This window comes from Urocitellus parryii, chromosome 4, assembly GCF_045843805.1.
Source record: "Urocitellus parryii isolate mUroPar1 chromosome 4, mUroPar1.hap1, whole genome shotgun sequence".
In the NCBI taxonomy this organism is placed as follows: Eukaryota; Metazoa; Chordata; class Mammalia; order Rodentia; family Sciuridae; genus Urocitellus; species Urocitellus parryii.
Window position 1 is genome coordinate 175446759 of NC_135534.1, and position 288358 is coordinate 175735116.

General features: G+C 39.6%; 10 protein-coding genes, 1 non-coding gene and 2 pseudogenes across 14 annotated transcripts in view; 7 read left to right on the plus strand and 6 right to left on the minus strand.

Moving 5' to 3' along the window:
• Positions 1-30697: 30697 nt before the first annotated feature.
• On the minus strand, positions 30698-31657 carry LOC113175098 (olfactory receptor 13C7-like). The gene has a single exon (XM_026379263.2). It carries the CDS (start codon positions 31655-31657, stop codon positions 30698-30700), a length of 960 nt encoding a protein of 319 aa, XP_026235048.2.
• A 9984-nt stretch (positions 31658-41641) lies between these two features.
• LOC113175088 (olfactory receptor 13C7) lies at positions 41642-42604 on the minus strand. The gene has a single exon (XM_026379256.2). The coding sequence runs from the start codon at positions 42602-42604 to the stop codon at positions 41642-41644; it is 963 nt and encodes a 320-aa protein (XP_026235041.2).
• A 13035-nt stretch (positions 42605-55639) lies between these two features.
• On the minus strand, positions 55640-56596 carry LOC113175111 (olfactory receptor 13C7-like). Its single transcript, XM_026379288.1, has one exon. It carries the CDS (start codon positions 56594-56596, stop codon positions 55640-55642), a length of 957 nt encoding a protein of 318 aa, XP_026235073.1.
• An 8567-nt stretch (positions 56597-65163) lies between these two features.
• LOC113175114 (olfactory receptor 13C7-like) lies at positions 65164-66120 on the minus strand. The gene has a single exon (XM_026379302.2). It carries the CDS (start codon positions 66118-66120, stop codon positions 65164-65166), a length of 957 nt encoding a protein of 318 aa, XP_026235087.1.
• Positions 66121-76263: 10143 nt separating this feature from the next.
• On the plus strand, positions 76264-77223 carry LOC144254578 (olfactory receptor 13C7-like). The gene has a single exon (XM_077797917.1). It carries the CDS (start codon positions 76264-76266, stop codon positions 77221-77223), a length of 960 nt encoding a protein of 319 aa, XP_077654043.1.
• Positions 77224-82840: 5617 nt separating this feature from the next.
• On the minus strand, positions 82841-84234 carry LOC113175914 (SERPINE1 mRNA-binding protein 1-like; annotated as a pseudogene).
• A 19908-nt stretch (positions 84235-104142) lies between these two features.
• On the plus strand, positions 104143-182718 carry Reck (reversion inducing cysteine rich protein with kazal motifs). The gene is made up of 21 exons (XM_026379766.2): positions 104143-104280; positions 118859-118917; positions 125264-125338; positions 126237-126273; positions 129262-129347; positions 131112-131159; positions 144801-144834; positions 147338-147535; positions 149494-149761; positions 155071-155250; positions 161034-161246; positions 162976-163112; positions 165556-165696; positions 167831-168019; positions 170372-170494; positions 172552-172723; positions 176128-176320; positions 178203-178413; positions 179092-179165; positions 180083-180238; positions 181159-182718. Exons 1-21 carry the CDS (start codon positions 104181-104183, stop codon positions 181384-181386), a joined length of 2922 nt encoding a protein of 973 aa, XP_026235551.1. The 5' UTR covers positions 104143-104180; the 3' UTR covers positions 181387-182718.
• On the plus strand, positions 166442-166870 carry LOC113175494 (uncharacterized; annotated as a pseudogene).
• Positions 182719-200736: 18018 nt separating the features above from the next.
• On the plus strand, positions 200737-221656 carry Glipr2 (GLI pathogenesis related 2). Of its 2 annotated transcripts, XM_026415406.2 has the most exons (5): positions 200737-200815; positions 210684-210792; positions 211147-211250; positions 213072-213149; positions 220148-221656. In XM_026415406.2, the coding sequence occupies exons 1-5, from the start codon at positions 200803-200805 to the stop codon at positions 220306-220308; spliced, it is 465 nt and encodes a 154-aa protein (XP_026271191.1). In that variant the 5' UTR covers positions 200737-200802; the 3' UTR covers positions 220309-221656. The 2 variants fall into 2 exon arrangements, with proteins under 2 accessions (XP_026271191.1, XP_026271201.1); XM_026415416.2 differs by lacking the exons at positions 211147-211250; positions 213072-213149 and having other exon boundaries at positions 220148-220301.
• Positions 221657-225133: 3477 nt separating this feature from the next.
• Ccin (calicin) lies at positions 225134-226900 on the plus strand. The gene has a single exon (XM_026379929.2). The coding sequence runs from the start codon at positions 225134-225136 to the stop codon at positions 226898-226900; it is 1767 nt and encodes a 588-aa protein (XP_026235714.1).
• A 24469-nt stretch (positions 226901-251369) lies between these two features.
• On the plus strand, positions 251370-272985 carry Clta (clathrin light chain A). 2 transcript variants are annotated; one of them, XM_026379212.2, is made up of 6 exons: positions 251370-251705; positions 259045-259082; positions 261506-261623; positions 265784-265895; positions 271548-271583; positions 272538-272985. In XM_026379212.2, the coding sequence occupies exons 1-6, from the start codon at positions 251489-251491 to the stop codon at positions 272707-272709; spliced, it is 693 nt and encodes a 230-aa protein (XP_026234997.1). In that variant the 5' UTR covers positions 251370-251488; the 3' UTR covers positions 272710-272985. The 2 variants fall into 2 exon arrangements, with proteins under 2 accessions (XP_026234997.1, XP_026235000.1); XM_026379215.2 differs by lacking the exon at positions 271548-271583.
• Positions 265437-265543, plus strand: LOC113176005 (U6 spliceosomal RNA). Its single transcript, XR_003300028.1, has one exon. It is a non-coding gene; the product is annotated as a U6 spliceosomal RNA (small nuclear RNA).
• A 2994-nt stretch (positions 272986-275979) lies between the features above and the next one.
• The window catches only part of Gne (glucosamine (UDP-N-acetyl)-2-epimerase/N-acetylmannosamine kinase), a 39528-nt gene continuing 27149 nt past the window's right edge, over positions 275980-288358 (minus strand). For both annotated transcript variants that reach the window (XM_026379887.2, XM_026379883.2), the window contains 5 exons: positions 286896-287025; positions 286068-286289; positions 283432-283614; positions 280494-280610; positions 275980-278854 (listed from right to left, as the gene is read on the minus strand). In XM_026379887.2, coding sequence (XP_026235672.2) covers positions 278619-278854; positions 280494-280610; positions 283432-283614; positions 286068-286289; positions 286896-287025 — 888 coding nt within the window. In that variant the 3' untranslated portion in view covers positions 275980-278618. The remainder of the gene's footprint in view (positions 278855-280493; positions 280611-283431; positions 283615-286067; positions 286290-286895; positions 287026-288358) is intronic.

Consider the following 288358-nt stretch of genomic DNA (forward strand, 5'->3'; position numbering starts at 1 on the left):
AATAACAGGATTATCCTGAATGCTGTGGCTGGGCCCAGTGCAATCAAGAAGATCCTTAAATGTGGAAGAGGGAGGCAGAAGGGTCAGGACAGTCATGTGGTGTGAGATAGGTAGAGGGGCTGCCAGCCAAGGACTGGGGCAGTCTCCAGAAATTAGAACGGAAAGTAAACACATCTTCCTTGGAGCCTGCAGGAGGGGACACAGCTTGTTGACATCTTGATTTTAGCCTAGAGAGTCCAACTTGGATTCTGGTTTCCAGAATATAATGTGATACATTTGTGTCGTCTTAAGCCACTAAATTTGTAGTAATGTGTTACAGCAGCAAACTGTCCTTAATTCAATCATTAGTGCAAACCAAGACTTAACCTTCAATCAACTCCTCTAGTTAATCCCATTTCTGACTGTAAGAAACAGGCAAGGTGGCCTATGAGGTCTCATGTCTAAGAGCTGAAGGAGGCTTCAGGCTTGGAGGATGGTGGGCTGGACCACCTTAGAGATGAGGATGAGGAGGCAGAAATTACACTGGTCAGTGAGCAGGATGAAATAATAAGATGGTAATGGTCATGCCTGGGCAGGGTATTGGTTGCCCAGCAACCCAATCTTATCCTAGGGAAACATCCACACTAGAGTCCAAGATATTCCTGTAGTATTGTTTATGACAGTGAAACATTATGAGGACCTAAGTACTCGTCAATAGGGAAGAGAAATATATGGACAAGTTATAGCACATCTACAAAGTGGGAAAATAGGCAGCCATTTAAAAAATGTGCTGAGCTGGTGAACTGCCCACTATCAGTAAATAATTAGGGGGAAAAGCAAGTTACAGACTGGTTTCATCAAAGTAAAAAAAAAAAAAGCAAATTAACACTGCTCTCTCTAACAGAACAAAAGAAAAAAATAATTCCTATACTAAACATATGTGTGTGTGTGTGTTTGTACAACACTGATGTCGAGAAGGACATGATAATCTCAGGGCAGATAGTTTAAGAGGGAAGAGGAATATATCCTTCTGTGCAGTTTGGCTTTATTGGAGCAAGCGTGTGTTACATGTTACTTTTTATCCTAGTCATAATATTTTTTAAACGATGGCACAAAGGTTAAGAATGCAAGTTTGGGGCTGGGGTTGTGGCTCAGTGGTAGTGCTCACTTAGCATGTGCGAGGCCCTGGGTTTGATCCGCAGCACCATAAAAAATAAATAAATAAATATATTGGTTCAACTAAAAAATAAATATTAAAAAAAAAGAAAGCAAGTTTGACTATTACCACTCCCAAACAGTCGCTATTTGCACAAAGGGCCTTCTTGATTGGGGGTAACCAGAGCCCCACCTAGCAAGGACACTCAGGATATAGGCAGACAAATTGGAGTTCTTTTTTGTGGGTTCATCTGGGACATGTGGCACTATGAATCCTCAGAGCAGAGAAATGGAATCATCCAAGGCCTTGTGGTGCTTTACAGATGCAAACACTCACATCCTGAGAGGACAATGAGCATACTCATCTACATTTTATGGCATTTCCAGATGAAAATATGACTTGGTCCCTATTTCAGTGAGCTTTAATTTACACTCCCCTTTTTGTAAGCTGTAACTCTCACAGGAGAGGTAACATTTTCAGATTTTCTGCTTGATGCTGACTAGTTATAAAACTACTACACTCTAAACCCAATATCTTGTTTGCTTTTAGAAGCCCTGACCCTTAAGAGCAGGCTGGTGGAGTGCCCGTTTTAGGAGAACAGCCAGAATGCCCTATTGTAGTTCATGTAAGGGTCTGGCGAATGTCGGAGGAAGAGACCACCAAGAGACCGACTCATGCAACAGCAAAAGGGGGTTTATTGAGGATCCAATCCAGCACGCTGGGGCTCCAGGCTCACTCAAGACAGGAGAGCAGCCAAGAGCCCCGAGCAGGGGTTGAGCAGTGATTAAGTACACATTTTTAGGGAGGGCAGGAACTTTACATATGTCATGGTCCCCTTTAACAAATCATCATACACCACGGGGAAATCAAACAACAATTCTCAAACATGATTAGCACATTCATTGGCGGGAACAGGTCGGGCGGGAGTGATAGGTCACTCCTAAAGAGGGGGATACATTCAAACTGATTGGTTTGGGCCCTGAATGCATACGTGCCAAACTGCACAGGGTCCAGGTTATTTAACAACTAAGTGGTCAGTACCGGGCATTGTCTTAACTGCCTCAGGAATTTCAGGTTCTGTGTGCAGTCCAGAAACTTTACAATACCTAGTCCTTTACATTTTAACTCAGGCTTTGCAGCTTAGAAACTTTACCCTTTCATTTGAACCTCCAGTCCTAGCTCAGCTCATTTGGTTCACATTAGAAGGTGTTTTCGTCAGCTTTCCATTGATAAACAACTTAAAAGGAGAAAAGCTGGTTTTGGTTCACAGTTTCAGAGGCTTCAGTCCATGGCCACTTAGCTCTATTGCCTTGGGCCTGTGGGAGCATAGCACATCATGGTAGGAGCCCATGGTAAAGGAGCAGCTCACCTCCTGGTAGCCAGGGAGCAAAAAAAGAGAGAGGAAGGGGTTGTAGTCCCAATATCCCCTTCAAGGGCAGCCCCCAATGACCTAATCTCCTTCCGCTAGGTCCCACCTCCTAAAGGTTCTATCACCACCCAATAGCACCACAGGCTGGTGGCCCAGCCTTCAACATAAGGTCTTGGAGGACACTTCAGGTTCACACTATGACACAAGGATTGCTTCCAGGGTGTAGATGTCCTCTCTCTCTAACAGGACTGTAAAACCTCCAAGGACAGGACCTTTTGTGCCTCTGGAGGTCAGTGCAGACCCTTGGGATAGTGACACTGACATCTGCCTGGCACGTGACAGCCTTCCAGGTGTCCCAGGTTTGCAGAACTCTCCTGCAAGCCTCTCTCCATTATCCTCCACAACAAACCTGGAGCTTGGTCAAGCAGGCTGTATTGATCACAGCTTACAGATGAGGAAAGCAAAACTTAAGAGACTCGGAAGTGAGAAGCCCCCCATCCCAAGTTACTCAAAACTCCTTGTTTCCAAGGGAGTTTTTTCTTTTCTTTTCTTTTTTTTAATGTTTGAAGGCCATTGACGCAGAAGAATGTCTCTGAATTTCTGACTGATATTAATATTCAATATTTGATGCCGCATCTGTCTGGGCACAATTCAGGAGCCACTTGTCAAAAGAAACTAACTTTATTTTTAGAACTACAAACGCCAAACAAAACAGCTCCTCAGGAAAAACCCTCAGAGCCCAACTGCCACCACCAGCTTCCACAAGCCTCTCACCCACACAAACCTCACCACCTCCCACAATCCTCCTGCTCTTGAGGCCGATTGGCTGGGTCGTGTGGGTGGAGCCAAAGAAGTCCCCCAATGAGCAGCTCCGTGTTCTGAAAGGGCAGGGAAACAGCCCAATGAGCAGCTCTATGGAGGAGCCAATCAGCTAGATGTTGCTGGGGCCGCTGTGAGCCAATCATCAGCCGGCAGCTGGAAGTTTGCTGGCAGCTGGAAGTTTGCTGGGGCCCCTTTGGCTGTGGCTCTCAACAATTTGAGAATGAGACATTGAAATTTGCAGGAATTCCAAGGCATTTCTGAAATCATAATTTAGCCCATATTTTTTTCTTTTTCTTTTTTTTCTTGGTACTAGAGATTGAACCCAAGGAACTCTATCACTAAGCTACATCCCCAGCACTTTTTAGTTTTTATTTTGAGGCAGGGTCTCACTAAGTTACTGAAGCTGGTCTCAAACTTGTGATCTTCCTGCCTTAGCCTCTACAGTCACTGGGATCAGGCTAGGTCCCATATTTCTCATAACATTATTTATATGCTTTTAAATAAGAATGAATGACCAAAATAATAAACAGTGAACTAATTTTCTGGGATAAGATGATGCAAAACTTTCAAAAGTTTTTCTGTAAAAAATATGGTTTTATGGTTTGTTATTATTATGAATCAATATAGCATGACAAGATTATTTTAACAATATCCAGTATCTATCTCTTATACTGAGATAGATACTAGAAATAGAAAATGTTAGAAGGGAACTTAACACAAAATAAACACCAAATTAAAACTCACTTAAACATTGAAAAATAGCACAAATAGTTAATATTTAAAAGATAATATTTTAAGCTGGGCATTGTGATGCACATGCGTAATCCCAACAACCTGGGAGACTAAGGCAGGAGGATTGCAAGTTCAAAACCAGACTCAGCAATTTTGTAAGGCCTAAGCAACTTAGCAAGACCTTGTCTCAAAAAATAAAAAGGGCTGGGGATGTGGCTCAGTGTTTAAGTGTTCCTGGTTCAACCCCTGGTACCAATAAATCAATAAATAATGAGTTGGGAATATGGTTCAGTGATTAAGCACCCTTGGGTTTCATCTGTGGTACAAAATAAATAAAATAACCATGCATGGTGGTCCATGCTCAGTAATTTTAGCAACTTGGGAGGCTGAGGCAGGAGGATCACAAATTCAAGGCCAGCTCAGACAACTTAGCAAGACCCTGTCTCAAAATAAAAAATCAAAAGAGCTAGGAATGTAGCTCCCTGGTAAAGTGACACTGGGTTCAATACCCAATACTGCAGGGGGAAAAAACCACTTTAAAAATAAAAACAAACTTTTAAAACACAAAACTTTAATTGCTCCATTAAAGTCTTGATCTTTGCTTGTGACAAATATTCCAGACATAGAAAACTCATTTTTCATTGATGTTGAATGAATTATTAAAAAAGTGATCTAGGAATCTCTGAATTAGGCCTTGGAGTACATTTTATTTCTTAGAAATTTATTTTCTTTTTTAATGATTAGCATTTTTTTTGCTTATCCTAGGTCTTGATTATGCTTTTGAAATCAATATTGCTCTTACTAATTCAAATTTTGGAACAGTTTCTGATTCATGTTTGAATCTTCTACAATAACAGTTATATCTTCCTTTGCATCTCTTCTGTTAAAGTATTTACAAAGAACTAGCCTAGAGTGAATATGCAAACTCTTGGAAATGACAGTTTATTAGTAAGTTTTCAAATACTCTTAAGGTCAGATCCCCTAGCAAGGTCAACAGAATCACTGTCAAAATCTTCAATTTAAGGACTTATTTTGCTTCTAAACTTTGTTATTTTTTCTGATACCACTCATAGGATTTGTGTAAATATCCTATGTATATAAATTTACTAACATTAATTTTATTTGCAAAAATGACTTACAAAAAAGCAGATCAGGCTACAGGCACACTCTTATAATCAGTGTGCACTGGTAAATCAATTCTTCTGGATAAAACAAAACAAAAAAACCCAAACCTCTGATATGTAGCTTTTCCCTCTAGGGTCAACTGCAAGCCACCAATGTGATGTCAGTGAGAGTTGGGAAGAGGTTTCCTGCTGGGCCCTCTGGAGCCTGAGTGAGGCAACCCCAGCACCCCAGCTGATACAGTTAATTCCAGAATTACCACTTCTTTCCTTCACCCACCTGTTTCCTTCGGGATCATCACTCACCTTTCAATGAATTCCTTAGCGTTTTCTATTTTTCATTTGATATCAGTGGATTTCTTTGAACTCATAACATCTCTGTGTTGATTGTGAAGCTTTAATTCCCATAGGATTCTCTTCCCAGGTCTCTATTTTTCTCAAGATTTGGGATCTTGGAAAAACATAACATTTCTGAGAAGTGTTGGGAAGGAATTATAGAAATACCAATTCAGGAGATCAAATTAAACCCATTTGTTGAATGATCATGATGCCACTGAATCATTTTCATGGATCCCAGTATTGCCCATGGGTCATTTTCATTAATTTAGTTTTGGGAAATTTTAAGCATGGAGCCTATACACTTTGATGTTAAATTTAGTGATTTTTCAGAGAGACAGATCACCAGGGTCAGAACAGAGATCATGTGACCTTATATCTCACATCATTTTACAGGTGGCACATGTAGCTAGTTGTCTCCCAGCCTTAGTTCTTCTTCCCCTTATTGAAAACAACAATACTGAGGAAGATGACGACACAGTCTCCCTTGGAGATAGGAATGACCAACAGAAGTGAAATGCAGCTTCTGGGAAATGTCCTAAATAGAGGGGGAGCACTGCCTTTCCTTCTTCCATCTGGCAAGATTGTAGATGCAATGGTTGGAGCTATACAGGTGTCATTGGACCACAAAGTGACCTGGGCAATGGAAACTGCACTTGGGGCATCGATAAGATAGGAGGATCCTGTGTTCCTGATAATATGGGGGTACTACAGTGGCCCTATACTGCCTAGAAATAAATTCTCATTTAAACCACTGTTGAGATGAAATTTTCTATCACTCACAGCTAAATTGAATTAAATAGTACACTAATGCATTTTCTTCTGCTAACATATATGGGAGGCCTTTGTTTTAGGCTAGCTTCCTGTATTAGGCCTTAATAGGATGGATAAACCAGAATGGAGTCACTGGTGCTAAGTGCCACATAATCAAACTGACCTTTCAAACTTGTCAGTTAAAACAATAACAAAGCCAAAAACAAACCAGGAGATTCCAGTCAACCCAAATCAGTGAGTGTAGTAAATAGTCCGCTCTCTTTAAACCCTATATGGAAAGTAACTTTAAAATCACCAGTCTGCCTTTTGTTCCCTGTTCCTTCTTTCTTCAGCCCTATCTGCCTATATAGCCAACCTCCTCTGCTCAGTTCAAAATTATTCTGTTTTATAGGATGAGGTGTTACCAGTTACTAGAACTGAGGTATTAGAGCTTTAACAAAGTTTATTGTAATTTTGTCTCTACAGATACTATCCGAAGCAAATACCACTAGCAAGAGTCTTTGCTTTATTTTGTTTTGGTGCTGGGGATTGAATCCAGGGCCCGAGCTCTGCCACTGGGCTACATCCCCAGGCAAGCAGAAATCTGAATAGTCAGGAATGGAGTGTGACCAGTGGGCGACCTTGGTAACTCTAGGCCCAGAGGTTCAGGAGGTGTAGGAGAGGGAACTATGTCTGGAGATAAGGATGTCATCTGTCATTTGTCATCTGTTACATAAGAGACTGTGACTCCGAGAGTGCCTGCCTTCCTGTCTGCCAAAAAGGTGGGTAAATAAGGCTCTGAGTTAGTTTGTCTGGGGAAAGAAGTTCAGATTTACCCTTCACAAGGTGTTTTGAGTTTTACCTTGTAGCAATCAGATCTCTGGAAGCCATAGAATGTACCTAGTAGCCCTGCCAACCACTTATACTTATAGTTGAAGAAAGTGAGGGAATTCAGTCTAGGGAAGAGACTATGGGAAGTGGAGTTTTGGTCTGAGAACTTCTTTCACACATCCAAATGAAAAAGAGCTTAGGCCCTAAAAGGACCAAAATCAGGACCAAGAGGTGTAGTCTGCCAATTTTACCCTAAATTAAACAGGAACCTCCTACCATCAGGGCTAGAAGATATAGCTACTTTTTCCTCTTTTTCTTTTCTTCCTCCTTCCTTCCTCTCATCTTCCTCCCTCCTCCTCCTCCTCCTCCTCCTCCTCCTCCTCCTCCTCCTCTTCTTCTTCTTGAGACGGGGTCTTACTATGCTGCCCACACTGGCACTGGTCTCAAACTCCTGAACTTAAGTGATTCTCCGGAGTGCTGGGACCATAGGCATGTGACACCATGCCCAACTATAGGTGTTTTTGATAACACCTCTCCATTGCTGGGGGTATTTATGCAGGGTGTGTTGTAAAAGGAATTCTTCAACTGAGCAGCAGATCCCAGATACCAATCTAAATATCAGTACCTGCCCATAAAGTTTTCTAGATCTCATTTTTCAAAAGAGGAACAAAAAAGGCAATATGGTACTTTTTTTTTATAAAGCTAAATATTGGCAATTTGAAGCATTTTTCCTTTTAATCTGAGATTATGTTCTCTCTATTTTAGGGAACATAATCTGAGATTATGTTCTTTCTATTAGAACATTTTGTTAGTGGGTGGTATTTGTTATTGTTTAATGCTTTAATGGCAAAAAATAAATCTTTACAACTCTATTAAATTTCAATTTTTTAAAAAAGTTATGTTGGCTGTAAAATTTGGAAATCTGGTCACCACAGAAAATATGGACAAATGATACTTTGGCTGTTTCTCTGAATGGGTCTTTTAAGGATCTGTAGTTTATTCAAGTGTCCACTAGATGCCATTCTTGTATACTTATAGCAACTGGACAATTTCACAATGCAAATTACAGAAACCAGAAGTATGGTCCACTCGCTTATAGTAAATTAAACCTTATTGACAAAGTATTCATTTTCCCCATATATATTTACTTTTTTTGATAAAATTTCATTAACATTTTAAAATAAAGCTGTTTTTCAAAGTTCCATTTTTAATATTTAATGATTACCTTCCTAAATGCTCTCTTGAAACCTCCAAGGTTCTCAAAAATTCATGTACTTATAATTGTTTCTCTTGACCCAGGACTTCCGGGAACCTCTCCCTCACTTATTCTTTATCTGTGTGATCAGGAACTATGTTCTATTTATTTTCACAGAGCACACAGCACTTAGCCTGATGCCACTCCACTGTAATAATTTCCTTTTGTCTAGAGGCATATGCTTTACAAGGTCTATAGAATTTACTTCCCTTCAATGATAGTTCAAATTATAGAGAATGACTTCTTTGGGGTTGTACTCTGTAATAAGCCAGAGAGAAGCTAATGCCCATTGTTTGTAGTGAAGGCTTTCTACATTCATTCATTCAAAAAATGTTGAGCTCTACTATTCGGTAAGCACTGTACTGGGCCCTCTGCCACATACTGTGTGTTAGCAATGAAACATGACAGATGAAGCCTCTTCCTTCAGGGAGTGGACATTCTAATGGAGACAGTCAACTACAAACAAGTAAAGACATTATTATTGATCAGGTGGTAATGAGTGTTATGGAGGACACTGAAGAGATAAGGGGAGGCAAAGTAACGGGAGGTGTCATCTCAGGTATGGGAGAAAGTGCTTTTCATGCAGAGACTCAAGTGAAGGGAAGGACAGCAGAGTATGACAGATCTGGAGGAAGCACATTCCAGGTCTTGTGACAGGAAGGAGCGTGAGTGTTTGAGAACCAGTAAGGATGTCATTGTGGCTGAAGGGGAAGAGAGGAGGAGGGAGTGTGGGGAGATGCAGTTGAAGAGGTGGACAGGATGCAGGTCATCACTGAATTGATGAAAAAGAAATGGGAAGAATTAGCATTGAGGGGAATCAAGTGGACAGGATTTGGATCCAGGGTCCTGTGGACTGCCTTCATCCTCTGAGCACAGAGAACTCGATTCTTTCTGAGTCTCTGTTTCTTATCTACAGAAACTGGGTAGAAAGCCCAGGCCGAGTCCCTCTTGGGGTTGGTGAAGAGACTGAACAATTATGCCAGCAAAAAGGGCTGATGGCAGAAGCAATTCAAACTTGGGAGTGTAAAGTGTCCACTTCAAGCCTGCAGGGACAATGTCCTACATCTCATGAGTGCAGTTAGTGGGGATAGGAGCTGTAGAAGGAGCAAAGTTCACAAGCACAGTAGTTCCTTTGAACACCTTGTCCTGGGCCCTAAGGAAGTGAGTCTTCCATTGTCTACTGGATATGGGTCCAAGCCTAACTCCTCACCTCAGAGCTTGGTAGTTAGATGGGGGAGACCTCAATGATCGTATGATAAAAATATATATTTAAAAATTCACAGTGTGTCAGGATCAATGACTTTTTTTTTAATTCCTGGATTCTATCCAATGAATATTTATTGTGTACTCACTATGTGTCATATCTGGGTAGTTGGTGTTAAGTCCTTTTTTACATGGCAGGATTTCCCCACAACTTACCCTTTTCTAGGGCCTGGCACATACCAACTTCCCTTTCAGGAAGAGAAGTTCACACCAAGTTCACCTTCATAACACAATTTGAAACACAGAAGGAGAAAGAGACTCTTTCAGCATAATAAGACATGACATGTTCAAGAGGCAATCAGCTGTGTTAAGTCTTATAGGTGCTTGACTGTTTGTCCCCAAAGCCTGAGCTCTTCTTCAAGTTTAGGTGCTTGACTGTTTGTCCCCAAAGCCTGAACTCTTCTTCAAGTTTCAGACACTGTGTCACTGTCCCATCTATATTATATTACACCCACAAAAATGTTTCTGTAAGGGATTATGACTTCTTTTAACATAATAATATGTTATGCATAATACTGTGTGTAAAATTTTATCACTAATGTCTATGATTATGCAACTCAACCTGTTCCCAATCCATCCAGGGCAGAGAATGGTCTTCCCACACCATCCCACTGAATGCTCTGCCTGTTTGGATATATACCTCCTGAGTTAGGGTGGTCCATTGGAAGGCTATTTTCCAGGATGAGCTGGAATTTTTGGTCCCCTCAGCCTGTTTCTTGTCAGAGGATACTTCCTTGACCATCAATGCCCCATGCTGGGTTTTGCAGCCTATCCCAAGTTTCTAAACATTCTGCATTTCTCCTTGATGGCACTCATGACTCTTAGAGTTGCTTCTTCAGTGTCTACCTTTTCCTCTTGGCTATAGCTCCCTGGAGTCAGGGTGTTGGCTGCTACATTTACTGTTGTGTGTTGCTCAAACTTCAGACTATTTGCCTTAGATATGTGAGTACAAATGGGATTGACATTAACATGGCCAGGTCACTCTATAAGGACAAGTTCTCTGAGGGAGACCCAGGGCAGAGAATTTAACCCATGGTGCTTGCTTTGGCTTCGAGATATAAACAGTAGCTAGGTACATAGGGAACACTGCAAGAATTGGATTATTTCCATGGTTTGACATTTTAGAAATAACTGAGTATTGTCAGTTATCTTTCAAGGCAACAGGAAATGAAAAACAGCATGCAAACATGAGGTGTTTGTGAACAAACTTGACGTTCTGAGCCTAGATACAATGGCACTTCCTTGCTAAAGGGTGGCTGCTTTATCATTTTATCTTTTCTCAGTTTGTTTTGTTTCCTGGGAAAGTGGAATTCTGCCGTAGGGGCTGGAATTACAGTTATCCCTTGGTATACACAGGGAATTGGACCCCCGAGGACACGGAAATTGGCAAATGCTCAAATTCCTGCTATAAACTGGTGTAATATTTGTATATAACCTACGTATATCCTTCTATAAACTTTAAAACATCTCTAGATGACATATAATATCTAACACAAAGCAAATGCTATGTAAATAATTGCTACACTGTACTGTTTAGGGAATAATGACACACAAAAAAATCTGTGTTCAGAACAGGTGTGTTTTGGGGGAACATTTTCTATCAAAGTTTGGTTCAGTATGCAGATGTGAAACATATAGACATGGAGAAACAGCTGTATGTGTATTAGCTGCAGGATGAAGGCAGAAAAGCCGCCAGGATGTGCTGTTAAAGTGCTCAGGGACCAGGGCAGGGACTTCAGCCCCGTTTGAAATCATAGTTGATTTTTGCAATCTGGTTCTAAGGGACAGTGAGTACACAGAGGCTTATAGAAATTGTCACAGATAATCAGCTCAGTAAAAGTTGTCTGATGAGAACATTTACTGTGTTTTCTACAATAATATTGCTTTCTTATTTATTTATATTTTCTTCTTATCCAATTCATTCAAAAGATCAAAAAAAGAGATTCAGGGTAAAGGTTTTAGCAACAATCCAGGATAAAACTGTCCTCTCTTTTACTATTGTTTTATATTAAATTAGGACTGCCAGACAAAACACGGGATGCCTAAGATTTTAAGTATTCATTTATCTGAAATTCAAATTTAATTGGGCATCCTGTCCTACTTACTGAATCTGGCCACCCCACATTAAATACATGATGATTCCACTTGTGGAACTGAGGTCTTTGTCTCTTGGGGCCCTTAGTTTTCTTTTGTGGAAGACAGTTGAATTTTCTTTTCTTCATTGGTTTGTTTGCTTCATATGTCTACCTAATATTATAGTATTTTTTTTAAATAATGTCCCACTACTTGAGAGACTGAGACAGGAGGATCACAAATTTGTGGCCAGAATGGGTGACTTAGTGAGACCCTGTCTCAAAAAAATAGAAAGGGCTAGGATGTAGCTCAGTGATAGAGAGATTTTCTAGCATGCACAAGGCTCTGGGTTCAATACCCAGTACTATAAAACAAAGCAAGACAAAAAAAAATTTCACAACAACAAAACACAGCCTGGTTTATATAGAACCAAACAGAAGAGAATTTATTTCCCTCTATACTCAGCAATATTAGGTATTAATAGTTTTAATTTTTGCTAATCTACAGAACAAAAAGTTTGAAAACTGTTAGTTTACAGCACTCTTAAATGAGACAAACTTCTTTTATAATACCTGACATTAAGATTGTTGTTTTAAAATAATCTTAAATTTTATCCTACAAAAAGCTTTCACAATGAAATGTAATGATTTATAATACAAAATTGCTGTTTGTAAATTTCACAGTAGGTTTTGCAGCTACCACAAACAAAACCGATCTTTTCTGTGTATATTCAAGTCAACGCTCAAGAATTTCAACTTAGCTTTAGCAAAAGTAAATATTTATACTTAAAAAGAAAACATTCAAATTCAGAATCCATGAAGATAAAAAGTTAACAAACTAAAGATGCCTTATTAGTTGATAACAAGGGAGCATCTAAGTCTGCTAACTTATGTTGACTTAAAACAGCATTTCCATTGGCTTTGCATAATCTTATTGGTAATTACTGCAATAAGGGATTAAAAAAAAAACCCAAAACCTACTCTCAATCTACTTTTCCATAAAAAGCTGTTGAAAGGGCAAATTCCTACTTAGTTGTTTTTTCCTTTGCTTAAAAAAAAAGAAAAAAGTGCCAGGAATCCCACCCCACCCTGCTGCTGGGTAACAGTCAATCATTTATTATTCCTGGATCAAATACAGGCATTCATGCCTATGAAAACTTTTTGCAATGAATGGGATCTTGGTCTCTACTAAAAACAAAAAATGGCTAAAAAGAGACTTCAATTTATTTTCAAATTCTATGGCTAAATTCCTATAATTCCTAACTGGTGAAAATATTGGCAAGCTACTAGATTTTACTTAGAGCAGATTTACTTCTTTGGTGTGTGCCCAGAGGTGCTATTGAAAGCTATTTGTGGCTAGATTTTCAGGAGGTGACCAAATGGAACTCATATGGAATGAATATTGACATTGAAGTATAATGCACAAGGAGAGGTAGAGGAGAGAATTGAATACTTTAAATAAACAAACAAACAACCGAGTATAAACAGTTTCTACTTAGAAGATTTGTTATTTGGCAAACCAAAAAAGACCACTTCTCAAAATGACCAAACTTCTAGGTGAACTTTTTTTGTTGTATTTTGATATTAAACCAGAATTACCTATCTTCAAAATTCTTATGTAAATCATATGAAGCAATCAACCTCACCTAATATAATCACCTTCAATCCAGGCTCAAGAGTGTTCCTTTCCTGAAGACTAAACAGCCCTAAACCAGATTAACTCCCTAGAACCTCACACATCCTCCAAAGTAATCCCCCCCCCACAAAAATCTATCCCTTAGCCCAAGAACTCCCCATCCCCCAGTTAACCACTAGGCACCATATAGCAATTATCTACGAGTCAAATATTATTGTGGCACAGGCCACTGATCTTTCCATACCCATTTTCATTTCCTCTTTTCTCTAATAGAAACTGGTCAGTTTCAGCTGAGGGTGCAGATTCCTAACAAGACACAATGTTTCCCACAATCCTTTGCATCTAGTTCCAGCCATGTGTTCAACTTCCAGTTCAAGTCCTTCAGAAAAAAACACGACTTAGTCTTTGGTCCCCTTTCTTTTTATTGGAATATTTGAAATAAAGTGGCAAAACAGCTTTGATCACTGGAATTAGGACACATCTGAGGGGGAGGGGGGTTGTACAAAAATGAAGGACTGGGTCCCTGGATCACCTTGTGGATCAGGGAAACTTCCATGCTCTGAACTGTCGACTTTGGCCTTCTATTTCAAGGTAACGAGAGACTACCAAGTAAAAGTTCTTTTAATGAATTTGTAAATTTTAACCAGATGAAAAAACAGTTTTAAAAAATTAACACTTGCGTTGGAAATCTCAGTGTTACAACAAACTAACAGACTAGGCAACTTGGAGACCTAATAACCTCTTCAGCTTCAGTTTCCAAAGTAAATAACTCACAAAATTAAAGGTTTTCCTTTAACTTGTCTGAAAATATTAGCCAGAAAATAAAGCAACTTTCTCATTAAGTATCTGAAATCCTAGTAGTCATCTTCTTAAAGAAAACTCAAACCCAAACCAAAACAAAACACTATTCAAAGGCATGACCTCCTCTCAGTTAAAATTGAAAACCCTATCAAACCAGAAAGCTAATTCCCTAAACTAATTTCAACAAAAATAATTGTGGCTATTAAAAACTTGAAAAATTCTATTCAATACAGGATGGTTTAAAACACACACACACACACACACACACACACACACACAAAAAAAAAAAAAAAAAAAAAACAGCAGCAAGGATGTTGTAAATGTCTGTGGAGTCATGCGGTTATCTAGCCCAGATGCAAGCAGGCCAGGGTTGTCATCTTAACACCTACTTTTGTAGCACAGGTCAGATCCCAAGTTGTGGCCAAACCCAGAAGAGGCCTGGCACCTGGACATTAAAGCCTATAATCACCCTGAAACAGAGGTGGGCCCTCAAGTATTCCCATTACCATCCAGGAAAGTGAAGCCACCTGAAATTTTTGGTGAGAACTTTGTGTTCTCTTAGAAGTGAGGGTTTGGGAGGGACCAGTGAGATTCTTTAAGGGTTTTTAAAAAATAAATCTGGATTGTAAATCTGGATAGAAATAAGACTGTGGGCCATGACTATAGATATTCAACACCTGTGGGATGAGTCAAAATGTAAAGAGTCCTCTGTGTTGTCAAATGAATGTTGTCAATTTGTACCACCACATATATTGCATAGACTTGTGACTGTCTCACGCAATGTTGCACAGTTCCAGGTGGATGGAGTAGTATTAAAAGACGTGGAAGTCATTCATGCAAGATAATAGTGTGTGGAACAAAAACCACCATATTCTTTCTTCAGCACCCTTCTTTGCCTGTTGAATTTAGTGAAGTGGGGTTGCTTGAAACATCAGGCACAGCTGTCTCTTATAACTTGAAATCTTCTACCAGAAGATTGAGTTGAGCAATAATGTCTATTTTGAGGACTACTTGTGAGAATTATGGATTTGAGGGGATGCAATTGTGGATGTAGGGGATTTGATTTGGCTCCAAAGTAGTTTTTAAGCTATAACCACACGAATATTATCAGAAAGTCAGAGAATAACTCAGATACATTTCATTAGAACACATTAGAAGATGTCTCTGTGTGTGGAGGAGAGAACCTTTGCTTAGATTGTATCCTTGGGCAAAGGAAAAGGCAGGGTAAATGAAAACAAAACCTGTAGACAGTCTCTCTTTGCCCTTGGGTGTGCTGATTGATTGCAGGAGGCAAACTTGAAAGGGCTGATAGTTATGAAGAAAGGCAATTCTTAGTTGTACGTAGATTTTCTGAGAATCTTGGTCATTTTGGTAATGGAGTGTTGGTCAAATGTCCCTGTATGTGTCATAGTAACGAGTGTCCTTCCACTTAAATTACTTCTCTCACTGAAATTTCTTACATACTTAGACTTCAGGAAATTAATGTGAAAATTATGCTAGGTTGCTTTTGAACCCAAATGAAAACATGAACGTACATATGTATGTCATAGGTGTTGATCCCAAGCTTGCATAAGGGGATGCAGCCAACGTACTGCCTTTGTCATAAGGACACAGATCATCAGGCAAGGCGTGATGAAATCTTAGGAAGCCTATGTGCTGGAATTGGACCTAACATTACAGTAACTATTATAAAAGCATCTTACCTTCTCTGAGAGACATAAATGTAAAGACTTTATTACCATACTTCTGGGTACAGTTCTCAAACAATGAAAGATATTTCGGTTATCTGGAAATAGCCAAAAATACCAATCCCACATTTAAATGTATTGTTTTTTATTTTAGATGTACACAATAAACTAGTATTCAGTGACAACTAAGAGCTTTATCCAGAACTTCATAATGCCTAGCCAAAGAGGTGAAAGCCTTCTACAGTGGATATTATAAAACACTGAAGAAAAAAAATTGAAAGAGACACCAAGAAGATGAAAAGATCTCCATGTTCATGGATAGGTAGAATTAATAGTGTTAAAATGGCCATATTACTAAAAAGGGATCTACAGATTCAATGCAATTCCCATCAAAATACCAATGATTTTCTTCACAGAGCTAGAACATACAATCCTAGGGCTGGGGTTATGGCTTAGCAGTAGAGTGCTCACCTAGCATGTGCGCGGCCCTGGGTTTGATCCTCAGCACCACATAAAAATAAATTAAAAAATAAAGATATTAAAAAATGTATACAAAAAATACAATACTAAAATTTGTATAGAAAGACAAAAGACCTAGAATAACTAAAGTAATCCTGAGCAAAAAGAGCAATGCCAGAGGCATCACAATACCCATCAACCAATGGAATAGAATAGATGACACAGAGACAAATCCACTCAGCCACAGTTATCTGATTCTTAACAAGGTGCCAAAAACATGGATTGGAGAAAGGACAACCTCTTTAACAACTGGTGCGTGGAAAACCAGATATCTATATGTAGAAGACTAAAACTAGATCCCTATCTCTCAACCTGCACAAAAGTCAACTCAAAAAGGATCAAAGACCTAAGAATGAAACCAGAAACTTTGCTAGAAGAAAACATAGGATGAACATTTCAACATAAAAGCACGGGCAATGACTTCCTCAACAGGAGTTCTAATGCTCAGAAAATAATACCAAGGAAACAATTATACGAAAAATGTTCCACATCTTTAGCCATCAGGGAAATGCAAATCAAAGCTACACGGAGACAAAAACTGCTATAGTGAGATTCCATCTCCAGTTAGAATGGCAGTCATCAAAATAACTGCACCATGTACAGCCAGAGGAAGAAGTTGTGCTCCATTTGTGTACAATGTGTCAAAATGCATTCTTCTATGATGTATAACTAATTAGAGTAAATTAAAAAACAAAACCAAAAAACTAAAAATAAATAGAAAGAAGACCAGTAGAGTAAAGGAAGGGGAAGGGGGGAGGGAGGAAGGAAGGGCAAGGGGAAGTTCAGGGGATAGAAGTAGAGCAAATTACATTCCATGCATGTATAATTATGTCAAAATAAACTCCAATTTTATGTAGAACTATAATGCAATAAAATAAGACATTTTTAAAAAAGAATATAAATCACAATAAATGTTGGCAATGATGCAGGGAAAAAGGAACTCTATACGCTGTTGGTGGGATTATAAATTGGGTACAGTAACTATGGAAATCAGTTTGAAGGTTCCTCAAAAAGCTAAAAATAAAACTATGGGAAGGGGAGGGGGGGGATAGTAGAGGATAGGAAAGGCAGCAGAATACAACAGACATAAGTTTATCAATATGTAAAGCAATCAAGTGTAACTGATGTGATTCTGCAAGCTGTATACAGGGTAAAATGGGAGTTCATAACCCGCTTGAATCAAAATGTGAAATATGATATATCAAGAACTATGTAATGTTTTGAACAACCAACATTAAAAAAATAAATTAAAAAAAAACTATCATATGATTCAGGCATACCACACCTTGGTATTTATCCAAAAGGGTTAAAGCCAATTTACTTTACAGATAACTTCATAACTATGTTTATCAAAGCACAACTCATAATAGCCAGGTTATAGAATCAGCCTAGGTGTTCATCACCAGAAGAATGGATAAAGAAAATGTGAAATAAATATATATATATTTGCATCACATTTAGTCAGCCATGAAGGAGAATGAGTTTATGTCATTTGCAGGAAATGGATGAAACTGGAATTTCAGTGAAATAAGTCAGATTCAGAGAGAAAATTATTATGCTTTCTCTCATATGTGGAAGCTAGAGGGAGAAAAACAGGGAGAAAAGACTCAATGAAAACAGAAGGGAGATTTTTAAGGTAGAGGAAGGGGATCAAGGGGGAGGGAAGTATTGGAGAGTGAAATTGGATCAGATTATGTTTTTAAGGTATGTACAAATATGACACAATGAAACCCACCATTCTGTATAATTAATACGTACCATTCAAAAGAAAAGCAAAATAAAACAAAAAAAAATGCAGAATATCAGTTCTTCTGACCTTGATGTTTACTGCCTATAATTCAAAGTTTTATGATGGCTAGTTTATCATGAACTAGCAGTTGTTTGAGAAGTTGTTCCGGGTATTGTGAGACAAGCTAGGAAACAGATGCATATGGAGATAACAACTTTAAATATCTATTTTCTTGACTTTTGTTTTCTCCTAATGCAGCTGAGTAAGTTTCCATAGGCAATGGGCTTTCCACAGGTGGCAGCTCTTACATCAAAAACAATAAAATGCAGCATTAGAATTTTGGGGGACTTTGTGTGGTTGGCTCCCGATATGAGTCTGACCTTCTTCAACAATCTAACAACTCCCATTTTTTAAAAATGAATGTTTTTCTCCTTTATTTATATGCAGTGCTGAGAATCCAACCCAGTGCATCACACATGCCAGGCAAGTATGCCACCACTGAGTCCCCAACCCCCATTTTTAACTAGGTCAGAGGGTGTTACGGGAGCTGAATGTTTATGCTCCTTCTAGATTCATATTTTGAGGCCCTAACCCCCAATGTCTTTGTACCTGGAGGTGGGATCTTTAGAGGTGATCAGGTTAAGGCTAGATACTGAGGGTAGTACCCTAATGACAAGATTGGTGCCCTCATAACAAGGGGAAGTAGGAGATCTCCTCTCACACACACAACTTACCCACCCAGGAAAGGCCAATGGAAGCACACATCAAGAAGGCCCCTGTCTGCAAGCCAGGAAGATAGCCCTTCCCAGGAGTGGAAAGCTGGCACTTTGATGCTGGATTTCCTAGCCTCCAACTGTGAGAAATAACTGTTGTTGAAGCCTATAATATTTTGTTATCGGAGTTCAATTTGACTAAAAGACACGGTCAGCCAGAATTAAAGCTGTATTTCTCAGCATCTCCTGCAGTTAGCTACGTCTCTTGTGGCCATTTGACTAAGCTAAGACAAATGTGTTACAAGCAAAACTAAAGTGTAGTAGCTTCTAGAAACCTTTCTTCAAGGACAGCTGGCCTGTGGCCTTTGCTGTCCTTCCTCTTTGTCACTCTTTTTACTCTACTAGAGGAATGTGATATGTATGGGAGCTGGAACTCTGGCTGCCTTATGGTACTATGAGGTAAGGACCAGAGGGTTGAAGAAGCTCTGAGCTGGAAAACAGTGTGAGACCCTGAGGACTTCAAAGAATAGAGCTCCTGTGGCAGACGTGGCCTGTGTCCCCTCCAGACCTGTACAGGAGACAGAAATAACTGCTACCTTGTTTAAACAGCGTTACTGTGAGGCTATTATTTTCAGTTAGATCTAACCCTTGCTGATACACACCCTTTCCTTTATGTGAACTTCACTTTTCAAATAGGTCTCAAGGTCATTTCCCCTTATCAGTGAAGGACAAATATTGGTCCCTCCAGTCACAAACACAACATGTTGAGAATGTGTCTTCCTGTCTGCAGCAAGGAACAGGGATGGATCCAGTGAGTCCAGAGGACTTAAATTGATTCTCAAAATAGTTGCCCTGAGTCCCTCAGGAAGCAATGTGACTTAATTTTTACTCTATAGGCAGCACTGCTAATCTAAAAAATACACCTTTTTTTGTGTGTGTGAGTGTGTAAAGATGTTCATTCTTTCCTAAAAAACAAACAAACAAACAAACTTACTGCTCAGGGGGAAAAATAATTGGATTTTTAAAATCCCATTTATTTTGAAAATTTATGGTATATAACATTCTGACCCACAATACTCTAACAATACTCACATAAGGAAACATATTAATTGAAAGGTGAAAACAAGTTTCTGTAAGAAACAACAATCAGAAAGTAAATAGAGTTTGTATGTAAAAGGTAATGTAATAAAATTTATTTACTATAGCCGAAGAAGGACTTGATCATGAGCAGGTTGGTGGAAAAGGGATCTAGGGATTCATTCTTTGAAGGTGTAGTCCTCTTTCTGCACTATTCAATAATTCTGAACATTTTGGGCCATTACGATCATCTTGCACTCAACATGTGCCTCTAATAAAAAATTATATCACAGAAAATGCTTTTAGGGAGAAACATAAACTAAATACATGAGTGTGTCCAAAAGGGTAAAAAAATACTACATGTGCAAAGCCCACTGAGGTTTCCCAGAAGGCACTGCTGATCTCTTCATCCCCCAGCTTTGGCAAGGTGTTTTGGATTCATCCCTACCTGGCAAACAATTCACATTTGTTCCATATGATATTTTCTGACTGGAAACCAAAAATAAGCTCATGAATAGATCTTTGCCTGGAATCATGAACTCAAAATATTCCTTCTTATAGCAAATGTCATTGTTACACTGAGGGAGGGGCAAAGAAAAGGAGTCGTTGTGTGAAAAGCAGTAGATATTTTCAAAGCCAAAATGGCAACAAGTGTTGACTGAACTGTCATTATGCGGGGTTTGTAGCTGAGGGGACAGGTCGGGAAGAGGCAGCAACTCAAATTCTCTTTACAGGATTTTGCGCTGAGGACAGCCAGCTGAGGTGTGGTGTACGCCAGGGAGGCTGCCCGCGAGCCTCTGCCCCACGCAGCTTTTTTTGCCAGGGCCCTCACACCTCAAGTCTCTCCTGTTTTCTTTCAGCCAGACTTGAGGGACACTGTGTGTGTGTGGCCTGAGAGTTTTAGTGCTTCCGCGAAGTTGCTGTAGGAATTTCCGAAACTTGGTGGCTTTTAAAGAAATGGGTGTGAAGAATGCTTCTGCCAGCCAGAATCCACCTAAGGGTTTGTTTTGTTAAAGGAGAAAACCAAGTCATGTTGGGCGGTAGAAACCTCCATGGGAGGAAGAATGTGCTAATTCACCCGGGCCTTGCTTGCTACTCTCACCATTATCTCCTCTGGCAGAGAGAAGAAAAAAAATCACTGCACCAGTGCTGTCTTGAGGGCCCCAGACTGAGCCACAGCACTGCCCACAGCCTTTGAGCCTGAGCAGCTGCCTGGCTTCAGAGAGCAGAGTAGCTGGGTTGGGTTTGGGTGTGAAGCATCCCGGATGCTGCAGAACAAGTGGCTATTTTTCCAGAATCCTCTTTCATTCCTTCCTGTCATCTAGAACTTTTAAGATTTAAATTTTTTATATTTTAGTTTTTGATCTCTGTGGAATCTAAACTGTGTTTGAAACTGAGACCCAGAACAATAAGCCTAGTTCTGAAAGGAGAGGTCACTGGAACCAACCTGATGCAGCAAAGGATGTGGGTACCAACCTATGCTCCTGAGGCGAATAGCATTGCTGGGGCAAACCCAACCAGAACAAGAAGCAAACACGAGGACGGTAACATCCCAGGAACCGTTCTCTCTCTAGCGCCCCCTGTAGGCAGCTCCGTAGGGTGACACTAGACAAGTAGAAACCAGGTGTCTCAGTCCAGCATCACATAGCAGCCCATAGAAGGGTAGCTTTAAAGCTGAGAGAAAATAGCTTGATATTTAGCACATTAATTTTTATCCCAAATTAACTGATCCTATGTATTTGGGTTTATTTCTGAAATTCATTCTGTTTCAGTGATTATTCATTTATTTCTCCACCAGTACCAAGCTTTTTTTTTTTTTTTTTTTTTTTTTATTATAGTACCTTTTGTATATTTTGATATTTGGTCAGACTAGTTTCCTCTTCTTGGTCTTTTCCCAAAATTTTATGGTTATTTTAACACATTTGCTATTGCATTACATCTTTATATAGCTATATTTCTGTGGGAAACAATAAGTTTTCCAGTGATTGGGATGACATTGAATTTCTATATTAAGTCAGAAGAATTGAGAAATTTACATTATTATTCTTATTCAAATTATATCTTTTGATTTATTAAAACATTTCTTTGAATTATCTCAGTAGAGGCTTATGACTTTATTCATGTAGGTACTCTGGATTCTTAACTTTATTCTTAGGTATCCCCACCCCATTTCATTGCTAATTCTGTTTTCCTGAATGTATTTTCTCCCAGTTACTATGAGTATGAAAAACTCGATTTTTGCATATTAATTTTGTAAGCATCTAAGAGCAACTAGGAAGTTGAATTCTTATTGTTTTCTAAGTTGCTTTTTGATTAATTTTCCTGTTTCAACTAGGTATAAATATACTAGTATATCAGTAATCAATCACAATAAAATTATTCCTTACTTTCTTTTATTTTCATCTTGTTTTCTTTCTGTTCTATAATCCAATGGTTGGTATTTTGAGAACAATGTTAAATTGTAATGAGTTTTATCTATTTTATGACCATTAGGCATGATATATACTTTTAGTTAGAGACATAAATCTAATTTCATTAAAGAACTATCAATTACCAGTTTTTGAGTGATTTAAAACTCAGAAATTGATTTTTTTACTTCTTAGATAACAATGGGGAATTTGCTGACAGAATCACTTTTTCTTTCTTGAATGTAAATGAATTATACAAATAGATGTCCTTAAATGTTTCACCTTTTTAAAATGTTTTTTAGTTCTAGATGGACACAATACCTTTATTTTTTATTTGTTTATTTTTATGTGGTAACAGGGGTTGAACCCAGTGCTTCACACATGCTAGGCAAATGCTCTACCAGTAAGCCACAACCCCGGTCCCAAATTGTTTCATCTTTATATTTAAAAAAATTATTCCACTTGGATATGGTTTATTATTCCTTTGGTGTGTTGCTGAATTCTATTATACACATCTATATTTATATTCATATATATTTATATATTTATATGTTTGTATAACATGTACATACATTTATATGTATATGTACATATTTAAACTAACATATATACATACATATAAAAAAGATGGATCTCTACCTTTTCCCCTCTTGTACATTCTTTGTCATGTGTTTCAAATTTTAGTGCCAATGCTGTGCTGGCTTGGTTAAAGCAATTTGGTAAATACCCTTCTTTTTGCATGCTCTGAAATAATTTCAATACTATTAACCATTTTCCTCCTCTGAGTGTTAAAAACTATTCATCTGTGAAGGCATTTGCACTTGGAATGTATTAAGATGATATCTGGCAATTTCTCAATTCCCAGTTAATTTGTGTTTTTAGATAGTCTATCTCTTTAGTGGTTAAATGGCCATTTATTTCTTTTTAGAATATAAGTGTTTTTCTAACATTTTTGAATTTATTTCTGAACATGGAACAAAACATTCTTATAAAATTTCTAATTTTCTTGGCAATAGTGGTTTGGAACAGATGAGAGGTTGGTGGTGCCTGTGGACTGGGGACCCTGGAGGACCGGGAGGAAGAAATGGCTGAGCAGATGGAACCCAACTTCCCTTCCTGTCTCCAAATCTGAATTATGGCCCCCCATTGGCCTGTTTGCCCTGCTTCAACCAAAGCAGATATACATTATATTTTAGTTTAAAGATTCCATTGGAGATTTAGCCAGTAGAATAAAAGCCTAAAAAAATCACTGATCCAGTATGTGTGATTAAGTATGAGAGTAGTTTTGCCCACTTCCTCTCCCAACAAAAGAAAATGGGAATGAAAGCAGCCTTTATTCTTAGAGGAAACAATAATGTAATTTATGACTCAAAATTACATTATAGTAATGTAATTTGTAATATAAAAGGATGTGACTGCCAGTAGTCAAGGAAAGCAAGCAAACAGAGAACAGTCTCCTAAGAAGGTAGCCTTGCTCAAAAGATCCCTCTATACTGGACAGATCTGGACTGTCCTGGGAAATAGGGTTAGTTTAGAATCACCATTATTACTCCCAAGATACTTTCAGAAATATTACATTCTTTCCATTGCTTCAGTAAAACAGATAATACTGGAGGTATAGTCTGGTACCTGTCAGGTAAGTTTTGGCACAGGTGGAAATGCTAGGGCTGTTAGAGATGGAGAAATAAAAACTTGGGGAACCAGAAGGTTTATCTTTATATGTCCAAAGGAAAGATATTAGGTGCATTTCGTGTAGAGGTACAAAGCTGAATTAGGACTGGAGGGTAGAAGCTACTAGATAGAGTATTTGCTAGCATAATTCCAGGAAGAATTATGAAACAGCTATAATGTGGAAAAGTTGAATTTTCCACCACTGGACAAGTCCAGCTAGATGCTAGGCAAGCAGGTCAGGAATATTGAAGAACTCCATTTATTATGTAAATGGGGTTGAGCAAGGGGAGCTTGGAAAGCTCTTCAACCATATTGCTTGGCTCTGTCAATGTCTGAAGTTGGTCTGAAAGACCTCTAGATGTCACTCTTGTGTATTTGTAGTAGCAATATTGTTTCTAGTACAAATAGAAATAAGGAATTTAATAGCAAACTTAAGAAGATGAAATTTTATTTTCAAAATATGCATCCTTATCATATGCAATTCACTAATACATATAAAAACCCTAAATGTCACTTGAAACAAAATTTTCCAAAATGTCTTCTCAAAATTACATTATAGTAATGTAATTTGTAATATATTCTCAGAACTGACTTTCTAAATTTTCTTTTAAAATGTCTTCTGATATTCTCAGAATTTAATATAACTTGCCACAAAACTGCTTCTACTCATCCACAGATATCTTTGAACCTGTCATGTTTCATATGTCTGTTATTAGAGACAGGAATTAGGTTTTTTCCTTGTTTGCACAGCACATAGTAAAGATTCAAAATAACACCATTAACGATAATTTATATTTTTATTATGCTTACATTTTACAAAGCACTTATTTACAGTTATCTAATGCATATAAAGTCAAGTGGTTAGGTATTATTATAGATGAAGAAACAGGCCAAAAGAGACTAAGAAATTTGCCTGTGGTCATAGGTAGGAAAATGCTTCTCAATTTCTATTGTGCTGAACTATGGAGGCTCAGGGAATGCTATAGACTTCACACCGTTTTGGACATTCACAGGGTATCTATAGGGTTTGTAGGTAGTGATGTAATGCACTCATGCCCAAGAGCACATAATTCCCGCCATAGCAAAGGAAAACACTATCTCTGCACAGACTGAGAAAGAAATGGTTTCCTAGGAGTCAGGAAGCTATCCAGGACCAGTGGGATTCAGGAGGCGATGAAGCAAGTGTCCAGGAGGGAGAGGTTCTCAGAAGTGCACGGGTGTGTACAGGCAGGAGTCTAGAAGCATCACTAGGATGAAGACTTTGTTGCTCAGCAAGACCACAAGGTATATCGTCAGGATGAGCACAAAGAACATTTTCTTCAGTTGAGGGTGGTCCTACGAGTCCTAGGAAATTAAAACCATCATAGAGGAGGTTCCATTGACTTTTTCTATGTGATATCACACAGGGTTGTCATCAGCAAAGCACAACCTGCCCATCAGGCTTTCTTGGAAAGAGCCCTAGGCAACCCACATATAGTCAAGTCCCTGCCACATAATAGAACATGCTTGTGGCCAGGTGTGTAAACCCAGTAGCTCAGGAAACTGAGGCAGGAGGATCACAAGTTCAAAACCAACCTGGGCAACTTAGCAAGACCCTATCTCAAAATTAAAAATAAAAAAGGGCTGGTGATGTAGCTCCGTGTTTAGAGCATACCTGGGTTCAATCCCAGTACTGAAGAAGAAAAAAAAAAACATACATGTGTGAGAGTGATGACATGACTGAAAGAGACTGTGTGGCGGGAGTGGGAGGGGGTAGGGGAGGTCCTTAGCTCCTAGAAGAGAGATCAGAGCTGGACCCATGTTGGTAAGGGCCTCAAATGTTCCAGCTGTGCATGGATTTCTCCTGATGCTGCTGTCCTCTCTGAGTGTCCGTAGAGGCCACTGAAGACTGGAGAGGCGAATTGACCTCTCTGAGTCTTTTGAGCAAGCTGGTGACAGAGGCAGGACTTGAGTCCCGCAGAGCTAATCCCTGGCCCAAGGACGGCTTTTCCTCGGATTATGATTAAAAGCTGGAAAATGCTATGATTATTTCTTTTAATACAAATTTACACAAATTCAATTTAATCCGGGCTTTCTTAGATTCTCAGGGAGGAAAATCCCTAAGCATATCCAATTCTTAGAACTAAGAAGTTCAAGCTTCTTTAAACTTCGACTGCATGTGGGAGGAAGGGTGTAAAAGTGTTAATTCACATCCACAAAGAAAGAAGCCTCCCTAAAGGCTTAAATTTAAAGAGGATTACTTCTCCAGTCTGCTCACGAAGGCTGTCATCCAAGGATCTTCCCCTCTCCAAAAGGAAAATATCTTTTAATTCTCCTGTTCATGTGTGGCCCTTATAAATATATGATATTCATACAAGTCTCATATTTCTGGATGCATAATCATCTAGGAATTTAAAAGATTTTTGTGACTGTTGTGAACATATACAATCACCTTACTGTATTTTCTTATTCATTTCCAATAATTTTGTACTTGATTTAATTTTTCTAGATAAACAATGTTATCTCTGAATAGTTGTACTCTTTTCTTTCTTTTCAATATTTTTATTCCTTATTTTTATTCCTGATCTAATGCCATGAGATAAAGTTCAGAATAATATAGACATTGATTGACAGCAGATGCCCTAGGATACTGTAGGTGTTTTTGTTATTGGATTCAAATTTCTGGGCTGTGCATGCTCAGTGCTAATATTTGAGAGACAAACAGGAATCAGGTTTATTCAAGGCCAACCCTGAAGAAGATAGAGGGGGTTTGGTTCTTTTTTGTTGTTGTTTTTTATTTTTGTTTTGTTTTTTTTTTTTTTTTGCTTTGTTTTTGTTTTTTTTTTTGGCCCGGTCTTCTTTAATTAAAAAAATTATCGGTGCATTATAATTATACACAATAGTGAGAGTCATTATGCCATATATGTACATATACATTATATAATTTGCTCAGTCTCCTTCCTCGGTATCTTCCCATTTCCTCCTCCTTTTCCTCCCTCTGATTCACTTGTTCTTCTCTACTGATCTCCCTTCTATCAATGACATTATTATTATTGTTATTGTTGTTTTAGTTAGTGATTATTATTATTTATGTAAGTGGTACTCCTGGGTTTTCATGGGGACTGAGGAGGTTGTGAGGCTGCAGGCCTGGCAGGTTTTCATGGGGAAGGGCCCTGGGACTTAGCACAATGGATTTCAACCTCTTGCAGCTAGTTACTAAGGAAGGGTGCTACAAAGCCCATCTGAGTTCTCTGAAGCTGAAGAAAGTTTTCAGGTGAGGCCTCTCCTCAGGGTTTCGACTTCCCAGATGAGACCTCTGCTGAGGGTTCAGAATGCCGGTTAAAAGGGAGGGAATGTCAAAAGATTAGGAAGGAAAGGTGAAAGCAATCCTGCTAAGGACAACTCCCCGAAGGGGCTGCTGTTACAATTTGCCAATGAGGGGCTGCTTGATATTGTCCTGAGACCATCTTCTGTGTTGAAGATGGTTTCCTCCATTCACATCCACTGCTTCAAAAAAGTCAGAAATAGACACTGAATTTTATTTTATTTAAAAAATTTTGACATTGAATTTTATAAAATGACGTTTCAACATTTGTTGATGTGATCAGTTTTTCCTCTTTAATCTGTTAGTAAAATGGTTGCAGTAACAAACCTGCTGATGTTCCTTAGAAATAAAAAAAAAAAAAAGAATGTTCCTTAGAACATTTAATTTCCCACCAGGTGTGTTGGCACACACCTATGATCCCAGTGCCTCAGGAAGCTGAGGCAGGAGAACCGCAAGTTGGAGGCCAGCCTAGAGAGATCTTGTCTCAGAATAATATGTTCTGTGGATGTAACTTAGTGGTAAAATGCCCCAGGTTCAATGCCCAGTACCACACACAAACAAGAAATGCCACTGTGTTATGTGCATTATTTGTTTAATGTACACTGATTTTAATCTGCCCAAGTTTAATAAATGCCCTCTTTTTCACCTGATCAGATTTCTTTATTCTTTAATAATCCTCTAATTTGAAAGACTTTATCCTAATACGAGGATTATCAGTACTTGCTCTTAACACTTAGACCAGCATGTTAAGACTTCTGTTGTATTTTAGTATCAACGCACTGAATTACGTTTATAAAGATACCTTCCTACCACATCCTTCATAAAATTAAGCTGCCTTTCTTTCTCACCTCCCATTTTGATGAAGGCATCCAGAGCTGTAGCTGGAGTTTCAGCATTGCTCTGTCATCAGCATTTACCCTTCCATGTGTCTTAGGAGGGATGCAGAAGCCAACACTGATAGCTGCCTTGGCCTGGCAAAGCTGATCGAGACATATAAGAAGTTCTTCCAAAGAACCCTGTTTAACCCCAGCTTTGCATCAAACTGCCATAATTGTATAAAATACCCAATAGAAAGTAACCCTGCCAAATTAGGACACCCCATCCTAGATGACCCTTAGTTAGGGGGAGCTCTTTTCTGTGTGCAACACACAGTTACTACAGGATACCTAGGACAGAAAACTGGCATCTGCCCCTCTCTGGTCACCCTATCTAGTCTGAGGATTTGTAATAGAAACTCTTCAACTTTCAATTATGATTGTGTCATTGAAGCCAGGATTGCAGTCCAACCCCTGACAGGGACACTTCCCTAAAGGGGCCCCAACAGGAGGTTTGTGTGCTGCTGTCCAGTACTCTGCTGGCTGCTGAGGATAGCAGCTACCTGCCAAGATAATAGAAAAACCGAAAAAGTCTCATTTAAAACAATGTATTTTCTAAAAAAAAAAATCCCTTCTATACCAATCTTTGCAGTATCAATCGTCAATTAGAATTTGTTGGTCTTTTCATCATATGCATTGCATTGTATAATTCTTCACTGCCTTTTTTTCGGGGGGAGGGGTACTAGGAATTGAATTCAGGAGCATTCTACCACCGAGCTCCATCCCCAGCTCTTTTTCTTTTTCCTTTTGAGACAGTGTCTCACTAAGGCCCTCACTGAAGCCCTTGGTAAGTTGCTGAGGTTGTCCTCAAATTTATGATCCTCCTGCTTCAGCCTCCTGAGTCACCTTCCCACGTCTGGCTCTACTCTTTCATGTATTGTGTCTGTTGTCATTTTTCCAGATTACCAGGTTTTTTTTAAAGAAGGAGAACATAGAGATGTGTGCTTTCTGTGCTTTCTCATGTAGTAAATGTCATTTTAACCTTCATATATGTGCAGAGGTTGACTATGTATAGAATATTGGACTCAAAACTCATTTCCCTCAGAACTCCACAAGCATCATTCCACTGACATCTATATTTAGAACTGCAGAACAGATTGGCCAATGGCAGTTCAATTCTTATTCCTTTTTAAATAATAACTATTAATTATTAGCTTTATTAACTTAGTGAATTTTTTTCTGTGGTAGAAGAGTCTATAGAACATTTTTACATACATGGACATCAAAACTTATCCTTGAATCCAGTACAATATATCTTTTCCTACAATTCCTACCTAGAATTAGTGAGTTCTTTTGACCAAAGACCTAAAGTATTTCTGTTCTGGAAAACTTCATTTTTCTTTTTTATTAACATGTGTCTTCCATCTGATCTGTTCTCAGTTTGTGAAATTCTGTGATGAATCTATCATAAAATATAGACTTTTGGCCAGTCTTTCATGCTTGTCATCTTTTCTAAAATAATTTTAGTCTTCTTGAGTTTATTTTTTCTCTCAGGAGTCTAAATGAACAATTGAAGTCACTTTTGAATTAAAAACATGTTTTTAGTGTTGTCTTTATTTTTCTACTGAGTGCTACTGACTTTCACTTGTTGAACAGTGTTTTCTTTTTTCTAATGAAATATTCTTATCTTCTCTTTATATTTTCACCTAGACTCTTCATAGACTGCTCTTGAGTCATTAGTCTCTGAATTCCACCAAAAATATTACCAAAGAACTAAAACCAGAAAAAAATTTTTCCATCTGTGTACATTAACTCTTCTTCAGCAAAGATCATTGGCTTGGTTGTTAGTTTTGTTCTCTTTGGGGTTGATGTCACGATTTCCTGATTATCTCAGTTTCTGCATTTCTTTGTTGACAAATGAGAGGCCTCTGCCATCTAAGGATAAACCGAGGTGTGAATTAAACTTTCAAAAGGAGAAAATAAAAAAAGACATGAGCTTTTGACACTGGCATTATTCTTATCTACCCCTATCAGCATCTAGGGAATGAATGATTTTCTGTTAAGGACCTTGACTGAGGACAAGAGGAAGAGATTAATTACGAAGACATAAGAAGAGAGCAAGTTAGAAAACATGTATTAAGCATTATTTGGTAGGAAATGGATAAAGAGAAAGATAAATACTAGCTGGTACTATTCCATATTGTATTTACTCTCAACAAACAACTTAATATGAAGGACATGGTAATATAAAAGTAAGACCCATTCAAATATGTTCAAGTATGATCAAAGAAATAAAACAAGGAGCAATTGAACAGAGGCACTGAAGACTGGCAATTTTTGTTTATTTGATTTTTTATTTGTTTGCTAAAAAAAAATTTTTTTGAAGAATCAGTTTTCCTTGATTTCAATTTGACTAGTATCCATGACAAAGTGTGAGAACCAGGACCATGTATGAATGACTACATACCTTTGTGGAACTGCTTCTAGAATGACGTGGGAGAAGTTCCATTAAAAACTTCTGCTCACAGAGCCTTCCCACGTGATGAGATTTACTTAAGTGATGAAGCTACTTCTCATGTGGTGATCTCCTTCTTTGGGAGCCTCATGTGGGAGCATCAGGGAACACAGAATCACTGAGATCCCACAATCACTGAGCAAAGTGTTTCTGACTTACCAGGTTCCTCACAGCAGCCTTCACGTCCTTGTTCCTCAGGCTGTAAATAATAGGGTTCAGCATGGGGGTCACCACCCCATAAAACAATGAGATGAGCTTGTCTGCCAGGTCCTGCTTGTCGGCCCCCAGGGGGTCCTTGGACTTGGGCTTCCCATACATGAAGAGGATGGTCCCGTAGAAGACAATCACCACTGTGAGGTGGGCAGAGCAGGTGGAGAAGGCCTTTTTCCTCCCCTCTGCAGAGGGAATCCTCAGGATGGTGGCAAGGATGAAGACATAGGAGAAAGAGATGAACAGGACTGGGACTCCCAAGAAGATCACGTTGGCTACCACCATGCTGATCACATTGATGGAGATGTCAGCACAGGCCAACTTCAGGACAGCCAGGATCTCACAGGTGAAGTGGTTGATGACATTGTCTCCACAGAAAGGCAGTCGCATTGCTAAGGATGTCTGCACTGTGGCGGTGATGCTACCAGCTGCCCAGGAGCCTGCAGCCATGGGCACATAGACAGCCTTGCTCATGACCACAGGGTACCTAAGGGGGTTGCAGATGGCCACATAGCGATCAAAGGCCATCATGCTCAGGAGAACACACTCTGTGGCTCCCATGGCAAAGGAGAGAAACATCTGCCCAGCACACGCTGAGAAGGAGATGGTCTTCCTGGGGGTGAGGAAGCTGTCAAGAATGAGGGGGACGGAGGAGGTTGTGTAGCAAATGTCCAGGAAGGAGAGGTTCCCCAGGAAGAAGTACATGGGTGTGTGCAGGTGAGAATCAAGGATGGTCACCAAGATGAGGACACCATTGCCCAACAGAATCACCAGGTACATGAACAGGATGAGCACAAAGAATGTTTTCTCCAGTTTGGGGTGGGCTGACAGTCCCAGGAGAATGAAGCCCATCATGGGGGAGGTCTCATTGGACCTGACCATTGTGCCTCCTATATTATTTGTAGGAACTCAGATGATCAACTTCATGATTTTCTAATGCTCAGAGTGCCCAAGGAGGCAGTGAGAAAACCCCTCCTTGCCAAGCAATTGAAGAACAGCTCTGACAATCTGCAGGAACAAGTTCTCTCTGTTGTTCTAAATAAAATTCAGAGAATTTAATCAATATCTCTTTGATCAAATCTGGCCAATCCAGGGATAAGTCTGAAATGTTTCTTGATTTGATTTAATTTTCCTAGCCACATGCAAGAGAGGCATCAAACATTCATTCAAGTTCTACCACGTGGGCAATTCATTTTATTCAACTTTGGTAAGAAATATTAGACTTCATTTGAATTTTCTCTCTTGTTTCCTGGGACTGGTAGAAAAATCTATTGTTCTTTGTCCTCAATTCCTAAAAGTTCCTGTCTATTAGTACTTTTAGAGCCTGTCTTCCTCCTCTTTTCTAGTTCCTTCTTACAATATGCAGGACTCTGAACCATTCATTTATTCATTTGGTCACTTGTCTAAGTTTTTCTGGGACACATTAAAAGAACTGGCATTTGCCTATGTATGAAATTGTTAAATGCCTTTCATCACTGGGTCTCCTTTTTTCTATATTGATTACTTCGGGATAATTATTATGAGAGATATTTCCTCCTTCAGACAAAATGATTGTATGGATTTCTCATTCTTGGACTTTCCCTTGCACCATTGACATGTCCTTTCCTCTTTCCTAAGAGACCCACCACCCCCCTTGCCAGTTAATCCTCAGGTATGAAGCCAAGGATTAGATGGGTACATGAGAGTGTCTATATTCTTTTAAAAGTGCCCTCTTACCTTTTTAAAACAAATATGTTGATAAAGAAAATCACTTCTCTGAGGCCTGGGGCCTAGAAGACAAAAAGATAGCCAGTCTGTTTGGAAAGCAGCTCCTGAAATGAGTAGAAGTTAAGTTTTCTTGTCTTTGCTCTGTGTTTGGGTAAAATCCACAAAGGATCATTCACTGCATATACAAAGTCATTTAAATCCCACTCTGCTGTTGATTATTCTAGTCCCTGAGGTGATTTAAAGTTTTAATATTGAAGTGACAAAGTTAAGAAACTTTCTATACATTTGGGATTATGTCCCCAAGATCCAATTATTCTGAAGTCCCTCCAGAAATACTTTCTTCTTTCCTTCCCTTCCTTCCTACCCATCTTTATGAAATGTTGGAAAGTGTTAGGAGGAAAGGTCTTCTTGGCCTCATTGGAATAAACCCCCAATCAATAAAAACTCTCATGATAGACCTGGAAGAATGTGAAACCTACTGTACAGGATAAATCCTTGTAGTTCAATATTGTTGGCCATTTCCAAGTTCAAGATCTTAGGACTAGAAAGAAGCAATTGACCTCAAAAGCCCCCTCTTATCTGGCTCTTACCCAATAGATTCTAATCTCCTGCCCTAAAACAGGCCTTTAAAGGACATTAGAAGGGTCATAAACTTATCTGGTCATGGCTCCTGCCATGAGAATTTCATGTGCATAGCTGTGGGATTGAAAAAGACCAGCTGATCACAGAAGTGACAATTTGTTGTTTGAGGTCTTTGCCTGTGTGTGTGTGTGTGTGTGTGTGTGTGTGTGTGTGTGTGTGTAGATCTGTGCTCTGGTTAGAGCATGGCTGTATTGCCACTGAAATCCGGTAACTTCCACTTCTAAGACCAAAAGCTAAGAGCTGTGACCACCCAGGCAGCACTCAGAAGGATCTTCAACTTGGACATGGTTTTCTGATATGTTATAGTTTCTTAATAACATTCTAGTTTTCCCTTTCTCATTGAATTCTAGGGATGGTGAGTGGCACATGTGTTGCGGGTCTCAGTTCACAGATGACTTAGGTACAAGAGAAGCCTGTTTAGCATCAGGAACAAATTTAAAAAGACATGGTCAGTTCCTTCTGCCTCTTCCACAAATGAAACACACTTGTCTTGTGTGTTGGCTTTGAAAAATCTTAGAATCAAATATATGCCAATGAATAGTGGCAAATCATTTAATTATGCCTTGTGTTGAATTTTTTTCCCATGAAATAGACTATACATATAGAAGAATGTAAAAAGCATATGTGTAATGTTTAAGGGAAAATTATAAAATACACATCATGTATTCCTGAATCAGGTTAAGAATTAATGTTCTTGTACCTTACTCAACTGTCATTTTGCTCTTTCTCCCCATTTCAGTCCCTTAGGAGACCCTCTTTACTCCCTGGTCAAATTATATTCTCTTCTTCTCTTTCTTCCAGAGGTGCCCATTCTTCCAGTTTTGTAAAAACTATTTTATGCTAGCTGACTCCTAATAATCCCCATCTCACCCTATGATTCTCATCTCTCATGATCAAATACTACCTGGTACTGCTGGGAAGGACTTTTGTCAACATAATTAAAGTCCCAAGTCAGCTGACTTTAAGATTAGAAGATTATCCAAGTGGGTCTGATCCAATCAGTAAGAAGTCAAATTCAAATCATGGGGAACATTCCACAATGCCATTTATAAGTTTAAAGTTGGAGGAGACCACAAACAGAGACTAAAGAGCTGTCCCAAGGAGCTAAGAATGACCCCTTGGAACAAGCAACAAAGAAACTGAAACCCCCATCCACCAACCACAAGGAACTATACTCCACCAACAATCTGAATGAGCTGGGAAGAGTTTTTTTAAAATTTTATTTAATTTTATTTTTTTCCCCTCAGTACCTAGCCCAACTCACCCAGACTTGCAAAACTGTGAAATAACAATTGGGTGTTGCTTGAAACTGCTAATTTTGGGTCCTTTGTCATGCAACAATAGAAAATTAATGGGCATTCTTTTGATTTCTTTCATGGTTTTACCACCTACAAATACATCAATGAATCAGAAAAATGGAATAACAATTGTAAACCCAGCTTTTTAAGGAAAGGGAAAATTTGCTACTATTTGAGGGAGGACTCATCAGAGAATATAAGCTCAAGGTTTTAATAGTCCCTTCTGGGTAAGTCGAGGACTGTAGTGTGGCCCCACCTGGCCCCTCTTATCCCACTGGTGCCAAATATCATCAGAGGGAGTGAGTTGTTTTATGTTTTCTGCTTCTGACCTCTCAGTTTGGTCCCCTTTCCACTTTTAGGAACAGGTCAAAGCAGAATTTTGTGTGGGGTGGAATGAGTGCTTCAATTAGTTCCAGCAACAAGGCTTAGAGAGAGAAGAGGGAACTTTATCAGTGTATGGTCAAGATAAGGCAAATAAAGGAAAAAAAAATTGGGCCCTGTGTCTGAGGCATTGTATCCTGGAGCTCATCACCATGGGCAGGATGAGTCTCTGGAACACAATCCTTCACAGGCCTGGCTCTGAAACCTGGGGTTCCTCTGGGCTGGGTGCCTTCTCTGTGGGGAAGATGGCCATGATGCTGGATCACCCTTCGCCACGTTGAGGATTCCTTACACTACTCTTATAGTTGGAACCCTGTTTCTTTTAGTTATTTCTTCCTATTTCTTGGTTTAATCCTTTGTTTTGGTGGACCACATTATTTCAAAAAATTTTTTGTTTGTTCTTTTTACTTCTACATGAGAGTAGAATGTGTCTTGACATATTATGCATACATGGAGTATAAATTCCTATTCTTGTGGTTGAACATGATCTAGAGTTACACTGGTCAAGGATTAATATATGAACATAGGAAAGTTATGTCCAATTTATTCTCCTGTCTTTCCCATTCTCATTCCCCCTCCTTTCCCTTCATTCCCCACTGTCTTATCCAATGAACTTGTATTCTTCCCTCCCCCAACTTTTTGTGAGTTAGCATTCACATATCAGAACATTCAGCCTTTGGTTTTTTTGGGATTGGTTTATTTCACTTGGAATGATAGTCTCCAGTTCCATCCATTTTCCAACAAATGCCATAATTTCATTCTTCTTTATGGCTGAATAACATTCCATCATGTATATATACCACATTTTCTGTATCCATTCTTCTGTTGAAGGGCTCATAGTTTGGTTCCATAGCTTAGCTATTGTGAATTGAACTGCTATAAACATTGATGTGGCCATATCACTATAGTATGCTGATTTTAAGTCCTTTAGCTATAAACCAAGGAATGGGATAACTGGATCAAACATGGTTTCATTCCAAGTTTTCTGAGAAATCTGGTGGAGCACATTCTTGAATGTCTTTTTTGAGGAAGTAGAATTGTATACACATTTTTGAGATCTTTTGTTCTGCACATATTTAGATTCAACCCTTGTAAATGGCTGATATTTTGGTGATATATTAGTCAGAATTCTCAGGGAAAATGGATCCAAATAGGATAGGTACACACATACACACACACACACACACACACACACGTTCCCTTTTACTCATCCTTTATATTCTATTCATGCCTTCAACTGATTGGATGAAGCCCACCCATATTGGGGAGGGCAATGTGCCTTAGCATCTCTAGGATTCAAATATTAATTTCATCCACAAACACCTTCCCCAGACATATCCATTAAATGTTTGACTCTTTCATTTCTTCCCCAACCCACCACCACCCAGTGCCCAACTCCTGGACTTGGGTCTGCTGTGAAGCTCAGGAACAAGTGGAAGAGAATGGCCCACACCATTACCTGGACCCCAAGACTCCCAGACACTCCCAGGGGGTGCCCTGGGCACTAGCGGGGAATTCACTCCAGGCAGCTATGCCTCATGTAAGCTCTTGACGTCTTATTGTTTGTGTAACTCTAAGCTCTCTCCAAAATTCTGGAATAAGGAGAAGAAGGAGATTTGGGTATGAAATCAAGGAGGCTAGGTAAAAATTCTGTAGCTCTTAATTTGAATTATATGTATATGTATGAAGGATGTATTTGATCTAAATCTAAATTATTTGATATAAATATAATCATGGTTCACTTAACAAAAGTGTTATATTCTGGGAGATATATTTTTAGGCAAACATCCCGGAGTGTATTTTCACAAACAGATGGCATAGCCCACTACATACGTAACCTATTGCTCTGCCAGAATTGCTCTGGCAAGTAATTTTCCTCCACAAGTAACTCTTGTAGAATTTCCAAAAATTCTTCAGCTGCCTTCACATCAGCACTCGCCTACTCACTGGGTGCTCTCACAGTACGTAATGAATAATGATTCTTGAATTGTTTAGACCACCCAGAGTTAGCAGTAAATTCAGTTATATCTGGGTCCAGTCTTTTCTTTCAACATCACATTTTTGTTTGTTTGTTTGTTTGCTTTGGCCATTATCGTCATGGTGCTGCTGAGAGGAATACACTTCTGTGTCCGGTCTTCAATTCAGGTCATTAGAAACTTCTCCATTTGTGATCAAGACCCTTCACACCTTTTTGTTAATCTCATTGCCTTCCATGAGACAGATCCTTTAATAGCCTCTGTCGCTTCATTCTTATTCTTCAAGAGCATAGCTTTGGTGGAATAAGATGTGCCTAACTGCTGAGCAATAACTGTTATGATCTGAACTTAATCAATACAGATTATAGGTTATTAAATATTAATAGTAGGATAATAGGATTATGTGTTATAGAAAAAACAATATTAAGTTGTTTCTAAGATGTTAAAAATTGTTCTTCTGTATTTCAAATGCCCACAAATGTGCTCAGACCCAGGATGTGGTTATCTGTTTTTGCTCTGTAACTGCTTTCTCAGCCCTTGTATCCTGCTTGCTTGCCGGTACCTATGTTTTCGAGGATGTGGTTTTTTCCCCTTATGCACCCCATAGAACTCTAACCCAGCACTGTTCCTGGAAGAGACAATTCAGGTCCTGCAGGGGAGCAGTTACCAGCTGGCTAAATTAAAACAAAAACTCTCTAATTTGGGCAAAGTTCGTAAAACTCTCTAATTTGGGCAAAGTGTTTTCTAAGCAATCAGCCCACAAGGTAACCATCACTGATTTTTCACCCTCATAGTCCTTAATCGTTTTTCACTTTATTTACGGGTTATTCATTTGACAAGGTCTCCAACTGGGAATATTGGCCACAGTTTTTGTAAGCTTGGGGCCATGATGAGTAAAACAACATGAGATAAAATTAAACACAAGACAAAATGATGCACTACAGAGACACTGGAAACATGAAATGTATGACCTGCTGCCACTGTAACATGGTATACTATTTTACAGTAAACTTCTTTGATAAGCAGAGAATGCTCTAAAATAACAATAGAAAGTATAGTTTAGTAAGTACTTAAGTTAGTAACATGGTCATTGCATTTATTATTATTTTCAAGAAGTATATTCATACATAATTGTATGTGCTATACTTTTACACGATTGGCAGTGCAATAGTTTGTTATACCAGCATCACCATAGACATGTGAATAGTGCATTGTACTATTATGTTACAACTGCCATGATGTCACTAGGCAATAAAAATTTTTCAGCTCCATTATAATCTTATGAACTAATGTCAGATGTGATACATTGTTAAATGAAACATTATGTGACACATGGATATATATATATATATATATATATATATATATATATATATATATATTTATATATTTCTTTTTCCCCCTTCTCAGCTCATTTCACTGAGAAATCCTAGAAACCATGCCAAACTCAATAGCACCTGTAGCACCCAGATTATGGCTTCTAAATAACATTCCCCACTAAAGGAAGCAAGAATTCCTAGAGAAAATGGCTATTTCCAGGTCGCAGAGGAAGTGTGATGTTGAGCATGGAACATCTTGACATACCTGAGATCAGGGAAGTCATCAAAGATATCACAGCCATGCACAGGTCTCAGGAGCCATGAGCTCATGCCTGCACTTGCATTGACTACTCCCAGGTCTCCAGATCTAATCACCGATTTATGGAAAACACCGACACGGACACCACAGAACTGCAGTCAGCAAAACACAGCCATGGGAAATTACCAGTATCCTATAGTGGGAAATGAATTCTTCCCAAAAAATCTAACTTGAAAGATATGTTAGTGGTGGAAAAAAAAACATAAAGGAAAAGAAAAAAAGAAGAGAGAAAGAGACTAAAAGAGACTAATCATAATGTGTGGTTTTATTTGGAAGCTGATTCAATTGAATAAATTGATACAAGACATTTTTGGACATACAAATGCTGGCTGATTAATGAGCTCAAGGAGTCATTGTGAGGTTTTAGATGAGATGATGGTAAATTATTTATATTTTTATAACAATACCAGTTAATTTTAGAGATAAATTCTGAAATATTTAAATATGAAATATATGATTACCTGGGATTTGCTTCACAATAATCCAGGAAAGGGAAAAAACGATCCAAAGGGGTATGGATACAGGAAATGAATACTTAAGGATTATTCTTTCTACTTTTCTATAGGATTAAGTCTTTCCATTAAATAAAAGAAAACAACATTTCCCCCAAACTTAGCTCATGTACTGAGGCCTCTATTTCTGCTGTCATGTGGGTGTGGATCTTTCCATGCATTTGCTTTAGCGTCTATCACTGCAGACCACTTTCTTTTCTTTGCTAGGCTCATGGCCACACTAGTCCTTTACATGGTGTCTCTGTTCAAGGGCCCTATGAGAGCTAAGAGATGTCTTCATCTCCAAATTCCAGATTGTTTGGAGAGAAAATGTGATTATTCCAGTTTGGGTCAAATTTCCTTATTATTATTACTGTGGGGAGCCACATTGAGTTACCACGCCTTCCAGTCCTGAGTCCCCTCCATCCCCCATCGCAAGGCCAGTCTTTTCAATAGGCGTACCCCTGGGTTGAGCTACACTCACCTATTCTTTTGTAATTCCACCCCTTTGCCCTGTTTGGGATAGAATGTTCCATGGAAACACACTCTGTGTGTCCCCTTCTCTTGCGCTGCCTTTGGGTGTGGCCTTCCAAGATGTCAGTTAACCTGCTGACAGCAGACTTCAGGAAGCTAGATTCAACCCCCTGAAACCTGATCCATTGCCTCATTTGAATGGCTTCCCCCCCATAAAAGGGTTCAGCACGTGCTCTCTCTCTCTCTCTCTCTCTCTCTCTCTCTCTCTCTCTCTCTCTCTCTCCCTTTCTGCAGACCCCTAAGGTCAGAAGAGCCCTCACAGGACCCTAAGAAAAAGGTATCTCTGTCTCTTGTGAGATTATTTCACACAGCCCAGTTCACCTGGGTGACCCTGAGTGTTTTAGTCATGAGAAACTCGACATATTACTATTGTTATTTTGCTACTAGGAATTGAACCAGGGGCTCTCTACCACTTAGCTACATCTCCAGTCCTTTCATATTATTTAGTTTTTAAATTTTCTATTTTTATTTTTTGAGACAGAGACTCTCTAAGTTGCCCATGCTGGCTTCAAACTTGCAATCCTCCAATTTCCCGAGTGGCTGGAACTATAGGCATGTGCCACCTCACCCAGCTATGGGTCAAATCTCTAATTACCTAAGGTCAGGGGAATGAACAGGACTGTCTTTCAGCTGATACTATGGGAGAGTACATCCTGCCTCAGGAAGAACTTTCTAGCTAGTGTACCACAGGCTGCAAATGTGCCAAGCTCAGAGTCTCCCTGGAGTGACCAAGCCAGTGACCTAAACCCCCAGGAGAATTGCCTTTAGTCAAGAGTAGACTCATCCATGTATCTCAGAATGCCATACACACCCCATTATTTTCTCTGTCTTTCATGGGAAAAGATTGGAGTGTATGAAACTAAGGAGGAGAGCAGGATGCAGATGGAAAGCAGATTTCAGAGAAATTATCTATAATATAAAACAAGTTTCAAGATGATAACCATAGTAAATAGGGAAGTTGGAAACTAACCAAGGTGTGTTGCAAAGTTCTGAGGCTAATAGCACTATACTGCCTCATCCAACTATTCGGGCATGGTTTTTGTCAAGTATTGCCAGGGTCCATAGATTCTGAAAAGTGAACATAACATGCAGGTTGAGTGTTGAAGTTTTCATGGTGCCACAGTTCAGATTCCCCAGGAAGCAGACCTGAGACATATCACAGTACTGGGGGTCAACATGTGGAAAGGAAGGGAGCATGCCCATGGGCAAGCCAGCTCAACTAATTCTACTCTTTAGCTAATTCCCAAAGATGACAGACTCTGGACCTCTTCTCAGCTGCATGGTTCAGCCTGTCAGGTTTCCCACAGCCCTCAGTGAGCTACCTTGCTCCAGGCCAGGGTTCCATCCCCTGCTTATCTCCTTTTGCCATCTGCCATTCAGCTTCCCTCGGATTGCAGGCTCTCTTCTTCCCCTAGGGGTCCATCCCTCAACTCTCCAGGCTAGAGGACCAGACTATGTACATAAATGAGACCTACTGAGGGCGGGAAACCAAGCTTGAACTGAATGCCAGCTATGGCTCTCCCAGGCTGGGTTTCTCCACATGGGTACTATAGGATGTCTCTACTTGCTCTCAGAGGAAATGCCCTACATGGATTCTACCTGGTCCCAACTCCTCAGAGTCCCAGGAAAAGGAAAAAGACCAACTTCTTTTTTATCACCAAGCTCAGGCCCATCTCCAAGAAGAGATATAATATGAAGACATGTAATCACATCTAATATGAAAACAATTTTTTATACTACGTTGTAAATATAGAATATGACTCAAAACAATGTCCTAAAGCTTTGATTCAGGCTCTCTTCAGGGCCTCCTTTCAAGAGCAGGATTTTGGCTTTACTTTCTGAAGCACAAAGTTTGTCACCCCCAGGCTGATCACATTGATGGAGATGTCAGCACAGGCCAATTTTAGGACTCCTAGCTTAGAAAAAGGAGCAATCTACTCCCAAAAGAGAATTCAGGCTTGCACAATAGAGAAATCAGAACCCATCTGAGAAGCACTCATCCTTCAAGGCACACTCCCATCAGCTTTTAGGTTTCATCATGTTCATCGTGTCCAGTAGGAACAAAGCATTACATATGCAATTCGACTTTCTGGTCATTGCTCTTCACATGTGTCTTCTCTGGGGAACATATTCTTCTGAGATTCACAGATGAAAGCAGCCAAGAGGCACAGAAGTGTGGGAAGATCTGTCCTCCAACCATCACTGGGTAACGTGCTTCTGAAACACCACCAGGTTCCTCACAGCAGCCTTCACGTCCTTGTTCCTCAGGCTGTAGATGATGGGGTTCAGCATGGGGGTTACCACCCCATAAAACAATGAGATGAGCTTGTCTGCCAGGTCCTGCTTGTCGGCCCCCAGAGGATCCTTAGACTTGGGCTTCCCATACATGAAGAGGATGGTCCCATAGAAGACAATCACCACTGTGAGGTGGGCAGAGCAGGTGGAGAAGGCCTTTTTCCTCCCCTCAGCAGAGGGGATCCTCAGGATGGTGGCAAGGATGAAGACATAGGAGAAAGAGATGAACAGGACTGGGATCCCCAGAAAGATCACATTAGTCACCCCCATGCTGATCACATTGATGGAGATGTCAGCACAGGCCAACTTCAGGACAGCCAGGATCTCACAGGTGAAGTGGTTGATGACACTGTCCCCACAGAAAGGCAAACTCATTGCAAGGGATGTTTGAACCATGGAGGCAGCACTCCCTGCTGCCCAGGAGATGACAGCCATGGGCATGTAGGCAGCCTTGCTCATGACCACAGGGTACCTAAGGGGGTTGCAGATGGCCACATAGCGATCAAAGGCCATCATGCTCAGGAGAACACACTCTGTGGCTCCCATGGCAAAGGAGAGAAACATCTGCACAGCACACGCTGAGAAGGAGATGGTCTTCCTGGGGGTGAGGAAGCTGTCAAGAATGAGGGGGACGGAGGAGGTCGTGTAGCAGATGTCCAGGAAGGAGAGGTTCCCCAGGAAGAAGTACATGGGTGTGTGCAGGTGGGAGTCAAGGAGGGTCACCAAGATGAGGACACCATTGCCCAACAGAATCACCAGGTACATGAGCAGGATGAGCACAAAGAATGTTTTCTCCAGCTTTGGGTGGGCTGATAGGCCCAGGAGAACAAACTCTGACACAGATCCTGTCTGGTTGGTGGTTTCCATGGTGTGTCTTCTCTATCAACTGAAGAATATACCTAGAGGTCCAAGCTCAATACTCTTCACTTTGCAAATGGCCAAGGCACCTGTTCTGGAATTCCAGTCTGGCTAAGTGCCAAAAAAATCATCTGAAAACCCACAATATTTACATCTTCCAAGACTTAGGAGCAACAAAATCAGATATAGTTTTGGGGCCATAAGACATAAAATTTACAAAGTTTAAATTGATGATTCTGATAATTTAATGCATTTGATTATTGACAAAGACAGATAAAAGCAGCCAAGAGGCACAGAACTGTGGGAAGATCTGTCCTCCAGACATGGTAACATGGTTCTGAAACACCACCAGGTTCCTCACAGCAGATTCAGTGTTCTGTATGGTACTTTATCTCTTTAATCAAATGACTTTAAATTTACTTCATGCTCTCCCACTTTGTTCCAGATATTAATGACATTAGTTGTAAATCCTCACTTTATGTTTATGTCATCTTTCCATATTATTATTATTATTATAGAAAATGCTCCTGTTTTTCTCAAGATCTTCCTTCTCATAGACAAACACCAACCACAGTACTTTCGATCTATCTATCCATCCATCCACCCATTACTTTATTCATCGTTTCTGAACATCTATACACCAAAATACTTCTTGATCAGCCAGTATGTGGATACGGCAATTTTTATGAGGATCAGAGGTAAGTCATGGCCCAGGGTTAAATGGGCTCAGAACCTGAAAGGGAAGAAAATCATAAGGATTCAGTAGAGATCAGAGTATCCTAAAGGGCAACCTGGGTATTGGCAGGAACAGGGGTCATAGAAGGCTTTCTTGGTGTTGTAGAATCCAAATAGGTCTTAAAGGAAAGGGAAGATTAGACATAATCTAAAGAAAGTGGAGAGGTTTGCAAGGTGACTTGTGGTTCTGAAAATTCTGTTATATCGTTATAGTTTAAATCTGGCATTTCGTGGAGATATAGAAAGATGACCCCAGAAACCCACAGTGGTCCATAACTCCAGAAATCTCTTAGGCAAATGAAGCAGTACTTAAAACATTTTGTTTTGTTTGTTTGTTCTGTTAAGTTTCATTTTCTTTGGGTGAGTATCCACACAGGAATCGATGGACATATAGTTTTTGTTGTCTTTCGTTTCAGCAGCTAAGTATATCACCCAGACTGAGACTCTGATGCTAACTATACTCCTTGCAAATGGCCAAGGCAAGATCTTGTCCAACCCTCTCTCCCTCTCTAGATTCTTTTCTGCCAACACGGGTGTATGGCTTTTCAGTTTCAGTTTGATCTCTTCTGGTGTTGAAGAGTTTACTACATCTCCAAACAGCCCGCCCCAGATTTGCAGAGCTCTGGAATTTCACAAAAATCTTCATACTGAAGTTAACCAACAACTTTCTGAGTTTTTTCTCATAATTACCATGGTAGTTCAGCCTCTTTCTGGAATTGCCTGAATTTGTGGAAAGCCATCAGGAGAGGCTCTGAAACCATGGGGCAGTTCCTTCTAGGGGAGTCTCTGAAGTCAACTGAGTTCATGAACTGAGACAGCAAAGGTTCATAGGCTTCTTGCCATCTAGATTTTTCTGGCCCAAGATGGGTTCTGCATGACCCTCACTCTTTGTAGTACTATTGAAATTGCTTCATTTCTTCCTTTCTCAAGCCCTAATCCCTTTGAAAATCGAAACAGAAGTCAAAGATATTACTATGCTAATAAAAGGTTGAACATTACTTTGATAAGAACCCTTACTTACCTTCATCAGGAACCTGCTGAGAAAGGGTCCCTGTAGCTTGGGAAGAGTACCTGGGCAAGAAATAACAATACTAACATGAAAGGCTGAGATGATACCACTGATTTGAAGGAAAGAGTGAAAGTTAGATCTTCCCACTTGATCTTGGTTCTATGTTTTAGGCAAAATCTCCAAACAAACAACCAGCACGTGTACAAGGTAATTTGGAATCAGTGTTATGATTGGGACCACTGAGCTCCCTGAAGTGATTAAAAGTTTAGAAACAGAATCATATAGTCAGGAAACTTTTCGTTCTTCTGGGACAGTGTCCCCAAGATCCAATTATGCTGAAGCACTCCAGGAAGACTTCTTTTTCTTCATCCTTTCTTTCTGTTGGAACTTAGGCCACTGAAGGACATCAGGGAAAGCATTTCCATGTCCTGCTTGAATGACTGCAAATTTCAGTAGAGATCAGAGTATCCTAAAGGGCAACCTGGGTATTGGTGGGAAGCTACTCTGTAGCAGACACCCCACCTGGAAAGAAGTTAGATTTGGGTGTGTCAGTCAGGTGTCACACAGGGGAGGCAGCACAACAAAACACATGGAATCACAGCAGCAGTGTGTTACTGTTGGGAGCCACGTATGAACCATGGTTGTTTGAGCCATTGAGGCAAGGAAGCTGCCTTTCTGGGAACTCGTACATGAAATTCCCCAGTTCAAGAAAGCTCAGATCATGGAGGCCTCTGCCTTAGCTCACAGCCCCAGGTTCTAACACAGACATCTGGAGATGGGTATATCCTGCCAAGCACCAAACATCCTGTTTTTCGCCACTCTCATTCTGGTTTTCCTGAAGAAGCTCCCTGCAGATCCCCTTTGGTCTGAACCAGTATAAATAAAGCAAGGGCTGGTTTTTCTCTTTGTTAGGTTCAGACCCAGCAGGTCTGTTCCACCCATCAGGCCCTCACTATTAACATATTCCTGGTCTTCTGTGTTTATTTCTTAATATTACTTTCATAGCTTTTATTCTGCAGCCAGCCCCCACCTCCAGTGGTTACCCACTCCTTCCCCACACGGTCCCCATCAAGTCTTTACTTACAGATCCCAGAGGGAAGAAGGCAGCAAGCCTCACAGGATCAACAGGAAAAGAAGAGCCTCCCAGACAAGCATGTTCAACAATGGGTCTGCAGCAAGAGAAAGAGGGAGGGACCTGTGAGCCAAAGCCTTTACTGAGGTCCAGAACATTCCCAAGGTGCTTCCTATAGGAAGTTCCAATTGGAGGTATAGAGCAAACAGACACAAGTTCTGTGGAGTCAAGCTGTGACTGAGAAGTGATCACTGGGGCATATCTGCACAGAGCATGCAGGGTGTGGGAATCAGTGGCATGAGTCCATAGTTGGTCTGTGTATGTCCTACAGAGAGGCCATCATGAGAAGGCTGTTGTATAGGGTAGATATCTGGATTGACTCTATTAAGGAATTGGAAGGAGGCAGAGAACTGGACTTTGTCAAGAGGGACTAAGCCCTGCTTCTGGTATAAGAAAATCAAATCTGTATTCAAAATGCATGCCAAAAAAGCATGAAAGCATAAAGATTTACTAGAATATTCTCTTCTGTACTGGAGATAAAACCTAGGAGTTCTTTACCACTGAGCTATATCCCCAGCATCCTCCACCCTACCTTTTAATTTCATAATTTTGAGACAGGGTCCCACTACTTGCCTAGGCTGGTGTCAAACTTGTGACCTTCCTGCCTCAACCTCCTAAGTCCCTAGGTTTACAGATGTGTGCCACTATACCTGACTAGAATCCCTTTTCATTACTGACCAGTGTTCCCTTGTATGAACACAGCAGTTTGTCCTTGCTCTTTGATGATGGACATCTCAACATTTCCAGTTTTGACTAGTATGAGTGAAGCTATTACATTCTCATATATGTATTTTTGTGGACATATATCTCAATTTCTCTTGGCTAAATACCTGAGAATGGAATTGGTGGGTCCCGCCATAGATATATTCTCTGTTTTAAAAGAAACAAACAGATATTTTGCCAATGTGCTATACTAGTGTACACTACTACCATTGATGTATGAGAGTTCTGGTCGTATCATACTTGCCAACATTTGGTATTTTCTGTCTTTTACATTTTAGCCACTTTGGTTGATATGTAGTGGTAGCTCATTGTGCTTAATGTGCATTTCTTGATAACAAATAATATAAAGCACTTTTCCATGTCTCTCTTGGCCCTTTATATATCTATCTTTGCAAATCAGCTACTCAAATGTTTTATTTATTATTATTTTGTTGTTGGTTCTTAAAATATTGTGTTGTAGGAGTTCCTTATGTATTTTTCATTCAAGACCTTTGTCAGATATGTATATTATAAATATTTTTCCTGTTTATGGTTTGCATATTCATTTTAATAATCATGTCTTCTGCTTTAGATGTTTTAGATTTTGACCAACTCTATCAATTGTCTTCTTTTTTGGTTATTACTTTTCACATCCTAAGAAAATTCTGCATATCTCCCCATTTCAAAGAATTTTTATGCTTTATTTTGAAAGCTTTATAGTTTTAGACTGTTTAGATCTATCATCTACAGTGAATTAATTTTTGCATATGGTTTGGGTTAGAAATTAAAACTCATTTTTTTTCTATATGGATATTCAAGCGTCTCTGAAACATTTGTTGAAAATAATTTTACTCCATTGAATATCTGTGGTGCTATTATCAAAAAATCAAATGACAATTTAAATCTGAGTCTGTTTATCTATTTTGTATGAGTTTGTGTATATATATATATATATATATATATATATATATATATATTTACAAATATACACATATTTTGGCTGGCTGCATTGGTGGATGCCTGTAATCCCAGTGGTTCAGAAGTCTGAGGCCAGGAAGATCGTGAGTTCAAAACCAGCATCCGCAAAAGCAGGACACTAAACAACTCAGTGAGATCCTGTGTCTAAATAATACAAAATAGGGCTGGGGATGTGGCTTGTGCCCCTGAATTCAATTCCTGGTACACCAGAGAAAAATAATATGTATACATATATAGGTGTGTACATACAAATATATATACATATGTATATAATTGCTTCTATCATGTAGACTTGATTCTTGTAGCTCTATATTAAGTCTTGAAGTCAGGCACAACTTCGTTTTTTTTTTTCTATATTACTTTGTATTTCCTTTGCATTTTTATATAAATTTTAGAATCAGATTTTCTTTATCTACACAAAGTCCTGTTGGGATTAAAATTAACATTGCATTAAATCTATGGACTAAGTAAGGGAAGATTAGATGTATCTATATTGAATCTTTCAGTCCATGAACATGGTATATTTCTTATTTATTTAGGTCTTCTAAATATACATAATTTTCAGTGAAATATTTAATTTAATATTTTGGGACTTTTTGTTTTACTCTATTATAATGATACTTCATCCTTACTAAAAAATATTAGTTGGTTGTTTTGTTTTTGTTTTTGTTTTTGGTAACAGGGATTGAACTCAGTGTACTAAACCACTGAACTACATCCCCAGCCTGCTTTTATATTTTTTATTTAGAGACAGGGTCTCACCGAGTTACTTTGCACATTGCTATTGCTGAGGCTGGCTTTGAACTCACCATCCTCCTGTCTCAGCTTCTTGAGCTGCTGGGATTGCAGGCATGTGCCACCAAGACCAGCTAAAAATATTAGTTCTAACATAAAATACAGAAAATAAGATCTATGGATCAAATGAAAGGCTTAATAAATCATTGTTTGGCAAACATTACTAGGTCACAAAACAGAAATAGAATTCTGTCACCCCAGGAGCTCCCTAAGTGCTCCATCCTAATTATAACTCTCTCCTTTACACCATAATTGATCATTATACTGTCTTTATAGTAATCACTTTCTTATATTTTTAATATTTTTGTCCCTCAAAAAATACCTAGCTATAATAGTTTAGTTTTATTTTACAACTTGTATTTTCTGGAGTAAATTCTACTTGGTGGTTATGTGTTTTCTATAATATATGTGTATGTGTATGTATGTGTATACATATATGTATATTTATATACTTGGATACATAAATATTTTTAAAATATTGATGGATTTGATTTGTAATATTTTGTTAAGATTTGGGTCTAGTTAGTAAATACGCCCTTCTCCTCTATTCCCATCTCTATATTTTGTCCAGGAGTTGTATGATTTCTTTATAAATTGCTTGATATAATTCACCAGAAAAGCCATATAAGCCTGAAGCTTTCTTTCTTTTTGGGTTTGGTTTATAAATAAATTTGATTTCTTTAGTAACAAAGGGCTATTTATATTTCCTATTTCATACTTTGATAACTTTAGTAAATTGTATTTTAGGGGATTTTGGCATTTTATTTAATTTGTAAAACTTATTATCTTAAAATAATTAATAATATTTTAATTATTATTTTAATATTTATAAAATCTATAGTGACATTTTGATTTCATTCCATATTTTGATAACTTGTGTTCTCTCTCTCTCTCTCTCTCTCTCTCTCTCTCTCTCTCTCAGTTATTCTTACTAGGGATTTATCAACTTTGTTGCTTTTTAATAAAACACATTTGGATTTGTTAATATTTTCTATTGTCTCTTTTCTATTTCATTATTTTTATTGTTATTTTCATTTCCTTTTTCTACTTTAGCTTTGCTTCTTTTTTTTCTAACTTCTTAAAGAGAAAACTTAGATCCTAGATTTTGGGCATACATTTAAGGCTTTAGCATTTCCTCTAAGCACTGCATTATATATATCACAGAAATTTTGATATGTTTACTTACTTTTTCTTATAATTTAATTCAAAATATTTCTTATCTCTTCTACTGTCTCTTCTTTGAACTAAGAGTTAGTAAGTAGTGGGTTTTTTAAATATCTTTATTCTGTTTATTTATTTTTATGTGGTGCTGAGGATTGAACCTAGGGCCTTGCATGTGCTAGGCGAACACTCTAGTACTAGCCACCACCCCAGCCCAGTAAGTAGTGTTTTTAACTCTAAATATTTGTGGATTTTTTTTCTTAGGTAGCATACTTTTAGTAATCACTAATATGATTATATTGTAATTAGAGAATATATTCTGTAGGATTTTAATCTTTTCAAAATGTATTGAGTTACCTATGGACCAGCAATATTTTACATCTATGATTTTGTCATATACACTTGAGTAGAATTTTTTTTTCTGTAGTTGTATATGTCATGTTTTATAAATAATTTTAGGTCAAAGTGACTTGTAGTGTTTTTCAGCTCCTTCATGTCCTCATTGAATTTTTTTTCTGTTTTATCAATTTCTGACAAAAGTCTATGAAAAATATCAATTTTTAACTGTGGAACAATTTCTTTTCTAATTATTTCAATTTTAAAAACATTTTATTTGTTATTTACAGTAATTACTTCAATTTTTCTTCCATGTATTTTGATTTTTCAGTTATTAGCTGACTATACACTCATGACTTTTATGTCTTACTGATTAGTTGACACTTTATTAAATGTTCATCTTTATCTCTCTTAACACTGTTTAAAGTCTACTTTTTATGATATTAAGATAACCCTTTATCTGTTTGCTTGACATATTTTCATACTTTTATTTTCAACTTATTTGTGACTTTATATTTAAAATGCTTCTTTTAGACAGCATATTGTACTCTTTGAGACTTACTCTTTTTTAAAAAATTATTTATTTATTTTAATTAGGTATATCTAATAGCAGAATGCATTTTGATTCATTGTACCCAATTGCAGCACAACTTTTGATTTCTCTGCACACAATGTAGCATCGTGCTATATGTGCAATCATATATGTTCCTAGGGTAATAATATTCATCATATTCCACTATCTTTCCTGCCCCCATATCCCCTCCTCTTTTCTCCCTTCCCTCTTGCCCAATCAAAGTTCCTCCATTTTTCCCTGGATCAACATCCACTTATCAGAGAGTGGCTTATTTCTCTTAGCATGCTACTCTCCAACTCCATCCATTTACCTGCAAATGCCATAATTTTATTCTCTTTTTAATGCTGAGTAATATTTCATTGTATATATATATATATATATATACACAATATATATATATATATGCCACCATTTCTTTATCCATTCATATATTAAAGAGCATCTAGGTTGCTTCCACAGTTTAGCCATCGTGAATTGTGCTGCTACAAACATTGATGTAGCTGCATCACTGTGGTATGCTGTTTTTAAGTCCCTTGGGCATAAACTGAAGAGTGGGATAGCTGGATCAAATGGTGGTTCCATTCCAACTTTTCTAAAGAATTTCCATACTGCTTTCCATATTGGTTGCACTAATTTGCAGTCCCACCAACAATGTATGAGGGTGCCTTCTCCCCTACATCCTCACCAACACTTATTATTGTTTGTATTCTTGATAAATTTCATTCTGATTGGAGTGAAATGAAATCTTAGAGTAGTTTTGATTTGTATTTCTCTAATTACTAGAGATGTTGAACATTTTTTCATATATTTATTGATAGAATGTTTATTTTCTTCTGAGAAGTGTCTGTTCAGCTCCTTAGACAATATTTTGATTGGGTTGTTTGGTTTTTAGGTGTTAAGTTTTTTGAGTTCTTTATATATTCTAGAGATAAGTACTTTATCTGACATGTGTGTGGTAAAAATTTGCTCCCAAAATGTAGGCTGTCTCTTCACCTCAATTGTTTCTTTTGCTGAGAAGAAGTTTTTTAGTTTGAATCTATCTTATTTATTAATTCTTGATTTTTATTTCTTGTGCTTTAGGAGTCTTGTTAAGGAAGCCAGGGCCTAATCCAATGTGATGAAGATTTGGACCTACTTTTTCCTCTATTAGGCACAGGGTCTCTGGTCTAATTCCTAGGTCCTTGATCCACTTTGAATTGAGTTTTGTGCATGGTGAGAGATACGGGTTTAGTTTCATTTTGCTGCATATGGATTTCCAGTTCTTCCAGCACCATTTGTTGAAGAGCTGGGTGTTAAACCATGACGCAAAGAAAAGACTACTGACTCCAATTTTGAATCAAATTAAAGCAAGCTTGTATTTGTGTACATTGGAGCTGGCCAGGACTGTCTCTCCCAAAAATCCAGTGCTAGAGATCAGTACCCCAGCTCTCTAGGAACACAGTTTTATAGCACAAAAAGTTGCAAAGAGGGGTGTCTTGAGAACTTACAGATAACAGGATTTTGACAAGCATAATACAAAGGCAGATAGTAGGTTAATGATCTACATGGCTTAACATTTCAAGGTAGGGAATAAATTTAGATTCCCAACATTAGAATTTATGTGGTGCCACTGAGGTTTCAGAGAGGGCTGTTATCTGGTCAGGGAAAGCCAGGCATGGGTGAGTTAAGACAGGAATTCCAAACAAGTTTAGAAGTAGCAGTAATTCATAGTAAAACAGAAATTAACTTTTGATGACTTTGTGATGAGATGGCTCCCAATCTTAAAATTTTTGTTCTTCAAATGACATCATAATAAAATGAAAAGAAGACTGAGATATTTATAAATAAAGTGAAAAGTAAAACAATTGGCAAATTATATATGTGTTGAAGGACTTGCATCCAGGATATCTAAAGAACTCATATATGTAGCTTGATAATAAAAAGACAAACCATCAAGTTGAAATATATCAAAAAGGATAGATGCATGAATCGCTAATAAGCACATGGAGAGATGCTTAATATCAGCTGCTATCATGAAAATGCAAATTAAAACTACAATGAGGTACTAGTACATTAAATATAAGAGCTACATCAAAAGGCTGATAACACCACTTGCTGGGGGAGATGTGAAGAAACAGTTATATATTGTTTGTGGGAATTTAAAAAGATACAACCACTTTGGAAATCAGTTTAAGGGTTTCCTGGAGTTAAACAATTTTTACCATTTGATGCACTAATTTCACAAAAGATTGTGTATATAAGTGTCTACAGCAACATTATTTATAATAGCCCCAAACTAAAAATAATCCAAATATTCATTAATGGACAAATAGATAAACTCAAGGTAATATATCCATTCAATGAAATAGTACTTTACAATAAAAAGGGCAAATTACTGATACATGTTACCACTGGATGAGTCTCACAAATGTTATGTCAAGAGAGAAAACAAACAAAAAACAGACACAAAAGACTATATATATATGATTTTAATTATCTGACATTTCTAGAAAAAGCAAATATTTCTAGAAATAAGTAAATTAGTAATTGCCTAAGGTTAGAGGTAAATATTGACTGCAAATGGGCATGAGGGAACTTTTTGAAGTGATGTAAATGTTCTAAATTGGTTGTTGGTGATGATTGTACAACTGTGTAGATTTAATAAAAATCTTTGAACTGGGCTGGGGTTGTGGTTCAGTGGTAGAGCACTTGCCTAGCATGTGTGGGGCACTGGGTTCAATTCTCAGCATCACATATAAGTAAATAAATAAAATAAAGGTCCATCAACAACTAAAAAATAAAAATCATTGAATGGTGCCTTAATGGGTAATGGGCAAAATTTAAGTTACTTAAGTCATATCTTGAGAAAGTATAATAGGATTCTTTCTGTGTCCCCTGATGGAGTCAATTCTTCTCTGGGAAAGAGGATCCTTAGATCTGCAAAGCCTAAAGTTGCTGAAAAGGGAAGCACAAATACCCCAACAGGTCACTAGAAGTGATGGTAATCGGGGTTACTTTTGTTATTGCCCTAAAGCCATATATTTTACCTATTAGGAACACAGCAGCATGAAACGGTCAAAGATTTAGGGTACAAATTGCATTCTGGGAGAAGGTGCCCCATTCTCACAGGGTATTGTCTCTTAACTGGTACCTCAGCTGTGCTTTCAAAAGTCCTTTATGTCACTCTCTTGGGCCAGCAACTTCCGGATGGTACAGTATATAGAAGGATCATCCTGAGCTCTCTTCCATGCCTACTTTGTTAAATGAGTCCTTTGATCTGATGAGATGCTATGTAGGATCCCATGTCATTAGATCAAACCTTCTGTGAACATCCGGATGGTGGTGTTGGCTTAAAGCCCTGAAGAGTGGATAGACAACCCGTATTCCAAAGACTATTGATTTCAGTCAAGGTGAATCACTGTCCCTTTCAGAATGGAAACGATGTAAGGCAATCAACTTATCAGCAAGCCACTAATTAGTCTCTTCAAATTAGTGTTGGTCTCTGTTGCTGGAAGTTCAGATATTTAGCTGCTGAAGTAGCTATATTAACCTTTGTGAGTGAAAGCCCCTGCTGTTTTTCCCATGGTTTTCTGCAACCTTGGCTACTCTGGTCATTGTACTAATGATAGATGTTGGATGACATCAACTATCTGGTTGTTTATCCAAGGGAGGCTTTGAAGATATACCTAATACAAAGGACAGCTAAGGAGGGGGGATAAGCCAAACTTCCTGTACTGCTGTAAACAGATTATTGCTGTTCTCTTCATGGGTCTATCCCCTGAGAGAAAGGAACCAGAGCCAGGGAAATGCACAGGTGGGAGTGACCTGAAATATCTAGCACTTCCTCAGGATGACTGTGCCTGAGACTTTTCAAAAGAAAAAGACACATGGAGTTGTGCAGCTTTAAGTTGGGAGGGCAAGGATTTGAATGAAGACTTCCTGGACATGTTTAAATTTGCAAGTGATAGAATCCAGAGAGGATAAGGCCACTGTAGCAGGAAGGGAGTCATGGCTTCCAAGAAGCACTGCATATCGAGTTCAGAATAATTGCTTCAGAACTGATTTCTCTAAGTTCGTAAAGAACTTTTGTTGCCCACCCCCAAGAAATCAACTTAATGTGGTTTTGTAAAAAATAGAATCTAGCAGAAAATTATTGGAATGTACTTTAGAAGCCAAAGTTCAGGAATGTGGACGTGGCCATGACTTTGAAAAAAATAGAAATGAAGACCTGGGAACACACTGAATGCCCCATCATCACTTGGTTTTGCTTCTATCTCATTCCCCCTGCCCTCTCCTCTTCCTTTTCTCTTACAGTCCACATGTCACACATGACCCCAAGTTTTCATGCTGTGGATCCAGTGACCAATGATAATCTCCAAAAGCCAGCAGAAAGAATCAGATTGGTCTAGATAGTGTCACTGTCACCCAGCATAAATATGAGAGACTTGCCCTGGGCATGAAGAAGAGGAAAGGCTAGAAAAAAATGCCCCCCAAAACAGGATTGTGGTTCATAGGTTAGAAATTCACCCCCAAAGGTGCTACAAGATAAATCTGCTGATCCAGTTAAAAGTATAGTATGAAACTCTATCTTCAAGTGTCATAAAACTTCTTTGGAGAAGTTATTTAACTTGTTTCATTAATAATAAAAATGTTCCTTTATTCATTGGGTGGTTACCCTTTGCCAGACACTGTGATTTTTTTTTTTTTTACATATGTACACAGTAATCCTGACAATGACTTCATGGGGTTGGTTTAATCATTTCCACTTCACAAATCAGGAACCCAAGGAACTGTAAGATTAAATAATTCTGCTACATGCTTGAAGTTACACGGGCATTACTCCATGTTCATCTGGCTCCAAAGTCCATAGTCTCAACCAAAAGGATAATTATAAGCACATGTGAGCCATTATTTCCATTGTCCAATCTCAGATCCTGAAGAGAGAGAGAAAACTGAGTTTGACCATCAGGATCTGGATGGCAACAAAAAAAAATCCTGGAGGGGAATAAAGAGATTCTGAATATAATCTTAGCATTGTAATGATTTATCTAAATGAAGAAAGCTAGAGGTTGTCTTCTTGGTCCATATTATGTAGAGTTTGACCAGTATTGACAAATTACTTGGAGAATTTGGCTAGGAACAGATGTGCTCTGTGTATGGTAAGAGAAGGAAAGTTACTCAAAATTGGCTTTAAGATATAAAGCAGGAAAGAATTAAAAAGAGAATAATCTGAGCTCCTATAGTCAAAAGGGGTTAAATGATGTGATTCAGGATGTGTCTTTCTGTCCATCATTTTCCAAAATAGTCACTTGGCTTTCAGTTTAGGCACTAATTTAATGACTTTTTACATTGTCATGCTGCCTATTGTAAAGTAGAATGAACAGAAAACAACATAAATAGTACTTATATGTGCCAACTAGTCTGTATAAGAATAAAAGAGAAGTCTATTTTTTAACAAAGTATTTTATTGCTTACTTTTAAAAATAAATTACAATCATTACTTATCCTTGATTCTAAGTGTAATCATCATTTTCATTCTAAAGAGTTGATATTCAGTCCTCAGTCACAGTTTGGAAAATATTGTGGGGACCATTGAGCAGGTCTATGCTTAGCAGAGATCATTTCCCAGGGGACCTCTCACCTTCACCGAGGAAAGCATTCCTGACTTACCAGTTTCTTTACAGCAATCTTCACATCCTTGTTTCTGAGGCTATAGATGATGGGATTCAGCATGGGGGTCAACACTCCATAAAATAAGGAGATGAGTTTGTCTGAAATATCTTGCTTATCTGCTCCCAAGGGGTCCTTTGATTTGGGCTTTGCATACATGAAAAGAATAGTCCCATAGAAAATTACCACCACAGTAAGATGAGCAGAGCAGGTAGAGAAGGCCTTTCGCCGCCCCTCAGCTGAGGGGATCCTCAGGATGGTGGTGAGTATAAAGATGTAGGAGACAAGGATGAACAGAACTGGGACCCCCAGGAAGATCACATTGGCTACTCCCATGCTGATCACATTGATGGAGATGTCGGCACAGGCCAACTTTAGGACTGCCAAGATCTCACAGGTGAAGTGGTTGATGACATTGTCCCCACAGAAGGGCAATTGTACTGCAAGAGAGATCTGCACCAAAGAGTTGGTTCCACCAGCTACCCAGGAGCTGATGGCCATGGGCACATAGGCAGCCTTACTCATGATCACAGAGTATCTAAGGGGGTTGCAGATGGCCACATAGCGATCAAAAGCCATCATGCCCAGGAGCACACACTCTGTGGCCCCCATGGCAAAGGAGAGAAACATCTGCACGGCACAGCCTGAGAAAGAAATGGTTTTCCTGGGAGTGAGGAAACCATCTAAGACCAGAGGAATGGAAGAGGTTGTGTAGCAGATGTCCAGGAAGGACAGGTTCCCCAGGAAGAAGTACATGGGCGTGCGCAGGTGGGAGTCAAAGATGGTCACCAGGATGAGGATGCCATTGCCCAGCAGGATCACCAGGTACGTGAGCAGAATGAGCACAAAGAATGTTTTCTCCAGTCTTGGCTGATCTGACAGCCCCAGCAAGACAAATTCGGTCACAATGGACTGGTTTGCCTCTTCCATTTTAAATGCTCTCTCCCACTCTCAGGAAAACTGAGGATAGTGCACAAATGTTTATTGGGATCAGTATGTTTAGAGATGAGGCCCTTTTATAGCTGAGTTGACCAGTAAAGTCACTGTAATGCTGTTAGTAATGCTTTCTCCAGAGCAATGCAGACAATTCTACCGAGCCTTACAGAGGGATTGTTTAAAGGGGTCATTGTGTATAGAATGCACTTTGGTCACTGTAGAACCATGGACCCAGTGTATTAGAGAAAATCAATTACAATGAAATTTTCCTAGAACTTATAATTAAATTGACCTTTGAGATGCCAACTTAGATCATCATTCAAAGAGTAAAATCCACTGTCTACTGAAGTTACCTTCAAAGTTAGGATATATCAGCTGGGTGTGCTGGAGCACATCTATAATCATAGTGACTTGGGTGGCTGAAGCAGGAGAATCTCAAGTTCAAGACCATTCTAGACAACTTAGCAAGACCCTGTCTCAAAATTTAAGATAAATAAATAAATAAATGAAGCTGGGGATGTAGCTCTTTGGTAAAAATATTATTGAGTTTAATCCCGTGTGTGTGTGTGTGTGTGTGTGTGTGTGTGTGTGTGTGTGTGAATCAGAATATATCAGTCAAATCAGGACAAACATCCCCTGGAAATCTAAGCAACCATGATCTATGAAAAACCTGTAGTCAGTTCAATAGAGTTAACACACTTGAAGGAAGAAATATGTGCAGCCCTTTATTTGGGTCTATGTGAAAATCATAAAAGAGGAAACTTGAGGATGCTGCATTGTTCCCAAAATGACCAGGGAAGTGGACTCCCCCAGCTAGATCTGCCTGTCCCTGAATTGTCCCTGTAGTACACTTGAGGGCTTCAAGCTGTCACACTCAGAAATGTTGGTCTCTGACATCATCTCGCTCACTTCTCTGGTCAAAGTCTATGTATGTTTAATAATTTGCTGGTTCAGCTTCACTAGGAATCTTACATGGAGAGAACATAACGAGCAGAGGCCAGGAAGATTGGGGTCTACTTAGAATCTATATTTGTTACGTTGTCCATAGTACTGCAATTTCCCCAGAAAGAACAGAAATAGAATCCTCATGCCTCTCAGCGTGACTTTTGTGACTTTTTGACTGAACTATGTGTTTTTGGAGATGTTTTCTAAGTTACAACTTCTAAATCAGGTTCTTCTATACCTGAGTTGACCATTTAAAGCCACTGTAATGCCATTGTCAAGTTTTTTCTACGACAAAACAGATAATTCTACCCATCCTCACAGAGAGCTTACTTGAAGAAGGTGCCCCATGTAGAGTGTACTTTGTGTCGCTTCAGAAGTGAGGGCAGAGTGCATTAGAAAAAAAAAAGAGAGACCTCAAGCCTTGGCTTCTTGGGTGAAAAATAATGAGGAAACTGAAGTTCAGAGAAGATCACAAGTAGCCATGACAGGGCCAGGTGGTTCTTCATCTTCTTCCTAGGGATCCTTTCATCACCGCTTTGATTCTTGTTCTTCTGTTCGTGCCAGAGTGTTTCCACAGAGTTAAAAGATGAATTATGAAGTCTCGGTCATTCTTGCTTTCCCTAAGACATTCATGAAAAATAGAGGTATCCCACCTTTCTCCAAGATATCTGTCTCATGTCAGCTGCACACATTGCATCTGTGACTATTGTACTGTCGCTGGTAGAGGAAGACTGGGTAAGTGAAATCAGACACAGTTTGAAGCTATCCTCACGCATTTATCAGCAATCCACTGTAGGCACTGGGTGTAATGGGAGAAAAGAGATCTGTTTTCAGAGATATTAGTACTACTGACTGGAGAATCTAAGACTTGGCTGGAATGTTGCAAAGTAACTTGTCTTGAGAAGGGAAACCTCCCTCTCCTCCACTGTGTGACTACCCTCCATGAAACACTTCTGCTCCGAACACCCTGAGTTGTGTGGAACACACATCTCCCACTCTTTTGTCAGGCAGCCTTGATTATTAGAAAACTTGTTCTCACATGGAACAGAAACTTCCTTCTTCTAATGTCATTCCCCATGTGTCCCCTCACTCTATCTTGTCCCCACACCAGACTCCTGGTACATGCCGTCTCCCTGTCCACTATAAAGGAACTTCAGAGAAATGGAAGCTGGGACTAAGTACCCACCTTGGATTCCATTTGTCCCTGCATTCCACCTTTGCTCTTCTCACCTACCTGGAGAAGCTTTGGTGACGGAGAGAACAGGTCTATGTCCATTGTGGAGATCAATCCATGATGCAAAAGTGAGCTCTCACATATAGAAGGTCTCATGGCAAGAAAGGTGCTAAGGCCTCTGGGATTGGGAAGTGGTTGTTTCAACCGACCACCTCAATCATCCCTGGTCCTGTTCAGTCTTCGGAGGCTAGAAATATACAATGAATTCTGTTTAGGTGAATTGGAACTGAGCATTTCCTTCAAATTGCATCATAAGGTAAAGAAAATTTAGGATTGGCAATAGCTGGAGAAGCTCTAGCTCCTCGACTTCTGGGCTTCTTCATGCCCAATGAGAAACAAGAAGAAGGAAAACTTGAGGATCCACTTCCCAGCTTCTCCTGGCAGTCATACCTGGCCTGCATAGCTAGGTACTTTCTGTTCTTTGTCATTTACTCTGCTCTCCAGAGGTTCTACCAAGGTGCTATGGAGCCATTTAGAGTTCTAGTTGTTTGGGGGCCAATTTTAATCCCAGAAGCAATTTAAAGTTTGGTGAAAGGCCTCACAGGAGTTTAGGGCCTGTGTCCCATATAAACCCAATTAGGGAAGTTTAAGACAGGTCTATGTAAATCTTAACTCTAACTACAGAGGAATGTTTCTTAGAGGAGAAAGTACCCCTCCCCACACACACACCCAGGCTTGCTGGTCTTCCAGGAAATAGATGAAATAACTCAGGTCTGACTGTGTCCTGACCACAATATTGTATCTTTCTGAGGAGGCTCTGCCTTTGTCTTTGCAAAGATAAGTATCAAAACAAGAAGGAGGTTTGCCAAGGCTGAGAGAGAGACTTGGTCATCCAAATGTTCCCTATGTAGCTGGTCTCCCTAAAGTTCCTCAGCCATCTCCAGAGCTGACCAAACCTGGCCTTGTCCTTGAAAACAGGAGGAAGGGGGCATGCTCCATGAGCCATGCTTTTTAGGTTTGAAATCTTCTGTTGACATACTCTTAAGTTGGGAGGTGCACCAGAAATTAGAAGGAGAGCAAAAATGACAAGATCAGGGCTTCTCACCCCCAAAAGATGAGATGTTTGCCTAATGCCCTAAACTTTTATGGGAGACCAGGAGTAGGGAAGAGTCAGAGGAGGAAGGTCAGATGCAAGGGCATCATGGAACCCTATCAAAAGAAGACATTATGGGGCATAGGGCCAGATCACAGATAAAGAGAAGGCTGAATTAAGGGCAAAGTTTTACAACTAAGAGAGAGAAACAAACCAAATCAAAACAAGCCGGGTGTGGTGGTGCTTGCCTATAATCCCAACTACATTATGAGGCTGAGGCAGAAGGATCACAAGTTGCAGGCCAGCCTGGGCCTTAGTGGAGAACCTGCCTCAAAAGAAAATTTTAAAGGGCTGGGGATGTAGCCCAAAGGTAGAGCACTCCTGGGCTCGATCCCCAATAACACAAAAGAACTAAACAACCAAAAAAATAAAAATAAAGAAGATGGAAACTGGAGGGTAGGATTTAAGACAGCATAGTAGACTGGGGACCAAAAGAATGTTTCGTCAAAACATCCTCCAGCTATCCCTTTATTCTGTGCTACGCACTGGGGTGGTTACTGGGGATGACATAAACATGTCTTTCCTGTAATTGAAGAGTGTGGATTAGTGGACATGGAGGGGTTTGACTTTAACGTGGGACAATGATATCAGTAGTGGCTCCATGTCGTTTTTATTTTGCTGGTGGTCGGGGGGTAACCAGGGATTGAACTCAGGGGTCCTCGACCACATCCCCAATCCTAGTTTGTATTTTACTTGGAGACAGGGTCTCACTGAGTTGCTTACTGCCTTGCTTTTGCTGAAGCTGGCTTTGTGCTTAGGATCCTCCTGCCTCGGCCTCATGGGCTGCTGGGATTATAGGCATGCACCACTGTTCCCAATGGCTCCATGTTTGAGAACAATAGAATTGGCTTTGACTAGTATCTCTTTAACTGGCTTCCCAGATTAACTAATACTACCCATTCCCTGTGCAAAACGTATGATCCAACACCCAAATCAGGTGGCAGGCTTCCCAACACATCTGCTTAGTATTAAAAAGTGCTCTTGTTTGTTCTCAGACTGCTCTAGCCAATTGTTAATCTTATAGTTACATTAGTTTAATTTAATTTCTGCAAACTGAGCTAAAAAGAGGGTGAAAAGAGTTATTTTCATGGGAACTAAGGTTGAATGCTTTGTATAAATTTATTAAAGGGAAGTTATTAAAATAAAGTGCTGTCATATCAAATGTCAGGAAGACAACTATTAAAATCTAGGCAGATTCTGCATGCTGATCCTTCTGAAAAAGATTTAACTTCCTACTTTAAGAAAATTAAAAACTGCAGACAACATGCCATGTTATGGTTTACTTATGACTCCAACTAGTGGACTTATAAGCAAGAAAAAGCTCTCTCTGCATAAAAGATAGGCAATAAAGTCCAGTTATGTTTAAGCTTAAAATAAAATGTTCAAGGCAGTGGTTCTCAAACTTTAATTCCAGAACCCCTTCATATTCTTCAAATATTTCTTTTCTTTTTTTCTGCTCCTTCTGATATTCCTGTTGTGCATAAATTACACCTTTTGTAGTTGTCTCATAGTTCTTGGATATATTTGTATTTTTGCTTTGTTTTGTTTCAGTCATTTCTTTCTTTGATTTTTAGGTTTGAAATTTTCTATTGACATATTCTTAAGTTGGGAGATGCTTTCCTTAGCCATGTTCCATCTACTGATGACCCTATTGAGGTAGTATCCACTTCAGTTATAGTGTTTGGGATATTTAGCCTTTCCTTTTTTTTTTTTTTTTTTTTTTTTTGTCCTTAGGATTCCCATATCTCTGCTTAGATTTTTCTTTTTTTCCTTTTGTTGTCAACATTTTCCTTTAGAGCTCTTAACATATCAATCATAGCTGTCTGATAATTCCAACAACCCTGCCATCTCTAAGTCTGGTTCTGAGGCCTGGTCTGTCTTCAAACTATACTTTTTGCCTTTTAGCATGTATTGTAAGACTTTAGCATGTATTTATAATATATGATTAAAATAGGCCTTACATGCAGTAAATAGGCCTTAGTGATGTGGCGGTAAGATGTCCAGGGAGGGGAAATATTTCATAATTCTAAAAACAGGTATTAGTCTTTTAGGGAGCCTGTGTCTCTGAGCTCTCATCTTCACAAGGGCCTCTCAGGTAGGACAGGATATTTAGAACTGGATGGATGGAGTTAGGTCTCTAATGAAATAGAAATAAACCAGAAGCTATGAGAAACATAAAATTAAAACAGAAATCATGTTCCCCCGGGGGAGAGTCAAAGTAAAAGGTATGAGTAGCTAGGGAATCTCAAGGAATGTCCACTGTGCAAACATTAGGAATTACGTGTCCTTACAGGTCATATACCCATCAGTAATAATAACAACAATAACAGTAAGAATGATGGATATTGTTTTTTGTTTATCTACCATGTGTTGGGCATTGTGCAGATATGCATTCTCTCACTTTAATTTAATGCTGGCAAGAAGCCAAGGAAGTAGGTATTTTTATTTACACTACAGATATGAGGAACTAGGTTCAGAAAGTTTAGTCATTCTACAATTCGAACTTACATAAAAACATCAAGTTGTAAAACACACACACACACAAAATATTTACTTGTCAATTAAAACAAATTTTTAAAAGATTGCTTGGAGCTGAGGTTGTAGTTCAGTGGTAGAGTGCTTATCTAACACTCTTATGGGAGGCCCTGGGTTCGATCTCTAGCACTGCGAAAAAATAAACAAATAAAAACAAAGTAAAAAGATTGTCACTTGTAATGTCTCTTTTTTAGTATAAAACTAAATCATTTCTTCTAAAAAAAGAAAAAAAAATTATGAGCTCTAGAGAACGTCTAGGGAGCCCCGAAGCCCCTGGTTGTCATGTACAAGGCCAGCTGCCGCCCACTATTTGCTCACATAAACCAATAAATTCAATCATTTGTTTAAGATGGCTCAACTTTGGGTTTCTCCTGCTTACAACTAAAAATGATTAATAAATAAAATTGATTAAACATGATCGGTCTCAAGGCCATTATGGCCGGAGAGGACACCAAATGTTATCACAGTAAAGTGGGATGGTATCCATACTTTGGGTCAATGGGGAGTCCATTTGCAGCTTGGATCAAATAAGGAAGGAACAATTTCTGTCAGAAATATTGGACACTATCCTCCCCTTTGGTATAGCATAGAACAAAGGTTACACATTGAAGTAGAGGACGTAAGTATAGAAAAAAAGCTCTGGAGTTGGCCAGGGAGCAAAAAGATCAAGCCTTAGACAGAAGCAGCTCTAGGCAGGTAAGTAGTATTTTGCTAAGACCTGCTTAGTCAGAGATCTTTGATGACACAGAACAGAGAACCTTTCAAGTAATCCTTAACTGGGGCCAGGAGGTGAGACCCAGTTAGTATAGAATTATGGCGTACCTGCTGAGCAGGCTCAAGGGTTGGGAAGTTTCTCTTATAAGTGGATGAAGGGGAGGCAGCAAGCAAGTAGTGAACTTTGAATTGGAGTCTGGTGTCTATCAAAAGCAACTGATAAGGACTGGTGTTAAAAGGAGGTAGGACACTCTGCTAATAAAAAGGTCCTGGGTACTAATTATTCCTTTGTGAGAAGGAGATGGACAATGGTATCAAAGTTCTTTGTGCATCTTTGTAATCCTTACAACACCATTTTTCCTTGTTAGACCAGGGGAAATGCACAGAGATCTCACTACAATGTGTGGACTCAGCTGGTTCTCCTGAAGGTGTTGTCCTTTCCATGGAGACTGGAAACAATCCCTGACGATACCTAGTTGGGGGCCATAGACTACCTCAGGCCTTGAGCTAAAATTTGCATGGTCTCTTAGGAAAAAGTTTCAGCCCTCACTTACACCCGCTGCAGAAGTCCATCAGCCACACAAAACATCTCATCTCTGAGCACCAAGCGGGGGCAAGAGAAAGCTAAAAGATAATTGGGGAAAGGTACTTTACTGAGTACCTATATGCAAATTACTTTTCTGGGTGACACAGACAAATATTACTTGGAATTATCAAGTCCCTCCTAAGACTGTCCCAAACCTGGGCACTTTTACTTTTGAAGGTCCTAATTCATATCATGTCAAAATGAACTTTTATCTCATTTCAATTTCATGGTAAATTTTAAATGTATTTATCTATTTATATTATTAAAATTGTTTGGCTTACAAGTGACTGAATTTACAATTCAATGCTTTCCCAAACAAGTTTTATGAAAACACAGGAATTCTTGCAAAGTGAAATTAACCTAATTTACAGATTGTTTCAAAATAATGATGTATGAATATAAACATTTATTCATTATTAATGAGGCTGAGATAATGTGCCACTTAGTAGACATATAGATAACCACAAGGGTTTTGTTTTTGTTTTTTTTTTAGGGTTTTGTTTTGTTTTGTTTTTTTGTAATTCGGTGCCAACATGTTTTCTAGACCTCAAACATCTTTGCCCTTAAAGAAGATGCCATAGAACTGATTACTGCACCCTTTCTCCCTGCTTATTCTCTGTGTAGGAGTTGAATCACTTATGAGTATGAATTAAGATCCACTTATGGAAGTGCAAATTAAAGGAATTTACTTTAGCAAATACTTTTTAGGGCACATTTGTTTCTTTGAACAAAAGCAATTCAGTGAGCTTCTTTCCTTGGGAATCAGGGTACAGGCCACGCCAGAGAAGGACCCACAGCAATGATATGAATGAAAACCTGCTGTTCACACTTCTGTGCTGAGAATGTTGTTCCCTGTCAGAGGTTGAGCTCCCCAGATGCTGACTCTAATGGGGAAATTTTCCTGCAGAATGTTTACTGGAAGCGCTCTTCAGATCAACATCTACGGGGATGGGCAAAGGAAGCAGGGCTGTGCAGAGGGAAGACATAAGCCACCATGGGGAAGCTCTTGAGCTGGGAGGCAGGATGACCGGGTGAGGTAGTTCTCTTTAGCCCAGAGTAACCCCGAAGACTTAGCTGAATGCTGTCAGCCACCCACAGGCCCAGCAGCTAGGGTAACAAGTTCTTCAGCCCTACGTAGGGATGGGGATCTAGGCAGCACGCCACAGCATTCACTGCACACTCTTACCATCCAATACTTCTTAAAGTTTAATGTGCATGCAAATCACCTGAAGGATCTTGTTAAAACAAAGATTCCAACTCAGTAGGTCTGCAATGGGCCCCAAAATTCTGTATGTCAAGTAAGCTTCCACATGATGCTGACATTGCTGGTCCATGGGCCACACTGTGAATGGCGTGGCTGTAAAGGCAGCTCTCCCCTCACTTAGATTTGCTTTGCATTGAGATTCTCAAGTGAGAGCCATCCAACTCCGAGGATCATGAAATATATTCCACCATCACTGGGTGAGGCATTTCTGAGACACCAGATCCTTCACAGCGGCCTTCACATCCTTGTTCCTCAGACTGTAGATAATGGGGTTCAGCATGGGGGTCAGAAGTCCATAGAAAAGAGAGATGAGTTTGTCTGTGAGGTCCTGCTTGTCAGCCCCTAGCGGGTCCTTGGACTTGGGCTTTCCATACATGAAGAGAATGGTCCCATAGAAGATGATCACCACAGTAAGGTGGGCAGAGCAGGTAGAGAAGGCCTTTTTCCTTCCCTCGGCTGAGGGAATCTTTAAGATAGTGGTGAGTATGAAGATGTAGGAGACAAAGATGAACAGAACTGGGACCCCCAGGAAGATCACATTGGCCACACCCATGCTGATCACATTGATGGAGATGTCGGCACAGGCCAACTTTAGGACTGCCAAGATCTCACAGATGAAGTGGTTGATGACATTGTCCCCACAGAAGGGCAATTGTACTGCAAGAGAGATCTGCACCAAAGAGTTGGCTCCACCAGCCACCCAGGAGCTGATGGCCATGGGCACATAGGCAGCCTTACTCATGATCACAGAGTATCTAAGGGGGTTGCAGATGGCCACATAACGATCAAAAGCCATCATGCCCAGGAGCACACATTCTGTGGCTCCCATGGCAAAGGAGAGAAACATCTGCACAGCACAGCCTGAGAAAGAAATGGTTTTCCTGGGAGTGAGGAAACCATCTAGGACCAGAGGGACTGAGGAGGTTGTGTAGCAGATGTCCAGGAAGGACAGGTTCCCCAGGAAGAAGTACATGGGCGTGCGCAGGTGGGAGTCAAGGATGGTCACCAGGATGAGGATGCCATTGCCCAGCAGGATCACCAGGTACATCGACAGGATGAGCACAAAGAATGTTTTCTCTAGTTTTGGGTGGGCAGAGAGGCCAAGCAAAATAAATTCTGTCACAGTAGACTGGTTGGATGCTTCCATTTCAAACTCTCTCTTTCCTCCCTAGGAATATGGAAGGCAGAAAAATACATGTTTTCTGTTTGGCTTGCTTGAGTCAATGCATGGGGATTACAGCATAACGTCTTTATTATTATAGATAAATCTGAGATTCAACTTTAAAAAAAAAACAAGTTATCTACAAGCCAGGCTATGTAGTAGACTTTGGAAGAGTAGACCTTGGAAATTTAATGAAATTTAATAAAATGAAGGACACTTTGTGTAATTGATGATATTAATATAGCTAATGAAATGTCATATGTCTACATATGCTGTCCCCAGCACTTTGTAGGGAAGCATGGACTTCTGAGTAACTCTTGTGTCTGCTATAAAATTGGAGACCTTGGGCTGTCACAGCTCAGTGCCCCCTGTCCATTGAGGTCACAGGGCCTATTCCTCTGGATCTGGTTCCTTCTCACTCAGCAAGTTTCTGTTATAATCTGGCTTCCCACACTACCTTACATGGAGAGAATGTACTAGATTGAGAATACAAAATTACTTATCTCCTTAACAGTTTTATATCTGGCGTATACTGCACTTCTTTGTGAGTTTAGTTAATGTACATCAGTTCAACTGATTGTGACTCTCTTCTCTATAAACTCTGACCAAATTAAATTTCTGGTACCTATAACATGGAGTCCCCACCAAAGTCTCCAGAAATGTAATCTGGAGAGAAGAATTCCTCCTATAAGCACATCTGACTGCCTGCATCTTTGCTACTCCAAGTCTTGGCCAGAGAAATAGAATCTTACCTAATTGTGGGAGCCCACTCAAAATTCACAACCCCAGCTTGGGTTAGATGGGGCCTTGAGTCACAACCACATCAAATTTGGAAAGAAATGTCATCCAGTGCCATTTGGAGGTTTTGCAGACATGTTCACAGGCAAATCTGCTCAACCTCCCAGGACCAAAATCTACACTGGAGACTATCAAAATTCTGCTGCCAAAGAGATTCAGAAAACAAGTGTCATCAGACCTAGGGCACAATGACATGGAGCTGTATCCCTAATAGCTCCCCCAATGCTGACTGAAAATACTGATTTCTGGGTCCTTCCTTTGCAGACTGCCTTGGAAATCTGTTTTAATTTTGTTTGTTTATTTGTTTTATTTATTTTTTAAGATAAAAAGTTCCTATGTACGTCAGATGTACACCAGAAATCACTGACCGATTTCAGTCCCACTCAGTTTCAAGGCAGAGAAATTGGCAATGATACAATATTCAGAAGAATTTATCTCAAGCTATCAGGGATTAAGAGATGAAGCAGAATCTGAACTTGATAGAATTCTTACATATTAAACCAGACCAGTTCCTACCCACAGCACCAGGGATCCCCTTTCCCTAGGTGAATTCTCAGCCTCAGCTGAATGTTTTGAACAGTGAAGGCTCCAGGAAAGATTATTAGGAAACTGGGCTGTCAGAGTTCTTCAGAAATCTGAAATCTGCCTTTTTCCTACTTCTCTCTTTCTCCACTGGGCCTAAGTGTGCCTTCTGGCCTTGTGCAAAACAGACCTGTTCTTTTGTAACAGTTACAGCCTTCAAAGTTCTGGAAATAGTTGTCTTGTTGCCTGATCCATCCCTATTCCCAGCCCCCTCCCTGCACCCTTAGCACAAGACCTCTTCTTCCCATCACACCAAATGGTAAAAAGTTGGCCATGGCTAGAAATAGTGGTCTTGTTGCCCGACCCACCCAGCACTCACCCAGTTTGGGGACCAATCCAGGCTGCATCTATTGCTCGCAGGCAAGCAGGCTAATGGAGCTGAGAGGTTGCTGGTTTACTGGTGTCAGGACAAGTAGCTGGCTCTAGTGTTACCTGCCCATCTGGATGTCACCTATCCATAACCAGGATGCCATACAGAGCACATCTATCAGATCTACCCTGGGAATAACAGGGTGCACAATGATGACATAGTATTTACCCTTTAACTGTTGTCTCACTCCCCAATGTCTCAGAATGACCCCCGAGTGTAGAGAGGTCCAAGGTACAGCCACAGCCCCAGAAATCTTGCCTGACCTTGGGACTCAGTAAAACAAGAAGACAAGTCTGACTCTCAAGCCGGAGGCTCAACAAGGAGCCCCAGCCTGGAGGAGGCTGTACCCAGGGCAAGCTGGGCCTGGCATCCTCTTTTCTCTGTGCCCCATGCTGCTCTCCACAGGGTCCCATAAAGACTCTCTCAGGAACTTAAGGCCAGGTTGCTTTGGGGCTGGAAACTATCCCAGAAGCAATTTAAAGTTTGGTGAGTGATTCAGAAATTAGACATTACCCAATAGACCCAATTAAGCCATGTTGTAAACCTACCAGAGCTCCCCTCTTACTACAAGAAAACTTCAGCTTAGAAAGTTTTCCAGTACGAGGTATTCAGAATTCTCCTTGGCTTTATCACAATGATGAATTCAAAGTGGCTCTGTCACTGATTCACAAAGAGTCTAGAAGGGAAGCAGAGCTGGTCTCAGTGATCCAAACACTTCCAGGAACTCTGGGGTAGACCCATTCCTCAGCCACCCAAGCATCTTTTCCCCTCCACCCAGTGACCCAGTGACCCGTCCATGGCCGTCTCTGTCTCTCACTGCTACTAGCCTTCCCATCATTCCAATCTCCATGCTCCAAACATCTCATATGTACCTACGTACCTGGCACTAGAGAGTTAGTGCAGAAGGTGGACATGATGATCAGAAACGGATCTTTGTCTCTGGAAAACACCCAGTAGCGTGAAACTATCTGTAAACCAAGGCATGACTGAGAGTGCCACAAAGCTGTTCAGGAGGCTGGGCGCAGCAGGAGTGCGTGGAACCAGCCCAGGATGAGAATCACAGAGATTGAGGAGACAGTGACCCTAGATCCATTTAGAATTAAGAGGTTATAGGATTTAGAAAGAGATCTAGGACAGGATACACAAGAGACAAAAGAATCGGGGCTGGGGATGTGGCTCAAGCGGTAGCGCGCTCGCCTGGCGTCCGTGCGGCCCGGGTTCGATCCTCAGCACCACATACAAAGGAAGATGTTGTGTCCGCCGAGAACTAAGAAAAAATAAATAAATGTTAGAATTCTCTCTAAAAAAAAAAAAAAAAAAAAAGAGACAAAAGAATCAACAATGATTACAATTCCTGCTGGGTTCAGGACTATTATACCCAAACATAGCATCTTGGCATATGGAATGTTTTAAGCTGAATGAATTTGAGAAACAGCTTGGATCTGAAATGTCTCCTAAAGGCCCATCATTAAAGGCATGGTCCCCAACTTGACACTATTGTGAGGTGGTGGCAACTTTAAAATGTGGGGCCCAGTGGTTTGTCTTCTGGTCACTGCACCATGCCCTTGAAGAGGACAGTGGAGCCCCACCTTTTCCTCTTTCTACCTTTCACATCCTGGCCACGATGCTCTGCCACAGGACCCCAAACAACAGAGTCAACTAACCGTGGATTGAAACCTCCCAAACTGTAAGTCGAAATAGACCACTATATAAGTTGATTGTCCCAGATATTTTGTCACACAGTAATAGAAAGCTGAGTAACAAAAACAACATGTGTAAGAAGGTTTCTGTTATAGTTAGATATGAGGTGTTCCCCAAAGCTCCCGTGTGAGACAATGCAAGAAGGTTCAGAAGGGAAATGATTAGATGATGAGAGTCATACTGCCCTTTGTATACCTGGAGTAAGGGGACATGTTTATCTCCAAAGATCAAAAGAATCTAAGCACATAGGCCAGGCTGTTTCTCTAGCTTACCATACTTAGCTGCTTCTTTTTTTGCCTTATCATATTTCACCACTACTTTCTGTTTTTCAAGAAACCTACTATAAAGAATACTCAGGCTGGGCACAATGGTGCACACCTGTCATCCCAGCAATTGGGAGGCTGAGGCAGGAGTATTGCAAGTTTGATACCAGTCCAGGAAACTTAGTGAGATCCTGTCACAAAATAAAAAATAAAAAAGGCCAGGGATGTAGCTCAGTGGCAGAGTGCCACTAGTTCAGCCCCCAGTTACACCCACACACTCATACACACAAGAACTCAGGTTTAACTACTTCTTAGGGTCTTCATTTTTTAAAGGAAGGCTCCTATATTATGTTGAATAAATTTGTATGCTTTTCTCTTATTATTCTCTTTTCTTATAAGGCCCTAGCCAATGAACCATAGATGGTTGGGTGCACACCAAGTCCTAAGAACTGGAAGAAAGCTGTGGAGAAGAGAGGTGAACCTGTCTGGCCTGGTGTGAGGGTCAAGGGTAGCTGCCAAGTTTGTGACTGACATTTCAGTATGTAGTTTCTGTACATTCACTATGTCCAGCTCTTTTTCTAGAAATAAAGATGTAACTAAGAAATAGTTTTATGACTGAAAACTTATAGTCAACTGGTTTATTATATTTGAGATACTGGTGAGACATTAATATTAATAAGAGTTGCCGCTGATGTACACCTGTTTCCCAAATCTTACCTTACCGTATGATCCCAACAACCCTATTAGGTAAGTATGAGGGTACAATAGTGTGATATAATAAAAATATATGCATTTGCTCTTCATACCTAGTTTCTGCCAGAGAGTTCCTAAAACCCTTGTAATTTCCTGAGTGATGGGGAAATGTCTTTTGTTATTCATTATAAGCCTCTTTTCTCCATGCCTGAGTTTATGCTAATGAGGAACACTTGGTGGGCCCACAGGTAGCTTCCGGATGGGGGCTTGTGCCAGAGAAACAGATCATGTGATCAGAGTGCCACAATGTTCAGCTCCACTGACTGAAGAGAGCAGAGCCAGCTGGAGAACAAGTTCAGTCACCAATGACCAATGATTTCATTGATGTGCCAACTGTTGCAAAAAGTCCCAACCAAAGGTTTTGGGAGAGCTTCCAGGTTGAACACATGGAGGTGCTGGAAGGGTGGAACCCTCAGAGAGGGCACAGAAGTTCCTTGCCCTTTTCTCCATAGCTTGTCCTATGTAGCTCTTTCATTTGGCAATTCTTGAGTTGTCTTCTTCATAAACTGGTTAAATGAAAGTAAAGCATTTTCCTGAGTTTTGTGATCCAGTCTAGCAAATTTTTAAATCTGATGAGGGCATTGTGGGAACATCCCTGCCCATATACCTAGCTGTCAGAAGTATGGTGGCCCGCACTTGTGATTGGCATCTGAAGTGGTGGCAGTTTTAAGAGATTGGGCCTTCAACCTGTGGGATCTGTGTCAATACCAGGTAGTCTGCATGAGAATTAAATCAGTACCCCCACTTGGTGTTCAGAGAGCTGAAGAACTGGGAAAAAATTAAAACCCCACATACTTGGTGTCAGAAGTGTTGTATAAACAATAGAGCCTAGTAGGAGGATACTCTGATTGTGAGCAGGTGGAGGGAGCATCCTACACTGGGCCCTAGCACCTTGCATCCATGATGTCTACCATCTTTCACCTCTGCCCTCTGAATGCCAGGAACTCCCCCTCCATCACACTTGATTTCCTCAAAGGCTGAGGGATATTGTGGGACCCACAGGAGAACAGTGATACAGTCGGGCCTCACAGTTGGACAAGTGCTACAAGGTCAATCAGAATCTAAGTGGCTCCTGTTGGGCCTTTGTGGCAGGGCTTCGGATACCCCAGCTCTAGGGCCTGCCATTTTGAAGATTCAAACACTCTGGCTTGTGCCTCTTGCTCCAGCTGGAACTAACGACCCTCTACTCTCCTTGCTATATTCAGACTTCAGCTACCATGGATCAGGCTTCAGCTCCCTAATTTCTGTTTTTGTGTTGCCCTGTTTTCTCCTCCAGTGCCTTCTTGCCTTTCATCAACTGTCCTTGGGTTTTGAGTTCAACCTCCCTGCAAGACAGATCTAAGAGGTTTGGTAGATCAACAGGCCACTTCTTGGTCGATGGACAGCCTGCATGCTGACCACCCTCAGGTCAGGTATCTGTGTGGCCTGGTCACCTGCACCTCATGGTCAGGGTACCTTGTGGTACACAGCACAGAAACAATGTAAGGAACATTCTCAGAAAGAGATGTGGGTTTTTCAGGTAATCGAGACATCCTAGAATGAAGTTGCCAACAGGCAAATATTGTTTGGATAACCTGCATTCAAACATCAGGAATTATACACTCACGCCTTCACTTGGTGCCTGCCTGCATGAAGAGTCTCCCTCCATGAAAAGGCCAAGCCTTGGCACTCTCACTTTACCTGGAGACAACTGCTGCTCCCTCCTCTTTCCACTCTTCAGGGAAATTCTGTTTTTCTGACCTTGTAGATTCTGATTACAGTCCTTGTTTTATCTCAAAATGGCGGCAGTTCTCTTCCCCTTCACAGAGGATGTACTGCTTCTCACAACTCCTGACAGAATCTCTAAATCCTCCAAGTGGGGTTGCAATCTTCAGACCAGAGATCTAGTACAAGAGTGGTGTCCTGTCCACAGGTGTCCTCAGGAAGACACAATAAACACAAGTGTCTCCCCAGGAAACGGGTTCAGACTACTCTCTTGGTGAGCTCTGCTTATCCTTGGCAAATCATATTTACACACATGAGTTTTGACCAATCAAAACCCACTATATCTCTTAACTGTTCTGTCGGCAAGGAGTGGAGTTGGGCAATGTGCTCCATTGGTGAGCCGGTCACACCTCAGATCTTCTCCAGAAAGTCTGGGCTTGGCCTCCATGGCCTTCCACCACAGCCAGGCACTCTCCTGGTCCCCCCTGGCTTCCTGGTTGGGTAGTCATCTTTCACTCTCTCTCCTCTCTCCCTCTCTCCCCTAGAGGCTTGTGCCTCTTGCTAGAGGGTGCACTCCCTGAAGGCAGAGGCCTAGGTGTCTGTCCTGCTCTGCCTTCTCTGGATTATACTCATTAGCATTTGCTGAATAAAGAAATGTGCCCATTCTATGGACCCATCTCTGTCCTGGGTCACACTCTGGTCAGTGACTTCCCACAAGGTTGAGGAACACATGCGCAAATGATAGGAAGTTCAAAGTACAGTCACTTAGTTGGATGCCTGGTGAGGATCGAGGAGAACATAAAAAGTGCTAATCCAAGGAGATGAAAATTTAGAGAAAGTCAGTCTTTCACTCAGACACCCTCTAGCCAAACCACTGCATGAGCATAGCCTGGCCAACATAGCACTTACTTGAGGCACAGAAGAAAGAAATTGAGGTGTCTGAATGAATCACATAATCACTGACCAGCAGCAGGCTATTGGACTCCGTTGATGGGATTATAATGTTCAGAGGGAAAGAAGGGAGACAAGGAAAGAAGAGAAGAAGGTAGATGAGAAAGAGGAAGAGAGAGAGGGAGGGAAAGGAGAACAGAAAAGAAGGAGGGAGAAAAGGAGTAAAAGAAGCAAGCACCAAACTTCCACCAGGGCCTTCAGTATAATTGGATCTTGGGGATATTTTCCCAGAAGATTACAAAGTTTCTAAACTGAGCACAACTCACTTTCCAAACTTTAAATGACTTCAGGGACTAAAACAGTCCCAAAGAACAAACTGGAATTTAAATTGAGTTCCAAGAGCAATGGCCAGTCCTTTGGAGATTGTGCCCTGAGAACAGGAGAGGAAGGGAGAGGACCGGTCAGACCCTTTACCTGTTACAGGTTCTAAGCCCTCATACTGGTACTTCAGACCCAGGGTGACTTTTCCTGACATGTAACCTCTTTCCAATCCTTGGGGAAGAGATAACTCTTGTTCATTATGTTTCCAATAAAGGTAAGTGCAAATTTTAATAAAAGCAACACCAAAATGTTCAAGAATGCAGCTACATATCTTTCATAAATCTTGAATATAATAGAATGGGGGCTTGAGGAGGGGAGAGATGGAGCACTTTCATTGGCATGGAATTATTCTCATGGAATTAAAAAGATGCATCAAGCTGCAAGAGTCTCTAAGATCATCTAGTCTCACCCCATCACTAAACAGAGGAAAAGGGCTTTCCAGGGACCCTACAGTTGTCCCTTCCTGATGAAAATTGTTGGGCTCTTTCTCATTTTGTAAAGTCCAAAGTCTGACATTACTAATCAGCCACATCTCTGGATGATAACATAGAGGAAATATTTTCTTCACATGACCCAGGTTTCTGCTCCAACCCATACATTACAGGGGAATGTGTTCTGGGCACCTGGGCCCTCTTCAAGCTTGAGGACCATTCTCAGTATCGGCCTTTTTCATCAATTGTAGGATGACACATTTGCCTCAAAGATATGTAGCTATTTTTTTAAAGACTTAGGGAAAAAAGGGAAGAAAGATTCTTGTTTATCTTTATACTGAAGCTAAACTATACTGAAGCTATACTTGGAGAGCTGCAGTGTGGCAGAGGGATTAACTATCTAGGTACTTGAGATGACAGAAGCAGCAGAAGTTGTAAAAGATGAATTTCAACTGGATAACCAAGAACAACCACTTCAAAACTGATTGAGACTTGCAGAGAGGTAAAGAGCCCCATATCACTAAGATAGTCAAATCTAGGCCGCAGGCCTATCAGAAAATGCAGTAAGGAGCTTTCTACATTGGCAAAGGAGCAAATTGCTAAATAGACCCACTATCTGTTGTGAGCATTGGGGTAACTATTACGATTGAAGTGATGATGTTGCTTGTCTAATTATTTGTTTGCATGACTATTCCCTACTAGCTTTTGAGCTCTTCAAGGTCAGGGACTGTTTCTTTCATTGTAGTGTTCCCAGCATATAGAATTATGCCCAGTCCATAATAGATGTCCAATAAATGTCTGTTAACCTGGATTGAAATATTATGGCACTGGCTTGGTCACAGCTACTATGTGCTAAGTACCGACACAGAAGTGTCTTAGAGCTTCCCAGGCATGATGAGCTGCTGCAACAATGGAGGAAGTTGCTGGATTGCTGACAGCTCTTACAGGAAGTTCATGCATATTTTAGATACAATGCAAATAAAACCCAAACCCCAACACCCTCAAAGTTGCAAACAAGTATTTTTTTTAACAGTCTAAAAAAAATACTAGTTTTAAGAGCACTTAAAATTCTAAGGAGAGAGTTAAGCTTCCCCAAAAGAAGAATTACCAGAGCAGGACCAGGGCTCTGCAGAGAATCTCAGGAACAAAGCAGTGCCTCTGCCGCAGACAGATCAAGAATGAAGACAAGAGGAAAGATTCCACCATAACTTTAATTCAATTTGGGCATAGTGTACAAGCACACACACACACACACACACACACACACACACACACGCCATTTCAAATGTACAAAAAGGATCAGTAGAATGTTAAGACCTTGGCACTGTGGTGTCAAGGTGATGTGGGGGTGATTCTCAAAGCAGGTATCACCAGAGATATCCTCTCAACTCCCACATTCCCCAAGGAAAGGGCTCCTTTATTTTCTGAGGTTTTTGTTCATTTCTGTTGGTTTTCATTTGGTTGTCTTGTCTCCTTGTATGCCTTATTCTTTTTTAATGTGTGTCAGCAGTTGAATTTGCAAAATTATTTGTGAAAATATTTTCAAGAGTGGATTGATGGTATCTTTCTTCAGAGTGGATTTGTTTGTTTCTGTCAGGTATTTGGGAACACTAGAAATCTGTGATCACCTCAATCAAATTTCGGGGCTTAAAAAGATTTGGAGTTGAACTATGGCACTTACAAATGCTTCTTTTCTTCTGATTTGCCTGATTTCTATGGTGCCACCCTCTGGGGTTCCATCCCAAAGAAAGGGAACTTTGTTAAGGGTCTTGAAGAGTGGGTGTCATACTTTAAAACATGCTCCCCATTTCCACAAGGCTGTTACTGAAGCTTAATGGCCTCACAGTGGCCTTGTCCAGAAACTGTAAATGCCCCAGCTGAAACACAGCCTTAAGGACCAGGCTGACTCCTCTGAGCCCCTGCTTTTCCCAGAATCATGACCCTATGATTTCTCATTGTCTTACTCTCGCTCTAAGTCTTTACATAGATGTTTTACATATTTTGTTCAGTTTTTCCAGTGTACATTTGCAGGAAGATTAGCCCAAATTAACTTGTTGCTTCTTACTGGAAGCAGAAGAGAAAAAGTGATCTCTACTATATTATTCTTAGAACTCCATTGGGATGGACCAATTGTCAGGGCTATTCTCCAGTTGCTCAGGAGGACAGGTTTTTCGCTTGTCTGCTTAGGTACTTTAGAATAAGAGAATACTGACAATTCCTTCTGAGTTCCTATAGGTTTCAGAACAGATGCATCATGGACAGATCCAATGAGACCTCACCGGTGATGGGCTTCATTCTCCTGGGCCTGTCAGCCCACCCCAAGCTGGAGAAAACATTCTTTGTGCTCATCCTGCTCATGTACCTGGTGATTCTGTTGGGCAATGGTGTCCTCATCTTGGTGACCATCCTTGACTCCCACCTGCACACACCCATGTACTTCTTCCTGGGGAACCTCTCCTTCCTGGACATCTGCTACACGACCTCCTCCGTCCCCCTCATTCTTGACAGCTTCCTCACCCCCAGGAAGACCATCTCCTTCTCAGCGTGTGCTGTGCAGATGTTTCTCTCCTTTGCCATGGGAGCCACAGAGTGTGTTCTCCTGAGCATGATGGCCTTTGATCGCTATGTGGCCATCTGCAACCCCCTTAGGTACCCTGTGGTCATGAGCAAGGCTGTCTATGTGCCCATGGCTGCAGGCTCCTGGGCAGCTGGTGTCACCAACTCAGTAGTACAGACATCCTTAGCAATGCGACTGCCTTTCTGTGGGGACAATGTCATCAACCACTTCACCTGTGAGATCCTGGCTGTCCTGAAGTTGGCCTGTGCTGACATCTCCATCAATGTGATCAGCATGGTGGTGGCCAACGTGATCTTCTTGGGAGTCCCAGTCCTGTTCATCTCTTTCTCCTATGTCTTCATCCTTGCCACCATCCTGAGGATCCCCTCTGCTGAGGGGAGGAAAAAGGCCTTCTCCACCTGCTCTGCCCACCTCACAGTGGTGATTGTCTTCTACGGGACCATCCTCTTCATGTATGGGAAGCCCAAGTCCAAGGACCCCCTGGGGGCCGACAAGCAGGACCTGGCAGACAAGCTCATCTCATTGTTTTATGGGGTGGTGACCCCCATGCTGAACCCCATCATCTACAGCTTGAGGAACAAGGACGTGAAGACTGCTGTGAAGAACATGGTAGCTCAAAAACACCTAACTGAGTGACTATTATCAAATCTAACACTGACAGAATGTATGACCTCCAAACTCCTCATTGTGCTTATGGAAAAATGACAACCCAAAGTAGAGAGGGACTTTTCCAAGGTCTATGTCATGGATCATGGGACCAGGACTAAAAAAAATTAAATTTTTTCCCTATGGTTTCATAAGCCATGGAAGCTTGTAACAACATTTTTGGAGATACTGACTAGTTGTTGACTTTGTACTCAAGTTCAGTGACATCGTACCATAACTATTTCGTGTTTGCAAAATCTTTGGTCCACTGCCATCAGAGCTGGTTCATATCTGTGAAGAGTTATTGGTATGTGCAAAATTAAGAGGCAGATATAAAACCTGGTTTTGGTGACATTGGGTTCTTTCTGTTCACTATTTGCCCCCTCTGCACAACTGTACATGCTTTTGCATTATCCTAGATGCCTGTGTTTGGTAAGAAAAGTACGAAAAATATCATCCATGTCAACACAATGTGTGCTATTGGCCAATAGTACCATGACAGGAATTCTCGAGTCATAACACCAAGAACAGAGGGGTCTTACCTTGAATTGTGGGACTTATCTGTCAGGAAACACAAAGAAATGTTTGCACCCTTCTCTCCCCACACCAGCTTCAACAGTTCAGTAAGAAACACAGACCCCCATGTCTGGGGCAGGGGCAGCAGCTCTCAATCTTTTCTACCCACACCACTCACAGCATAATAACTGTCAACATTCCCATAGGTATGCCCAGACTATAAAGAAATTTTTAAAAATATTTTGGAGAAAGAAAAGGGCTATAATAATCTTCAGTTCCACAGCTGTCATTGGTCATTAGTCAGACCTGCTCCCAATTGGTTCAGGAACAGTATCAAAGGCTGTGAGTCTGTCAGCATAAGAGATTGGATGCTGCAACAGGCAGGAGATCTTCAGTAGCACAAAAGAGAAACTTGACTCAAATTCATTTAAAAATAATTTTGATTTATTTAAAAGTAGGGCCAGTTTCAGGCCTAGTTAATCAGGCCCCAGTCCCTTTGCTCTGAAATTTTCTTTACTGCTCACTCTTCCGCATAGCAGATTTGTTCTCAGAATGACTCTTCTCTGCGTTATTGGATTGCTTCTGCAAGCTGTGGGGCTGCAGTATCCTGACTCACATATGGGGTAGAAGCCATTGGTTCCCTCAGTTAGAGAACAAGTGTCCTGAGGTTCACTGTTATTGGTCTGAGGCAAACCACAAACCAAGCACAGTGGCAGGTGGGATAAGATTATGAAAACTGATTGACTACAGGATCCTCTTCCCAACCTGAAGACAGTATCCATCTCACCTAAACCTTATGGCTGCTATTATACAAAAGAAAATCTCGAGTTGTTAAGAACAAGGTATACAGCAATGGATCCTGGGTGGGAAACCCACAAATGTCCATCATTTTCTGGGCCCTGGATAAGGCTTTCTGATTTGGGAAAATCACTAAGAAGTTAGGACGGACGTTCCTTGCTGATGGAGACTAAAGATTCCCATCAACCTGGTCATTTGGGGGCTTGTGTCTCACTTAATTTGATTAAGGAAAAGAAATAAAAGGACATACCCCATACAATTGAATTTTTATCTTGAGATCAAGTGATCCCAATGTGATATGTCATCTGAACTCTGCAACAGAGATTGGCCTCTTTATGGTCTGTATTTTGAGGTACTTCTTACCTCTTCCTGGCTTTGTACTGTTATACTTCTTGCTACTTTCAAATTTCCTTTACCCCATTTCCTCACTGATCTATTTTTAATATGGAGGCCTCTGTATTTGGGGGTTATCTTAAATCCTTTGTGGGATGATATTAGGCATTCAATGAAACAAGCAAACAAAGCAACAAACAAGCAAATAATAATTTTTAAAAACCCACAAATGAACTAATGAGTCAATATGGCAGTGGGCTAAAAGTTGGAGCTCCTTTCTCTGAGCCTCAGCTGCCCTCTCCTCTGCTAGAAGTAGTCTAGACTGGATGGTGGAGGTCCATTCAGGGCTGTTCTCTCAAGGCAGGGATTCTCACTCTGGTCCCACATATAGAGCTACCATTTGGATATTGTTTGAATGTGTCCCCCAAAGTCTGTGTTTGAAGCTTGGTCCCTATGTGGCCATATTGAGAGTTGGTGAAACTTTTAAGAGATGGGGCCTAGCAAATGTTAATTAAGTCATTAGAGGTATCACCCTTGCATGAGATTAGTTCTCTAAGGCTCCAATTAGCGTGGATTGTTATTTAAAAAAAAAAAAAAAAAAAAAAAAAAAAAAAAGGTCTGGTCCCTGAATCTCTTTGGTTTCCTATCTTACACTGATCTTTTCCACACACACTTCCATTATTGCAATGCCACCTGCCATGAGGCCCTCACCTGAAGCCAAACAAATAGAGTTGCTTAATGTTGGACTTTCAGTCTACAAAACTGTGATCTCAATATATCTCTTTTCTTTATAAATTACCCAACCTCAGGTATTTCATATAGCAATGGCAAATGGACTAAAACAACTGATATGAAATTGGGATAAAGAAATGAGGCCATGAAAAAGTTATCTTCCAGTATCACAATCCCTAGGGCATCCTATGCTGCTTGCACAACTCCAGGTCTCATGGATTTATTACATGTGTTATGTGACAGGTCCAAGAGACAGTGATTTTAATCACTTGCACATTTGTATTTGGATTTACCTGAATACAAACCCTGTGAGCAGATCTTAGTTCCTGTGTCATAGATACTCTCAAAGATATGTTTGTACTGTCCGGCAATTGGACTTCCAAGAATCTGCTCATGCCCAGATTCTAGATGGTTGCAGAGATTCCATTCATGTAGAATTTCTGATAAAATAGTCTGTAGATTTTCTAGAAGAAGAAGGGAAAGAGAAAGTCAAGCTCTACTGAATCTCTCTTTGTGCATGAGAATAGTGAGAGGAGATCTAGAATTTCCTTTCATAAAAATCTTTAAATGGGAATCTTGCTCTTAGAATTCATTAAACTGACCAAAATTCTACCCTCATCACCATTGAGAGGTGGGATGCAGGTTCTAGGAAGAAGAGGAAAGAGGTTGTAACCCCAGTGAGCAAGGAGAAACGGGGAGGGTCTGGGCTCTTTGTTGTTTCCGTGTATCTCTCATTCTCTTTGTCATTTCTTTGTTTTTACCTTCTTCTGATTCTCTATGTTAACATTATAGCTAAGAACAAGTCTTATTAATAGTTATTTTTCCAGCTTTATTGATATATAATTGACAAATATTGTATATATTTAGGGTATAAAACAAAATGTTATATACATAATTATGGTGAAATGATTACCAGAATCAAGCCAACATATCTACCATCTCATTAGAGTTATTGTTTGTGTATGTGATGAATACACTTAAGCTGTCATCTCTTAGCAAATTTCAAGCATGCAATTCAGTAGGATTAACTATAGTCACCATGCCGTATATCAGACCTACAGAACTTTTTTGTTCTTCTTAGCTAAAACTTTGTGACCTTTGACCTCTAACTTCCAAATCCTCCTTCTCTCTTGCAACATTCATTCTAATCACTGTTTGTATGAGATCAGTTTCTGTAGATTTCCAGAAGAAGTGAGATCATTCAGTATTTTTCTTTATGTGTCTGGCTTATTTCACTTAGCACAGAGTCTTATAGATTTATCCATATTGTCAAAAATGATAGGATTCTCTCCTTTTTAAGGTTAAATAGTATTTCATTGTGTATTATATACCATAATTTCTTTATTGATCTGTTGATAGACAATTAGGTTAATTCCATATCTTGGCTATTATGAATAATGCTACAATGAACACAGGAATGCACATGTCTCTTTCACATGCTCTTTTCATTTCTTTTCCTTTGGAAAAGGGGGGATTGAAGGATCACATGGTAAACTCTCTTTTAAATTTATTTGAGGTATATCCATACTGTTTTCCATAATGGTTGCACTAATTTAACATACCTACTAACTGTTAACAATAGGATAGAAATCAGGGTTATTATTATCCTTCATTTTCTCCAAGATATTTTTTTAATTTTCTTATACTCTGGGCATATATTGTTTAGGCTCAAACAGCCTCAAATCTATTAAGACCTCTGTTCTTGAATTCTATGTGATTCCTCTAATCAATCCAAGTATATTCTTAGGGAAAAAAATAAGAGAAAAAAATTTTACTTGATCTTGCTTGAGCAAGTCTTTGTTCTTATAGCTGAAAGAACAAAACAGATTGGGAGGAAAGTTCCTCCAAGAATCAGTGGCTCTCCATGATATTGGCATCAAAATAGGCATAATGACCAATGTAATATAATAGAAGACACAGAGAAAAACCCACCTACTTATAGTCATCTGGTATTTCACAAAGGTGCCAAGTGAATATGTTGGAGAAAAAATAGTCTTTTAAATAAATGGTGCTGTGAAAATTGGATATACATACATAGAAGAATGAATTTGGATCCCTATCTTTCACCCTACACACAAGTCAAATCAAAGTGGGTTAAAGACTTAGGAATTAACCAGAAACCATGCAATTGCTGGAAGAAAACATAGGGCCGGCACGCGATCATATAGGGGCAATAACCACCTTCCTCAACAAAACCCCTAAACTCAAGAAATAAAAATAAATAAAACCAAGAATCAATAAGTGAAATGCCTGGTGCATGCCTGTAATCCCAGCAGTGCTAGAGGCTAAGGGAGGAAGATTGTGAGTTCAAAGCCACCTCAGCAAAAGTGAGGTGCTAAGCAACTCAGTGAGACCCTGTCTCTAAATCAAATACAAAATAGGGCTGAAGATGTAGCGAAGTGGTTGAATGCCCCTGAGTTCAATCCACAGTATACCCCCCAAAAGTGAAATGCCATCAAATTAAAAACCTTCTGCACAGCAAAGGAATCAATTAAGAGAGAAAAGAGAGAATCAACAGAATGGAAGAAAAATCTTTGCCAGCTCTTCCTCTGAGGAGATTAATTCCAGAATAAAATTTTTAATTTTTAATTCCAGAATTAAATTTTTTAATTCCGGAATTAAAAACTCAATGCAAAAAAATATACAGCCCAATCAATAAATGGGCAAAAGAACTAAACAGAAATTTCTCAAAAGAAGAAACACAAATAGCCAAGAAATGTATGAAAAGATTTCATTACACTACAGTCAGAATGGCAATTATCAAGAATACAAATAATAATAAGTGATAGTAAGGATGTGGGGGGAAAAGTACACTCTTTCCCCCCTATATTTAAAACCAGTTTGTAATTGAGGGAATATCTAAATCCTTAATTAAAAAACACAAATGAAGTGAAAGCTGTTCACACCTATATTTCAAATTTGGAAATGCATATTTGCAAGCAGCAATACAAAAGAATACATAATCTCTGAAAATTATGAAAAAATCCCTGCTACCAGTACATTTCTAAATACAAAACTGACTGCCATATTTGTTACTTCTGTGTAGTGGGAGAAGTTCATTTCCAAAACAGACAAAATTCAGTCTGTAGTCTTTAGGTATGAATGGTATGAATGACAGTCTATTTATTTGTTTGTTTGTTTGTTTGTTTATCCTTTGGGATCTTTAAGCATGCAAAAGCTTTGAACAGGAGGGTCTACAAAGGAACTAAGGTTGTTTTATGGAATCCAGTTAAGCCAGAGCTGGGGATGCCTCTGGGTCATTCACATCAGGGGCAGAAGTGCTTGACTTCTCAGTCCTGCTGCCACCATTTGGAAGTCCACCAAACCCAGGTCCACTTCATCCTCCCTTGTCACCAAGTCCTGATTGGCCTAGGTCTCCAGAATTGATCTCTAGCTGAGACATTATGTCACATGCTGGCTTCCTGAAATGATGGTCCATAACCAAATCTCCAGCATGAGCCTCTTTACACTTTGATTTATGGAGAACAAATCCCTTCTTCCATTGCCTGTTGGCACCTTCACTTGGTTTACAAAATTAAATTCTACCTTTGCATCGTCTTTATTTTGAATAGGCTTCCTTTCATCCAAAGTCATCTCTTTTGGACCCTCTGCCTTAACCTCTTCAACGTTGTTTTCCTTGTTTTCAGTGTCTGCCCCTAGATGTTCTTCACCTTCAGATGTTTCCTCGGTTACATTTGATTGATCCAAGTCAGTTAATTCACCTTGGACAGTTCCCAGGGGTGAGATCTGCTACCTCTACTTTTATCCTCATGCTTCAGGTCACTATAATGTAAAAAAGAGGCTGTCATTTCCACTGTTCCTATCAAATTTACATTTGCCACCAAAATCAAATCACCCTGGGCTGGGGTTGTGGCTCAGAGATAGATCCCACACATAGCATAGTGTGAGGCCCTGGGTTCAATCCTCAGCACCACATAAAAATAAAATATTATGTCCATCTAAAGCTAAAAAATAAAATATTTAAAAAATCCATCTCCTTGACCTCAGATGGGTTGGTTGATAATCTTTCAACTGAAAATTCACCTCCTTCACCCTTTTCAAAAAGTGGCTTCTCAAATTTTCTTTCATAAGGTGGTCACCTTTCTGGTCTTCTATAAATTATCTGGTCTTCTATCCCCTCACCTTGAAATGTTGATTAGGTCTTCTTCCAACACTTCTTATTCCTGCTTTCTCAAGCGCCATGGCTGGCTGCATCTTCTCTTTCTTGTCAGCCACACCAACGTTGGGGGGCAGTGAGTTCTTGCATCTTTCTAGGATATATAAATATATATTAATTGTAGATGGACACAATACCTTTATTTTATTTATCTTTATGTGGTGCTGAGGGCCTCATGCCTACTAGGCAAGCGCTCTAATGCTGAGCTACAGTGCCTTTCTGGGACTCTTTACACAGCTGTTTGCCTGCCACATTGGAGATGGACTGGGCCATGGCCTAAGCTGTGCTCTTGGTCCCAGGTCCCCCAACGCCACCTTTATCGGCTTCTTTTTTTCTTATTCTCTACTGCCTTCAGCACCTGAATTGGGATTCGATTAGTCGTCAAATAACTGGTCGAATTTGTTGGTGACCATGCAGCTGAAGCCTTCCCGTAGGTCCTCAGGCATGACAGTGGCTTGGTGGCACGTTCTTCCACCGAGTGCAACAGGTCAAGCCCGACCCAGAGCACCTCCTTCAGCTCTTCCCACAAGACAGCCTGGCCAAGGTACACTCTTACGTTTTGGTGTGACTACAAATTAATACAGCCACTCTGGAAAGAACTATGGAGAGTCCTCACAAAACTAGGAATGGAATCACCATGTGACCCAGCAATCCCACTCCTTGGTATTTATCCAAAATATCTAAAATCAGCATACTATAACAATATAGTAAACACTTCAGTGTTTATAGCAGCAAAATTCACAATAGCCACAAATTATGGAAATAACCCAGATGCCAGTCAATAGACGAGTGGATCAAGAAAATGTGAGATAGATACACACACACACACACACACAATGGAGTTTTACTCAGCCACAAAGAAGAATGAAATAATGGCATTTGCCAGTAAATAGAAATGGAGAAAAATCATACTAAGTAAAATAAACTGACTCAGGAAAATCAAGAGTTAAATGTTTTCTCTCATATATGAAAGAAAGCTGGAGCAAAATAAGAGAGAGAAGGTAGTGGGGGAGGAGACGGGATATCAAAAAGATAGAGAGGAGATCAATGGAGTAGAAGGAGAGCAAAAGTGAAAGAGGAAGGAAAGAAAAAAGGAGGAAATATGGGATGGACTTAACAAAACCATGTATGTTCATATTTGAAGGTGCCAAAGGGAATTTCATCTATATGTATATATAGAAGAAAGGAAGTTTAGTAGAGTAGATAAGGGAGAATAGGGGGAGAGAGGAGGACAGGAAAGGGTGGGGTGGAAATTAAAATCAAATTCTTTGCATGTCTGATTTTGTCAAAATGAACCCAAATACTGTAAGGCTTTAATTTAAAAAAAAAAAAGAATCATGACTCTCAGCTAGTACTGGCTAGAGACTTCAGACCATCAGGATTCTCAGGGGACACCCTGGGAACCAGAGCTAATCCTGTTAGTTTCCCATTAAGACTAATGTTTGTCCCTTTAGGGGTTAAATATGGGATCCTGAGTATTGTGGAGAGCCCATTAACAGTCCAAATTGAATCATTATAACAGCTGTTTCAAACTCCCAGCGGAAACAAGAGAACTGTTCAAAGGGCGACTGGGAAGAGAGAGGGGAGGCAGGCTGCTCAGGTCAGCACAGATGGCTGGCTGATCCTGGCTGCCCTGTCCCTACAGGGTACTCTTGGTCCAGGCCTGGCAGCCATCCATCTGCCCTCCAGTTATGCAGCCAATACTATTTTCAACTGCTAAGCACTTAGCTAAGTCTCTCTTTCCCTCTCTGGACCTCAATTTCTTTGACTATAAAATAAAAGTGCGTAGCCATCCCACTTACCATACAATCCTGGGGAATGCCCAAATAGGAGGAATCCAAGGCTTGTATCCACAACCTATTGCACTTACATTAGGGGGTCTCCTGTGGGCCTTCTCTCCCATTCATGTCCTTCATGGTTCATGAGCAACCACCCCAAACTTCTAATGCCACTTTACAGGATGACTTCCAGGGAGCTTGGGAGGCCACTAAGAGGCTCTAGCTACCTGTTGCCTGCTGCAAGTCTGCCATCTGGTGGATGTTTTTAAAGATGTCCATTGAAAATTCTACAAGCTCCTCAGATGGGTGCTTCCCCAACTTGGAGGATCTATTAAAAACGCAGGTATGAATTCAATTAGTTTGTAGTGGAGTCCAAGATTCTACATCTCTGATAAGTACCCAGCTGATATCAATGCTGCTGTATAGAGGACCATGACACGGGAGCAGGGAAGAAACACCCGTGTGCAAATTCCCGCTGCGTGTCAAATCCCCAAGCGTGGCTGAGCCTGTCAAGATGTTCATGCAGCCTGGCAAGGGTCCTCAAGCCAAAATCCAAAAACTTGAATACTTTTAAAGTCTCTAGACCCCAGATTTCACTTAGTGTTTGGTCTGTGAGTATCCATTACTTTCTGGAAAGTTCATCAACACATTTTTAAATTTTTTTTCTTCTTTTTTTTATTATTGGTTGTTCAAAACATTACAAAGCTCTTGACATATCATATTTCATACATTTGATTCAAGTGGGTTATGAACTCCCATTTTTACCCCGTATACAGATTACAGAATCACATCGGTTACACATCCACGTTTTTACATCGTGCCATACTAGTGACTGTTGTATTCTGCTATCTTTCCTATCCTCTACTATCCCCCCTCCACTCCCCTCCCCTCCCATCTTCTCTCTCTACCCCATCTACTGTAATTCATTTCTCTCCCTTGTTTTTTTCCTTTTCCCCTCACTTCCTCTTATATGTAATTTTGTATAACAATGAGGATCTCCTTCCATTTCCATGCAATTTCCCTTCTCTCTCCCTTTCCCTCCCACCTCTCGTCCCTGTTTAATGTTAATCTTTTTCTCATGCTCTTCCTCCCTGCTCTGTTCTTAGTTGCTCTCCTTATATCAAAGAAGACATTTGGCATTTGTTTTTTAGGGATTGGCTAGCTTCACTTAGCATAATCTCCTCTAATGCTATCCATTTCCCTGCAAATGCCATGATTTTGTCATTTTTTAGTGCTGAGTAATACTCCATGGTGTATAAATGCCACATTTTTTTTTATCCATTCATCTATTGAAGGGCATCTAGGTTAGTTCCACAGTCTAGCTATTGTGAATTGTACTGCTATGAACATCGATGTAGCAGTATCCCTATAGTACGCTCTTTTAAGGTCTTCAGGGAAAGTCCGAGAAGGGGAATAGCTGGGTCAAATGGTGATTCCATTCCCAGCTTTCCCAGGAATCTCCATACTGCTTTCATCAACACATTTTTAAAAGATGTTATTTTGAATTTTATTCAGCACATGCAGTTTTTTTCTACACTCACCAGGAGGGTTGCTCAGGGAATCTAATTGTCCATATTGCCAGAAGAGAAATCCCTGACTAGTGTGGTTTGTATATTCCCAAAATCATGTTACCCAATAGCTCCCCCTGTTTAATCAATAAATCTCATTAATTCATGGGAATGGGCAGACCCTTCTTAGAATAAAGCACGTGTTCTTCTCTCAGAGTATCAAAATAGACAATGATCTTACATTCTAAGTTTTCTGAGATTAAAAAAAACAAAACAGTGTTTTTAAAAAGCCAGAATTTTCCTTCTGTAGATTAAGAGCAAAGTTTGGGTGTATCAGCAGAGAGCTTTACTAAAAGCCATAGGAGAGAGAATTCAGGATATGATAAGAAGGTTTCCCACCTCTTCAGGAGAAGTGGAGAGGTATTCTAACTAGAGAGTTGTTCAGAGTAGAAAGGAAAATCAGAGAAGATAGAGACAGAGTAGGACTCCCCTCGGTTGGAAGGAGACTAGCACCCTTACCTTCTTGATTTATAGCCCCAAACTAAAAGTTGTGAATGGGGTTGAGATAACTTCTGATAGAATTCCAGACAGGTTAAGGGAGAATTCATGATATACCTTTAAAAATCCCTAGACGTCGGACACACATTTGCATCCCTCTCTTGGGGCCCCTTCGCAGGTGAGGCCCAGCACAGGTGATTGGTTGGGTAAAGGATGCTAGCATAAACCACTAGAGCTCTTTAAGCTAGGTATTTAGTAAGCCAATCACAAGTGCATAATTTCAATCCCTTATTTACATCATTAAGAGGACAGGTCCAACCTTGTGATTTGACACGTTGGCTGGGAAGAGGAAGAGCTTCAGGTAGGGGTCTTGTCATTGGCTACTGCTAGGGGTAGAGGCAAGGGTCACTGAAGAAGGACTGCTGTGGTTGAAACTGTGAGAACAGAAACAGGTATTTTAACTCAGAATAAGTCACCGTCATTAGAGCTGACAGGGAGAAGCAAGTCACAGGACGTCCTCCAGACCTGATGTCTCCTTTCAGGTTGGCCTGATGTCCCCCTCCCCTCGTTTCCTTCTCCAAGGCCCTTTTCCTGGCTGCCTATGGGAGATCTGTCTTCCTGCCTCACCACAAAACAATTAAAAAAAAAAAAAAAACCATGGACTCTAAAAAGTGTTAAATTGGACTTTACCAACATTTAAAAGTTCAGCTTTCCAGAAAATGCCACCAAGAAAGTGGGGGCTGGGGATGTGTCTCAAGCGGTAGCGCGCTCGCCTGGAATGCCTGCTGCCCGGGTTCGATCCTCAGCACCACATACCAACAAAGATGTTATGTCCGCTGAGAACTAAAAAATAAATATTAAAAATTCTCTCTCTCTCTCTCTCCCCTCTCTCACTCTCTCTTTAAAAAGAAAGTGAATGAGCAAGCAACAGCAGGTTGGGAGACAATAGTAATGCATATATCTGATAAAGGACTTGTATTTGTAATATAAAAAGCACTCTTACAATGCAATGAGAAGACAAATTCACAAAATGTGGAAAATATTTGAACAGCTGCTTCACAAGTTTCCCAAAAGATTTGTGAATGACCAATAACAACAGGAAAATGTTCATCATTAGTTGTTACGGAAATTCAAATTAAAGTCACAATGAGATTCCACCACATGGTCGTTGCAATGTCTAATATTGAAGAGGTATAGCAACAAGAACAATTTATTGACAAATAAATTGTTGATAGGAATGTAAATTGATACAACCCTTTGGAAAACAGTTACTAATCTCTTATAAGGTTAAACACTTGCTTCCTTATGACTCAATGATTCCATTCCTGAATTGTTCTGTTTTCTTAGAGTCTGTGTTTGTCTGTTTGGTATCCATTACTTACCGGGCCAAACTAATAGCAAAGACACTCACATCTCCCCCATAATCTGAACCACCTCTTCATTGAACTCTCACATACCAAGCTAAGATTTCCCTGCCCTAAATCCTCCAGGGCTGGGGTATAGAGACCACCCCTATAATCCAAAGCCCACCAAAATTCAGAAAAGTCATCCTAAGCCATTTGCCTTTCCATAAAAGCCCTAATAAGAGCTCTAGCTTAGCTTTCCCCTTACTCCTGCCTCTGCCTCTTTACCAAACCTTAGTGCTTCCCTGTATGGCTCTGTATGGCGTCCCCTTTTCTTGAGAAATGGAATAAAATTTTTCTTTCAATGGCATTGGTCTCTATGTGTGGTCACCCAGTTATCTCCACAAATTAAAATACCTCAGGTATTTTGAGATGTGTTTGCCCAATGGAAATGAAAATACATGTCCTCACAAAGACTTGTGTACAAATTTATTCATAGGATCTTTATTCTTAAGAGCCACATACTGAAAATAGCTCAAATGTTCATCAATAAGTCAAGTTAAGTGCATTGTGACATATCCATACAATGGAACACCACCCATCACTACAACAAACTACCGGAAAATGATAGAACATGAGATTATTTCAAAATATACTAAGTGAAAAAAGTCAGACACAAAAGAGTACCTGCCAAAAGATTGGAATTCTAGAAAAGTCAGAATTAATACTGGAAGCATATCCGTGGTTGCCTGGGTTGATCTCAAACTTAGGGACTCAAGTGATCCTCCTTCCTCAGCCTCCCAAGTAGCTGGGAATACAAGTATACATCACCACACCCAGCTTCTCATTTGTCATCTGAATTATTACTGAATTGTTAGGTAAAATTTTTTTAAATAAAACTATTTAATTCTTTTAAAACTACTTTCTAAACCATGATGGTGAACACCTATAATCCCAGCTACCAAGGAGGCAAAGGTAGAAGTATCACAAGTTTGAGGTCAGCCTGGGCAACTCTCTCTCTCAAAATATAAAGGAAGGGGAGGTAACTCAGTGGTACAGCACCTGTGGGGTTAAATCTCCATTGTGGCAGGGGGTAGGGGCACCTACACCAAAAAACTACCATCTACCCTTTTCCCACCTTAATTCTCATCTAGAATAGTTCTAAAATGCAACCAAGTGCAAATAAATATTAAAAATGTTGTCAGTTTCAAAATAAGAATCACAAATACAGCAGAAAAAAATACATGCCAAATTTTGTAGAAAACGCAATTGTGGTGTTTCTAAAAATAAGCCAGGAAACTATTAGCATTAATATAAGTTTAGAAAAGTTAGGAGATAGAAAGAACTTTCCCCAGATCTGTTGTATTCCTATTCAGACATGACCAGTTGAGTCCAAAAAAAAAAAAAATTTTTTTAGAGTGTTATAGGAGTGCAAAGGAAGGCAAATGATAGGCTAGGGCCTTGGGGAAAAGAATCATAGTAAAAATGACCCCAAATTGCTAAGGTGGAAACTCTCAAACAAAGAACTTCTTAACTATATTCCCGGGAAGTACCCCCAAAGATTTGAATTCCGCTTTGTCTGCAGTAGGGCTGATAGGCTGTCTGTAGTTATTGAGTATTTTAAATCCCCCCAAACACTCTACTGAACTACATTAATTGCTAGTGAAGAATGAACAATACGAGGATCTTTTGAAGGTAACTATCAGATTCTTCCTACTAAATCTGAATTTATTGACAAATTAGCAATTTCTGAATCATTGGTATTTCAAAGTTTTGTAAACTCTATTATATCAGTGATACCAGAAAATGAACTCAAACTGTAAGAATTCAATTATGTATGTGGCATATCAAAATCAATAGCATAAAGAGGGAATCACTTTTTAATAAATAGTGGAACAGCAACAAATTTCAGTTGAATGAAGGTTTGCCTTTGATCCATATGTAATACCATATGCCAGCATTAACTTCAGATGGATTAAAGCTAAACATAAAACACCATCATGATTACGAAGGCTTAAAAAGGAAAGAATGATATATTTATGCCAGCTGTGGAATACAGAATGATTCTCTGTTTTGGAAAAGAAAGAGGATATGAAAATTAAAACAGATATGCTCAAGCATACATTATATGAAACTCTTAAATAGCACATTAAAATGATTTTAATAATAAGAATCAAATTTCTCCTCAGTGGAGGTGTGTCAGGTTCCATGAGTACTTGACTTTACTTACAAATATATCATTTATATATATGCACACATATATACATATATATGATGTGTTAAGACACGTGTAAATTTGTCATGTTGCAACTTTTTTACATACTAGACATCACTATCACATGTACAGGTGTGCTGTTGAATTGACTCACTTTTAAAGGAACCTTGGAATAAATCTTTCCACCCCTGGGCATTTTTTATCTTAGATGTGTCCTTGATTAGAATATTCAAGTCCATGCACATCACTCACGTAAAATTATGCAATGGAGTACACATGTGTGCTGTTCTCAATTAAGTGTTGGGTAAGGCTTGGAATCATGCACTCCATGCATATCCCCACTATGATGTCAGCACCAATTGCACAATAACAAGTGAACATGTAACTGGTTGTACAAAAACAATGTCCCATTATAAATAGAATCAGGATGAATCATGAGTTTTGATTGTTACTTCTCTGAGTTTATATCTATGATAAAGAATTTATATCATGTATCAAATCTTATTTGTGAAGCAATATTTTTCTGATTTTTAATAATTAACTAACATTGTAAATGAGTAAAGATTTTTCATTTTTCATTTTAATTTATTATATATAACAGCAGAATGCATTACAATTCATATTACAAATACAGAGCACAATTTTTCATATCTCTGGTTGTACACAAAGTAGAGTCACACCATTTGTGTCTTCATACATGTACTTAGGTTAATAATGTCCATCTCATTCCACCATCTTTCCTACCCTTATGCCTCCTCCCTTCCCCTCCCTCCCCTTTTCTCCTTTGCCCTATCTAGAGTTCATCAAATCCTCCAATGCCCCCCGCCAAGCACTATACAGATTTAATGCAATTCCAATCAAAATCCCAATGACACTCCCCCATAGAATTAGAAAAAGCAGTCATGAAATTCATCTGGAAAAATAAGAGACCCAGAATGACTAAAGCAATCCTTAGCAAGAAGAGTGAAGCAGGTAGCATCACTTATACCAGGCTTTAAACTATATACTACAGAGCAATAGTAACAAAAAAATAGCATGATATTGGCACCAAAATAGACTTGAAGACCAGTGGTACAGAATAGAGGACACAGAGACTAACCCAAATAATTACAGTTATCTTATATTAGACAAAGGTGTACAAAAACATACACTGGAGAAAAGATAGCCTTTTCAATAAATGGTTCTGGGAAAACTGGAAATCCATATGCAACAAAATGAAATTAAACCCCTATCTCTCACCATGCACAAAACTCAACTCAAAGTGGATCAAGGACCTAGGAATTAGACCAGAGACACTGAATAAAATTTTTTAAAGTAGAAATTATGGAGATCTCCAATAAATCCCTCATCACACGTATGTATAACCTCCCCTACTATCAGAGTCCCTCCCCCACTATCTGAGTGGTACATTTGTTACGACTGATGAATTACATTGACATATCATTAACACCCAAGGTCCATAGTTTACAGTAGGTTTCACTCTTGATGTTGTACATTCTGTGGGGTTTGACAAAAATATAATGATATAAAATATAATGTACCCACCATTGATAATGTAATAGTAATATAAAATATAATGTACCCACCATTGTACAATCGTACAGAATAGTTTCACTATTCTGAAAAATCCTCTTCACTGTGCCTATTTAGCCCTTCCTTTCCCAACCCATGGCAACCACTAATATTTTAACTCTATCTAGAATTTTCCTTTCCTATGAAAGTCATATATTTGGAATTTTACAATATATCACCTTTTCAGACTGGCTTCTTATACTTAGTAATGTGCAATTAAGTTTTCTCCATGTCTTTGCATGGCTTGATAGCTTATTTCTTTTTAAAACTAATAATATTCCATAGTCTAGTGTACAGTTTACTTATCCACTCACCTACAGATGGACTTCTTCTTTTGGCAATTATGAATTACACTGTGTCAACCTCTCTGCAGGTACAGGTTTTTCATGTGGACATAAGTTTTCATGAATACAACCTCAAAACAAAAATTTCGACTTCTTTTTCAAGGAAACATCAAAGAACTAGATTTGTCTGAGATTGAAAAGTGAGCTATTACAAAATATTCATCTGTATAAATCAGGATTTTCTCCACAACAGGCAACAAAAACAAAAACACAGAAACAAATTGGAAGCTAAAACGGTGATTGTCATTCATAATTTCAGATTTCACATGTTTGTGTTCATCAAAACCTCATTCATTGTCTTGGAATTCACCTTTGTGGTCTTTGAACCAAGTAATTGTTAAAAAATATAAATTTGTAAAGTAAATATAGCAATAAAGCACATTCATTTTTCCTGTTTTGTATAGGAAGATTTTGTAAGATTTTGTGAAGCTGGGCACGGTGGCTCATTCCTGTAATCCCAGCAGCTTGGGAGGATAAGACAGGAGGATTGCAAATTCAAAGACAGCCTCAGCAATTTAGCAAAGCCCTAAGCAACTTAGTGTCTTACTGTCTCAAAAAAAAAAAAAAGAGGTGCTGGGGATTTGGCTCTGTGGTTATGGGCTCCTGGGTTCAATCCCCAGGACAAAAGAAAAAAAAAGATTTGTGGAAAAAGAATCCCAATGCTGAGAAATAAAATAATTTTTTAAGTTTGAAAATTATTAAAATAAATAAGCAAATAGAGTAGAGAATAGGGCAATTTCATACTCACAGTCTCACATTTTTAAAGGGCTTATTAGAGGCTCCAGGATTTTATAGCATGCTGGGTTTTATAACATGTTATTGTTGGATGTCTTGGGTAGAGCTTTTCTTCCTCTTCTGAGAGTTAATTATAGGAGTCAATGGGATGTCAGATATGCCAATTCTGCTCCAAGGCACGAGGATACTTTGTTTTCCAAGGCAACATTCCCAGTTATTACACTAATAGTAAACATGACATACTAACAACTGGAAAACATTGTGTCTGTCTGGATAGTTGCTTCCAAGCAACAACTTCTAGAAGGTGCATCCAGATCTTCAAGGAACAGTCAACTGACTGTACATCTTCTTCCTGCTGATTAACTAAAAAAAAAAAAAAAAAAAAAAATTGTTGTTATTGTTATTTTGCTGGGCTTTTTGTATTTGGGGTTTGGTGCTGTTTGTTTAGATTGGCTAAGATTTCATCTCAGGTCAGTGACATCTAAGTTTGGTGGAGGTTGCTCCCAAACACACTTCCTAGCTTTGAGAGGACTATGTAGAGTCAAAGCCAGCCATTGCGACTGGGAAGAAGACAGGACATCTGGTCCTCAGTTGCCATCATCAATCTCTGATGACACCTGCATTCTCATCTGGTATCCAGTTGCACAGGCCGTGCAAATAACAGCTACAGGCTCTTCATTCTGATCTTGAGGCCTCTTCAGGATCTCAGCTCTCTTTAATTGTCCCTTGACACTCTTGAGGGACATAGAAAACATTCAACTACTTTTCCACAGGGAACAGGGGACAGGACATACATATTCTACTCCCACATCATGCTGAGAGCAGGGGAATTTTATAATCCCCTGCATTCAGTCTGTTACTTCCCTGAACTCCACATGGAAAGTGGGTCTCAGACTTTGTATTTCATATTCTCAAGACTTCCTGGGGGCTCTGTGTCCCACTCCCACTGCATTCTCCAGAAGCAACCCCTTCTTCTCCTCTAGTGCATCAGAGTAAATGACATTGCTGGGGACTGATGAGAGTGGGAGGGACACTGTGTGACTGATCACAGTATTCTTCCATGTCTGCTGTTTATATATATTGACCTTAATCTTAATCTTTCAGGCTGAGTTCTGAGTTCTGTATTTTTAAACATTTTTATTTTAAAACCACTGTGCCTGGAATTTCAAATGTTTATTTTCAAACCAAAATGCTAAGACTTGTTCTCTCTGTCTACTTCTTTTTTTAAGTTGTTGGTGAACTTTTATTTATTTATTTATATGCAGTGCTGAGAATCAAACCCAGTGCTTCACACATGCCAGGCAAGTGTTCTACCGCTGAGCCACAACCCCAGTCCTCTCTATTTTTTAATTCTAATGACCATGAATGTTTGGGCTGGGGTTGTGGCTCAGCAGTAGAGCATTCGCCTAGCATGTGTGAGGCCCTGAGTTCCATCCTCAGCACCACATAAAAATATACAAATTGGGGCTGGGGATGTGGCTGAGGCGGTAGCTCTCTCACCTGGCATGCGCGGGGCACTGGGATCAATCCTCAGCACCACACATAAGTAAAAATAAAGATGAGGTGTCCACTAAAAACTAAATATATATATATATATATATATATATATATATATATATAAAACTAAATATATATATATTAAAAAACTCTCTCTTTAAAAAAATAAACAAATAAAATAAAGGTTTTGTGTCCAACTATAACTAAAAAAATAAATAATTTTTTTAAAAAAGAGGAAGAATCATATAAATATTGGGGAGAAATGGTTTCTAGGCAGAAGAAACTCCAAATCTAAGTGTTCTGAGGCAAGAGATTATGTGGAGCAATTGAGCAAAGGCACAGAGTAGATTGGTTGGAGCTGATGAATGATTGAATCAGAGATGGTAAGCAGTGAGGTCAGAGGTTAGAGAAGGAAGCTAGAGTACAAGATCCTGTTGTAATGAATTTCACTTTTCTTTGAGTAAGATGGGAAGGCTTTGGAGAGTTCTGAAGAGAAGACCAACATAAACTATTCCTTTAAATGATCACTATATTTGCTTTATTGAAAATAGATTGTTGGGGGAAAGGATGAAAGGCGATTAATCCATCAGGAAACTATTGCAACATTCCAGGCAAGACACAATGAATTAGGGTGCTAGCAATGGAGGTGAATGAAAGTGACCTCCATTATTTCCTTATCTGTATTATTATTATTTTTATATGTAATAAGTCATTCTTCTTGGGCTAATTCAAGGTTTTTTTCTTTAGTTTCCAACAGTTTGACTACAATGTGTCTAGATTGAAGTTTTTTTGAATTTGTCCCTTGGGTACAATAAGCTTTTAGGGTCTGAAAATTGATGTTTTCACCAAACTTGAAAAATTTTCAGCTATTAATCTTTCAATTTTTTTCTATCTTATTCATTCTCCTCTCCCTCTGAGACTCCAATTATGCATACTTAAAACTTCTTAATATTGTCCCACAGTCATGAAAGACATTTTCTTCCAATCTCGCTCCCCATTTTCTAGATTGAACCATTTTTGCTAATTTAGCTTTAAATTATCCTGTATTTTGCTATTTCCATTATAATGGGTATTTAATTCACTTATTGTCCTTTATTAATAGAATTAGAATTTTCATTTGGTTCTATTTCTATTCTGTCCATTTTTTCTACTGCAGTGACAGCCATGCTAAAGGGTTGGAACCAAGTTTTTTATATAAGAAGCATGTCCTAGGCCCAGCAAAGAGTAAAACTTTATTAGTCATGTGAAGAAATTGTAAAATATAGCCAATTACCAAGATTAAAAGATTTTAAACGTCATTGGAAATCATTGCCAAGATTAACCAGATGTTGGAAGCAGTTTAAAGCACTTCTCATACATATATTTAATCATGTAAAGGAAAATATGGTCACATTGAAGAAACAAATGAGTGATCTCAGCAGATCCACAAGTAACTAAGCTACATGCCAAAAAAAAAAAAAAACAACTAACATTCTTTAGAGAAATAGACACTCACATACACACACAAAAAAAAATTCACACTCAAACTATAAAATTTACACTGTATGTCATGCAATCAAAATTTGTAAAGAGCAGGAAAATACCCTAACCCTAACATAACCAGGAGAAAAGTCTAGCAATATAAACAGATATGGAAATGATAGGATTATCTGACAAGGACACGAAAATAACTATCGTAAATATTATAAGTAAGTTGAACAATGTAAAAGAAAGCATGAACATAATGGGGAGGGGTATGAAGATATAAAAAGATACAAAGAGAACTTCTATAGATGAAAACTGTAGTGCCTGAAATTAAAATATAGTGTACAAAATTAATATCATATGAGATACTACAGAGAAAAGAACAGTGAACTGGAAAACATAGCAACAGAAACTATCCACACTGAAAGACAAGGGGAAAAAAAGGCTGGGGGTGGGGGAAATAAACAAATCAGGCATGGTGGAAAGTGCCTATAATCCCAGTGACTCTGGAGGCTAAAGCAGAAAGATCACAAGTTTGAGGCCAGCCTCAGCAACTTAGTGAGGCCCTGTCTCAAAATAAAAAGGACTGAGGATGTGGTTTAATGGTAAAGTAACCCTGGGTTCAATTCCTATTACAGAGAGAGACAGAGAGAGAGAGAGACTGAGACTGAGACTCTGACTCAGTGACCAATGTAACTATGTTTAACCAAAATCCCAGAAGAAGAGATCAGGGTAGGCAGAAAAAAAATTAATGGAATTAATAGCCAAAAGTTTTCAAACTCACTGGGAATACAAACCCACAAGTCCCAGATCTCAACATAACTGAAATAGGGTGAACAAAATGAGAACCACACCAAAGTACATTGTAATCAAATTGCTAAACACTAGTGGTTTAGAATCAACATACCTTTTTCATACTTTTTATTGGTTCATTACAATTACACATAATAGTGAGGTTTGTTGCTATATATTTGTACATACACACAACATAACAATACAGTTGGTCAATATCATTCCCCAGTATCTCTCCTAAAAACAACAAATTTTAAAGCAGACAGAGGAGAGAGAACAGGTATATTATCCAGAAGATTGAAGATAAGAATGACAAAACTTTTTTTTTTAATTTTTTTAATTGTTGGTTGTTCAAAACATTACATAGTTCTTAATATATCATATTTCACAGTTTGATTCAAGTGGGTTATGAACTCCCAATTTTACCCCGTATACAGATTGCTGTATCACATCAGTTACCCTTCCATTGATTTACATATTGCCGTTCTAGTGACTGAGGTATTCTGCTGTCTATCCTATTCTCTACTATCCCCCCTCCCCTCCCCTCCCCTCCCCTTATCTCTCTCTACCCCCTCTACTGTAAATCATTTCTTCCACTTGTATTATCTTGTCTTACCCCTCCTTTCCTCTTATATGTAATTTTGTATAACCCTGAGGATCACCTTCTATTTCCATGCGATTTCCCTTCTTACTCCCTTTCCCTCCCACCTCTCATCCCTATTTAATGTTAATCTTCTTCTCAAGCTCTTCGTCCCTACACTGTTCTTGGTTACTCCCCTTAAATCAAAGGAGTCATTTGGCATGCCGCAGTCTGGCTGGGCACAATTCAGGAGCCACTTGTCAAAAGAAACTAACTTTATTTTTAGAACACACACACCAAGCAAAACAGCTCCTCAGGAAAAACCCTCAGAGCCCAACTGCCACCACCAGCTTCCACAAGCCTCTCCCCCCACACCAACCACCACCTCCCACAATCCTCCTGCTCTTGAGGCCGATTGGCTAGGTCGCATGGGCGGAGCCAAAGAAGTCCCCCAATGAGCAGTTCCGTAGTCTGAAGGGCAGAGAAACAGCCCAATGAACATGACCGCAGAGGAGCCAATCAGCTAGATGTTGCTGGGGCCACTGTGAGCCAATCATCAGCCGGCAGCTGGAAGTTTGCTGGCAGCTGGAAGTTTGTTGGGGCCCCTTTGGCTGTGGCTCTCAACACTCCCACCTCTCATCCCTATTTAATGTTAATCTTCTTCTCAAGCTCTTCGTCCCTACACTGTTCTTGGTTACTCCCCTTAAAACAAAGGAGTCATTTGGCATTTGTTTTTTAAAGATTGGCTAGCTTCACTTAGCATAATCTGCTCTAATGCCATCCATTTCCCTCCAAATTCTATGATTTTGTCATTTTTTAATGCAGAGTAATACTCCATTGTGTATAAATGCCACATTTTTTTTATCCATTCATCTATTGAAGGGCATCTAGGTTGGTTCCACAATCTTGCTATTGTGAATTGTGCTGCTATGAACATCGATGTAGCAGTGTCCCTGTAGCATGCTCTTATTAGGTCTTTAGGGAATAGACCGAGAAGGGGAATAGCTGGGTCAAATGGTGGATCCATTCCCAGCTTTCCAAGAAATCTCCATACTGCTTTCCAAATTGGCTGCACCAATTTGCAGTCCCACCAACAATGAACAACTGTACCCTTTTCCCCGAATCCTCTCCAGCACTTGTTGTTGTTGGACTTCATAATGGCTGCCAATCTTACTGGAGTAAGATGGTATCTTAGGGTGGTTTTGATTTGCATTTCTCTGACTGCTAGCGTTGGTGAGCATTTTTTCATGTACTTATTGATTGATTGTATGTCCTCCTCTGAGAAGTGTCTGTTCAGGTCCTTGGCCCATTTGTTGACTGGGTTATTTGTTATCTTATTGTCTAATTTTTTGAGTTCTTTGTATACTCTGGATATTAGGGCTCTATCTGAAGTGTGTGGAGTAAAGATTTGTTCCCAGGATGTAGGCTCCCTGTTTATCTCTCTTATTGTTTCTTTTGCTGAGAAAACAACTTTTTAGTTTGAGTAAGTCCCATTTGTTGATTCTAGTTGTTAACTCTTGCGCTATGGGTGTCCTATTGAGGAATTTGGAGCCTGACCTCACAGTATGTAGATCATAGCCAACTTTTTCTTCTGTCAGACGCTGTGTCTCTGATTTAATATCAAGCTCCTTGATCCATTTTGAGTTAACTTTTGTGCATGGCGAGAGAAAGGGATTCAGATTCAATTTGATGCAAATGGATTTCCAGTTTTCCCAGCACCATTTGTTGAAGATGCTATCCTTCCTCCATTGCATGCTTTTAGCCCCTTTATCAAAGATAAGATAGTTGTAATTTTGTGGATTGGTTTCTGTGTCCTCTATTCTGTACCATTGGTCCACCCGCCTGTTTTGGTACCAGTACCATGCTGTTTTTGTTACTATTGCTCTGTAGTATAGTTTGAAGTCTGGTATCGCTATACCGCCTGATTCACACTTCCTGCTTAGCATTGTTTTTGCTATTCTGGGTCTTTTATTATTCCATATGAATTTCATGATTGTTTTATCTATTTCTACAAGAAATGCTGTTGGGATTTTGATTGGCATTGCATTGAATTTATAGAGGACTTTTGGTAATATCACCATTTTGATGATGTTAGTTCTGCCTATCCATGAACAGGGTATATTTTTCCATCTTCTAAGGTCTTCTTCAATATCTCTCTTTAGGGTTCTGTAGTTTTCATTGTATAAGTCTTTCACCTCTTTTGTTAGGTTGATTCCCAAGTATTTTATTTTTTGGGGGGATATTGTGAATGGAGTAGTTGTCCTCATTTCCGTTTCAGAGGATTTGTCACTGATATACAGGAATGCATTTGATTTATGCGTGTTGATCTTATATCCTGCCACTTTGCTGAATTCATTTATTAGCTCTAATAGTTTCTTTGTAGACCTTTTTGGGTTTGCTAGGTATAGAATCATATCATCTGCAAATAGTGATAATTTAAGTTCTTCTTTTCCTATTTTTATGCCTTTAATTTCTTTCGTCTGTCTAATTGCTCTGGCCAGTGTTTCGAGGACTATGTTGAACAGAAGTGGTGAGAGAGGGCATCCCTGTCTTGTACCAGATCTTAGAGGGAATGCCTTCAATTTTTCTCCATTCAGAATGATGCTGGCCTGTGGCTTATTGTAGATTGCTTTTACAATGTTGAGGTATGATCCTGTTATCCCTAATTTTTCTAGAGTTTTAAACATAAAGGGATGCTGTACTTTGTCGAATGCTTTTTCTTCATCTATCGAGATGATAATATGGTTCTTATTTTTAAGTCTATTGATGTGGTGAATAACATTTATTGATTTCCGTATATTGAACCAGCGTTGCATCCCAGGGATGAATCCTACTTGATTATGGTGTATAATTTTTTTGATATGTTTTTGGATCCGATTCGCCAGAATTTTATTGAGGATTTTTGCATCTAGGTTCATTAGAGATATTGGTCTGTAGTTTTCTTAACAAAACTTTTTGACTGAAATTATGAAAGCCAGAAGACAACTGAATGATACCTTTAAAGTGATAAAGGAAAAATATGTTAAACTTGAATTCCATTAAAAAAAAAAACTTAAGTGAAGACAAAGGCTTTTCCATACCAATAAAAACTTGAGATAATTTATTACAAATATACTTGAATTATAATAAAGATCAAAGGTAGTATTCAGGCAGCACAAAAGCAATACCAGAGAAAAATTGGATCTACACAAATGAATGAAAACATTAGAAATGGTTAATGTTGGCAAATACAAAAGAAATTATTTCTCATTTTATATTGTATATTCTCTTTTAAAAGCAATTGGCTGCTTAAAGCAAAATAGTAATATGCAGCAGCAAAATTATGACATTAGCACTTAAGATGGGAAGGGGAAATGAAAGTATAGTATTGCCATGTTCTTACACTTTACATGAAGTAATATTTATTATTTGAAGGCACACTGATATGACAAAACATGCACCCCCTAGAACAACTACTAAAAAAAATGAGGTAGAGCTAATAAGCCAAAAGTGGAGATAAAATGAACTTCAAACATAAAAGCCAATAGTGGAGATAAAATGAACTTCAAACACTCTATTATTACAAAAGAAAACAGAAGAGTAAAAGTGAAAAAATAGAAAAAAAAAGAACAAATAGAGCAGATACAAACAAATAGCAAAAAGTAGGTTCTAACACAACCATATCAATAATTATATTAAATCCAAATGTTCTAAATACTCCAATTAAAAGATTGAATTATCAAATTAGATTAAAAAGAAAAATAAGTAGGCCCCAACTACAAGATTTTTACTATCTAACTTTAAATATAAGGACACAGAGAGGTTAATAGTAAAACCATAGAGAAGATATATCACGTAAAAACTAATCAAAAGATTTGATGATAAATTGGATGCTTTTTAAAATCTAAAATACAGATAAGATGGCTTTTGATCCCAGGACAAAAATCAATGGTAAGTAAAATTTTTAAAGTGCCATGTTCATCACTAAGCATTAATCTTTTAAAAAATGATTATTCCAGCACTGTCCAATAGAAGTATAATGTGAGCCCCAAGATGAACCACACAAGTAATGTTTTTTCTAACAGCTACATTTGTCAAAGCCCACAAAATGTACAACACTAAGAGTGAATTCTTGGCCAGGCACTGTGGTGCAAGTCTGTAATTCAAATGGCTCAGAAGGCTGAGGCAGGAGGATCACGAGTTCAAAGCCAGCTTCAGAGAAAGCAAGGTGCTAAGCAACTCAGTGAGACCCTATCTCTAAATAAAATACAAAATAGGGCTGGGGATGTGACTCAGTGTTGAGTGCCCCTGAGTTTAATTCCTAGTACCAAAAACAAAAAAAAAGGGGGGGGGGTGTATTCTCATGTAATCTGTAGACTTTGGTTGTTATGTCAATGAAGGTTCATTGATGGTAACAGATGTACCTCTCTAGTGCAGGATGATTCGTGGGGAGACCATGCATAGGAGGGGTAGGGTATGCCTTCTCTACCTTCCACTCAATTTTGCTGTGAACCTAAAACTATTCTAAATGTATTTTTTTAAGTAAAAAGAATCAGGTGAGTTGATTTTAATATATTTCACATTCTTGTTTTCTTACTAAACCTTTAAAGTTTGGTATCAGCACATTTCAGACTGGACTAGCCACATGTCACCCAAGAGTCACATATCACTCCTGGTTACCATATTGGACAGTCTAGACTTTTTGACACATATCTCTTAAGCAGGAGTGGGGAGCAAGGTAGGAAAGGAGTTCAGCCTATGGGTCCTTTGGCCCAAGTGGGAAATCTCTCATTACCGTTCAAGTGTTAATATTATTCACTCTGTTAAATACTGTTAGATATTTGAAATACAGTATGCTCTTTAACCTCTCCAAGAAGGCTAAAGAGAGAGAGAGAGAGAGAGAGAGAGAGAGAGAGAGAGAGAGAGAGAAAGAAGAAGAAAAAGAAGAAGGAGGAGGAGGAGGAGGAGGAGGAGGAGGGAACTAAGACTCAGAAGTTAAATGATTTTGCCCATGGTCACAGGAACTAGTTAAGTAGAATGCAATTAGGACTCAGTTGCTCTTTCCATTACATTACACTGCAATTCTCTGTCCCCTGGGAAAGCCAACTGCTTCTAGTGGTCTTAATAGAGGGAAACTGGAAATAAGCTATTAGTTTCATCCCTGAACAGTAAGATGATTCCAAAATGGATGTACTATTGTTCAGGTGGGCAGAAGAGACCTACACAATTGGCTTCAATAGCTAGCAGACGCTCTCAAACATTCTCCACAGTGACTGTCATATGAGGGGTGGGGGCACCTCCACCCTGATTTTTTCCTCCGGTGCTGGAGATAGAATCCAGGGCCTCACATATGTTGGAGAAGCGCTCTACCACAGAGCTACATACCCCAACATCTGAATGCCACAGTCTGACATTCAGTCCTACGTCTAGAAAGAAATCGGTGTTAAGCGTACACGAAAGGTGTTCCGAGCCTATAGGTGCCAACAGCTACGGTGGTGAATCCGTGCCTCTGGCCCTTGAACTGGGACCATGTCAGTGGCAGAACCCTTCAGCATTTGGGGGAAGTCAGGTGACACGCCTTTTTTCGGTCCGAGGCAGCACTTCGGTAGAAAGGATATTGAGAGTTATCTCTGAGGGTACCAGAAGGGGAGTAGCCTCTGCAGTTCAGCCTCGACTTAGCCCCCAGGTCTCAGGCGAACTTGTTTTGTGGTCTTCGCAGTCAGTCTCCTCTCTGAGCTTCAGTGGCCCCGAGGTAAACCTCGGGACGGGAGCGGCGTTTCAAGGGCCTCTCCAGTTCTGACAGCCTCTGACTGCGCTCTTGGAGAACGCTGGCTGGCCGGCTGCACATAATACCCTTATACAGCTGGGCTCAAACAAAGGGCCGGGGTCCACCGCGCGTTGCCGCCCCCAGGAGGTTTTGGAAACTCCGTGAGGCCGGGGGCGGGGCTTGAGTGCGCCGCAGCCAATCACCGAAGGGCCAGGGCGCCAGGGGCGGGTCCTGGAGCTAGCGGCGGCGGCGGCGGCGGCGGCGGCGGCGGCCAGGCTGGGTCCGAGCATCCCGCCGCTCCGGACCCGCCCGGCCCGGACATGGCGAACGTCCGGGCCTCCCTCCGAGGCACGCTGCTGCTTCTGCTGGCTGTGGCGAGGGTCGCGGAGGTGGCAGGGGGCCTGGCCCCGGGCAGTGCGGGTAAGTAACTATCGGAGCAGCGGTTCGGGGCGATCCGGAGCGGCCGCCTCAGCACTCCAAGATGGCGCGGGGCAGGGGGCGGGGGTGAGCGCGACCCCAGACCCGGCCCACGTCCGGTGACCCTGGGTCCGGAGGGCTCGGCCGTCAGAACCCGTTGCCGAGGCGGGACCAATCAAGGTCCCTCCCTACTTGCCCTCTGCGTCCCGAAGATCTTCTGAACTGGGGCTCTTGACCCGGGTTCGAGGCCTTGCTCTGTCACCTATCGGCCATGGGCCCCCTGCTCTGCTCTGAAACCCCTCGCCTGGCTCTGGCCCCTGTCAGAAAACGGTAAAATGCCTTCACTCAGGATCGTCACGAAGGTTGGATGGATTTCAGATGTGCAGCCTCCTGCCCAGGCAGTGATTGTGACTTGTTACTTGACCCTCACTTGGTTCCGAAAGGCCGGCCTCGGTGTCGTGAGCGCTGGTTGGCCCCCACGGTGCTGTGTCAGACAGAGTTGGGCGGGAGGCATTAAAAATCAGTCAACCCTGCTTTCTGGTGCTTTCGGGCTGTAGGAGAGTTGTGTCCTTGCTCAAAAGGAGTTAAACTAAGGATGAATAGCAAACTACAGTGCTTATAGTTAGTTGTCTCCTACTTTCTGGTCATTCAGATTTGTTGCTAACTCCTGCTATCCAGGAGAGCTCAGGTTACAAACTAGGGTACAACAGGAGTAGCTTGAATTCAAGGCAGAAGTGTCCAAAGGAGATACAGAACTGTGTGTGCACAGAGGGAGAAAGATGACATCCACCTAGGATGGGGGCAAAATTGAATGATGTTTTCCTAACTGTACTAACCATCCATAGATGGCAGGGTTCCTGTTAACAACAGTGGTGGAGGAGTGCATTGCTTTCAGGGAGAGACCCCTAGCAAAAGCAAAGTCAATCTCAACAGGTTTTAAGGTAGTCTACAGTGTTAAAAATAAAGATTAAGAAAAAAAGAAAAAGGAAGGTTTTAAAAAGGGAGAGAATTGTGACAGAAACTTAGGATTAGATAACTGTAATTGGGTTCTAAGTTTACATGTAAATTAGCCCAGAAAAAAAAAAGAGAAAGAATACTGATTATTCTTGGCTAACTCAACTTACTATTCAGGACCCCATTTTTCTCACTAAGTTAAAAGAGATTGAACTAAAGCACTTACAAAGATTTGGTCCATAGAGTACTAGTTGTACATTCTCATCCACAGCTACTCAGTTCTGTGGGAAATTGTAGAGTGAAGAGGTTAAGAATACTGGAGAAAGTTACTTAGCCTTAATCTTTTTATCTAATATCCACATTTATTGTGTACCGTATACAATATATAGTATAGCATAGTAACCACTGAAATGTTAGCTATTAAATATGTTTGGGAAACACTGCATTTTGTATCCTTATCTTATAAATTCACAAAATACATTAGATTCATAATAAAGGGTCCAAGGATTTCTATTCCAAACACTGGTTTGCTGGGGGAATAAGAGAATGGCTGCTCAGGAGCATAACTCTTTTTAGAGAACTGAACATATTCTAAAATAAACAGTGGTGATGGTTGCACAACTCTGGATACGCTAAACAGAACTGAATTATATACCTTAAAAGGGTGAATTGCATGGTATGTGAATTATATCACAGAATTATTACAGAAAGGAAATAATCATTTGCTCATAAAATTTTTTGTTCATAATGCCTAAAATGCATTTAAGAAAATGCTGGGCTAGTTGGTTTTTAACAGCCCTTCCAGCTCTAAAAGTTCACGACCTCATAAAGTTTGTGTTGTTTGATAAAGAGAAAAATTCCAGGTTTAATTTTAAAATTCTTGTATTAAGTTCTAGGAAGCTTATATTGCCTGGTTCTTTACATAAAGAACATTGAGTAATATAGTGGACAAAGGCTTCTACTGTGCATAGTAGAAAGTGCAAAAAATGTTCTTCGATTCTAAACAGAAATTGAGAACACAATTATTAAATTGTTTTTCAATGAAGGCCTGGTTTATATTCCTGCATAGTCTTCTGTCAAAGTTTGGGTCTTTCTGTCTCCTCCTTTACCAGTCACTACCCACTCTGCCCTGATTATTCTTATGCTCAAGGGATGTAGGTAAGGGAGTGATAAATACTACTTATTGGCTGCTTATCTTTTTGGAGAGTGGGATGGGACCTTATGCTGCATTCTTAGGATCTGTGTCTGATGGCACCTGGGGAGTAGCTCTGTTTCTATTTAAGATATTTTGTAAGCAAAAGATGTAGCATTAAGAGCCAAATTGCAACAAGTTGACATTTAAGGAATTATGTAATAGTCTGAAATCCTGAAAAAGAACAAATGAATTTTAAATAAGAAAACGCCTATCTGGAGGAAAGTAATAAAAAGCAGATTGCCATTCCAATGAAGTGTGTTGGCCTACACTGTAGAAAGAGCTAGGACTAATGAAAGACCCAATAGGATAGTTTATAGTATGTTACTAAAAGTTCCTATCTTATATCATAGACTTAAGAAATCTTTCATTATTTATACTTTTTACTGTATGACATTCAAAGAAGAAAGGGAGGTTGATTTTATGTATTATAAGTTTTATATAATATCAGTATACCTTTTTTTGTTTTATTTTTTTTTATTTTTTTATTTTATTTTTTTTAGTACTGGGGATTGAACCCCCAGGCACTTACCCACTGAGCCACATCCCCAGTCCCTTTTTTATATTTAGAGACAGGGTCTCGCTGAGTTACTTATGGCTTCATTTATTACTTAGGACCGTGCTAAGTTGCTGAGGCTGGCTTTGAATTTGCAATCCTCCTGCCTCAGCCTCCCAAGTTGCTGGGATTATAGGTGTGCACTGCTGTGCTCAGCCATAATGTGACTTTTAAAAGAGTAAAGCATACTCTTTTTTTTTTTTTTCCATCAAAAAATACTCTGTCCTAAGAACAGAGCTGCTGCTCTCAAGGAGCTTACATTTAGAGGAGGGGAAATAGATAATGAAATTATTTCTGGGTGTGATAAATATACTATTAAAAAAAACTAAACCAAATGGTAACAGAATTGAGTGAGTGGAGGCTGAATGGTTACTTAAGAGTTGACAAGAGCAGCCTCTTTGAAAGGTGAAGTTAAGATCTGAAGGCCAGGAAGGCACTATCCTTCTGAAAGACAGAGGTGGCGTCCTAGAAGAGCAGAGGCCTTAAGGCATAAAGACCAGAAGGTCTATGTGATTGGAACATAGTGAGAAAGAAAGTACACTATCACTAGATGGTGCCAACCTTTATAAGAAGTCACATGAAGATTGCATTCTGTGTACAGATAGAAACCAACAGAGTTTTAAATGAGAGACATGATTTAATTTATATTTTAGATCACCCTTGCTGCTAAATGGGGAAAAATTATTATAATGGGCAAGAGTATAGACAAGGCATCTCAAAGGCCATTGTGGTAGTCCAAGCAAGAGAATGGTGACTCAGAGGAGAGTGGTGGTGGAGGTAGAAGAGGAGAGATCCGAGATATTGTTGATAGGTTGGATGTAGTAATTGAAGAAAGAAAGAATTAAGGGTTACTCACAGGTTTCTGTTGTTGTTATTTTAATCTTGAGCAGCTTAGTAAAAGTTGATACCATTTACCAAGGTAGGAAAGACAGGAAGGAGCAGGTTTGAGGAAAATTGACAGGTAAGGCGGAAATAGAACCAAAAGTTCTAAAGTTCCATTTTGGGGCCTGGAGATGTAGCTTGGTGGTAGAATACTTGGCTAACATGTGCAGGTCCTAGGTTCAATCCCAAGTACCACAAACAATGTTTTTACATTTTTTTTATGTTTAAGATGGGTATTAGGAATAATTGCCCATGTCCATTGCTTGATAAGCTAAATTTTATACCTGTCAATAATTTATTCAGCAAATATAATCTGTTAATAGTACCAGATGCCATGATAAACGTAGGTATAAAATAAAAGCAAACACAGACATGATCTTTACTTTCATGTGACTTAAAAGTTTAGTGGGAAATTCAGACATTAAATATTACCCCCAAATGTATACTATCTACATTGCTAATTTATATTTGTAATTATATATAATTCAAACACATCTATTTACATCCTAAATCTAAGGACTATATTTCAGGGAAAGTCATGATATTCATAAGTATTGTATATAATATGCTGGATGCTTTTAAGAACATAGACACCATGAAGACTACAAGAACAATAAAATATTAAGAGAATCATTCTGACAAGGGATATACCATTGGGAGTGAGATGTTATACTTTCAAATTTCTTGTTTATGAACAGGAGACTTGTAGCACACAGTGGGGTAGAAAACTATGCAAGAATGCTGGCCATTAGCATCTATAGGAGAATTTCACAAGAGCTTTTTTCCTTTAATTGTTACATAATGATGATTGTTGGGGTTAAGGCATTTTTGACCCCAACAAACAGAACCAACCTAGCTCAGATTAGGGGGCTGGCTATGTAACTTTTAACAGGAAATCTCATAGAAAACTATGGGTGGGCAGTTCTGCACACCTCTACCTTAGGGATTGCTGGGGAAACTGGAAAGTTGTAAGGAAGGAGAATGTTTTTACAGATAGCTTCTCTGTCTCTTTGCTTCTTTTTGTGCATCTCTTCCATTTTTTCTACCAACCAGTTTCTTCTTTTTACTCATGTTTTCTGTACTCCAATAAAACTTCAGCTTCCCCAGTTGCAATTCTTCTTGCCTTCTATTCGTACTACCAACTTGCTGTTTATTTCTTGCCTGAGAACTTGATTGTCTCCAAGAATGGCTTTGCATTAACCAAATTGAGTTCAAGGTCAACCAGGACCATCTTTTTTGAGACCAAAACAATCATGTTTGCTACATTATGAGTGGGTCACCATATAACATGTGCTACTGAGAGAGTACAGGGAGGAAAAAACTTGTACTTTTTTTTTTTTTTCTGTTAAAAGGGGTATAACAAAAGGGGCTGGAGCTGTAAAATAGCTCAGTTGTATAGTGCTTGCTTCAGACTGTGAGGCACTGGGTTCGATCCTTAGCACGACATAAAAAGAAATAAAGATACTGTGTCCATCTACAACTGAAAAAAATATTTTTTAAAAAAGGATGTAAAAACAGTATTAATATTTTTTAATCTGTGAATAAAATATTTTAAATTGAATACTGTACTTGGTGTACCAAGAAGATCAGTCAATCTGGGGATTCCAAAAGAACTCATTTGGAATACTTAGATAAGAATTAAATATTAAAGGTTCCAATTCTACCTAGAATAGTAGGGTCTTGCTGTAGCACGTGCCTATAATCCCAGTAACTAATTTAGCAAGCCCCTGTCTCAAAATAAAAAGAGCTGGGGACATAGCTCAATGATAGAGTACCTGTGGATTCGATCTCCAGTACTGCCAAAAAAAAAGTTGGATCTTAATTAAACCAAAAGTCAACATGGCCTGAAGTTGTTGGAAAAAAAACTTGAAAGATGTTTGGAATTTAAATCATCAGGAATTTAAATCACCAAGCATTTCAGGCAGAAGACTGTGTTCCAAATAAATGTAGATTTTTCCTTATTAAAAATAACTGAAGTTTAGAGAAGGAAGGCTAGAAAAAAGACTTGGAAATATTTTTAGTTGGAATAGTAGGAAGCCATTGTAGGCCCTTAATTAAGAGTGACATCATGAAAAATCCATTAAAAAAAATTAACTTGGCAGTCATATTGATACTACAACAGAATGAACATAATTGGTGTTACAGCAGTGCAGCGTGAGACAAACAATGCAGGATATATCCAACTTGCAAATGATTCAGGAAAAAACAAAACATATCTGTTTATACATATGTGTAATCATACAGATGATGAAACAGTATGACAGCAGTATTGGACAAGTGATGGATTATTTGGCTCTTCCTTGGCTGGCAATGTATTTTGCATAGATACATACACACATAACATCAGTTTTTAAGAATAATTGTGACATTTGCATGAATGAATTTTTAAATTAAAGTTGCAATTGTCGTTTAAACATTTTTAGAGTGATTTTCATTTTCAAAGTTGTTTTGAAAATAAAAATTTGATCACAAAAAAGATTTCACTGGGTGTGATGGTGCATACTTATAATCCCAGCTACTCAGGAGGCTAAGGCAGAAGGGTTATGAGTTCAAGGTCATCCAGGACCATCTTTTTTGAGACCCTGCCTCAAAATAAAATTTAAAAAGATCTGGGAATGTAGCTAAGTGGTAGATTGCTTGCTTAGCAAGCATAAAACCCTGGGTATAATCCCTAATACAGCCAAAATATATATATATATATATATATATATATATATGTGTAATAAAAATAAGACCAGAATTTTTAAATTAATGTATCTTTTTTATTTAAAATGACCTTCTTCCAGCATTAGCTCAGATTTTTTCCCTTTAATAGTGTGGGAAGGATATGTATATTTTCTTAAAAATATATATTCTGTTTTAGTAATTCTTTAGGAAAACATTAATTAGAGGAACTCATTATTTTCCATAGAAAAGAAAACAGAATGGCTTTGCATTAACCAAATTACAGCTTTTGGGAGATATCTGTGGCAAAATCCCTTTTAACTTAAAAAATCCTGTAATTTTATGGATATTCCTTATTTTTAGATTGGGGTGTATTCCATTTTATAAAATGCTAATTGGTCTTAGAAGTTGCATTTTTCTGTGTGTGGCTGTAACATGTGTTTCCTGCTTATTTGCCTATCTTTGGTATACATGTTGCCTAAACCAGCAGCCAAACATTGATATTTCAAATTATTGGATATTCTGCTTGCATATATCTAAATGTCTCTAATTCTTTCTTAAAGCTAACATGCATGGCTTTTAGTAATCAAGTTTTGATTTTTATTAATTTTATAATCACAGACGCTTGGAATAAGAATGCAAGGTAACTGTATGTCTTATTAATAAGGACAACACCTGTGCTTTTTTTATTACCATGTTGATATCGAGTTATAAATCAAACTATTTTACCCTTATTCAACTTCATTCTGTGAGAATAAACAGCTTAAAACTGTTTTTTTTTTCTTGAAGAACAAATTAGAGTCAAATTATAAAATTTCTAGAATTCATTGTCTTATAGAAAGCCTTAGGTCTTGGAAAGGTTTTTTTTTCTCCCCTTCTTTGTAATAGTTGAGTGACCCAATTAATCCATTTTAATTGCTCTAAAAAAGATAAAGACCTTTAATTGCCACATTAATTACATTTGAATCTTCCCATCCTTAATGAAGCCGTATGAATTAATGTCTTTTTGAGGGCATTTATTTCTTGGAAAATATGCAGTGTTAAAGTTTCTAGTAAACTTTTATTGTTTCAAAGGAAGAAAAATGTGTACTAATACAGGCTAAAGTTAAGAGTACAGTTTGGAAAATTTGATGGAGCAAAGGCTCCCTAGCCTGTTCATGGAGGGTGGCAGTCCTCTAAAGGGAGGAAATGTACTATTACAGAGGAATGCTTGGTTGAGAAGAGGAAAGAGATTATTGCCAGAAGATTTCAGGCTGCCCTCTTTCATCCATTCGGTCAGAAATACAAGAAAAGGCTTTTGGAAAGACCAGAAGGAAATATGCCAGAATGTCAACAGAGGTTGTGGCAAAACAGTGGGAATACAGATCTTTTCTTTCTTTCTTTCTTTTTTCTCTGCCTCTCTTTCTCTTCCAAATTGCGTGGGGCTTTTAATGGGGGGAGGGATAATTATTTTAAAAATTTAACTTGTAGGTCATTCCACTGTAAATTTGACCTTCACTATTAAATAGGAAAAAAAGTCTTTTATATTTATATTTTTAAATAAAACTGTTGGTTGTTATTGGAGTTTTAATTGTAACACATTTTGTGTTTCTGTTTTAAATAAACCTTTGCTCCAAGAAACTTTTTCAAAAATCCCAAGACCCAAATCAGACTCCTGTCTGCCTGATTGTTTACTTTTTGCTAAGCCTGTGTTTATTGGGACCATATGTTATTCTGAGTTATCTTTGCTCAAGATCAGCTGGATTTTCTGCCCTCATATGACCTTTGTGTTAGAGGATAGTAGAAAGTGCCAATTTTTAGAGTACTTCAAAAGATCATGTCAATATCATGCAGAGGGGCCTTTTTTTCCTGCCTGCCCTCCCATTCTAATGAGGCTGGAACATACCAACAATCTTAGGAGATGGGGGTTGGTCTAGCTGTTAGAAGGAAGTCTCATGAGTGCTTGGGCCCTTCCTAGACTTAGAGCTTCTTAGACAGTAAGAACAGCACAAGGCACTTTTGACACTTTGAATCAAAACACTTTTTTCTTCTGAAATGTAGTGAAATTTTTTGTATGTTCTTCAGAATATTATAAGTCAGGTGTTTAGAACTTCAAGAAACCTTTTCCCATGAGTTAATGTTAGAAAACTAGCTTCATAATAATCTTTTATGAAACCAAACTATAGTGATATGCCAGTGGTATCATAGACCCTATCATTGTTTTGTTGAAAAAGTTTCTAGTTTTGAACTTAGAAGCCTTATTTGTAAGATTTAAAGAGGACTTAAGAGGACTTCTTTTATTCATTTGTTTATTAATTCTTTTCTTTCCAATACCAATCCTGTTTTCAATCAAAAAAGTTCTGTTTTTATCTCATTTGTATATTGAAATGGTTTAGATTTTACTTGAATAGAGGATTATATTACATGTATTAGTATGTCTACACACATATACAGATTTATATAATATATTAAAAATGTGTGCCTATACACATACATATATATTTTTGGAGGGGAGAGGGATACTGGGGATCAAACCCAGGGCCTTGTGCAAGCTAGGCAAGTGCTCTACCACTAAGATCCCCAACCCAAATACGTATTTTTAAAGCCATCATATTAGATCCAGTTGCCTAAAATATAATGTTTTTACCTCTATGTCTTCTTTGGCTTGCCAGTCCTACATAGCTGCTGACCAATTGTATCTTTTTCCCAGTCTTTTACACTCTAAAACAGTTCCGTGCCCCTTCAGATTGTATCTGTATCTAATTTATGAATTCCTCTGGGCCCATAATACTGCTTGGCTACTGCTTTTCTGTTTCTCTAATTTGATGTTTCTCAAATGGCATTCTGAGATGTTAATTGGCATGAAAATTGTCCTATGGCTTGAGAAATTTGTGTAGTAGCTCCTCATTTAGCAAATTAATGTACTTTAATAGTTACATTAATGTATGAAGGGCTTTACAAAGTCCTATAGTGAATCTGTTCAACTTTTTTTTTTTTTTTGAACTGGGGATTGAACCCAAGGCTGAGCCACATCCCCTGCCCTTTTTTATTTATTTATTTTTTATTTCGAGATAGGGTGTTGCTAAGTTGTTGAGGCAGGCTTTAAACTTGTGAATCTCCTGCCTCAGCATCCTAAGCTGTTGGAATTACAGGCATGCACCACCATGCTTGGCTGTTCAACTTTTTAAAATTCTTTCCCAGTGTATTTGAACATGAAACATTTTCTTGAGGAATTAATATTATTATATCATGAAACAGTATTCTTTTATACACAGAAACACATCTAATATTGTCTCCTTTCTCAGTTCTCCAAATTAGTTGTTTCAAACCTTGACAGTTTCAGCTCAAGACCCCCAACCCTACCTATTTCAACCCTATTTTTATTCTTTGTTTGGGATTTTTTGTTTTGAGACAGGGTCTTGTTATATTACCCAGGCTGGCCTTGAACTCAGGATCCTCCTGCCTCGGCTTCCCAAGAAGCTGGGATTATAGGTGTATACCACCACATTCAGTGCAACTCAATTTTCTGACCCAGTCTCTATTTCATTGAGAAAGTACATTCTGTCAGCTTCATTCTTCATATATCAGTGTCCTTAAATCTTTTCCTCTTATCTTGATTGGTCCTACTGTTACTGAGTCCTAGGCCAGAGGCCTTACTCCTGGGGTTCTAACGAGTCAGGTTTGGCCATTTGTCCCAAAAAATAAACAGAAAAGGTAATAGTGAAAAGCAGGAAAGGAGCTTTTCTCAACATAGTCACATTGGGAAGACAGAGTGAGATCTAGCATCTCAACTTTGTCTTTGGAATGTTGATATGGGTTTTAAGATTGAACAGAGGAAGAATTCAGGCTGGGTATAAGGGGTAATGCATAATTAAACAGTCCTGGTCAGACTGTGGCCTGATTGGTCATTATCTCAGTTCTAGTTCCTCACGGTGGCTCCAGAGAAGTCCTTATCATTAAGAGGGCAGTCTCCATTTGTTTCACAGGATGCAGAATGTTTATCTATCAGACCTACGATCCTGGAAGGGGGTGGTTTGGTTTCCATGAGATGATTGCTCCTGTTTAGGGGGCTTGTGGTAGGGTGATGTGCCTGCAAGGCTCTATTATTCATGGAAAGAGCAGAGCAATGACTGTATACTTCTAGGCACCGCTCCAGGGGTCTGAAACAGAATGCTATAAATATCCCTGCAAATCTTGTCTTAGTCTCAAAGGGGGACAAGATAGGCTAGGTAAATTTAGGGCCAGTAAACTTTGCCTTATCCGTTTTCAGATGAACACTCCTTAAATGATTAACATGCCTATGTGCAAAGCTGAGCAGGTCATAAAGCTTAAGGTAATAAAGGAGATAGATACAAAATTAAGGCAGAAATGCCAAGCTTTATCCTGCTTTTAGTTACTCATTGAGCATCTGCATCTGAAGGCCTAAGTAAACAGTCAATACTTTTAACAAAGACAGCCTTGCTAAATCTGTGTTATACTACTACCAGGCTATAAATGGATGAAGTAAGAGAGCATAATTTTTGTTCATTATTGTGTCCCTGTCTCTAAATAAGAATGTCTCTTTTTGAACTGACATCCCCTTCCAGGAACCATCTCATTCAATTTCTCTTTAATCCATTTGACTTCCAACTGGGTATACTATAATTCAGTTTTGCCACCAACCGCTCATAGTTAGCATAACCTCCACAAGTTTTAAAGCACATGGTACCTAATAAGACTTTTTCATTACTCCAGACAGGAGCCTCACTTCAAGGGTCTTCAGGCCACTTACACTTTTGATCTGGGTATAATAAATCTGTGGTCTCCCATGACCCTTTCAAGTTCAATAATTCACTAGAACCATCCACATAACTTACAGAAGGCAATATGATTAAAATTGCTCTTTGGAGCTGGGGGCATAGCTCGATGGTAGAGCACACACTTAGTTCTTAGGAGGCTCTGGTTCAACTTCCAGTACCAAAATATAAAAAACAAAATAAAATTACTGTTTTACTATAAAGGGTTCAAGTCTGGAGGACCAACCAAATAAGAGACTCTTAGGACAAGGTCTGGAAGGAAATTCAGAGCTTCTGCATGGAATCAGGATGATATCATCTTCACATCAGTGTATTCAGCAGCCAGGGAAGCCCAGTGAGCTTCTGTGTCAGGAGTTTTTATCAAAATTTCATTACATAGGCATGATTGATTGAATTATTGGTCTCATGTTGGAATCTAGTCTCCAGTCCCCTCTCCGAAGACTGAGATGTCAGGTTGAGAGGTGACTCAGTAGTCCCAGTCTTCTAGTCTTTCTGGAGTGGTGGCCAGGCCCCATCCTGAACATATTTAGGTAAGATAATGAGTCATCTCATTTTCATAACAAAAACACTCCTATTACTCAGGAAATTCCAAGGATTTAGACTAAGTCTCCTAAGAATAAGGACAAAGGCCAGTCATTCTTCATTTTACAATGCTAATATTCAAAAGAGTTATCTGTACATTATTGAATTCTTTCTTGAACTCAGGCTTTTGCCCTCATCAGGTCACACTGATGACACTTATTTGAAGTCATCAGTGTCTTATACTGATGACAGTATATAGTGCTACAGTATATAGTATATAGTGCTATATACTGTAGTCAATTTGAGTCACATTACTTGACAACATCATCTAGCACAGTTAATGCCTCCTCCTTGAAACATTTTATTTAGTTGGCTTCTTGGTCACGTTCTCTCTCTTAGTCTTTTCCCCATACATTGGACACTCTCCTGCATTCAGACACCTAATGGACTTCTCAATTATATCAGAATTATTTAAAAACTGAATTTCTGATTATCTCCTCACCCTCTGGAATTTCCTTTTTTAGTCTTTTCCATTTCAGTTAAGGGTATTTCCAGGTATTTCTATTTTCCCACTTTCTCACATCAAAAATTTTATAGTCTTTGATTTTTTTTTCTACCATATCACACATCTAATCTAATAGCATGTTCTGTCAGCTTTGCATTCATAATATATCCAGACTCTGATTACTAATACCACTTCTACTGCTGCCCCCTAGTCAAGACACTATAATGTCCTATCAGTATTATTGGAACAGCTTACTGATGTTTTCTCCCTTGCTTCTCTGTAGTGTGTGTGTGTATGTGTGTGTGTGTGTGTGTGTGTGTGTGTGTGTATTTGGTACCAAGGATTGAATCCGGGAGTGCTTAATCATTGAGCCATACCCCCAGCCCTTTTTGTATTTTGAGAGAGTTGCTTACTGCCTCGCTAAGTTGCTGAGCTGGCTTTGATCTCACAGACCTCCTGCCTCAGCCTCCCAAGCCACTGGGATTACAGGTGTGTGCCAATTCGCCCAGCTTCTAATATATAATATATATGAGAGAGAGAGAGAATTTTTTTAATATTTATTTTTTAGTTTTCGGTGGACACAACATCTTTATTTTTTATGTGGTGCTGAGGAGCGAACCCAGCGCCCCATGCATGCCAGGCGAGCGCACTACCGCTTGAGCCACATCCCCAGCCCGACAATATATTTTTATCACAGAAGTTAGAGTGATCCTTTTTAAATGTTACTCAGATTACTCAAAACCCTCCAATTGTTTTCTATTCTTCTCAGAGTAAAAGCACAAGTCTTTTCAATGGCCTATTAGAGACCTGTATGCTTCTGTTAAGACTTCTGTTACTTCTCTAATATCACACATCATCTTCTACTTTCCCTTTCATTCTTTCCCAGCCACATTCCTTGCTGTTTTATGAACACACCAGAAACTGCACTTGTTGTTTGGAAAACTTAATAGACTTGTTCTCTTCCTTTCTTTAAGGTTTCTGCTCAAGTATCATTTTTTCAGTGAGGCTTTCCTAACCTGCCCAATTAAATACCTTCCTATTCCCTAACACACATTCTCCTTACTCTTTAACCTGCTTTATTATCGCCATAGTCTTTACCACCATTCCACATTAACATTCATATCCCCCCCTTTCTGTGTGTGTGTGTGTGTGTGTGTGTGTGTGTGTGTGTGTGTGGTGTGTGTGTGTATAGTTTATTTCTCCTTCCAGGGAATGTAATCTCAATGAGGACAAAGGCTCATGGTTTTTGAGTGAATTAATTGATTCCTTGTATTTAATAAACTGTTCATAAATTTTTTTTAAATTTAAGTTGTCAGTGGACCTTTATTTTATTTATTTATATGTGGTGCTGAGAATTGAACCCAGTGCCTCACACATTCTAGGCAAATACTCTACCACTGAGCCACAATCCCAGCCTCCATAAAATATTTTTAAGTTAATAAATACCTTAAAAGAAGAGGTGTGCCCTGTTTCTTGCTAAACATAATGCCTCCTTATAAAATAAAATTTAAAAAAAAACTTGATTTTATTCATTTTGGACTCCTCTTGAGACATTTTTCTATTAGAAAAGCATTAATTCTCAACTGTTTCCTTCAATCTATAAAGAAGCTCAGGTCTTTCCTACTTTTAGAAGGGAGGTGGGGAATCTTCCTGTAGCCCTGCATCTTCCTATAAGTACCATACTCTTCTCTTCTGGTCACTGCCAGACTTCTTGTGAATCTATATTTACTGTCTATGCTTCCTCACCTCTGGCTTACTCTTTAATAGCTTTCATTTCTACTAGCCTCAGAAATGACCAAGTGGCCTTGTAACTATTAAATCCATTTTCTTTTTCATTTTTCAATCTAACTTGATTCTTGTGGCATATAACACTACATCCTTCCCTGTAATACCACTCTCTCTGGTTGACCCACCTCAGCTAGGCTGTTCCATCTCAATCTCTTTCTTTGTTTCTTCCCGTGTCTCAGATGTTGCCAATTTTTTAGGATCTGGTGTTATAAATACTTCTCAGCAGAAAATCCATAGGCAGTGTCATTTCCATATACCTCCTTTATGCTGATGACTTCCGAATTTGTATGTTGAGGTTTGTGCTCCAAGCTTTGATTTCTGACTTTACTGGAATTTCCTTTTGTATGTCCTATAAGAAATACACATTCATCATGTCCTAAATGAAATTCACTATTTTTTAAAAACCATTTGACTTTGTATTTGAAGTGTAATAATAGAATCTAATCCATAGGGTAATTGTAAGAATTGAATAAGACAATGCATAAAACAAGCTTAGTATTAAATTCTGGCACACAGAAAGCATACAATAAATAATAGTTACATTATCACATAATAGTTTTCCCTATTAGACTGCAAGTTGTTTGAAGGCAAGGACTATACCCTCAAACTCTGCACTATCCTTGACTTGTAATAGATGCTCTTTAAGCATTGAGTTAAAATTAATAATAATCTGTGGGATAAACAGTTTGTGTAATCCTTTCAATTTCAGATGTTGGGTTTTTGTTTTGTTTTTTTCTCCCTAGGTGCATTATGTTGTAATCATTCTAAGGATAACCAAATGTGCCGTGATGTATGTGAGCAGGTAAGCTTGATCAAAATTGTAGACGCTGTCAATTATGTAACTGCTTATTAAGTTTAATAACTTTGGAGAAATCTATTGGACATTACCTTAACCATATGATCAGAGTTCACATCACCAATATTAGGACAAATTGACATATGTCTGCTGATACAATGCAGTGAGAAGAAACACAGCATCTTATAAAGCATTCCTGCCAAAAATTCATACCGTGAATCATGAAGAAACAATCAGGTAAACCCAGATTGAGGGATATTCTTCAAAACAGCAGCCTATAATCCTCAAAATTATCACTTCTATTAAAAATACAGTTATTATAAAAACAAAGAAAGGCTGAGAAACTGTTCCAGATTAAAGGAAACTAAAGAGAAGATAGGACAACTAAATGCAGTGCATGATCCTGGATTGGATCCTGGAATTAAAAAAAAAAAATTGCCATAAATGATGTTATTAGATAAATTGGTGAAATTGTTGAATATGGACTTAACATTAGCTAGTACTATATCAGCATTTTTATCCTGAATTTAGTCATTATATTGTAGTTAGTATGACAGTGTCCTTATTCTAAAGAGATACATGCAAGGTAGCAGAATACAACAGTTACTAATATGGCATTATGTTAAAAAGTGGATGTGTAACCGATGTGATTCTGCAATCTGTATACGGGGTAAAAATGGGAGTTCATAACCCACTTGAATCTAAAGTATGAAATATGATATGTCAAGAGCTTTGTAATGTTTTGAACAACCAATAAAAAATAAAAATAAAAATAAAGAGATACATGCAAGGATTTAGGAATGAATGATCATAAATGTCTATAATAAATTCTAATATAGTTCATAAAATAGTAGTAATAATCATATGTGTGTATATAGAGTTATAACAAATGTTGCAAAATGTTAATAATGGGTGAATCTTGGTGAATACTATGTGGGTATTCTTTTGTATTACTCTTAACATTTTTTGTAGGTTTGAATTTTTGTGCTTGAGACTTTTTATCCAAGTGTCACTGAAACAGTATTTATTCATAAAGTCCTACTTTTCTTTCATCATCTAGCCTTAGTACCTGATAAATTATGGTCTCAGACATCTTTGAAGTTTTCTTCTAGTAATAATCTGGATTTTATCACTTTCTAAAACTAGGAGAGCTACCTTACTGGGAATATAACTTCTCTCAAACAATACTATGGACTTAGTTTTGTTTTGTTTTGTTATTTTATTTTGAGGATTGAACCCAGGGACCACCACTGAGCTTCATCCCCAGTCCTTTTTATTTTATTTTTATCTTAAAACACAGTGTCTCTTGAGTCACCGAAGGTCTTGCTAAGTTGCTGGGGCTAGCCTTGAACTTGGGATCTTTCTGCCTCACCCCCTTGAGTGTTTGGAATTACAGGTGTGAGCCACTATACCTGGCTATGGACTTAGATTTTGCAAGATACTCTGTGGTTATAAGACATAAGAGTGTCTCAGCTCATCTGAGTAGCTAATAGAAAATGTAGTGGTGTTCTAAATCAAAGTTTTTTGCAAATTTGCTGCCAGAACAATAGCTTTTTTTTATTGATTGATTGATTGATTGATCGATCGATCAAATCCCAGGCCTTGTGCATACCAGCCAAGCACTCTACCAGTGAGCTACATCCCCAGCCCCAGGAGAGCTCTTTAAAACAAAACTGGCCTGTTGGTGGTATCACTATAAGGAATCTTTTAAAATAACTCTTGGAGGCATTGCTTTTCTGACTTTTTACTTTGTATCTTGAGGTTTGGCTTCTTCTTGCTTTTCCTACTGAGGTTCCATAAGGTTAATAATTATGAAGAGGTGTCTCGTAATGAAACACCTGCAGCAGGTGAGATCTGGTTTCTTAAAATCTGGAATGTTAGAAATTCCATAATTTAGCAAACAGTTGAATACTACAGTCACCCTAATAAAGAACATTCTTTTCTAACCAAGTTCTTAACTAATTGAGAAATAAGACAGATAGGTCCCAGAGTAAAACTTTAAAACTAGTTACACAGATGTTGAATGTGGCTTTATCTCTAGGCACACACTAAGTGACAGAATTTGACTCACTCCCAGAGGAAAAGAGGTAAGGATTGGGTTGTGTATGTTCACTTCCTCCTACAATTTCAGCAGTCAGCTAAGTCAGACATTCAGATCATGGAAGGAGTGAGGAGTATAAAAAGATGCCTGGACAGTTAAAACGAGTAGAGCTCACACCAAATGGAAGAAAATACTAGGAGTGAGGATTTATCATTTCTGCAACCAATAGGGAATAAAGGGAGAATGGAGTCCTGATAACATTTAGATTTTGTGCTGAAGTGAATAGTCCTATAAACCCTTGATAACTAGAAGGTTGGGAAAAGGCTTTGGTTGGGGCAGGGGTTAGATTCACCTTCCTGGTGAGTTGTCTTCAAGACAGTTGAAGACTTGGAGTTAAAGCCTTTGGAATTAGAACTTAGATAAAAAGGGCCATTGGTTTATAACAGTCAACAAAATAAGTGTGATGATTTACTATGAGTCTGTCAACATTGTCTCAGGCTAAAGGTAAGGGATCTGAGATCTGAGAAAAGGCCCTTAGCTTTAAAAAAAAAAAAAAAGAAGAAGAAGAAGAAGAAGGCTGTTAGCAGAGGTATTCTAGAGCAAGGACTTTTGCTCAATCCCCCAATGCTTATAACAGTGCCCAGTACTGAACATTTTCAAAAATATTTCTAGATTGATTGAAATGATGGGGCTAAAAGTCATACTGCAGGGATTTTATTTTAATTTAATTAAAAAGTTTAAATGTATTATGTACTCTTTCAAATTTACAAAAATGTATTCAGTTTTTTTATATATCTTATGTCCCCAACTGTATTATAAAAATTCTTCAAATATAAGGATTATGTCTTACTTAAGTGTTGTATTTAGGCCCTTGTTTATGGAAGCTGATCAGTGAGTGCAGGTTGATTGGTGAACAAATGAATAATTCCAGTGACTCAGGAGGGCAAAAGAGCCTTGGCAATTTAGTCCTCAGCCCTTCAAAAAATGAAGGGCTGAGGTGTAGCTCAGTGGTAGAGCACTCCTGGGTTCATTACCCAGTACTGCCAAAAAAGAAAAAAGTTGGATGTGTCAGTAAGTCAGTGCAGAAAATGAAAATTTGGTTAGAGGAGAGGACCTTGCTTGTTTGAAGACAAGGGGAAATGAGTTATAAGTTGAGGTAAAAAAAAGTTCTTAGAATTTAAGATTATAAGCCCTGTGGTCTGATTATTTCTGCCTTGAATGGAGTATAAGTGTGGTTATAATTTTTTTTTGGTATGATGTGATTTATATAATAAAAGTATCTCTTCTAGATATATATTCATCTTTTTTTTAAGGTGTGATTATCTGTTTAGTAAAAAAAAAAGTAACTGTTTGGGACTGGGGTTGTAGCTCAGTGGTAGTGTACTTGCCCAACGAGTGAGGCATTGGGTTCAATTCTCAGCACCACATAAAAATTAGTGAACAAAGTAAAGGTATAAAAAAATAAAATTCAAAAAAAAGTTTTAAAAAAGTAACTGTTTATATTTAAGTCTACATTATTATCTAAAAGTTTATATATTCTGGCTTCTTTTAGCTAAATGTATTCCTAATAATTAGTATATTTTTCTTAGTTTAATTCATTTTACTTTATAGAATCATAGTTTTAGAGAAGGGACCTGATGGATTATCTGACTTCTAAATTTTGTTTGTTAGTTATTCAGATAACTGGAACATGAGAGTTAAATTTTTTCCCCTTATGTTCTAAGCCCTGTACTACTTTAAAATGAATTATTTCATTTAATTCTTACACCAAGCCCTCGAGGAGGTAATATCATCTGCATTTTATAGGTAAGGAAATAGAGATATAGAAAAGTTAAATAACTAACCAAGGTCCCCAAGCCATATGTGATTTGAACAACAGGGACTCAGAGCCAAGTGTGTCTAATTATATACTTATAATTAGTGAACAAAATAAAGTCCATTCTTATAGCCACCAAGATATAGCCATCTCCTATAATACAAAGTAGGGTGCCCATTTATTCAAAGTATATTATTTACAATCTCAGTTCCATTTTCTTTCCATTGTCCTAACCTGTTTCAAGTGCTTGGAGGTTTTTTGCTTTTTTGCTTGTTTTTGCCTTTGGTGTTTTTGAGAAGAAATGTTGAGGAACAAGGAAATGAGTTTGAAAGCATAGTTTTCCTTCTCTGTGCTTCTTTCTGTTCCACTACCAAAGTCAAATAGTTTCTCTTTCTCATTCATTTTTGTCTGTTGTTATTTTTTAACCATTTTTTTCTTTCACTTTTCCTTATCTTTTTATAATGGAAAATTGCAAATATATATGAAGGAAGTATAATGAGCTCTGTATTCATTTTTGGCATTATTAAGTCATGACTAATTGCATTTCATTTAATCTCTCCCCCATACTCTTTCTATCCCTCCTTCCCCATTATATTGAGGCAAATTTATATTGAAGCAAATCCCAATTGTTCTGCCATTTGATTCATACAATGTCAGTTTATATCTGTAAATTATACATATTCATTTTTTTAAATATAGCCAGGCTGGGGAGTTTGCTCAGTGGTAGAGTGTGCCTAGTATTCATAAAACTCTGGGTTAGATCCCTAGCACTGCAAAAATAAATAGATAAATAACCAAAGTACCATTATCAGTTCTTTGAAAATGTAATATTCTAATAATAGCTAGTTATTTAAATTTCTTAATTATTTAATAAAGCTTTTTAAAAATTTTTTATCAATTTAAATGAGAGGTATACATTGCAATTGGTTGTATGTCTTTTAAATATCTTCTTTTTGTTGTTGTTTTTTGAAAACTTAAGAATAATTATTTGAGGGTCTTTTACCCAACAATACTTTTAAAATGACATACTAATTACTTTTCTTTTTAAAAAATTTTTAATTATTATAAGTATTTACTTATATTAATTATACAAATTAATGGGTTCCACTGTGACATTTCCATATATACTGATAACATACTTTAATTATATTCACCCTCCCTATTACTTCCTACTACTTTCTTTTGCCTCCCCTCTCCTTAAATGTCTTTTGATCTATAGATTTCTTCTAGTAACTTACTTGATGAATAAATTTGATCATTTATCCTGTAGAGTTTCCCACAGTCTGTACTTTACTGTTCACATCCATGGTGTTATTTGATGCATTCCTCTTTCCTCTATATGTCTTAGTAATTAGTTGTTAGATTTAGAGCAGAGCTATCCAACAGTACTTTCTACAATGATAAAAATATTCTATGACCATATGTTAGCCTCTGGCCACATGTGCCAAGTGAATACTTGAAATGTGATTAAGGAGACTAAGGAAATGGTTTTAATGTTATTTAATTTTAATTGATTTAAGTTTAAATTAAATAGCCACACATGACTAACAGCCATCTTATGAGACAAATCTAGAGGCTTGATCAGATTGAAGTAAGGTTTTATTTTTGTTTTGTTTGTTTGACATTTCTTCCCATGAATGGTATTTTGTATCTGGTTGTCACTTTTCATGATGGTAATAGTCACTTTTAATTACCTAAATGTTTTAATTCACTAGATATAAAAAAACTTGTGATATTCTATCTCTTTTTACTTCTTAACTATAATTAGCAGTGTTGGAGGAAAATGCCAACTAACTAGAACATTAAATCCCTTAGTATTCATGGATTTAATAGTCTCAACTATTTGCAGATAAACATGAAGGTCTATCTGATATGTGTAATGATTTCTAATTTACTGAGACACCAGAAGTAACTATATTAATTTAATTCCTATAAGGCTGTGAGTCATTTGGCCTGGTGAGTGAATCTTGTCAGCAACTCAGGATCTTTAGTGAAAGATGGCTTTGTCTTTATTTCATAGAGAATTTGTGTGCCATATGCTATTCACAAATTTCATATTCATCAGAGTCAAAGATATGATACTGTTTATTTTTTAATTGTCATCTGTTGACTAAAAGCATTTGTAGAACAGTTTAGAATAAATTTTTCTTTTTTCTTTTTCTTCCCTTTCCTTCTCTCTTCATCTCTTCCAGCCCCACTCCCAACAGGTTTTCTCTACTTTGGGTCAATAGAAAAGGGTCTAGACTTACTATTTTGGACTTTTTGATCACTTGCCAAATTAACCAACCGTTTAAGAAATGTTACCTCAGCTTAATTTAGATGCTTCCAAGGGTTTTCCATTTATAAAAAGAAGCTGGAAAATATTCTGGACAACTGATAAGCCTAGAGGATAATAAATTTTACTCCTTATTTCTTATAGCCAAAAAACAAAACAAACAAACAAAAAAAGCTCTACAAAAATCTTTTTTCCTCTTTTTTTTCCTTTTGTCAAATAGATTTTCTCCTCAAAAAGTGAATCCCGACTAAAACATTTATTACAACGAGCCCCAGATTATTGCCCTGAAACAATGGTAAGTCCTACTTAAACTATGAAGGTTTTTGTCTATATGAAACTAATGAGTTACTTTTAGATTAGCATAATTTTCAATGTGATTGTGGTCAGAGTGAATTATTAGATTTAGTTAAAATATTAGATTTAGATAAATTTGTTACAAAATCTTTACACAAATTGTTTAGATAGAATATGGTCTTTCATCTTTATTGTGTATTTTAGGATGTAGGAATAAAAGCAAGTTTAAATATAAATGTATTTCGGCCTTTAAATTTCACTGTAGTATTTTATTTGATATTTTGTTTTATGATTTTATTTTGATTAATTTTATGAAAACTATAGTAAACTAAATCTTATTTATTTTGATTTTTAAAAATTGGAAATAAAGGAACATATGCAGAATATTATTCCTGTATTTCCATTTTCTGGCATACTGTAGATCTGTTGCTTACTTATCTAAATCAGATTTCTTAAAATATTTCCATTGCTTGGACTCTTCTCAGTATTTGGGATGCTCTTGAACCAAGACAATAAAGCCTGAGCTTGCATGAAAGAACCTCTTTTTATATATAGTGCCTGTGTTATGTGGAAGGGGAAAAAATGATGGTCAGTCTGATTGACATGTTTTCCTTAAGTTACTCAGGAGACACTTTTGTCTCTGTTCTTGGAAAAACAAAGAGTATCCTGAGTAACCAAACCCATCCTTAGTACTTTTAGATGGGAAAACAGGAAAAGAGTAAGCAATATTTGGTATCTCAGCTTCTTTTCTTTCCTGAATGATGTGCATTTAGCCCTTGAGCATTGATTATATGGACCCAGCCATAAATAAATTAGCCATACGTAATTTCTGTAGAAATTATCTTTTTTTTAATAAAAACTGGTTATCTACATAAGCCTTTTGGTGATTACTATTTCAGGTTGAAATCTGGAGTTGTATGAATTCATCTTTGCCAGGTAAGCAGTAGAAAGTATGACATTTAGGGGTTGGGGTCGTGGCTCAGTGGTAGAGCACTTGCCTCACATGTGTACGGCACTGGGTTCGATTCTCAGCACCACATATAAATAAATAAAATAAAGATCCATCAACAACTAAAAAAAAAATTAAAAAGAAAATATGACATTTAGTATTTAAATTTTAAAAACTTATTTTGTGAATATAAAATCTGTCATAGTCCAATAGTGTAATTTGTTCTCTGGTGTTTTTATCCTTGTCTTCCCTTCCACACCGAAATTTTCAAATGTATAATTTATTCTCATCCATTCAAACCTTTTATACTCTTATCTCCACTTCTACCATTCTTGGAAACTATTCTTTGAAAGATCACCAGGATTTCTTGATTTGTGCTTTATCTCAGTGTTTACTCTCTGATTTTCCCAAACACTTGCTATTATGACTCTTCCAAGACCTTGGCCTTGGAACCTTATTTTCTCATATCTTTCTCCTTTTACCTACCATAAGGACTATAATTGTTCCTCCTTTCAGTGCTTTTCACTTCTCTCTCCACACTTACAGTGGTGATGTCATTCCTTCCCAGAACTTCCCAGAACACATATGTAATATTTTGAACACAAAAATAAAGGTCCATCAACAACTTGTACTCTTGTTTGCTTCAATTAAATTAATCAATCTAATTTGTTTGTGACATAGACATCTCTTCCTAGATTCTTCATCCAGATGGTATCTAAAGTGCAAATCCAAAATCAGACTCATAACTGACTCTTTTGTGACTAGAAAACCCATAAGTTTTCTTTGATTCCCTTTTCTTTCCAGTTACATTAACTCTTCCCTTGCAAAATCTTGCAACTGTCTCTATTCCTAGTTCAAGACTTTGTTATTTTGCTCTTGGGATAGAATATTATAATAACCTTATGATTGATGTTTTAATACATTATATACATCTTTCCTGTCCTCTTCAGAAAGAATCCATCAATATCAAGAGCTCTGTAATGTTTGGAACAATCAATAAAAAAAAAAAAAAAAAGAATCCATCAAGCAATATCTACTTCCATTGGAATAAAGCCCAAATTTCCTATCCTGGCATTCATGGTCTTCTAAAATTAAGGCTCATTCTAGACCTGGTTAAAGCCAGTGTCTTGGGGTGTGGGGCTGGGGAAGGGGGGTTATACCTTATATATCTCTGAATTCTGGAGGCTGCCACATTCTTTAAAGTTTTTGTATTTCAGACAAATTGAGCTGTTTGTCTTCCTGGAATTGTCCACCTCCTTCCCTGTTTTCCTAGTTATCTCTTTACCTAGTGTCCTGGAATTCATACACATACATACACATTCTCCACACATACAAACTGTAATTTCCATAATGGAATAAATCATGTGTTTTATCTATTTCATACTTTCATAGCCCACATAACACGTAAGAGAGTACCTTTTCTATATAACTACTGAATAAATGTAAAAGATGGTTGAATAATATTTTCTAATATAACTGGATACATAGAAACAACAACACTGCATTATTAATAGCCCATAGAGTTTATGACCTACAAGGTTTCTATTCATAATTCTTTCTAACATGTGAGAAATTCTGAATAGCAAGTAGCTAAGATTTAGAGGAAACCATACTAGACAGTGGGGCTAGATAGAAGTCTGTGCCCCTTATGCATTAAGAACACATGGAGATGAAGAAACGTATAATGTGCAATATTTTTAGTTTTTATAATTGATGTGGTTTATAATAGTCAACTTCAGTGCAGTTTATAATTATACTTTGAGAGCTTTGTCTGTTTGTTTTGCTTAATGTTTTTCAGTAGAATACTTAAATTTGTTGTATTAAGTCCTAGATTCTTGTCACCTATTGCCTTGAATTCCGCACATTTTTTTCAAATGTAAATAATAATTTAATGTAATGCAGATGTTTATCTCTAGATCTGTGTATTACATAGAAATGGCATAGAGCATTTTTTAAAGCAAATAAAGGAAGATTTGCAGCATTCCTACAAACATGTCTTTTCTCCTTTCATTGTTCACTTGTTTTTTCTTTTCTGTTCCTTCCTTCATTCATTTCTTCCTTCCTTCCTTCCTTTCTTCCTTTATTTATTTTTAATACCAGAGTGCACTCTACCACTGACCTACATCATGAGATCTTTTTTATTTATTTTTTTTTTAATTTTGAGACAGGGTCTTGCTAAGCTGCCAAACTGGCCTTGAATTTGCAGTCCTCCTGTCTCAGCCTCCTGGGTTGCTGGGATTAGAGGCATACACCATCATGCCGGGCTCTATAGTTACTTCTTATGTTCCCTAATTTTATATGAGCAGTCAGTCATTTTTTTTGACATTTATGATCACAAAGGGTCTAAGACCATATTAAAAGCCTTTTTATAATTTTATAATCTTTTGATTTCAAAGTACTTTTGTTAGAGAAATAGCTGTTGTGTATAAATTGAACCAAAATAGTACATAGTCATTTTGCCATGATTAAGTGTGCCCTTCAAAGTCAGGACTACCTCACAGAAATTGTTCTTGCATATATCCTAAGTATCATTATTTAAATAGCATCATAGGTTTTTACTCTTCTACATATATAATATTTTGAACACAAAAATACCTGTACTCTTGTTTGCTTCAATTAAATTAGAATCTTTGCCTCTGATTCTGTCTATAAAAATAAGAAGAGGCCTCTCCGTTACTTTCCTCTCTCTATGTGTCCTCTGATAGAGTGGGAATGACTTCATAAAGTTTAGGTTGAACTGAGAAAAGTCAAGAAGCAGAAGACCTGGTAATTACGCTTTGTGGGACCCTAAGGAGACTGATAAGCACTGGGAGTTAAGGGTGAAGGAAAGGGCTTAAGATTTTGATGCCCTGCTATCTGGGTGAATTTTCCTGTGGTCACCCTCTTTGACTTATAGTGGTTTCCATAAAACACTTTATTGTACTGTTTGTCTTTGTTGCTACTTATGAAAAACATTTGAACATTTTGTTTTTAAGGTGTGTTTAAGAAGTCTGATGGCTGGGTCGGCTTAGGTTGCTGTGAACTGGCTATTGCCTTGGAATGTCGACAGGCATGCAAGCAGGTAACACCTGGCAATCAGGCTTTTTTGCATCATGAAGTATAGTTTAGATTACTGTGCATATGTTATACAGTTAGCTGTACATATGATTTAGGCCTTGCCTGCTTTATTGCGTTGGATAGGTGACCCATAGAAACTGCAAAGTTTGTCGTTTCTTTCGTGGATCATTTTCTTTTAGATTTGTTCTTTTTTCAGTTATGGCTGCTACATGTAAGATCTTCAGCCTTCTCCTATTCTTTCTTATCTTACTTCTCTCTGCCATGCAAAGAAAGAATTTTATAGGAATCAGGGCCTTTCACGCTTTGTCCATGGTCATGAGGAGTCAATGCTGAGTGTCTCCAAATAGTCATGTAACATTTGCATATGCTTGGACAAAAGAAGTTGACACAGTTGACCTATTTCATTTTCATCTTCCCTTTCTCTTTTATCATGGCTTCACCCTGAGCATGTTCTCGTATCTCTTCTCTTAACCTAAGTGGTATGTGACTCCTACAGTGAGTTATGGCTTCTTTTTGATTTGATGTATCTCTGGTCCATTTCAGGCTAGGTCCTTGAGTTCTTCCTCATTGCATATTTTCATAGTGCCTCCCTGGAATGGGAAAAGTCACCACCACCCAGTCTTCTTCACTCCAAATGGTGGGAGTATACTTAACTAGAAAACTAATTGTTTAGATAGTGGTTTAATGAACATAAAACCACAACTGGAAAGGCTTCTCATTTTCTTCTTGTAGGGACTGATCTTTTAACAAAACTATAAGAGACATGGTGTCACCTTCACTTTTACACAAACCAGTATGTACCATAGCCTAAGCAATACTCTTTGGGTAGCACATGGCCTAGCTATATGCATTCTCCTTTAGGCATTAGAGTGAAGCTAAGTTGTACAAGATTGTACTGTAATGGGTCTAGTGAGATATAAAGCAGTTTTCAACCCATTCTGCTTTCCTTTCCCATCCCCATCAACTGGCTTATTCTAAATTGCATGGGCTTAGATGACAGAGTAGGAGGAAATGAAATAAGGGACTAGAGTCCATGGCTCTGAAATTACGTCTTTAAATGGAGACTAATGTCATGTAGAAGATTAACTACTTTCCAGCAGATTTGTTTTGCCTTGTTTTACATAAAGTGCATACTTTCATGTGTTTCTCTGAATATCAGTTTCTCATCTATAAAGGTGATAATATCTTTTTAAGCTTGTAAAAGAATTATATAAAAGGAACTTTTTTTACTTGCCTGACATAGTACCCTTTCTTTCTTTAGTTGTCCTCTCGACTATACATGGCCTTTTCTGAGAAAATTGACTCTGTAAGTTCAGTGTGAAAGCTTTGAGTATACAGGGTTAAAGAAAAACCAAAATATAAGGGCCCTGGCAGAGCTTCACAAGAAAATTTGCTGTGGCAGAGCTTCACAAGAAAATTTGCTAGAATGGAATTCAGCTTAAAAAAAAAAAAGTCCTCTGATTTACATTTCCTTCAAAGTCATCTTGTTTCTGAAATAACAAAAGAACCATGTTATTATGTGAGATTAAAACCATAAAAGTTAGAGTGAGGCCCTAGTATACTGAATAGATCCTAGAATGATGTTTGTTTTAAGGACATTGTGTGAAATTTATTGTATTTTAGGAACTTTTAAAATATCTGATTATAAGATTTTTCATGATAAAATAAAAAATACTACACTGGCCATTGACATACTAATATGTGCTCTTTTTTATCTTTGCTAAATAACATGTATAATAAATTAATGGAGAAATGTGTTGAATTTTAGGCATCTTCAAAGAACGATATTTCCAAAGTTTGCAGAAAAGAATATGAGGTATGCATTTTATTTAACAAATATGGGTATCCTATTCAGATATTACCAGAATTGACAAAAAACACTTAAATTTCAAAAGTGAGTTCATTTTTATACCAACTGCCTTCTACTTTACAGAAAATTTAGCTTTGACTAAAATGTCATTGCTTTGTTTAGAAATGTATGTCTTTAATTAATTTTGGTATTAATTTTAAAGAAATGCCTTAATCTAGCATACAAAGTGTTTAACCAAAATATTTTTATAACAAAGCAACTGGTTTTGCTAAGACTTCGAAATCATTTTTCTTTGGTTCTGTATCCTCTTTTTACCCCTTGTCTTATCTCTTGACCTATCTAGGTATTCCTTTTTTTTTAAATCTCTATTATAAATATAAACAAAAATAAAATCACACTGCTAGTGTGCGTAGCTTCAAACTTTTCTAACATTTGAGGGAAAATACTAAGTTACAAAGGCTGTGCTAAATTTGAAACTCTTGTCTCCCACTGATGGAATTTCAAGCACTGTGGTATCTAGATGGGGAAGATACTAGGGCAGAAGTAGAGAAGGTATTTTCTGTCAAGCAGAAGATTTTCCCTGATGTGAGAAAGACTCCTTTTGGGGGCTAGAAAATGCTCATTTTCTAGAACCCCATTGTTAAATGAGATAGTTTTTCGTAGTATAAGGTGATGTAATTAAGGAGACTTAAGTGCACATGCCCCTCATTGATCATTTTTATATCTAAACATTGGGAGAAGAAAGAATAACTCATAACTACTTCTAGATTATACTTCTGATTTTTTTCTTTTCTTTTCTCAAAGCCTATAATTATCTTTCTTAACATTTTTAAACTGGAAAATCTTATTTTATCTTTTGTTCCATTGTATTGTTGGCTAAGTTATATCTGTTCCTCTGAAGACAGATTTCCAAATAAGCTGTAGCTCTTCCCTGTTCTTATTAAAGAAGCCTTGCTACCAAGAAGTAAAAGGTCCTCCCCCCCCCCATCTCTCTACCTTTGATGTGACCAGTTTGGGTTTCTCTTGAACAAAGTGGCTAACTATGATAATTCCTTCTTTTCTCCCACATGATGTCTGACACTGTCCATCTCCTGTAGCCTGTCCTCCATAATTTTAGTGTGCTTCCTTCTCTTGTCTGGATTTCTGCATTGCCCTAGGAAGTCTACCAGTATGTGTTGATGAAGGACGGGACAGGAAAGGTAAGAGAGACACTGTCCTATGATAGAAATAAGAACAGTTCGGTTTTCAGTCAATCCTCCCTTACTTGAATTAGAATTAAGTAACCATTCTCCAAGAGTCTACATGACAAGAAGTTTTCTTTATTTTTATATTAAAAGCTGACCTCCCAAATTATTCAAGATAATGTAGACTCAGTTTGGTTTTTTGTTACTTAGAAACAAAGAGGCAGGAGCACTTATACAGGATAAGATTTCTGCATTATAAATCCTAAATAACAGTAACTGTTCAAGTCTACTAGCAATAATGACTACTTGTTGTAAAGTAAATTTGGTGTAATGCAGCCTGTTTTCTCATTGGTTTTTTATCACTATCCAAAACGAGGCTTTTAATATCTTTTTTCTGGAGTGGTCTTGGATAAATTCTCAGATATTTAATCCCTTTCTTTAGGCTTATAATTTTAAGGGTAGCATTTCCCTTAAAGGATGGTTTTGCATAGTTTGATTCAAGATTCAGAGAGTTGGTAATTACATTTGGAGGAGCTTAAATTATCTTTATTAGAAAGATGCTACAGAGTCCCTTTTGAGGAGTTTTCCTAGAAATTTATTTATGTGAATAAAGTTTTAAAAATGGTAATGCTATAGCCAGGCACCATGGCACACGCCTATAATTTCAGCTACTTAGGAAGCTGAGGCAGGAGATCTCAAATTTGAGGCCAGCCTCAACAACATAGCAAGATCTTATCTCAAAATGAAAAAAAAAAAATGATGAGCATCTAGCCCAGTGGTAGAACACTGTCCTGGCATGTGCAGATGTGTAATACTGGACTAAATCCCGCATATTACAACAACAAAAAGAAAAAAGAAAGAAAGAAAAAAATGAAAAAAAATTATAATGCCATTTAAGATTCTGTTTTGTTCTAACCAATGTAAGATAAACAAGTGAAATATAAAGCATTGTTACATCTGATATTTATAGAGTGTACTGAGAGGCTGTTTTATATATTAGAAAACACAAACTGGAATCAGTCTTAGGTTAAAATTCTGATTAAACTACTTATAGCTTAACTTCAAATACTAGATAGACAGTTATAGCTAATTGAGTGAAATTAACTAAAATTTATGTTGCACTCATAAGGGCTTGGGGAAATCCAAAACAGAACAAGCATGTTGGGAGTTAGCAGAAAAAACTTTGCAAAAGAGAAAGACCTGAAAGGGTTGGTATAATTTGGTTGTTAATAATACCATGGCTGGATACAGTGATGCACACATGTAATCCCAGTGGCTAGGGAAGCTGAGGCAGGAGGATCACAAGTTCAAAGCTAGCCTTAGCAATGGTGAAGCACTAAGCAACTCAGTGAGACTGTCTTGAAATAAAATACAAAATAGGGCTGGGGACGTGTCTCAGTGGTTGGGTGTCCCTGAGTTTAATCCCAGTATCAAAAAGTAGATAAAAAATAAGACCATGGATCAAAGGCACGTTAGCAAAAAAAAAAAAAAAAATGCACATAACTTATGCAGGGAGCAAAGAGAAGACAGGATCTGTGCTTGGAAAGATCCTGGAAAGATGACATTTGGAGGCTCCACTCATTATTAAATAGAGGTGATGATGATTTGGTAAAAAAAGATTAACATGACAAATTGCAAAGCCAATATTTTAGAAAGCTTAAACTCTTAGTTTTGTGCAGACTAAGTTTTAGCTCCTCTAAATCCCTAACTTAGCTAAAAATATATAAGGTCAAGCCAGCAATAGGATGATGGCAATAGAATCAAGTATTCAAGAGTAAGTCAAAGATTTGAAGACAGAATTTAACTGGATTTGTTATAATGTTTTGAATGTGAGAGATGATGTTCAAGGAGATATAATAAACACTACTAATCTTTTAAGCCTAGTTCCTTGGCATAACATTTACTATTTTTCATGCTTGAAGGCACTGTATAGATCTCTTTCTGGCAAAAGGGCAGACTTGGTATCTAGACCAGTCCTCCAGATGAAAGCAATTTAAAATGCTAGTTTATGGGACTGGGACTGTGGCTCAGTGGGAGAGCACTTGCCTAGCATATGTGAGGCACTGGGTTTGAGCCTCAGCACCACATAAAGATAAATAAAGGTATTGTCCATCTATAACTAAACAATAAAGATATTTTTTAAAAAGACTGTTAAAATGCTAGTTTAATTTGCTGGAAAGAAAATATGGAATTCCCAGACCAAAAAATAAGACAGGAATCCAGAAAAGAGCACTAAAAATTACATTAGCACTGAGGATATTTGATGAATAACTTCTATAGTGTTGTAGCTTCAGAAGTCAAGAGATATATCTTTGGTTCTGATCAAAGATGGAAAACCTAATAATTGTAGTACCCTCTGCTTCCCACCAATAAAATTGGGATCCCAAAGGGGCTACACTGTCAGTATTAGAATAATCAAGAAATACATTCAACAAGTAAAATTAATTAATTAATTTTTTTAAAAGAAATATGTTCATTTCCTCCCCTTCTAAGGGCCTACAAAGAAAATTGCTTCTCTCAAACATTAACAATGTAAGCTAGCCTTCACTTGAGTTTGCAGCCCACATTATACTGAATATTGATACAACATCAAACTGAGAATTTATTTAAAGTGATTCTAAAGTTTATTTAAAGTGTTTCTAGTGGCTCTTAGGTGCCTGAGACAAAATAACATAAATCCTTTCTGGGGAATAGGTTCTTATTTCAGACTTTTTGAATTTTCATAGATAAAGTTCTAAGAAAAATAAACAACTCATGTGTAAATAAATCCCCAAATTCACCAGAAAACAAGTTTTATCAAATGAACTAGCAGGAATAATGGTGAACAGAATCGGTCCTGAAAATACTTCAGATATAGAAATTATCAGATGCAGACTATAAAATGTTTTATGTATTTAAGAAATAAAATACAGTGAGAGCAAGCATAGTTGAAAAAGAATTTCCAGAAAAAGCATAGTTGAAATAAAAACACAATGGATGGATATTGTAGCAGATTAAATACAATCAAGTGAGTAAATTGGAAGGTAGAACTGAAGTTATGGAGAAGCAGCACAGAAGGACATAAAGCTAAAAAGTAGTTCAAGAGACCGAACAGAGTAAGACTCATCTTCTCATTGAAGAACTAGAAGAAAAGTAATGTGGTAGAGGCAATGTTTCAAGAAGCCCAACAAATCCCCAGCCGGATTTTTTCTTTATACATTATAGATACACATGACAAATTGTAAAAGCAGTTGGAAAAAATGACATTGCATTCAAAGGAGACCAACAGCTGATTTCCCAGTAGCAACAAAGGAAGCCAGAGATCAGTGAAATGATACTTAAATGCTTCTGAAAGAAAGTAAACATCAACCTAGATTCTCTTACCACCAAAAATATTTTTCAAGAAATATTAAGATATTTCCAGATCCTTGCTAGAAGTGCTTCTCCAAAGAAAGTTTTGAAAGATCTAGTCCATCAGAAAATTATTTGAAGTGCAAAAGGGAATGTGAGTCAGGCATGTTGGCACATGCCTATAATCCCAGCAGCTCAGGAGGCTGAGGCAGGAGGATTTCGAATTCAGAGACCCACTCTGAATAAAGTACAAAAAGTGCTGAGGATGTTGCTCAGTGGTCAAGTGCTCTCAGGTTCAATCTGTGATACCCCCACCCTCAAAAAAAAAGGAAATGTAAAAGTAGAAACCAGGTAAATTAAAATACATATTTTATAAAATAATGGTAATGAATTATTGGATTTCAAATTGAGAATTAAAATACACACAGCAACAATAGCAGATTCATTAGAAAGGCGATTAAAGAAATTGAAGCATTTTGAATATTAGGTCCTTTTAATGTAAAGACCCATATTTCTAAGGGGTTAGAAATACAGGACTAAATATAAGGAGAGATGTCCTGCCCGAAGTGAACCTTGAAGTAACCCTTGAACATTGAGGGTGTGAATGAAAGTTCCATGAAAGAGAGCTGGGTTTTGAAGATTGCTTCATTAGGGAACTGGAAGAGAAGGAGCAGATATGGATAATGGCAGTTCAATGACCAAATGAAATGACTTTAGTTCAATGACCAAATTGAAATGAGATGTTCCATAAAAAGAGAACTTTCTATCACTGGAAATGTACAAAGTCTTATGGGATTCACACATTGCAGAGGGAATTTTAGCAATGGATAGGAGATTCAAATAATGTTCTTCCAATTTTTCAGTTTTCATTTTGAACAACACCTGGGAGTTCTTCCTTCAGTACTTAAGAGTACTTCTTTGAAGATTACCTCTTTGATTAAGGTCACCAAACTTTGGTCTATAAGAAATGCCAAAATCAATCATTAACTTAATGACTACATCAACATGTTCAAGTGTCATGGGAATGAATACTCAATTCTAGGTTCTCCTTACATTTTCACAAGTGCAGTTCTTAGCCCACCTAAGTATTGCTTAGGCCATATGAGATTTACAAGATATGCAATACTAGAACCTGAGATCATATTCAAAATATTCAACAGTAGGCATGACAGGCACAAACAGAGCAGATGCTAGTTATGTACGTAGAGCCATACAAGTGCATACTGGCTGATATAGAGCTAAAGTAAACATGAACTTGATGTTTTCTATGAAGTGAGATTCTTTTTTAAAATATATGCCTCTATATATGGGAGGGGATAGATTTCTTTTCTTTCTTTCTTTCTTTCTTTTTTTTTTTTTTTTTTGCATAGTCTTTGTCCAAATCATAGCTGTAAACATGTTCTTTTGGCCACCAAATGTAATGATTTTTTTAAAATTTTTCCTGATCATTGATAGCTGTTTTCTTCCTTGAGTATCAGAATAAACATCATTAAGATGATGTGAGACTGGTACATTTCCAGAGACCTGGCAATGGCTACAAAGTAATAAGATAAACTTTATTTTTGGATTCATAAACCATTCCATACCTTAAATTTCAGACATTACTTGCTACTTTCTTAACACTATGACCATAAATATGAACACCTTTCCATTTGTTGCATGATCAACTGAAGTACTTTGCTACAAATTTACTATCAAACTTTTACATTTTTACTTGTTTCTTCTTTCACAGATTCTTCTCTAGGATTTCCTTCATATTCTTTTTAGAAATGTCATTGTAATTTCTCTCCTTTAATTCCTGGCTTTCTTCATTCTAGTTATTTGATGTTATTTTATTAAGAAAGGTGAGGTATTATGAAAAAAAAAGTCAGTAGGAGTACTTTGTGGGGACTTATTTTTAATCTTAAGGCAGTTAAGTTTTAAGCTAAATAGTTGTTAATACAACTAAAATATTGTTCTGCCTTTGGGTTCTGCTTCTGTGAAAATGATGATAAAATTAAGGCTCTGAAAATATTAAAAAGGGACTCTTAAAACCACAAAAACAAACACTGTCAGCCTTGAGAATTCAGAGGCCCTACATTCAATCCCCAGCAATCATGTGCTACTTTGTCCCAACAAAGCCTTCAGGACCTAAATATAAATAGTTTAGTGAATGCTGAGGAAACTTCAAGAATTGTTAGGATAGCTGGGGATGTGGCTCGGTTGTTAAGTACAATCCCTAGTAACAAAACAAAACAAAAAAAAAAAAAAAAAAAAAAGAATTGAAGACTGTGAATGGGAGACTTTGTAAATGGTAAGATGCTATGCAGGCATGCTACATCAGAGTGGAGTAGAGCCGTTACCTGCAGCTGATGAGCTCCAAAAAGAGCGAAACCGATAAGGTCCTGCAGTACTGGCTTAAGACGGTATAAAGCCTTGATTATGTTCTACTTGTAGGTTGTTTTGTTTTGTCATATTTGTATTGTTGTTTGGGGAGAGGAGTAACTCCTATTTAGTCTCCTTGCCCTAGTATATTTTCTAATTCATTCCTGTCTGAAGTCATCTGAATGAGAGCATCTCCTAAAAGAAATCTGATCAAGTTAGATTAGTTGTGATCTAGTCTAATTTTAAATAGCCAGGGTTTTTCTACTAGGCAATCTCACCTAGTCCCATAGGTTGTTTTGTTTTGTTTTGTTTTGTTTTTGTGGTGCTGGGATTAGAACCCAGAGCCTCATTCGTGGTAGGCAAGTGCTCTGCCACTGAGCTGTATCTCCAGCACAACTCCCATACCTTGCCTCCATAGGATGACAACTCCAAAATCTTTTTCTGAGCTCCTGAATAGGTTTAACTTTGATGTTCTATTGAAGCAAGGAGCACATCAACCAAAATTGATTGATTTCAAATTAACCAAATTATTATTTTCCATACATTCTCTACTTCTTTCTCTCAAAAGTGATTCCTTTAAGGACTATTTTGATTGTGTCACTTCCCTCCTTAAAATTCTTCAGTGGCTCCCCTATAAGATATAGTTCATGCTTCTCAGCTATTATACCAAGCTTTTCTCAATCTAGCCCCTGATTCTTCCCACCTTTACACTTTAGCAGCACATTACTTATAATTTTCCAGATTGTCCATGTTTTATTTGTTAGTTGTACTTACACAACTTGTTTGTTTTACCTGGAATTCCCTTTTCCAAATCCATTTTCATATATTCCTGTCCAGTAGTATACTGGAACTGACCCCTATCAATTAGAAAGAACGGATTATTAAATATCTGGAATTTTGCAAGCTAGTTTGTAACTTGAAATCAGCTATCAGTGAGGGTATTTATACCAAGAACATCAGCAAGTACTATACAAATCAGGACTTTCTCCCCCAATCAGTTAATTCCCCCCAAGAAAGCTGGTCCCAACACACCATTATCCACTGGCAACCTTTGCCTCAAATTCTAGCTTAGATGGTAACTCTTTCTTTTCTTTTTTCTTTTTCTTTTTTTTTTTTTTTTTTTTGTGTGTGTGTGTGTGTGTGTATGTGTGTATGGTGCTGGGGATTGAACCCAGGGCCTTGTGTATGCCAGACAAGCACTCTACCAACTGAGCTATATCCCAAGCTTAGATGGTACCTCTTTCAAACTGTTACTGCTCATCCCTCTTCTCTCCATACACATAAATTTGATTGTTTCATCTAAATTCTTAGTTTATGTGTTTCTTTTTAATATCAAATTCTGAGTTCCTGGAGCAGAGTCCATATAGTTATCTTTGTATCTGACTTTCATTCACTCAACATTCATTTAAATTGATACACTTAATATATGTCAGGGACAATTCTCGGGGTATAAAGATGAAAAATGTTAGCCATTGTCTTCAAGAAGCTCATAATCTAGTCTGTAGAATGAGGAAAAAGTTAGATAGACCATTAAAATACAGTGACACAAGTGCTAGAAATCTATACAAGACACATTGGGACCTGGAGGGAAAAAACTCTACTAAGAGCAATGGGGAAGTCTTCACAGAGCAGATAAGACGAAGGATGAGTAAAATGTTGACTGTAAGTAGCTGCTACAGTCAGTACTTATAAAGGTAGAATTATATTTATAGGACTTTTTTCCATTCTGAAAAACTGAATTATATACGGTTAATTTTTAGGTAGAAATCCTATATGAATATCTAATGAATTAAACTATCTTTGAGTAGAGAAAGCACTGAGTACTCTCTATTACATTATACAATAATGTTGTATATATCAAACCATCTCAATACTCTGTAGCCTAAAACAGTAACAATTTATTATTTCTCTTGAATCTAACATCTTGACAGTTCTGATCTAGCCAGATTTAGCTAATTCTAGCTGGGCTCACTCATTTGCAATGAACTGACAGGTCAGCCTGAGGCTAACTGTATTTTAAGATGTCCTTGACTAAGGCAGTTTAGTTGTCCTCCATCTGTCTGTCTCATCTCTCCAGCAGGTTAGCTCTGACATCTTCCTGTGGAGGTGGTAGGGGTGTAAGAAAAGAAGCCGAAACATGCAAATATGTGTTTAGGCCTCTGCTTGCTTTAAGCCAAAGCAAATCACATGGCCAAGTCTGAAGTCAGTATGCAAGAAATAAATACAAGAAGAAGTGAAAAATTGGGGCCACAGCTGCATTCTATCTACCACAAGCACTTCACCTTTTCAGCCTAGCATTTGATGGGCTGGACTCCTTAAATGAAATGCAGACTTCAAACTGAGAGAAATTTCAGTTCATCTGTGAAAAGCAAACATTTTTATTTACTGAGGTCTATGAATAGAGCAGACCATTTACTTTTTTTTTTTAGTTGTAGTAAATACCTTTATTTTATTTATTTATTTTTATGTGGTGCATCAAACCCAGCACCTCATACGCACTAGGTGAGCGCTCTATCACTAAGCCACAACCCCAGTCCCAGACCATTTACTTTTAACTAGTAGTCTAGTTGAATATATTGAGAGTAGAAAGCATTAAACGACAATTCATAAAATGTATTTTTTTGGTATTTGTCCAGTGAGTAAAACAACCAAAAATGCAAATCAGCATTTTTTTTGCAAGATTCACATCATCAATATTTGTTTTGTTTTCATCATCCTTATCTTTAGTGAGAATGGGAGAGGGCACTGGAGTAACCAGTCATAGATGGGCAGTAGACAGAAAAAGGATTGAAACAAATGGAGAAATATTAGAAAAGCATCAGTCATTGAAGTGGAAGAGTGGGTGGCTAGGACAGAAAGTAAACCTTCAGAGCCAATTTGTGGATTAAAGGTTAGACCATCAGGGTCTATTTCCCAGTGTACCCAAAGGCTCTTCCCCTGCCCCCAGAAGGAAGTCAATGTGATAAGTTCCTTCATCTTTTATTCCTTTCCATTTTTCTGCCAAATTTGCCCACATGTTATCTGTTCCTGGCACTAGAACAAAAGAGTTTGTTGTGCTTCTCTAAAACCAAGAAAAGATTTATTTCACCATTATTTAAGATTCTGATGTAAAAAAATAAGAGACTTGTCAAATTGATTACTCTGTGGGCATAGTTAAACCTTTTATTGGCTATATTTAGAAAAATAATCCAGACTATCCTCACAATCCAGTGTCATGGAAGAACACTGGTGGGAACAGTCTGGAGGACAGCCAGACTTTGTTTACTGTGTACATTTGGCTCTCCAGCTGGATAGTGAACACCTTGGGATATTAGATTCTCTTTGGATCCCACCAACTCCAGTATGCTGACATGTTATTTGGTTTATTATCTTGGTACTCCTGTAGTTTTGGTCTATTCTCAAGATGAGTGGGTTGAGGGAGGCACATTGGGTGTGATATCAGTAATCAGAAGGAGAAGCTCCGAGGTGAATATGCTTCCTGCTTTTGCCACCAGATGGCAATCAGACATTTGAAAGACTTGAGAACTGGCTAACTAACTCTAAGACTGGTGATTTAAGAAACAAAGAAATATAAGTTAATGCTGTAATTTATTATGTATATATCTTAAGTCCTGTCAACTAATCAACAACAGCTTAAGCAGTGAAAAGATAGAGTTATCTGTAGTAAATTTAGGAATCTTTCATCAAAGTTGAATATATGCTCAATCTAAAATAAAGACCTGTCAAATCATGATGGGTGTAATAGAGAACTGATAAATTCATCAATATTCAGGATCCAATACTTTGTACTCTAATATGCTAAAATGAGGGAATATTCTTTTAAACCTTGAAATTAAAGATGTAAAAATGGGTAGATGTGGCTGTGGCTCAGTGGTAGCCCACTTACCTGGTATGTGTGGGACACTGGATTTAATTCTCAGCATCACATATAAATAAATAAAATAAAGTTCTATCAACAATTAAAAATTTTTTTAAAAAGATGTAAAATTGGTATTCATAGGCTGGAGTTGTGGCTCATTGGTAGAGTGCTTGCCTAGCATGTGTGAGGCACTGGGTTCAATTCTCAGCACTACATATAAATAAATGAAAAATAAAGGTCCATCAACAACAAAAAAATTTTTTTAAATGGTATTCATTGACACTTAAGGTGCTGCCATATAAAATTATAAAACTTATTACTGCAACAAATGCAAGTAAATCTACACCAGAAAGGTCTATTGGTGAATATCATGAGAAGCGAGAGATACTTGAAGAACATCTCTGAACTCTATGACTATGACATCAAAGGAAGCAACTGTGCCGTTTTCTTTTTTCTTCAGAAGGTGGCAAACTTTAGGCAAAGGCCAAATGGGAAATATTTGGGCTTGTATAACATATAGCATCTGTCAATTCAACTCTGTCATCATAGCATATGTACTGTGAAGTAGACAAATAAATACATAAATGAATAAATAAACTTTATTTATAAAAATAGGTGATAGGCAAGATTTGGTTTATGTGCCATAATTTACCAACCCCTTTTTGTCATTGCAAGCTGGGATCCATAGCTATTTCCCCTTTCTAGGCCTCAGTCTCTGACTTCTGTAACATAAGGAAGCTGGATTAGATGATCTCTGATATTTCTCAGGCTGTGTTTCCTTTAGTACCTCTCTCTTAGCTAAATGATTCACCAGTCTGACCCATAGTGACATTTCTTTTATTTATAAGGTCAAATTTTTAAAATTCCAGCTTAAAACAAATTTATAAGTTTCTAAGTCCAAGATTTTTCAGCCTTGACACTATTAACATTTTAGTGTAGATAGTCCTTTGTTTTAGGGGGTAGGGGAGCTGTCCTATATATTATAAGAAGCTTAGCAGGATCCCTGGCCTCTACCCACTAGATGCTAATTACACACACACACACACACACACACACACACACCACTTATGATAACTAAAAATGTCTTCAGACATTGCCAAATGTCCCCTGGGAGACAAAATTACCCTAGGTTCAGAGCCCTAGAGACTTTGAGAATAATTAGAAGAATCCCCAAAATGGAAGTTAGACCATGGAATTCAGGAACCACCAAGACAACAAATACATCTCTTCAGATACAAAGTCAAAAGGTCAAAACCAAAAGGAATAGCCAGCTTATTAGAAAGAGAAGGGCAATTAGAATTGTATTATTCCAGTCAAAACAGATTAGAGAGTTGGTAGCTTTTAAATGTTGACTTAGATTATAAGTGTTCCGAGGCCAGTGAACCCCAGTAGAGGGCTGTCTATCATGGGTAGCTGAAAGTCAAACTAAAACAAGGAAACATTAACGAAGAGAAATAAATAAGACCATTATTAACACCAAGAATATTTATTCTTCTACTTCTCTATGTTGTTTGATGGGCTCTAGCAGAAAGAATTCATACTGGGTGTATTTATTAGCCCTTATCTATGAGGCCCGGAGGGTTTCTTGGTTGGTTGGTTGGTTTTGTTTTGATTTACTTTAAATGAATAAATCAAGTATGGCTTATTCCAACAATGGAATATTATTTGGTGGAGAAAATGAATATGGTACAAGCTTTACCACATACATATTTCTCTGAAGTTAGCTTTTCAATAATAGTAAAGTTGGTCCTAGAGCTCAAGTCTAGATCATTTACCTGCCTTGTGATTTAGCTACTATTGAAAAGCCAAAATCGTCTCAATTCAACAATAAGGGTGCATTTGATTTCCATCTACTTATTATTTGTGCCCATATTATATATTTTAAGAATTCATTCTCTTCCAGTTATAAATAATATTAATTATAGCTGACAAATCCTGAATATCCCAATGGCTTTGGACAAGGAGTTTTTTATTTTTGTTTTCCTTCTTATTTTCTTATATTTCCCCTATGGTAACTTTGATACAGTGTGCATTGTCCGAACAGCAATCTCAGATCTCTCAAAATTCTAATTCTAGTCTCTGTTTTGCTTTTGATTTGTTTTATGATCTGGGGTAGGTCTTTTTCCTCTGCTGAAGGAATGATTTCTTTTATCTGAAAAATAGTAGGAAGATTTTAAATTCTGGTCTCAGGAAGGTTGCATAAGAACTATCTTCAAGGACTGGGGCTATAGCTCAGTCAGAGTGCTTGCCTAGCATGTGTGAGGCATTAGATTCAATCCTTAGCACCACATAAAAATAAACAAATAAAGGCCTTCTCTTCAGGAACAATTGCAAAAAAATTTTTTTTAATCTTCTAAGCCTTGTTTAAACTTTTGATATCTATTCCCAATCCCTGGGTTCTGATTCTGTAATTTAAGACCTGGTGATTCCAGTGCACAGCCATGTTTGAGAACCATTGGAGATGATCTCTAAAATGCAGCAGTTATGTGAAACATATATTTCTTTAAATTTCTTTAAATGTTTTTTATTAGATTACTTCATGGAAAGTGTTTTATATCCTACAAAAAATAATGGAGATTAATGCATTGTAGCCACCCCACCACTCCACACACATACACATACACACACACACACAGAGTCACACAATGATACAGATTACCTAAACTTGGTTTGCTGTTTACGTAGCCAGCTTATAGTTTGGGGTGATCACCTTGATCCCTAGTAGGTATTAGATGATGTTTCCCCTTTTCCCCAGAAGGTCATTTCATAGCTTCAATGTTTTCAATCTTCAATTTAGAGAGGAATTAAATAATTTTGATATCCTGATTTCTATATAACCATAGATGGGATAAAATTAGAAATTCTTTCTGATTGTTAATTTCTGTTTATTTGTTTTTCTTTAATTTACAGAATGCTCTTTTCAGTTGCATTAGCAGAAATGAAAGTAAGTATATTGTCAATGATTATACAAGCAGTTCAAAGAGCAAAATACAGTTTTGAACATGATTAGCCATTAAAAATTTTGCCCAGATCCTGGCATTATAACTTAGGCTGTTAATAAGCCATCTGAAATAATGTTCATAGCAGAATTCTGCTAGGCTCTTTTCCTCTGTGGTGTTCAAGTCATTCGTGTAGTATAACAATTCCCATGTTCTAATTGCAAATTTACAAAGCAGACAGTAGCATTAGATGTGCTAGAGGAATATAATAACGATAAGAGGGTCACTTTCAAAGGTCATACACATACACGTTATATAATGTATCACTTGCCAAGAGCTGCCTCTCAGTTCATTTAGCTGAATTTTTTTGAGTACTTGCTTGGTATGGGGCCGCCGTATCTGTGGAAGATGTGACCCATACAGAAAGAACTCTAGGGCAGGGTAGGCTATGAGATAGAGCACTGATAAGTGTTGCTCTTCAAAGGAAGGAGGGATCGTAGCCTTTAAGGGGCTCAGAGGTGACTTCATAGAGTTGGTAGCTGAGCTGGGCCTTGAAAGGTGGACAAGATGTAAATAGTGGAGATCAAAAGAAGGGCACTGTAGGTGAAGGGAATCAGGAGAGCATTTAGAGACGGGAAAAGACACCTATGGAACAGACAGTTGTTTAGATTAGCTTGGGAGGACATTAAGAAGCATTAGCTGTCCATATTCTACCACATAATCCTATATCCTCCCACACGGGCAAGGAAGCCAGCCCAAGGAGGAAGTGAGAAGGTAGACGTCTGGTTCTATTCTGCTCGTCTCCTCTGTCCTCACCATACCACTCTCAAGTGTATCCTCACTGAGGTCACATTGATAAAATTAAACCATAAATATTTTTTCTTTGTGGAACTGTGGAGGTAGATCAGTGATAGAGTGTACAAGGCCTTGAATTTGATTCCCAGCACCATATGCACCACCCCCACCCCCACCCCAAAATATGATAAAAATGGATTTTATTCGTGATGAAAATGAACTCTTTGGCAGGGGGCACAGTAACTTTGGTAGTCAGTCCACATTGAAAACAGGTGGCACAATAGATACAGATCCTAGTCCAGGAAACTAAGGCTTATCCTTATTTAGTTCTGTCCCAAGATAGTTTGTTATTAATCCTTATATGATTTTACCATTATCATTATTTCTAGAAGTCACCTAAATTCACCAAAAACCTGGTTCTGGTTCTTCCATATCTATCTCTAATAATTATCTGGGAATTCTTACCTGTCTTTCTCCAACCCTCTTCCTGACATACATCTACCCTGGCTCCCTTTTGCCTCTCACAGATCCTCTTAGACTCCTATAAGGGTCTCCTAGTCTTCATTATAATTACCACATCTGCCCCTCTGCCCAGCCACTTATCTCCCTCTCCCCAGATACTTTAAATGGCAGCCTATTGATTTTTTTCATTTTTTAATACAAAGTCATATTTATTTCAGATGAGTTTTACTCTTCAGTATTGAGGCAAATCATATCATTTATGAAGATTACCTCTATTTAGACATATTCTTGAGGATGTTCAAACTGTATAGAAGTTTTAGAATTTTGTTTTGAGGTATATAGTTATTTAATTGTCAAATTAATTAAATAATTCTGATGCCTCTTAGTTTTAACTGGTCCTATTTTGTTTTTGTTTTGGGGGGGGGTTGGCTTTTTTATTGATTTTATTTTTTTAAATACATGACAGCAGAATGTATTACAATTCTTATTACACAGATAGAGCACAATTTTTCATCTTTGTATAAAGTATGTCCATGCCAATTCATGTCTTTATACATGTTTTTTTGCATTACAATTCTTATTAAACATATATACCACAATTTTTCATATCTCTGTATATAAAGTAGGTTGACACCTAATTCATGTCTTCATACATGTACTTTGGATAATGATGTCCATCACATTCCACTATCCTTGCTAATCCCCTGATAACTGGTCCTATTTTGTAAATGTGAGATATTTGGGGTTTAATTTTTGTTTTGCTATGTTTGTTTTGCTTTGTTTATAAACCTCCACAAATCTAACATGGAATGAGGCTTTTTCAGTGGTTCTCTTGGCATTTGGAGAAGACAGATTTGCTATATGAGACTGTCTTGTGCATTGCAGGATGTTTAACAGCCCTGGCCCATGCATTAAATGCCAATACTAGTCCCTGACAACCAGAAATACTTCCACATGTTCCATACTCTTCCAGGGGGTCATACTGTTCCTATGGAGAACCACTGGATTATAGACTATAAATTGATGAATATTGACTTTCTTACACCAGTGAGCACTTCACTGTCCCCATAACTATGCTTACAATAATACTGATTTCAAGTGTATAAACATAGTTTATGGTTTTATGGTTTCCTGTGGATCGTTTTATTTCTCAAATTGAGAAAGGTATACTGTTCCATCAGTATGGTGATGATTTAATGTTAACAAAAAGCTGTTTCATTTCATTGTCTTCTCTTTTTTCCCCCCATATAGTGGGCTCGGTGTGTTGCAGTTATGCAGGTCATCATACAAACTGCCGAGAATATTGTCAAGCCATTTTTCGAACAGACTCTTCTCCTGGTCCATCTCAGATCAAAGCAGTGGAAAATTATTGTGCCTCTATTAGTCCACAATTAATACACTGTGTGAACAATTATACCCAGTCTTACCCAATGAGGAACCCAACAGATAGTAAGTAAAAGGGACTTTTTTTTTTTTTTTTTCATTTCAACCTTTGGTAAAAGAGTTTATAAAAAAGGAATGATACATTCTTGTAGGTAGTTGCAGTCTTGGTCACTTGGGAAACACCAGACTTCCTTTGGTGTTTAGATTTGACAGACTGGATGTTACTGTCACAGTTAGAAGGTGCCAAGAAAGATGGGGCTATAGAGAGTACGAGGAAATGGGAATTTTAGTCTGAGGATGGAAGAATTCTTTGATATGAATATTTTGGAGAGAAGTTAACCATTAGAATTTCAGATTATTTTACTTTTTGATCTAGCAAGTCCACTTTAAGAATTTATCCAGCAAGAAAATTTACACAAATTTGCAAAAATATGTTGTAAATATGCTTATATACACATTAGTAGACAAAAATTAGAAATAACCCAAAAATCTATCAGTAGGATATTGATTAAATAAATTAGGATATATATATATATATATATATATATATATATATATATATATCACAACACTTTGCAAACAACAAAAAGAAAGTAATACATTTACATAGAAGCAAAAAAAAAGCAAGTTACATAACTAAAGGTATAGTGTGATACAGTTTTAGTTATATACCTAATTGTTTTATATTATATATTTCTGTAATTTGAATTTTTTATCAGTGAGCAATGGTTATTTTTGTAATAAAAGATCATAAAAACAAAAGAGAGCCTTTTTTTTTTTTTTTTTTTTTTTTTACATCAGGGCCTCCTAATGAGCCTGCACCTTATAGGGATTTTCAAGGTCTCAGCTTTGTACATCCTAGAATCCATTTTTGTCCTCTGGAGGTCATCATATTTTAAAGAACTGACTGATTAACCAAACCGATAGAAGATTTATTTATAAGCCACATGCCAATGACTTTTTATATGTGGACATTGGAAAGAATTGTTTCTATAAACTCAAAAGCAATGTGCCTTATTTGGCCACAATCAAAATCAAAAATTACTCTAAGGATTTTGGCATTCTGTGATGTGGCTGTGTGGTGAAAATTATAGGATGAAACATTTGCCACAAGTATCTTCCATTGGCTTCCATTTGTTTTAAAGGCAGATCTGTATTCCCCAGTATTTAGGCTACCAAGAAGGGCTGCTGGAGCTAACAAAATTGCAGCTTTAAAACAAAGCAGTAACAACAACAAAAAGGCAGGAAGAAGTTTTAAGGGTAGAAGGGCAGTCATTTCTAATATATGTTAACACAGAGGACTCTGGATAAGCAGGCTACAAACAAAACAGGCTTCTTCAAAAGTCAAAGACACCAAGAAAAGTAATTCAGAGAGGCCCTTCTGAATTCCATAGCTTCATTAATAATGTTCTTTAATTTTCTGATTCTTTGTAGAAAATTAGAGGCCAGGGACTGGGAACATAGCTCAGTGGGAGAGCACATGTTTACCACTGGTTTAGTCCCTAGCACCAAAAAGAAAGAAAATTAAAGGCAGAAGCAGACTGTTAGCTTTCAGGGTGTGCTACTATATTATTTAAATTACAACTTAACTAATTTTCACAGACATATAAAACCTTTATGCTGTCTTAGAATATGATAAAATACAGTGTTTGTGTTTGTTGCTATTAAAAATTAGTTATCTCTCATGTCAAGAACATAATCCCTCTTAGACATCCCCTACTAAAAGCAAATCCACTGGGATATACAATATCTTTTCCAAGAACATAAAATATCTTTTATATAAGGGCTTCTTCAGTGTAGGATGACTTTTCATTTTCATTAGGATGCTAGAAACCTCATGATTAGACACCTTGTCCACTTTTTACTACACTGCAAAGTAATGAAGAGAATTTAATAGACCCTGTATAATACAGATACTGACATCAAGTAGTAATGGTTTTCTACTACATAGTCATGTTCTTCTCTTTTGAGCAATAAATGCAATAAAACCAGCTAATTAAACCACTTATATTCTGAAAATGTAGGTTTGTATTGCTGTGACAGAGCTGAAGACCATGCTTGCCAAAATGCCTGCAAGAGAATTCTGATGTCTAAGAAAACAGAAATGGAGATTGTTGATGGTCTCATTGAGGGTTGTAAGACCCAGCCCTTGCCTCAAGATCCTCTTTGGCAGTGTTTTCTTGAAAGCTCACAGTCAGTTCACCCTGGAGTCACTGTACACCCTCCTCCCTCTACAGGCCTGGATGGGGCTAAATTGCATTGTTGTTCTAAAGCAAACACTTCAACATGTAGGTCAGTATCTTATTTTCTTTTATTAAAATAGTAGAAAATAATATTTTAATTAATTATTTTAGGCCTAGCAAATGCATGTTATATTTTTGCATTTCTAGGCTGAACATTTAGAAGCTATAAAATCTTTCATTCTGTTATCCACCAAATATTTACTGATCATTGGGTATATATAAAACATTGTTTCATATATCACATGCTTTTGTGATATGAAGGATTAGCCTTGACAGGGCAATAGAATTTGAAGATGATGCAATGTGAATTTTTCTTTCAAGGAATCATTAAGTAAACTTTCAATTTAGAAGATGTTTTGATCTGACATCTTAAAAGATAATCTCTTTATTAAATTATGAAACTTTGAACTTAACCATAGCATTTGGTCATATTGGTGAATAAACTGGTTGGCACTTATATCCAGAGTTAGAAAGCAGTGCATTGACATTCATTTCAGTATTACACTTAGGGACAAAAATTAACAATACAAATATAGGATAGACAAGAATCTAGAGACAAGAATGAATGGAGATAACTAAGGTCATGGTAGAACATAGATTATAGTGCAGGCACCATAGCACACACATGTAAATCCTAGCTACTCAGGAGCCTGAGGCAAGAAGATCACAAGTTTGAGGTCAGCCTGGGGAACTTCTTGGGACCCTGTCTCAAAATAAAAAATAGAAAAGGCTGGGAGTATAGCTCAGTAGTAAATTATCCTGAGTTCAATCCCCAGTACAAACACACACACACACACACACACACAACAACAACAACAACCCACACACAAATGAATTAGAATTTGTTTTACAGAGATATTTTGGGTGAAAAGCATCCACAACATTTCTAGGATATCCTGAAATTAATTTGAGAAACAACCATTTCTATGGTTTCTAACCATTTCTATGGATCTTTAGCAAATAAAAAAGTACCTAAAATAATTTACCAAACTTTACCAAAGATATTAAAAATATTCGAGGAAATTAATGGAAGGATTTAAAGGAAAAAAAAAAGTTGGCTCTGAGGTTAAGGAAACTGGTTGCATATAAAAGTTAATATTGATGAGAGAGATGCTATGTAATTCTTAGAAAGAGAAACCTCTGCAAAAGAACTATGCTCACATAGAGTTACTGGAAATTGAGGTAGCTATGCAGTCCCAGAGGAGCTTTAGTAAGAAACAGTTTCCTCTCTCAAATCTTGAAATAGATTTCATAGTTTGCTGACTGCTTTCACTTCCATCAGATTTGATTTTTATGAAACAATTGGGAAAAATTGTGTAATTTTCATTTACATGTGAGAAAGAAAACTCAGAGATACTAATAATCTGTTCAAGGTAACTATAGAAAATTAAGGACTAGGGCTGAGGTTGTGGCTCGGTGGCAGAGTGCTTGCTTTGCAATCTGAGGCACTGGATTCAATCCTTAGCACCACAAAACAATAAGTAAACAAAGATATTGTGTCCATCTATAACTAAAAATTTTAAAAAGGAAGAAAGAAAGTTAAGGACTAGGGCTGAGGATGTTCAGTGGTAGAGTGCTTGCCTAGCTTGATATGTGAGGCCCCGCCCCTGCAAACTGAATCAAGAAGACATACATAATTGAAACAGATCAATTTCAACCAAGGAAATAGAGGACGCCATCAAAAGCCCACCAACCAAGAAAAGCCCAGGACCAGATGGATTTACAGCTGAGTTCTACAAAACCTACAAAGAAGAATTAATACCAATACTCCTCAAATTACTCCAAGAAATAAAAAAGGAGGGAACCCTTCCAAACTTATTCTGTGAAGCTAGTATTATCCTGATACCAAAACCAGGCAGAGACACATTAAGGAAAGAAAATTTTAGACCGGTATCCCTGATGAACATTGATGCAAAAATTCTCAATAAAATTCTGGCAAATCACATACAAAAACATATTTAGGGCTGGGGATGTGGCTCAGGTGGTGGCGCGCTCGCCTGGCATGCGTGCGGCCCGGGTTCGATCCTCAGCACCACATACAAACAAAGATGTTGTGTCCGCCGAGAACTAAAAAACAAATATTAAAGAAATTCTCTCTCTCTCTCTCTCTCTCTCTCTCTCTCTCTCTCTCTCTCTCTCTCTCCCTCTCTCTTAAAAAAAAAAAAAAAAAAACATTTAAACAACAGTGCACCATGATCAAGTGGGGTTCATTCTAGGGATGCAAGAATGGTTCAACATAAGGAAATCAATAAGTATAATTCATCACATCAATAGATGTAAATATAAGAATCATAGGATTATATCAATTGTTGCAGAGAAAGCATTTGACAAAATACAGCCCCTTTCATGTTCAAAACACTAGAAAAACTAGGGATAGTAGGAACATACCTCAACATTGTAAAAGCTATCTATGCTAAACCCAAGGCCAACATCATTTTAAATGGAGAAAAATTGAAAGAATTCCCTCTAAAAACTGGAACAGGACAGAGATGCCCTCTTTCACCACTTTTATTCAACATAGTCCTTGAAACCCTAGCCAGAGCAATTAGACAAATAAAAGAAATTAAAGGGATATGAATAGGAAAAGAAGAACTCAAACTATCATTTTTTTTATTGACAACATAGTTCTATATTTAGAGGATCCAAAAAAAAAAAAAACTCCACCAGAAAACTTCTAGAATTAATAAATGAATTCAGCAAAATAGCAGGATATAAAACCAATACCCATAAATCAAATGCATTTCTGCATCAATGATGAATCCTCTAAAAGAGAAATTAGGAAAACTACCCTATTCACAATAGCTTCAGAAAAACTAAAATTCTTGGGAGTCAACTTAACAAAAGAGGTGAAAGACCTCTACAATGAAAACTACAGAACACTAAGAAATTGAAGACCTTAGAAGATGGAAAGATCTCCCATGCTTTTAGATGGGCATATTTAATATTGTCAAAATGGCCATACTACCCAAAGCACTGTACATATTCAATACTATTCCAATTAAAATTCCAACGTCATTCCTTATAGAAATAGCAAAAGCAATCATAAAATTCATTTGGAAAAATAAGAGACCCAGAATAGCCAAAGCAATCCATAGCAAGAAGAGGGAAGCAGGAAGCATCACAATACCAGGTCTTATACCACAAAGCTAAGATAAAAAATATACTTCTCTCACCACTGGGATATATCTTCCAAACAAAATCAAAGAAACTATAGAACTCAGTAATACAATCAATAATTTGAACTTAACAGACACATATAGAATATTTTATCCATTAACGAGCAAAATACACTTTCTTCTCAGCAGCACATGGATCCTTGTCCAAAATAGACCATATGTTATGCCACAAAGTAAGTCTTAGCAAATACAAAAAAAATAGATATATGACCCTGCATTCTATCTGACCATAATGGAATTAAATTAGAAATCAATGATAAAATTAAAAATAGAAGCTACTCCAATACCTGGAGACTAGACAATACACTATTGAATGATGCATGGACAACAAAAGACATCAGGAAGGAGATAAAAAAAAAATTCTTAAAGGTAAATGAGAATTCTGATACAACACATCAAAATCTCTGGGACGCTACGAAAGCATTGTTAAGAGGAAAGTTCATTGCATGGAGTTCATTCATTAAAAGAAGAAAAAGTCAACAAATAAACAACATTACAGCTCAAAGCCCTAGAAAAAGAAGAACAAACTAACACCAAAAGTAGTAGAAGACAGGAAATAATTAAAATCAGGGCAGAAATCAATAAAATTAAGCAAAAGAAACAATTTAAAATTGACAAAACAAAAAGCTGGTTCTTTGAAAAAAATAAATAAGATTGACAAATCTTTAACCAATATAATAAAAAGGAAAGAGAAAACTCAAACTAAAATTCATGATGAAAAAGGAAATATCATGATAGACACTACTGAAATACAGAAGACAATTAGAAACTATTTTGAAAATTTATATTCTGGTAAAATAGAAAACCTTGAAGACACCAACAAATTTCTAGAGGCATATGATCTGCACACAATGGCTGAAGTATCCCAAGATGGAGGTGGGCCAGGCTTGGCTCTGGCATGGGTCTGCAAATTGGCAGGGCAGTCCTGGGCCATGGCCTGGGCCTTAGCTCCTGTGCAGGTCTTTGGGGCGGTCCTAGGCCTGGGCCTGGGCTCTGGCGTGGGTCTGCCAGTCAGTGGAGCAGTCCTCACCTGATATAACTTTATTCCAACTTCCTCATCCTCATAATGTATATGTGCTTTATTGAGACTAGGGACCTTGTCTGGCTTATTCATCACTGCACTTCCAGTGTCTTGAACCAGCACTCACACAAAATAGGCACTCAGTAAACACTAGAGTAAATAAACGAAGTTAAAGATACCCTCTTCATAGGGGTGATCTTGAGATTCAAATAAAATGTGAGAAGAGTGGAGAATTTTTACTTGTGACTTTGTATATTTCAAAATAATAAAATTTTGCCTAGTGAACATGTATTACTTTTATGAGTAAAATAATGGAATGAATATAATGTATAAGAGCATGTTGGAAATGGTACAGATAGTTTTAGCTATATACACATACTTAATTTGCTTTGTAATCATCAAATACTGAAAATAAGAATGTCATATATCAACTACAATAATATATAGAGGCTTTGGAATAACTTCAGGAACACAAATGGCTTGGAGTAGTTTTACAGGACAAAACTAGCAGACCCTGCATTTATAAAGCTTCTTAAAAGAAGTCAGAGGACTATGTCATGGTTTGCCTCCTGTGATTGCCTTTATGGAGAAGAAAAACATGTGCTTTAAGTAAAAATCAAAGTGAGATCAGAAAGATATAGGGAGAAATAATTGTGCCAAGAACTAAAGATATACAAATATTGTAACTGAACATTAAATTTAGCAGTGAGCTTTCTAGCAACCATGGCAAGGAGAAAAGATAACCAGGTGTACACCAGTGATCCAGCTACCTGGGAAGCCAAAGCAGGAGGATCACAAGTTTGAGGCCAGTCTGGGCAATTAGACCCTGTCTCAAAATTGAAGGAAAAGAAAGGGCTGGGGAATAACTCAGTGATAAGAGTGTTTTCCAAGCATGTGCAAGGCCCTAATTTCAGTACCCAATACTACCAAAAAGAAGGAAAAAGAGAAGGGAAGAGACAGATAACTTTAAAAGCCTATTTTTGATGGTGGGGAAAGAAAGGTCACTTTTTCTGGCTCCAAATCCTAGGAAATAGTCATTTAACTCTTTACTTTTTGTCTTATTAAAAAAGTACATAGTTCACAGATTTCCAGTTTTACTCAAATCAGGTATTTAATCATATGGCTTCTCTCTATGTGTCTGCACTTGTGCTTTTGTTTCAGGGAACTGTGCACTAAACTTTATAGCATGAGCTGGGGCAATACACAGAGTTGGCAGGAATTTGACCGCTTTTGTGAATATAACCCAGTGGAAGTGTCCATGTTGACCTGTCTAGCAGATGTCCGGGAACCTTGCCAGCTGGGCTGTAGAAACCTTACTTACTGTACTAATTTCAACAACAGGTAAGAACAATTTGTACATGGAATGGAAATATTTTATCATTAATCACTTGCTTTTTGAATAAATGAAACACCACTTTACTCTGATTTTGTTCTTTCTGGGCTAAAAGAAAGCTTTATTTCCTTGTGGTTTCATTTTTAAAGGCTGTGTTCCATCTAAGTTACCTCTGGCAAAGGAAGCACTCTTAGGGAGTTCCTTCTAATCTAGAGATACCTAAAGTTTCTGGAATTCAGAGAATTTCTTCTGCTCTTAGACCCTTCTTCCTTTTGCTATACCACCAATGGAAATAATTCATTGCAGAATAAATCATTTTTCACTACTGGATCATATATATGTCCACTTTTGGACTGCTTTCTTTGCAGGGCCTTCACACTGGTTGACTTTCCTGCTCAGTGAGTCTCCCACTTCATACAAAAATATTTCTTTATAGAAGCAATTTGAATAGGTGTCTTTCTGAGATATCCAGTATAATAAGAAAAATAAGGGCCAACAACTGGACCTTGGAGCATATCCCCAGGGCTAAAGAAATAGTGAAGAAAAACAAAAAGGGCCTCCAGAGCACAGAATGGGAGGACTTCACATTAGAGAAGCTAGGGAGAGAACACTTCTTTCTCTCTTTTTAATATTTTTTTAGTTGTAGATGGACTCAGTACCTTTTTTTTATTTATCTATTTATTTTATGTGGTGCTGAGGATCGAACCCAGGGCCTCACATGTGCCAGGCAAGTGCTCTACCACTGAGCTACAACCCTAGCCCCAGGGGGGAACATTTCTTTTTTTTTTTTTAATATGTATTTCTTAATTGTAATTGGGCACAGTACCTTTATTTTATTTGTTTATTTTTATGTGGTGCTGGGGAACGAACTCAGGCCCTTGCACATGCTAGGCGAGCGCTCTACCATTGAGTCACAACCCCAGCCCAGGAGGGAACATTTCTAAAGAAAAGGTGACTGTTTTGTGAGCTGCAGCCCAGAGACCCAGAGGGCAAAAAGGAAGAGTTGGGCCAGAAGGAAGTTGTAGGTATTTTTTTTTTTGTCAGATGATATTTACCTCAATCTAACACACATTCTATTCTTTTAAAAGTATTCAACTCATTACTTTGAGTAAAGTAATTGAGATATCTTTACAACAAGGGATGGTGGAATAATTCAATATCTATATAAAAAAAATAAAAGTTTAACCTCTATGTCACACCATACACAAAAATTATTTCAAGATGGATCATAGAATTCAAAATAAAACCTAGGCAAGTGTAGTGGCACTAACCTGTAGTCTTAGCTACTTGGAAGGTTGAGGCAAAAGAATCACTCGAGCCAAGGAGTTTGGGGCCAGCTGGGGCAACATAGCAAGACCTATATATTGTGGATGGAAATATAAATTACTGTAGCTGTGGGAGGCCACCACATCATATGACCAGCATTTTCCTCTCCTGATTGGTTGAGGCCCTATTGATCACTTCCAGTGATCTGGCCACATCAAAGTGGCTGTAGACAGTGGCCCTGATCTTGAGAGTCGTAAAAATGCTGCCAAATGTGTTTTCATGCATGGGTGTGTCTTCCTACATCCCCAGGGATCAAGTTACCTTACCTGTCCTTGTAACTCTGCCCCTTTTGACCTTTTTTGGATGGAAATTTCTAAGAATCAGAGTCCCCCAATAAAAGACTACTCCCGAACATGCTATCTCCCTCTCGCCAAATACCCAATAAATGGTTTTTAACCTTCTCCCAATCCCATTGGGAAGTTATAGCCCTTATGGAAAGCAGCATGGAGGTTTCTCAAAAATTAAAGAATAGAACCACCACATAATCTAGCAATTCCTCCATTGGGTTTATATCCTAAGTCTGGAATCAATCTGCCCAAGATATATTTCACTCCTATGTTTGTTGCAGCATTATTAATAACAAAGGTATGAAATCAGCCAAGGTATCCATCAATAGATGAATGGGTAAGGAAAATAGAGTTTATGGGCTGGGGATGTGGCTCAAGTGGTAGCGCGATCACCTGGCATGCGTGTGGCCCGGGTTCAATCCTCAACACCACATACAAACAAAAGATGTTGTGTCTGCCGAAAACTAAAAAATAAATATTAAAAAAAATTTCTAAAAAAAGAAAATAGAGTTTATATACACAATGGAATACTATTAAGCCTTAAAAAGAAGGAAATCCTGTCATTTGCCACAACATGGATGAACCTGGGGGGCATTCAGTGAAATAAGCCACTGCATGATCCTGCTAATATGTTAAATCTAAAAATATTGAACTTACAGAAGCAGAGAATAGGATAGTGGTTACCAAAATATAGAGGGACAGGAAGGGGAAGATTGGGGAGATGGCACTCAAAGGATACAGAATCTCAGGAGGAATGAGTTCAAGAGATCTGTTGTACAACATGGTTGACTGGAGTTGACAACAGTGTATTATATGCTTGAATATTGCTAAGAGGGTAGATTTGAAATATTCTTACTGTACACACAAAATAAGCATGTGAGGTAATACATGTTAATTATCTTGACTCCACAATGAATACATATTTCAAAACATCATCTTGTGACTTTATGATATTTGGATCCAGAGAGTAAGTGAAATAAGCCAGTCCCAAAAAGCCAAAGGCCAAATATTTTCATTGATATGTGGAAGCTAACCCACAATGGGGGAGGTGGGGAGGTAAGAATAGAAATTCAGTAGTTTAGACAAAGGGGAATGAAGGCAAGGGAGGGGGCATAGGAAAAGGAAAGACAGTGGAATGAATCTGACAATGTACATATATGAATACCCCACAGTGAATCCCACCATTATATACATCCACAAGAATGTGGCCCTAATTAGAATAAGATATATTCCATGCTTGTATAATTATATCAAAATGGATTCTACTGTCATGTATAACTAAAAAGAACAAGTAAAACATTTTTTAAAAAAAATCATTTTGAACACCATAGAGTTTTTGCCATAAGAGTTGTTAGGACTGGGGTATAGCTCAGTAATAGAGTGTTTGGCTAGCATGTGCAAGGTCCTGGGTTTAATACCCAGCACCACAAAAAAAGAAGAAGAAATGGACATTTAAGTACATGAAAGGTTTATTTTATTCTTCCTAGCAATATGTTAATTAAAACTTAAATGAGATGCTCCTCAACCCAATACAGTGGCCACAATTTAAAAATTGGCTAACACGTGAAGCAAAATGTATGGTTAAACACTTTAGCAAACTGTCTCTCGGTTTCCTAAAAGTTAAATCTGTGACCCAACAATTCCATTCTGAAGAATTTACTCAAGAGACGTGAAAATGTGTGTTCAAAAAGATTTATGTAGTAGCGTTTTTCATAATAGCCCAAAATTGGGAGGGGGATCCAGAACATCAAAAGATTGAGAAACAACATGCTGTATGTTTCAAACAGTGGAATGGTATACAGCAAGAAAAAAGCCAAACTACCAATACACCCAAAAGCATGGGTGAAACTTATGTTGAGCAAAAGAAGCCAGAAATAAAATTCATTTTTTTGGCTCCCCTGCATTAATGGGAATGAAAACTCAGGGGCACTCTACCACTGAGCAACAACCCCAACACCTTTGTATTTTATTTTGAAACAGGATCTCACTAAGTTGTTAAGGCTGGTATTGAATTTATGACCCTCCTATTTCAGTCTCCTTAGCCTCTGGGATTACAGGCATGTGCACCTGGCTCAAAATAGATTCTTGATTATTCCATAAACATGAGGTCTAAGAATAATCAAAATAATCTATAGGGATAAAGATCAGAAAATCATCACCTTTGGTGGAAGGGGGAATTGACCAGAGGAGGGCATAAAGGTACTTCATAGTGTAATGGAAATATTCTATTTCTTGTTTGGGGTTTTGATGAGTTTTCAAACATTATTGAACTAAATCCTCAAAATCTATGCATTATTTATATATAAATTATACCTCAATAAAATATTATTTTAAATTAAATTCTGTTACTCATCAAAAAACACAATTATAAAAATGAAAGTGACCAGGTGCAGTGGCACGTGCCTTTAACCCCAGCTACTCCAGAAGATGAGGTAGGAGGATCACAAGTTCAAGGTCTGCCTTAGCAATTTAGTGAGATCCTGTCTCAAAATAAAATACAAAACAGTATTGGGGATGTAGCTCAGTGATAAAGCATCCCTCAGACAAGAAAGGAAGGAAGGGTAAGAGGAAAGGAGGGAGGAAGGAAGGAAAAGGGGGAAAAAATGAAAGGGTAAACCACAACCTGGAAGAAAATATTTGTACTATATGTAACTGATGAAGGACTTGTATCTATAATATATAAAGAACTCTTAAAATCCACTTTTTTTAAAGCAAAGGGCTAGACAGCACAAAAAAATGTCCAGCAATTAAATGAAAACACAAGTAAAACCCAATAAAAACAGTCTCTCATACATTGCTGATGAGTGTATAAAATGGTATTGCCACTTTTTGAAAATAGCATGGTATTTGGAAGTTATATCTACCCTTGACTCAACAGTGGTATCCCTAGGCATGAAAACTAGAATTAACCTTAATTTCTATAAATAGATAATAGGATGGTCTCAAAGCATTGTCTGTGGTCTCCAAACCCCTTCAGGGGAGTCCACAAGATCAAAAGTGTTTTTATAACAACACTGGTTGTTATTTGCCTCTTTCTCTTATATTCTCACAAGAGTTAACAGAAGAATTTTCCAGAGGGTGAAACGTGATATATGAGCAACAGACTGAATGCAGAATTGGATATGAAAACTGAGCTATTCTCTATCAAGCCAGACATGAGTACAAAACTATAGAATAATCTTATTTTCATGATTTTTGTTTAGTTTTGGAAAATGTAGTTATTTCTCATGAAAGTAATGCTTACATTAACATGTAATAGGTTTATTATAACTTAACTGAATTAATAATCACTTTTAAATCTCATTTTCATTTCTAATGTTATAAAATACCGATGGTTTCAACCCACATAAAAGCTTTTTGAGAACCCAATAATTTTAAGAAGGTAAATGGGTCTTGCAATCAAAGTTTGAAAACCATTAGGATAAAAGCAAAATGATATATATTTATCAATGAAATACTATTCAAAAATAAGAAGAAATGAAATACTGGTATATGCAACAATATGGATCAATCTCAAAAAGATTATATTTGGCCGAAGACCCCAGACCCAAAAGAAAACATGCAGTATGATTCCATTTATATGAAATTCTAGAACTGGCAAAATTAATCTATGGTGATAAAAATATGAAAAGTCTAGCCTCTGGGGTGACCTGAGAGAACTTAATAACACAATAGAAATATTCTTTTACTGGTGTAGATGTATCAATGTGGTTGTTCACATTTGTCAAATCAAATCAAACCTGTAAGATGTGTGTGTTTTATTTTTTAAATTATACCTCAATTTTTAAAACTCGGACTCTTTGTTTTATGAAATGAAAGAAATAAGGTGGTCTGGGGATGTCTCTGCTATCCAGAGCATTTTAAAGTTTTAAAACTGCCTCATGAAAATATGTTAAAAAGAAAACATGCAATCACTTTCTCAACACTGGTGTCAACACTGAATCTTCATATACATGCCAGGCTGATATCCCTTGTTGAGTTTTATGTGCTTTCTTTTTTCTGGGGTGTTGCTTAGTAGAAGAGCCCTTGCCTACTATATAAAAGGCCCTGGGTTCCATCCTCATCTGTGCAAAAAAAAAAAAAAAAGTCAGATTTTCCTGATACGTTAGTATGTCAGGATTTTACTCATTGCCTTTGATTTCCTTCTGGCAATTTTTGGTTTTGGTTTCGTTTTTTAGGCCAACAGAACTTTTCAGGAGTTGTAATGCTCAATCAGATCAAGGAGCTATGAATGACATGAAGCTGTGGGAGAAAGGAAGCATAAAGATGCCATTTATCAACATACCTGTTCTTGATATTAAAAAGTGCCAGCCAGAAATGTGGAAAGCAATAGCTTGTTCACTGCAGATTAAACCTTGTCATAGTAAATCTCGGGGAAGTATTATTTGCAAGTAAGTTTCTTTCATTATCCTGACTCTCCAGTTTGGATTCAGTCCCTCCATAACAATCTCTCCCATCCTTCCCTGTGCCTATTACTCCCCGCATGTCAAATGCTTTCCCACTTTTTCTCCCTCTGCTTGAAATACTGTTTCCTTCCCAGCACCATTTGCACTTGCCTACTGCCTGCCCTTCTTGGTTCCTCTCAAATACCAGACATTCTTGTGGAGTCTTCCCAGATTTCCCCAGCTGATAGTAATTCATCCTTATTACAAATCCCTGTAGGCCTGTAAGTGTACTTTCTTATAGAACTTAGTTCAAGAAACATTTACTAAATCCTTTTCAATGCACAATTCTATTTTCATATTTTAATTTGTATGCTCATCTTATATTCTGCTAGACTTTGCTCTCCTTTTCTATTTTTAGGTATTAGCATAATCCTAACACACATAGGTATCCATAAATGTTTCATGAGTAAAAGAGCTAGTGAATACAGTCATTAGGACCTGTTCCCAGGAAACATTTTTGAATGATTTGCTTAGGAAATCTAAGGTAAAGATGGGAACCATGATGGTGGGTAAAACCAAAAGTATTTGACTACATAGTAATCCATATCAGCTAGAATTTTTTTCCAAAAGTTTTTCCAAAAGCTTTTTGAAAACCAAATTAATATTTAGTCCCTAAGTTTTTGGTGTGTGACCCAAAAACTGGCTGCTGGGTACTTGATGACTCATTTCAGATTATTTCAGTCTTAAACAAAGCCTAGAACTATTTCTTTTTTTTTTTTTTTTTAAGAGAGAGTGAGAGAGGAGGGAGAGAGAGAGAGAGAATTTTTAATATTTATTTCTTAGTTCTCGGCGGACACAACATCTTTGTTGGTATGTGGTGCTGAGGATCGAACCCGGGCCGCACGCATGCCAGGCGAGCGCGCTACCGCTTGAGCCACATTCCCAGCCCCTAGAACTATTTCTGATATGACTTGAGGATGACCTGAAAAGGGGAGGTACTGAGGTATAGCTATTGGGTGAAAAGCAAAAAGCAACAAATGGGAAATATATAGACTCTTAGCACAGAAAACTTAATAGAAGTCAAATCCTTATTCAAAACTCAGAAAGTTTTAACATAATGGACTCTGTAGCTGTTATAAGCCAAACACCTCAATGCTGATAATTTAAAAGATTTTAATAAAAGAAAAAAGGTGGAAAATAAGGAAAAAGGAAGTGAATAAGCAAGATAATGTCCTGACAGTAATGATATATGATTTTGCAAAGATCAAATGAGACAAGCCTAATTTAATTTCCTTTCAAAGATGGTGAAAAGCCACATTGATAGCAGGAACAATAAGTGTAAGTATTGACATTTGAGCAAGGCTTTTGATTTTAGATTAGAGAAAGTAAGGGATGCTTTGAATACTATTCAGCTGTCAGTTCACCATGATTCCTCTTTTTTGTATATTCACCCCTAACCAATTTGGAAACATTGTCAAGTAATAAAAACTCACTTTCTGGAAAATTTTAGAAAAGGAAGTAATTTTGACCAGACAATTTGAGGTTCCTTGTTGGTAGTAATTATCATTCTGTCAAGCCAACACACTATATCCCTTAAATTTTGTGACCAGTGTATCAAAAAAGAAAAAAGACAAAAAACCCACACATTAAACTAGAATGTAGGCTTCTGTGAGTTTGAGCAGATCCCTTCTTTGAGCCTCAGATTCCTAAATTTGGATGTATTTTTCTTTTCAAGGTCTGATTGTGTGGAGATTCTCAAAAAATGTGGAGATCAGAACAAATTCCCTGAAGACCACACAGCTGAAAGTATTTGTGAGCTTCTATCACCTACAGATGACCTGGAGAATTGTATACCTTTAGATACGTACCTCAGTAAGTACTGTTTTTGTTTGTTTTTAGATTTCAACTACTTCTCTCTTGATCTCTGTCCTTGCTATTTTAGATGAGCATTTATATATTGAGAACATGTGTTTAAATGATACTATCTCAATTACAGACTCTTAGTTGCTTCGCCTTTTTAACCCAGGAAAGCATTGTCATCTTAAGTTTTGTAAGAAGTGATGTTATATCAATCTAAGCAAGTATGAATTGTTATTCATCAGAAATTCTAAGCTGTGAATCGGGGGCTAGCCTTCTCTGATATCATTATTATCTCCTTCCACTGTGATGTGCAGAAAGTAGAATTTCCCCTAGAGAGTATTCAGCTTTTTGTCATCAGAGTATCAGTGTACCTCAGCCAGCCACCCACACAATAAAGAATGATAGTCAGATTTGTATAGGAAAATGGCACTTCTCTCACTGTTTCAACTTCTCTCTGCCAAATACTCCTGCCAAGTAAATTGGTATCTCATTGAAGAATTCTGAGCTGAGCTTGTTGGCAACAGTGTGAAGATATGTTGGAGGCCAGGGAATAACCAGTAGAACAGAACTCCTACACACGCAGTAGTTAGGAAAAGGGAGTTGTTTAGGCTGCCACCAGGGGGCATCAGGGCTGTGAGCTGGCTGGAACACAGCGAAGCACCTACTTGGTTTCTTTTCCCATGTCAGATAGGATTAAATTCAACTGCAAATAACAGAATAGATAGAAGTAAAAGAAAACTCAAAAACAATATTCTGGGACTGTTTGGGTGGCTCCATCATCAGGAATCCAGGCTCCTTTTATCTTTCTCTACTAACTGTAGTACTTGGCTTCAGTCATCAAGGTTCTTTCATGTAATTTATTATCACAACATGGCTATTGGAATCCTAGCCACTACACTCTAGTTCCAGAGAAGAGGGAAAGCAAACAACTTCTCATTGGCCACCCCTAGTTGTATGGAAAATGGGGAAAGATTATCTTTTTAGCTATTGGCCTATTGCTACCCTAAGTAAAATTGGAGATCTGTTAGTAAAAAGGAGAGATAAATGGATGCTGAATTTGTAGTTAGCAGTAATTGTCACATTTTATTAAGACCAACAAACTATATCCTTTAATCTTTATGACCAGTATAGCCAAGGGGAAAAAAATGCATTAAACAAGAATGTAGGCCTCTCTTGGTCTGAGCAGATCACTTCTTCAAGCCTAATTCCTTATGTATAGAATGGAATGGCTGGACTAGATGAAATGAACTCCAAGAGCCCTTGTACCACTATAAGTCTTGGGTCTGAATCTAATCTAAAATTAAGTAAGCAAATCTTTTTTCTTTTTCTTTCTTTCTTTCTTTTTTTTTTTTTTGGTACTGATGATTGAACTCAGGGGCATCAGCCACTGAGCCACATCCCCAGCCCTATTTTATATTTTATTTAGAGTCAGGGTGTCACTATGTTGCTGAGTGCCTTGTTTTTGCTAAGCCTGGCTTTGAACTCACGATCCTCCTGCCTCAGCCTCCAAAGCCACTGGGATTACAGGCGTGCACCACCACACCTGGCTAAGTAAGCAAATCTAATATATTCACAATCCTAGACTATTACAGCAATCCAGTAGGAACTATTTCAGTAGGAGAAAAATTAAAGAAATGCTTTTTTCTTAAATTTCAGATATCACAGTTTATCTTAAATGAGACTCTTCCTTGCTAATTATTTCAGAAGTTTAATATAATCATGGTATGGGATTCATATTTATGATAAAACATACTAAATTATTCCTCTTAAACAGAAGCACCTCAAGAGGCTGAGCAGGAGGATCTCCAGTCAAGGCAATTTAGCAAGACCTATCTCAAACTAAACATTAAGTAGAACTGAGAATGTAGGTTAGTGATAAAGCACCTCTCAGTTCAATCCCTAGTACCAAAATAAATAAACAAATAAACATGAGCACCTATTTTGCCACCTTTTACAAAATATACTTATCACTTTGTAGCCCTAACATTACTTACTACTTATTATTTTCTGAGTTTATCTTTTATTTACACAATATGTTTATTGACTGGCTGTAACTCTGTAGTAGAGTACTTGCCTAGCATACATTATCCCAAGCACCACAAAAATAAATAAAGTATATTTTATCTACCAGATATAAACTCTATGTCAGAGACTTGTCTATTTGTTCATCACTATACCTTTAGTGCCCAGAATCTTGTGTAGTATATTGTAGGTACCCAATAAACAAACACATAAGTGAATATATGTATCCTTATGCTAAATTCATAAATGATGAGAAAATCTATTTTAATAGCTTATTAGAATCCAGCCTTGCTTTATGCGCATGAACTCTTCATTTATTTTAGCCATAATTAACTCAGATAATTTACAGACTTCTGTTATTCTTTCAAGTTGGTTAAACTGATCTGTTTGGGGGGTTTTTGGTTTTGGTTTTGGTTTTGGTTTTGGTTTTTAGGGCCAAGTACTTTAGGTAACATCATAGAAGAAGTGACTCATCCCTGTAACCCAAATCCTTGTCCAGCCAATGAGCTCTGTGAAGTGAACAGAAAAGGGTGTCCATCTGGAGATCCCTGTCTTCCATACTCTTGTGTTCAAGGTAAGAGGTAGGTAGGTGTGGGTGTGGGATGAGCATGAATAGATTGCTCTAGTGTTTCTTTGGGGTTTTTCTGGTATTTATAGGGGTTGTCTTTGGAAGGCTACAAGGGACATTTTATTTTTTAAGTTATGTTTTTCTATAATGTTTAGTTTTCCCAGTAAACATGTATTTTCTGTATAAGCAAAAAAAAAAGAGAGAGAGAGAGAGACAACACATGTAAACTTTTGGTTATCATTTATATTGTGAACTAATAGTATCAATTGAAAACTTCATCTCATAATGAATTGTAAGGTTCTTGACTACAAAAGAGAAGTTTGGGTTAGCTCTTTGTACTTTCTCTTCCATGTTGTAATGTTTGATAAATGTTCATGTTTTTTTCTTTTCTTTCCTTAGTATGTGGAAAAATATCATATTCAATAGGATGTAATAATTATCATCATAAAGGTTAACCTTGGGGCTGGGGTTGTGGCTCAGCAGTAGAGCACTCACCTAGCAAGTGTAAGGCCCTGGGTTAGATCCTCAGCACCACATAAAAATAAATTAATTAGTTAAATAAAGATATATATGATTAACCTTATTGGGAGGCTGAGGCAGAAGGATTGCAAATTTAAGGCCAACCTCAGCAATTTAGCAAGACCCTCCCTGTCTTGAAAAAATTGTAGAAGTGTTCCTTTTGATTAGTCTGAGTAGAGAGAGTGAGCCAAGTGGTTGTGTTCATGTCTCAGAAACCTGTAGCAATTACAGTATGGCTGACCGACTGACTGAAGAGCAGTTTGAAGAATTCAAAGAAACTTTTTCACTAATTGACAAGGATAGTGATGGAATTATAACAACAAAAAAATTGGGAAATACAATGAGGTCTCTTGGGCAGAATCCTACAGAAACTGAATAATAAGACATGATAAATGAAGTAGATGCTGATGGTAATGGCACGATTGACTTCTGAATTTCTGACAATGATGGCAAGAAAATGAAAGACACAGGCAGTGAAAAAGAAATTAAAGCAGCATTTCGTGTGTTTGCTAAGGATAACAGTAGCTATATTAGTGCAACAAAGCCTCGCCATGTGATGACAAACTGTGGAGAGAAGTTAACAGATGAAGAGGCTGTTAAAATTATCAGGGAAGCAGATATTGATGGTAATGGTCAAGTAAAGTAGGAAGAGTTTGTATAATGACAGCAAAGTCAAGATTTTACAGAATGTATTAAATTTCTTGTACAATATTGTTCATTTGACTTTTCTCTTTTTTATTCCAATTTGTTATATATGACAGCAGAATGTATTACAATTCATATTACACATATAAGAGCATATTTTTTCATATCTCTGGTTGTATACAAAGTATATTCATGTCTTCATATATGTACTTAGGGTAATGATGTCCATTCATATATGATGTCCTTTCATAATGATATCTTCATGTATGTACTTAGGGTAATGATGTCCATCTCATTCCACCATCTTTTTTATACCCCTTGCCCCCTCCCTTCCCCTTTCTTTCCTTTGCCCCATCTAGAGTTTGTCTATTCCTTCCATGCTTCCCCTCCCAGCCCCACTATGAATCAGCCTCCTTATATCAGAGAAAACATTTGGCATTTGATTTTGGGGGATTGGCTAACTTCACTTAGCATTGCATTCTCCAGCTCCATCCATTTATCTACAAATATCATGATTTTATTCTTTTTTATTGCTGAGTAATATTCCACTGTATATACATACCACAATTTCTTATTCCATTTATCTACAGGCATCTAGGTTGGTTCCACTGTTTAGCTATTGTGAATTGTGCTGCAATAAACATTGATGTGGCTGTGTCTCTGTAGTATGCTGTTTTTAAGTCCTATCCTTGGGGTGTAGACTGAGGAGTGGGATAGCTGGGTCAAATTGTGGTTCCATTTCAAGTTTTCCAAGGAATCTCCATACTGCTTTCCATATTGGCTGCACCATTTTTACTTTTCTGTGTAACTTATCTATAAAAGTAGAGACACATACTATACCCCTAAATTACATCCCAGGCCTACATAATCTTTAATAGCTACACAGAACCTTTAAGATTTCTGTCAAGTGTATCTAATGTCATAAAAGTCATAAAACAACATCATAGAACATTACCATTACCATTTTTTTTAACAGGTTGCAAATTGGGAGAAGCTTCTGATTTTATTGTCCGTCAAGGGACACTAATCCAGGTGCCATCATCTTCAGGGGAAGTTGGATGTTATAAAATCTGTTCATGTGGACAGAGTGGACTCTTAGAAAACTGCATGGAGATGCATTGTATTGATCTGCAGAAATCTTGTATTGTTGGAGGAAAAAGAAAAAGTGAGTCTTGAATGATATTTGTTGTTTTTAATATGACATTAGTTGTCTTTAGATATCTTTTTTAATTTTAGTATATTTTTTAGTTGTAGATGAACACAATATCTTTACTTATTTATTCATTTTTATATGGTGCTGAGGATTGAAACCACGGCCTTGCGCGTGAGAGGCAAGCGCTTTACCACTGAGCCACAACTCCAGCCCATCTTTAGATATCTTTATAGGAAGAATGTTGAATGGATTCTCACCAGAGAGTCACATCTACACATCTGATACTACAGGGCAGTATTTTTTAAATAATATGGAGCCCTAAAACTTCTAAGGAAGCCTCTTAGAAGCCCCTTCAGGAAAGGACTAATGTAACTTAGTGGTAGAGAACTCGCTTAGGGTGCATGAGGTCCTGGGTTCAATCACCTGTACCATACGCACACTCATGTGGACACGCACACACACACACATACACAAAGAGTGATGGCTAATAATAATTAATACTTGATTGAAGTATAATCATACTACAAATTATAAGCATGATGCTGTCTTTTTTTTTTTTTTTTTGGTACCGGAGATTGAACCCAGGGGTACTTAACTAGTACATCCCCCAGCCCTTTCTTATATTTTATTTAGAGATGGGGTCTTGCCAAGTTGCTTAGAGCCTTGCTAAATCACTGAGACTGTCTTTGAACTCACAATCCTCCTCCTTAGCCTCCCGAGCCTCTGGGATTACAGGCATTGGCCATCATACCTAGCTGATGCTAAGACTTGATGCTAAGTCTTGCCTTATACTACCTTAATCCTCTTCTAGGAATTATTATTATCCCTGCTTTATAGATAAGGAAATCAGTGCTCAAAGAGTGTCTCAGCTAGTAAGTGAACAAGACAGAATTCAGCTTTATGCTCATTTGATTGCAAAGGACTCGCCCTTCACAGGCCAGGACACAGGTACCCTCCCTCCCCTTCCTCATCCATTCCCCGACTTCATCCCCACTTCACCTTAAGTGAAACTCTCATTCTGACATTATGGGGAAAAAAATGGGGAGGCAAAACAATGTTGATTAGGGGTTTGGAACAAAACACATTAAAATGTACCATTCTGCAAAGAATGGTAGTACATGCCTATAATCCCAGCTACTTGGGAGACTGAGGCAGAAGGAATGCAAGTTCAGGCCAGCCTCAGCAACTTTGCAAAGCCCTTAGCACCTTAGCAAGACCCTTTCTCAAAAATAAATAATAAAAAAGGGCTGGGGATATGACTCCGTGGTTAAACACCCCTGGGTTAAATACTCGGTACCAAATAATCAAGCAAAAAAAAAGTCCCACCTTTTGATCACCTTCCCTAAAAATCTTAAGATCTTGTTTTCCCACTGCTCCCTTAACTATTTTTTACTCACAGCCTTAACAACTGTTCCTGTCAATATATAACTTGAAAAACCATAGAAAAGGGGCAGGGGGTATAGCTTAGTGGTAGAGTGCTTGCCTAGTGTGCTCAAGGCCCTGGGTTTAATCTGAAGTACTGCAAAAAAAAGAAAAAAGAAAAAAATTAGTAAAGAAATCCCACTTTTAAAATATGTTCCCTTCCCACCTGCTCACTTTGCTATCCCACCCCTACTCCTATTCTTCAGAGTAGTTCAGCTTTTATATGCTTTTGATTTACTCTTCTGTGTGAAATATTTTTGGAAAGAAGAATGATCTTAGCTAAAAAGAGCTCAAAAATTTCAATTCTAGAGCAAATCAGGTATTTGTTTTTTAGTCCATATTCTATTTGGCTAAAATGTGAAGGTAGGTACCTTGTATTATAGGAGGTATCTGGAAACAAATGAGTTTATTCCTTCTATAAACATTCACTGATTAAGTGCCTGTTCTGTACAAAAGAAAATACTAGTGCCTTGTGGAGCTAAAACTAGTCTGAGGGTGAGATCCTGCTTATTTTATATGATAAGATGGAAGAGAATTTGAGTCACAGAAAGTTGCATTGCTCTTCCAGGAGTTAATCAATTCTTTCAGGGCATCAAGAGGGTCTTCAATCTAAAGATGACACCAGATCTGACTTTGGAGAGATGAATGAAGTTCCAAAGGAAGAGAAGAGCAATCAGGCAGAGGGGCAGCCAAAAACATTCTCAGAAAATAGGGAGGAAAAGGAAATAGGGAGGAGCAAGGTGGTACCAGCAAAATAGGGCTTGAAAGAATATGGTAGGAGGTAAATATGAAAATATAAACATCTCAGATATAAGTCCTTAGTTTGTATATTTGAAAGTCATCTTTCAAGAATTCCCATCTAAATTTTTTTGAACTCTTAAAATTTTAATTTGTGCCCTATTTCTTAATATGTAATATAGTTTGATGTTTTCTTTCTCTCAGGTCACGGAACAACCTTTAATATTGACTGCAATGTCTGTTCTTGTTTTGCTGGTAATTTGGTGTGTTCCACCCGCCTTTGCCTCAGTGAGCACAGTTCAGAAGATGACCGTCGCACCTTCACAGGTAACTGTGGGCACTTAGATGGCACCCTCAGGAAACCATCATTCCTTTGCACCCATTTTCCCTTCAAGGCAGCCTCTCTGGTCTTGCTTTAACTGCAAAGGAATAAAATCAATATAGAACCTGAAGGTAAGACACTTTCCCTCTGGGTCTCAGTTTTAGTTTGTATGAATTGAAGGCATTAAATTAAATGATTTCTTAGGGTCCTTCTACCACTAAAATTCTGGGATTCCAGGAGTCAAAAAGAACAGGGCCAATGAATGAGGTGTTTTCAGTTAAATGGAACTTTTTCTAGCTGGTAAAATACTCCATTTACTCCTACCATGTCTGGAGGCACAGATTCTAGATCCTACCATGCCTATCTGAAGTGTCCATGTATTTTCTAAGTTTGTTTCTCACCACTTTCATTTTTAACCTTCCTTAGTTTACTAGTTCATTTAGGCTCCCAACAATAATAACATCCTAGAATAATACTTCTTGCCTTCGTTGTATGTTCATACCAGTTCCAGTAGTTGCAAAGCCTGGTAAGGCGGAAGGTTTTTCTTCTCTTATGTTGCAGTTACCAACAGCAGCAGCACAATCCACTGATGTCTCTTGGGATCTGCTTTCTTCCAGATCTGAAATACCTTCAGTTCTAAGTACAGAGGTACTATTAGTGGCCCTTATCACCATTTTATGCCACTGCAGTGGCAACTTGATTCTTCTTTTCCTGGAGATGAGATTAGGTAGAGGGAAAACAGAGTTAGGATCTGTGCCTCCAGCCCATCAGAAACAAAAAAGAGACCAGAGCTAAGAAGTGAACAGCAGAATGATGGGGAAATAGAAGTAGAACTGACTCCACCCCATCCTCTCTTCACCCTGATGAGTACCAGCCTTCACTGCTGTATTATTATTTTCATTGCCTTTTACTCTTGTGTCTGCTCTGCTCTGCTCTGATGAGACAATTGATTCTGCTTAGAGAAACCATACAGGAATGAGGATTAAAAAGTGAACTAAATATTTTCAAGTATGACTTTTTATTTATTCATTGATTCATGTATGCATTTATTTTTTAATTTTTTTTAAATTGTAGGTGCACACAATACCTTTACTTTTATTTATTTCTTTTTATGTGGTGCTGAGGATCAAACCCAATGCCTCACCCACACTAGGCAGCACTCTACCACTGAGCCACAACCCCAGCCCCCCTGCATGCATTGTGTGTGTGTGTATGTGTGCGCGCACATGTCTGTGTGGTGCTGGGAATTGAACCAGGGCCTTGTGCATGCAAGGTAGGCACTCAACCAACTGAGCTATATCCCCAGCCCCACATACATTTATTTTTAACATCTAAATTTCTTTCTCAAATTAACTTTATAGCTAATAAGACCTTTATTCTCTTATAGTGTGTGGCCCCTACCATCCTGGGATAAATTAAGCCAATTACTCTTTTTTTTTTTTTTTTTTTTGGCAGTACTGGGAATCAACCCAGGGTCTCACACATGCCAGATAAGCACTGTATAGCTGAGCCACATCCCCCAATGACTCTTTAGCTAGCAGGGAATTCTGTTGGCCCCAAACTCTATCACATTTCTTATGACTCAGTGACCCAATCCAAGCATGACTCAGAAAGAGACATTCATAAAAATTTGTCTCAAAATTACAATAATTTCCCGAGTTACCTTCTTTTCTTCCTCCTTCCCAAGGAGACAAGTGGAAGGAACCTACAGGTAAAGCTGACAGCCCTCTCTGTCTTATTTTTGGAATTACCCTTTAATATTCAAGAAATCCCCCAAGCCAGACTTTAAACATCCTAATTCCAAATTTTATATGCCAGATCAGGAGATCCATGCTTTATTCTTCCTACCTGTACTCTTTCAGAGCCTTACTGTCTTTAAAACCCTGTCAGTGATTGCAGGGAAGTTCTGTTTTTTTGATTTACTTTTTTTTTTCTGATTTAATTTATAATTTTGTTTTAACATGAGTCCTCCACATGTTTGTTAATGGCTTGCCTTCACAAGGACAGATGAGGGGAAGGAGAGAAAACACATACATATTTTTGAGACTGTTTCCTCCCTCAGGTCTGCCCTGTAACTGTGCAGATCAGTTCGTCCCTGTGTGTGGGCAGAATGGACGCACTTACCCCAGTGCCTGCATTGCTCGCTGTGTGGGTCTCCAGGACCATCAGTTTGAGTTTGGATCGTGCATCTCAAAAGACCCATGTAATTCTAACCCCTGCCCAAAAAACCAAAGGTAAGTCAAATGGCCATTTATTTTTTTTAACCAAAGACCAGCACTTACAAAGCATCGGTGAAATACAAAAGTGAAAAAGTGATCTCTGACCCAAAGAGTGTGGAGTGTGGAGGGAAAGAGAGTACAGCTAGTTGGCAGTGTGATTGGAGCCCAGAATCTGGGAAAGCCTCTGGATTATATGTTGCTCAGCTGAATCTATAAAAATGAACAGAAAAATGCAGGACAGTTTATAGGAGAGGAAAGCTGGTGTGGGTGAAGGCAGGCAACAACAGGAGCTGGAGTTGTAATTATTGGAGATGAGGAGGTATTGTGGTGTCTGCTGGGAGCTTTAGCAATTCTAAGACTGAAACAGAAAGTAAGATGAGGAAGGAAGCTGAGGAAACAAGAGAAATGGATGTACTTTTGTTACCAGCTATTTATGCCTGATCATCAAGGGAGACTTTGTTCTATTTATATGCCTCCTTTTAGGGTTTGGACATAAGAAGTCTCAGGAACTTAGTAATATTTGAAATTATTTGGTTTGGGGCTCCCTTCTCTACAGTCTCCTCACTGAGCTCAGAAGACAGTAAACCTGGCCTTGATAGATTTCTGCATGTGGTGGCCACAAGGGCAAGTGTCTGAGAGACTTGTAAATTGCTTCCTTCTGAGACCTGAACAGTCCACATGCTGGTGCCACAGTCTTTTCCTCATGAAAGATTTTGTGGAAAATAAGCAAATATTTCTTCATCCTGGAAACCTGGTGTAGTATGGAAAGAGTGAGGATTTTTTGGTACAGGTCTAAAAGTGACCTCATCACTATTCCAGCCATGTTCCATTATCTAGAACTCTCACTTGAACAAAGCCAACTTCTCAGAGACAACTGGGAAATGTAATCTAGATTTATGCCCTAGAAGAAAATTAAATGAATTTGAAGAACTTATCTGGCCTAGCTATTAATGCTTATTAGCCCTTCTCATATTAAGAAAAATGTAAATTAAATTTAAACTACGAATGTGTACCATTTTCCATCTATCAGATTGGCAAAGACAAAAAGGTTGATAACATGTATAGAAACAAATCCTCTCACACAAGATGGGGTTGGGAGAGAACTGCCACATCTTCTCTGGAGAGCAGCTTGGCCCAATCCTGGTTTTATGTCCTTTGGATTAGCAAATGTAAATGCTCATACTTCCATAAAATGTCTCTCAAAGAATACATAAGAAATAGCTCAGAGTGGTTGCCTCTGGGAAAGGGATCTAGATGGCTGGGTCACAAGAATAAGAGGAAGACTAATTTTTCACTGTGTGTCATTTTGTATTTTTCAGATTTATTGTGGACTTGTGTTTTCCGTTCAAAACAAAATATTTAGAAAACAAAAGATTATACTCACTTGTAAAGTATCTACTAAGGCAGCTGGCATTTATTTCTAAAAATTAGGACAAAACAACAACCAAGACAGGCCATCCTCACCCTGATCATTTTACTTTCATTTGTTCCCCAGATTCTCAGCCTATTCCTATGATCCTCTTGTGTTTTTTGTTTTTGTTGTTGTTTTTTCTTTAGTGATTTTATTTTTATTTTTTTAGTTGTCAATGGACCTTTATTTTACTTATTTATATATGGTGCTGAGATTTCAACCCAGTGGCTCCCACATGCTAGGCAAGTGCTCTACCACTGAGCCACAACCCCAGCCCCCTCTTGTTTTTATATATTCAAAGTATTCAAGTTTCTCCTACCCACATTACCAAATGTCTCCTAATACTCTTAGCTATCATGCCTTCCATGTTAATGGATATTAACATAAATATTCTCTTCCATTTTTCCTTTTCAAACCTCTTAGCCAGGCACAGTGATGCACACCTGTAATCCCAACAATTCAGGAGGTTGAAACAGGAGGATCACACGTTTGAGAGCAGCCTCAGCAACTTATCGAGGCCCTCAGCAACTTAGTGAAACCCTGTCTCCAAATAAACAATAAGAAGGCTAGGCACAGTGGTGCATGCCTGAAATCCCAGTGGCTCGGGAGGCTGAGGCAGGAGGATAGTCCACCTCAGCAGTTTAGCATGATCCTGTCTCAAAATACAAGAAGGGTTGGGAATGTGGCTTAATGGTTTAGCACACCTGGATTCAATCTCTGGCACCAAAAAATAAAAATAAATTAAAAATAAAAGTAATAAAAACTAAAAAGGACTAGTGATGTAACTCAGTGGTAAAGCATCCCTGAGATAAATCCCCAGTACCAAAAAAAAATTTTTTTTAATCTTAAATTTCCATAAAACCATTTCAAAAGACAACCGAATATGGTGGTGATGGTTAATTTCTGTAAAAAAATCTCCTTCGAGATAAAATAACACTTGCTACTATGTTCCCCTCCTTTTATTTTACTAATACTTGTATATCTTATTATTTCAAATATCCATTTTCATGGGTCTTATTGTCATATAAAAAAAATCATGTATACCCCTTACAAAAATTGGGAAAGCAGAAAAAGTCTAGAGAAGAATAAGCTATCATCCTAACCCCTCTTAAGGAGTCGGGAATGAGAATGAAACGCCCTGGCCAGAAAGGACCTGCTTTGGTGGCATTCTCTCACTGGTTGCAACTAACCAGCTTCAAGCACTCAGTCTTATAGGCACAGACCTGAATTTTTTAGGACAGAGTGAAGCCTTTCTGTAAGACAGACTCACGTTAGCCAAGCTGACAAAGCACCCATTATTTGTTATTGACTGTGAGGCCTCCAGTGTCAGACTGCAACCCACCTGCTGGCCTCATATCACAGCACTTCTGTCCCATGCTTACATCCTTGGCTCCTTCCCTGGGGATCATCTGCCACTTCCCCAGCACTCCATCCTCAGGTATCACCCTTATGTTCATGGCTGCTCCCTCAGCCTGGGGGTGACCTTCCTTACCTGCCTGGTTCCATCTAGAACACCCCCTCCCTGATGCTTTCCCTGTGCTCCCCACTCAGTGTCTCATTCCCAGGAGAAGTTCATGTGTCATTTCCTTTCTTTTCTTTTTTGATACTATTGGTACCGGGGATTGAACCGAGAGGTGCTTAACCACTGGGCTACATCCCAGCCCTGTTTTTATTTTTTATTCTGAGACAAGGTCTTGCTTAGCTGCTGAGGGCCTCACTAAGTTGCTGAGGCTGGCTTTGAACTTGCGATCCTCCTGCCTCAGATTCCCAAGCAGCTGGGATTACAGGTGTGTGCCATTGTGCCTGGCTCATGTGTCATTTTCTACTTCATAGCCTACTTTCTCTGCTTGCTTGACTGTCATGCTCTACATAAGCTCCTTGGGGGACGGAGCTGTTTTGATTTATCTCTTACTTTCTCCTCAGCTCCCTATGCTTTGTCCAGGGTTTTTCTGGCCCACCACAATCCCCCACTACATCTGGCTATTGGTGTTACATTCTTGTTTTTCAGATGCGTATCCAAACCACAAGTCTGCCTGACAACTTTTGATAAATTTGGATGTAGTCAATATGAGTGTGTGCCAAGACAGCTTGCCTGTGACCAAGTCCGTGATCCTGTTTGTGACACAGACCACATGGAACACAATAATCTTTGCATTTTATACCAAAGAGGAAAAAGCCTGTCTTACAGAGGCCCATGCCAGGTAATTGTTTGGCTGATAAACCGAAGTGCACTGGACGTAGAATTGGTTTATGATCTTTGACAGATGAGTCAGCAGTAAGACCACCTGAGGGTCTTCTGTGAATACTGTTGAAACTAGAGAACCCAGTCCTCCACTAAAAAAGACCAGCTCTTTCTTATAATTCGGGAAGGCTGGCTAATGTATAAGCAAACACAGAGCATGGCTTCTTGCAGCCTGCTCCTAGGAAAAGAGTTTCAAGTTTCACACCCCAGCATGGTCGCCATCATTTTCACTTCCATAGTTCTGTGGTTCACCCAATAGAAAACAAATCTGGAGAAGTATGAATTAAAACAACAAACAAAAGAGCTTTCCTGGGCTGGGATTGTGGCTCAGTGGCAGAAGGCTTGCCTCAAAAGTATGAGCTCTGGGTTCCATCCTCAGCACCACATACAAATAAATAAATAAAATAAAGGTATTGTGTCCATCTACAACTAAAAAAAAATAATTTAAAAAAAAAGAATTTCCCACGGTTCCTACCATAGTCCTATCTCCTGTGGTACTGAAAAGTTATTAAAAATTTCACTACAACATTGTACATTAGCTAATCTCTCAATCTGCTAGGGCTGTGGAGTCTGCATTCATCTTAAATAAATAATCCCTAGGCAAGCACATTGAGGTTTCTCACATGCCCCACTGTTTTTATGCTGACCCACCTTCTGGAGATTCTCATCTTGGGGCCCAGAATGCCCTACCCTGATTGCTTCTTAGTCCCTGGTCCTCATCATTAGAAAAGTTCCTTCACCTTGTCTACTAGGTTGGTTTTCTATCAAAGCTTGTGCTCCATTAGTATCAACAGTATAACTCTTTTTTTTTTTTTTTGGATGGGGCGGGTGCTGGGGGGAGTATTAGGTATTGAACTCAGGGGCACTTGACCACTGAGCCACATCCCAAGGCATTTTTTTTGTATTTTTTATTTTAGAGACAGGGTTTCACTGAATTGCTTAGTGCCTGGCTTTTGCTGAGGCTGGCTTTGAACTCAAGATCCTCCTACTTCAGCCTCCCCAGCTGCTGGGATTATAGGCATGCACAACCCTACCCAGCTCAAAAGCACCTACTCTTTTTTTTTTTTTTTAAAGAGAGGGGGGAGAGAGAGAGAGAGAATTTTCAATATTTATTTTCTAGTTCTCGGCGGACACAACATTCTTGTTTGTATGTGGTGCTGAGGATCGAACCCGGGCCGCACGCATGCCAGGCGAGCGCGCTACCGCTTGAGCCACATCCCCAGCCCACTTTTTTTTTTTTTTTTTTTTTTTTTGGTGGTGCTGGGAATTGAACCCAGGGCCTTGTGCATGCGAGGCAAGCACTCTATCAACTGAGCTATATGCCCAGCCCTTGAAAGTATCTACTCTTAATTCCTAATCTTCTCTTTCTATTTGTTCCCTCTTCTTGGCTGTGATTTACTTTTGTGATATATTCCTAACCTAATTGATGGGTCCAAATTCTGTCTGCCCCACTGATCTCTCTACTCCTCTCCTTCTTCGTACTCAGCATGAATAATGAAGCCTCTGCATTTCCATGACTGATCTTATTTTCTTCAAACATCTTCCTGAATAGTAAGAAAAGTCTGGGCAGAGGGGAGGAGGTAGTAGAGGTGGATATTTTTGTCTTCAATCAGTTCACATGGAATGAGCACACAACAGAGAGGCTAAGAAAAACAATCTTTTCAGTTCATCTTCAGACAACCTTATTGCTTCCCCACCCCCACTTAGCCCATCTCAAGAGTTTAAGAGAGCCCTTGCAATTTACCTCTATGTCTCTTCCTCCCTGAAAATAGACTTGGTACTCTTGGTTAGGAAAAGTGCACCATAGATTTCCAGGCTAAATGTGATTCGTTTGCCCTCAGCCCTTCTGCAGAGCCACAGAGCCCATCTGTGGGCACAACGGTGAGACCTATAGCAGCATGTGTGCTGCCTACTCAGATCGTGTGGCAGTGGATTACTATGGGCCCTGCCAGGCTGTTGGGGTCCTCTCAGAGTATAGTTCTGTCGCCGAGTGTGCTGCAGTGAAGTGTCCTTCGCTCTCTGCAACTGGGTGCAAACCCATCATCCCACCCGGTAGGCTGGCAACGTTTGGGGTGGGCAGGGTACAATTGAGAAAACTTACTTATCTGCCTCTAGATAGTGAGCCACTGAGAAGATATTTGACTGATTAAATTTTTTCAAAAATTAGGAAGAAACTCATAGGCTTTTTAGACACATCACACTGGGTTAACCTTAAAAGTTATGTGTTACCTTAGAGATCATCTATCTAGTCCAGTGATTTCAAAATAATAGGCAGCTTTTCTCAAGTGAAATCTTATACCAAACACCAAAACATAAACATCTGTTGTATTTTGTTATAAAATTAGGGTTACTAGTTTAAATGCATAGTGTTTACTTATCATAAAGTTAGTGAACAAAGAATCAGTAATTAAGAGAGGAATAATCAAAGCAGTTTTGATGTACACAGACATTTGAAACTGAGAAATCAGAAGAGAATTATTGTCTTAGATGGACCTTAGTATCTGATTTAATTGGTTTAGTTGCATATAATCAGAAAAGTCTGGTTTCATACAGACTGTTGTAAGCAGTCAATTTTTTAAACAAGTTGTAAGACCTCAAGTTGGTTGGGGAACACAGCAGTCATCAGGAAGCATAGCTGGAGCCCAGAATGTAGTGTTGGTCACTTCACGAACCATTTTTTTAAATTTGAAATTTTAATTCTGAATTCATGCAAAATGGTTTCTATTACAGGTGCTTGTTGCCCATTATGTGCTGGAATGTTAAGAGTTTTATTTGACAAAGAAAAACTGGACACTATTGCTAAGGTAAATTGCTTTAGGTATCAGGTACTATTGCAAACTTATTGCTAAATCTCTCAAGAATAGAGTTTATTGTCCCCATTTATAGATGAAGAAACTATCCTCAAAAAAGAGACTTTTCGGGCTGGGGATGTGGCTCAAGCCGTAATACGCTCCCCTGGCATACGTGCGGCCTGGGTTCGATCCTCAGCACCACATACAAACAAAGATGTTGTGTCTGCTGAAAACTAAAAAATAAATATAAAAAAAAATAGAGAGAGAGAGACTTTCCTAGGGTTGTTCAGCTAATAATTACTGGAATGAGGGTTTATGCCCAGACTGGCTGCCTCCCAACCTGTGCTTCTTCCCTCCACACCCAACCATGCACATTGGTCAACTAAGTCTTTCTTAGAAAAGGTCCCCCACTGGCACAATGAGCTTGGTAGGGGCTCAAAATACCCAGGTCAAGATACCTAGATGGTTTTAAGGTCACCTCCCTTCCACACCAGCACCCCTTCCTCCTAGGGACTTTCCAGAATCCACCACCTTCCCTGGATAGTTTGGCCCCTTTCTGTTTTGTGTGTCATCTCTTTTTGCTCCTTTTTGTGGAGATGACTCCAGAAATGTAGTAGCCAACACTTGCTACTACCTAGAGAATTCTTCCCATTTTGGTTAAAATATCTTTACAGGAAGGCTTTATGTGCCTGAAGACTCTAACTCAGAACAGTTACTTTTTTAAAAAGCACTTCTGGTGAGTATTTATCTTGGCCACAAAAACCCAATTGTAATGGACTCTGAAGATTTGTTCAGCAGAGTCTTTTTGGGGCCTGGCACCTGGGGGTTCCTTGGTCAAAGAGTCTCCTCAGCTGGCAGCTAAAGCAAGTGACCCAGGCAGTGTTAGGGAATTCTTATTTTCAGGTGATAGAAATGTTTTCCCTTTCTAGGTAACAAACAAAAAGCCAATAACAGTTCTGGAGATACTTCAGAAAATCCGCATGCACGTGTCTGTCCCACAGTGTGATGTATTTGGATACTTCAGCATCGAGTCTGAAATTGTGATCCTCATCATTCCTGTCGATCATTATCCAAAAGCTTTGCAGGTGGGGCTGAGACACATTGTACAGCCATCGTTTCACTTTCAAGTTTGGTGGACTTGAGAGGGGAGGCACAAACCAGGATCAGGGAAGGACCATGGGTGAGGAAATGGAGGCGCCTGGAAGGGCAGGAAGGAGAAAAACAAGGCAGTCTCTGATGACTGAATGTTTTCCAGGTGGCTGAGGCCTAGTACACAAGTGGTAGTGCAATTCAAAGGAGACAGGGGAGGGGAGAAGTCAAGGTACAGTGATTCAGAGTGTGCAAAGATGGACAGAGTCTGTGAAATCATAGATTCCAATCCACCCATTGCATCAAGGCAGCTGCAGCCCAGGGAGGAAGGGGCTGGCACAGGTCATGCAGTGACAAAGCCAAAATGGACTCCAGTCTCCTGAGGGATGCGCGTCTGCTGTTGAGGACGATCCATGTAGATTTGGTCTTATGGGTCCTGGTTTTTCTTCCTCACAATCTAGAAGCATGTGGAACCTTACTCACATAAGCTCAAGTTTTAGCATCAAAGTAATGAGGGCTCCGGTGATGGGGGCAAGTGCCAGCAGATTGTGAACCATCATCATTATTATTCTCATTGAGTTGAATTATTTTCAGCTCACATTTAAAGAAGAGTTAAAAGTGCATTCTCATGACTACATTGAATAATTTGGAAAATCAGTGAAAAGCATCATGGAAAAATGAAAACAATCTTTTAATTAGGGCAGTGGCATTTTGGATCATTTCTTTTCCGATTTCCATTCATGCTCTTATATTTATGTAATAAATAAAACAAAATGTTGCTTGGGCTAAGAAGGGCAGAAAGAAAGCAAACACCCTTGGAGGTCACACTTCTTTGGAGATTATGGACTTTGCCTGACTAGACCTTTGCACAGAATCTGTGGCTTGATATTGAAAGGGTTTTATTTTCCCTTTGCAGATTGAAGCCTGCAATAAGGAAGCAGAGAAGATCGAATCCCTTATCAACTCTGACAGCCCCACTCTGGCATCCCACGTCCCTCTCTCTGCCCTCATCATCTCCCAGGTGCAGGTCTCCAACAGCCTGCCCTCAGCCAGCATCAGGGCCAGGCCTCCCTGCCACTCCTTCCTCCTCCTCCTCCTCCTCAGCCTGGGCCTTGCCTTGCACTTGCCCTGGAAACATCACTGACTGCCCACAAAAGGTGCAAAGGGTTCCTTGACCCAACTTTCCTACCTTGTGAAAGACATTCATTCAGGACTGCTGGTCGGTAGTTGAATAATGGCCAAGTAAAAGCACATGTCACCTCTTTTCACCACACAGTATTTTTTTTTTATCTGCCAATATTAGTAGGGTTTTTTTATTGTTTTTATAAATGTTAAAATACATTCTTTCAAATACTAATGAAAGAGAATGCTCTCTCTGGTGGATCAATGCCTCATGACTTATATTTTGCTCAGTAGATGGGTCCCCACTCTAAAGCAGATTTAACATCACTGGTAAAGAAAGAGAACTTACTTCACTGTCAGGCTCATATCTCAGAAACTTCATTTCAGAGTTCCTTTAAGTATGAATGTTGCCATTGTGTATGTTTTTGTTTACAAATACCTATTCTAGAAGCTGGGAAGTCCAGTGAAGAATCACTGCTGTTAGTATGAAATATAGAGCTTTGAAATTATCATGTAAATCATAAGATAGATTTAAGCTAATTTATCGAAATTCAATTCGGGACCCATCTATTGTGCTAAGCAAAAGCAAGCTGACCAAATGACTCTCATATAATTAAATGTTGTAAGTGACAGTATTAGTAGTCACTAATTTGTGCCCCTGACTTTTGTGAAAGAGATAACTTACATCTCATCAGAGCATCTCACATCATGCAGTTTTTACATTAACCAGATATATGTTCTTCTGTATTCATGGAATTAAATTTAGAGTTTTTAAGCATCAATCTTTAAACCAATTGCTGCTACTTATATGATTGCCAAAAAGTGAAATAATTAGTAATTCTTGTAAATAATACATGATTTTTCTATTTTATTATGAAGAAGGTGAATAGCCATATTTGTAAAATGACAATCATGTGTGTTAACCCAGTACTTTCCGTTCAGGAAGACACATTTGCTTTTTGTGATGTGCACAATGTAGATAAATATTCTGTCTGACTTTCTTTTTTGATATATAGAAGTATAAAGAATTGTGGTTTATATATTTAAAAATGTCAAGCTGAGTATTAAAATGTTTGCATGTTGTCTCAGAAATTGGATTCTTTGAATGTGTTTCACAGTTTGAAATAAGCTATTCAATGTAATACTTCTTGTTTGAATGCACCTGAGCTTAGATTTTTACATGAAGTATTTTTTCAGTATTATATATACCTTCTGAAACATATAGGGACATGCTTATTATACCAAAATGTTGTTGAAAAGTGGGCACTTAAAGTTTTCAGAATATCTCAATGCTGATGTAGCATGTTTGTTGCAATTACTCATTTCTGTATAAATGTCTTCAATGCAATATACTAGAAAGCTTTTCTATTTTAATAAAAATAATTTTATATGATTATGTGTATTTCCAAGTAATGTATACATTCAAAATGAAACTATTGATCACCTTGGGTGAGCTGTGTCTTTACTCTGGAATAAGAAGCCATGGCATGTTATTATCCTAATCTAAGGGTCCCGGGACAGCAATGCAGCTAGAACAAATGGACTCATGCATGGCCCAAGGACAGATAGCAGCAGAGCCAGGTCCAGAGACCCCAGCTTTAGGCCTCAGGACAGAGAGAGCTCAGGCCTTCTGAGACCTGGGAACAGACAAGGTAGTTCTACTTCCCACTTCCCTGGGCCTGATGTGTCAGCTCCAGGGCACATCCTGAGACAGAGAAGACTCTGTAATATGGGAATGCAGGGTCTACTGATGAGGATCTGAGAAGTAATATCAATCAACTTAGGCTAAGTCCCCAGAAACCTTAATGGCTTACAACCACAAAAGCTTCTATGCTGTTCTCACTACTTGTCCACTGTGGGTCAGCTGCAGCTCTTCTCAACCCTCTCTTCACTCCAGGACCCATTCCAGTGTTCTCACAAAAGGGAGAAAAGAGACACAGAACACAAGCTGACTCTGAAGTCTACTCAGAAGTGACACTGTCATTCCTGCCTACATTTTACTGGTTAAAGAAAGGAACAGGGCTGCTCCTGAATTCCAAGGATGGAGATGTAAAATCTTCCCGTAGTGTCTGTGTGTGTTGTGGGCAAGAGCAATGAGTATTTTGGATAACACAGTCTACCACAGAGGTCCTTCCTTATCAGGTGGGACAACGGCCAGACCTGAGGAAATTTTTTTATTAGAAAAACAGTAGAAGTTTCATGGTCTGAAAAGAAAATTAGGGAGCTGCGAAGGGATTTGGCCTTGGGGGTTTGTGGGGATATCTCAAGGGGGAGAAAGATCTAAAGTTTCTGGTAGCATAATCATGAATGAGAACTCCAAAAATGGTGAGAGGAGAAAGAAGCCCAGGACAGGTCGAGGGGATAATGTTCTTCAATTTCTGGCTGCCATGGACACCAGGCTGCCTCTGGGACAGACGATGAATGGCTTCCCAGCACCAGAGCAGGTGGAGCCCCTCCTGGATGGCTCTCCAGCAGAAGACTTGAGACCCATGAGAGAGAAGTGGAACTATAGGGAGAGACATTGGGGAACCTGTACCCTGTAAGTGTGCCAGGGGCTAGCACAGGGAAGGCCTGGGGGCCCAGGAGAGGAGTTGTGCAGAAGGAAGACAATTCAGAGAGTGAGGTCACTGCGTGAAAGTGAGTTCAGTCTTCTACAAACTGGGGTAATGAAACCAAGTCCACAGACTCCAAGCACAGTGTTCCGAGCAAGAAGAAAGGGGACAAGAGCCACAGTGATTTCTCCTTGCCACTTGTGCCTTTTATATATAAGAAAAATATTTCTCAGAAATTCATCCACATTTATTCCTTGTACCTCCGTGGCCAGGACTGAGTTGTACTCCCACCTCTAGAACAGTCCCTGGCCCAGGGGAATAGGATGGCCATGCCATGTCTGGCTTAGTCCAAGGACTGTGTACACTGCTGCCCAAACCAAGGCAGGGTTCAGAATGGTAAGTATGGAAGGCAAAGTGCCATTGCAGGTCCACCAACAGCTTTTGCTTCAATGTGAGTCTTCTTGCAGTTTTTACTTGCTAGAGTATAAATTTGGAAACAACTCGTTTTTCCTGAATGTACCATGTGGACCCATTTCCCAGCAGGGAGTAGAACCCCCACAACACCTTCTCCTGGATTCCTAACCTCCAGTTATTTAAACAACCTCATTTCATTTCTCAGATCTCTCTCCTGGTTATTTTAAAGTTTACACCCCATATTCAGTGTGAACACCCTTTCTGCCTCCCCTAGCCTAGGCTAGATGAGTGACTGCTCAGAGCAGACGGGGTGAGAGGTCTGACCTCCATGCCCCCAACAGAGGCAAGCCTCACCTCTCAAGGAGTCAGTGAGCTTGGCATGATGTCACTGTTGGCATTGTTCATAGACAGTCGTGAAGCCTTTTGGGTGTTTTGTTTGTTTGTTTTTTGGTGCTTAGGATTGAACCCAGGACTTCTCACACATGTTAGGAGAGCACCCTACCACTGAGGCATATCCACGACCCTCATGAGGACATTTTCAATATAAGTTGTGGGGCATTTGTTTGTTCCTGGGAAGAACATTGTCAACCAAGAAAGAGTTGCTGAGTGGCACTTCCCCTAGTTACGGTTCACCTTAGAGTAGGTAATCTAACAGCACACACAACATGCCATGCAAAACATAAGGAAGTGGAGCTAGACTCTAACAAGGGAGAAGACAGAAGGCTTCTAACAGAAGGTTTGATTTGAGCTGGGCCTTCTGGAAATCGGGAGGCTCTGCCAGATGACTTTGAGCAAAGGCAGAAAGCAGGAAGAAGAGCTTGAGTATGGGAATGGGAGAGTCCTGTTCTGTGCCGGTAGGACAGCAGAGCTGACACATTGGGAGGGGAGGTGTGAGGCATGTCAGCTGTGCTGGGCTCGAATGCTACACCAGAGTGGCAGCCAATGCCTCTGCCCTTGCCCTTCCAGCTACACTGACCAGCTGGATAACCCTGATGTGCTGGGTGTGCCCATCGACTTCACCTACTGGTCTGTGTATTAGTTAAGTCAACACTTCTTTTACATCCTGGGTTCTATTAAGGAAATACAAACTGCGCCAGGATGGGGGCCAGGCTTCCCCTGGGCCAGTCCCTCCCTGTAGGATTAGCCGGGTCTGTTTCAGCTCGACCATGGGAGGAGAATTAAACCCACCAGGACATTAATGGTCTTGACATAAAACCCAATATTATTCTCCTTCATTTGACTGAAGGCTTCTCCTCCAGCACTGGGCTGGTGGAGTGAAGCCTGCACACTCTCCTGGAGAGTGCTCTATTTCTCAAAGAGACAGGAGACCCTTCTCCAGGAGGCTTCCTCCCTCTCTCCCGGCTACAAAGAGGCCTGTGTTGTGCACTTTGCCAGCTGAGAGGAAGGGAAGGCAGAGGGATCAGAGGGATGGCTCCTAGGGACTGTCTTTCCCTAATCCACCAATCTTGGGGCTGAGGTTGGATTTCCACTGTATACACAGAAACAGGCCCTGAGGGCAGAAGCCACACGCCAAGGCAGGGCAAAGCCACAGCTGGAGGCCAGGTCTGGCCTTCTCTAGCACAAGGAAGCTTGTTGGAGGTAGAGTCATGCAAGACAAGGTCAAGAGGGCAGTGCCAGGCGGCAAGCAAAGCAGGTCAACTGAGTTCAGACAGGCGAAATGGGTCGAGGGAGACAGGTTCAAGGAGCAACAGGAATCATAAAAACAACTGCCACAGTCTTCCAGAGCTGTCTAGGACTGTTTACACAGTGCCTGATGTATACAGATGGCAACTGCCAGACCCAGGTTGAGTTACATTCTGGAGCTGAGCCTTGGCAATTAAGCTGTTGGGGATGAGTGGCAGGCAGGAGCACCCCTGTGCTCCCCATCTTCCATTCTTCCAAAACAAAGTTCACTGTATTGTTTTTCTATAATAATGGCATATACACATTCCCCCGCAAACACCTGGAAACATAAACAAAGGGAAAAGCCTCACACCTTCCTCTCTCTGCCTCCACCAGACATTCAGCCATCTCTGTACATGGGTCTTTCTGTAATCCGGAGAGGGTCCCTCCTCTGTCCACAATGGCAGAGGAAGTGGCTACCTCACTGACCCTAGGAGGAGAAGTTCATATTTGGGACACTGTCTGCTGATGGGTCCTTCCCAATCTGACGGTTCACATGCGGAAACCCCACTTGGTCAGAATCCTACCAGGTAATCAGGTGACATTCTTTTATCCTAAGGACCACCTTCTTGTCTTTCCCAGTCTCCCACTGAACTCTGTAGCAGGTGTGAGCAGTTGCTTTACAAATAGGCAGGTAAGCATTTATATAGGTCGGGGTCCCCACAGGAAAACAGAAAGCCCAACCAGGTTGGGATGAATTTGAGGAAGATTTGGTAAAGGGACTATTCACAAAGGAATGGGCCCATAGGTGTGGAGAAACCACAGGGGTGGGCAGCACATGAGCAGTAACAGTGGGGCTGTGAACTTCCCGGAGCCCGACCCAGTGGGGTGAGGGGACTAGCAGAACCCCAAGAGAGGGAAGCTGCGTGGAGAAAGTAACCCAAGGCAAGGGGGCCTGTGGAGTAGCTCTGTAGGCCAGCTTGGGAACAGAGAACAGGGCTGAGTTGATTTAGGGAAGAAAGTGGAGCAAAAAGAAGATATACCACACAGCAGGTGAGGGCAGTGCCAAGGGGTAAGGTAAGACATGATCTACTCCTCATTCCTCGAACCACCCTCCGTGGGAGAAGCACTGAACTACTTCCTTCCTGACCTCTTGTCCACTCCATTCCTCTCCCCTTAGCCCTTCTTTAAGCACACATGTTCCAGTGCATGCTCCATCCAGCTCAGCTTCTAGACACTTCCCCATCCCTCTGCAACCTTAAAAGGAGTCGGGGCTCTCTCCTCCCAAGCCACACAAACACTGGCACCCAGGGTGGAGTGCTTGAGGCTGTGGCAGAACTACATTCATGCTCCTCTGCCGGTTCCATAAAGTTTCCTGTGCCCAGTGTTGACTGGTTCTAAAGTGAAGGTCTGGGCTTTGGCCACAGGAGTGGGGGAAGGTGGTGGCTCTGGATTCAGAACGAGCTCACCTTCTGCATCAGCAAGGAGCTGCCAAGAGCAAGCACACCCTGTCACAGTAAGTAGGCATCTCCTTCCTCCAACAACCCAGCCTGGTGGCGTGCGAGGAAGGCAGGCATCTTAAGGAAATGAATGTGGTGTAAGGGAGGAGGTCTATACTGGGTGATTTTAAAATTGGTTGTTGCTGTTGTCAGTGTTTCCTCCATGGCCTGCTCCAACTGGTTACTGATACTGTGCAAAAAAAAAAAAAAAAAAAAAAAAACTTTGGATTTTTAAAAATACTTTTCACGGACCTGGATGTCATTTATTTTTTTTCCATTTGTTTCATATATTTTATTAGGCTTTTCCAGGAATAAGCCATGGGGTGGGAGGGGTGGGGCAGGGAAGGTGCTCTTCCTTTTACAAAGCGGTAAGAAACCTTTCATCTCTCTTTGTTGTTCTAGTATTGATTAGAAGTCTCAGAACTGAATAATAACAGTGAGAAGAGCAAAAAAACTCATGCTCTGAATTTTTTAAAATTTGACCTAATTAGTTATACACGACAGTAGAATGCACTTTGATACATCATACATAAATGGAATATAACTTCTCGTTCTCTGGTTGTACATGATGTAGAGTCACGCAGGTCGAGTAGTCAAATGTGAACATAGGGTAATAATGGTGTTCTGGATTTTAATGGGAATGTCTTTGCTGTTTTCCTGTTAAGCCTGGCATAGTTGATTTAAACACTAAGTGTTGCCCATTGGTATCATTATTTATCCTTAGTTTCAAGAGTTTTCTCTTTATTTGCTGAGGGAAAAATCAGAGATTTTGTCTTGTTTGTTTTTTTTTTTTTTTTCCTATGCTGGGGATTGAATCCAGTGCCTCAAGCATGCTAGACAAGCGCTTTACCACTGAGCTATATCCCGGCCCTAGAATTTTTTTAAATCAGTAAGAGATGTTGAATTTTATCAAGTATATTTTCAGCACCCATTTACATTATATTTTCCTTTAGCATGTTAATGTTATAAATTGTAAATGTGTTTCTTAATATTAAACCATCCTTATATCCTTGAAGTAAGTTTTATTTAGGCATCCTGCATTAGTCTCTCAATGTACAACTATGATTAAAATTTGCTGATATTTATTTAGAATTTTGATGTTGATATTCATAAATGATGTTACTGATAGTATTTTTTAACTTGTTATATTGTTCAGGTTTTGCAATTAGGATCATTCTAGCTTGTTAGAGGACATGTTAATACAGTTGGTCTTTCATCTCCATAGGTTCTTCATCCACGGATTCAATCAATACTGGATCAAAAATATTTGAGAAAAAAAATGAACACATACAGAATTTTCCTTGTCATTATTTCCTAAATAATACATTATATTAACATTTAGATAGCTTTTACATTGTATGAGGTCTTATAAGTATCTAGAGATGATTTAAAGTACACAGGAGCATGGGCCCAGATTATTTGCGAATACTATGCCATTTTATATAAGAGACTTGAGCATCTACAGATTTTGGTATTAATGAGGGGTTTTCAGGAACCAATGCCCTGCAGATACCTAGGAAAAACTATAGTACCACAATCATCTATCTCTCAAAGATCTGATGGAACTAGCCTGCAAATATCTGGGCTCAGCTCTATTTGGGCAAGTGATGATATTTTTATTTTTATTTTATTTTTTTCTCCATAGCTATATTGATTCATTTAGGTTTCTCCTGCTTTCTTGTCCCTCTCCCCTTAAACACTAGTCATTTTTATTTTCCCAGAAAAGTACCCAATAAAGAAAAACTACTAGTAGGAAGTCATCAGTATTATCTTTCTGAACACTTCTTAAAAGAGATTGCCTCCCTCTTTTTATTCCTTTTGCAGTAGTAGGAATTGAACCCAAATCCTTGTGCACCAAGCTACAGCCTCAGCCCTTTTATTTGTTTATTTTGAGACAGGGCCTCACTAAGTCACTGTGGCAGACCTCAAACTTGTGATCCTTCTGCCTCCGCCTCCCAAGAAACTGGGATTACTGGCATAGGCTATCATACCTGGCAGCCTCCTCTTTCTTTTTACTGAAATGGTACATTGGAGTTTTGTCTCCTTAAAAAATAAAAATGGCTCGGGATGTAGCTTCGTGGTAATGTGCCCCTGAGTTCAATTCCTAGTACCAAAATAAATAAATAAATAAATAAATAAAATTTGAAATGGGGTCTCCCTAAATTGCTGAGGCTGGCTCACTACATTATAATCCTCCTGCCCAGACTCTTGAGTGGCTGGGATTACAGGCTTGTGCCACCAGGCCCAGCTCCCAATTTTTTATTGAGTTGATTTTGTAGAGATATATCTATTGAATATGTCTTCCAATTCTAGGATGTATTTCACAAATCTGCTGTTTTTCTCTTTTCTAATATATAATTTTCTGTTTTATCTATATCAATTTAAAAAAAAAATATTTTCAGTTGTAGATGGACACAATACATTTATTTTATTATTTATTTGTTTTTATGTTGTGCTGAAGATTAAATCCAGTGCCTCAAACATGCTATGCAAGTGCTCTACCACTGAGCCCCAGCCCCAGCATCTCTGTCAATTTCTTTTCTCAGTTACCTTTTAAATGTCTCATGGAAATTTTCAAACCTATGAAAAAATTTGAAAATGAAAATCTACATACTCACCATCTGGATTCTAGAAATAAAGTTTCATATATTTGCTTTTATTGACCCACCTATCCTTCTATCTAGCTTTCTTATTTTTATATTTCAGAGTAAGTCTAAATTGACTTTTTATGCATTTCAAATAAGTTGCAAACATCAGTACATTTTTACCCCTAAACACTTCAGCATTCATTCAATATTTCTCTGTTTTTCATTGCTTGTCTAGCTCCTTTATTTCAACACTTTATTTATTTATTTTTCTCTTTTTAAACAATATGTTACTTTTAAATTTTATTGACCATCTATCATGTTTGAGGCCATATTAGGGGAATTTTTGCTAAAAATCGGGGAGTCTTCTCTCTCTAGGCCCCAAATTACAGATTACAAATCAATGTAAGGTTCAGAATTCTAAAATCAGATATCCATATAAAGGTATATTTTCATTATGTTTCTTCATTTTCAAATTAAGAAAGTATTCAGTAATATTAAGGCATTTTCTATACTTTTTTCTTAGCCCTTTGATGGTGAATCTTCTCTCCTTACTGGTTTTAATGCTCTGGTCAGAGTCAGATAAGAGTCTTAGGAAGAAGGCAAAATAAGAGGTTCCTCTACATTGTCACAGCCTGGGCAATATTTCTTTTTTCATACCTTCCTACTTTTCTTTTGTTTATCAAAGATTGCCAGACAGATCATCTAACTACATTTTTTCTTTCTTATTTGGAGCAACAGAGATGAATTTGGTCTATACATTTATAGGAATAGTACATTATAAATCATCATGTGAAATCTAGCAAATACTTTATGCTGTGTTGTACTTCACACCTATTATCTCCTGGGACTAAAACAACTTGAACCTTATACATCATGCTCCTTTTGACAGTTTCTACTGGAAGGATTTTTGTATGACAAATAACCAAAGTTGGGCGCAGTGGTGCACACCTGTAATCCCAGAGCTCAGGAGGTTGAGACAGGAGGATCCGTGAGTTCAAAGCCAGCCTCAGCAACTTATCGAGTCACTAAGCAACTCAGTGAGACCCTTTCTCTAAATAAAATACAAAATAGGGCTAGGGATGTGGCTCAGTGGTCAAGTGCCCTTGAGCTCAATTCCCGGTAAGAAAGAAAGAAAGGAAAGGAAGGAAGGAAGGAAGGAAGGAAGGAAGGAAGGAAGGAAGGAAGGAAGGAAGAAAGAAAGGCCAAATATAACCAAGAAAGACTCTTGGCCCACTTACTCAAGATTGTCCAGGGATACCTATCATATAAGCAGAGTCCCAAGTACTTTAAATAAATTATCTCATGGAATTCTCACAGCCTCTCTATGAGGCAAATAGTATCATCAATACCAATTACAATTGATGCTACTAAGGCTCCACCTTTTCTGTACTGATTGGATGAAAGGTTGTGACCAGATGTTCAGAAAAACCCAACCCTGTATTTCCTCCCTCAAAGAGTAGCTAACAAAAATTTTCTTCCTTTCTGTAGGTTCTCTTCACATTCCTGTTTCTTTTGCTGTGCAGAAGCTTTTAAATTTGATGTCATCCCATTTATTAACCCTTGGTATCATTTCCTAATCTTCAGGGGTCCTATTGAGAAAGTTGTTGCCTGAGTCTATATGCTGGAGTGTTGACTCTATGTTTTCTTCTAGGAGTTGCATAGTTTCTGTTCTAATTCCTAGGTCTTGGATTCATTGTGAGCTGATTTTTGTGCAGGGTGAGAGAAAAGGGTCTAGTTTTAATCTTCTACAGATGGATAACTAGTTTTCCCAGTATTATATGTTAAAGAAGTTATCTTTCTCCAATGTATGTTTCTGCCACCTTTGTCAAGGACCAGATGACTATAGGTATGTGGGTTTGTCTCTATGTCTTCTATTCTTCACCACTGGTATATGCACCTGTTTTTCTGCCAATACCATGCAGTTTTTGTTACTATAGATCTGTAATATAATTTGAAGTCAAGTATTGTGATACCTCTATCATTGCTTTTTGGCTTAAAATTGCTTTGGCTATTCTGGATCTTTGATTTTTCTGAATGAATTTTAGGACTGAATTTTCTTGTTCTGTAAAAAATGTCATTTTGATGGGTAATTGCATTGAATCTGTATATTGCTTTTGGTAATATGGCCATTTTAATAATATTAATTCTGCTTATCCATGAACATGGGAAGTCTTTTCATCTTTGGAGGTCTTCTTTAATTTCTTTCTTTAACATTCTATAGTTTTGGGGGCTGGGTATGTGGCTCAGGTGGTGGCGCGCCCGCCTGGCATGCGTGCGGCCCGGGTTCGATCCTCAGCACCACATACAAACAAAGATATTGTGTCCGCTGAAAACTGAAAAATAAATATTAAAAAATTCTCTCTCTCTCTCTCTTTAAAAAAAACATTCTATAGTTTTCATTATAGAGCTCCTTCACTTCCTTGGTTAGATTTATTCCTACATATTTATTTTTTTAGGCTATTGTGAATGGAATTGTTTTCCTGATTTCTTTCAGAGCAAATTCATTGTTGGTATATAGGAAAGCTATTGATTTTTGCATGTTGATTTTTTAACTTGACACTTTGCCAAATTTGTTTATCAGCTCTAACAATCTTTGGGTGGAATTTTTTCCCCCTAGGTATAGGATTATATCATCTGCAACAGTGATACTTTGACTTCTTCCTTTCCAATTTTTATCCTTTTTATTTTCTTCTCTTACCCAATTGCTTTGGCTAGAATTTCTAGCTCTATATTAATTAGGAGTGGTAAAATTGTATATCCTTGTCTTGTCTCAGATTTTAAAGGAAGTGCTTTCAGTTTTTCTCCATTTACTATAAGGTTGGCTTTGGATTTTTCATACATAGCCTTTATGATACTAAAGTTAGTTCCTTCTATCCCTAGTTTCTTCAATGTTTTTTATCATGAATGCCAACTATTATGGTTTGGATGTGAAGTGTTCCCCAAAAGTTCATGTGTGGGACAATACAAGAAGGTTTAGAGGAGAATGACTGAGTTATGAGAACCTTAACCCAATCACTAAATTATTCCCCTGGTGGTGATTGAATGGTAACTGAAAGCAGGTAGGGTATGGCCGGAGGAGGAAGGTATTGGGGGCATGGCTTTGCAGGGGGCATATATTTTGTATTTGGCAGTAGAGCCTCTCTCTGCTTCCTGATCACCATGTGAGCAGCTTCCCTCTGCCATACTTTTCCACCATGGTGTTCTGCCTCCCCTCAAGCCCCAAGAAATGAAGCCTGCTATGAGATCTCTGAAACCATGAGCCCTCAAATAAATCTTTCCTCCTCTACAATTGTTCTGGTCAGGACTTTTAGTCACAGCAGTGAAAAAACCTGACTAGAGCACCAAACCTGTATTTCCTCTAGGAGCACAGGTTCACCAAGTTGACACAGGTGGTTAATAGCAAAGCCTATGTTCATATTTATCATACTATACATTTTACTCCAGTTATAGCTTTGGCTGCTTCCCATGTATTTTCTAACAGCCATAATAAAGAAAACATAACAGAATAAAATAAGGAAATTATTCTGCCAAGATTTTTCTTTCTCTTGTCTTTCTAATAGACATTGCCTTCAATCCATCAGCTATTACCCTGAATTTCTATCCCACTCCACCTCTCAAAAAATATCTATAGATCAAGAGCCAAATCCTGAGGGTCTTAAGCATAGTTTGTATTATAAACTATAGTTTGGGAAAGAATTCATAATGATGTTAGGAGCCGAGTCATGAGCTGTAACACATTCTGGGAAAAATGATAAAAGAAAAAAAAATCCCCTCTCTGAAAAGAAAGACATGGTAGCTATTTGCTGGATTTGGGCTGTTCAGCACTTGGCAAAATCTCTATTTGAGTATAAAAGATCCTGTGCTGGGGCAGGGAACAGGCATTTCCTCAATTTTCTTTCTGGAAGCTTGCCTGAGGCAGTGACCAAGACTCAAACAGCTGCTCCTGCCCAAGAAACTAAGTCTGATGGAACTTATTCAAAGGTGTGGAGAAGAGCTAGGAAAGATTCCAAGTTGCTTGAGTATTTCTCCCAAAGAAAACTCAAGTAGTGTGACTGAGTTTCTTTGAATATATAAGTTTAAGTTATCCACCAGCAGCAGAATTTGGGTTTACCTTTTCACACATCAAAATTGTGACTGCAACATATTACATATGTGACAATATATGGTAATTTGCTGAGGACCTCACTAAAGCCAGTGGAGGCTGGCTTTGAACTTGTGATTCTCCTGCCTCAGCCCCCCAAATTGCTGGAATTGTAGGCATGAACCACTGCACCTGGCTAAAGGGTAATTTCAACTGCATCTTGTTTAACCTTAAGAAATCTTCTAAGTAGTACTCTCTTCATATTACAAGAGAGGAAATAGACATGGGGAAGCTTAAGCCCTTGGATTAGAGGCAGAGGGCAGCAGAGCTGGGAGTTGGATGTGGCCACCATGGACTTGAGCCCTTCACTCTTAACCATTACCAACTATTCAAGTTGTTGTTCGCTTCTAAGCATCTGTTTTAATTTTGCTTTTCAGTGTTCTAGGAGGGATTTGAATTTTTTTGTAGATGATTTAAACTTTTCCAGTTCATCTTTGTTATAAAGTTTTATTTTTTATTTTTATTGCATTGTGTTCAGAAAACTTGACTGGATTTATTCTACTTTCAGGAGTTCATTATGATTTACACTCAGATCTAACATTTGTTACATCTGTATTCATTCCACGTAAAATTTTTTTAAAGTTATCAAGTTTAACAGACTTAAACATAAATTAAATGGCAGATATTATCAGACTAGATAAAAAGAAAGTCCTGGCTATACGTCCTGTCAACAGAAGCTGCCTTGTTTAAGATAAAGAACAAAGTTAATAGTTGAAGTATAGATCAGGGACAAACATATCTGCAGAGCTAATTATGTGTTAGGACCTATTCTAACAACTTACATGTATTAGCTCATTTATATTCTATCAACCACCCTATGAGGGAGACACGCTACTATCCCCTTTACAGAGAAGGAAACTGAGTCAAGTTTGAACTTGTCCAAGTTCATATACACTGGTCATATGCATTCAAATTTTTATATTTTACAGAGCATTGAGTTACAAGGAATTTAGCATAAACAATGTTACAATAAAACAAAAAGCATACACACACTGCACCCTACTCAAAATACCTAACCTTCAAAACACATCAAAATAAAGCTCTATGCCTATAAAGCTCTATTCTACAAAACATAAAAGAAAAATTGTATTTTTCTATGTAAAACAGTGGTCTTCTGGGCCTGGGTTGTAGCTCAGTAGTATTTATCTGGCATGTGTGAGGCACTGGGTTCAATCCCCAGCATCACATAAAAATAAACAAATAAATAAAGGTATTGTGTCCATCTACAACTAAAAAAAAAAAATCTTTAAAAAAAATAAAGTCTTCCAAATTTGTGGAAGTAAGAAAAAAAGTCGAAGGATAGAAATTAGTTGGACCTACAAATACTAACTGGAAAAAGGCAGAAATGATTATATTAATATCAGATAAGTAGATTTCACAGGAAGGAATATTACCAAAGATAGCATCCTTTCATAATAATAAAACAGCCAATTTATCAAGAGTATATAAGAATCATAAATGTTTATTATATTCCAAATAAAAAGGTTTAAAGTACATGAAGCAAATTTGATACATAATTGTAGACAGATTTTTAATTATAGCTGAAGATCTCAGTATCTCTGGTTTTTTTAAAATATTTTTTAGTTGTTGATGGACACAATAGCTTTATTTATTTATCTTTATGCGGTGCTAAGGATCGAACCCAGTGCCTTACCACTGAGCTACACCCCCAGCCCGCTCTCTGTTTTTGATAAAACAAGCAGACAGAAAATCAGTAAAGATATAAAAGACTTGAATAACACTATCAATAAACTTTATGTAACAGGCATTTATGGATCATTCTACCCAATAACAACAAAGCACATAATCTTTTCAAGTGTACTGAGAATATTTACCAAGATAGCCCACATCCTGGACCATAAAACAATTCTCAGTAAATGGAGAAAAGCTGAAGCCACACAAAGTATATTCTCTGTCCTCAATAGGATTAAAGTGGGAATCAATGACAGGAACATATGGCGGGGAAATTTCCAAACATTTGGAAATTAAGTAATATTTTTAAATAATTCTTAAAGAATAAATCATGAGGGAAACTAGAAATTATTTTGAATGGAATGAAAATAAAAACAATATTGTTGTCATTAAGCTCAAGATGGGCACAGAAGGTAATTTACAGCACTAAATATTTACATTAGAAAAGAAGAAAGGCTTCAAATCAGTAACCCAAGCTCCACCTCAAGAAACCAGAAAAAGACCAAATGAAACCAAAGGCAGGGGCTGGGGAGGTGGCTCAAGCGGTAGCGCGCTCGCCTGGCATGCGTGCGGCCCAGGTTCGATCCTCAGCACCGCATACCAACAAAGATGTTGTGTCCGCCGAGAACTAAGAAAATAAATATTAAAAAAAAAACAATAAAAATAAATAAATAAAAAGCTAACTGCAGACCAATATCCCATAAAACATGGCAAGAGAAATTAAAGATTAAAAAATGAACTGAAAGATATACCATCCTGATAGATCAGAAAACTCAATATCATTGAGGTCAATTCTCCCCAAATTTAATTACACATTTAATGCAATCCGCATCAAAATCCCAACAAACTTTTTTTGTTTTATTTTCCATTAACTAGACTAGGGATGTAGGTCAGTGGTAGAACACTTGCCAAGCATTCATAAGGCCTTGAGTTTGATTCCTGGCACTACAAAAGGAAAAAAAAATGTAATTGTCAAGCTGACTCTAAAATTCATATGGACTTAAATAAAACAACTTTTTAAAGACTTAAATAAAACAACTTCAGGGAGAAAAAAAAAGAAAGAGGATTTATACTACCTTATTTCAAAATTTGTTGTAGGGGCTGGAGTTGTAGCTCTGTGGAAGAGTGCTTACCTAGCATGTGTGAGGCACTGGGCTCAATTCTCAGCACCACATATAAATAAATAAATTAAAGGTCCATCGACAACTAAAAAAATTTTTTTAAAAATTTGTTATAAAGCTATTATAATCTAGATAGTGTGGTACTGGTATAAGAATACATATGTAGGTAATGGAACAGAATAGAGAGCCCAGATAGATAGCCACCTGGAAAAGAAAAATCTTTTGAAGAAATGATACTGGAATAGTCAATGCCAAATAGAAAAGAAAAAAAAGAAGAAAGGAGAGAGAACCACAACCAGCTTCACACTATGCCACAATAAAATAAGAATAAAAGAGCTTGAATTAAATGTAAAAACTAAAAGTCAAACTTCCTGAAGAAAACAGGAAATTTTTCATGATTTTTTTGGGGGGCGGGGAGCGGCAGTGCTGGTGATGGAACCCAAGACCTTTAACATGCTAGGCAAGTTCTGTGCTGCTGAGCGACATCCCTAGCTCAATTTTCATGATTTTGGAATAGGAAAGGAGTTCTGTTTTTGTTTTTGTTGCTAGGAAATGAACTCAGGGGTTTCCCCAGGCTCAGCATATGCTGTACCCCTGAGCTATATCAGCCCAGAAGTTATTTTCTCTTATTCTGTTTTCTTTTGTAGTCAGTGTTTCTACTGGGGATTGAACCCAGGGGTGATCTACCACTGAACTACATCCCCAGACTTGTTAATGTTTTAAAAATTTGACATAGGATCTCATTAAGTTGCCCAGGATGGCCTCAAACTTGACAATCCTCCTGCCTCAGCCTCCTGAGTAGCTGGGATTATGGGAGAGTGCCACCATGCTGGGCCAGGCATTCTTAAATAAGACAAAAACACAACAAAAATTCATAAATTGGGTGACTCGCTCTTCTTTGTGTCTGACCTTATTGTTTGTTGCTTATCTCTGTCTGCTCACTGGGGCAGTACCTCCCCTCTAACCAGCCCCTGGCTCTTGGTAGGGGCCAGCTAGGCCATGCCCTCACTTCATTCAGCACTGTGCCTGCTGCTAAGGTCAGCTCAAAGAGTCCACAGCATCCCACCCCACACAGACTCCAGAGATACCACTGAGTTAAGAATTTGACCCTGTCTTCTCACCTCCATGACTCACCTCTGAACAGTGAGTGAATAAGTGACTGAGGCCTGGTGGTCCCAGATGGGCTACCCCTCTGCGTGTAGTAAGTGGCTCCTCTAGTCTCAGCGGTCTCTACTCTTGACCTTGAAGTTTGGGGAATACCTAAACGGCTTTCTAGAGATTCTGGAGGCCATTTTGACACAGGTGAGTTCTCAGGGAGAGAGAAAAAGAGACTCAGTAGATGGAGACCCTTAGATAAACGAAACTTCCAGCTGTGCTTGTAACACATCAACAAGGACAAAAAACATAATCAATTTAATGTCACCAGATTCAAAGACTTACTCAATGTGCCCACAAATGATTTGTGGCTAGACTGCTTAACCAAAAAGAAACACCCCGAGCCCCAAATATCAAATGATTATTGTTATGCTTTAGATCTGCAGTGTCCCCCAAAAGCTCTTGTGTGAGAGAATGCAAGAAAGTTTAGAGCAGAAATGATTGGGTATAGAGGTCTAACCAAATCAGTGTACTAATCCCCTAATAAGGATTAACAGTGGTGACTGTGGGCGTGTTGGGTATGGCTGAAGGAAGTGGGTCATTGGGGGTGTGCCTTTTATATTTTGTGAACTGAGCTTACTTTCTTTCTGCTTCCTGTTCCATGTCTTGAGCTGCTTTCCTCCATCACTCTCTTCCACCTTACCCTGAGCCCTGAGGAATAAAGCTGTCTTACACAGACTGAGACCTCTGAAATTGTGAGCCCCCAAGTAAACTTTTCCTCCTTTAGTTTTTCTAGTCAGGTCTTTTGGTCACAGCAGTGAAAAAGCTAACTAAAACAGTTATCATGGGATTTGATTTTCAAAAAAGCTTGCCTTGGAAGCTGCGTGTTTCTTCCTGTGAAAATCATGTATGTAATCAATGAGTTCAACACTGTGTGTCACTTGCCTTCTCTAAGCCAGGGATGCCCACATTCTGCTTTTGGGATGTGTATACCTTGCTCTCCTTAAATAAATCTTGGCTTGTATCTTGCTATTGATCTATCCTGGAATTCTTTTCAACAAGAAAAGTCAAGAACCTGCCCAGGCTGAGTTGAGGTCCCATTCTCTTTGGAGGGACCTCCTTGGACCCCTGACCAATGACATTCTGATGATTTCAATGGGGATTTGTTGGCAAATGGAAGAGGGAATTAAACATGTCAAATGATTATTGTTATGCTTTAGATCTGCAGTGTCCCCCAAAAGCTCATGTGTCAGAGAATGCAAGAAAGTTTAGAGCAGAAATGATTGGGTATAGAGGTCTAACCAAATCAGCGTATTAATCCCCTGATAAGGATTAACAGTGGTGACTGTAGGCATGTCGGGTATGACTGTAGGCATGTCCACCTAGCACCAGAAGTCTCTTTTAACTCAATGGGCACTAGTTTGACCCACTCTAACATGAAAGTACAAAAGGGCATTTGCCTGGCATAGAATAGAGGGGGCAGTACCAACCCTATTATCCTACTGGACATTTGTAAGCCCTTGGTATTACAAATTCTGCCCTTATAATCAGCAGGTCTGTTCATGTCAGTACCCATTTACTGGGCGTAGGGGGGGGGGCGAGGTCTTGAAGTTAGTATCCTACAGGAGGGTTTCCAGAGCCCCTTCCCATGAAGGAGTCACTGCGGGAGACTGGCTCAGGTGACTCAGGATACACCTTCAGAATGCCCCCAAGCTCTTCTCACATAAGGGTGGGGCCTCAACAGTGACCAACTCTCCCCAATACCGGTGTGTACTTCGGCTAAGACCAGGAAAGGTGAGAGCCTCTGTAACTGAAAATACTGGCAGACCTTGAGGAGTGGGTTGAACTGCAGTGGGTAGAGACAGGCAGCAGCCCTTCTCTACCCGTTGCAGTTGCAGGGAGGAAACAGCCTGAGGAAACGGCAAAGATGTGGGAAATCCAAGCATATGTTTTGGAAGTATCAGGAAATCAAGTTTGAAGGGAGCGTGGTACAAAGTTAGAGAAGTAAAGAGGCAAGTCTGAATGAAGCCAGACTTCGGAGGTGGGGAATTTGGCTGGATCTGACAGGCAATGAGGGTCAAATGAGTAGGTTAGACCGGTCTGCAGGAGCCTCCCTGGGGCAGCTCACGCAGGAGGGTCTGGGAGTGCCAAATTCCTACCTGGACTTACGAGGTAAGTATGTCCTGGAGAGAGGAGCTCTGGAGCCCAGAGTCCCTGGGGAAGGGAAGGAGCACACTGGGGGCCTGTCGGGGACAGACTGAGGTGGGGAGGGTACCGACCCCTGGTGGCGCTGGCCCGAACCGTCCCTCGAACCTTGCTAGAGAGCACCGCGGTCCTCGCAGCGTGTCAGACTCGGAGGAGTTCCCCGGAACCACGTGGCAGGCGCGCGCGGCCCTCTTCCATCCCCAGAGAGGGGACCGCTAGGGACCGCGACCCAGGAGGCCCGAGGTCTGGTCCGCACCCGGAGAGCCCCGTGCAGTGGCGGAATTCCCTTCGCTAGAGGAGTTCTCGGGGAGTCCCGCGGGTGGCCCCAGGCGCCTCCGCCTGCAGCTGTCATTACCTTATAAGGCGGAGGCCGGGCGGCTCCGGGGGAGGGACTGCGGCCGCTCGGCCCACTCCTGGCTGGTGGAGCTGCTGGGGCCCGCCACTAAGTGCAGCCAGCGCAGCCGCAGCCGCAGCCGCAGCGGGAGCGGAGGAGCTCGCAGAGCCGGCCATGGGCAAGTCAGGTAAGCCGCGGTGCTGGCTTGACTCCGGAGTCCCAGACTCCTGGACCCTCGCCCGGGTCTCCGCCACCCTGGTCTCGGGGAGCGGAACCGCTGCCTCTGCTCCAGAGATGCAGCTCCGGCTGCGATGCGGGACCCCTGGGTGCGGGATGCAGGGCGCACGGGGCAAAGCGTCCAGCGGCGCAGCCTGGACAGTTTCCGGGGCAACCAGAAAGCCAAAGTGACGGTGAGACCACCGGGAGAGAGGGAAGGAAGGCGAGACCGAGGGAGGGTCCCCCTGGCTGCAGGCCAGACATTGCGTCAGGGAGGTTTTCTAGGCGCTGATGGGATTTGCGCTCTGCGTCCGGCCAAGGCGTGGCTTTTGCTTTGTTTCAGGAGAAGGACAAAGTTACAGTTGGAAAAAGCCACTAACTGAAAGCATCTCTCGCTGCAAATCACCCTGTTCCGTCCAATCCTCCTAAGGACAACTCTGAGCATCCTTTTCATTCTTTTGTGGCTCCTCCTCTTCTGAGTGCTTCTCTGTGCCAGGCCAGGTGCCAGGCACAGTCTGACTCCTTTTTTATTTCCAACCTGTTGCTGCCTGTCCTCACCACTGATTTTCATGGTGACCTTTCTGAAATGCAGGCCTCCCTCTGTCCTCCCAAACACTGTCTGTCCCATCCGTCATCTGCAGGTTAAAAGAGCACTTTCTTCAGCCCTGCCTCAGGCCCTCTGGGCCTTGGTCACCATCCCTTGCCTACACCCTGCACTGCAGCCGAGGCTGGCACACTGGTGCCTTTCCCTGGCACTCTGAATGACCCTGGCCCAACTCTGATCCCCAGCCTGACAGTCAGTCCTCCTCATCCTTCTAAGCTCAACTCCCGGGGTGGAAGCCCATCCCTGATCCCCCATGGAGGGAAGGCTAACTCTGTGTGGCCCTGGGAGGAATGTTTAGCCATAGACCAGCTCCCCACTGAATCCTCACTTCTGGTGGCTAGGAATGTTTGTGTTTATCTATCTCACCATAGTTTCTACCCAACAGGAAGTTCTTTTTTTTTTTTTTTTTTGGTACCAAGGATTGAACCTAGTGCACTTAACCACTGAGCCACAACCTCAACCCTTTTTATGTTTTATTCTGAGAGAGGGTCTCAATAAATTTCTTAGGGCCTCTTGTGATCCTCCTACCTCTGCCTCCTAGCTGCTGGGATTACAGGCGTGCCCCACCTCACACAGCCCCTCAAGAACAGCTAATGGATAGAGTTCAGAAGTCCTGCTTCACTGAGGTTGTCAGCCTCAGATAAGTAATGTTTTGTATTTTTGTGGTTCTGTCCTCATGAGATGCCAGCATGGGGAGTAAGTGACTTTCTCTGGCTTTGGTCCTAACCCACTTTACCTCCAGCTCTCCTGGAAGGTCTGACTTCAGTTCTGGCCTGAAAATCACTTGCTCTGGGGGCTGGGATTGTAGCTTAGCGCCAGCATACTTGCCTGGCATGTGTGAGGCACTGGGTTCGATTCTCAGCACCACATATAAATAAATAAAGGTCTATCAACAACTAAAAAAAAAATAACTTGCTCTGTGATATTGAGCAAGGCTCTTTACCTCTCTGTGCTTCAGTTTCCCCATCTGTACAATATGATCCCCAAGGTGCTTCCTATATGGGAAGGTGAAGAGGTTGTCATGTAGTTAAAAGAACAGGATGATAGGTAGTGATGGGGCAAACTATGGCAGATGCTAGAGAGCATTCTGATCTCTACTTGGGAAATCAATTTATTTCTCTATAGATTTAGGAGAAAATCCACAAATTCTCTAAAGCTATATTTTAACCAGCTATATTTTATCCAAAACAGTTTCCAGAACAACTGATAACCAGCTGTGTTCCCATTCTTCTTTTTTAATCTCTTCCTCTCGCCCTTCTCTTCTCACCATCTGTGAGCTCTGTACCAATTTGTAAACCCAGTGCTGTCTATCAATGGGTCATCCTCAGGAGTGTTCATTTGGATTGTGAAATGAACCAGTAAAGCTGGTTGAAGGAAAGGCAGGCACCACAGTGCTCCAGGAAAAAGTGGGAAGTGATCCAAGCCGCAGGACATGCAAGTGAAGAGCGGTGAAAGTTCAGGAGAGGGAGACATCTCTGCATGGGGCTCATTGAAGGCTTTTAGAAGAGGTGGATCAATCCTACAGGGTCTCGGGAATTGGGCTTTATCTTATGGGACCTGGAGTGCCATTAAATGTCCCTGGACTAGAGCTTGCCAGGGCAGAGGGCAGATCAGAAGGGGAGAAGAGAGGTGGAGGGTGGGAGGACTGCTATAGTTACAGACAGGAATGACACAGGCATCTAGGGCAGAGGTGTGGACTGGAAAGGAGAAGGGACCTGGGTCAGAGTCATGAGATTTGGTGCAGGATGGCAGTGGTGCCATCCGGACTGAAGAAGGGCAGGCAGATTTCAGAGGAGGATGACTTCACACTCAGGAGGGGGCCAGGGGCAGGAGGCAGGTTATAGCTGAGTCAGGTGCCATCCCTCCCCTGCCATATACCCAGGAATCCTAGTCTTTCCAGAATCCTAACCCAGCCCTGCTCTCATAGCCCAATGGATTTTATTTGTCCCTCTGCATAATACTGTGGACCCCTCTTCTAATGGACTCTAGGAGGAAGTGACTTTTCTAGGTGACCAATTCCAACAAACCTTCATCATAAGCCCACCTTGAAGTTCCAGGCCACTAGCTGGGACTACTGTCTGCTTCCTCAGAGCAGGAACATGTGTCCATATAGGAACATACATGGCTCCAAAAAAACCACTTAAGAAATCAGTCTCTCCCTTTTCTGGGCCTCAGTTTCCTCATCACTGCACATGAGCTAGGCTCTTTTTCATCCTTAACCTCAGATGAGTCCAGAACTGCTTGGGGTAATGGGCATCCCTGTGAAGTCATCACAACTGACAAAGCTCCAAGCCTGGAAACTGCAGGGCTCACTGTTGGAAGACCCCCGCTCCTACTCCCAGGCCTGGTCTCCCTGCTAGGCCTTGGTATATAGCAAGTGTTGGGAACAGAGGAAGGCAGTGGCCTTGGGCTCAGTGGAAGCCTCTTGTCCCTAGCAATAGCAATTACCAATCATTAAGCTCCAACTGCATGCCAGACTGGGAGCTAGGTATTTTATATGTTGTCAATCTTTATAATAGGACTGTTACCATCAGCTCATTTTATAGACTTACAGAGCTTGAGTACCTTGCCCAAACTCATGCCTTGACCACTAAGCAAGCAAGCAAACTGGGATTTGAAAGCAGAGCTCTACTTCTCAGCTGTGCACTTTCTTTTATGCCACACTGACCACATGCTCCAACCCCAACTCCTCCTCAGCTGGACTGGCTGATAGTGACTTCCACACACACTTCAAGAATTTCAGTGTCCGTGGACACACATCAGAGCAGAGGGCCCTTAGGGACCTAGTCCAGGAATTTTCTACTGAGGCCCTTAGGTCTTTGCAGGGAGAGGTTATGTGGGCCACTAAGCCCTAGTAGTTTCACTTCTTTTGTTAATTTTCTTGATGGTTTCATTCAAAGAAAGGGTTTTCTTGCTCTGAAGGCTTTTTTTGAAAACCACAGCTGTCATCCTTCTTTTGCACACAGTAGTGGAGCTGGGGCCCAGGGGACAGGGGCTTGCCTCTAGGCAAGCCTGGCAGGTGTGAGAAAGGGTTACAGCTTAGCAGCCTGAGCAAGTGCTGTCCCCTACTTTGGTTCCTTCTGTCCTTAAACAACTGTGTCTCCTGGTAATCTATTGGAGAGAGGCAGTCTAGAGAGGGTTAATGCTGCAGAAAATGTATTTCCTATTCCCAGAAGCAACTGAGCAACTGTTCATTACTTATTCCTGCATTAGGAAAAGAGGCAGCCAGCCATAAACCGGATTTTCACATTTGTAAATAAGGAAAGAAATCCTGTCCTAGTATCTTCACTGTGCTGGTGTGAGAACCTCATTTATTTGTTTACTCACTCATTTATTCAAAAAATACCTGGGCTTGAAGGTACGGAAATATGCCTGCAAGGATTTTGTTTTTTTGTTTTGGTACCAGGGATAAAACCAGGGGCACTTAACCACTGAGCCACATCCCCAGTCTTTTAACTTTTTTTTATTTTGAGACAGGGTCTCGCTGAGTTGCTTAGGGCCTCACTAAGTTGCTGAGGCTGGCTTTGAAATCACCATCCTCCTGCCTCAGTCCTCCCAGTCACTGAAATTTCGGGCATGCACCTCTGCACCTGGTGTTTTGTTTCATCTTTTGAGATAGGGTCTCACTATGTTGTCCAGGCTGGTCTCAAATTAGGCTCTAGCAACCTAACCTCAGCCTCCTGTAGCTAAGACCACAAGCACCACAAGGAGTCACCATCCTGTCCACTTACAAGTCAACTGAACTACTAGTAGCCCTCTCCCTTTAAAATAGGAAAGGAATCAGATGAGGCAGGTTCTCCCAAAGCCCAAGGTTAAAGGGTTTCACCTAATAGTAACAAGTCTTATTGACATTTAATAACTGTTCATTATGTTCCAGAACCATTCTAAAGCATCTCATAGATTAATGCACTTAATTTTCACAACAACCCTGTGAGGCAACTACTGGTATCCCCATTTTATGTATGGGGAATGCTACATAGAAGGATCAGCAGCATGGGCCAGATCACACAGCTAGGTAAAGGCTGAGCTTGAATTGGCTTCTTGAACTGCCGGGTACCCAGGCTTCCAAAGCAGGAACTACCTTTTTTTTTTTTTTTTAATCTACTTTTTACTTTCTTCCTGGTAGACAGGCAAAACCTGCTTTGCCCCAAAGGTGGAATCAGGTTGTTTTCCAGCCTCTTGCCAAGGGGACAGAAGGGGCCTGTTCACAGTTCCTGCCCTGGCCCCTCATTATCATGACCTCCTTCAAGAAGAGTCTGGAGAGGCAGAGGAAAGAGCTGTACTGGACTCAGGGAGGCTTCAGGGAGAAGAGGGATGAAAGCTTTCAGCTGGGTGGTTGAGGCACAGACAGCCTTGCAGCCTCACAGGGCCCACAGCAGCCCCATCTAGGACGCCTATACCCTGCGCCCCAGCAAATGACCAGCCCTACCCTTTCCTTGGCCCCAGGGAGCCACTGCAGCTTCCAGCAGTCCTAGTCATTTCTCCACAGCCCCTGACTTGCTGGGGCCCCTTGGGCCTTGACACAGAGCTGGTTCTTGAGAAATCGTAGCTCTTTTCCTTCCTCTTCTCTCCCTTCGTGGATCTGAGGGCAGCTGCCAACCTGAAGTCTCTTTTCTTTCTACTGCTCTCAGCTGTCCCCACTGAGCCTGATCCGTCTCCTAGGTGACCCCTCAGTCATTCCCTTTGTCTGGTGATTCTTAGGCTGTGGGGTGGGAGGTCAGGATGGCACTTGCATGAGATACTGTTTCCTTCCTGGTGGACCTCTTCCTACCCCCGGGCTTGTGGAATTGGGGCAGATTATGTCCCTTCTCAAGCCTCGGTTCCTAGTCATAAAAATGAGTAAGATAAAGGAAGCTCCCACAAAGGGGGTAAGAAGTTTAAGAGGGTCACACACAGGCCCACCCCCAGAAAACAGCAGGCCAGCAAGCAGGAGAAAGCCAGGTACAGCGCAGATGGGCCACCCAGGGATGGGTGGGGTGTTTTTGTTTTTTTGTTTTTTTTTTTAACTTTTTGCCTCAGAGTCCAGCCCAGGAAGGAGAGGCTGGGGACTTTGGGAGAATCAACCCATCTTCCAGGAACCCATGGTTTTTGGCCACCACACCACCTTATTTGGCTTTTTTGAAGCCCATGGTCAACAAGACCCGCCCCCCCCACCTGGTTCCCATGAGTTACTCTGGCTCCTGCCATTTCCCCATGAGGTGGTCTTTGGATCCTTCCCCCTATATGCCAGGTGAACATGCTAAACCTGAACCATATAACACACAATGTACCATCCTGGCCATTTTTAGATTCACAGTCAGTAGTGTTAAGGTGTGAAGCAGCTCCAAAGCTGGGTGAGCTTTCTGAGCCTCAGTTTACCTTCCTACAAAATGAAGACATAACCTTTGCCCTTCCCCCATCATGGGATGATTGGGGGCTCTCCCTGCCTAACCCAGTGATGGGTGGGTTTTTCTTTGACTTTTTCCCTTATGTTTATCTTTGTTGTTGGGTTTTTCTGCAGAAGTGGGGTGTGTCTCTTGCTGGGTGTGGTCGACACTGATAACTTTCCTCCTTGGAACCACGCCCTGCCCAGAGGAGCCACCTGGGCTAGGACTGGCTGTGAACTGGCTGTGGTCTGAGGGGACTTCTGGGTGGTATGGGGGAGGTATGCTCCCAGCCAGGGGAGGAGAGAGAGGGCTTCTCTGCGGACTGCAGGAAAGACCTGACCTCTTGCAGAGAACCCTGGCCCAGGGATCTGGGGACCTGTGCCTGGCGTGGCTTCTAGGCACTGAGCTTGAGTTGGGCACAGGAACTTCACTTTTGTTTATTTAACTTCCCTCATTCTAGCAGGGCAGTGACCTAGTTTTCAGCAGTCTTGTATATCCCTCTTCCCCAAGGAGCCTGTGGAGCCTACAGCACTATGGGGTCCTGTGCAAACTGACCCCAGCACTCGGGCTGCTTTAAACTGGCTTCCCCTGAGCCATCCACCCACCTCCCCCATCTCTCCCTCTTCCCTAGAGCTATAGGATATGCCTGGGTCCCTTCTACTCTGCCCCTCTGTGTCCTTGGCCTTCTCATCTCATGATTCCTGATCTAGAATACCTCCTCCAAGGAGGCTTCCCTGATGCATCTGTGGTCACCACTGCACATTCCACTGAGCCTTGGGCATCTCTCATGGTGCCCACTAGACCCCCTGTGGCCTTCCTGGAACATGGAAACTGGCAAGGGCTTTAGGGTGCGTCAGCCTGTCACTTAGATGGGAACCCTTCATCACCTTGACTATGTGCACCCAGGCATGCTCTTGCCTGTACATATATACTTGTTTTGATCTGTTTCCTTAGAGATGCTCAGGAACTCCTAGAAGTCTGGCCTCCCCTTACCATTGAGTCTCCACTCAGGGCCTGAATCCCTCTTGCAACAGGTGGGAACTGGACTAGGGAGAAACAGCCCATCTCCCAGGAACCCGTGGTTTCTGGCCACCACACCACCCTGCTGGCTTTTTCTTAGCCTATGGTCAACAAGACCTCCACCGGGTTTCCCTGAGTTGCTCTGGCTCCTGCCATTTTCCCATGAGATGGTCTTTGGAAACCTCGTGACTCCTTATCCCAAATACCTCCTGAATATGCCAAACCTGAAACAGGTACAGTATACCATCTTGACCATTTTTAGACATAGTCTATAGTGAAACAGTTTCAAACCTTTTTCTTTTTCTTTCTTTTTGGTAACAGGGATTGAACCCAGGGGCACTTAACCACTGAGCCACATCCCCAGCCCCTTTTATGTTTTATTTAGAGAGCAGGTCTCACTATTTCTGCTTAGGGCCTCACTACGTTGCTGAGACTGGCTTTGAACTTGTGATCCTCCTGTCTCAGCCTCCCAAGCTACTGGGATTACAGGCAGGAGCTACCATGCCTGGCTTCCAAGACTTTATCTTGTAGAGCCAAAACTCTATACTCCTTAACACCACCTCCCTTTTTCCTCAAAAGACCTGAAATCTTAGCTTATCATATCAACAAAGGTGTGGTCTGCCCCTTGGCCACAGAGACCTGAGGCCATCAGGTAGCAATGCCTGCTCCTCACCTCATGCTTCCCATGTCTCGCCATCTCTGCCTGTCAACCAAAACCTGGCAGATCTGGGGTTCAAAGCCCTTTCCCATAACTCCTGCCCCACCCTGTGTGGCTGGGCATCCCAAGGAGTCTCAGAGTTCTCAAGGTGGGTCCACTTCCTCTTTAATTGATCAGAAAACCTTTGGACACCACCAGGCCAGCTAGCCAAAGTTCCCTGAAGCAAACCCTGGGGCCCTTTCCCCTCTGGTCCCCTTGGAGACTCATGGGATTTGCCTTGGAGGCCAGAAAACAGAGGATCTGCTGTGGTAAGAGGAGGAGAGCTGCTCTCAGGCCACCTTCTCAGCCTTGAGTGAAAAAGTAGCATTGAGAAAGGTGACCTGAAGGAGTGTGGCACTTCCTTCACACTCTGGTTTACACCCTTCCTGCCACCACCCTCAGCCAGCCCTCAAAGAACACAGAGGTTCCTGGCCAGAAGAGACTAGCCCAGGGTAAGGGCCCTCTGAGGCCCTCACTCATAACCCACCCCACTCACCCCCATTTCCACAGAGGGCCCCCTAAGTTCTAAGGCCAGTGCTCAGTGGCTTCCTGATCTTACCCTGGCTACCTCCTGCCAGACTTCCTGGGGGCCTCAAATCAGAAGTCACCTCCTTCCTGATTCCCCAGACCCTTTCAAGTTGCTCTTCTCCAAATCCCTCTCACACCTGTGGTCACTTGCCTTGTGGCATTTACCATACTGCTATTACACAGCAGTCTCCCTTCTGCGCATGAGCTTTTTGAGGATAGGACAGGGCTGACTTGCTGGCCCCCTAGCACACGATGAGGGACTGGGCACAGAGGTGCTCAGAGCAAATAAACAGATAAGTGGATTAGGGTTGAATGGATGGTGGATGATGATGCTGGCTGGATAGAGGATGGATGGGTGTTAATAGAGGATGTGCGGGAAGGAGGGATTGATGATCTGGGTAGGTGGTAGTTGGTAGACAGAAGATGTTGGATGGATGATGGTTTCCATTTCAGATCCAGATTTGTTTAGCTTCTTTCAGTCATTGAGCTTGCTTGCGTTTGGCTTCACCAACTTAATTCCCCCCCTTACTTCAACCCCTCTTCTGAGTTTACGACCTAGTTGGGCATAAGCACCACCTCTTCCCTCATTGCAATCTCGGCCCCCTCTGGTCACATCCTCCCCACCATCACCACTACTTTCTTTTCTTTTTTAAATGAAATCTTATTTATTTAGCAATTAGTGTGTGTGTGTGTGTGTGTGTGTGTGTGTGTGTGTGTGTGGTGCTGGGGATTGAACCCAGAGCCTTGTGCATGTGAGACAAGCACTCTACCGGCTGAGCTATATCCCCAGCCCAACCACTACTTTCTTTACTATACTCTCCCCTTACTCCACTTCTGCAATGCTGTCTTCCTTCATCCTCTTCTCTTTATCCCTCTGTTTTATTTTCACCAGCCTAGTGTGGGCCAGGCCACTTCTTTTTGGGAGGAGGAGGAGGCAGTACTGGGGATTGAACTCAGGGACACTCAACCACTGAGCCACATCCCCAACCGTATTTTGTATTTTACTGAGAGACAGGGTCTCACTGACCTGCTTAGCATCTCGCTAAATTTCTGAGGCTGGCTTTAAACTCACAGTCTTCCTGCCTCAGCCTCCAGAGCTGCTGGGATTACAGGTGTGCCCACTGCGCCTGGCCAGCCAGACCACTTCTGTCTGGGCTCCCAGTTCTAGCCCTCTCCAGACCCCACCACTCACTGTAGGTCCAGTATGAGGGATCCAATCTCTTTCAGACATTTTCTTCCAGAAGTCCTATGGTTGTCTGTCCAGCACCCCCAACATCTGCTCTGATCTCTTGTCCACCCCACTCAGGGTCTTTCAGAAACACAAATCAAATCATTCTGAGACTTCCTGTTCCTTGGATAAAGACCAAAATCCAAACATGGTCTGCAGGCCCCACGAAATCCATGGGGTTTCCACATGCAGAGATGTGGAAGGTGGTATCAGGGATGGAAGCAGGATAAGCAGCAATGTAGAACAGAGTTGTGTGGCTGGGGTGCCAGGTAGAGGAAGGGGACAACATTCTGTCCATGGGGCCTTCAGTTTGAGTTGGGCATTGCTCTGAAGTATACTTTATACTTTTGGTGGTCTTTGCTATGCATTGAGCCTTTCATTGTGCCATAATTTCAGCTTCCAAACAGTTTAATAATGAGGTCCTGAAGGCCCACAATGAGTACCGACAGAAGCATGGCGTCCCCCCACTGAAGCTCTGCAAGAAGCTCAACCAAGAGGCTCAACAGTGAGTCCCCAGCACCCCAGGGGCTTTGGTCCTTCATGGTGGGGCTGCTGCAGTTACAGAGGAACCCTAGGTGGTTGGAGGGACGTGGGTTTGGGGATCAAATACAACCAAGCTTGAATACCTCTCTGCCACTAACTAGGCAGATCCTTTTGCTCTTCTGAGCCTTGGTTTGCTCCTCTGTAAAATGGGACCACTGGGAGGCCAGAAGCAATGCAGGTGTGATGCTCCCAGTTTCCTCCCAGAGCCTGGGCAGGGAAGGAAGCTCAGCCACACCAGCCTGGGGCTCAGATGCTGGGGCTTCCCTGGGTGGCACCCACTCTGAGGAAGCACCGTGGACTCCATGGACTCCGGCAGGTATTCTGAGGCCCTGGCCAGCACGAGGATCCTCAAGCACAGCCCAGAATCCAGTCGAGGCCAGTGTGGGGAGAACCTTGCTTGGGCATCCTACGATCAGACAGGTGGGTGGTTTTCTCCTCTCTCCTCTCCTCTGCCCCAGCTGGGACTGGACTGGGTGGGTCCACCTGGCCCCAGTGCCCTCAGTCCCAGAAAGAGAAAGGAAATCCAGAGCTCCCTGAATCACAGCTTCCAGCTGACTTCAGTTCACCACAAGGTCTCTGATGGCCGGCTCAGGGCCAGGCCAGTGCTGGGTGCCAGGGACACAGAGATGAGTCAGACTGATGGCCCTCCCTTTGGAAGCTCCCAGGCTGAGGAGCAGGAATGGGGGAGGCAGAGGCTTCTGGACAAAGTCTCTGTCTGATTTTATGAGCACCAGCTACCGAAAAATTTTACTTTCTTCACATTTTTCTAAATGTTGTTGTTGTTGCTTTTTTAATATGCTGGTATATTTCTTTTATAATCAGAGGAAAGTAATAGATCTTTTTCCACTTTGGAAACAAACATAATGGAAAAGACAATTTCTTTATCCATTTGGGTCTGGAATGATTCTACCACACTGACCAAACATTCTTGAACTTTCTGGCTCCTATAGCCCTGAAATGGGGTTTTAGGGAAAATATCACAGCGATTTCACTCCCTGAAGCTTTCTCCAGCAGGAGAATTCTTCCCCGGCCTCACATTCCTGGAGTTCCCAGGGGGAGCACCCTGAGTCCTCTTGGTTTTCCCCAGACAGCCTGAGCCAGCGCCCCCTCTGGCAGAGCTATGTGCATGATGAAGGCAGCACCCCTCTGAGATCTCACCTTCAGCTTGCAGGCTCCTCTAGGCACAGGCTGTGGCCTTGATGAGTCAGGAAGGAGGATGTAGGACGGAAAGAGCCTCCTACAGCAGTCAGGAGATGTGGTTCATCCAAGGCCTTGTGCTGGACCCCTGGGACATCTTGACCCAATCACTACCCTCTCTGGCCCCAGTTTTTCCCGTGGCTCTAGAGAGGTGGTTGGGTAGGTGATCTCTAAGACAATGAATGGCTCTCCACCCTGGCTGCACATTGGAATCTTTTGCAGAGTTTTTAAAAATACCAGTGCCTGGATCTCTCCAGAGGCTGATACAACCTGTCTGAAGAAAGACCCAGGCCTTGTTTGTTCTTTTAAATTTTTTGATTCCCAGGTGACCCTAATGCCTAGTCCTGGAAATCGGCAGCAGCTGCTGCAGGTTGCTTGTTAAAAATGCAGACTCATAGGCCCTCCCTGCTCTACTGAAACCAGAGTCTTCATTTTACAAGATCCCCAGGTGATTCACCCCCACCTTAAAGCTTGAGACTTACTACCCTGAGGTCAAAGCTTCTAGCTCTAGCCCTGAGATCATCAGCTCTCAGGGAAACACTTCCTCCTCTCGCCACCTGTAGGGCCAGGGAACGCTCCAGGAGAGGGTCCTCCTGACCACAGTGGAGATTCCTGGCCTACTAGCCCAGATGCCTTTCTTCTGTGGTTATTTTAGAAGCCAGACACAGGGTGGGGTGAGGAAAGTCTCCCAGAAACTCAGAGCATCACTAGAAGGCCCTTGGTGTGCACTGTGTTCAACTTTCTTATTGTAGAGGCCCAGAGAGGGGACAGCCTCACCCAGAATTACACAACTAGTCCCTGGCAGGGCAGCAACACCAGTGCAGGCCCCCCGGGCCCATCCTTAGTCCCAGAGCAGGGCTCTTCCCGCTCCACACGCAAGAGCCCTTGGGAGTCTTCCAGGAGCGTCCCAGATGTTTCCCCTCACTGTTGCTTTATGAGAAATTTTATTATGGGATGGAGGTTTAGTGTTTATGAAAGAAGATGAAGGGAATAGAAACGGGTGGATTTTGTTGGTGAATTTACAACAGTGCCTTCTGCACACAGGAAAGGAGGTGGCTGATAGATGGTACAGTGAAATCAAGAGCTACAACTTCCAACAGCCTGGCTTCACCTCGGGAACTGGTAAGCGGCACCAGCGGCCTGGGCAGGTTGCAGGGTATCTGTCTGTGAAGAGGAACTAACCTTCGGAAGATCAATTCTTTTCCTCTGTGTTACCTTCATGTTTCTCTGGTTTGACCTTGTCCAGAAGTCAAAGTTCTCCTTTCTGAGAGCACCCAGCTGCTGACTCCTGCTTCCAGCTCAAAGTTCTCCACATTCCTGCCGAGTGTCACAATGAGCCAGGATTTCAAAAGCTGCTGAGAGCCCCATTCCTGATTTGGTACCTCAACTCTTGTACTGGTCACCTTGCTTCCAGTCCTGCTCCCTCCAATCCATCCTGCTCTCCAGCAACCAGATTTCTAAAGTTAGCTTGAGACTTACTACCTTAAAGCTTGAGACTTTGAGATCTGGCTCACAGCCAGATTTCAAAAGTGCTCTCTTCATCAAACTGCAGTGGCTCTCAGGAAAAAGGCCAGGCTGGTCTTAATTTCCTCCTCCCTTCACACCCCACCTCCCTCCTGCATGTTATCTAAGCCTGGTGTCCCTCCTGGCCTTTCCTTCACCTCACCGCCACTCTACTGAGCTCAGGTGAACTTGGGATGCAGGAAAGCTCCTTCTAGTCTTAGCTCTGGTACTATTTGTTGCATGAACTTGGGTCGGTTCTTTTCCTTCCCTGTCTAAGGGCAAAAGACACCTTGGTAGCTCAAGGGACAGAGAGCTGGTGATTCAGATGCAGGGGGAGCCTTCCGTGGGGACATCCCTTTTCTCATAGACTTCCTCCAGGGCGAGCGGTAAACATTTATCTTATTGAACTCCTAGACAGTTGCTCTTGCTCTGGGGTTCCTCTCACCCCTTTGTTGGCCTCACCAGACTTCTTGTCTTTCTCCAAATCTGGCTTGGACTCCACTGGGGCCCAGGATGAGGTAGGATCCTCTGGGTAGAAGGCATCAGGGAAACTGAAAAGGGGACCCTCTACCTGCCCCTCCCCCACCCAGTCCCACTCAAGAGCAGAGCCACTTTTGACCTCTCCCCACTCTGGAAGGTTTCTTCAGAAGCAGGAAGTGACATGTTTCAGAGCCAGTCACCATTTCCTGTGGCTTACTGCTTACTCTTTTGGGGCAGGCATTCTTGCAACTGTGTGGGTAGAACTCTGGGGCATTTCTCCTTCCAGTTAGCTCTGCAGACTTAGTGAGAATTGATGTTGCCACAGAGTGATAGGGAAGGAGCAGTGATTAAGGGTGTGTGAGCAGAACCTTGCCTTCTTTCAATAAAGATCAGTGTCCAGAGACGCTTCTGCAATTGCATAGCTTCTGGAATTGCTTTTCCCTTGAACCAGATTCTTGAGCAACTGAACATGTGTCAGAGCAAGTTCTTGCACTGTTCGCGTGGGTGCACACCCCTTGATGGTTAGGACATGCTTATGCACTGCTGCCACGTGCCTCACGGTACTATTCAAGAGTAGGGCTTTTTTTTTAGTCATGGAGATTGAACCCAGTGGGGCTTAATCACTGAGCCACATCCCCTGCCTTTTTTTTTTTTTTTTTTTTTTGTATTTTATTTAGAGACAGGTTCTTGCTGAGTTGCTTAGGGCCTTGCTAAGTTGCCAAGGCTGGCTTTGAACTCACGATCTTCCTGCCTCAGCCTCCCAACTCACTGAGATTACAGGTGTGTGCCACTGCCTGTTTTGTAGAGGAGGAAACTGAGGCCTACAAAGGGCAAGAGACTTTTTCATGTCTTTTGTCCTTGATCTAATGCCTCCTCCTTGGCTCTTGTTCCAAGTAGAAATCTCACAAGAGTCAGAATGGGGAATGAGTTTGAACTCCCATGATCACCCCCATGATCCCTGGCCATCTGGCCCACACTTCACCCCTACATCTCTCACCCTAAAGAGGAAAATTTAAAAAAAAAAAAAAACTGGCTCCTGGGCCATACCAAGTACCAGTGGACCATGCCTCAGGGCAGACAGAGCCTGAACCTAAGACAAGAGTAGGACTTTGAGTGGTATTATAATCCAGGCTTGCAAGACCCTTGAACATTTTCAGATCCACCCTGCTTCAGCCTAATGCTGTGCTATTGTTCAGGGTTCCCTGGCCTGAGTCCATGTTGTAGGTGAAGGACCTTCAAAATACTCTGTAACCAATCCCTACCCTCATCCCAGCCACAACCAACATCCTGTAATGAAAGGCACTGATCCATGCTGTGTGCTGCATGGAAAGAAGCATTTATTATCATTATTTTGCTCTATTCTGTCTAAGTGAGATTGGCTTGCTTATTTATTTTATATTAGTCTGATGATATAGAATTTGAAAGCTGTATTATCCACATAAGTCCTGACCCTCAGCACTTTCCTCCCAACCGGCAACCAAGTGACCAGTTCTTGTGTATGGTTTTGGAGTTATTCTGAGCTTATGCCAGCATGTGTGTATATTTATTCTCTTTTTTCCCTTTTTACACTTTGGTGTCAGAGTGTGTGATTTCTTTTGCACTTGTTAGAGATTGTTTCATATCAGTATAAAGAGAGCTTCCTCATTCTTTCTTATCATTGAACATTATTCCTTTCCAAGAATATACTGTAATTTATTCAATGTGTTTTTCTGAAGGCATATCCTAGGAAGTTTTCATGCTTGGTAACAAGGAGAATGTGATCCTTTTTTTTTTTTTTTTTTTGCGGGGGTGGGGAGGACAAAAAAAAAAAAACAAGAAAAAGGAACTGTTGTTAGAATTGGAAACCAGTGTGTATCTGATGGTTGTTAAGGAAGTTGTGTCCTTTAATTGATCTCTAAATGCCCTAACTTAATTATTTCTGCACAGATAGAAACTTCCCCAGTTTGCATGCTACTGATGTGAGCTTTGTGTCTGATCATTTTCTTGGCGACCAGAGGATAAATGGCAGCCTCTTCTTTCTCTGGAGAGAGAGTGAGGCAATGGCCAATGGCCAAAGCATGTGGCCAGTTTCTCTCAAGAAGGCTTGTGTGAAAAAGGTCTTGAGCACTGGCAGAGGCAGCTCAAATAAGCAGTAACTCCTGGCAAAGCTGCTGAATGCCTGGAGCTGTGGTCAGCAGTGTAAGGACCAAAGGTGAATGGGCAAGAAGGGTTTCTCCTCTATTCAGAAAGGAAAACCAGAGTTTATTAAGTGGAAGTCAATCCAAATATAGGGACAAGTGGTAAAGATGTGTAATTGTGGTTAGGGCTTATTTTCTTTTAAATTCTCACTTTGATTGTATCATCTTGATATTGTAGGTTAGTATTTATGTTTGGTATTCTCATAAAGAATTTAGTAACCTCAAATCCTTTGTGGATACAGACAAAAAATAAATTACACTAAATTTACTTATTTTTATTTTAAATTTTCTTGGTACTAGGGATTGAACGCAGGGACACTTAACTACTGAGCCACAACCCTAGCCTTTTTTAGTTTTTATTTTGAGACAGGGTCTCCCTAAGTTGTTCAGGGCCTCACTAAGTTGCTGAGACTAGCCTTAAACTTTCAATCCTCCTGCCTCAGCTCCCGAGTCACTGGGCACCACTGCACCCCTCCTAAAATTAAAAATTACAAAAATAGAGCTCAACTGTGGGGGGAAAAACAGAATTTAATCAATGAATGTTGTTTTTAGTCCTTACCATATATAAGATGCAATGGGAGATACCAACTTTGTTTCATGCCGAAAGATTAGAAGAGTATGAATACCAGTTTCTCTCTCTCTTGCTTCTTTTTCTTTTCCAATTTTATAGCAAAATATTATAATATGAAATTTGCCATTTTAACCATTTTTTTAATATTTTTTTTAGTGATGAACACAACATTCTTATTTATTTTTATGTGGTGCTGAGGATCAAACCCAGTGCCTCACACATGCGAGGCAAGTGCTCCACCACTGAGCCACAACCCCAGACCCATTTTATTTTATTTTATTTTATTTTTTAAGAGAGAGAAAGGAGAGAGAGTGAGAGAGGAGAGAGAGAGAGAGAATTTTTTTATTATTATTATTTTTTTTTTTTAGTTCTCGGCGGACACAACATCTTTGTTGGTATGTGGTGCTGAGGATCGAACCCGGGCCGCACGCATACCAGGCGAGCGTGCCACCACTTGAGCCACATCCCCAGCCCCCCAGACCCATTTTAACCATTTTTAAGTGCATAGTTCAGTGGCATTAAGTACATTCACATTGTTGTGTAAACATCTCCACCATCCATCTCCAGAGCCTTTTCACAAACAGAAACCTTGTATCCCTTAAAATTTATTTTTTAGTTTCCACCGACACAACATCTTTGTTGGTATGTGGTGCTGAGGATCGAACCCAGGCCGCACGCATGCCAGGCGAGCGCGCTACCGCTTGAGCCACATCCCCAGCCCCTTCTTTCAGTTTTTATAAATCTAACTTTTCTAGTGCTCATGTAAATGGAATCATAAAATAGTTGACCTTTTCTGTGTTTGGTTTATTTTGCTTAGCATGATGTTCTCAGTTTGCACTCCCAGAATTCTCTTTTTTGAGGGGCAGGGTGGGGGTATTGAACCTAGGGCACTTAACCACTGAGCCACATCCCCTTTTTTAAATTTATATGTTCTTTTGAGACAGGGGCTTGCTAAGTTGCTTAGGGCCTAAGTTGCTGAGGCTGGCCTTGAACTTTTAGTCCTCCTGCCCTAGTTTCCCCAAGTTGCTGAGATTATAGGCAAGTGCTACCACACCTCGATCAGAATTCCCTTTAAAAGTTGAATAATGTACCACATTTTATTTATCCATTCATTTGTCTATGGACACTTGGGTGTGTTATTTGGGGCCAATTGTTAAACCTTTTTGCTGTGAACATGGGTATATAAATATCTGAATCCTCACTTTCAAATTTCGGGATGTATTCCTCAAGATGAAATTACTGAGTCCTAAGGTAAATTTGTGCTTAATTTTGAGGGAACTGCTGTGCTGTCTTCCTTAGCAGCTATACCATTTTACATTCCCATCAGCCATACTTAGGGTTTCAATTTCTCCTCATCACCCTTTGTTATTTTCTATTATTTTTGTATGTTTTTTATAATAGCCATCCTAATGGGTGTGAAGTGGTTGCCCTCTTTCCTTCTTAACAAACCTATGGAAAGTTTAGCTGCTCTGGTCCTGTTTTTCCTCCTTCTTCCCTCCCTCTCTCTCTTCCTTTGTTCATCAGTTATTGAATATTTACTATATGCCTCATCCAGTGCTAAACATTGAGGAGAAGGTAGTTAAACAGATGTGCAGCCTGCCCTCACACAGCTTGATGAAGTGCAAACCATAGATTTAGGAGGAAATATAATCTCTTCCGGGTTGCTTTAGAAAATGATGGCCATTCTGCAACATGGAAGTAAACTCCCCTTTGATCCTTATGAGTGGGAAACACTAAAGATGGGAGGGACAATCACCTGACCTCTGCTCCCAAGAGATGAGAAGAATGTAGGATCATTGGGCAAAAAATTCATTACAGCATCAATACTTTGACCTCAAAGGAGAGGAGAGTTGAAAACCAAGCTATGGGAATAGCTTTGAGAGGCTCTTGAGTGAAGGGCAGGCAGCCTGTGAAGTAGGAGACTGGTGCTAAGAAGTTTCAGCAAGCCTCAGAAGTGTCTGCAGGGTGGAGCAGTAGTCTGAAAGGGAACTGGGCTGTTTCACTCAGAGTACAGGGTCTCGATGAGGCTCTAACTTGTCAAGCTCTTAGTTCAAAATATAGAATGCTGGCATTTCCATTGAAAGTAGAACCTCAAAATTCCAGGATGATTTTTCCATGTAACTTTTATTCATTTATTCTGTCATTCATTTATTCATCAAGATTGTATTTCACACTTTTCATGTGCTATGCTATGCCAAGATACTAGGTATATCTTGGTGAATAAAAGAAGTTGTTCTTCGTCCTATGTGGGGCACATAATGTGGTAAAGGAGCCAAGCAAAAATCAAATAATCAAATTTATCACTGCAAATGGTCATAATGCTGTCAAGGGGAAAAACAGGATATGGTAAGAATATCTTGGGAGAGGACGAATGGTAAATAAAAGGGAGATTGTGAAAGACTTCTTTGAACAAGTGAAAGTTAGCCTGGGACCTAAGGGACAAGAAGCTGTTGGTCATCAGAATAACATTTCACAGTGGCCAGAGTGCGCAAGCATCTCTGGTAGGAATAACCTGGTGTGTTCAAGGAAGGAAAGGCCACCAGGCCAAAGCATTTGTTTTCATTCAAGGTGTAATGGAAGTGATTGAAAAACTTTTTTATGCAGGGAAACTAAATGGATGTGATTTCATGGCTCAAAACAATCATTCCAGCTACTTAAGTGAAAAACAATTTGGAGGGGGCCAAGGTGGCATCAACTATTTAGGGAGACCCTGCCTCAAAATTAAAGCATAAATAAATAAAAAGGGAAGGAGATATAGCTCAATGGTAAAGTGACCCTGGGGTTTAAAACCTCATATCTGCCAAAAAAGTTTTTTTTTTAATAATGTGTAGAGAGAAAAAGGGAGCCCAGGATTGAGCCCTGGAAGATTCAGGCTCTCCAACATTACAAGGGAGACAGAAGAGGAGGAGGAGTCAGTGAGACAGGAAGAATGCCCAGAGCCTGAGGCATCATGGAACCTAAAAGGGCCAGTGCTTTGTAAAGGGGGGCCAGCTTTAGTAAACTTCCTGAGATACCAAGTAAGATGACCAAAAGTGATTCCTAGAGAATAACATGGAAATCGTTGCACTAAGAGTACAGTTTAGGGATACGGTTAGAGGCAGGTGCCAGATAGGATGGCATCTTAATTGTGGGGTCCACTGGCCATTGTCATGATCTCTGGGAGACTCCTGGAAAGTGTTGAGATGGCTGTATGGCTGACTGAAAGAATCTGCTTTAAAAAAAATCTGGCAGTTGGTGTGTTTTTCCCTCCTTCCTCTGATTGATAAACTACAAAGATCAAGGAATCTGCTCCTAGCAAGATAGTGCAGAAGCTCAAGAATCCCTTGCCACATCCTCTCAAAGCTCTGCTAACTCATCTGTTGTCCTCTCCCCCTGCCTGTTCCCTACAGGACACTTCACAGCCATGGTATGGAAGAATACAAAGAAGATGGGCGTGGGAAAGGCATCTGCAAGTGATGGGTCCTCCTTTGTGGTGGCCAGATACTTCCCAGCAGGGAATGTTGTCAACCAGGGCTTCTTTGAAGAAAATGTCCTGCCTCCAAAGAAGTAACTTGTCAAATATAATGGGAAGGTGGGAGACTTAAGACCACGGATATGAAGTGCCTAGAACAACAAGAACCCAGCTGTGTGTCTATCCCTGTGGATGTATGTGCTTGTGTATGTGATGCCCCTGAGCATCTCCTGTACACACTCTTGGATATACAGCTCTGTCTGAGCTCATTCTTATTAAAGGAATAAGCATCTGAAGCATTTACCTGGACAGTTACCCAGACCACAACTCTTTGGGCATCAATTTTTTTAAAATACTTGGTAATTTTTTAAGCAGACTTCTTTTGTACCTTTCTTACTTTTAATATCCCCCCCTGGACATTTTATATTCCAAATATTTGTGATCTTGAGAAGTGAAGTTTGTTTTATGTGACTGTCACACATTGTTATCTACTTTTGGTAGATATTTAAGAGTATTAAACCTTCCTTTAAATGTGACAAAACACACATAAAGCAGTTTGCATCAGAAGCATGGTGCAGCCCGGGGCTCTGTTTCACAGAATCATTGAGATTTTCAGTTGGAAGACATGAGGTCATCCTGCTTGCCTCCTGGGATTCTCTAATGGAATTGCCAAAGAACAAATGGAGAAAAAGCTTTACTTCCTTGCATTTTTCTACCTTTAAATAGCAAAGTACCACTGCCTTATGTCCTCCCCCAACCCCTTTTCTTGAACTTTTCTGCATTTCAGAGTTCCATACTTACCCCTGATCTCCCTGGAGTCAGATTAGGTCTAGCCTATCCCTCCCCTACTCCTCCTAGATGTCCCCAGCCTGTTCTGGGAGAAAGCCCCTCTCACACTGTCTAGGCTCTTTGCCAAATGGCCTTGGGTGGATGAAGTCATTGGTGTGGGGGTGAAAGTGAGCTCACTCAGGGTCCCTAGAGGAAACCCTGCAGCTTCTACCCTGCCCCCCACAGGGTGGGAGCCCAGGCCTATTCCTGGCAGCTGTGACTGCAGCTGTGTTGCTGCTCCCTCCTGGAATGTGTGACAAGCCCAAATGTTCCAGGGAGGTGTCCAAGGCAGGGGGCTTAGAAACGCTAATTTAGTGCTATGTTTTGCCTCAAACTATAGAAAGCTCCCCTGAATAGCAGTTTTATAAGGACCACGTGATGGGACCAACCCAGAAGCCCCAGCTGAGTGTCCTTGAAACCATGGCATCTCCATCTGTCAAGAGAGCTGGGGCCCAGTGAGGGGGTTGCTGGCTTAAAGACAGGAGTCTGGGCAGGCCAGTCTTTGAAATACTTTCCTAAAGGCCTATGTTGCACTGTGAACGTGGTCTCACGCTGTGCCCCTTGTTGCATCCAGGAATATTGACTAATAAGACAATAAAATCTTTTCTCTTTTGTGTGATATTTTCTTCCAATGTAATTCATGCCCGATGCTTATTTTGTGGTCTAGGCCATTCATGACTGTGAATCCCTGTCTTGAGTAACTCAAGTCCCAGGATATCCCCAATTCCTCTGCTTGTACACTATGTAATGCTTAAGCTGATCAAATTTTGAACCATGTGACCCACAGCTGGTTGGACTAGAGTGGACACCTGATCCAAGGGCAGCCAGTCCCTAGGCTGACCATGGACTGAGGATTTATTCTAAGACACATGGAGAAAATTTCCCAATGGAATTAAAAAAATAAGGATGCCCTGGGTTCAAAATAGGACTGTGGCAAACCAAAGCCATATGCAGCCAGGTTATGAGTGGGAAAAATGGAAGTGAAAAAGACAGTTGTTAAGAGAATAAAAGAAGGGGATATTGGTCCTATGCTTTCCAGTTCCAGGCCAATTCTGTAACTTTGAAATATGCCCCTCATTATCTTCAGGGTTTTGCAATGAACAGATATATAAACTGATGACCCCCCCAATTCAAATAGTAGGGTCCCCTCTCCTAGGAAATCTCCATGAACAGAAAATGCTGAGCTATGCAGGAAGCTGAACATGGGTGGGACAAAGAGATCTGGCCGCATTGGTAAACTGCCAGTCAATGAACTTCCTGGTGACTCCTAGGGACACTACCAAACATACATACATGGCCAGGTGGTAGAAGCTGGCATGCAGCCAGTCTATAAGTTAGGGTCTGTTTCCACTGTAGGAGAGATTATAGAAAACCTGCTTTTCAGGACTCAAGAAAAGACAGTCAGCAAAGCTGGCAGAAAAGGTGGGCACTGACACTTCTTTAATGGATTTCTTTTTCTTTTGTTTCCTTTCTTTGTTTGTTTTTACTTTTGAGTCAGGGTCTTGCTATGTTATCAGGTCGGCCCAAAACTCCTGGACTCATGAGATCCTCTGCCTCGGTCTCCTGAATAGGTGGGACTAAAGGCATGCAACTTCATGCACAGCTCTTTGATAGGTTTCCTGAAGATGATAAGCTCCACAGTCCAGCAGAAGCCAAGCACAAGCAAGACAGCCCATTCTCTGCAACCAGAGAGCAAAGAAAGGCAGCAGAGCCCTGAATCTAAGCCCTATCTGTGAAATGAGTTGAACAAGCCCTTTCCTCTCTCTGGGCCTCAGTTTGTCCACCCAGAGAAGGTCTGGCACATAGCACATAGTCTGGCACATAGCTATCTCTCAGGTCTCCATGACACCCACTGCCCCAGGTTCACTTTCTGGCTTGAAGCATCTTATGAGAGAGCTCTTTTCTGTTCTGGTGCTCTGGGATCTAAAACAAAAGCAAAGGATCACTACCACCTCCTCCACTGAAATGTCCTCAAGTCTAAAGCCTGTAAAGCAGCAGGCCTGGTCCGCCCCACCTGCTCCTGGGTAGAGATGCCCCAGGCAGGGAGGTCTACCAGCCTGGATGCCAATGGGAGCCAGAAGATGTCAGCATCAGCCACCAAATGGCAGCTGCTTCTCAGATCAGAGCTGGAAAAGCATTTAGAAAAAAAAAATCCTCCAATGGGGGAGACAGAAGTTCTGAGCCTTGTGCAGTCACCATACTCCAAGAGTCTGTCTCTCTGTCAAGGTAACAAAGAGTATTAAAGAGTAAGTTTTAAAAAACAAGTTCAATTACCAAATCCCCAAATATGGAAAAGGAATGAAATGAAAGGACGGTGACAATAAACAAAAATGAGACTCTTTTAAGGCACAAAGGGAAAAGCTGGAGAGGCTCACGTTCCCAAGGGGGACACTGAATCTCCCTGTGAGGGACACTCGCAGTGGGACCTGGGGTACAGAGTGGAGAAGACCAGGGACCAGACAGTCCGGTCCTCTCTACACCCTTTTGCCAAAGCCAGGGCAAGGTGCAAGGGCTTGGATGTCGAGGGCCTTCCTAAAAGCCCCTAAAGCCTGATCAGAATGGGTCCAATGAGCTCTTTTGCCCCACTGCAGGGGGTAGGGGGTAGGGGGTAGGCGGCCCCTACCCTGTCCTTAACCAGGCAACAGCCCCCCAGACAATCCCAGGAATTTCCCAGAGCATTCCCACCCCCGACACCGGTAGGGAGTGCCGAAGGGATTCAGAGCTTCTCTGCGGAACCCCACCCTGAGGTTCCCAGGGACCCTGCGCCTCCCTAGCTGACGCTGAGTGACTCTGAGACGGCCCCCGCTGGGGTTCAGTGCCCCTATCCGAAAAGTGGAAAGAGATGCGTATCTGCTAGACCGTGAGCCCCCATCCAGCCGTTTGAATTTCAGAGTCACCTCTGGTGGCGGCACGTGGAAGCCCCGCGGACAGAGGCACCCGGTTGCTGGTTTCCTTGGGCGGCGCCCAGCGCGGAGGGGACGTGCTCTGGTGGCTGGAGGTGACCCTGCAGCACCACCCTGCGGCCACAGTATCCTCCAGACGCCCTTTCAGGGAGCTTATGGGAAATCATCGCCTCCCTGACAACCACGAAACCAGAACCATCACTACCACAGCGCCCTGCCAACTGCATTTAGTGAAAGTTTACATTCAAGTTATTTTCTTATTTAAATTATAATCTTTGAAGCGGGTACTGTTATTCCCATTGCACAGATAAGGAAACTGAGGTCTGTGTCACTTGTCCATCCACCCCCTTGATAGAGCTGACCCGCCACAATCCCCTAAATTTTACTAGACACTTAGAAATGTGGGTGAAGGGTGCAGTTTTCTGCTGAAATAATCAGGGCTCTGCGGGTCCTCCCATCCCTGGGGCGTGGCTAGCTCCTGCACACCTGCTTCAGTGAGTGACCCTCACCTCTCCATTTTGAAGAAGGGTGTTCATGGCCATAAAGGTCAGAAGCCAAAGGACAGAGATGCTCAGATGCTTTGGAGCTTTGGCAGAGAAGGGGACTCTTCATCTGAGAATCAGAGACTGTGGAAAGCTGAATGGTTAGGGACTTCCCAACAAGGTGGAAAGAGTTCTAAGTTATGGGCAGCTTGGGTTCCAGGCCATGGTCTGTTTCCAACTGCCTCTGTTACCTGGAATAAGTACTTTCTCTTCTCTGGGTCTCACTTTCCCTTCTGTGAAATAGAATTCTTCTAAATGATCTGATAATCTTTTCCCTTCCTCCATCTCCCCTACACACTGCCACACCCAAACTGGCTCTGACATCCCCAAAACAGCCTTGGACTGAGATTTGAAAGTCCCAAGTAGGCATTCCTGAACTCTGGGTTTAGATTCTAGGTCCTGGTAGGTTATCTGGCCTTGACAAGTTGTAATCATCAGAAGGTAGAAAGGCCCTATGCCTCTGAAAAAGGCCTCAGGAGGCCTGCATTGTGATGACCTCGTCTGCTCTGTGACATCATCCTCTCTCCCACCCCCAACTCCTCTCTGCTCAGCTGGTCTGCAAACAAACATCGATCTGAATCCCAAAGGCCTGAGAAAGTCTGTTCTCCAGTACCTGCTGCTGATCTTCTGCCTCAGCCAGCAAGAATCACCATGAAATTGGAATTCACAGAGAAAAACTACAACAGCTTTGTGCTGCAGAACCTGAACAAACAAAGGAAACGCAAAGAGTACTGGGACATGGCCCTCACCGTGGACCACCATGTCTTCTTTGCACATCGGAATGTACTGGCAGCTGTCTCTCCATTGGTGAAGAGCCTCATCTCCAGCAATGACATGAAAACCACCGATGAACTCTTCATCACCATTGACCCCAACTACCTGAGTCCAGCCACAGTGGACCAGCTCCTGGACTACTTCTACAGTGGCAAGGTGGTGATCTCAGAACAGAACGTGGAGGAGCTGCTCCGGGGAGCCCAGTATTTCAACACACCACGCCTTCGGATCCACTGCAATGACTTCCTTATTAAGTCTATCCGCCGTGCCAATTGCTTGCGCTACCTCTTCTTAGCCGAGTTGTTTGAGCTCAAAGAGGTGTCAGACTTGGCCTACTCTGGCATTCGTGACAACTTCCACTACTGGGCCAGTCCTGAGGGCTCCATGAACTTCATGCGCTGCCCACCTGTCATCTTTGGCCGCCTACTCCGTGATGAAAACCTTCATGTGCTCAATGAGGACCAGGCTCTCAGTGCACTTGTCAACTGGGTGTACTTCCGGAAAGAGGAGCGGGAGAAATATTTCAAGAAGTTCTTCAATTATATCAATCTCAATGCTGTCTCCAACAAGACACTGATGTTTGCCAGCAACAAGCTGATGGGCATGGAGAACAGCTCAGCCCATGTGACCCTGATTGAGAGTGTCCTGATGGATCGAAAGCAGGAGCGGCCATGCAGCCTGCTGAGCTACCAGCGGAAAGGGGCCCTGCTTGATTCTGTGGTCATCCTTGGTGGTCAGAAGGCCCATGGCAAGTTCAATGATGGAGTGTTTGCCTATATCATCCAGGAGAACCTGTGGTTGAAACTCTCAGAGATGCCCTACCGGGCAGCAGCACTAAGTGCCACTTCTGCTGGTCGCTATATCTACATCTCTGGTGGCACCACTGAGCAGATTTCAGGGCTGAAGACAGCCTGGCGGTATGACATGGATGACAATTCCTGGACCAAGTTGCCTGATTTGCCCATTGGGCTTGTCTTTCATACCATGGTGACCTGTGGGGGGACAGTATACTCAGTGGGTGGAAGCATTGCTCCAAGGCGGTACGTCTCCAACATCTATCGTTATGATGAGCGCAAGGAATGTTGGTGCCTGGCAGGGAAAATGAGCATCCCTATGGATGGCACAGCTGTGATTACCAAGGGTGACCGGAACCTGTACATTGTCACTGGGCGGTGCTTGGTGAAAGGCTACATCTCCCGGGTTGGCGTAGTAGATTGCTTTGACACCACCACTGGGGACGTGGTTCAGTGTATTACCTTCCCCATTGAGTTCAACCACCGGCCTCTGCTCTCTTTCCATCAGGACAATATCCTTTGTGTGCACAGCCACCGGCAGAGTGTAGAAATCAACCTGCAGAAGATAAAGGCCAACAAGACGACCACCTCAGTGCCTCTCTTGCCCAACAACTGTCCCTTGGATGTGTCCCATGCTATATGCTCCATTGGAGACAACAAGGTGTTTGTATGTGGGGGTGTCACCACAGCCAGTGATGTCCAGACAAAGGACTACACCATCAATCCAAACGCATACTTGCTGGACCAAAAGACAGGCGAGTGGAAGACCCTGGCCTCACCACCAGAGGCACTGGACTGTCCCGCCTGCTGTCTAGCCAAACTACCTTGCAAGATTCTTCAAAGGATTTAAACAACTTTTTAAGTGGGAGAATAAGTAAATGCATTATTATTCACAATTTAATGAGAGAGAAAGAGAGGAAGGTGGCCTTTTGGTTCCTTCTTAGCGATCCAGTCTATGCTTGGCCCTGAAGGAAGAGCTCTTGGGCTAAGGTCGCTCCGAATGGGTGGAAATCCAGGGCTGGTGTGTCATTGGAGGTATCCAACAGAGGCTGGAATGAAGTCTCTGATGGGTGAAACTGAGAGTCTCCTGGGCTCCCAGTGGGTGAAATTCAGGGTTATTCTGACACTGAATAGCCAAACAGAGGCCAGAAAAAGAATCAGGGAAAATGGGTGCAACTGAGGCACCTCCCAAACACTGGTCAAAGTAATGTCTAGAAAACCCTCTATTCTGCACCCCTGTGGTCGCCTCTGAGGCATCTGCTAGACTGACAGGTAAAGCTTTGCTCAGAGTTTGAAGAGTTGGGATCCTTCAACACTCCCCTCTACCCTTGCAGGAAGGCAGAGGGGGCCCCATCCCAGGTCTGGGTCCAGAAGGAAGAAGGTGGTATGTATAGGAAGAAGGATAGGAAAAGGAGGCAGAAGTAATAGGAGGCAGAGGCAGGATTAATTGGCTGTTGTGTTTGACCATGCAGCTACAGTAGTTTGTGTGTCATTTGTGGGGAAGTTGAGGATTACTTACAAGTTTTTCTAGGAAGTAAGGTTCATTGAGAACTTTCTCCAGGAATATATGAGGTGTGAGGGACTGAGCATGGAAGAGAAGCTAATAAAGGGAGAAGAAAGAAAGCTATATCGCTAGTGAAGAGGAGTTTGGGAATGAAGCAAATGACAGGGTAAAAGAGGCAAGATGGTGTAATAGGGATAGGGACTATGGGGCCAGGTGACCTGGTTTGAAAACCAATTTCATTACTTCCTGGGTGATCCTAGGCAAGTTATTTAACATTTCTGTACCTCTGTTTCATTCTCTATAAAAGGGAGATAATAAGAGTGTCTACCCCATAGTGTAGATGTAAATGTTAAGAGAATGCAAGCAAATTCCCAAGAAAGCCCTTAGCATATACTAAAGTGCTACAGAAGTATTTTTTTTAAAGATAAAAAAGGATGGGGGTGGGGGAAATGAGGCAAGGGTTCAAATTCTTCAGCCCTTATATTAAGTAAGTCCCCCATGAAATTCTCTTTGAGACTTCCTTTTTCAAAGCCTTCATGAACTTTCCTCAATTTTAATTGTTTTTCTTTCATTCATTTGTATATTCACATATAATACTCAATGACATAGAAAAACTGATCAACTTCTTGAAAACTATATATAAACCATATATAATCCTCATTCATTCACTCATTCATGAATTTACTTACTCATCCATTCATTTATTAATTCAAATGCATGCACACATCATTCACTGAGGTTCCTCTGTGCTAGGTCCTGTTCCAGATGTTGGGGACAGAGACAATCCATGTGCCAGGGAAGGGAGTGCCTATACCAGTGCCATGTAGCAGGAATGTAGTGTGAGCCACATATGTAACTTAAGTTTTCCTAGTAGACACATTAAACAGGTGAAAAGAAGCTGGTGAAATTAATTTGAATACACATTTTCTTTAACCAAATATATTAAAACTATTATCATTTAGATATGGAGTCAATGTAAAAATTTAATGAGATATTCAATGAACTCTTTTTTCATAATGAGTCTTTGGAATCCAGCATGAGTTTTTACGTTATAGCACAGTTCAGGTTACTCACATTTAACAGCCCCATGAGATTGGTGGCTATTGTATTAGACCACGCAGGACACTTAGACATTCTCAGGGTTCAAATCTGCTCACTTCCCTTTTTCTTTTCAATCCATCCTCCACAACCTACTCAATATCACCTTACTGAGCTCTCTCGGGTGGTCACTCTTCTATTCCCTGACAGGGCTTACTTTCCTCCTTCTAGTCAAGACCTTGGACTTCATAACTGACCTCTCCCCTCCCCTGGGACTTCTCCCATATTTTGCACTTCTTCAACCTTGGGCAGCCACCACTCTCTCTCATTGCCCAGCTGGAAGAATGAAGTCTTACAGATTCATGGACTAACTCAACTGCTCTACTCCCCAGGTTTACTAAACCCACGGTCATCTCTTGCTGATTCCTTATTACCACTCCTCACAGCTCATTATCCAACCCCCTCGGGTGATCTGGATCTCCACTCTTCTTTCCTCATTTTCAGTCCTCATATACCTGAGCTCTATAAACATTCTCACATCCACCAAAAGGGAGCTTCTGTTCCCTTTTTTCACCTCAAAGGAAGTTGTACTTCCATAATTCAAAGTTGATCCTTCTACCTGTCTCAGTTCTATCACTTCTCAACTTCTCAAGCTCCTTAGTTTTCCTCTCTCTACATCTTTCTCCTAGCTTCTTCTCTTTGTTCCCTTAATATTCTCAAATTTCTCCTACACCAAAAACAAACCCTCTTCAGCTCTGAAGTTCACCTTGCTATCTATCCATATTTTTCCTAGTTGAACTTCCTAAATGTCATATCTCATTTCCAAATCATCTCAGCCCAGCCCACTTAGTCTCACTTCTGTCCTTTTTGTCCTTTATTGGTTGTATTTCTTTCCTTGAAGAACTGGTGACATCGATCACTCCCACCTGCACCAGAATCATTAGGGTATTTGTTCTAAAGTGGGAGTTCTTTGGCATGGTGGGATTATAAAGTGGTATGGTGACCAGTGTGTGATAACCTCCATCCTTTCTTGCCAAGCCCCTCTCACACTAATATTAGACCACAAGGCTGAATCAGTCAGACCTTACTGCCTGGAGGAGCTGCCATGGCTGAAGTAGAATTAGAATCACATTCCTGGCTTTTACTGCTAGTAAGGCTTTGGCAATTCATGGCAGACAGAAATGATGGCCTTGAAGGATAAGATCTTTGAATTACAACCCAGGTCTTCACCAAAGGAAAGTCAGACATTCATAATTTTAAGGAAATTAGTTTTGAGAGTCTTAGCTTCCTTCCAAAAATCAATCTACCTGAGAATACACTACAATAGAGGTTTCTTTCTATTTCTTTTCCTTTCAAAATTAACTTTCTCTCACTTTACACACACACACACACACACACACACACACACACACATACACACACACACAAGCAAGTAAGGGAGCTTTACTGTTTTCAAATATTTCTAAGACACACTGCCCAGGATGCCAAATAAGGGTGGAAATGTGTCAATGAATGCTCCTTTCATTATGATACCAATTACCCAAAGAAGAGTTCCCTATCTTTTCCTGTACTACCTATACAACATTTCTATTAAGGTGAGAAGTTTGGTGTTAAAAACTGGAATATTTTGATCCAAATTGGATTGTTCAGAAATGCAATAATAATTGGACTGGGATGTATCTCAGTGGCAAAGTGCTTACCTCACATACCTGAAGCCCTGGGTTTGATCCCCAGTTCCCACCCCCCCCCAAAAAAAAAACCCTCAACCAGAAATGCAATAATGCCAAGGATTAGCAACATATTTTTAAAAGCTTTATGAAGAAATAATTCATGTACCATACAATTCACTCATTTTAAGTATGCAATATGCTGACTTTTAGTAAACTCATTCACAGAGTTGTGTAGTCATTATCAAGATCAATTTTGGGGTAACTGCCATTACCCCCAAAAAGAAATCCTGCACCCCTGGCTGTCATCTTCTATCCTCCTCATCTTCTTGGTCTTGTGCAACTATTCATCTATTTTCCATCACTATGAATTTGCCTATTTTGGACATTTCATAGAAATGTAATTAGATATTTTATCTGGCTTTTTCCACTTAGAATTATGTTTTTAAGGTTCATCCACTATAAGGATATGTCATATTTTGTTTATCCATGCTGTAGCTGATAGACATTTGTATTACTTCCTTTTTTGGCAATTATGAATAATGTTGCTCTAAACTTTTTGTTGTTCTTTTTAGGTATACCTGACAGTAGAGTGTATTTTGACATATTTTACATACATGGAGTATGTATGATTTATTCTAATTAGGATCTCATTCTAATGATGTAGAGTTTCACTGGTGGTGTATGATAAACTTTAATGTGTAATTTTTTCATGTGAATATAATTTCTATTGAATATATATATATATATCCAATACCTAGGAGCGAAAATTGCTGGATTGTTTTAATGGTATTTTTAAACTGCTAGTCTTGTTTTTCAAAGCAGTTGCATCATTTACATTCCTACCAGCAATGTGTGAGGGCTCCAATCTCTCCACATTCTTGCCAACATTTAATTGTCTGAGTCTAGCCACTCTAAGGGTGTGAAGTGGCATCTCATTGTGGTTTTGATTTGCATTTCCCTGATGACTAATAATTATGAATATCTTTTCATGGGGTTACTTGATGACAATCATTTAATAACATTGCTTCTTCTGCTCAACTGTCTTTTTTTTCCTTTTTGTTTACTTGGGGGCAGTACTAGAAATTGAAATAAGGGGCACTTGACCACTGAGCCACATCCCCACCCCTATTTTGTATTTTATTTAGAGAACAAGGTCTCACTGAGTTACTTAACACCTTACTTTTGCTGAAGCTGGCTTTGAACTCTCAATCCTCCTGTCTCAGCCTCCTGAGCCATTGGCATTACAGGCATTTGCCACTGCACCTGGCTGCTCAACTGTTACCAGAGAAAGCATTACTCCTGAGGAAGAATTCTGTAAGGATAAAGCAAAGACAGCATGCCTCATAATCAGCAAAGCATTTCAGAACATAGAATCATGGCTAGTCTCTGTGCCTTCCCTACCTGTTGATCTCCTTAAAATATTCCAGATTTGTTAAAAGTATATTAGAAAACATCTACTACCACACATTTCCTCTTTACATTTTCACCATTCTTGGTCATGAGAAAGTCTTTCATGTCTAGTTGCATGTTCTGCATCTTTAAAAGAGGCCATAAAAGTTCCATGCTGGGCTGGGATTGTGGCTCAGTGGTAGAGTGCTTTCCTAGCATGTTGAGGCACTGGCTTCAATTCTCAGCACCACATATAAATAAACAAAATAAAGTCCATTGACAACTAAAAAAAATATTTAAAAAAGTTCCACATTACTTGCAAAAGATTAGTGTTACATCTTTGAATAAAAGGAAATATTCCATGTGTCACTTAGTATGCTTATTCAGAGTTGCAAGAAACATTTAAACCTGTTTTCATGAATGTGTGGAGGATCAAATCCAGGTCTCCCACTACTAGAAAGCACTATAAAACTGAGCTACAACCCCAGTCCTAACCCTTTTAAAATTATGAATATAAAACCCACATAGAAAGGTACATGATACCTAATTGTACAAATTAACAAATTATTGTAAATATTCATGTAGTCACTATTCTGTTCAAGATATATAGAATCGCCACTACCCTCTATAAACTGTCTATATGGTCCTCTTCCTGATTAAAACTGCTGATTTCCCATCTGACATTTACGATGTGCTCCTTGCATTTCTATGCAGTTTTACCATCTAATGGCACTTCTAACAATATAGTTTAGTTTGGCTTATTCTGGAGTTTACATAGGAGAACTGTATAATAGAGATTATTTTGTATCTGGCTTCTTTCACCCAAAATTATGTTTTAGTCATCTATCCATGTTCTCACAAATAAGCGGTGTTCTTTCCATTCCACTTCTGCATCATATTCTGTCATAAAAATATATCATTTATTTATCCATTCTCCTACAAGTGGATATTTGTGTTATTTCCAGCTTGGGAAATTACAAATAATGTTATTCTTGAGAAGGCATCTTAGTGGACACATTTCAAGTTTATCTAGGTTGTACACATAGGAGTAGAATTACTGTCTTTGTTATTAGACAATGCCAAACTATTTTACAAAGTGTTGTACCAACTTATTATCATCAGTAGTATATTGAAAATTCCTGTTGTTATCATGCTTTCCAAACTTGGTATTTTCAGACTTATAAATCATATCCAATATGATATGAAGTAGTAGTTCAGTGGAGTTTTTATTTGCATTCTCCTGATTGCTAATTAAGGCAAGCCCTTTATCACGCTTATTAGTTGTTTGGATTCTTATGTGAAGTCTTTGCTTCTTATTTCTATTTGGTTTGTTGAGAGCCACAGCCGAAAGGGGCCCCAGCAAACTTCCAGCTGCCAGCAAACTTCCAGCTGCCAGCTGATGATTGGCTCACAGTGGCCCTAGCAAACTTCTAGCTGCCAACTGATTGGCTCCTCTGCGGTGATGCTCATTGGGCTGTTTCCCTGCCCTTTCAGACCACGGAGCTGCTCATTGGGGAACTTTTTTTTGGCTCCGCCCATGCAACCCAGCCAATTGGCCTCAAGAGCAGAGGAGTGGGGGAGGTTGAGAGGCTTGTGGGAAGCCCATGGTGGCAGTTGGGCTCTGAGGGTTTTTCCTGAGGAGGTGTGTGGTGTGGTGTGTGTGGTTCTAAAAATAAAGTTCATTTCTTTTGACAAGTGGCTCCTGAATTGTGCCCAGCCAGACTGTGGCATTGGTTGTCTATTTTTCTCTTACTGGTTTGTAGGAATTTAAAATATTCTGGATGTGAAGCCTTTAGCAGTTATACATCCCATCTCTGTGGCTTACTTTTCACTCCCAGTAGCATATTTTGGTTTTAATCTGATTGCTCTTTTTTTGTACTCTTTGATGTTTGAAGAAATCTTTCTCTATCCTGAGGTCATGGAGTATTTGTTACCTTCTAAAGGCATTGTTGTTTTGTCTTTCATATTTAGGTTCATAATCTGCATGAAACTGTTTTTTGAGTATGGTATTAAGTAGGACCCACTTTCATTTTTACCATATGGATTTTTGATTGTTGCAGTACTCAATTCTCTGCACAGCTACTTTGTTGTAAATCACATGGTGGATGTGTTTACCAGCTCTCTCATTCCATCTGTCTGACAAATACCAATATCATAATCTCCTTAACAACAGCTTTATCATATCCTATACAGGTTAGAATTAGGTGTTGCTGGGCACAGTGTTGCAAGCCTGTAATCCCAGCAACTCAGTGACTGAGGCAAGAGGATCCCAAGTTCCAGGCTGGCCTCAGCAAATTAGAATTACGTTGTTTATGTCTGCAAAAATCCTGTTGTGATTTTAGCTATCATTTGTTGAATTTATGATGTTTATAATTTAATTCAAATACCCTTTCAGCATCTACTGAAATGAGCATACATTTTTTCTTTTAATCCATTAATAAGACATGTTACTCTTTATTAATTTTTCTAGTATAAAACCATCCTTTCATTCCTATGATAAATCTAACTTTGTTATGAACTATTATATATTTTCATATACAATACTGTATAAAGTATTTTACATAATTACTAAATTTAATAATTATATAATTTCTTTTGTATATACTGGGTTCCATTTTGCTACGTATTCGTTCAGGTTATCATTTTATTTGTAAATTATCATACGGTAAAATTGATATTTTGTACATAGTTCTATGATTTTTAAAACATTGTATAGGTTCATGGAACTACTACCACAGTAAAGATACAGAACAGGTCCATAGCCTCCAGAAACTGGCTTTGTGCTTTCTCTAGAATTGCCTTCTCCCTATCCCAATCTTTTTTTTTTTTTTTTAGAGAGAGAGAGAGAGAATTTTTTTAATATTTATTTTTTAGTTTTCGGCAGACACAACATCTTTGTATGTGGTGCTGAGGATCGAACCCGGGCTGCACACATGCCAGGCGAGTGTGCTACTGCTTGAGCCACATCCCCAGCCCCTACCCCAATCTTGACAACCATTGATGTGTTGTTCTTTATCACCATGGATTTGTCTTTTTGAGAATGTCATGTAAATGCAGTTAATAGAATATGACCATTTTAGACTGGCTTCTTTCATTCCATATAATGCCTTTGAGATTCATCCAAATAGCTGTTTTGTATCAACACTTCATTTTTCTTATTGCTGGGTATATTCCATTGTATAAATGAGTAGTGACTCAGTACTGTCCACTGAAGGACATCTGAGTTGTTTCCAGTTTGAGGCACTTATGAAGACAACACTTTAAGCATTCACTTATAGGTTTCATGTGAATATAAGTTTTACTCCTCTAGAATAAAAACCCAGGAGTGAGTTACATACATATATGTTTAACTTTACAAGAAACTGTCAGGCTGTTTTTCAGAATAGCTATATTATTTCCATATTCTCCCCATCAGTGTTCCACTTATTCTACATCCTTGTCAGCACTTAGTATTATTTAGTATTTAGTAATTTTATCTATTCTAACAGGTGGGTAGTGGTAGCTTACTGTGATTTAATTTTTTATTACTAATAATGTCAAACATCTTTCCATTCTGTTTTTTGCCATCCTATGTCTCCTCTTTGGTGGTTTCCCATTTAAATCTGTTGCTCATTAAATACACACACACACACACACACACACACACACGGTTAAGTTTTGAGAGTTTTTTCTGTATTCTGGGTAGAAATGCTTTGCCAGATATGTGATTTACAAGTATTTTCTTCCAATATGTAATTAATCTTACTCTTTTTTTATTCTTTATTTTTTAGTTGTAGATGGACACATACCTTTGTTTTATTTATTTGTTTTTATGTGGTGCTAAGGATTGAACCCAATGCCTCATATGTGCTAGGCAAGGGCTCTACCACTGAGCTACAATCCCAGACCCAATTAGTCTTACTTTCTTAACAGTGTCTTTCCCAGAGCAAGAAGCTTTAAAGTTTAGTGGAGTTCAATTTATTAAAAGTAATATCATATCTAAAAACCCTTTTCCTTATCTCAGGTCATGAAAATATCTCCCTAACTTTTCTTCTAAAAATTTAGTTTTTTAATTTTGAGTTTTTATAACATTTAGTTGAGGGGGTTTTGTTTTGTTTTATTTGGTACTATATAGGAGATTGAACCCTCGGGTGCTCTACCACTGGACTACATCCCCAGCCCTTTTTATTTTTTATTTTGAGACACGTTCTTGCTAAGTTACCGAGGATCTAACTTATTTGCTGGGGTTGGTCTTGAAATCACAATCCTCCTGCCTCAGCCTCTCAAGTCACTGGAATTACAAGCATGTGCCACCATGCCCAGGTAAACAATTTTTCAGCATTTTGTGAGACTACTCTTTCTTAATTGAATTTATTTTGCACCTTGGTTAAAAATCAATTGGCCATGCCTATAATCCCAGCAGTTCAGGAGGCTGAAGCAGGAAAATCACAAATTCAAAACTAGCCTCAGCAATTAACGAGGCTCTAAGCAACTTAGTGAGACACTGTCTCAAAATAAAAAATTAAAAAGGGTTGGCTCAATTGTTAAGTGCCCCTGGGTTCAATCCCTAGCACTCAAAAAAAAAAAATTAATTGGCCATATCTGTGTGGGTCTATTTCTGGACTGTCTACTTTGTTTCTTTGATCTGTGTGTCCATTCCTTAACTAGTATCACAGTGTCTTAGTGACATATTTAAATGGGACACTATAATCCTTTCAACTTCATTATTCTTTTTCAAAATTGATGAGCTATTCTACTTTGTCTTTCCATATAAATTTTAGAATCAGCTTGTATGTATCAACTAAAAAATCCTTCTGATTGATCAGATTGAGTTAAATGTTAGATTAGTTTGTTAATCCGTTAACATTTTAACTCTAAAATTTTCAAATCCATGAACATACCATGTCTCTTCATTTATTTAAATCTGACTTTTAAAATCAGATTTTGATTATTCTCTCCATATAGATATTATACATTGTATTAAATTTACCTAAGTATTTATTTTGCTGGAGCTAATGTAAACAGTATTTTTCAAACTTTAGTTTCTAATAATACATTGCTAATATACAGAAATATGATTAATTTTTATGTTGCCACATACTTTACAACTTTGACAAACTCAACTATTAATTTTTAGAAGTCTTTGGGTAGATTCCTTAAGATTTTCAATACGGACAACAATGTCATCTGCAAATAGGGACAATTTTATTTCTTTCTTCTAATCTGTGTGCCTTTTCTTTTTCTTATCTCATTGCACTGGGTAGACATGTTGAATCTGAGTGATAAGAGGAGATGTCCTTAACTTGTTTCTCATCTTAGGGGTACAGCATTTAATCTTTTACTATTATGATGTTAGATTTTTCACAGATACCCTTTAACAGGTGAGGAAGTTCTGTTTTATTTCTAGTTTTGCTGAGATTTTTATCATAAATGGATGCTGAATTTTGTCAATTTTTTTCTGAATTGACATAATTATGTAGTTTTCCCTCATTAGACTGTGAGTGTTTAGATTACATTGATTGATTTTTTTTCAAATATTGAACTAACCTTGAATCCTGGATAAAACCCTATTTGGTCATGGCATACTGTTCTACGTTGCTGGATTCAATTTGCCAATATATTTTGTTAAGTATTTTAAAGTCTATATTTTTAAAGGTATATTGGTCTTCTTTTCTTTTCTTTCTTTCTTTCTTTTTTTTTGGTATTGTCTAGTTTTGGTATCCAAGTAACTCTTGCCTTATAAAATAAGTTGGCAAGTGCTCTATTCTCTTGTCCATTTTTTCTGAAGATATTGAGTAAAACCAGTGCTATTTAAATATGTGGTACTACTGGCCAGCAAAACCATTAGGTCCCAGAGATTTCCTTTTCCTTTTCCTTTCTTCTCCCCTTCATCTTCTTTCTCTTCCTCCTTTGCTACCTCCTTCTTCAGGTTTTTAACTACAAATTCATTTTTTTAAAATAGTTACAGAACTATTCAGATTACCTGTTTCATCTCTGGTGAGTTTTAGTAGGTTGTAGTTGTCAAGGAATTCCACCATTTCACTCAAGTTGTCAAGTTTATGTGTATAGAATTGTTTACAGTATTCTCTTGTTAACCTTTCAATTTGCAAGGTCTTTCATTGGTGATATTGGTAATTTGTGTCTTTTTTCTCATCAGTCTTGCTATTTCTTAACATTATTAATTTTTTTCAAAATTATTTTTCATTAATATTCCCTATTTCTCTTTTCAATTTGATTCATTTATGCTCATGTCTTCATCATTTCTTCCCTTCTGTTTATTTACGGCTTATTTTGCATTTCTTTCTTTTTCTTGTTTCTTAAGGTGGAAGCTTAGATTATTTAAGATATTTCTTTTTTCTAATTAACTATTTAAATGCTATAAATTTAAATCTAGGAATATATATATATATATATATATATATATATATATATATATTGTAGTACTAGGGATTGAACTCAGGGCTTCACACATGCTAGACAAGCACACTACCACTGAGTTACACTCCCAGACCTTTTTTATTTTATTTTGAGACAGGCTCTGGCTAGATTGTCCAAGCTGGCATCTAACTTACAATCCTTTCTCGGTCTTCCCAAGTAGCTAAGATTATGGTCATGTATCATCATGCCTGGCTCATGGATTATTTAGAAATGTTTTTATTTCCAAATTGAAATTTCTCTAATTTATTTCTGTTCTTGATATCTATTTTAATTCCATTACAGTCAGAGAACATACTTTGTATTTTTTTCTAATTCTTTTAAATTTATTAAGGTTTCTTTTATGACCTAGGATATGGACTATTTTGTACATGTTCAAAGTACCCTTCAAAAAAATGTATATTCAGTTGTTGTTAGGTAGAGTGTTCTGTGTCAATTAGATCCAATTAGTTGACAGTACTGTCCATTATCATATCCTCACTGGTTTTCTTCCTAATAGTTCTGTTGATTTCTATGTAAGACGTGTTGAAATCTCCAATCATAATTTTAGATTTGCATATTTCTCCTTTCAGTTCTGTTAGTTTTTGCTTCACATATCTTGAGGTCACTGTGGTTACTTTCTTTTTAAAAAGGTTGAGATATAATTCACCTTTATTTCACCAATGTAGAGTACAAGTCAATAGTTCTTGGCATTATCACAGTTGTGCAATCACCATCATAATCACTTTTAGGATGTTATCTTCATATAAAAAAAATTTCATAATCTTTAGTAATTCCCCATTTCTCTTCCCTACCCACAAATCTCCCCATCCATGGCACTCAACAATCACTTACCTGCTTTCAGTCTCTATATATCTGCCTATTGTATAGACTTTAAAAATATTCCTCAGCTGGGCACAATGGCAGATGCCCCTGATCCCAGTTACTTGGGAGGCTGAGGCAGGGCCAGCCTCAGCAACTTAGTGAGACCCTGTCCCAAAATGGAAAAAAAAAAAAAAAAAAAAAAAGGACTAGAACATCCCCGGTTCAACCTCCAGTTCTGCCAAAGAAAGAAAAGAGAAAAAAAAAATCTTCATATCTAACTAATCATATATACTTTGACTAATAACTTCTCATCTCCCACTCCTTTCTAAACATCCAAATTTCTGGTACCACCATTCTATTTTCTATGTCTATAAGATCAAGTTTTTTAGACTTCCCACATGAGTGAAACATGTGGTATTTGTGTTTCTGTGCCTGGCTTATTTTACTTAACAATAATCTCCAGGTTCATCTATGTTGTCACAAACGACAGGATTTCATACTGCTAAAGAGTATTCCCGTGTGTGTGTGTGTGTGTGTGTGTGTGACATTTTATTTATTAATACATCTGTTGATGGATACTTAGTTTGATTTCATATCTTGACTATTGTGAATACTACAATAAACATGGGAATTCAGATCTCTCTTCAACACATTGATCTAATTTCCTTTGGATAAATATCCAGTAGCAGGATCACTGAATTATACGGTAGTTCTATTCCGAGAACCTTCCATACTGTTTTTCATAATGGCTGTACTAATTTACATAAGGTCCTCTTTTCTCCATAAGCCTTTGTTATTCTTTTGATAACAGATATTCAAAGAAGGATGAAGTGATAACTCATTGTGATCTTGATCTGCAGGTCCTTAATTAATGATGTTGAATGTTCATATAACTGCTGGCCCTATCTTTTGGTATGTGTATGGTGATAATAGGATTGAATTCAGGGCCTCATACATGTAGGCAAGCACTCTATCAACTGAGCTACATCCCCAATCCTTTAAAAATATTATTTTGAGACAGGGTCTGACTACATTGCCTAAACTGGCCTGGAACTTGTAATCCTCCTCCTCAGTCTCCTGAGTAGCTGGGATTACAGGCCTGCACCACCATACCCAGCGTTCATGTTTTTTGTTTTTTTTTTGGAGGGGGGGAAATGTCTCTTTAGGTCTATTGTCCATTTTTAAAATAGGTTGTTTTCTTGCTATTAACTATACCTCCATCCCTTTTTATTGTTTCAGTTCCTTCTAAGTTTTGGATACTAACCCTTTATTAGATATATTGTTTGTATATATTTTCTCCAATTCTGTACCTATGTCTTTATTTTATTGATTAGGTCCTTTGCTGTGCAGATGCTTTTTAGTTTGATGTAATTCCATTTGCCTGTTTTTGTTTTTGAGGTCAAATCAAAAAAACTCATTGACCAGATAAATGTCCTGAAGCAGTTCCCCTTTTCCCTTCTGGTAGTTTCAGACCTGACATTCAAGGCTTTTATTTAGCAGTGCTGAGATAGTTAGCAGTGCAGGGCCTCATGCTTCTACCACTGAGCTACATCCCCAGCACCCTCCTTCTTTTTACATTCAAGTCTTTAATCTATTTTTATTTTTTTATATGGTGAGAGACAAGCGTCTAATTTCACTCTTGTATATGTGGATATCCAGTTTTCCTAACACCACTCGCTGAAAAGAGAGTCCTTTCCTCAATGTGTGTGTGCTCTTAAAATCTTTGTTGAAAATCAGCTGATTGTAAATACATGCACTTATTTCTGGACTCTATTCTGTTCACTCTCTCTATGTGTCTGTTTTAACACCAGGACTATGCTGTTTTGGTTATTACAGTTTTGCAATATATTTTGAAGTCAGATATTGTGATACTACAGCTTTGTTTTGTTTGTGGTACTTGAGATTGAATCAAGGGGTGCTTTATCAATGAGCTACACCTCCATCCCTTTTTATTGTTTGAGACAGGCCTTGAGAGACTGGCCTTGAATTTGTGATCCTCCTGCCTCAGTGTCCTGAGCTGGGATTACAAGTGTATACCACCATGCCTGGCAGAGTTTTATTTTTATTTTATTTATTTATTTTTTTTTTTAAAGAGAGAGTAAGAGAGAGAGAGAGAGAGAGAGAGAGAGAGAGAGAGAGAGAGAGAGAATTTTTTAAATATTTATTTATTTTTTTTAGTTTTCGGCGGACACAACATCTTTGTTTGTATGTGGTGCTGAGGATTGAACCCGGGCCACACGCATGCCAGGTAAGCGCGTTACCCCTTGAGCCACATCCCCAGCCCTGGCAGAGTTTTATTCTTTTTGTTCAAGATTGCTTTGGCTATTCAGAGTCTTCTGTGGTTTCATATGAATTTTAGAATTTTTTTTTCTATTTCCGTGAAGAACATCATTGGTATATTGAAAGGGACTATACTGAATCCATAGATTGATATGGATAGTATAACAATATTAATTCTTCCAGTCCATGAACACAGTATCTTTCCATTTATTTGGGTATTCTTCAGTTTCTTGCAACACTTTTATAGTTCTTATTGTAGACATGGTTTACCTCTTTGATTAATTTTTGCTTGGATTTTTTTGTAGCTATTGTGAATAGGATTATTTCTGAATTTCTTTTTCAGATAGTTTGTTTTTAGCATATAGAAATGCAGCTGACTTTTTGTATGTTGACTTTGTAGCCTTCAATTTTACTGAATTTATTTATTAATTCCAACAGGTTTTCAAGTTTTCTGTTTGTATGATTGTGTTATCTGAAAAGTAACAATTTAACTCTGTCATTTCCAATCAGATACCCTTGGACTGGGGATGTAGCTCAGTGGTAGAATGCTTGCCTAACATGTGAGACTCTTAAATTTGATCCCCAGTACTGATATCTGGTATGCCTTTCATTTCCTTCACTGTGGATACTTTCATACACATTTAGGACTGAAATGCCTTCTGACTCAGTCAACTATTTATGATTACATAGTGTCTTTCTTTATCCTTATAATTTTCCTTGCTTTGAATTTACTTTGAATTTATCTTTTTTCAACCTTTATTTTTAACATATGTATTTATATTTGAATCAGTTTTTTGTAGAAAAATATAGTTGGTTCATGCTTGTTATTAAACTGGTATGTTTAAAAGTTAAATTTAGGGGCTGGGGATGTGGCTCAGTGGCAAAGTGCTTGCCTAGCATGTATGAGGCACTGGGTTTGATTCTCAGCACCACATATAAACAAAAAAATAAGATAAAGATTTGTCAACAACTTAAAAAAATTTTAAGGTTAAATGTAATGCAATTATTGATATGTTCATATTTAAATATCATTTTATTGTTTTCCATTTTTTTCTTCTTTTCCAGTCTTCCTCTTTCCTGCCTTCCTTTGTGTTATTTAAATATTCTTTAATAATTCTTTTTTTTTTTTTCCCTTCAGGGCTGGGGATCAAACCCAGGATCATTCCATGCTAGGCAAGTGTTCTGCCACTGAGTCACACTCTGAGCCCTACTATTTCATTTAAATTTATTGTCTTGATAAGATATATATAATCTTAGTGTTTTAGTCAGTTTTTTGCTGCTGTGACTAAAAGGACCTGACTTAAACAAATGTAGAGGAGGAAAAGTCTATGTGAGGGCTCAGGGTTTCAGAAGTCTTAGTCCATAGAAGGCTGGCTTCTTTCTTCCTTCCGGGCTCAAGGTGAGGGAAGCAGTTCACATGATGATCAGAGGGCAGAGAGAGAGTCGACTCTCAAGATACAAAATATATACCCCATAGCCACACCCCCAATTAACCACTTCCTTCAGCCATACCCCACCTGCCTCCAGTTACCACTTAGTTAATCCTATCAGGAATCAATTCACTGATTAGGTCAAGGCTATACACCAATAATTTCTCCTCCAAACCTTGCATTGTCTCACACATGAGCTTTTGGGAGTTACCACAACTAAACCATAACACTTAGATATATATTTGTATCTACATATATAGATGTATCTATATAGTATGTATCTTTCAGCAGATATCAGGCATATTTTAAATAATTCAAGAAGAGTAGTCTATTACCAAAATATTTTTCCATTTCTTTTGCTCTTTCTTTATTCCTGATGTCTCAGGTTTCCTTTCAGTGCCATTTCCTTTCTCTGAAAAACTTCCTTAAAAGAACTTTGGCAGGGCTGGGGATGTGGCTCAAGTGGTAGCGCGCTTACCTGGCATGCGTGCGGCCCGGGTTCGATCCTCCAGCACCACATACAAACAAAGATGTTGTGTCCGCCAATAACTAATAAATATTTAAAAAAAAAAAAAAGAATTTTGGCAGTTCTATTAAAGCATGTCAGCTGAACATCATCAATTTTCTTGTTCTTCCTAGAAAACATCTTTTCTTAATCTTCATTGCTGAAAGCTATTTTTACTGAATACGAAATTTTTGGTTGCTATTATTTTCTTTCAACACTCCAAAATGTTGTGCCACCTCCTCCTGCTTTCATGGTTCCTATTGAGAATTCAATATTCACTCAAAATCATTGTCGTTCTGTTGGTAGTATGTTATTGTTTTTGTTTTTCTGGTTTCTTTGAAAATGTTTTTCCTTTTGTATAGTTTTCATCAGTTTTAATGTTGCCTTTTATCCTTTGGGGGGTTTACTGAGCTTTTTAAAAAACTGAACTTATTACATACATGCTTTATTGCTTATAATTTAAGTTTTCTCTCTCCAGTCAGAATCAATATGACCCTACTGCATTATCAGATTTTTTCACTATATCTCATTCAATATAATTCCCATAACAAACTATATTAATGTCTACACTTGACAAATGAAAAACTAAGATTCAGAGAAGGGGTCACTCCGAGTTCAATTCCTTTGTTGGGATGAGTTCTGGTCTTCCATACCTGAGAGTCTTTTAATAGCGTTGGAGTTAGACCACCTATTGTACAAAAACAGTTTCAGAGGTTCAGTCCATGGTCAGCCAAATCCATAGCTCTGGGCTCAAGGTAGAATATCATGGCAGAAGAAAGTTGCTGAGTTTATGACAGCAGGAAGCAAGAGAGCCTACTGGGTTTTTTGAATCTGTAGGTTTATGTCAAAGTTTTGTTCAAAAGTTATTATTTCAAATATTTTCAGTTCTGCACTTTTTCCTCTCCTTTTGAAGTCTAATGAAATAAATGCTGGACTTACTATTCCAAAGGTCCCTGTGGCTCTTTGCAGTTTCTCTTGTTTTCCTTGCTGTTGTTCAGACAATTTTACTGATTATCTTCATGTTCACTGACTGTTTATGAACTTTAAAAAAATTTTTTTTTAAATTTTAACGCTGCCATTTTTTTTTCTATACTAGAGATTAAACCCATGGGCACTCTCACTGATCTAAACTCCCCACCTTCTTTCAACTTTTATTTTGATACAGATCTCACTAAATTGTCCAGGCTGGCCTTGAATTTGTAAACTTGCAGTCCTGCTGCCTCAGCCTCCTGAGTAGCTGATACTATAGGGAGTACTACTGTATCCAGCCATTTTTGTATTTTCCATTTCTAGTTTCTATTTGTTCCAAAGGTGTTTGCAACTATTTGTTGGAGCATTTAAAAAAATTTTTGTTGTTGTTGTTGATGGAAAGGATTCTCTTATTGTATTTATTTGTTTTTATGTGGTGCTGCTGAGGATCAAACCGAACACTTTGCATGTGCCAGGCAAGCACTCTACCACTGAGCTATAGCCCCAGCTGCTTTAATGTCTTTGCCAGATCATTATGATATCTGAATCAACTCAGCTGTGACCTGTTGTCATTTTGAGATTTTCCTGGTTCTTCATATACCAAGTAATCGTGGATTTTACCCAAGACATTTATGCTACGAGGCTCTAGGTCTTGTTTAAATCCCATGAAAGGAGGACTGGGTTTGGTGACACTCCTATAATCCCAGTCACTCAGGAGGCTGAGGCAGGAAGATTGCAAATTCAAGGCCAAGCTCAGCAACTTAGAGACCCTGTCTCAAAATAAAAATTAAAAAGGGGTAGGGATGTAGTTCAGTGGTGAAGTGCCTCTGGGTTCAATCCCCCACCCGTACCAAAAATTAAAAATAAATCCTATGATGAACACTGTTGTTTTTGCATTAGTATGCTTTTGACCTAATTAGGTTCAGGCTGGTAGACCTAATCTGCCTTTTGTGGGCTATGGTTAGAATTACATTTAGTTTTGGGATCTATTCCATGTGTGCACCACCCAGTGGCCATTTTAGAATCTGGATGATGGTAATTTCAGCTCTCCCAAGTGTTTTTTTTTTTTTTTTAAATGCTGTTTTAAAAGCACAGTCACCTAAGTACAGCTCAGAGTTGTTTACAGTTTGTAAACAATACAAAGACAGAGAAAGTTATGGGGTCACTTACCCAACTTCCTTCTACTCCATGATCTCATACTATTCATTTCCCTGGGTTCTTCTTTTTGGTTCTCCAGCTAGAAAGCTTTACTTAAACCACTCTGCCACACACATCCACAGCTATGCTCAGTTCAGGTCAGATCAAGCAACAGGAAGATAATAGAAAAAAAAATGGTAAACTTGGGCTGGAGATATAGCTCAGTTGGTAGAATGCTTGCCTTGCCTGAGTTTAATCCCCAGCACCAAAAGAAAAAAAAAAAAAGGGTAAAATCATTGCCAGTCAGTGCTTCATAGTTTTGTCTTCTTCCCCAGTTCAGTTGCCACTGTTACTTTTTACAATTCTCAAATAGATCTCCATGAATTCTGTGTGGGTATTATAGGTCCATTCATTCAGTAGAAGAGACCACGAGTGTGCTTATGCCATCTTACCTCTTCTCATGATTTTTCCAACAATATTATAAGTCTATAATTTTCCTTTTTCTTTATTTTGTATTAAGATTAAGCTAATCCCATAAAATGAGTTGAAGAATGTATGTTCTTTTTTAAAAATTCTCTGAAGAACTTGTGAGGGCTGGAATTTTTACTAATAAAGCCAAATGGCATTCTTTGTGGGAAGGTTGTTATTAAACTGCTTTTACTAGTTATAGGAATATTCAATCCTGTATCTCCTTGTATTATTTTAAGGTGTATTTTTCTAGGCATTTTTCTGCTTCTTTCAAATTTTCAGTTATTATCTGTATATCTTATGATCATTATAATGTCTTTTTTTAAGACACAGAGGTTTATTTAGGAACACAGATGCACATTCAAGGAAGAATTAGAGGGCAATCTCAAAAGAGAGATGCCTTTGGGGTAAAGCAAGGAATACACACTCAAGGGAGAATGTAGGCTATTTTCAGAGGGAGAGACAATAATCCATTGTGTGGAGTGTTAATATTTATAAAGGGCTAGTGCTATGGGCTGGAATTGGAATAGAGATGTAGGCAAGGCTGAGCTACACAGTTTCATGCTAGTTTTTCCTTTGCATGCACATTTCCCTCATTTTACAAGGGCATAGATAAAAAGGACATATTAATCCATATTTAAAATGTGCTTTCTACATTTCAGTGGCTGTGGGCGCTTCCTTTAAGATTCTTCATCCTAAATTCCTATCTCATTCCTCTTTCCCAGACTTTGATCCCCTAATCTTAAGGGTTGGGTAAGGGGAAGATTCATCTTCTACGGGTGCTTCAGGGTGCCAAGGGGCAATGATCTCGCCTAGTCAGGGATCAAAAGTCTTATCCTGACAATTCTAAAGGAGACGGGCACTGGTCTCAGTTGTGGGATGGCTTGGAATTCTTGCATTGCCATTCTCAACATGGAAATGTAATCTGGAAGATATAGAGTTGTAGAGCTTTTAGAGGGGTTCCATCATTCCCTGGGTTCTGGTTGACCTTATAGTGGCAAGGGCCAAAACATTGACTGCTTTTTTCTTAGCCCTTTTACTTCTTTGGCTTTGGTTCCCAAGTTTGGGTTTTAAGCATCCAGCAGGCCAGTTTCACCAGAGTGCCTTTGAAGATCCCCATACAGGCCACCAAGAGTTGTCACGAGAGATGTCTCCACAGAAGGGTCAGAGGAGTTCCCACAGAGAAGGACTCAGAACCAGCAGTATTCTTGGCAAGCATGATGGAAAAGAATTTCAGCAAATACCAATCAAAGGCACAGTGGTTTATTTAGGAAAGTAGATACACACTCAAGGAAGAATGGGGGGAGCAATCTCAAAAGAGACCCCTTTGGATTAAAGCAAGGAATATGCACTCAAGGAAGAATGTGGCCTATTTCCAGAGGGAGAGACCTTTAATGCCTTTAAAACATTCAGTTATGCTCCTGTTTTCATGCTTGATTTTAACTTTTTAGAAAACTTTATATCAATCTCACAAAGATGTGAATCTTCATGACCTTGGATAGGCAATGGTATCTTAGACATGACACCAAAAGCAAACTTGAGAAAGAACAGCATAAAAAAAGCAAAAAGACAATTAAGGAAAGTAAAAAGAGTGGCACATGCTTGTAATCCCAGCTATTAGGAGGCTCAGGTAGCAGGATTTAAAATTTGAGGCCAGACAAGGTAACTCAGAGAGACCCTGTCTCAAAATAAAAACAGGGCTGGGGATGTAATGCTTGAGGTCCTGGTTCAATTCCCAGTAATACACACACACACACACACACACACACACACACACACACACGGAAAATATTTGACAAACACATTTAAACAATTATTATAATAAAAAGGCAAATAAACCAATTAAAAGGTAGGCAAAATATCTGAGTAGACATTTCTCAAAAAAATACATGAATGGTTAAAAGGTACATGAAAGGACACTTGATATAATTAGTCCTTGGTGAAATACAAATCAAAACCATGAAGAGCTATAATAAAAAAGACAAGACATGTCAGTGAGAATGTGGAAACCCTCATACAATGTTGGTGGGAATGTAAAATGGCATAGTCATTTTGAAAAACAGTATGAAGATTTCTCAAATGGTTAAACGAATTACTGTATGAGCCAGTAATTTCACTCCTAGGTATATAAACTCATCAACCAAAAATTTGTACAAGATTTGGGGGATGTAGTTCAGTGGAAGAGCACTTGTCTAGCATGTATAAGGCCCCGAGTTCAATTCCTATCACCACAAAGCACAGGGGTGGGGGTGAACAAAATTGTTTCTAGCAGCATTATCCATAACAGCCAAAAAGTGGAAGTGACCCAAATGTCCATTCACTGAAATATGCATAAAGTATGATACATCCATTTAACCGAATATTATTCAGCCATAAAAGAGAATGAAGTATTGACACATGCTACAACATCGATGAACCTTGAAAACATTATCTAAGTGAAAGAAGCCAGTCACAGAGAGCTACATATCATATTTTATCTACATGAAATGTCTGGAATAGGCAGATCTATAAAGACAAAAAGTGGACTGTTTGTTTCCTAGGGCTGAGGGGTTTAAAGAAGTAACTGATAAAGGGTATGGACTTCTCGGTGTGATAAAAATGTTCTAAAATTGATCATGATTGCAGATCATTGATGGATGCCCAACTCAATGAATATATTTAAATGGGTGATTGGCAAGATATGTGAATTGTCTCTCAATAAAGTTGTTAAAAAGATACTGTGGCATCTGTCTCGATCATTCTCTCTTTCTTGGATTATTCATCCTGGGGGATGCCAAATTCTATGTTGTGAGACTCCAGGAGAGGACCGCCAACAGTCACGTGAGCTTGAGAGTGGTAGATTACCCTGCCTCAGTCATGCTTTCAACAGCTGCAACTCTGACCAACAGCTTGACTACAACCTCAGGAGAGATACTGAGTTGGAAACACCCAGCCATGCCCTCCCAGATTCCTGACCCTTAGAAGTCATGTGAAATAATAAATGTTTGTTATTTTAAAGTAATAAGTTTTAAGAAAATTATTATACAGCAAAAGGTAATATGGGCCCATTCATCTCTTTAAGACAGAAATTTCTAATAAAACTTTATTGTTACTAATTATTTGTTAACTTTCTGGCATATTTTGTCCCTTTGTTTAAATGCATAGTAGCACAATGATACTCAAAACAACAACAACAAAAAATTATTTTGCTATTTTGGGGATAGAATCCAGGGCTTTGTACACATTAGGCAAGTTCTCTACTCAACTATACCCTCAGCCCCCAGAACCAAATTTTTAACATTAAGAGCCTTGTCATGAGAACATTTTTTTAAAAAAATCTATTATATTTGTAGTACACATTTTTCTTACAAAGGAATATCAATAAAAGTCAAGCACACCCCCCCAAAAAAGTATAAGAAGGTACAATTTAGGGACATACAATGACAGTATGTGTGTATAGAGCACAAATAAGAATCTGAAATTTTTAAAAATTTTTTAGTTTTAGGTGGACACAATATCTTTGTTTTTATTTTGTGCTGAGGATCAAACCCAGTGCTTCATGCATGCTAGGCGAGCGTGCTACCACTTGAGCCACATCCCCAGCCCTGAAATTTCTTTATGTTGATAAACTTTTTCATTTTTTTAAATGGATGATAGTGGGTATCAAATTGCTGTGGTATTTAGACTCTACGGGATACATTTTAAATAGCAATGCAACAATTTTATTTGAGAAGATTAATATTTACAGTGTGGTGGAAATTATATCCATTGCAACTCATTATTACAAAGAAATTTACATGAAAATTAAAAATTCACAAGGGAGCTGAGTACAGTGGTACACGCCTGTAATCCCAGCAATATAGGAGGCTAAAGTAGGAGGATTCCAAGTTTGAAGTCAGCCACAGCAATTTAGTGAGACTCTGTCTCAAAAAGGCTGGGGATGTAGCTCATGGGTAAAGTACCCTTGGGCTCAATCCCAAAAATAAATAATGCAAAAGTAAATAAATCATAAAAAAAAGGTTGGGGATGTAGCTCAGTGGTAGCATGCATGAGGCCCTAGTACTGCCAAAAAAAAAAAAAAAAGGCACAAGGGGCATGCAGATTTTAAAACTTTTAGGAAACTCAGCGCTGAGGCAGGAGGATCACAAGTTAGAGATCAGCTTCAGCAATTTAGCCAGGCCCTAAGCAACTTAGTGAGAACCCTGTCTCAAAACTAAAAATAATAAAAAGGGCTGGGGATTAGCTCAGTGATACAGTGCCCCTGGGTTCAATCACCATACTAGGAGCAGCAGGGATGGAAATCCTTGAGATTCTCCTGCCTCAGCTTTCCAAGTAGCTAGCAGTATAGACAGGTGCCACCATGCCCAACTTCTTCTAGAATTTTATATCTCCCATAGATTTATCAATCTGTGGACAAACAATGATTATATATATCATTTATATATATCAAACAATGAGAAAATATTGAAAGTTGAGGGGGAAATCAGCTATCAGTCTTATTGCTCCTTTAAAAGTTATAAGGATTTCCCCCCTCAACGTTCAATATTTTCTCATTGTTTGTTTTTTATCAGTTTAATTAAAATTTCTAAACATTTTTTTGGAAAAGAAATCTCAACTTTTTATTTTAGAGAAAATAACAGATGACAAGGAGACTCCCATCTCAAAATAAAAATTTAGAAGGGCTGGGGTGTAGCTTAGTAGTAGAGTGCCCCTGGGTTAAATCCCCTATACTGGGGGGATTTGTATCATCAGGAATTCCCCAGGAAACCTGGTTTTCCTCTTGGCCACTAACTTCTCCTAGGAATGACTTCTTCCTCCAACATCAGGGCTACGGTTTCCTGATTCAGCAGATCTCTGTGGAGTTTTCCAGTTGTACTGGATGCAAAAGTTCTTTGACAAATAAATATATTCGCCTGTGCTACACAGAGGGCGGGGAGGGGGGGCGTGTATTGGGGATTGAACCCTGAAGAGCTTTACTACTGAGCTACATCCCCAACCCTTTTTATTTTGGGACAGAGCCTGGCTAAATTGCACAGGCTGGTCTCGAACTTGTGACCCTCCTGCCTCAGCCTGGCAAGTCGCTGGGGTTACAGACGTGTGCGACGACGACAGGAACATTTGCCTTTAAGGAAAAGTAATTTTAGGGGGAAAAAATCGGAGTGGATTTGATCAGTTACATTTAAGTCAGTTGTCTCCAAAACAGCAAATAATCAGACTAGGTAAATGAGTTAAGAAATATTTTTTACAACTTAAAAAAAAAAACAGTAACATGTATAACAAGGATTCAATAACAAGGATTCAATCAGGTTTATGTTCCAATAAACCCTGAAGGGAGGCAGTGTAGGACTCTTGTGCCGGTTTTACAAATGAGAAAACTGAGGCTGAGAAAGCCTACGTGGCTTGCCTCTTCTGCAGGCGTTCAATCTTGGGCGCCCTACTTTCACCTCACCTCCCCAGGCGGTACCAGAGTCCCCTCACAGGTGGCGGTCCCAAATCCGTCCAGCTCTTGAAGGCCAACGACTAAAGCAGCTTTCTGTCAGAGGGTACTTCCGTCTCCCGGTCCCAGCTGCTCGCGGTGGTCTCCTAGCGGTCACGAGTTGCCTCTGGGAACCCGCCCCTCCGTCTGCTAATTGGGCAGCTCTTGGCCTCTGATTGGTTGTTCCCTTTCCGGCTCTCCAACACGGCCTGGACCAGCCGGATATAGGGGCAGGGCTTCCGCTTCCCCCTTCTCCCTCCTCCCGCTTGCCCTCCGATCGCAGTCGCCACCACAGCGGCCGCTGTCGGGCGCGGTGTCGGTGTGTCGGTTGGCTTGTTTCTCAACGTTGGTGTCTGTGCGGTTGAATTGCCCGCCATGACTGAGTTAGATCCGTTTGGCGCTCCTGCCGGCGCCCCCGGCGGCCCCGCGCTTGGGAACGGGGTGGCCGGCTCTGGCGAGGAAGACCCGGCCGCGGCCTTCTTGGCGCAGCAGGAGAGCGAGATTGCGGGCATAGAGAACGACGAGGCCTTCGCCATCCTGGACGGCGGTGCCCCCGGGCCTCAGCCGCACGGCGAGCCGCCGGGGGGTCCGGGTGAGAGTGCGGACGCGTTTACGGCGGGAGGACTTGGGAAACTCGGCCCAGAGTGGGTCCTAGAGCTTCCGTGTGACTCGTACTCCTGGCCGAACCAGGAGGTTAGCGAGGAGTGCAAAGAGGAAACGAGACCCCAGCCCAGTCATGCGGAAACCTGGGCTCGGGAAGCCTGACCGGTTCTGAGTGTGTCTGAGTGCTGCTGGTCGCGGAAGAGCGAAAAAGCAAAGAAAATAGGGTGACGGTCATGTTCGGGAGCTCGAAGAAGCCCGTTCGGTTCAACTTTTCATTAAGCACTTGCTGTGCATTAAGCTGATCTCTGAAGCAGCCGCATTGGCGCAGTTGGGCCAGACTTAAAGGCAAGTCTGAGCCCAGAAAGAACCAGTTAAGAAAGTAGAGCAGAAAAAATTAATAACAGTGGTACCGTTGTCTTTTAAGACAGAAACAAAAATGGTAATGCAAGTTAGAAGTTAAGCACTTGAGATGCAGTACTGAGTGTTGGGTTACAGGGAGGAACGAAGGAGTAAGGAACTGAAAAAAGATGGTCTAACCCTGAAGAAGGAAACCCCAGCCAAGAGAGAGAGGAGTTTACCATTGTTGAGAGTATCACACAGCTATAACTTTTGGAGCTCTTCTCCCTTTGGAAACAGCTTTGGTTTTCAGTATTGCCTTAAGGAGAAACCAAGATTGGCCTGGACCAATCAGGGAGGGGGAAAGAGGTGAATAGAGAGGGGAGTGTGACCCTTTCCCAGGGAAAAAAGAGGGACAGGATGCAGTTTGATATTTTTAAATGCCTTAGCAATGTGATGCTTAATGGTGTCGGGGAAGTGTGCTCTATGTATCTTTGAGACTCAGAAATCTCAAATTACTAAGCAGACAGAACCCCTTTTGGAGGTAAGGGGGTAGTTTGCAACCTCTGAATGTTTTTTTAATGATGCATTTTAGCATCTAAATTTTTTTTTTAAAGAGAGTGAGAGAGGAGAGAGAGAGAGAGAGAGAGAGAGAGAGAGAGAGAATTTTTAATATTTATTTTTTAGTTCTCGGCGGACACAACATCTTTGTTGGTATGTGGTGCTGAGGATCGAACCCGGGCCGCACGCATGCCAGGCGAGCGCGCTACCGCTTGAGCCACATCTCCAGCCCTCTAAATTTTTTTTATAAACAAATCCACCCCCCAGTAAGAACTTATGTGAGAACATATAGTATGCCTAAATATGCAATTTACAACAAGCAAGTATGACAGAACTGGGTTGTGACCTGTAGACAAAAATGACTTTAAGAGATTATGGCTATGATCATTGGATCTTAATATTTGCCTGAGAATTTAAAAGTTGTACTTTTTAGATCCTTAGTTTACCTCTTTCACTTAACAGGAAACTGAATCCTAGAGAGAGAGATGACTTGATTAAAAAATAACAAGGTAGTAGCTGAGCCCCAAGTCTCAGCACCTTTAAACTATCACATTCTGTTGAAGTTTTTTTTAGCCAAGGTGTGATGGCATAAAAGAAAGGCATTGCTGGCTGTTCCTGGGTAGGACAAAATTGGGAGAAGTAGGACCCATAGTTAGAAGAATACTATGATTAGAGGACAAGGTTATTCTTTTTTTTTTCTTACATACATGACAATAGTGGAGTACATTACATTCATAATTATGCATTCACAGCACAATTTAACAGCGTTATTCTTGTTCATTGTTTTATCTGCATTATGTAGCAGGGTATCTGGCTGTCCCCGTACTTCACAAAAGAAGTGGGCAGAGTGAGTCTTGTATCTATCATGCAGCTATTGGGGGTAGGCTGTTTGGGAAGATAAAAGGAAGAGTAGATATATGGGCCCTTTGTGTATCAAGCCTTCAGCAAAGGGAAGGAAAAGGATGATTGCTGACTTAGTTCCTGGGAAAGATGTTCTTAGTAAACTAAGCATTTAATGACTTAATGCCAGATCCCTGACAGTGTAGTTGAGGTTGTTAATAGTGCAGGGTCAGCACTTCCTTTAGGGATTAGAGAACTTGTTGGATGTACACTAGTGATTACTGTCTGTCCTATCCTATGTTACTTGGTTGTAAGTTTAGCTTTGTGGTCTTTAGGCATTTATATAGCTACCAATGATTGCCAGTCTGTTTACTTCTCTGTAAAAGGTGCATAATATATTTCACATTGTGTTTTGATGAATACTAAAGAGTATCTGTGAGTGCTTACCTGGTATATGGTAAGCATCCTCCTTGGGGGAAATTCCAAAGATGGAGGATGGGCACAAGCCCAAAACAGGGTTGAGTCTTGGTGATCCTCAGGTGATCCAGAGAAGAGACATAAGTTTGAAGGTAGGAGGTAACCAACCTGGATGAAGTAGCTTGGGGGATATTGAGAAGAATGAGTGGTCAAAAAGGAAACAGCACAAGTGAAATTAATTGAAAACCCCCAATCATGAGGGCTGATTGGGGAGGAGAACAGTGATTTTAAGTAGCTACAGAGAAATATAGCAACAAGGCACTATTTATTATTTCTGACAAATCTTTTATTGGAGGAGAAAGAAAAGGGGTAGATGAATTGAAGGGAAGCTTTCTGGAGGGACAGTAATTTTATTGGTAGCACTGGTAGAGAGAAATTTAAGGAAACTTTATGCATAATATTTAAGTACATTGTACATTTATGTATGCCAAGAACTCTATATACTTTGAGATCTATGCAGTAACTCTGTAAGCTAAGGGGTAGTGCCATCACATTTCAGATGAGAACTGATCACTGTGGAAGTTAAGTAGTGTTCCTAAGGTAGCAAGCTAATCAGCGGCTCAAACCTGAGTTGGCTTGACTTGAAATGTATGGGGAACTTGAGAGGTTGAAGGTGGGTTTGGAAGTCTTTTCCGCTTTGGAAATTTACTGTGGCCCTTCTTTCTGGAGTTCCTAAAATGCCCTAGAAAATTTCCTCTGGATCATTGAGTTTTTTGTTTTTTTAATTTATTTATTAGGATCATTGAGTTGTTTCTCTTAGCTGTTCCCATAAGTTAAGGTCCCTAGATGTTCTTTTTGTATGTTTCTTTAACAATGGACTCTCCTTTGACTTGGTTTAGTTGCTGATTCGTACAAGAATGTCAGTACTGTAGTACATAACTGATGAAGAGCTCAAAGCACGTTGTGTGTCTGGATAAGTCTTCAGACCTAAAGGACAGGCAGCATGTGATTTAGGAGGAATGGGGGAGGGTTGTTTCTAGTTTTGTATATGGAGTAGTGATCAAAGTCTCTTCTTTTGAAAGTGGCCCTGGGCTGGAATACATTAACTGGATAATAGGTATGTTAGCTGTGATATATTAACTATAATGTAGACCTAGCCAGAGTAACCAATGTGTTCTCTAGCATTCAAACTGTGTCACTCTTTTAATCCCAAATAGATTAAAGATAGAAATTTTTTAAAGTACCAGAAGAAAAGTGAATATCTGTTTCACAGTAGGAAAGACCTTCAGCATAAAAGCAGTAGAAATCAAAGAAAAAGTTAATTATGACTACATACAAAGTGTTAAACATTAAGTAGTATTTCTAGACACCAAAGGCCATAAGCCAAATTAAAAGACAAAATGGAAAATATTTGCAATATGAAAGTACTACTAATAGAGAATACAAAATATAGCAAAAAAAATTTAGGCAAAACTCTGGTAAAGAAGAAACTCAAATGTCAGATATGTTAATTTATCTGGTAGGTAATAAGATTGGCACAGCAAAGCCTCCATGAAGGTTTTTTTTTTTTTTTCCTGCTTTCAGATTAACAAAAATTTAAAAACACAGTAGTCTATAGTATTAATGAAAGTCTGAGAAATGGGGTACTCTTGAGCTGCTGTTATTAGTAATATAAACTAATAGGCTAATAGGGGCAAATGATTTAATGTTTTACAAGTCTTTAAAATATGTATCATAAAAATAATAAAATATATATATTCTGTAACCCAGCAATTCTTTATCATTTGATAATTGATATCATTGATGTGCTATCAAAATACTTTAATACACTTTTTGATAAACTTTGTTTTCTAAAACTTGATAGAATGTTTTAAAATTATATGGGTAGGTGGCACACAAACAGCATAAAGTAATAGAAGACCATTTTTTTTTTTTCTGGTGCTTTCATAAAGTACAGAAGTGCCTGTGCTTAAGCAAAAGAGTTCAACAATTAGGAAAATTAATTAAGGAAAATATGGAAAGTATATTGAAATAATCAAGATGTGTGTGTGTGTGCGTGTGCGCACACAAACACAAACCAGTAGTTGAAACAGATCAAAGGTAGCTGAGGTTTGTTGCTCTGGGCTTAGATCCTGTGGTTTGTATTCTTATTATCAAATTAACAGATGATCTTTCCTGCCATGATGGCTTGCTCAGGTTTAACACTGTCTTTTGTTGCAGCTGCTGCTGCTGCTGCTGCTGCTGGGGACTCGACCCAGGGCCTCCCACCTGTTAACAAGCCCTCTACACTCAGCTACATCCCAGTCCTATCAAACTTTTAAAGGCTGATTATCTAATGTGCATTTAATGTTTATATTATTTTAAACATAAAAATAAATTAAAAAGAAAATAGTTTCATTAATTATCTGCTCTTTCAAGAATACCTTTTCTTCTCTTAAGGAACCCTACATGTTCCAAGGTTATTTATGAAGTGTTGATACATAGAGGTATGTTGCAAGAATTAAAAGTTAATATATGTGAAGGGAAGTGTTTAACACTGTATCTGGCACACTGTAAGCAATAAATAGTAGGTGTTTCTTAGTAAGAAAGTTGAAAACAATATCACCAAGCATGGTGGCACACATCTGTAATCCCAACTACTCAGATGGCTGAGGCAAGAGGATCAAAAGTTCAAGACTAGTCTGGGCAACTTAGCAAGACTGTTTTAAAATAAAAATAAATAAATTTTAAAAAGGACTGGGGATGGACTGGAGATGTGACTCAAGCGGTAGCGCGCTCACCTGGCATGAGTGCGACGTTGGGTTCGATCCTCAGCACCACATACAAATAAAGATGTTGTGTCCATCGAAAACTAAAAAATAAATATTAAAATTCTCTCATTCTCTCTCTCTCTCTCTCTCTCTCTCTCTCTCTCAAAAAAAAAAAAAAAAAAAAGGACTGGGGATGTGGCTCAGTGGTTAAACACCTCTGGGTTCAATCCCCAAACCACAAAATTAAAAGGGTTGGGGACATAGCTTGATGGTAGAACACTTGCAGAAAGCCCTGGGTTTGATCCCCAGTACTGTCCCCATCTCCCTCCCCGCCCCACCCATTTTTTTTTTAATGATATAGATGAATGGATTATTAAAAACATTCATCGTGTGTGAGGAAAAACTAAAAGTACAGAAACCTGTAGAGATTGGTGATGGGATTATATGGCATTTTCTTTTTTTATTTTCCTTTTTCTAAAAAATAATAACTATTTTAATATCAAGAAGAGCATGATAGAGAAATGATCTGTAAATTTTCAGTGCTCCCAAAGCCAGGGACAGGGAATTAGGAGAAATAAGAGGACTAAAAAGTGAATGAAATGTTAGGATTGTTTGATTTGAAAATAGGTAGTTCAAGTTGGGTTTAATTAGGAATCAGGAAAGTTAAAGGAGTGCTTGATGAAATCTTTGCCTGTTAGAGGGGAAAACAAGGTTGAGAGCCCCCTTGCCCCAGGCCTCTAGGTGAGCTGTGGTGTTTTTCATGTATTACCCTTCAAGAGCCTCAGAATGTGGACCAACCATAACTACTTGGCATTCCTGTTTATATCCCAGTTTCTTGTATCTTTCAGGTTCATCTCTTCTCATTTTCTTCTACCTCATGTAATAAGATAGTCACTGAAGTTTGAAAAATTGGGATAAAATAATAGAAATCCTACACAGTAGGTAGCAAATTAGCTAATAGATAATAGAGGAGGTTGTTAGAAGCTGAGGTTTTATGGCCATACCGAGGTTTTCAGGAAAAGGCAGAGTAACTCCTTCAGAGGGACTGTGCAGCCCTTCCAGACCTCCTCTCTGAGGGCTGTTGTGTTGGCAGGGCTTAGAAATTCATGGTGATTGGGTAACAGAATTAGTGAAACACAGAGAAGGTTTTAAAATCAAGTCATTGGTTTTAGTGGGGAGTAGTAGATTGATTATAGAGTTTGCTATCCTGAAAGATTATCCTCAGTTCCAGGGAATTATTACCAGTTCAGGAATGCAGGCCTAGTATTGCCAGATCTTCTCTCTGCTTGCCTCTTATTCTTTACCTACCCTGCCCAAAACTCTGATTTTTTTGAATATTTTTTACTTAGTAATGTTTTTAATTCAAATATGTTTAGATTGTAGAATCCTTTTCTGCTAAAAAAAAGGTATAGAGAGGCCTTACTTATTAGAAAGACACTTCATATTTATTTATTTATTTATTTTTAGTTGTAGATGGACACAATATCTTATTTATTTATTTATGGTGCTGAGGATCGAACCCAGTGCCTCTCCCATTCGAGGCAAGCACTCAACCACTGAGCTACAACCCCAACCCCACACTTCATATTTTTGAAAATGTACTTTGTCATTTAACTCAGAATAGTTAATGCTGCCGCACAAAAAGGCTGGATTATATATCATATTTTTTTGAGTTTTTAATATACCATACTTTTGGGTTTTATGATTTATATCCTTGAAATACTGGTTTAATTTGATATGCTCAAATCATAATTGTTTTGGACTAATTCCAAATGGTCTAGAGAAACTAACAAGTTTAGGGCTGGGGATGTGGCTCAAGTGGTAGCGTGCTCGTCTGGCATGTGTGAGGCACTGGGTTTGAGCCTCAGCACATTAAAAAAATAAAATAAAGATGTTGTGTCCACCTAAAACTAAAAAATAAATATTAAAAAAAAAGTTAACATGTTTCAACTGTAGACCCTTTGGTATCAGACCTACTCCATCCATATAGTGGAGATTCCTGATGCCCAAAGCAGCACCTTAGTTTGAAAGTGAAGCTCCACATCTCTGTTCACTGTTGATTTCAGGCCAGATTTTTCTTTTGCATTGTTTAAAACTTTCATAGAGTAACACTGTTCCTCTATGCAGCTCTTCTTCCAGGCTTCCATTTGTCACCTCTCTCAGCCAGGAAACAGAATCTTAAAAGGTTTTGACCTGGTAGCTTGGGGACAGATTTGTCTATATTTTGATGAAGTCTTTGTCATTTGTGTGTAAGTACATCTTAGTTTCATAAAATAAAAAATCATTACAATCTAGTACCTACCAGAGGGGTAGCATTTAGTAGCTCAGAGTCCTGCAGTATCCAATACTGTGTTCCACTATTTTGTCCTTTGGCCCAATATTTGACCAATCCTGGTTGATAGATTAACATTTCATGTCTTACAGATGCTGTTGATGGAGTGATGAATGGCGAATACTACCAGGTAGAGTACTCTGATTATGTTGAATGATGATTGAGAGTCTTCCTTTCTTGTGAATTGAATTATCTAGAAAGAGATCCTAGTCTTTTGACTTTCCTGGATATATTAGTAGTTGGTAAATTATCTGCCAAAGTGGAAGGACTTTAAAAGTGGTGGCATTGATAGGAAGAACATTCTTTTAAGATGTTATTATTTTTTTTTTTTAAAGAGAGAGTGAGAGAGGAGAGAGAGAGAATTTTTTTAATATTTATTTTTTAGTTCTCGGCGGACACAACATCTTTGTTGGTATGTGGTGCTGAGGATCGAACCCGGGCCGCACGCATGCCAGGCGAGCGCGCTACCGCTGAGCCACATCTCCAGCCCTTTAAGATGTTATTAACATTAACCTGGCCCTAGTATTATCACCTTGATTTTCAGGAAGTAATCTTTATGATGATGAGAATGGCTATTTAAGTCTTTATCCATTTTTCTATTAGCTCCCAAATCTTACCTACAACAAAGCAGAGCCACTGCTGCTGGGCAGGGTGGTGCACACCTGAAATCTCAGCTACTTAGAAGGTAGATGCAGGAAGTTTGCAAGTTTCAAGGTCATCCTCTGCAATTTAGCAAGACCCTGGCTTAAAAAGGGATGGGGATATAGCTTTAGTGTTAGAGCACTCTGGATTTAGTCTCCAGTACTGGTGAGGGAAATTAATAAATAAGAGCTACCTCACCTCCCTACCCAGTGACTCTCATTTGCCTGCCTTTTCATCCTTCTCTCCCTTCTTTTGGGAGGAGGAAGAGGAGTAACTCACCTTCTTTTGGATTCTCTTTCTTAGAATTTACTATTTTGTAAATTGAATGATATTAAGTGACCTTTTTCCTGAATATTATAATGGCTTTTAGAATTTGTAGGCTCTAGGTCTTGCTTTGTTATGTACCTATCTTTTTTTTTTTTCTTGAAGATATCATATAATATGGTGTTGAAAGAGGAAACAAACTGCTAATATGGTTTTCTAATAGGTCTATTACCCACCCACCGCCAACTTTTCTATCATCCACTCAGATCTCACTAATTAACAGGTCATATAGCAACCATTCTGCTTCCTTCACGAGACTCTTTAAGAATTCAGTGCATTATTGGGCCTACTTTTTCTTCAGTTAGGCACAGGGTCTCTGGTCTAATTCTTAGGTCCTTGATCCACTTTGAGTTGAGTTTTGTGCAAGGTGAGAGATAGGGGTTTAGTTTTACTTTGCTACCTATGGATTTCTAGCTTTTCCAGCACCATTTGTTGAAGAGGCTATCTTTTTTTCAATGTGTATTTTGGGCGCCTTTGCTAGTGTGAGATAACTGTATCTATGTGGGTTTGTCTCTGTGTCTTCTATTCTGTACCACTGGTCTATGCCTTTTTTGGCACCAATACCACACTGTTTTTGTTACTATGTCTCTATAGTATAGTTTAAGGTCTGGTATTATGATGCCACAATCTGTCAACAAATATATGAAAAAAATGTTTAACATCTCTAGTAATTAGAGAAATGCAAATCAAAACTACTCATTAAGATTTCTTCTTACTCTGGTCAGAATGGCTGTTATTAAGAATACAAGAAATAAGATTTGGCAAGGATGTAGGGAAAAAGGCAAACTCATACATTGCTGGTGGGACTGCAAATTGGTACAACCAATCTGGAAAGTAGTATGGAGATTCCTTAAAAACTTGGAATGGAACCACCTTTTGACCCAGCTATCCCATTCCTTTGTCTAAACCCAAGGGACTTAAAAATGGCATACTACAGTGATGCAGTCACATTAATGTTTATAGAAGCACAATTCACAATAGCTAAAATGTGGAACCAACCTAGATGTCCTTCAGTAGGTGATTGGATAAAGAAACTGTGGTGTATATATAGACAATGGAATGTGAGAATGGAAAAGAGAATAAAATTGTGGCATTTGCAGGTAAATGGATTGAGTTGGATAATATCATGCTAGGTGAAGTAAGCCATCCCAAAAAAAACCAAAGGCCAAATGTTTTCTCTAAGAAGTGGTTGCTAATCTATAGGGGGTGCGTGGGATGATTGCAGGAATTTTGGATTGGGCAAAGGAAGGGGAGGCGGGAGGGGAGGGGCTATGGATATAGGAAAGACAGTGGAATGAGACGGACATCATTACCCTAGGTACATGTAGATTGCATAAATGGTGTGTACAATCAGAGAAGTGAAAAATTGTGCTCTAATTGTGTACAATTAATCGAAGAGCATCAAGAATTCAGTGCATTAATGTTGAAACCTATCAGTATGTGAAGTTGTTAATTTTAAGGTAATTCTTAAAACATTTTTACAGCAGCCTCCAGTGTTGTGTGTAACCAGAGGTTCTAATTTTTTGAAGCACAATTCAGAAAGGAGTTTTTGATACTGATAGAACATTAATTGTGTTTTGTGTTAAGGAGACTAATGGTCCCACAGACAGTTATGCAGCTATTTCACAAGTGGATCGATTGCAGTCAGAACCTGAAAGTATCCGTAAGTGGAGAGAAGAGCAAATGGAACGCTTGGAAGCCCTTGGTAAGGAATCCATCTGTCTTTGTTAATCTGGACTCTATTTTTATGCATTTTATCTTGAATTAGCCATAGTGTCCTTGTCTGGTGAGGTTTTTTTTTGTTTGTTTTTTTGGTTTGTTTTTGGTGTAATTGGGGATTGAACCAAATTCACTTGCTTGATCTTTGGGGAAATCTTTCTCAATCTAAAGATCACAAGGCCACTGACATTGAGATACTTAGCTCTGTTGTGTGAGGAGTATGGTAGCCCAGAAAGCTTCCTCTCCCAGGAAGGGCACAGTGAAGTTGTGGAAAGAGAGAGCCCTGGACTTGCTATGAAAGGCTGGGTTCAGGGCCCAATCTTACCTTAACCTTCTGTGGGCACCTGGTTAAACTTCAGAGTCTGTGTCATCATCCATGAAAGATGTGTGTAACTGATCTCCAAGGATAGTCTGAGGTGGTATTTATGAAAGTGCTTGGTAAACTTCATGATGGTATTGTATCCACATGAAAGACATTTACAGTCTGTCATTTGAAGGCATAGTTTAAGGTAATGCTTACAAAGAGAATGTGAGATATGCAAGAAAACATGCACAATTTGTTTTTCTTAATATCTCTGTAAGATAAGTTCGTACAGGTTTATGGATGAAGAAGTAGATAGTATAGGTAAAATAAGTATTTAAAACACATAGTTAAGAAGTAATAAAGAAGAATTTCAACTTGAGTCTTTATTGCTTCAAGGGCCACATCCATGCCTGTGTTGCTTTCTAAGCAAAGTGGGTGTACATAACCATAAGGCTTGGCAGGCCAAGCCCAAGATCAGTGCTAACCAATCTGGCCTCTAAAGTGATGTGTATATGGAGAATCAGGTATATGGAGAATCAGATAACCAATCAGATTGGTTCAAGATCAGGAAAGATCTCTTGCCTATATCTGGTGCATTGGTGAGGATATAATCCGTGATTTAAAACACAGAATAGTTGGATAAACAAGGAAAATGAACATGTTTACAACTCCCTTGAATGTTTCCTAGAAACAGGCATTCTCCTATGTAACTACAATGTCATCAATATTATTCCTTAAGAACCAGTGATCTTCCAGGCACAGTGGCACATGCCTGTAACCCCAGAACTAGGGAGGCTGATACAGGAGGACTGCAAGTTTGAAGCCAACCTCCGCAACTTTAGTGAAGTCCTAAGTGATTTAGTGAGATACTGTCTCAAAATTTAAAAAATCAAAAGGGCTGGCAGTTTGGCTCAGTGGTAAAGTGCCCTTGGTTAAATCCCCAATCCCCTGTCCCCTACCCCCATAAAAGAAGAAAACAAATGGAAAAAAAAATGACTCTGTAAAAAACATAATTCCTTATTTTTCAGCTGGAGAACCGACATCTGGAAATAGGAACAGACTTGATCCAGATAATATAGCCAGTTATTGCCAAATCTTCTATCTCTGGTCTAATTTATGTGGCTTTCAGAACAAAGACACATTTAAGTTTAAGCTTATATATAGGGCACTAATAATAATTCTTTGGAAATATTTGGTATCTGTCTGCCCAGTATGATAGCCACTGACCACATATGACCATTAAGTACTAGAAATGCAGTTAGTGTGCTGGAGATAACTGAATTTTAGAACTTTAAACATATGTAGCTATGTATGACTGGTAGCTACTGTATTGCATAATGCAGCTTTAGGAATACGAAAATAGATCTTCAGGTTCTAGCAATCTTGATCCTTGCTTCTTGTTTTTTATGTCTTTTGGTTAGACTTGGAAGCAAGTACTGCTGAAGTTATAGAACCCAGCTTTTGTCTTTTATATTTTTCTAAAGTTTAGCAATGATTGTCTTCTCCATAGAAAGTATACTATGGTTGTAGAAATTTTCATTTTCTTTTTCAATAATCAAATTGGGTGCCTTGGGAATTCTCCCAAAGAGTTTTCTTTCTTCTTTCTTTTTTTGTACTGGGGATTTAACTCAGGGGTGTTCTACCAATGAGCTATAACTCCACACACCCCCACCCACCTCCCCCCACTCACTTTTTAAATTTTGAGGCAGGGTCTTGCTGCATTGCCAAGACTGGCCTTGAAATTGTGATCCTCCTACCTCTACCTCCAAAGTAGTGGGATTACAGGTATGTGCCACTGCACTTTTCTTGAAGAGTTTTCTTAACTCAAGATGCCATCTTGAGGAACGTTAGACATTTGGCCTTGCCTTTTTATTGAACTGAATTTGTCCACAAATAAAATGTTTCTTCAGTTTCACCTTTTTCCCTGCAAGAACTGTGAGAAAGCACAAGATTCTAAAAATAGAGGGCCAGTATCAGTGGTTTTCAGCTTAGTGCTGGCTGCATTCTCAAATAATTTCTTTCTGTGAACAGTAATGAGGATGGACAGAGAAGGCCCCTCTCAGTGTGCCTTGCTCTCTAAAGGGACTCTTTATACTTTCCTCCTTTCCAGACTCAAAAGAGACTGCATTCAGGCTCAGACCTTTATCCCATCAAGCTAATCACTGAGGAATTCTTACTGCCAGTGGCACTTCCTTTTATAAAAAAGCCAGAGGACAATTTAGTGCAGTGGTAGAGCTTTTGCCTAGCATGTGTGAGGCATGTCACCTGCGTCAGACTTGTGACATGTATTTCTTTATCTCCACTGTTAAAGAGCTGGGGCCTTCCACGAAACAGGGGTAACGTGAAGACCCTCTCTTAAAACCCCAGTTCTTGTGATCAAGTTAGAAAGATTTCAGACATGTCATTCAGAGTAATAGGACTGGAATGGGAAAGGGAAAAGGGACACACTAAAGGGAGAGTGTGGGTCCTCTCACAGGGGAGAGGGACAATATGCCTCTCTTGCACGCCAGTTTTATTGGTGACCCAGAGAAGTTTCCAGAGGGTCCCAGCCAGGCCTACCTCTTGGCTTTTGACTGACAGCAAGGTGACATCAGACTTCAAGTCCCCACTGTCATGGCATCTCTAGGTCACCTTGGCCCTTGTTGACTGGTTCTAATTGGATTCTTTAACCATACATTCTTACAGATTTTATGGTTAGGAGGAATTATCCTTATCTCTTAGAGTCTCAGGATGGATCTGGTCACAAAATTCTCCTTGGTTCCTCCCACTGACATTATCTTGGGCCAGCTGATAGTTTGCTGAGGAATGTGACATATCTTGTTTATTTAGGCCAGGCAGGGCTGCAGGTAAATTCTTGAAAAAGAAGGTATTTGGGGGTTAGCACAGTGGGCCCATTTTATAGAATTACTGTCTTAACCTTATGTTCCCACCATCCTCATCTGTCTATTCCATAACACCACTATCCTAAGTCTCTTCAGCTAATTGGCTTAGGGAAAACCATGTTTAGTTCTTTATATTTGAGAATCCATCTAACCCAAAAGGTGTGTTTTCTCGCTTCATCTCTAGAACTTTTTGGGTTAACTCTTTTTTTTTTTTTTAAATTTTTAATATTTATTTATTTTTTTAGTTTTCGGCGGACACAACATCTTTGTATGTGGTGCTGAGGATCGAACCCGGGCTGCACGCATGCCAAGCGAGCGCGCTACCGCTTGAGCCACATCCCCAGCCCTGGGTTAACTTTTGATGGTGATCCCACACCCAAACTCTTGCAGTTTTCTCTCTTGGGGTTTCTTTGCTAGCTCTATCTCGTCTCTTCCATGAGCTTAATCTGCAGTTTGAGCTCAGTCTGCATATGCTTCCTCTCCCCATTCTCCCTCAATTTAATTCATTTTGTTTATGAACAGGTCCAACTAATGACCCATCAACTTGTCAGTGGACTAGGATAAAATGTAGTGAAAGATAAGGAATAGGATCATGAGCTCAAGAGTTGGTTGTGTGCTCATTTTGGCAGCACATAAACTAAAATTGGAATGATACAGAAAGGAATAATATGGCCCCTTTGCAAGGATGACACACAAATTCATGAAGCATTTTTCAAGTTTAGAGGTGGATTTGGTCATGGTCAGCCACCCCAGGAAAATTGCAGGGGATTATATTGTGTTGAATAAAGAGTTGGTTGTACAAAAAGGGAAGATATAATTTTATCCTCCCCTTCCCACTATTCTCCCCACACTTATACACATGTGCCCACACCCACCATAAATTCAGTAAGACCACAGTAGACTGATGAACTTAAATTTGTGCTTTACCTCATTTATATTGTCTTTTCCTTCCCTTCAAAGATGCCAATTCTCGGAAGCAAGAAGCAGAGTGGAAAGAAAAAGCAATAAAGGAGCTAGAAGAGTGGTATGCAAGACAGGATGAGCAGCTACAGAAAACAAAAGCAAACAACAGGTGAGTCCATGATGTTCTACTATAGCTTATTTTCCAAGACTGAATCATATCCATTTTCTAGTATCCAGTCCAGGCTCTTGGCTATTGCCTCTTTCAGTGTGAAATAGCTTTGAAGAGGTTTTCAAGAAAGTGCTTGAAACAGAGGTTGCAAGTCTCCTGGATCCTGTCAGCATAATTCCGCCTGTTCTTTAGCCATTCTGACTCTAGTAGAGTTCAGATCTTTTAAGAGTTTGTTTTGCATTAGCTGTATTGTATTTCAGGAAAGAGAAAGTAATTTCATGGGTTAAGTTCATGATGTGGAAAAAAATGGAACACTGAAACAAGGTCAGTTTCATGAATGTACTAGGATCTCATCTGTACTTAGGACATAATTATAGACTTGGACATGGTGCATTGCCTAAACACAACCCTGACTTCTGAAAGATGCATAGTGAAGGGGTCCATCAGCATGTGAACGTGCTCTTGTAATTAGGGAGCTGAGGAAGTTTCAACACAGTGACTTCAGATTTAGATTCAGTGGGTATTTATCTGTGCTTTAAGAAAATCTTGAATTCTTCTTAAAAATACTTTTTTCAGAATCCCTTTTACTCACTTCCTGAAGTTGAAGTAGTTATGGGGAGGAAATGGGGTGTTTATTTCAAGCAAGTGTCATTATCCATGGGTGACTCCTCAGGTCACTACGAAGCAGCAGCTGTGGTCTTTAATATGCTTTACTTCTTGGAAGTTCTTCCTTCTTGGAAGTAGCTCACAGAGGAATCTGCAGCCTGGCTTCCCTCAGGGTAGGCACATTGGCTTGCTTTCTTCTGCTGAATTCAGAGTCTACCTTTCACTGAGTATTTGTCAATCCTCCCACTTCAGTGTAGAAGCACGCCAGACTGAGCCTGGGATATTTTTAATTTTAAGGGTAGAGCGTTAGGTTCCTAAAGCAGATTGGGTTAAAAGCCTTTATCTCTGGCAGCTGTATTCAGTAGAATCTGCCGGGAACGGGGTGGGGGGGGGGGCATGACTAACTGCTTTGCCAGCAGCAAATGCTGTTGTGGGGCAACTGTGTCAGAATGGAGGGCCACTTTCTTTCATAGAGCCAGCCCTTCCTTCATTCTTTGAATCCCTTTGGACATCCTTGGTTCTATCAGCTCTCCAGTAGATGCCATAGCTCTTTCCTGGTCACCTTCCTTAGGGGGATACACACTCAGAGTGCTTGTCAGGTTCCATTTGAAATTTTGTGGCAACAATGTCTGTGTGTCTAGTTGCTAGAGGTGATGGCTGCAATCCAGCCTACCCAGGGCTGCTGTTGTGTTTGTGGTAGCATGAAGTTCTGACATCTCTGGTCTCCTTTACCCTGTGCTTACTCAAGATGATTGCCACCTCCCGCTCCAGGTGCAAGTCCAGATCTGTAAAGAAAAGATGAGTGGATGCAGTTATGTTCCCCAGCAAGCTGCCTCAGAACTCAGGTCTGCTCTGAAATACTTGCCAGAATATGCTGCCCTTCCCTGTGCAGGGTCTGTGAACCTTCAGCAACTTGACACACAGATTTTCAAACTTGATGAACATGTTAGAAAGTGGCTTCTTATTGCAGAAATTTCTTTAAGGCAATTTTGCTGAACTCTGAAAAGAAAGGGCTTCCTCTCTATGTATAGAATTAGGTGCTCTTGTAGATAGATATATGGTGGATCTCTCCAGGCTTGGAGATAGGGCTGTGGTGTCTTTCTTGGAATTGTAGAATGTTATGTTGGCTGTTCTCAGGTTTACCTCTCAAGTTCCAGAGAGGAGAAGGGACTGACCCACCTCACACTGAGCACATGGAACTGTTTAGAAAGCAGATATTTACCTCAGAAACTGCAGCACAGACCTGAACCTGCTTATGTAAAACTAGAGACGTGCTAGCCACTGTCACCAGGGTCCTAGGACAGAAGGGATGATTTTCACACATCATTCCAGTGTTTGTCAGAGGGTAGAGGTGGCAGCTGTTTAAGATGGGGGACTTCTTCCGATGGCATATAACCGCCCCTGGAGGAGAGTCTAATATTGCTGACTTTCCCCATCCATGTTTGCCTCCACATTTTAGAGTCTAAGAAATAGGTCTTATTAGTGTATATAAAATGACTCATCTTCCCTGTCTGTCTGATTGTAAATATTGAATACTTTTAGAAAAGAAAATGGGGTGTTTATTTCAAGCAAGTGTCATTCTCCATGGGTGACTCCTGCAGCACCTGGATGTAAGGGGATCCCAGAAATAAGGCAGAAAAGCAGAATTTGAAAGTGGGGTATGGGAATAGAAAGACATCTAGTTAATTGTGTGTCCTTAGTTCCCCTTCTCTTAAGTTGCCCTTACCTACTCAGTTGCCAAGGCATTTGGGAGCATATCCAGGCCAAGGCCCTGTGCTAGGGGATGGGGGGCCGGGCAAGCAGTAGGCAGGTGGGGTCCTTGCCCTGCATACAGAATCTGTTGCCTTTTAGTCCCTAGACTGCATCTCCCTTTTTATCCCAAGTCAGGGCCTAAATATCACTGTACAAGCACGTGAATAATTCAGTGACAGCCTGCCAGAAAGGAATTCCCTTTCTGGAGGAGTCAAGTCAAAGCATTGACTGTCTTCTGCAGTTCTCTTATGGAGAAAAACTCAAAAACGTGTTCTTTTCCAAGCCAGAAGAGAAACTTTTCCCCCTGCCACAGGTGGCTTTTGTGCTGAGACTTTTCAGCTCTTCTGAGGCTTAAAAAGGTTTGGAGGATCCATGATTCTCCACAGTGCATTCTCAGTGACACATTTTCCATGCCCATTTTGGGACTATTTATAGAATGAAGTTCTGTATTGTATTTAGGCTTCTGGGAGCTTGTCCAGTAGTCAGGAATCCTCCTCCTTCCCCTCCCCTGGCTTCCCTAAGCCCCACCCTGCTGAGGCTTGCAGTTGCCACTTTCAGATCCCTCTGAGTGAAGAGCAAACAGGTGTGGCTGTCTGCACTTGGTATATAGTTTCCTGTTTGTTCTTCAGGGGCTGTGCTTGTCACTGACTGGCTCTTTAGTCTTGGGGCTAACTGACATCAAGCCTTTTGTTGTAGCAGTGATCCCTTGACAGGAATCATAAAACCTTTATTCTCTTCCATTAGGAGCAAGTGACAGTTGGAATTAATTTTCGTTGAGCCCTTTGTGTAAAATAAAAGGATGCGAGTTTACAGCTGGCCTGTGTTGCCCTGCCCTCCCACTCACTCAGCCCACTAACAGCTCTCTGCTTCCCTGCTGAGTCATTTTTACAATCAGTCTGCTATTTTTGCTTTCTCTGAATTTCCACAAAATACCTCTTATGTATAAACCAAAATGGGAAAGACAGAAGGGTATGTGTGAGTTTAAAAATAAACTGAAATTAAAATTACTAGATTTTGCCTTCAAATAAATAAGTGCACTTAGGTTAATGACTAGGCATGATTATCCTTTAAAAATACCCCTTTCATTTGCCCACTCTAAATTGACCTGGCAAAGGATATGGGCCAAGACTCCTTAAAGAAAATTCCCAGCCTGCCACAGTGGGTGAGGTGGCTGGATCCAGAAGTTAACCTACCTCTACCCAGTATGCCCCCTTCTTTCTTATCTCAGACCTCTGTCCTGTTGATCGACTTGCCCGTCAGCATGAGTTAAGGAGGGATGAAGTTCTGGATTCTGGATTGTACTTCATCAAAACCAGTTAGGTCTGGCATAGAAATGCGCCACCTTCTTGAGCAGAGAGCCTTGCTCCAGGACAGCCTTAGCAAGGGACAGATCCCAGGACCTCCAGCTGCTTTTTCTCTGAGACAGGACTTTTGAAATGATGACGTGTGTTCCCATGATATTGAAAATGTATTCCACCCAGCCAGTGTGCAAAGAAATGGTTGGATACTCCAGGATTTGGGATTAAGTCTTTGTGACTGAGTATATCTGGTGCATGGTCTTGTTCATGACCAGTGACATTTTACTGAGACTGGCAGAAAGGTGGCATAGCTTTCTGAGCATACACAATCTGGGAAGCAGCTTTACTGTACAGTGAAAAGAACCCAGGCTGCCTTGGCTATGAGTTCTGAACCCTGCCACTGTGCTGCAGGTGAGCAAATCACTTCTCTCAGCCTCAGTTAACTCATCTGTAAGTGGGGTGAGAGCACTCAGTTGCACATAGGTTATTGAGAATTGAATCAACATAATAATATGTGAAAGGACTTAGCCCAAATGATGCTTAATAAATATTGCTGGGGCAGCCCCAGAGCTGAAGCTGCTGTGCTCACTCTGGGAGGAGCCCCATGCTGGAAGCCTCCTGGGGATTAGGATGAAGCCTTGGGAGCAGCTCCCTAGAGCCCAGTTGCACCTCTATTGTGGATATTAGATGTTTCTGCTTCTCAATGTTCTCTCTTTTTTCCTGCCTGCTTGCCTGCCTTTTGGACTTCTTGCTGTCTAGGGTGGCAGATGAAGCTTTCTACAAACAACCCTTCGCTGACGTGATTGGTTATGTGTATGTTGCAAAACTAATTCCTTTTCTTGTTTTGATTCTTTCTACCTTTTGTTTAGAGTTAATGTTCCTTTTATGTCACAAGTTGCTTTGCTTTTTAAAATATTTCAAATTGGCATTGTGGGGACTGCCTGAGTGTTGATAAACTAGGGTATGATCCATTGCTAATCTTGCAGAATTGTGACTCCCTGCACCCTCTGATGGCCATTTTTCATATTTGGGGTTTTGGAGGGAAGCGAGTTAATTCCCTTTGAAAAATACAGGTCCTTCATGATCTTGTCAGGGACAGGTTTGGGACTTGGGGTGGACTCTGACCTCTTGCTGTTGTTACCACCACTGCCACTTTCAAGCTCCTATTGCCTGCCTGTCCCCAGGTGGGAAGGAGAAGTCTCCCACCTGGGAGCAGGTGAAAATCCCAGATTAGGAGCCCCAGTGAGTAGCAGTGGGGTATCTGCTTTTCTATACTGAGTCCTTCACATAATAGGCCCGCTGCCTATTCCTCAGACAGAGGAATTCAGTGCAGAGGGGATTGTCTCTGATGGGTGTTTGTCATTGTTTCTCTGTAGTCTCACATGTCAGAAATTCTATTTAATGACCAGCTTTGAGGTCAAGATAACTGAAGCTGTCTGATATGGGCCACTTCAGCTTTTCTCCCCCATACTGCATCATTCCTGGAAGATTTTTAAGGATTCAGGTCATCAAAGCAGTACTGCAGAAGACCTGGAAACAGTTCTTACTGTTTCCTCCTTAAAAATTAGGACCACTTTTTTATATAGGGGACAAGGGTGGAATTAGAGAAGAGCCTGTAGAAGATGGGTGGCAGGCTGAGGTCTATAGAACCTAGTTCATGACCTTGAGATAGTCACTTCATTAGAAGACAGAACTAGGTTTCCTGGGCCCCCTGATGGTGCATTTGCAATGAGACTTGTGAAATGCTGGATTTACAGGTGGTGTTTGATTTGACTTTTGCACATTCTCTCTGGAGTAGAAATGGAGACTGGAAAGGTCGAGTCTGGTTTTGCTGGGCAGCAGGGTGGCCCATCAAAGCCAGCTGCACGTTCCCAAGCATAGTAAGAGTGGCAAGGGCATGTCTAGCTTACTGACCATCTGCATTGAGCTCATTCTCATTTTCTATATCTGACCTAAAGTTTCTCTCCTTGTTTCTTTTCTTCTCTTCACCTTTAAGCACAAACATAAACCATCCTTGCTACAGCCTAGAACAGTTAAGTAAACCTTTCTCACTGCCCCTAACTGTGTGTGCCATGAAGTCGCAGTGTTGTAGTGGCTCTGGGCTTCAGCGGTGTTTGCCACAGCCATCCCTGTGATAGTGCCACCCCTCTGTCCCCACAGACCGGTCATCTCCATTGCTTTTGCTTTGCCCGTGATGCTTGTTGGAGTAGATGAATATATTGTGTCTTCCTGCCTCTTACCACTGTTCTTTGAGCTATAGCCCCCACCAGTTAGTTCCCAATTGGGGATGGGCTGACCTTGATATAAAAGAATGTTGGAACAGCATCCTGCCAAAAAGCAGCTAACCTTGGCTCTCCTGCCAGTGTGTGTCCTGAGTGGCCCCAGGCACCTGGCTGGAGAGAAAATGGCAAACTTTGGCTGAAGAATGTCCTAACAAACCCCCTTCCAGAATGGCTTTAGTTTCTAGTGCCTGCTAGCATGGGAGCTTTGTCTTGAATTCCTTTTGATCTGCCCTGTTTCTCTCCAGCCGTAGGAATAAATCTAGAGGTTATTGTGCAATGACCTGTGGGCTTTTTAGAAGTCTCAAAATTTTCTTGAAATCGGTACAGCCCAGCATAAGCTACTCTTCAAGTTCTTGATAAGCCTGCTGCTTTGTTCTGGTTAATAAAAGCGAGCTTAGCTGGCCAAGGACTTGCTTTTATAATGCTCCTTATGATGAGAGACAGCCAGACAGAGAGACAGTGAGCCCTGAACCAAACACCTGTATTCCACCATTTTACACAGCAGCCCGGGCACCCCATGCCTAGGAGTGCTGAACATTGTCTGACCCTGAGTCTCACCTGGGCCAGGGGTAGTTACTCTTGGGTAAACCAGAATGCCACTGAGTCAGAGATGAAGAGACAGTCACTTTTCTGTAGCAGGACAGCTGCCAGGTTGCTCAAAGGGGTTTCTGCCTTAAACCAACATATTTTGTTGTTGCTTCCAGGGCAGCAGAAGAAGCCTTTGTAAATGACATTGATGAGTCGTCCCCAGGCACTGAGTGGGAGCGGGTGGCCCGGCTGTGTGACTTTAATCCCAAGTCCAGCAAGCAGGCCAAAGATGTCTCCCGCATGCGCTCAGTCCTCATCTCCCTCAAGCAGGCCCCCCTGGTGCACTGAAGAGCCACCTGTGGAAACACTACATCTGCAATATCTTAATCCTACTCAGTGAAGTTGTTCACAGTAATTGGATTAATTATGTTGAGTTCTTTTGGACCAAACCTTTTGTCTTTAGAGTTGATCATTGTTTGTGATTGCATGTTTCCTTCAACTGTGTTCTCCCTGGCATTCAGAGAGGAGGGGGGAGGAGGAAGAGGAAGGGAGGGAAACTCCCAACAGTAGCCTCAACCTGTGCTTTTGTGCATTATTCTGAGAATAAATTTCTGTTTCAAACAATATACATGAAGCTTCTTTATTGACCTCAAGATGTGCTACAGTTTGGAGTTAGGCTTGCACGGATGAGGAATTAGGAATTCCCTTTTATCATTTTAAGGACTGAGTAGGAACTGCCATTGGGCACTTAACTTTGCCTTAATAAAATAGCTCCAAGTTTCTCCTGCTGTGGAATTCTTGGAAATTTTCTTTTTTCTTGTAATGCTGGGAATTGCACCCAGGGCACTGTACCATTGAACTACATTCGTAGCCCTTTTTGTACTTAGTTTGAGATAGGGTCTTGCTGAGTTGTGCAGGTTGGCCTTGAACTTGTAATCCTCCTGCTTCAACCTCCCTCCTGAGTCACTAAGATTATAAGCATGTGCCACTGATGGCTTCAATTTTCATTTGAAAAGGGAATTCTGTAATTAAAAATTAACCCTTTGTTGCTTACCTAACATACAGCTCTGAATCATCTCATCAACGTAGACATTTTCTTCTAGATGGGTTCTTGTCACCATCCCTTAGTTTAGGGTCCTGAATATTCATACACTTTGGATCAGCCAGTAAACCTGAGCCAGGATAGCACGAATGTGTGGCTAGCACCATTCCTTAATTCCCGTAGCATATGGTGGGACCTGTGCTATCCTAAGGCACTTGATTCATAGTTCTCGTGTAAAATTCTTCATCTAGACCTGGGCTGTCCAGTACTGTACTCACAGGGCACATGTAGCTATTTAGTTAAAAATATATTTTTAGCCCTAGTCACATTTCTTTTTTTTTTTTTTTTAATATTTATTTTTTAGTTCTCGGCGGACACAACATCTTTGTTGGTATGTGGTGCTAAGGATCGAACCCGGGCTGCATGCATGCCAGGCGAGCGCGCTACTGCTTGAGCCACATCCCCAGCCCAGCCCTAGTCACATTTCATATGCTCATTAACACCAAGTGTAGGTAGGTGGCATCCAAATTAGACAGTGTAGGTTATGGAACATTTCCGTTATCTCAGAAAGTTCTCTAGAACCTTGCTGATCTTCACAACAGGTGCTTCTGGGAGACTGTGCTTAACACATTCATCATCTACCTGCAGAACCTGCTGTAATATGGTGCCTTTTAGTTGATATTCTAAGCAATTAGTAAAGCCATCTTTTAGTAACTTTTTTCAAGATATTTAATTGGTACATTATAATTATATTAGTGGGATTCATTGTTATATATTCTCACAGTAGAACAATATAATTTGGTCAACTTCATTCCTTAGTACCTCCCTCCCTTCTATTTTCATAAGACACCCCTACCTTTTTTTAAAAAAAAATAACTTTTCCATATAGTCATCTGTTATTTCTTTTTTTTAAGTTGTAGATGGACACAATACCTTTATTTATTTTTATGTGGTGCTGAGGATCAAACCCAGGGTCTTGGATGTGCTAGGTGAGCACTCTACTCCTGAGCCACAACCCCAGCCCCATCTGTTATTTCTAAATTAGAGATAGAGGCAAACTCCTGTAACACCATACCCAAGAAGGGGGTTAGGTCTTGCCATTTTCAAGAAACTCCATCAACTCCCCAGTGCATAATTACGTGTGGATGGGAGAGGAACATTCATTTCTTGCCCTTCTTGCTCCTCCTTAGGTAGGCTTTCCTTGGTCTGGTGCCCATTTCTGGCCCTTTTCTTCATTCCTCTCCTTGAGCCACCTCTGATCGCACTCAAGCAATCCCTGTTGCTGACAAACCATTTGTTACTACTAGATCTTTGTAATGCCATTCAAGATGTCAAAAGAGTCCAATTTAAGTAGCAGTTCAAAGGCCTCTCTTCCACAGTGCTTTCACATATTCCCTCCCCTGAACTGCTTTGGCCCTCTACCTAGTACAGCTTAGTTTTTTTGATATTGTTTTTGAGCCATCATATGGCCCAGTCCTACCTACCACACAGGGAATATGGCAACTTTAAGATGTAAAAAACTGGGCTTGGTGGTGCACACCTGTCATTCCAGTGACTCAGGAGGTTAAGGTAGGAGGATCTCAAGTTTGAGGCTAGCCTCAGCAACTTAGTGAGAACCCTGTCTCAAAAAGGGCTGGGGATGTAGCTCAGTGGTAAAGCACTCCTGCATTCAATCCCCAGTACCCAAAATACAGTAAAATAAAAAGTAAACAAAATCTGTGCCATTGTACAGATCAAGAGGTAATTGGATAATGACAAAAGTGATGCTTTATGACTTCCCAGGCTATCGTAAAAGGTAATGCAGCTTATGGCTGATTTGGAACACACTAACTGGGAACCCTCAGCTACTATAAAAAAATCTTTACCACTGTGAAGCCCAAAGTATGCCTACAAAGACCACTTGAGAGACCCCATAACTGTTTGCAAAGAGAAATGCGTGGCCAGTTTCTAGATATCCAGCAGCCCAGCACACTATTCTATCTGCAGCCCCTGTCTTAACTACAGGTGCAGGCCACTCAGCCAGACCTACCTAGCAAAGCCTTTCCCAAATTCCCAACCCACAGAACCATGAGAGAAAACAGTTACTGTTGGTTCAACCCACTGTGATCGTGAGTTGTTTCTAATGCCTGTGTAGCTGGCATGGGGAGACTCAAGTGGATGTTCAACGTTTACTTGCCAACCTCTTTATCAGGGCAACTTTGCTTTTTAATTTTTTCCTAGTACTGAGGATTGAACCCCGTGCACTTTAACATTGAGCTTACTCCCAGTTCTTTTTATTAGGAGACAGGGTCTCACTAAATTGCCTAGGCTGACCTCAAACTTGTGATCCTCCTACCTCAGTCTCCCAACTCACTGTGATTACAGGCATGCACCACTGTGCCCGTGTGCAACTTTGCTTTTTTATGTCAACTTTTAAATGTTATATAATAATGCTTTCTATTAATAGGCTTTTTGTTGTTGTTCTTCAGAAAACAATATTAGTTGCTTTAAGTTATATAAGCTTAAAAAAAAGCAACAGTATAAGTCTCTTCTAGGAAGGAAATGCTTTTAGCTAGTGAGTTAAGAACAAAACAACACAATCGTTAAGATTTCAACAAAGAAATGTATTTTTTCCTTAGAATTTGACTCAGAACAGTAACATAAAAATATATACATTAAAATAAATTAAGATGTGATTATTTAAACATGTAATAATTTATGTCAGAATATATTAGTCTTTCCATGAATTAGATTTGGTTTTTGATTCAGTACCATCCTTTCAATTATTTGGCATGAAACTTGGTAGCAATGCAGTTGTTTGGTGTTCACTGATCGTGGTTTTAACCAAGAAACACTGATGTCCCCTTTGCGGCACACCATCTCACCCAGACATTGATGCGCCTGAGCCACCCTGGAATGTCTGAACAGTAACCAGGCCCTGGAGATTATTTAAGGGCTGGTATAGAGTTCTAGGAATCAGCCAAGCTATCTTTTTCACATCAACCCACCAGGAAGGAAGTTGTTCAAATGTGATATTGATTCCTTGGTTTTGTTTGTATTTTGTTACTGAAGCAATACATTGTAGAAACTTTCAGGCTTTTCTAAAATAAAAAACAATCTGAAAAATATATGCATGTTTTTTTAGATTATCTACAAGTACTCATAAAATCCTGTCACTAGACCAAATACTGTACTGGCGAGATTATCAGAGCAGAGGAATATTTTATTAAATTCACAACTGAGAGGGTCAAGAACGAATCGAGCCAGGCTCAGTGGTGCATGCCTCTAATCCCACCAACTTGGGAGGCTAAGGCAAGAGGATCACAAGTTTGAGGCCAATCTCAGCAACCTAGTTAAGATCTGTTCTCAAAAATAAAAAGGCTGGGGATATAGCTCAGTGGTAAAGGAAAAAAAAAAAAAACAATAAACAGTCATTTGCAAATCAGGTATTCTTATTAAAGCTTTTGATAACCACTGGGGTTGTAGCTCAGTGGTAGAGCACTTGCCTAGCATGTGGGAGACACTGGGTTCGATCCTCAGGACCACATAAAAATAAAATAAAGGTATTATGTCCATCTACAACTAAAAACAAAAAAATATCAGCATTTTGAAATGAGAAGTTGTGCAACTTAGCAAAAAAAAGAGACCAGGACCTGGGATGGAACCTTATCAAGCTTTTATCTAAGATTCACTAACTGGGGGGCTGGGGATATAGCTTAGCTGGTAGAGTGCTTGCCATGCACATACAAGGTCCAGGGTTCAATCTCCAGCACCATGGCTTTAGATAATATCACTTAAAAACACTTAAGTTTTGGGTTCTACAGAATGGGAATTCAAATACCCACTTCACAGGTTGTAAGGATTTAGAATAATACATATGAAGCACCTAGTTCAGAACTTGATACACAGTAGGCACTTAAAAGTGTGGTGGCTGGAAGTATTTCTTACAGGTTGACCCTTTTTATTTTTCCATTCATTTACATTTTGTACTTTTGTAATTTTCCACAGGTTCTTAGTCAAAATCTGGGTTCATGGCTCTGGGCTGTAGGAGCTGCACCTATAAACACTGCCTTCATAGACATTTGGGGGTCATATGCAAAACAGTGTGAAAAGCTACCGAAAGAATTATTTGCTGTCAGGAGCAAAGATCCTTTTGGGGATAATCTCCTTTCAGAGGCTCTTAAGTCCTAGTGGCTTCTTAGTGGTCTCTAAGAAGATGAAGACAAGGTCACTAAAGCCAGACCTCTGGTCTTTTGTTTCTTTGTTTTTGCAGTGCTGGGAATCAAACTCAGGGCCTTACACATTGCTAGGCAAGAGCACTACTGAGTACTACCACTGAGCTACACCCTCAGCCCAGATCCCTGGTCTAAATCAAGTTCCTATAAGTGCTGCTAGTATAACAACATCTTTCAGCAAAAACATTTGGAGGTGACTGATATGTCCAATGACTATGGGTTTTTTGTTTTTGTTTTTGTTTTCTGTAGTGGGAATTGTACCCAGGGCCTGGCACATACTAGGAAAGTGCTCTATCACTTTAACAAAAAAAAAAAAAAAAAAAAAACACAAACTTTGAGACAGGCAAGAATCTCTTACCAAGGCTGGCTTCAAACCTGCAAGCCTCTTCCCTCAGCCTCCTGAGGGCTGGGATTACAGGTGTGCACCACCTCGCCCACCATGTCCAATGTCTTTATTGTGGTGATGGTTTCATAAGTATATACATAAGACAAAGCTTATCAAATTGTACACTTTTAAAAAATACTTCAACAAAGCTATTTTTAAAAAGTTCAGGTAAGCTTTTCCTGGTAAGACTCTTCTGTTCCCTGACTGGATCCCTTTCTATTCTCCAAATTTGGGGTTAGATAAAGAGTTATTAACTCACACATATGAAGCTCTCATCCAAAGTAGGTCTGCAAGGTCTGGGTGGTACATTAGTAAGCAGAGTCCTAAGGCTTCCTGGTCTATTATTGTAGCTCCTTTTAGCACAAGAGGTTGTGATTGGAACTTACAGGCTTCTCCTAAAATGACCCCTAGAAGGAAAACATCAGAAAGCGCAGCATCTACAAAAATGGGCACAGGAAAGGTAAATTTAAAAGAGACGAAAAGCAAAAGCACTCTCTGCCAGTGTCAGCTGCAATAAAATACTAAATTTGCTGTGTAAGAAATGTTCATCTAAAAGAGAAGAACTTGATTCCACTAAGAAGTTCTTGAGTCTTGGCCCATGTCCACTCCTGGGAATCTAGTGGATCCTTCGAGTTGTATAGTCCAGAACCATGCTGGCAGCACCGAGCAGGGCAGGGTCAACTAAATCTGAAACCACCACATCCACATCCTGCACCGAGGACAAGGCTTGCTGGCGAATGACGTCCTTGACAGTGTGGATATAGTGACTGGCCAGTACTCCAGAGAGGATCACGAGGGAAGGATTCATGGTGTGGAGGATGTTCACGACCCCAAGACCAAGAGCTGTTCCAGCTACAGGAAAACAAAAATGAGTTTTGGGTACTCAACTAAAAACACCAAGGAAGAAGGTAGGAAAGAGCCAGTGGCCAGTAATGGTAAAGTATATCCATACTAAGTAATGGGGAGCAATATTTTAATAGCTGTTCATGAATTGTTCTTTTTTTAAGAGAGATCTTGTTATGTGGACCAGGTTGCCTCTGAACTCCAGGGCTCAACCGATCCTCCTGCCTCAGCCTCCCAAGTAGCTGGAAATATAGGTGTGTGCCATGATTTATTCTTTTTGTTGTTGTTGTTGAGACAGAGTCTCACTAAGTTGCTGAGGCTGGCCTTGAACTTGCAGTCCTTCTGCCTCAACCTCCCGAGTTGCTAGTTTCATAGGCATGTGCCACTGTACCCTGCTCATGATTTATTTATTTATTTTTTAATGTGGTACTGGGGATTGAACCCAGGGCCTTGTGCATGCAAGGCAAGCACTCTATCAACTGGGCTATATCCCACCTCCCCATGATTTATTTATTTATTTTTAATATATTCCTTTTGGTATGGGGGATTGAACTCAGGGGCACTCAACCTCTGAGCCCCATCCCAGCCCTATTTTGTATTTTATTTAGAGACAGGTTCTCACTGAGTTGCTTAGTGCCTCACTGTTGCTGAGGCTGGCTTTGAACTCACAATCCTCCTGCCTCAGCCTCCCGAGCTGCTGGGATTACAGGTGTGTGCCACTGCCCCCAGCCCTGTGACTTATTCTTAATATGAAAACTATCATGTGATGTCTTTTCTTTTTTTTTTTTTTTTGAGAGAGGGGAGAAAGAGAGAATTTTTTAATATTTATTTTTCAGTTTTTGGCTGACACAACATCTTTGTTTGTATGTGGTTCTGAGGATCAAACCCGGGCCGCACGCATGCCAGGCCAGCGCGCTACCGCTTGAGCCACATCCCCAGCCCCTGATGTCTTTTTTTAAAATAATATTTTTTAGTTGTCAGTGGACCTTTATTTATTTATTTATATGTGGTGCTGAGATTCAAACCCAGTGCCCTACACATGCTAGGCATGTGCTCTACCATTGAGATACAACCCCACCCCCACATCATGTGATATCTTTTTTTTAATGGACCTTTATTTTTTATTTATTTATATGTGGTGCTGAGAATCAAACCCAGTGCCTCACACATGCTAGGCAAGCACTCTGCTACTGAGTCACAACCCCAGCCCAAATCATGTGATACCTTGAAGTGAAAAAATGAGTCTCCAAAAGAAGTATAAAATGTCATATACTGTAGAATATAATCTCAACTATGTAAAAAATGAGCAGAAAAGGAATAGAAAGGCTCGAAAGAAATACTAATAATTGGTATCTCTGAATGGTAAAACTTTAAAGTAATACTTTTTCTTACTGCTCTTTGATATTTCTCTATCCTATAGTATTATCAAAATTATAAAACCAAACACCTATTTATAAAAGTACTGCTGCTGGCAAATGCCTTTAATACATTTCCTTTTTTTTTTTTTCCCCTCCTCAGAAAATAGGAAAAGTACCTCTGAACAGAATGCAGAATACTGGTTCCCCGAGGGAAACTGAGGGTTCTCTGCCAGAGCCCTGGTATCTGAGAACACTCCCTGTGGCATGGCTGCCTGGAGCCATTGGCTCACCTGTTCTTAAGATGCTCTGGGCCTTCGCATTGCCAAGTTTCGCAGCTTGGATGAGGTGGAGTGCACCCACGGCTTCATCTTTTGGCACTGACATCCCTTCCACCAAGAGCAGGTCCTCTGAGCCAAGTGAAGAGAGTGAGGAGAAGCAGTTGTTAGTGAGCTGTGGGCAGCCCTGGGGAGAGGCCAAGCTTATGTGCCTATGGGCAGCAAGCCCCTAAGTGAGGTGCTTTCTGTTTACAGTTGCAGGGCTGAAGATGAAACTCAGTAGTAGAGCACTTGCCTAGCATGCACAAGGCCCTGAGTTCAATTCTCAGCCCCGTGGACACATCATGCAAAACTTTATTTTTCATAAACATCCATATATATTGCCCCCAAAGCCTTTGCTGCCCTCTTGATAACTGGCTATACATAATCCAAAACTTCTATAGCTGGGAAGAATCTCAAATGTGATGACAGTCTTCTAGCCCTCTGGCTCCCTTGCTTTTCACTTCTAATACTGGAGTCTTTAAAGTATTCTGTCCCCACAAATGATCAGGCTTCTTAATTCAGTTCCATCCTCATCTACCCCAGACGCAGTGCCACACTACTTCAGTGCCCAATGTTCTAGGGCAGCACGGCACAGCAACTGCGGAGCAGTCAGGCCTGGGTGCGTTCCAGCTCTGCCACTACTAACTGCATAGACCTCCCCATGTCACTTCATCACTATATATTCCTCCCTTCTAGAATACTGGGGCAATAGTACCTAGGGTCATTTCAGAGATCAAATGAGATAATGGATTATTAAGTACTTAACAGTGCTGGCTAGAGTAAATGCTAAATAAACAGTAGAGATTTCTATTACTTGTGGTCTTTGTCTTTCTGCCAGTCACCAATCCAGATCAATCTCCAGCCCAATCTATTATTCTAGGCTCTGAAGGAAGAAAATCCCCAATCATGCAGACGACTACCTAGATACCAACGGATTTCTCCTGTCTTTCCTGAGCCTTGAAGTTACCAGTTCTCACTTTCTCATTGTTCTTCTATACCTTCACCAATACATTTCCACACTTCTTACTTCTCTGATAAAAGATGCCAGCAGGCTGGATTCCTGTACTTGTCTGCCCCCACCTACAAATCAATCAGTGCTTGCACATTTTTGTTCTTGCCATCTACCTGGCTTTGCAACTCATTTCTTCCCACCTGTTCAGAGACTCTATGGCTGGTACTCCACACCTGTTCTCCTACATTCCAAACCTTCATTCCATTCCCATGGTTTCTGTCCCACCAGTACATGATTGGTTCTGAAGCAAAAAAAGATACCAACCATCATGTAGCTTTTTGGCTTTCCTCATTTTATGTATAAAGTATAGATATACATGTGGAACATAAAAAATACATCTGTGGTAGGGAAGTTTCACCCTCACCAGGGGAAAAAGATCATTTAAACAGGCTCTCTAGGGAGAAAATGAAACCCAACATTCAAACATGAACACAGTTATAAGGGCATCAAATGATGTCCTTGTGGCCATAGCCAATGAACTTTATCAAAATTCTCATAAGTAGCACTTAACATTACTGACTACACCCTCTGAAACACTCGTTTTTTTTGGTGGGTTCTATGAAGTATTCCCTTTTCTGGCTCCCCCCACCCCCACGCCTCTCTCCCTGCCCCTCCAATGCTGATGCTGCTCAGCATTCCATCCTTGACTCTGGCTTGCCTCATTCCCTGGTCTCATTCATAGGCTTAACTACCACCTCCATATTGACGATTTCCAGTCCCTCTTTCTAGCTTAGTCCTGAGTGACAGTGTTCAGCTGCCTCGTAAGCATTTCTACCTGGATGTCCTCCAGGTACCCAACCATCATCTTGTCCATTTTCAGAATATAGTATTCAGCCTTAATTGGATCCAATTGTAGGCATTTTAAACTACAATCCTTCCCTTTGCTTGCCCCAATTTTAAAAATAGCTAATCCCATAGATCATAACCCCCCTCCTCCAATAGGGGCAAGAGGGAGCGCTGTATTAGGGATAAAAGCAGGTGGACTGGCTGTCTGGTGTGCCTGCTCTCCTGATTCCCTCTGAGGGCAGAGTAATTGTTTGCCTTGCCGACCCACTTCTGAACATGTTTGATTTCTTGCGGCACCTCAGTATTCTAACATGCCTATACCAAGTCAACATTCCCACCCCTGAGCTGTCTAACCAGAAAACTGAAAGTCACTCCAGAACTGTCCCACCTAAAGCCATCCTCTGTTCAACTGCTAAGTTAGGAGTTTAGTGAAGAATCTAAAATTCAGATCTGTCTGCGTCTTTCCTATACTATTTGTTAATGGCTTTTCTCCTGCTACACTATGCCAAGTCTTGCCCTCTATGCACCCACGCCACTGTTTTCATGCCTAGAAGAGCTCCCCTGACCACCCACACTTGCTTGATTAACTCTTTGGTTCTGATGTTCAACTCCCAGGAAGGCACCTGGCACTCCCTCCCTGTGCAGAGGGTAAAGTGGCACTTGCAGTGTCCTGCTTACTTGCATTTGTGTTCCTTGGCCTTAATGCTCAGTGGCTTTAGCACAATATGTAATAATGACATTAATTGAATCTGTCCATCCTGACTTGCATAACATGTCTGGAAACAGCTTTAATTCAAAGAGATCTCTCAGTTCAAAAACTGTAAGATGTTCATTTTTTGCTTAATTAAAATGTACCCGCCCTGTGCTAATGGCTGAAACAAAACTAAAAGAAATCATCCCTTATGTCTTAGACCTCTAGGCCCCTGTCCACCTCTACCCCCGGAGAGGGAGAGTGTTAATTTGGGTCAGAGCCAAGCATCAGTGGAACATCAGGAGGGAGCCCTGCTCTTCCTCTAGGAAGTGAAAAGATTAAAAGTCCTGGCTTCAGTGTTGGGCACTTTGGATACTTGTCTACTATTTGGTTACTTAATCCCTAAGGGGAAAGATACCAACCATCATGTAGCTTTTTGGCTTCCCGCTGTAAGGCCATTCCGGAAGCATATGCTTCAATGCATCCATGGCTTCCGCAAGAACAGTCGGGCCCATCCAGAGACACAACAAGGTGGCCAAGTTCTGCAGCACAGAAGGAGCTTCCATGGATCAATTCATGCTGATGGATGATCCCACCACCAATTCCTGCATTAAGAGACAAAAATCTATGATGTGGCAATGACTCAATGGTTTAGCAAAGTTTTCCAATGCTTGCTTTTCTAGACAGTTGAAATGTAGTACGCACCAAAACTTTATTTGGCAGCATTTTGAAAGGAAATATTTTTAGCAGATCTTTGGATACCTGTGTCACATCTGCTTGGTTCACTCCAGTTTCAAAAAACTATGGCAGACCGTTCAGGGCGCCTGGCTCACCTAGTATTGATGGCTTACCCCCTTCAAGCACATGCTGCCTGTCTCTGAGCACCATGGCCACCTCCCACACCACAGTAAGAGCCCACTCAGCCATGAAGGCACAGTGCCAAGAGGCAGCCCTCACCAGGTGAGATGGGAGCCAGCATGTACAAGTAGACAATTCTGCACTCTGCTCTATAGGCTTTTTCAGGTTGTGGGAGATTTCAACCCCCCACTGCCCTTAAGGCCACTTTGATAATGCTTCCTTTAATGGCTTTTCTCCTACTGTGTTTCACTTTTCCCACTCCCTCCTGCTTCTCAGGTTTATCTCCTAAAGAAAATACCTATACCCAAATGGTTGTTATCAGACTCTGCTTCTCCCCTAACCCCAGTACTGGGGATGGAACCTAGGGTGTTCTGCCACTCAAATACATCCCAAGTCCTTATTATTTTTTGAGATAGGGCTTTACTAAGTTGCTGAGGCTGGCCTCAAATTTGTGATCCTCCTTCCTCAGCCTCCTGAGTACCTGGGATTACAGGTATGTGCCACCACTATACCCAACTCATGCTTTTGCTCTGAGGAAAGCCAAGATAAAACAATCCAAAATAGGGCTGGGGACATAGCTCAGTTGGACATAGCTCAGCCTTGCATGCACAAGGACCTGAGTGCATGCAAGGATCCTCAGTACCACCAAAAAAGAAAAAATCAAAAAAATGTAGGCTGGGGTTGTGAGTCAGAGGTAGAGTGCCCGTCTAGCATGTGTGAGGCACTGGACTCGATCCTCAGCACCACATAAAGTAAAATAAGACATTGTGCCCACCTATAAATAGAAAAATAAATATTTAAAAAATTCCAAAATATATAACACATTACCTGCTTCTCTGAAGCACAGAATATGAATATGATTTTGTCTCTCTCTCTCAACCTTTATTTTATTTGTTTTTATTTATTTTTTTTATGTGGTGGCGGGTATTAAACCCAGTGCCTCACGCATGTTAGGCAAGCACTCAACCACTGAGCCACAACCCTGGCCCCTGATTTTGTCTCTTCTTGATGATGCTATAACTAAAAATTCAATTCAAATGTTATGAATATAAACAATCATCTTTCGAATGGAATTAGGAATTATTAAGGAATACGGGGATCTTGGCTTAGAAAGCTCTGCTTTTAAGAGCTGTCCTTCCATCTGTCACCACCCCTCTGATTTAGAGCTTGTTAACTACTCTGAACTAGGAAATGGTATCCAAGTTAGCTAAAACCACATCCAAGAAAAGGGAGGAACTATATGAGCTAAAGTGCATGACCTCAAAGGGAGAGATAATATAGTGCAGAGTTTAAGCACACCCAAGTGTTAAGATTAGGCATATTCTAACCTAACTACTTCATTAGATGAATCTACTTTCCTCATTTAAAAAAATAAAATTGTTCTCCTTAAATATATACAATAAAAATAAAATTTAAAATAAAACAGGAAAACCAAATTTGGACATCAATGAAATGACAAAAGTAGGGAACTTCAAAAATCCATCCTGCCACTTAAGCAATGAATAAGGGGGCAAGGCTGTCAGAATCAACTTGTTTTACAACTCCTGAAACTTAACCAAAGATTTACAGCATGGAAAGGAAGAAGGAAAACAGTTTATTTCAGTAAGTCTGATTTTTAAATTAACTTAACCTGGACCCACCCACTCCCTAGCTTGGAAGTGACCTTGAACAACAGCCCCATTCCCAGTTCTGGCATATAGACACCAGTACCTGAGGAAGCAGAATCAACTGGTTCTCAAAAAATTGTGGTTGTTTTGACTTAGCTGGTAGACCAGTTCCAAGAGCTTCCTTATCTCTCACCTAACTGGGAACTGTTCAATGCTGAGGGGAGTTATACACAGGTGTTTGTAAAAGGCATTTAAAGATAAAATGTATTAGTCTCTAGTGCCTAGAACAAAGCGGCCGAGACATGTAATAGACTTTTAAAAAACCTGGAGGAAAAGCTGAAGAATGAGAAGTTTGGGGGAATAAGAACTCTGACTATGTATGACAAGTTCCTAGAAATTTAGAAGGCCATAGGCAAGTCTAGCGCTGGGCACATGCTTAGAAAACACCTGGGAAAGCCTTAAGCTCTCACCTGAGGTTCACTTTCAGGACATACTCAAGCTAGAAGCAAAGACTAAGGCAGAGTTGTAACTGTTTAGCTGAGGTTGAAGACTAGTTCCAATATACATTCTAGCTCCTTCCCTTCCTCTCTTACCTGTGCCTGTGATAAGTGTAACAAAGTTTTCCAGTCCCTTTCCTTGGCCAAATTTCCTTTCTGCCATGGCAGCGCAATTGCCATCGTTGTCTACCCACACGGGGAGATGCAAAGTGTCAGAGAGGGGGGTCCTGAGATCCACAGAGTTCCATTCTTGTATCAGTTTGGTTGAATGCAGCACAATTCCTTCCTGAGGATTTACACGGCCACCTGTGGAAATGCCTGAGCTCCACCACAAACACAAGGAAAATAATTCTGATTAGCAATCTTAGGAAGGCATGCCAACTTTCTCAGCTCAGAACACAAATTAGAGCTGGTGATGTAGCTTATTGGTACAGCTGCTTGCCTAGCATGTATAAGCATTATTTAAGGAAAAGTTTTCATCAGCAATATATTATTGCACTAAGAAACAAGGTGATATAAACTCAACTTTACTTTATATAGAAGTGACTAAACAGAGTATAACACAAGTGATGAGAAGCTCAGTAGTGTCAAGGAAATAAAAATTATAAAAGCAGCACTACAAAAAAAAATTAACACACACACACATTAATTCACCCAAGATCTCAATACAAACATTGCCAAAGACTACAAGGAAATATTAGTTTTATAAATATTAGACAGTAAATATATAGCTCCCCACAGATTTACAGAACCATCAGTGCTTCTCCCATAATACTTGTCAGCATCCCAGGAAGTCACCATGCTTTGGGTATACAGATAGGACCATAGCCATCTGTACACAGGCAGACCATGACATGATGTTCAGAACTCAGTAGACTATACATTAAGATGAATATTTCTTGGATTTGTAATTTACCATCTTACCTACTCCCAAAATTCTGCAATTCAGTTTTACAGCTTCTGCTGCAGCTTCTACACACATCTGTAGGATTAAATTAATTCTCTCTTCATAGGTTTTGGGATTGAACTGAGTATACTTCTTAACTATTTCACCCTACAAAAGAAAAAACAATAAGATCTATCTCACTTAGCTAAGGAGCCTATCACACAGTGCTATACCACAGGCTTAGATGACTTAGATGCAAATTTAGATGATTGGATTCCAGCCATGGAATAAGCCCAAGTATTTTCTTGGGAATCCATCTTGATACAAAGTTGCTGAAGCAACAACTCCACAGCCAATGAAATGGACCCCTTTTTAAGCTTAAGGTGAACATTGGCTAACCTGAATCTCTATTCACTAAAAGGTCATATTTTACCCTTTTTGACTGACACAATTTTTTTGTTTAAATTCTAGGGCAACTAAATAGTTATCCTACTTGAATTTTAATCATCCCCTGCAATTGAAACCAATTTATCCTATTTACTCAGGATAAATTTCCATGCTGAGCACATTGTTTAAATTACTGTGCTTTATGATGTTTTAAGACCAAACAGGGATAATCCCTCCTATTTTTTGTTCCTATTTTTATATTTTTTTCTTAATTCATCTCACTTGTATATTTTTATTATTTTCTTTTGGTACTGGCAATGAACCCAGGGCCTCCAGCATGCTAAGTAATTGGTAAGGAAAAGTTTTCATCAGCAGTATATTATTGCACTAAGAAACAAGGTGATGTAAACTCAACTTTACTTTATATAGAAGTGACTAAACAGAGTATAACACAAGTGATGAGAAGCTCAGTAGTGTCAAGGAAATACAAATTATAAAAGCAGGATGTGGGTTGGTCTATGTGTAATCCACCTTGATTAATTAATTGCTGCTTTTGGAAGTTAGGTTCCTGCTTCCTATATATGGAAGGCAGACAGAAGCCCTATCTGCAAGTGTTAGCAGGAACAAACAGGAATTTCTACACAGTTTTTAGTTCACCCAGATGGGCACTTCAATGGGTAGTGGGGTCATGCCCAAAGAAGAGATCCTTGAGCTCTTAGAAACGATATTAGTGTTTTGTCCAAGTCTTCATCACAGCCCTTTTTATTTTGAGACAGGGACTCTAAATTGCTCAGGCTGGCCTTGAACTTATGATCCTCCTGCCTCAGCCTCCAGAGTAGCTAGGATTACAGGCGTGTGCTGCCACACTAGCTCACTTATGTATTAATTTAAGAATAATGCTAAACTTTAAAAATAAAACCTGTGATTTATGATAACTTTATTCAACTTCAAAATCCCATTGGAATATTGATTAGAATTATATTAAATTTATAATCCAATTTGGGGACTACTGACATTTTCTAAATATTCAGTACTTTCACCAAGGACACTTTTTTAGGCCTTTATATTTTATAGTGAAGTTTTATAATTTTCTTTATGTACATGACATAGTTTT

What these genes read in the sequence shown, in the direction of transcription:
- LOC113175114 (XM_026379302.2), bottom strand. Translation starts at nt 66,120, where the DNA reads ATGGAAGCATCCAACCAGTCTACTGTGACAGAATTTATTTTGCTTGGC.
- Clta (XM_026379212.2), top strand. Translation starts at nt 251,489, where the DNA reads ATGACTGAGTTAGATCCGTTTGGCGCTCCTGCCGGCGCCCCCGGCGGC. An exon ending in GGAACGCTTGGAAGCCCTTG is followed by an intron (nt 261,624 to 265,783) that starts GTAAGGAATCCA and finishes TTCCCTTCAAAG; the next exon opens with ATGCCAATTCTCGGAAGCAA. An exon ending in AAAACAAAAGCAAACAACAG is followed by an intron (nt 265,896 to 271,547) that starts GTGAGTCCATGA and finishes TTCACCTTTAAG; the next exon opens with CACAAACATAAACCATCCTT.
- LOC113175111 (XM_026379288.1), bottom strand. Translation starts at nt 56,596, where the DNA reads ATGGAAGAGGCAAACCAGTCCATTGTGACCGAATTTGTCTTGCTGGGG.
- LOC144254578 (XM_077797917.1), top strand. Translation starts at nt 76,264, where the DNA reads ATGGACAGATCCAATGAGACCTCACCGGTGATGGGCTTCATTCTCCTG.
- Reck (XM_026379766.2), top strand. Translation starts at nt 104,181, where the DNA reads ATGGCGAACGTCCGGGCCTCCCTCCGAGGCACGCTGCTGCTTCTGCTG. An exon ending in TATGAATTCATCTTTGCCAG is followed by an intron (nt 126,274 to 129,261) that starts GTAAGCAGTAGA and finishes TTTGTTTTTAAG; the next exon opens with GTGTGTTTAAGAAGTCTGAT. An exon ending in TCCATACTCTTGTGTTCAAG is followed by an intron (nt 165,697 to 167,830) that starts GTAAGAGGTAGG and finishes TTTTTTTAACAG; the next exon opens with GTTGCAAATTGGGAGAAGCT.
- LOC113175098 (XM_026379263.2), bottom strand. Translation starts at nt 31,657, where the DNA reads ATGGTCAGGTCCAATGAGACCTCCCCCATGATGGGCTTCATTCTCCTG.
- LOC113175088 (XM_026379256.2), bottom strand. Translation starts at nt 42,604, where the DNA reads ATGGAAACCACCAACCAGACAGGATCTGTGTCAGAGTTTGTTCTCCTG.
- Ccin (XM_026379929.2), top strand. Translation starts at nt 225,134, where the DNA reads ATGAAATTGGAATTCACAGAGAAAAACTACAACAGCTTTGTGCTGCAG.
- Glipr2 (XM_026415406.2), top strand. An exon ending in GGCATCCTACGATCAGACAG is followed by an intron (nt 211,251 to 213,071) that starts GTGGGTGGTTTT and finishes TTCTGCACACAG; the next exon opens with GAAAGGAGGTGGCTGATAGA. An exon ending in TGGCTTCACCTCGGGAACTG is followed by an intron (nt 213,150 to 220,147) that starts GTAAGCGGCACC and finishes TGTTCCCTACAG; the next exon opens with GACACTTCACAGCCATGGTA.